The sequence below is a fragment of the Colossoma macropomum genome, unplaced genomic scaffold, assembly GCF_904425465.1.
Source record: "Colossoma macropomum unplaced genomic scaffold, Colossoma_macropomum, whole genome shotgun sequence".
Classification (NCBI taxonomy): Eukaryota; Metazoa; Chordata; class Actinopteri; order Characiformes; family Serrasalmidae; genus Colossoma; species Colossoma macropomum.
In genome coordinates, this window is record NW_023494788.1 from 39,459,854 (window position 1) to 39,748,211 (window position 288,358).

Sequence of the window (288,358 nt, forward strand, 5' to 3'; positions counted from 1 at the left end):
GTCATAAAATGTGACGTCAAATTCTTTGTGTGAATGAGATAATTAAGTTGTGGCCACGGCTTGGTAAGGCATGGAAACGAGAACATGCCTTGCTAAGTCGTGGCCACGCATTAGGATCTCGTTCCCACGACTTGCTAAGTTGTGGCCACGCATTATTTTTATTTATACAGCGGGGCTCTGTAGAAAGACATTATGAGCCTGTGTACTGTGTAATACATGGAGCACAAACATTTAAAAAGGCCTAAATCCATCCCACATTTCTACCAATGCTTGATCAATGTTGTGTCACTAACATGAGGACAACACCATCCTGTCTACCAACAACAGTGACAATATGCATAACTAATCAAAGGTCATTTGGCTTCATTTCAGGCCGTTTGGAGCAGAAAAGAACTACAAGTAGACAGTTTGTGGGCAAACTTGAAGCTGGCTTGACAAAGCTATTGCTCTGAAATCCCAGGTGGTTGCTAAGGTGCTCCCATGTTATCCGAGATGGTTGCTACAATTGCTAGGCCACTGCTATGGAGTGGCTACTAAGGTGTTGCTGGGTCACTGCTATATTAAGTGGTGGCTGTTGATATTCATTTCATTCATTTAAGCAACAGAACACGAGAGGGAGCGTGTTATCGCAAAATGGTCGGAGATAGACCACGCACAACTGTAGATCATCACAGCCGTGATGTTATCCGATAGTTCCTTAACGAGCAGCTTGTTGCTACGTCAGAGTAACGAACTCTGCCCACTCGCTGCTCAGTCTGCTGTAAGCCTCGCCTTTTGAAGTACGGACTGAACCATAAAACTGACGCAATATCAAGTTTAGCTCAGTTTTGTCAGTTTTTGTCGGATCAGTATTAATGTTGTTTTGTTCCAGCCAGTCTGTAAAGCATCTTACAGCCCATTTAGTTTGGCGAATGGTGTTGGGTTCATTTCTGGCTGATTCCAGGTTGTTTAGCTGTTCTTCTGTCACAGCTGCCGACTGAAAAGCTGCTCAGTGGTGACGACAGTTTGGGAATTTAGTGTAGCCTCCTCTTCAGAGTCTGACCAAATCGGCTGTCGGTCAAATGTGATCTTAAAAGTACTTATTTTCTGTTTGTGGCAAAGTAAGAAGTAAAAACGTTCAAAGGGTTTGAGCGTCTCCTACAGCTGTCAAAGTCGTTGCTTAGCAACAGTGTCTCAGTGGAGTGATACACTGTTTGTGAAAAGATCTTATGGCGAAATAACAGCACAGTTAGAACGCTTCTCAACCAATCAGCTTGCGTGGCCGGAACTAACCGTTGTATAAATTCATATAAAACTATGTGCGATCAGCCCCAAAGCGCACTGCTCTTGTATAGATGCTACGATCTTGCAGTCTTGTGGTTCTCGCTTGAAACCCATGAAAACAAGCGTAGAATAATAAACAAAGAACGTGTATCGCATTATATATGGAGAACAAGGCTCTAAAGAAGACGTGACCGCATTCTGCAAAAACAGGACCTTAATATCAATATCTGGAGCATTCTGAAAACAGATAAAGACAAAAACAAGGGGGATTCATAGGTGTGGACTGATGGTGCAACGATAAAGTAAAGCCAAAGCATGCAATCATATTCAATATCATGGACGACACAGAAACAACCTGGTGATCAGTCATGTCAGATATGCCAAACAACAACTGTGCGCATGTTTATGCCGTAATGTCAAAAAGACACATTGCATGCATGGATAAAAAATCTCCACCCTTGTATCTTTATGTTCAGGAAAGCTAAAATGCAGAGAAAACACTGGACAGTATGTGTGGACAGGGCCTAAGACACTGAGTTTGTTCCTGGACTAAATGGACTTCCTGTGGAGAATCTCAGTGAGTGGCTAATACTTGGACCGAACGTTCTGTGTGTCTGAAACCGGCCCACCGCCAGTCAGCCACAGAATGAGAACAATGCTCTTGTTAATTGCTAATAATATTTTAACGCAGCGCTTAAGAAGCTCATGTGTGCTAATGGACCATCCTAATAGACTTTAATGGCGAATCAGCCACCAATTTGTCAATAAAATATAAATTAAGCTCAGTGTTCTTTCGTTTTAAGAGACAATAAAGTCGTAGACAAAAGACGTCCTGCACTGACACGGGCATCAACAGTCCGCTTCTTGCAGAGGATCTCTGCTGTTTCCACCAGTTGGAAGAGATTTGATGAGGATGATCTGGAGTCTGGAGGTTTACAGCCTTGTGTCAGAGTGGCTGGAGCTGATCTGAGGGCAGCGTCTTGGCAGGCCTCGTGGCCGCGCATGAATTAAACATGCAGGGACGCTTCTCAGCAGGCTGGCTGGAGCCCTGGCTCTCCTTTCAGCTTCGCCCTCCATTGTGGGAGCAGCAGTTCAAGTGGTCTAGGGCGGTCAGGAGCCACTCCAACCCTGAATAATTAAACCACATTTTCAAAGCTCTCCCTCTCTCTCTCCCTCACACACGGTTTGGATCAAGCGCAAACACACGCGACACACAACCTGAACAGGTACAACTCATTAGGTGTGGTTGTGAATGTCACGTCAGCATCTACAACCTTTCAAGGTAACACTTAAAAATATAGTCCAAAATTAACGGTGCAAAGCAAAAACACTGTCACTGTTTTTTTGTGTGATTAAATGTTGAAATGCTCCACTTACAGAGTGAGAATTGTTCACAGTGGTGGTGATAGGAACCAGACGTCCGAAATATCTGATGCCTCTAGAAACCCCTCACACAATGTCATTACCTGCAGTAGTTATTAATATGCTGTCTGATGACTGACACATAGTTTTATGATAAGTTTTATGATGATTTTGGCCCAATTCGTGTTTTTTTCTTTTAGGATTTACCATTATTTCACCGTCAACATCACATAAAAACTCTGAAGACACAAGCAGGTTCCTGGATAGTAAATAAAATGCCTGTATTTGTGTTGCAGACATTGTGACTTGTGGTTCCAATCGCAACCACTGTAAAAAACTGTGTCAGTAAGTTCATCTACAATGAACCATTTTACATCAGTCCTCTCTGAAAATCGGTGGGATTCTTCTTTTAAGGCTACCCTATAACTAACTAGGCAAACGTTTAGCTAACGCTAAAGCTTCAACCATTCTACTTTCAAAGACTTCAAATGTAAAGGAGGATGTTTACATGGCAAATTCAATTAAGTTTTGGATTCCAATATTTAACTAAATTTAATTAAAATATTTGCTTAGTGTTTGTTTTTAGCCCTTCACAATGTGCAAACAAACAGTCACTGCATTAGCATCCAGCTGTAGCATTTCCAAAATCAACTTCAGCGGAAAGCCCATCCCATGTGTCTATTAATGTTTAAACAATGTTGTGTCACTAACATAAGAACAGCTTTGCTCTGTGCTCCTGTCAACCAACTACAGCGCCAATATGCATAATTAATCACGGGTATATTATTATGGCTTCATTGATTAAGAGAGCAGAGAAGAAATAGATGGTAAACTTTAAAATGGCTTGACAAAGCTATTGCTATGAAATCCCAGGTGGTTGCTAAGGTGTTTCTAGGCTGTTCCTATGGTACCTATGTGGTTGCTAAGGTGTTGCTAGCTTGTTCCTATGTTACCCAGGTGGTTGCTAAGGTGTTGCTAGGCTGTTCCTATGGTACCCAGGTGGTTGCTAAGGTGTTGCTAGCTTGTTCCTAGGTTACCCAGGTGGTTGCTAAGGTGTTGCTATGCTGTTCTTATGTAACCCAGGTGGTTACTAAGGTGTTGCTAGGCCGTTCCTATGGTACCCATGTGGTTGCTACGGTGTTGCTAGTTTGTTCCTATGTTACCCAGGTGGTTGCTAAGGTGTTGCTAGGCTGTTCCTATGTTACCCAGGTGGTTGCTAAGGTGTTGCTAGGCTGTTTCTATGTTACCCAGGTGGTTGCTAAGGTGTTGCTAGGCAGTTCCTATTGTATCCAGGTGGTTACTAAGGTGTTTCTAGGCTGTTCCTATGGTATACATGTGGTTGCTAAGGTGTTGCTAGTTTGTTCCCGTGTTACCCAGGTAGTTGCTAAGGTGTTGCTAGGCTGTTCCTATGGTACCCATGTGGTTGTTAGGGTGTTGCTGGGTCATTTGCTATGTTATCCCAGGTGGATGCTAAGGTGCTGCTATGCCATTGCTATGGTATCCCAGGTGGTTGCTAAGCTGCGTTAAAACTGCACGTGATCGGTCCCAAAAGCACAATCGCACTATTATAGGCTCTACAATCCTGCAGAGTTTTGACGTTCTAGCTTGAAAACTGCGACCCATGAAAACAGCAGAAAAAAAGCATAGAATAATAAAAGGAAGAACGCTATGTTGGCTTAGTCAAGCCTACTTAATTACACGGAAAAGGGAGAAATCATTTTTGCTTCTTGTTTTAAAATCAAACTCGCCTCAGTAGTTTCTGTTCATATTAAATAACCTAAATGAGGAAAGAACATGGGGCAATTTCCTTTTCTCATCAGCTGCTGTACAAAAACACCATGAACTTTAATTAAATTCAAGTTATTGTATCAGATATTGTACATGCAGTCCCAGTCAAATGTTTGGACACATCTGCTTACACTGTGGTTTCCCTATTTTTACTATTTTCCACATAGAATAATAGTAAAGACATCAGAACACTGTAATTAAACATTATAGGTACTGCATTATTCCATATATGTTAAACAAATCAAAACTATCTTCTATTAAAAATTCTTCAAAGTAGCTTAAAGCAGGTCTGGAGATAAATTTGTATTCAGAAACAGGTTTCAAGCCTCGCATAAGCTTCCAGATTAAAATGCCTTGATGAAAAACCTACATTCAAACAGGTGTGTCCAAATTTCTGGCTGGGATTGTGTTTCTCAGAATATTCTAACTAAATTTTTAAAAGACCAGACAAGCTAAGATGAGCACGGTGATTTCATCACTGCTGATAATGAGCTCTCGGCACTTTTCATGTCAAAAATGCTCTTTTCATCTACCTGTAACAGATGTGTTTGAAACTGCGATCACTTCTTTGACATACTTTTATTTGCTGAACAACCTGCTTCAAAGCTCCATCTAGTTATTCTTCGAGAAGCAATTAGAGTCTCTGTTTATCAAAGAAGATGTAAGACCATCCCATCGGACAGAGCTGTCATGCTGTGTCGATACATGCCTTTAGACTGTCCGTGTCGTTTTCTTAAAATATCTTCATTAGAATGAAACAGCTAAGCTTTGACGTTAATTTCAAAGTTGACTTTAATTTGTGAGTTTGTAGCTTTATTGCACGTTGCTCTACTATTGAAGAACAAAAAAAGTGAAGCCGTGTCTAGTTAAACGTCCTGTTTTTCAGGCCTGATGTCAACATTAATGACTAAAACTGTCATGAAATGGCTCGTCCGGCCCTTGGGGCTAGTGAGCGCCAGGTCAAAGGAAGCCGACAAATTTGAGCCCTCTTCCCACCCACTGTTCTTTTGTGCATGGCAGACAGAAAAATTGCCGCTCGGGGACGCGTGTCCAGGATGGTGACGAAGACAACATCACAGAGCAAATACCAAGTGAAAAAGTTCCAGCCCCCATCAAGGCCAAAGGCCCCAGCTATCCTCAAGGTTGCCATAAGGATGTGCATTCTTCTGACTAATTTTGATTTTTAAGTGCCCATAAGAGTTAACGAACGGAAGCGAGCGGCGTAACTGAAATAAACAGGCTTTTGTATCATTTAAGCAACAGAACATGAAAAAGAGTCTATTGTGTATAGCATTATGACTGCAGATCATCAGGGCTGTGATGTTATTCCTGATAACACACAGGCTGAAGTGTTCTATTGCTTTTATACATCAGTTCTAGTAGCAAAGTAGCCCTGAAAATTGTACCAAATGTAATTTTCCAAAAGGAAAAAAAAGCCTTTTTCATTACAGATACAGTCATAAAACTGCTGCAGCATTAGGTCCAGGTCAGCTTTTTCAATACTTGCAAGATTAACCAGAATGTTGTTTTGTTCCAGCCAGTCTGTAAAGCATTTCACAGCACATCCTCTTTGCTGAACTGTATTCTGTTCCATCTCTGGCTAATCAGTTTCTTTAGTTGTTCCACGATCACAGCTGTCGACCGAACAGCTTGCTTAATGGCAATGAAGGGTTTGGAATCAGAATCTGATCAAAAGGCCAGCAGGTCAAATACATACATACATACATACATACATACATCATCTAAACCACTTATCCTTCTGGGTCGCGGTGGGGTGCTGGAGCCTATCCCAGCTGTCATTGGGCGGAAGGCAGGATACACCCTGGACAGGTCGCCAGTCCATCGCAGGGCAGACAGACAGACATACACATTCACACCTAGGGGCAATTTTAGCATGTCCAATCAGCCTGGCTGCATGTTTTTGGACCGTGGGAGGAAACCGGAGTACCCGGAGGAAACCCACACAGACATGGTGAGAACAGGCAAACTCCACACAGCAATGACCCCGGTCGCCCGGCCAGGAATTGAACCCAGGCCATTCTTGCTGTGAGGCGACAGTGCTACCCACTGCGCCACTGTGCCGCAGCAGGTCAAATATTATCTTTAAAAATGTATCTAATATATCTAATCCAATGTATCAAATGTAATCCATTTTTTTGTAAATGCAAAAGTAGGACCTACTAAGTGGAATGAGGCATTATTGTGGAAAAGACATGCTGTTATATATCAGATAAAAGCACAGGTAAAACGCTTCTCACCCAATCAGACTGTATCGCCAGATATGTTTCATAATATAAACGTAGTTATGTTATAACTGAAGTCTGAGGGGAGGAGCATGGCTGAAACTCCTCCTTCTTTCAATCTAACACCCTATAAATTCACATCCTCACCTTCCGTTCCCGTGACGACATGTTCGCAATCCCCACCGCCACCCCATCTCCTCCCCATTCCTCAGTCCAGCATCAGGCCTACTACAGCTATGAGGGGGGGTCTGGCCTTCGAGCTGCAGGCAGAAGCTGCCCAGAACTCCAGCCCAAGTTCTCAGAGTTCTCCCCCTCCCTCAATCAATTCTTCTTCATACTACCACCACGATGTTGAAGGCATGGTCTGAACTCACAAACACATCATAATACACAAAAAAGGTCAACTGGTGAACTGGTGCCAACGGGCTACAAAAATACAGCAGCAGGATTGAAAATGTAGCCGTACATTTGGAAACACACCTTAATGTTGTGATCAAAAGTGATCAAAATCTTTCAGCCACTGCATTAAAGTAACAGAGGCTGCCTTGAAAAAAGCTAATGAGCTAACGCTAACACTAGTGCAGAACGGTGCAGCAGTAAACGGCAATGACTCATGAGTTTCATGAAGTTTCATGAAGTTTTTTCTGATTGGAAGATGGTGCGCCAATACGTTTGTTGAGGTAACAAAGAAAAAAGTAACAAAGGAATATCTTCTGATTGTTTTTGGGCCTAGCTAACCCTGTTGCAACAGTTAGCCTAGTAAGCAGTGGGTAAAGCTGGGTAAAAACTTGGAGTGCAGCTCCACACTGTAATTACTTACTACTTCACCCTGTATATGATGTATTTCCAATGAGGCCTACTGTTATCTTTGTACGCTTTCAGTTTCACTACTTTCTGATATCAGTGTAACAAAAACCCAGATAGCACGCATGTATCAGTCCGCTGGCTTGATAAGGTTGGCACCCTGCTGACTGTTTGCCACTGCTGGTCCACCATCTGACCACCCAGACCACTGCCGTGAATGCCTATTTTTAATGTTCTTAAAACAAATTTTTAATCCACACAGCTGTTCACTTTGAAAAATAAACTAAGATAATTATTGACTAGGCCTAATATGAAATGATTTTCTTGAAAATGTTGCCGATACTGTGCTAGATTGGTTACAGCTACATAACTTTATTTGTGATGTTACCGTTAAAATTATTTACTAAACTACTTTACGAAAGATGAAAAATGAAGGAAAAATCAGTAAATTAGAGTGTGAGTGCAAAATGAGCAATAAAAAGTGCATTTTGTTCAACACTCAATCACCAGCGGGCCACCTGGAAAACACTGAGCCAAAAGCCGCCGGGCTACAAGCTTTCAGATCAGTGGGCCAACAGAGGCCTGCTATTCTCTTGCTATCTGTGTACTGACACCTGGAATGAGTATCTGTGGATAGATCTCTACTGAGGAGGAACTTAAGTATGCTAAACGGAGACAAAGATTGTATACACTCCAAAGCGTAGACTTACTCCCTGTGATTTAGTGTTCATGGGATTTTCCTAGCAGAAAGATGTGCGCTTGGATGGTAGAGAGCTAGCGTGGAGAATTCTGTCTGAACCACTGTCATCACTCCAGGGCTGTTCCAGTTTCTCTGCGTTTTAGCCTCCTCTTGCTGTTCTGCTGTATCTCCTAGCCGAAGCACTAAAAAATACTCAAGTATGCAGTTCAATGTGCCCACCTCAAAAAAATGGGCCTGAAGACAAACAACAGAGGCTGGAATTGCAGTGATAAAACATACAAAGAGAGACATACATACACTCACATACAGACATACATACACATACTTTATCAGACTGACTTAGCACATTTGTGTTCTTTATCCTCCAGACCAGGGGTGTCCAATCTTATCCGAAAAGGGCCGGCGTGGCTGCAGGTTTTCACTTCAACAAAGCAGATCACATGATCAGCGGTCTGAAGACTGAAACCAACTGATTAAACAAGTAGAATCAGGTGAGCTCCAGCTTGTTTTGAGTGAAAACCTGCAGCCACGCCGGCCCTTTGCGGATAAGACTGGACACCCCTGGTCTAGATCAACAGTCACTTAATAATCAGATTTTGTCAGTAATACGATCAACACCTTTACATGCACTTGAGTAATCAGATAATGGGGAAACTCTGGGTCTACAAGAGTTTGACAGTAATCAGATTTCTGCTTTACAACCAGCCAATACACTCACAGAAGACGTGACGTAAACCTAACGTAAAATCAAACTTCACGCCACAGCTTTTTAAAAAACATTGCGCCAATTTACCTGAAAATATAAACATACATCATCTAGAAAATGAAGAATATTTAAATCCCTCATTTTGTGTTTGGTTAAGCTGCTTGCTTATATCCGGTACCTCTGTTTTCGTGCATGCACAGACTGAGAAATCCGAAAGAAATTCGAAAGAAATCTGAGTAAGAGTTTACGTACACTGAGAAATCTGATTACTGAGCTAAAATCCAAGAGATTTCTTAATCAGATTTCTAGATCAAAGTATGCAATTTACATGACCATATGAATAATCACATAATCGAAGAAATCCGATTATGATCGGACTACTGAGTGCATGTAAACGCACTCACTGATGGATATGTTTGGGTGGTGGACCATGGCATCAGCATAAAAGCGGCATCATGCCACCTCTAATGGTAAACGTCCCTGATAAAATGGCTAATTTGTGTACCAAAGGCAGGACGGCCTACTAAACGGGAAATTCACTGTATGCATACATGACCCTTGGCTAGAAAGTGGTCTTAGAGTTCCAATCAGGAACAGCCGAAGCTGGGCAGCCCCAGCTCCACCACTGCTGCTGTAACACAAAGACCATGATAAATATTTTCAGCTGCGATTGCTGCGTTGTTATCCAAAAAGGCTCCGTCCGTACTAAAAAGAGAGGCCTGAGAGTTGCAGGTACTCAAGACTACAGCTCTGACACTCATCACGGAGTACGTAAGCATGCAGAGTGAACTCTCCTGGTACACAGGGAGCAGACTGCGTCTGGGCTTTGATCTCCTTGGAGACACGGCTGGTTCAAACCAGGTGAGAGAGATCCAGGCTCTCATTAGCCAGGTGCATCACATATTTCTCAGTGTGAGAGTCTCCGTGTTGGACGGCTGGAAGCCGACACCACAGTCGACAAGCTCTCAACACATAACCGTCATCAAGGACATGAAACTTTCTTGAAGTCCTTCGACTTTCGCGCTCTAAACAAATAAAAGTGGACAAATACTCAAAGACCAGAGGTTACATGGTGGCTTAGGCTTATGACTGGAACAGCCTCGATTCAGAACGACAGTCAATGTGATTGATTCTAGAAAAATCAATTACTTTCTCATTATATTAGAGGTATGCATAAAGGAAAACGGATGTATGTGAATATTTTCACAGTGTAAGGTGTGTTTACATAGTATTCTCTATATATTTTATGCATGTTATTAACATATTTTAGTACAGATTTTCCTTTTCTATGCTTAAGTTTTTTTCGCACGGTATGGGTTGCAGTAAAAGTGCATAAAATGCAGACATTTCGCACAGCAGCCCAGCATCACCTACACATTCTGCTCTTCCAAAGTACAATAAACATGCCATTAAAGTATGAAATCAGTATGAAACAGTCAAATCTAAACTAATCACAATCATTTTAAGCAATTATCTGCAGATACTGATATGATCGCTATATCATTGTGCATCCATAAGTGAAACATTTATTGCTGTTATTTTTCCTACATTGCCTAGATCTACTTAAACCACTCTCTTCATCTAAAGCAGCCGTGTTCCTGGTAACTGAATAGCACCTCATTCACAATCTGACAGAGATTCCACTCTGAGACTGACCATCCTACACTGACACAATCTATCCCGGGAATATCTGTGTCAGCTCAAGCAAGCAGAGGAGGGTAACATGAAACCTGCTCTGTTCTTCTGCTCCAGGTGTGAGAGAAAAGCGAGTAAAAAAGAAAAGAGAGGCACTCTAGACCAGCCTTGATCGTCCTCTCTCTCTTTAAAAGCACAGATAACAAGAACCCCACCTACTCCTATACACACACAGAGGAAAGAGCATCCGAGCTGGCATGAGACACTCTGCACACTAATGGGACATATTGTCTACTGTTGCATTCAAAAGTTTGGCCACATCTGAACTAAATACGTGTCTTGAGTGAAAATAAGTTCACATCCTCTCCAGAAAACACACTTCAGCGTGTTTCAATGCACAATTACTGTAACATTTGCAGAACCTATTATTATTATTATCATTATTATTATTATTATTATTATTATAGGAAAAATAAGATGTGTGGTGTGAAAAGTTTAGGCACATTTAATATGTTACTCCAAAGTGAAATGTGTCCTGAGATGAGCTCGGGAACAAAAGGAACCTCCCGCAGAGCAGAAGGGCCAAAGCTCACTTGATCTTGACTTTTAGTATGAATACAGTCCGTGAAAGCAGGGCCTCACGATCCTTCTGGCTTTTGGGTTTTGAGCAGGAGGTGTCAGAAAAGTGACCACAGGAATAACTGGTTTGCAGAGGCCAAGCGTTCATAGCGACGCTGCTTTCTGAACTTTCAGTGTCAGCTTTTCCAACTCTTTAGGTAAAAATAAAATAATCCTCCTTTACAGTAAAATAAAGCTCTGCTGGTCGTTCAACACAGTTTAACAATAAATGGTGTTAAATGCTGGAGTTAATGTAGAACTGCTGATTCACCCTTTAACCCTGAAGATCAGCGCAGACTGCTGGTCACCATAGCAACACGGATAACAATCTCACCTAGCTAGTAGCCAACGAAAAGGCGAAGAGGAGGATTTAAGACAAATATCGATTATTTGGAGATGAATGGACTCATTTGCATCTATAATCTCTCCAGCTGGTTTCCTGATATGTTTAATCTGCAACGAGAAACTGACAAACATTAAAAAGTCACAAAGCTGAAATCAGCTTCTCATTCGCCAGCTTCTTGTTCAATTTTCCTGTTCCACCTTAAATTGTACAACAGTTAGCTACATAGTTAGCTACATTCTGGTGCCTCAGGCACCATTTAAGGTGGAACGGCAAATACGAACAAGAAGCTGGCGAATGAGAAGCGACTTCAGCCTCATAAGAAGTCAAACGTTGAGAGACATTTTACAAGAAAATATTCTACTTTTGTGGAAAAGTTTCCTGCTGGAGATGTGAGAAAAGTGGCTATAGCATAGCCAAAGCTTAAAGCAGAGCAAAGTAAGTCTGTGTTATTGCTTATATTATATGTTTAGCCTATACTAGCACTTTAGCACATACTGAGACATATTTACAACCAAGATGGTGAAATGTTGCTTCAATAAAATGGAGGTTAAATGTTTTGGTTCCCAAAATGGTTCGATTTTTGTTGAAACTTGACAAAATGGCTCGTTTTAACATCTGAGATGCGGAACCCTGGTTTAGACTGTCGTGAGACAGGCTATTTTTACCCTACCGACGATGTGTTGCTGCAATAGCAATCCCACTTAGTATGAGAGGAACCGCAGGGTCTGCTTTATTTATTTTTGTATATCAATAAATAGAAGTTCCTGCTTCTATTTTTGCTTATGGTGACACCTTTTCACTGTACACCTGAAACGCCTGCACTGTGGGAAATAAGCTAAGAAAACTGCTCAAGTGGGTTAATGTGTATCTCGCCATCAGCAGTGAGCCCCTGACGATATTTCCCCCCAAACACATCAACAGGAAGCAGACCGTCTGATATGCACCTCTGTACAGCCTTAACATGAACCTGAACAGACAGTGCTGCACTAAAACAGAATGCCATGTTTCGCCATTAAGCGCTTGCTATAAGCATGATAAATACTGTCCATGAGTCGTAAAAGCAAATAATCCTATGAATAATAGGGGTGGACAACAGGAATTGGCAGATTTTTGCACAAAACATCAATTTACTGTTTTTACTTTGGCAGATCTGCAGTTATAAATAACACGAGGTTAGTACACTTGTGCTGTATTTGAATGCTGCTCCTACACCTATACCAAAATGTCATAGCATAATTATGTATGACTCATTGAGCTGAATAGCCAGTTGCCTCTTACTTTCAATGCAGCACTTTATTTAATTTGTGTTATTTAAAAAGGCAACTTATTTAAAACATTTTAAATACCGGTTTGGTCCATTAAAGAGGAAATAATGTTGTTCATATTTCAAGTTTGGCTAAAAGTGCTGGAAATGTGATAGTGTGTTTTACATATTCACCTTCCTCACACAGCGCGAGCTTCGGATTAAAAAAAGGCTTTTAAAAATGGGCCAAAAAATTGTCCATCAGGCAGTCTGGCTGTAAAATAATCAGAATCGACCATAAGAATTCAAGACTGATGCATCCCTGAAAAAACAACAGCAATGAAAGTGGTGCTAGAGCCGCACTGACAAAGTAATGTAGATTATTTCCAAATAAAATACATCAACGCAGTTATTTCCAAACTTAAGTTGAAATGGCTGATGTAATTTTATATTCGTGACAGATGGCATGATGGCACAATACCACTTCTTCTTTTCCAATACCAGCGTGAAACCTTGAGTATCAGCTGATACAGAGACAATATTTTAAATAAATGGGCCATTTTTATCTGAAGCATACACTCTCATAATCCACAGGAAGAAATACACGACTAACAACATCTCGTCACGCAACACAGTGTGAGTTTGTGCCATTTCAGGCTAGATTTGTTACAGTATTGGATAAGATTAGTTCTTTTTTACTGCCTGATGTTTGTTAAAGCATTTTCTGCTCATTTCAGCCTGATACTCATACTCCTCAATACTGACATGACATCTTTAATTTAAAAAAAGTATAAATTCATTAACCTCCTTCCACCAGGCAGTAAAATACAGCACGATACGGTTACAAATCCGAACCCAGAAACATCCGTATCCCTGTGTCTGCTAATAATGTCCATCTTACAACAGAACCATGAAAGTAAGCAGGGTTCTCTTTAGCTTGTGTGGTCACATCGTTTCTCATACGACTCTAGTGTTAACAATTAAAACACAGAGGAGCTCCAAGCTCGAGTTTACCTTTTACTCTGTGTTTGGTTTTGTGTGATCAGCGTAATGTGAATCTGGGTTGGTTAGTGTTTTCGTTTCTTTTTTTTTTTTCTTTTTTTTTTAAGGTGGTCATTTGACTCCAGCAGGATTATTCTCACAAACACCCCAAACACTGGGACCCAACTTAAAATGAAAATTACTAAAATATAATTTTCTATTTTTCAGACATACAACCGATGATGTCTAGTTGAATAATTAAAAGTAAATTTGAGCAATTCAATTTATTTTATTTTTATTTTTTCTCATTTTCTGACCAAATTGTCATTACCGCAACATCATAAGATTTGAAGACAAATGTGTTTTTATTTTTATTTCATTTTTACATATTTGGAGTATTTTAAAGTTAATTAGTAAAATATATATATACACTTCACAAAATATACTTTTTTGCAATTATTTCTCATTACCGCAACTCACTGGCAGCTATTTTCTGAGTATTTCTGCCACATAAAATTTTGTTGTTTCGATTTTCTCACTTAAAACTTTTCAAGGAAAGTAATAAGTAAAAAGATTCAACAGTAAAAAGTAATTTAAACTTTGTTCCCTCATTAAAAAAGGACACTATCGGTAATGAGAAACACACGTTGCTCTAATGAGAATTAGAGCAAGAAATTAAAAAAAAAAGCTTTAAAATAATTTTTAAGACTTTTTAATGTACCACCCAGCACTTGTCAATCTACCATAATGATATTTATTAGACTCATCGGTCTAATAAATATGAACATAGATTATCTGCACAATAATAATGACACTCAAAAACCGCATGAATATGGTTTGTGGCCGTTTTGTGAGACCCACTGACACTGCATGACAGTTGTACACTGCAAAACAATAGGAGCCTCACACACAAACTAGTGTAATCTGGTCACTGATTTGTGACCAGCCCTGCAAACAAAGCAGTGCCCTTTCATTAAAGAGAGAGAGAGAGAGAGAGAGAGAGAGAGAGAGAGAGTGAGAGTTTTTTACATAGATTTCTTCAAAAACAATCCTAGAAACCAACACAGTCTTACAGCATCAACAGCAACAATAACAGAGATGTATTAAAAGACACAGTGTAAATAGCACAACAAGCATAAAAGTATTGATTTGTATATAATTGTATTTTTAAAATTAATGTCTTCTGCTTTTAAGTATCACTGCACTGTAAGCAGCCTCAGTGTTGAACTGAAAGGCTCAAAGCCAGCTGGGACCAAACACAAGAAATGGGAATAATTGACCGCTGCGTTTGCGAATGCCCTGCAGGAAAAGAAACATCTGCAGGAGACTTTCATGCTCACTTCTGACTATCACACAGCCTGCAGAAGGAAGCATGCTGACTTCTGACCATCTACAGACCACAAGGGAAATGCATGCTCGCTTTTGATCATCACACCATCTGACTATCATATGAATTGAAGAAGAAATGCATGCTCGTTTGTGATTCTCACATGGACTACTAGACAAATCTGACCATCACGTGGGTTACAGTAGAAATGCACACTCTGATATTCTGATCATCACATAGACTGCAGGAAAAATGCAACCTTATATCTGACCATGATAGAAAGTACTGGAGAAATGGACACTCATTTCTGACCATCATATGGACTACAGGAGAAATACACCCTCATTTCTGACCATCGTATGCGTTACAGTAGAAATGCACACTCACTTGTGTTCGTCTAACTGACTGTAGGAGAAATGCAACTTTATATCTGACCATAAAATGAACTGCTGGAGAAATGGACACTCACTTCTGACCATCATATGGACTACAGTAGTAATGCACACTTCTGACCATCTCGCAAACTTCATGAGAAATGGACACTCATTTCTGACCACAGTCTGGACTACAGCAGAAATGCATGCTCACTTCTGACCACCACACAGACAGCAGGAGAAATGCACGCTCATTCTGACCATCATATGGACTACAGTAGAAATGCACACTCACTTTGTTCATCAAACAGACTGCAGGAGAAATGGACACTCACTTCTGACCATCTCACAAACTACATGAGAAATGCACACTCACTCCTGACCACAGTCCGGACTACAGCAGAAATGCATGCTCACTTCTGACCATCATATGGACTACAGCACAAATGCACACTCACTTCTGACCATCATATGGACCACAGCACAAATGCACGCTCACTTCTGACCACCATACAGATTGCACGAGAAATGGACACTCACTTCTGACCATCATTTAGACTACAGTAGAAATGCACACTCACTTTTGATCATTATAGACTGCAGGAGAAATGCAACCTTGCATCTGACCATGAAATGAACTGCTAGAGAAATGGACACTCATTTCTGACCACAGTCTGGACTACAGCAGAAATGCATGCTCACTTCTGACCACCACACAGACAGCAGGAGAAATGCACGTTCATTCTTACCATCATATGGACTACAGTAGAAATGCACACTCACTTTGTTCATCAAACAGACTGCAGGAGAAATGGACACTCACTTCTGACCATCTCACAAACTACATGAGAAATGCACACTCACTCTTGACCACAGTCTGGACTACAGCAGTAATGCACGCTCACTCTTGACCACCACACAGACTACACATAAAATGCACACTCCTATTTGACCAGCATTGCCTGCTTGTAGGTTCCATTTGCATTTAGGCACCTTAGTTTTGATCTCAAACGGCGGAACCACCCAGGAACCAGACGCCCACCAACACCCCACATCACCTGTGTGTCAAACTGCACATGCTGGCTCAGCCCACCATCACTGACCTCCTCACGCGACCAAAAAAGAGCGGAATTCTCTTTATGAAGGAGCGACAACACACAGTGAAGGACAGGGCTGCGCGTGCAGAGCTGAGGAGCTGAGCTGATGTCTACTGAAGGCTGAACGCTGGAGGTCCAGCAGCAGCTTCACTGCGCCACTGGACACAGACAGACACCGGCGTGTGCTGTCAGGCTACGGCCGTGAATCGCACGCGCGCCCCACGCTCCGTTAACACATAAACACCCGTGCAGCTCACCTTTGGGGTTGCTGAACGCGGTGTACCAGGACAGCGAGAAGAGCCCGCACAGTCCGAACACTAAGACTGTCAGGAAGGTGCCATTTCGGAGCCTCATCTCCGGACGCGCGCCGGTGGCATGACCGAACCGGAGGCGCGCGCGGTGGAGGAGGAGGAGAGGAGAATCAGCTTCAGTCCGCGATGGAGGAGCTGCTTGTGTCCGCGGAGGCGCGAGAACCGTGCACGGCGCGAGCAGCGGGCGATTCGCGTCTGCGCGCTGGAGAGCGACGCAAGCGTTTGTTATGGCGCGAGGGGAGACGGGAAAAAAGGGGGAAGGCTCGTGGTGATGTTTTCTTTTTCTGTTGGCGTGCAGCCGTATAAGGAAACGAGCGAGAGAGAGCGAGAGAGAGAGAGAGAGAGAGAGAGAGAGAGAGAGCGCGCGCTATGGCAGCGCGGCTCGTTTTCATGTTCCGCTCGTTCTGCGGTGCAGCTGCTCCTCCATTCGGTCGGATATGAAGCGCATGAATCTGCTAGAGCGGAGTTCCGCATCCCAGCCTGCGCACTGCTCAGTGTAACCCGTCATACTAACGCTGAATGTTGAATTAACGCTGAACGTTAACCCCGTATACAAACACCTAACGTTAACCAATGATATTAACGCTTAACCATAACCAGTTATACTACCACTCAGCATCAACCCCTTAAACTAACGCTGAACGTTAACTCGTTATACTAACGCTTAACATTAACCACTTCAACTAACGCTGAACGTTAACCAAATATATCAACAATTAACGTTAACCCCTTATACTAATACCTAACGTTAACCAATTCTATTAACGCTTAACCATAACCAATTATACTACCATTCAGCATTAACCCCTTAAACTAATGCTGAACATAACCCGTTATACTAACACTGAATGTTAAATTAACGCTGAGCGTTAACCCCTTATACAAACACCTATCGTTAACCAATTATACTAACGCTTAACATTAACCTGTTAAACTAACGCTGAAAGTAAACCCGTTATACAAACACCTAAAATTAACCAATTATATTAATGCTTAACCATAACCAATTATACTACCACTCAACATTAACCCCTTAAACTAACGTTAACTCGTTTTACTAACGCTTAATGTTAACCCATGATACTAATGCTGAACATAACCCGTTATACTAACGCTGAACGTTAACCCGTTTTTACTAACGCTTGTTAACTAATGTTAACCTGTTAAACTAACGCTGAATGTAACTCATGCTACTGTCGCTGAATGTTAACAATTTAAATTAATGCTCAACGTTAACCCTTTAAACTAAAGCTGAACGTTCACCCTTTAAACTAACGTTGAACGTTAACCCATTAAACTAACACTTAATGTTATCCCATTATACTGATGTTAACATTAACCCGTCATACTAACACTGAGCATTAACCTGTTGTACTAACACTGAACGTTAATCAATTATACTAACGCTTAACGTTAACCCATCATAGTAACGCTGTACGTTAACCCATTAACTAACGCTGAACCATAACTCTTTAAACTAACACTGAACATTAACCCTTTAAACCAATGCTGAATGTTAACCTGCTATACTAACGCTGAACGTTTAATGTTAACCTGCTATACTAACGCTGAACGTTAACCAGTGATACTAATGCTTAACATTAACCCATTCAACTAACTCTGAACGTTAACCCATTAAATGAACTCTCAACATTACCCAATCATACTAATGTTTAGCATTAACCTGTTAAATTAACACTGAAAGTTAACCTATTAAAAGCAATGCTAAATGTTAAAATCACATTCCATCGATTTTCGAAATTTCTGCACAATTCAGTTGTTGAGTTGTAAACAGTCACAGGTGACAGGAGTGAGAGGTCACGATGTCTACAACATTTTATACCATTTACTATCCAAATTACCAGTAAACCTGCTCACGTTTTTATATATAATGTTGATAACAGTAAAACAGTAAATAAAATAAATCAGTAAATAAAATGATACGTTTTTGAGTACTATTTGGCATACATAGTCTAGGGTTTCAGCCAAAACTATGTATTTGTCACCAGGCAGTGTAACAGTTTTATCTAATAACGTTTACTTCCTATTGATTAAATTATAGAGACATTTAAAAAATCTTAGGAATTCCACCATGAGCCATTAAACTACTGCAGATAATGAAAAAATAAAGTAAAGCCAAAATTATCTTGTTAAACCGATGTTGAATGTTAATCAATCAAATTAATGCTGGAACCTATTAAACAAATGCTGAACCTGAACCTGTTAAACTAACACTGAATGCTAACTGGTTACTTAAATACTGAAGGTGAACTTGTTAACTGAGGGCCTGTTAAGCTAAAGGTCTAAAACTAATGCTAAACGCTGAATATCAACACATTAAACTACCATTGAATTATAATTAATACTGAATTTTGACCCATAACACTTATGCCCAGTGTACTGAGATCCATTTCAGTTAGAACATAACCAGTAATATAACCATATTCACAGCTGATCTGTGCGGAACTAAACTATATACAAAACCTCTGTGAGTGTAGCGCACACTGCTGACTGAAGAGTTAAAAACTCATTGTCATCAGTAGAATCATATCAATAATTCAAGGCAGCAGAATGCTTGAGGGACAAATTAATTGAAATTGAATTTAGGCAGTAGATCGATCAAAACATGGTCCAGATGAATGGAAATCAAAAGGAAAGTCTAACATTTGGCAGCCTTTGGCAACAAAATGGTAAAACCTTACGTAACCAGTCATACGCACGACGAAAGAAAGACACTAACCACTGTTTGTTGAAGTTAAAAAGGTGCCTGTGTCTGCGGACTGTTAGTCAGCTGATTTTGAGGTTTACGAGCCCAATAACAGGCGTTACCACAGAGCAGCTTCAGATCAGTACAGCATTAGAGCCAAATCTAAAAATAAATCAGGTTAACAGAGGAAGAATGATTATTTGAAAGAGTATGAAGTAAACTAGAACGCTATGAGACTCTAAAAAGACAATGTGACATAGAAAAATCTGGAAATCTAACTATAAATCTATATTTTAAAACAGCAAGGCTGACCAGAAAGCCAAGTCCAAAGCTTTGAATGTCAAAAAGTATGTAGACACCTGTTTATTCGATGTTTCATCTGGAATCAAGTGTATTAACAGGGTGTTCACTTTTAAGTCTCTGCTCTTCTAGGACATCTTTACACTAGCACTGCTGTAAGGATTTGATTGCATTCAGCCACAAGAGCATTAGTGAGGTCAGGTGCTGATGTTGGCTGATTAGTTCTATATCAAACGCCACTCCAGCTCACTGAATGGAGCTCCATCATTCCAGAAAACGCAGCTCCACTGCTCAATGCTGGGAAGCTTCATATCAGCAGGTCAGCATTTGGAGACCTAATGCTCATGTGTGGCTGTTTTAAAGTGTGGCATTCCATTGGCAGTTATTTTTAACGCAGAGGTGTGTGTGTGTGTGTGTGTGTGTGTGTGTGTGTGTGTGTGTGTGTGTGTGTCAATGGGTGCACCTTAAAGTAGCTGAATTCACTAGTTAGACTGGGTGTGAATGTGTGTGAATACAGGACTGAAAACAGTCTGTCATATTTAGAATTTATAACCCAACGGCTGTTCTGTCTTATACGAGAGCACAAGTTCCTCTTTTTTGTGTAGGAAACAAGGCTGACTAAGGTCCCAGGCATCAACACAGGCCTCATCCACCACTCTCCTGCACGCCTGTCGTCCAGTATTTATTGTAGAATGGCGCCACCCAGCGGCCAAGCGCATCAGTCAACAATGATCTATGGGACAGCGCCACAAAAAGGTGCCAGGTGTCCAGTTCAAGCGAATGGGCAGTTTTAAAAGCCTACTGTACACCGGGGACATTTAAAGAGGTTTAACATTTATCTGTAGCTAATGTAGTCTATTGTTTTATATAAAATATTTTGTTATTATTTATAATTATTTTTAATTGTGCAAGTATTCAGTGCCTATTTTTTGTAGTTTTGGAATAAACAGTGGTCAGCTGGGGTCATGGCAAAATGTTAAGTGAAAATAAAATAAAAATACAGCTGGGGAGGCATGAAGGGAAATTTATCAGTAAATCGGGTGAGCTTGTCTCGAAAAAGGAGAAAATATAAATGTTGCAATGCAGTTATGAAATTGTGTATCTCGCCAACTGATCTTTCTGTGTGAAACAGCCTTTATATCCGGGATTAACGAGGAACATATATATATATATATATATATATATATAAACATTAGAACATCATATTTAGGCCACTGACTCCACTGGCTATTCAGACAACCCTTAACATTAGTGACTTCAGCTACTTCAAGGTGCACACATTGCTGATTTATATGGAAAAATATATATGGACATATATTTTTATATATTTGAAATACATCTCAAGCACATTGCAGTCCAAGCCAAAATACATTCCAAACACTAAAATGTATTTTACAATACGGTGCCATAGTAACAAAATATATTTAAAATGTATGGGGAAATTTTACACATAGAAATCTACCATACAAAATAAATGTATGTAAATGTGTTTATAAAATACATTTGAGAAAGTAAGAAAATATTTGTCGAATGCACTTCACTGTCTGATACCTTTAGAAATGAATTTGTATTCCAGTGTCTTAATTTTAAATATTATCAACTGAACCTTTAACATGACAAAAGCGAGAGTTGTAGGTATTGATACTCAATATATTTAAAAATAATGTGTGACAACGACTTAGTAAGGCGTGGCAACAAGATCCTAACGCGTGACCATGACTTAGTAAGGCGTGGGAATGAGTTCACAGCTTACTACGTCGTGGCCACGCATTAGGATCTCGTTCCCACACTTTATTAAATCGTGGCCACGAATTCATCATCTCATTCCCATGCCTTACTAAGTCGTGGCCACACATTATTTTTATTTATACAAGATGTCACTGGCGGGGCTCTGTAGTAAGGTATAAAAACATGATAATTAACTCGTGCCCACAACTTAGTATTTATATGGGATGTCACCAGCAGGGCTCCATATTTTAGGACATTTTCATACAATGTAAACATAAATTTGATAAATATTTTTGGAATATATTTTTATTATTTATGGGGACCCAGGGGAGTCAGTTTAATCGCCATACAAAAGCAGTGTCTTTAGAATGGCTCTGGAGCAGCCGCACATGAGCCTAGGGGTCTTCCTGAGGAGTACAACGCCCCCCAGCATTGGGCTGTGGAGCAGTAGACCTGCCTTCTCTGCAGTGATGGAGCTCCATGCAGTATCTTTGGGACATTTGGTGTAAAGCCTTCCCAGAATTAGAGACTGATACTACATTAAACTCCTTATTAACCCCCTGATTTCAGAGGAAAGGTCTGAGCAACAAGTGTCCAAACACTTTTGGATATATAGTTAAGCTCGACCATATCAGAGCTACGTGTGTGGTCAGTCTTAGTTTGATCTCATAATCATAAGTAGCGCTGCCAGTTTATTAAAATACGCAATGACGTGGCAGAAAGTAGAGTTTAATACGTCGCTGTTCTGGACGGTTCGAGATCTCCCCTGTAGTTTCGCTGGATGGAAATAAGGCGCCTCCGCCTCCTGCCTAAACAAAGAGGAATCACATGACGCCAGTGAGTCACAGTCAGGTGACCGGTTCTCTTCGCCTCATCTATCCAGAATGACAACATGCTTTCCGTTTGACCGAGAAAACTAACACGGAGGTCAACGATGTCGTCACCATAGGTTTTGGAATAAAACTCTCTTTTAGTTCAGTAAAAAATTAAGTGATTACGTGATTAAGCAGATACGAAAAACGCGTAGGACTAAAAACAGCATCATTCATTAAAACCACCTCCTTGTTTCTACACTCACTGTCCACTTTATCACCTCCACTGACCATACAGTTTCACTCTGTAGTTCTACAGTTACAGACTGTAGTCCATCTGTTTCTCTGCATACTTTCTTACCCTGTTCTTGAATAGTCAGGACCCCTACAGGACCCCCACAGAGCAGGTACTATTTGGGTGGTGGATCATTCTCAGCACTGCAGTGACATTGATGTGCTGGTACAAGTGGATCAGAGTTTTTAAACACCTCAGTGTCGCTGCTGGACTGAGAATAGTCCACCCACCAAAAATATCCAGTCAACAGCATCCTGTGGGCAGCGTCCTGATGAAGGACTAGAGGATGACCAACACAAACTGTGCAGCAGCAGATGAGCTATCGTCTCTGACTTTACATCTACAAGGTGGATCGACAAGGTAGGGTGTCTAATAGAGTGGACAGTGAGTGGACACTGTTTAAAAACTCCAGCAGCACTGCTGTGTCTGATCCACTCGTACCAGCACAACACACACTAACACACCATGATCCACCGCCCAAATAGTACCTGCTCTGTGGGGGTCCATGGGGGTCCTGACCACTAAAGAACTGGTTAACAAAGTATGCAGAGAAACAGATGGACTACAGTCTGTAATTGTAGAACTACAGAGTGAAACTATGTGGTCAGTGGAGCTGATAAAATGGAATGAAAACAGGAGGTGGTTTTAATGAAGTGGCTGGTTGCTGTAGAGCTGAAATCACATGCATGTGATCATATGACGTGTTCATAAGTAAACAGGTGACATCATTTCAATAATATATGATCATGTGACACATTATGTCCTGAAATTACACGTTATCACATGTGGTTTTATGTTTATTTGTGAAATGTGTGTATGAGTGAATCGTAATGTGAGAAAATCACAAATGGAAAAGAAGTGAAAAATAACGTGATGTCTAAAAACAAGGGGTGGAACATATTTGCACATCAAGCAGCTCAGGAAGCTTATCTGCTCTGTTTGGGATCTTTTTGCTCTCAAATGAAACGCTAAGGCTGGACAGTCCGAACAGTGAAGCAGTCCAGCTTCTGTAACTAAAAACAGAATGATATTAAACCCAACAATGGAAACAGGAACTAAAGCAGAATGACTAAATGGAGTTAAAATTAGAAGCACTTGACTAAAGTAAAAGTATTATTATTATGTGAAAAGTACAATTCCATTACTTTTTATTCAGATATACACATTTGATTAATTGTAATTATAGAGTTATTTGCTGTGGTTACACTGAAATCATTATAAGAAACAGTGAAAACAGGGAGGTCAGTAAACGTGCACAGTCCACACTTTAATGAAATGTCAGTTGTAAGGGTGATACGAAGTGAAGTAATTACGACACTGAGGTTGGGACTTCACCGTCAACTTCTGGTATGTAGTTATGATTAATAGTAAGGTCACAAAGTGCGTCAATATCACAGCCTTCTCTAATCTCGCCCATCTGTTTAATCTGGGTTTTGGAAAATTTTGGATAATATCTTTATCACTGTGTTTCTATCACACTTGTCCCAGGCACTGCTTTCGGTGATCTGCCCTCCAATTCACCACAAATCTTCTCATGCAACTATAGTGGGTGTCTGTGGGGGAAACTTGAACAAAACCTCACATGAATGCCAGCTTGGAACTGAGTCCTTCTCCAAACAATTGCATAACCTAGATGAACAAGCAGGTTAACCCACTTTACAATATAAACATACAAAACAATCTGAAACTCTGGGGGTGACTTTTCCAGTTACTGGTGGGTCTAGAATAAAAGTATCTTCAGACAAGATTTAGTCCACAACCAAGTTGAGCTGAATTTAAGAAAGACTGGACCTTCAGACATTTGTTAGCAGTAAGTAGTGAAATCATATTGTAGGAAACTGTAAAATACATGAATGTGTGATGCAACCGCCAAAAAGACTATTCAAAACAACTGCTTAAGCACATGACACCTGCCATTTTCAACCAGGGGTTTATAAAATGTCATAGTTTAACCCTCTGGGGTCCACAAACTCACCCGTGCGTTAAATTCAGTGCCTCTGTATTTCGCTGTTGTCGGAAGAAAACCTTGTGTCTCCGAAATGGTAACTTAACAGGAGAAGGAAAAAACCTACTTTACTTTTAATGTAAGTCAATGGAACCAGAGTTTTTTGGGCCGTTTCTTTTGGTCCATTTTTCATTAAATTTACACAAAATATAAAGGGCAACAGGCATTTTCAAATTATGTTAAAAACTGAAAAACGACAAAAATGGAGATACGAGGTTTTCTTCTGACAGTAGCGACATGTTTCTGTATCTTTGTGATGATCCAGCTCAGAAATCCAGTTCAAACACTTCCTGAATCTGTAGAGTCGCCCTTTCCATTCCATCTTATCTCGAGATCATACGAGACTCACATCTGGAGTTATGAGCCTATGAAGAGGGGCTGAGATACACGTCATCTGCCTCTCACCGTGTGGAACTGGTGGATTCGTGTGTCCGTCTACATTCTGTGTGAAACTGACCAATGGACACTCGGGAAATCACTAAGCACTGACCATCACGCCAGAAACCCTTCATTCTTCGTTCAGTCCACATCGGAGACTCATGTGAAACGGCATGCAGAGAGTTTACAGCTGCTGAAGCTGCTGCAGCGGTTTTGGGAAGTAGTGATGAAGATAACAGAGCATTTAGATATGAAATTTATGAGGATCATGTTATATGAAGAGCCTTTAAAGGAGAGTTTGCCCTTAGACCCCGGAGGATTAACCACAAGAACGTGGGGAGAGTCAGTAGAGTCGGAGCTTTTCTGTGGTTACTGTGTTTCCTGTCACTGTATAAAAGATGCATTGGGCTCCTTTATTGTTGGATGCATTATGTTTTAATCTAGAGTGAACATGTCAGCTCGTTCAGAGCACAGTTTGGATTACTAAGAGCCTGTTATTATCAGTGCAACGATACAGTGGGACTGATTTGTGACTTACATTCCTATTCATGTGTTCAAAAAGGCAGTTTGTAGCACAAACTGAATAAAAATCTTAGATTTTTTGAGACATTCTTCTATCAAATACAAGCAACAGCAGCATTCATAAACAATGTTAGTGACAAAAAATAGATAAAACAACCAAAATAGCTTATTTGTGCATCAGCCTTAAAGAGTCATTCCACTGACATGACGAACAGAGATGACTGTTTCCCAGGCGCAGATTAAGACTAAGCCCTGACTTTAAAGAATGTTCAGTGGTGATTCACTATTGGCAAGACATTTTAGTTCAAGACTAGGTTTAATCCATGTCTGGGAAACCAGCCTTTGGAGTCCCAAATCCCATTTCCCTTCAAATTGTATATCTAAATTTAGTGGAAATTGTTTATACATTAACAGACGGCAGGTATTTCTGACACTTAACTGAAGGATTGAGAAACTGTCTCAGATATAGATCATGAATATGATTAAAATTATGATTTCTGAGAGATAAAATTATAGATATTACAGGAATTACAGGCTCAAATTAAGTGTAGAATCTTGAAATTTGAACATCAACTGGTTCAGAACTTTAATATTTAAAATGATTGTTATGACCTATTTGAAGCCAATGCATTAACTGAGACAGTAATAAGCTAAATATATACAGAACCTAATTTAAAGGGAACTCTCTATTACGAGGTGTCTGTCTCAAACCCTGACCCCTAAATATTAACTTGTGAAAACACTGATTTCTTTTAAAATGAAGTTGAAAGATTTGGATTTATCATGAGAATTTATAAATGTAAAAAAAAATATGAAAAAAAAAATGTCACATCTTTTCTCACTACCAAAACACAAGTGTTTTAGTCTGTAGGCGATGCCTTATTTTTGCCACACCCCTGTGTTTTAGGGCAGGAAGTGAGGCCGCATCCTTGTCCCTTATGGCCACATAGTTAGATCCCATTGTTTTGAACTAAATGTGTCCCAAAGTCTGAAAATCAGTGTGGAACATTAAGAATTGTCACTACCGAAACACAGATTTTCTGTAATTAAGTAAACTTTGTGTTTTAATGAAAAATATGATGATTTTATGTGTGTTCAACCTTTTAAAGCTGTGTTTCCTAGTCAAGTACTGGCTAGCGTTTCTCAGTTATGCTGAAATTGTCACAACCGAAACAGTCATTACTGAAACATTTTGTAAAGGTTTGGTAGTGTGAAATTTAGTGTGATTGAAAATCATTCATTTTAATAGCAAAACTTTAAGATAATGAGTCATTCAGAGCAAAATGATTTTAGTCTGAAGTCCAAGTCAGTTAAAAGACCCATTTTGTTTTGAACCAATTTGGTAGAATCATCCATGTAGGGCTTCAAGCTTCATGCTAATTTGCAGACCTGGTCCCTGGTTAGGATTTTGGGACAGAGATAAAACCACCAAGTCAGGCAGCAGGTATGATTAATAGATCAGGCCCAGACAAGAATTTCACACCTTCATTCTTTTCCTTTCCCCTATAAGCACAGCTGTATCTATGGTGACCTTTTACCCATCTTTACAGGGGAGGTGGAAGACATTTCGTCATTTGCTCAACCATGACTTAAAAGATCTGTTTTCACAATGAAATGAACTATTTGGTCTCAGACTATAATAGCCCAACAGGGCCTGATGGCTATTTTAATGTTAAGATCAATTTAATATTTAGTGGGATCATTGCAAAATGTGTTTACTCCACCATCTTACATTGGCCTTATCTTTAGGATGTTCACATGGGGTGACAATATAGAGAACAGACCCTGATGTCTAAAGAGTTGATCCTGTTTGGTCGATGTAGTGTAGGGGTTCGCTTTCCCACAAAGGCAAAACCACTACACTATACCAAATAGAGTCCTTGGGCAAGACTCCTAACGCTGCATTCGTCTACTTTTGTAACCTGATTAAATAGTAAGTCACTCTGGATACAAGCGTGTGCCCAATGCATCAGTGTAAATGTTAAATATCCTTTTACGTTTGCCTAGTCATCACTGTGGGATTCTCTTTTAGAATTGGGCAGTAGAAATTCTACATTCAGTATGAGTTTCGTAAGAACCGTTATACTGGTACGCCAAATAAGCACATATAACACAACGTACACACAGTGCACACCACTTTAATGTTAGCTTGTTTAGCTGAGTGGCTGAGTCAGGGATGTTTCAGGCATGTTAGCTGTAACATTTTCTAAATTACAGCAGTGTCTGACACTCAATGACTTCAGAAATTAGACGAAGCTCAAGTTGGCTTTTCATTCAAATTTCCTGTTTCAGGAAACAACATTTAGCATCATCTTTGTCAGGCCTGCGGGGCAGGTTTTAAAAAGCAATATTTACATAGATTTATCTACATATTGTTCAGTTTTGTTTTGCTACTTTGCATAAAAACAATATGTCAGATTTACTTGGTTGTTACGAATAGTTTTTAAAAAAAGGAAAATCCCAGAATAATAAACCACTGTTAACCTAAATCTAAAATGGTTTTATTTGAAAATATATACTATAGGAGTGGGTGATGTGGCAAAAATACCATGTATATGCATCATGATATTTCATTTTTCTGAAATTTAGCAAGTTGGAACAGACAAAGCACCTGTAGTGCTAAAAATACGACAATAATAACAAACCTATGACTACAATGATTTTTATTCAGTGTTTTACAAACTGCACTGCACTATATCCTAATTATCCTAAACATGTAGTTAGTCAGTTAGTACTGATGATATCCACAATCCTCTCAGAAAAGCATATTGTGACATAATTTGTCATGAAAATGATAAAATATTATCACACTGCCCACCCCAGTCTACGATGATATACACCAAAATGGTCAGAAATTTTAATTAAACCATGATCTACATTTTTGGACCTACCACCCACGGCTGCTTTGCTTTAATGAAATTGAATATTTGGTAGGGTGTCCAAATACTTTTGGAACTCACTTTATGATCCAATCGTGCATCATATAAAGCAAATAAACATGTATTGATAAAAGAGAAACCCTAGCAGGCAGGGTGTGTTACTCTAAAGGTGTAAAGCCCTAGTGCTAACTCAGCATGACACAGCACTTGAAAGGTATCATTTTGCTAGCATGTATGAGAGCTAACCAACAAAAACACCCACACACCACCACACAGCGTAAGTGGGTTAAGAGTGCAGAGGTTGGTTTTAGGATATGTTTAACTAATACGGAACAAATCACACAGTATTTCTCTTCAAACATGGTGCTTGCATCAGAATGGAGCTTAGTAAAGTGGATTAAACCGGAATAGTCTAGAAAAATCAAAGGGCACAGATCCCAGAGAACAAACTGTTCTAATGTCAAATGAGGACTGTGGTCAATACAGGAAACGTACATATTACAATAATTAAAGTCCATGTGCTGAGGGAAAAACATTACATCTCATCACACTATATTATTAGAGCATATATATACACCGATCAGGCATAACATTATGACCACCTCATTGTCCATTTTATCAGCTCCACTTACTATATAGGTGCACTTTGTAGTTCTACAGTTACAGACTGTAGTCCATCTGTTTCTCTGCATACTTTGTTAGCCCCCTTTTACCCTGTTCTTCAGTGGTCAGGACCCCCATGGACCCTCACAGAGCAGGTACTATTTGGGTGGTGGATCTTTCTCAGCACTGCAATAACACTGACGTGATGGTGGTGTGTTAGTGTGTGTTGCGCTGGTCTGAGTGGATCAGACACAGCAGTGCTGCTTTAGTTTTTAAACACTGTCCACAGGGCAGCGTCCTGTGACCACTGATGAAGGACTAGAGGATGACCAACACAAACTGTGCAGCAGCAGATGAGCTATCGTCTCTGACTTTACATCTACAAGGTGGACCGACAAGGTAGGAGTGTCTAATAGAGTGGACAGTGAGTGGACACAGTGTTTAAAAACTCCAGCAGCACTGCTGTGTCTGATCCACTCAGACCAGCACAACACACACTAACACACCACCACCACGTCTGTGTTACTGCAGTGCTGAGAATGATCCACCACCCAAATAGTACCTGCTCTGTGAGGGTCCATGGGGGTCCTGACCACTGAAGAACAGGGTAAAAGGGGGCTAACAAAGTATGCAGAGAAACAGATGGACTACAGTCTGTAACTGTAGAACTACAAAGTGCACCTATATAGTAAGTGGAGCTGATAAAATGGACAGTGAGCGTAGAAACAAGGCGGTGGTCATGATGTTATGCCTGATCGGTGTATATAACTAAGTCTTTGTGTTATGGCCTTGAATACAAGCAGCGGCCCTGCCATAATTTTCAGCTTTATGAAGCTCACAGTGCTTTTTGTTGAGACTGGGCTGCAGACGTGCTGATTCAATTACGTAGTAAAGTTTGAGGCCGTAGCTTTGTGGTGTTTAACACAATCCTGTTAGGTGTCCATCTGTCCTTGCCAATGAGCCTCAGCCTGCAACTGCTGTTCTTTTTGCTGATGTAGTTTGTTTGGCCTGTGTTGTCATGTTTTTCGAGACCATTTCCCATGAAACATGAAATTATGTTTTGACCGACGCACCTGTTATTCAGACAGGCTCTGACTATCTGACCTCCTTCAGTTTGTTGTCTCATGTTGCTTTGAAAAACCATATCAAAGACCTTTTTATAGCAGACCTACGGCAACCATTTCATGTGATGTGATGAATGGTTGTTACATAGTTTACTACACTTATTGCTGTATATACAGTGGAGTCCAAAAGTCTGAGACCACATTGAAAATCTGGGATTTTTTCCATTTAAACCTGGAAATAAACAACAAAAGGTTTAATACTCTTGGATAATTTACAACAACAAAAAATTATGACCATTAAAATGAAGAAGGAATGTTCAAAATTCTCCACTGTTTCTATGCAAATTTGTGAAATGACCATGTTAAGGTGTACGAAAAGGTCAGATTTTACTTTTTAGTCTTATTCCTGCCTTTGAAACATGTTGAGACAAGTCTCAGGATTTGATCTACTGATCAGAGGCTTTTGCACAAACTTATGGAGTCCATCTTGAGCTCACATTGTCATTGAAGCAAAAACAGGAAATACCAAGTACTAGAAAATCTGAAATTCATGTAAACATTTAAAGATTCTACTTTTAACTTGTTCTGCTGATAATATAATTTGTAATTTAAAAAAAAACTTTGCATTAAACTAAAAAGAAAAGCAAAATTTTCACCAGCTGTCTCAGACTTTGGGACTACTCAGTCTGTACTGCGCTGTACGGCAGTAGCTGATACATAATGAAACGTTCATAATTATCAATAGGATGTCATGCATTCATGACTTTTCCTGGATCATCCTGGATTTTGGTTGTCCAGGAAAAAAAGAAATTCAATTCTTGGACACAAAATATCCCGAAATCCAAGTATTTTCATACGTTAGCATCTCTTATGAGCTTAAAACAGCATCTTTTTAGCTTATCAATCCATCCGTATACAAAGAATGGGTTTAAATCATTCAGATTACCTTCACTGTAGGGAGTTATTTGGGAAAGGTGGACTGCTGGTGACACGTTTAGGCACTGGTCAGCGCTGCAACAGAGCACAGACATAGTTCCCCAAGTTAACACTATGCAATGTTGTATAAGACAGAGTGGTACAGATCATTAAACATAATGTGAGACAAAAGTGAGCCGGCACAGTGCAAAGTGGTGCAGGGGGTGCAGGTCAGGTAGTGGCAATAGTATATACTACGTCTCATTCCCAAACCATTGGGACCGATGCACAGATGCATCGTCATGCTGAAACAGTAAGGTAGTTAGTGTCGCAATAGAGAACAGATCATTTATATAAACTATGCTGTTACTCCCTGATGTTTCCAGTTTAGAATAACATAGCTTACCAGATAACCAGGGCAGCTCGACTAGGCATAAACTTGAACTGTCTTTTTGGTAAGATGGCACGTTGAAAGTTCAGCACAACCAGTTCTACGGCCAAAGTTTGTCTATGTAGAACGCATGGCTGCTTGATCTTGTGTACTTGTTAGTAATGGGTGTGGCTGAAATAGCCGAAGCTATTTCACTTTGGGCCATGCTGTGCATGTATATCAGCAGTGCTGATCAACTCACGTTCTTGTGTTCCTCCAGGATTTGTTTATTTTATCTTCTGCAGAAGATATAAACACCAACACAGTGTGCAGTGTAAAGTATTCTCCTTGTGTTTTCATTTCCTCATAGCTCCTCGCTCTGTGCACTAACAAAGTTCAAAGTCAACATGTAGACAATGAGAAATGTCCTATCATTATTGTGGTCTTTTTTTTTTTGTCATGATTGACTTTGTCTTTGAAAAACAAGACCAGTAAGGAGTATCAGACATGCTAATCAGTCTCTGAATACGACTGTGGGCCTAAAATTTATTATTCATGACTGAATTGTCTAGTATAACTAAGGAAAGGTGACGGAATGTGTTGTATATTTGACATTGTGCCACTCCAGCTGCTTTGACTTACCACTAAAAGACAATGTTTGCTACCTCCTTTTTATTTATTTATTTATTTGGTTGGCTGATGAATAAATGAAATAAAAAATGATATGAATAAGCACTTTGTCACTTCAAAATGTATAAAATAACCGCCAAGTCTAGTAACAGAACACATACAACAGCGTTACATAATCAGGATACAAAACAAAGGCAACTATATTTCATTAGTTATAGATAAAAACAATAATCAGATTAGAGGTACAATATAAAAAATAGGGTTATTACTAGCAGGATTACATTATCTCACGACCTAAACCTCCACTTTGTATGTAACCTTTGTATGCATGACTATCGCCATTATAATAATGCTATGCCAGGCGTGTTAGCCATGTGATTTAACATGCTACCAGTTAAGTTAGAAAATGATAACTCAAACTCTGTAAATAATTGCTCTACTTGGATTTAACCATTTCACTAAACATGAGATCACAGGCCATTTATCTAAGTCACAGTATTAGCTGCGTATGTCTCGAGCTTCTCACACATTTAGCATTTTAACAAAAAAAGGCCTTATCTTTTGTTAACTATGACACATAATCCAAAAATAATTAGAAGTAATTTAATTACATTACTTGGATTAGGATTGACCAGTAATCTGTACCGGAATACGTTTTAAAGTACCCCCTACCCCTTTATAGTAAAACTGCTTAACTGTTTCAGGTACAAAGTCAGTTACTTTTCAATTACAAAGCCGTTCAGTCATTGTGAGATGTCTTGTTTGACTTTTTTACATGAGGAATATTTACATAGATCCTTAAATAAATCTATATTAAGAAATACGGGGCCTGCGGTGACCTCATAAGGGAAATCCCCGTTCAGAAAACGCTGTGTCATTCCTCGGCCTTCAGCATCCCCCCTCTACGGCGCCCCACCCCTTGTGTTGTTGAAACGGCCTCAGATCACAATAACAGGCCGTGAGCTTTGTGCGCCGGCGAAGGAGCACTTGGCCCCGCCCCTTCAGACCCAGCCGCTTTTCCGATTGGCTGTTGCGTCGTATAAAACCCGCAGCTGAGCCAGCGGATAGGAACAGAGACGGACGGCGGATCAGGAGGCGGCTCAGTCAGCTGACTCGTGTTTTGAAGGGACGTGAATTTCTGCTGCGCAACAAACCTCGGAGCCCGACTTTCTGCGCTTCTTCGCGAGTTTTTGGTGCGTGTGGAAAAGACGCGAGGATGTCGATGACCGTGAAGGCTTACCTCCTCGGAAAGGAGGACTGTCACAGGGAGATTCGCCGCTTCGCCATCGACCAGGACGTGTCGACAAGTTTCGAGTACTTGAGCCGCAAGGTGGTGGATGTTTTCGCCAACCTCCGGAATGTCATCTTCCAGATGTACTACAAAGGTAAGACTGAGTGGTTTTAAGAAATATAAGCGCTCTTTACAGCCAGGAGGGTTTGTTTACATTGAGTTTTCATTGACGGTGGTTCTTCAGCCGGGTGTGTTACTTATTAACCCGCTAGGCCTGAATTCGGGTTCATTAGCCTGTAACTAACTCGTAGTTAGTCGAGCTATAACTGCCATAATAATCACTGTATTTCTACACAAAAGACGATTTAGCTCTTAAACCGGTCCTTTAAATAAGTTTTATTTTGTCATTATATAACAACATAAGTGGAATATCCTCATATGGTGGCCCAGCATAGCGCATCATAATTTAATGGCAGTATAACTAGTAAAGCGGTCCTGCTCGAATTTTTCCGTTCCACCTTAAATAGTGCAGCAACATCAGGATCTTGACTGTAACTGCTGCACCATTTAAGGTGGAACGGGCGAATTCCAACTGGAAGCTTGTAAATAGGAAGCCAGACTTCAGCCTCGTGTATAAATAAGACTTGAATTATGATTTTAACAGACTGATTTAGGTAAAATGCATGTAAACGTTCGTGTTAATCAGTGTAAACATCTGTTTAGCCGCTCAGACCCGTTCTCCTTCATAACTTCTGGCACTGTACATGCGTTTGACTCGACTCCACCTTCAGAAATGAAAAGGAAAAACATTTGAAAATGTTGTTTTTCTCAGGGTGTGTTTGAGAGCTCTGTTTGTGGACCTAATGCTAAGACTGTGGCCTTTCCGGTTTTACCCTAGTAGTGACTCAAATGAATATCGTAGGCCCTGATATTCTGAACTAAGGGCTAAATAATTTATCACACATTTTATATAAACATTGAGAGAAATCATTTAAAGGACTCGCATCATGGAAAATGAATTTCCTAGGTTTTTAAATATAGTGTGATGTAAGTAAACATTGTGAAAGTCTTATATACACACACATATAAGTTATAAGGCGCATTTCAGCCTGGACTGCTTTCTGAAATTGGCACAGTACAGGGCAGCTAATCAGAGCAGTGGTCATTCACATATCAGTCTTAAAGGAGGGTCAGTAACAAAAAAACAGGGCTGGTAAATGGTTGCGGTGTTGTTACATAAACCCTCAGGAACAATGTCGGGCAAAAAAAAGGTAAACGTAGGACAGGCCCTTTAATATTGAACAATAGAGTCACATGGAAAAGTAATTAAAATTTGGATTATCTAAAAATCAAATCCCTGCATAAAAAGGTTTAATCCCCCTCATTGATTTAGGACAAAATACTTCTTATGTAAAGTACTAAAAGTTCAAAGTTCTTTGTTTGCACATATCTATCTCTCAAAAGTAGGACCTTGTGACTGTATTTAACAAAAACAGAAGGCCTTGGATAAAGATGCAATACAAAATAACGAACTGTTGCCATCACAAGACCAACCACTCACTTCGTTCTGCTTTTCTTTCTCACTCTAGATGAGGATGGTGACATGATTGCCTTCTCTACTGATGAAGAGCTCATGATGGGACTCACTCTGGTGAAGGATGACACCTTCCGCCTCTTCATCAAGGGTAAGTTCCTCATATATGTGGATGTCCCTGATCTGAAGGGAGTAAATAATGACCTCTTTTTATGACGAATTAATCAGAGAATCGATGAGAATTTTCACTGCTTTTAGATCAAACCTAGAAATATTCCCTTTGTTTAGTACAAGAATGTTCAGACTTCTGTTAAATAACCTCGTAAAGTCACTGAAACTAAGTACTAACATTGTTCTGCCGTTTGTTCCCCATTCAGAAAAAAAGGAGCACAAGCGTGACTTCTCACCTCATGGGGTCCCAGGGTTCCCCTTTGCTCCTCCTCCAGGACCACACCACATGGGGCCCCATGGACACCATCATATGGGGCCTCATGGACCACCTCCTATGGGACCCCCACCACATATGGGCCCACCTCCTCAGCACCCTCCCATGGTTCACCCTGGTGTGACCTGCGATGGATGCGAGGGACAGGTGGCTGGAACTCGCTTCAAGTGCACCGTGTGCCCCGATTATGACCTCTGCTCCACCTGCCAGGCTAAGGGCCTCCACAAGGAGCATCCCCTCCTGCCCATTTTTCATCCCATGGCCAACATGTTTGAGGTAAGACCCCTCCACGCAGAACATACTCTTCCCAGTTGTGTCCTTTGGTATTTGGGTGGTTATTCTACCTCAGTTTTCTGCTTATCTGACAGCATGCCAGACGGTTGGCTTCAGTCTTTTTAAAGCTCTTCTTCTCTCTCAGTGGTTCCCTCGTGGGAAATTTTGGCGCAAGATGAGGCACTGCATGTGGGCTGGTGCCCAAGCTCAGGCTCAGGCTCAAAACCAGAACCAGGCTCAGCCGGGTCCATCTGGAGCCCAGCCCGACTCCCATGAGGCCAACTCGCAGGATGGCCAGGCCCAAAACGGTAAGGTTCTGTTACCAGATACAGACCACGCACACAAGGAACATTTTTCGACAAATGAGCTTAAGTGAGCTTGAATAAAATTATAAAAATGTACGTATACTTGGCCCAATCCCATTTCTTCTTTTTACCCTTACCCCTTGTTTTTGAGTGTCACCCTAAGCCGTTGGAACTGAGTTACAAGGGGTAGTGGTTGAAATCTTGCCCTACAAAATGGGACCCTCAAATTTAGAAAAAAAAAAAAATCAACAGGCTACCAGCGCTGCTCTGTAGGCGACCTGGTGCGTCTTCAGTGATAGCAGAGGAGGGTAAAGTTCAGCTCCTCACTGCTGGGCTTTAGTTACAGTTAGGGCATCATATGCCTTCAAAGAGGAGGGCAATTATTTTTTATCACCCACTGCTAATTCTTTAGTGATACGAAGCTGAAGTCAGATATTCACCAGATTCTTGTTCGAATTTCAACCGCCAGATCTGTTACGTCAGATCTGCGTTAGCATCGCGCTTCCGTTCCACCTGGAGCAGCAGTTACATTCTGGCGCTTCAGGCTTCAGAACTGCTGGACTATTTAAGGTGGAATGGGAAAGTTAGCTAGCTAGCTAGCTACCGATACATTAGCATACTATTAGCATTTTTTTAATGCTTATTACGAAGCAAACGACCATAAATACATTAAAACGACATTAAACTAAGATAAAACAATGGTTATTGTAATTTTTTAATGGAGAAAATTCTCTCATTTGTGGGTTTGTTAGGTCGCTCGCACAGCCATCTTGCCGGTTTTTCTTTTTTTTCCCCCCTCATAACACTCTGGAGTCTCTGAAAAACCTTGTTTTGGAGGGCCATGCAGCTCTAACACTTCGCCCCACCCCTCTATCTCAGCAAAAATCACCCTAACTCTAGACATGAACGTGCAAAACGGAGGGATAAGGGCTAATTGGTAGGGGCGAGGGGTGCAATAGAATCTGCTAGCTGATGGGTTTGAATTAGCATTGATGGTGCCATATCCATTTCTACTCACAGAAAGTAGCCTGTTAGGAGCAGCTGTATAATTTTCCAATTATTAGTCTTTCATTTAGCTTGTTACATTTGCAAATGTCCCTAAACCATTTCTGTTCGTCTTCAGGAGCCTCTAGCTCTGCCCAGGCCAACATGGAGTACCTGAAGAACATTGGAGAGGGTGTGGCTGCTATGCTGAGCCCTCTTGGTAGGTTCTGTGCCAATCAACATCTCACATAAACAAGAGTCACATGATAGGCCCTCTGTTCTGCATGAATCATTTATACATGCTAATGGAATGACTTTCACAACCCAGTGGTACACCTGCTTATTTGTTTAACAAATGAACTCGCCTCTCCACAGGCATAGATGTGGACATTGACGTGGAACATGAGGGGAAAAAGGCCAAAGTGACACAGACTCCTCCCGCCTCAAGTGGACCTCCAAGTGGCCGGAGTGACGGCAGCTCAGGAGGCCTTCTTTCTCGAGGAGCCAATGGAGACCCGATGAGTTCGTGCAGCGTAGGGAGTACCACCGAGGGGGCAAAAGTAAGCAAACAAAACATACAAATTGTTTATATAGTTAGGTGCTGTGATCATGAGCCTTTGAAAGAAGATATACTCTTAACATGTATTTTGTATGTTGCCTTCACAGGAGCAGAGTAATGATGAGGAGTGGACCCATTTGAGCTCTAAGGAAGTGGATCCATCCACAGGTGAACTGCAGTCTCTCAGAATGGAGGTGGATGGGCAGGAGATGGCGGAGGATCACCCCGCACCCCTCAGCACCAATTCAGCCTCTAACCAAGGGCCCACTGGTCTGCGTGAAGCCGCTCTCTACCCACACCTGCCTCAAGGTACAATGCAAAACACTACCCAGGCTACAAAAGGAAATGTATAGTTCTGTTTGTTTGTTCTCCGCATTGTCTGTCTTGCATTTGTTTGAGCTTTTGCATGACCTCATATCCTACAGATACTCCGATAACCAAACTCTTACTCACAACACTGCCCTCTTATCCTCCCTTCTCAGACGCAGACCCTCGGCTGGTGGAGTCTCTGTCCCAGATGCTGTCCATGGGCTTCACAGATGAAGGAGGCTGGCTTACCAGGCTGCTCCACACCAAGAATTACGACATCGGCTCTGCTTTGGATGCCATCCAGTACTCCAAACCACCTGGCCCACGGAAGTGAAATGGCAGAGCAAGGGCTTAGAAAAAAGGGGGTCACAATTACTGCAAATTATTTGAAAACCCCATGCTAACACTTTAGCAATCTCAACCAAGTCTGCCTTTCCTGAATATATAACTGATTCCTTTCATACTGTTGGCAATATAAATTACTCAGGCATTTTCCGTAACACTGATTTCTAACATTTATTATCAATGTATGTCTTTGACAAGATTAACTTGGCACTTAAAACATATGAATACAAATGTCAGTAAGAATCATGTTGGGTATGTCGTTTTATACAAATAGAATACAGATATGACTTGCTTCTTAAATTGGTAACTATTAAGAAATTCAAAAAGATGTCTGTGAAAAATGTTCCTGTGCATATCTAATGCAATCATTGTTTTAAGATGCCTTTTACCCTAGCAAGACATTTTGAAAAAAAAAATCTTGAGTATTTTTGTTAGTCACAATGAATAGGAACTATTACTATATTCTTTACTTTGACTGTTTCTTGCCCTGTCTCTGTCAAATAAAACAATCTATCTGCAAAACTGTCTGTTCGTTTTATTATACACCAATCAGGCAGAACATTAAGACCAGTGTTTAAAAACTCCAAGAGCACTGCTGTGTCTGATCCACTCGTACCAGCACAACACACACTAACACACCACCACCACGTCAGTGTTACTGCAGTGCTGAGAATGATCCACCACTCAAATAGTACCTGCTCTGTGGAGGTCCATGGGGGTCCTGACCACTGAAGAACAGGGCAAAAGGGGGCTAACAAAGTATCAGAGAAACAGATGGACTACAGTCTGTAACTGTAGAACTACAAAGTGCACCTATATAGTAAGTGGAGCTGATAAAATGGACAATGAGCGTAGAAACAAGGATGTGTCATAATGTTATGCCTGATCTGTATATAAAGGTTTATATTCAGTTTAAAACCTTCTGAAAACACAGTTAATTATTAATAGTATTTCATCAATGTTTATAGTTGGTATGTCCCAGGAACTTTAAAGGCCTCTGAGTAAATGGTACCAGATTAAAGTGCATCATCAAAGTCCTCATCTGTATGGAACAATGTGGTAAAAGAAAGGGCAGGACACGGTCTTTTGGCAGGCGGGAGCTGAAGACATACAGGGCTCTGAGAGCCTGCAGGTTTTGATGTAAAAGTTGAAGGACTACTAGAGGCAATCCCAGCCTTATAGTGGCTCAGTTTCTCGAAAACTCTTGTAGGGCTCCTGTTGCCTGGGCCAAGCACGTCGTTCAGTGGAGCTCTTGCACAAGCACTTTCTTCTCTGCTTGGATGACCCATGCTTCTGGGTCTGGGTACAGGAATCGGGGCTGATGGTGAGTGGGCTACTTCAGCAACAGTTACCCCAGAACTCATTTGAGCATAATCAACATCCTCTAGCTCGTCTTTGTCCTCTTCAGCAGACACAGAAGTAAGGAATCTAGTCCATTTGGAGCCTTCAGCTTCCAGCCTAGTTCCACTGGTCCTCTGATGAGAGGATGAGGGTGCAGAGGAAGTACTTGCAGGCACTGAAGGAAGATGCCTGGTGGTTAACTCAGCAGAAGGTTTCTTATTTGTTCCAATGCCAAATCCACCAGTAGCATTTAAGCCACTGTACACTCCAGTGTGTTTAAAGCTCGGTGATGTAGCAGGAGAATCACAAATATATGAAGTTGCTGTTTTGGAGTTTGTGCTAGTGAATGGAGACAGTCTGGAGGAACTTCCATCTACAGGTGATGATTTGAATGAGCCACCACGTTGATGTGCCTGAAATAATAAAAGCAAAGCGTTCATTTTAGAATAAGTACCAACCACTTGTACTCAAATTAGTCAATACTCCTATTATTAAAGACTAATCTGTCTAGTTCCAGTACTGTGTTGGTGGGAATACACAAGTACCTCAGATATTTTTAACTTCAAATCAATCAATTAACCTTTATTTAACCTCGGAGAACTTTGAGGGTGACCCTAATTTACAATGCTGCCGAGTTGATACAGGAAAAGGGACTGATAATGTATAAAAACATATCAAATAATAAAAGTAAATTTAATAAAAGAAATGACTCAAGTCAGGTAAGTATAAAAAAGAAACATTAATAGTAAAAATACATAAAAAATACAGTAAAAAATATAAAACAATAATTAAAACGTAGCTATGTAAAAGGTTAATAAAATCAAATCAAAATAAAAGGAGAATCAGATCAAAAAGTAAACTAAAAATGAACTAAAATGACTAAAAACTTTGTTGGTTACTAAAGCACTATTTGGACAGGATTTGTTTACACAGGAGGTTGGGTCATGTAAACTTTACCACCGGTTCTCAGTACTTTTAGTCCCGTGTGAATCCCCTACGTGAGTCATTTTTATAGACCACACACTCCCACATTAGTAAAGACTCCCTTTATCTGTGAGCCATATTGAGCCTGCGCAAATTGACATGTTGCTAAAACGCTATTATATTCTGTGATGAGGAGTTTTCACAGTTTTTCTTAACTATAGATGCACTCAAAGAAGTATTTACTTGTGTCCTCGGTGGCTCAAATCAAGCCAATACATATTGTCCTATGAGTGTGACTCCAAACATTAAAGGTCCTCTATCATGTAGAACTAAATTTCCTCTGTTTTTCTGGAATAAGAGTTTGATGTGGTGTGTGAACACTGTTAAAGTTTCAAAACATACCGCTCACTCCCCAGTGCGTACAGTCCACACATGAAAACAAAGCTGCGAAAATAGCCAGTTTTTAGATGCATTGTTTTTGTGATGTCATGAAAAACACATTTACATATATCCACAAATGCAATCTACAGCGGTTGGACTCCGCCAATTCATGCTGAAGTTATACTGATTGTTTCAATCTGGACTGCTTTTTCAATCAGGCACAATAAAGAGCAGCCAAGCCGAACAGAAGCCAATTACATATATCAGTCTTGAAGGCACAGTAACAAATGCAGCCTGTTTAATTCTAAGAGATAAGGAGAGGTTGGAAAATGGTCATGTAAAAAAATAAATGTGACTGTTTTTGACCCAAACTATATAAAATGAAAGAAAAATGTAGGATATGGGCCCTTTAAAACATGCAATCTGACAGAAAAGGTTTTTTTTATGCTGATAGTTGGCTGTAAATTCCTAGGTATAACTAGGTAGATGGTTAGGGTAAAACAGCTAAAATGTTTTGATGTTTTCTACCCTTTTTTTGGAATAAAGGCAGTGCATGAATCAAACGTAAACTCCCATTCCTGTAACTTATATTCAGCTCTCTTATCCGATGCAAATAAGCCATAAACATTACAGATGTCCTGTGGTAAAATTACATTAACCCTACTCTCCAAGGAAAACTAATCCCTGTCCAAACGGTACTCATTTTAAACCTTTCAGGTATGTTTAATGTCATTTTGGATAAAGACTAAACTAAACCCAGAAGATGAAGAATTAACATTGGATGTGGTTTATGCTCACAGGCATGCTCATAAGTTAGGAGGCAGGGGTCAGTCTTATCTGCAAAGGGCCAGTGTGCCTGCAAGTTTTCATTGCAAACAAGCAGAAGCACATCACATAATAATAAAAAACTTTATTAACCATCTTATTAACCTCATATTAATAAACAGTAATGCTTTTGAGATGTTTTTGCAGCAGTACATGATATAACTCAAAATATGTATGAACAATAGTCTGATGAGCAACAACACTGGTGTGCATATGTCACCAACTGTACACCTACAGACTACCCTCACCTGAAATGGTATTCCCTTGGCCCTCCAGTGAGCAGGGTCAGTACCAGGGTCATCATCCTCAGAAACTGTGTAATGCCCAGAAGCATCTTTTGAGGTGAAGCCTTTCTTCCTCTTTCTGCTGGGAAGTTTATGGGAACAGCAACAGTGAATATCAGATCACTTGTCTTTTCATCTAAAATATATTTGACTCCTGTTCAGATCAAACAGTAATCTGATTTACTTCATGCGTAATGCTGTTACTATCTCTTGTAGTTGCTGAGCAGAGACTGTTCTGTAATTATGACTTCTGACTACAAAGCCAATCGACTGACCTGATTTCATCACGACTCCTGAACCTCGCTCTCTCTGTGTAAACGTTTTCTTCCTCCTCCTCCTCTTCCTCTCCTGGCCCGCTGCCTGTCTGATCAACATATTTACTCCAGCGGCTTACAACTTGCACCTCATCCTAGAACGGTGGTGGTAAATATGAGCAAAAGAAATCTGCATCACTGCTCCATAACCCAACTAAATCGTTTAGATGCATTTATATTTACCCCTTGTGTGGTGTTGATGTGTTTGTTACTCAGTGGTCTGCTGGACCCACCACATTATTGTTTTTAAATCAATACAGCCATAACAATTTATGAAAAATACCAGACGTTTAAAATATCACAAGTGTCCAGCGTAGGGTTCTCCTTTAGCAGCTGTAGCCAGTCAGCAGCCTGTCCATGTTGTCCACCCTCACACACACATACACACACTAACAGCAGGCCATGTAGGAGGAGAACAGAGTGAAGGACACAGCACCTCCACATTTTTTCTCTCAGTGGGTTCAGCCAACACCACATGTGCAATATAAATGTGTGGGGGGTGAACAGAGTGAAGTCACTGAAAATGGGTTATTTTATATGTTCTTTACACAAAATGAGCAAAGGCCAAGAAATCTGGGGTTGAAATAATAATAAATCTCATCATTTTTTCTTTTTGTAAACACTGAAAATGGGTCCCACAGACCCCAACACCACACATGGGTTAAAAGAGCCTGAAGAAGAACCACAAAAAAGCTATACCTGTTGCTCACAGCTTTGAGCTTCCTCGCCAAAGCTGTCCTCATCTTCATGATCCTCTTTCTCCCTTTAAAAGTGGAAAACATGGTCAGAAGTTTGATAAAAGTTTCTTTAGGCTATACCGCAGCATTTAAAGAGAACCTGTGGTCACGTTAACAAAGATTACAAAAATCTTATTTATGAATTTACTCCACTGTGGGAGTCTAAATATTTTCACAGTGTTTTGGAGCTTCACTAATCCAAGAATATCCTTGATTTAAACAATCTGCTTACCACTGTGTCCAGGCTCTTTCATTTTCAACCTGTAGCAGCTCCCCACGCAGTGAATTCAACTTCTGTACATGGCGCCTACAATCGGCACCTGTTCCTCTGCCATATTCCTGTAAGAACCAAAATACAGAATTATAAATTAAATCAAATCAAGTTTGTCATATCACATTACACAGGTGTGAAGGTGTGTTGACTCAGAGTTGTAGTCACAGGCCTTCTGACCGATACACAAGAACTACTGGCTGTTCAGCAGCCTGATGACCCGGGGGAAGAAGGGGAACCGGCTGGTTCTGGACTTTATGCTTCTGTGCCTCCTCCCGCTCGGCAGCTGTGAGAACAGACAGTGGCTTGGGTGGGTGGAGTCCTTTAGAATCCTTTTGGTCTTCCTCAGGCAGCGGCTGGTGCATAAACCCAGGAGGTTTGGAAGCTGGACCCCGATGATGTGCTGGGCTGTCCGCACCACCCTCTGCAGAGCTTTCCGCTCGATGGCAGTGCAGTTCCCATACCAGGCCATGATGGAGCCTCTCCACAGTACACGGTGCGGGGATTCATGCCAAACCTCCTCAGCCACCCGAGACGAAAGAGGCGCTGTTGTGCCTTCTTTACCACCCGTGTAGAGTGTTCAGTCCATCTCAGTTCCTCTGAGATGTGAACACCGAGGAACTTAAAGCTGCTGACCCTCTCTACAGTGGCTCCGTTGATGGTGATGGGGGTGTGCACTTTCAATGGAGCCACTGTAAAGAAATACACATACACATGTATCTGTGCTTCCCCAGTGTAATGCAATAGGTTACTCTTACCTTTATGAGAGACTGCTTTTCCCCACACATCTTGCAACTCCATTTTTTGCTCTTTTTGACCTGTAAGGCAAACAATTCAGCATTTAATCCTGTTGTTGCTAAGCAGCTTGATGTCCCTAGCTGCTGTAATTGGGTAATTTCCTGGCCTACCACAGATGACCTGCAAAATTACAATTCTCAGACGGTAAGCACAGTGTACAGTCTGTCTCTGTCAATAAGATCTTTGTTTAACAACACAATGCTTCATATTCTTACGGCCACACAGACAGTTTGGCACCAGCGTCTTTTTATAAGCTTTGGAGAGGACCTTTGGAAAGCTGTGAAAGAGTTGTTGTCGTGGTTTAAGCCTGTCACCTGAAAAAGTCTGAAAAACTTTCCTGGGTCCAACCACTCTTACACAAATCGGCTGCTGGACATTCAAAAGGCCAAGCCAAGCAGTAATAAACCCTGATGGCCACCTACACCACATTCAGGGTCATATGATACCTGAGCTAATAAAACATGCTAAATAAGGCAATCCAAGCACAGCAGACAGGTTTGGCAGGGCTTGGAGAAGGAAAGACAACTTTGTCTCACAATACCCTGCATGCATATTTCCACCCTGAATGGATTAAAACATATTTTAAACCAAAAACCTTCTCAAAAGTACTATAAAACAATGCCTCAGGCATCACGCAGCATACTGGTGACCATCTCATGTAATAACTTCTGCTTTTAAAGGCATCAAACACTTCAGACGTCTAGTTCCTAACACCACTACTGAGAAATACTTTTCGACTTTGGCTTCTATAGAACAGAGCATTTCACCACAAACATGTCTGAATGCCTTAGTTTACATCTTACCAATTTAATTAAGAAGACTGATTGACAAATGGGTGGAACCCCACTACTTCACTGTTGTCGTTCTTAAATTCGTCTTCTGGTAAACAGTGAAAAACTTTCCTACATAAAGCGGCTGCTGTACTTCTTAAATTCCACCAATTCTTCAAAATTTCTTAATAAATCAGTCATTGAGATGTAAATAGAGTCATCTAGAGTTGTCTGATGTGAAATGGTTCACTGTAGGGAAACTTACAGAGAGATTTCTTTACAGTGGTTGTGATAGGAACCAGGGGTTGAGATGTCTACAACACAAATATGGCCATTTTATTTACAATCCAAACTCACCAGTGAACCCACACGTCTTTTATTTGTAACATGCTTCTATATGTAATGTTGATGATGGTGAAATATTCATAAATCTGGGAAAATATGTTTTCTTTGGGGACTATTTTGCCTTACAACACCCTGCATCTACTCCTCCACCATGAATGGATAATAATGAATGGATTAAAATACACCAAAGCCAAAACTTCATCACGAAACTATCATAAAAAAAATTTGTCAAACATCAACCAGTGTATTTATAACCATTTCATGTAATAACTTTCTGTGCGGGAGCTTTTAGAGGTGGACGTCTGGTTCCTATCACCACCACTGTGAACAATTCTGATTTGATCATTTTCTCTAGAATGGAACATTTCACTCCAAACCACCCTGAATGACTTTGTTTACATTTCAACCATTTAATCATGTGGAATTTTTTAAATGTTGGTGGAGTTCCCCTTTAAAGAGATAGGCCACGCCAAGCAGTAATAAACCATTATCACCACATCCAGGGTCACATGAGACATGAGCTTATGAAACATGTTAAATGAGGCAATCTAAACTCTTGGCAAACACATTTGGCAAACAAGCTGCCAAGAGAACATCATCCTCACCCACTGTAGTGAGTAGACAGCTAAAGGCTCCCTCGTTCCAGAGAAAGCAGACAGGTTTGCCCGACATGGGAGCAGGAAAATCTTAAACCTTAACCATTTAATTATTAAGAGTTTTGAATATGGGGAAAATGGGTGGAATTCACTTTTGATATTGTTGCTTTAAACAGATAAACACTGTGACTGAGTACTTCACTGTACATATAACGTTAACATTAAAGGCAGTTCATTAAAGATAATTCTTTACAGTGGACTTATTGCTTGTTGACCAGCTGGACAACGTCAAAGACACTATTTATAAAAATAAAAATGTAAATAAATGTGTAACTTAGTGCAGGGTTCGCTAACTTCAGTTAAACACGCACCGCGTCCCAAACCACACACTTTTGTACTTCACACACTACACTAATGAGTGCACTTACAACGCTATATGCGCCATTTGTACACACTATTTAGTGTGCTAGTACGCGATTTGGGACGCGGCTACATCAGTTCGTTATTAGACAAGCTAACCGCTAACAAAAACCCAGATAGTTCGCTCTTACCTGTTGTACTTGAAAGGTTTGACAAGAGAAACACCTCAACACATGAAACTCTTGCCCCATGCTGGTATTTGTCTTGTATCTATGTAACTAAATATCTAACAAAGAGGAGAATATTTACCGAAAACCGGTCAGTAAACTGACTTGGAAACTTACAAACCGCGCGCCACTACGTCATCACGTTACCCGCGCAGTGTCGTCACCAGAGAGTTCTATCAGAGCCGGTTTAGCTCTACAAGTTCTCTGGTTCTGTCTACGACGGCGTTTTAGAGCCACTGTTAGTAAAAATAAAATATTAGACTTCGCCTTTTACCAGAGCCGGATTATGAGGAGTCCGGCCACTTCATATCCCACCCCCCCTATATCAAAAACCGGACTGATAAACAGCAGAGGGCGCCCGCGAGCGAGTCCTCAATGAATGGGAGTGAATGGAGCTCAACGGCTAAAAACGAACAGTTAAAATAGTTTCTAATTACTGAACCAGAACTTTCCTTTAATTTTAGAAAGTAGAAGGATGAATTTCACTAAAAAAAAAAACAAAGAAATCTCTCCTGTATGTTTCCTTTTCTCTACAGCAAACGGGTTTTGGGCAGCAGAAGGCGGGCTTTACTACTAGAGCGTGATGATTGATTGGCGAGCGGAGCAGCTCATTGGCTGTACGCGCTCACTGACGTCGTGGACCTACATGAGGCGCCGGTTTAAACTCCTATAGCTCGAGTTTAAAAGCTCTTAAAAATATAACAGTAGTGTTTAAATGTTTTATGCTGCTTTTATGCTGTGTTCAGGAAATGATTGTATTCTTTTACATTAAAAATGTTTCAGCATTTATAAACTATGATTTTGATCAAATGCTCCGTATCAACCCATTCATTTTGGACTCGCTCGGGAGCGCCCTCTAGCGTCTGAGAAAACCGGAGTTCTGTGATTTTATCACAGATTTTATGCAGGGGGAAGTGCAGAGCTGCGCCACCTGCTGGTTGCATTCAAAACACTGTGAATCGCCTTTCATTCAAAATATTTTATATGAAATAACTAAATCTTTTTTTTTTATACCGATACAAGCAATAGCAGTAATGCCAACGCCTCAAAACCCGCTTGTTGTAAAAAAAAAGAGAGAAATATACAGGTAAGTTCTGCTTTTTTGTGTGAAATACTTCCTTCGTTTTTTCCAAAGTTAAAGGAAAATCCTGGACAAATGGTTAGAAACTTTTTTAGCATCCCCATTCATTGAGGACTTATATTAATACTATATATACATTAATACTAATTAATACTAATATTACAGCCGGATCTTTTGGTAAGCAAAACTGCAAAGGTTAAAATGCACTAGAACTACAAAACCCATGATTTGGCGCCGGCTCGCTTCGTGGATGCGCAGCGGTGACGCAATCTACGCGACATACTTTGTAGTCCGTTTTGAGAAAAACAAAAATAAACACGCATTAAAGCGTTATGTCTGGCTTCTGTTATGAGTTTAATCATTAGGATTAAACTGCCAGTGTTAAATGTATCTAAACAACGAACCAAGATAGTAAATTCTCTTTTAGGGGGAAAATATCTCCTTAATTTGGATTAGATGTATGAACACAGACAGTTTACACCATTAGCCACTCATTAAACCCCTGCGTGGTCCTTGTTTCATCCTGTGTTTAAAAGCAGGTGCATAGGTTGCCACATTCACTGTCTCCTTAAAGCAGTGAGCGATATTTCACACAGACAAATAACAGACAAGTCTTGAAAGTTGGCTTTTATTTCAGCCTCACATTCTTGATTCATTGACAAATCCAATTTCATTGGTAAAGCAAGTTGAGCTTAATTAAAATACATTTCATGCAAGACACTGAATCAGCTAATGTAAAAGATTTGCCATAGCTGACAAGAAATAAATCCCTTTATGAATCATACAAAGAATTTTCTATTCACTGATTACTGTTTTTAAGAGTAAAAAAAAAAAATCATCTAACTTGATCAAAAGCATTCCTTTTGGCCTGTTTTAAGTTCCCTGAAAACCTTACTGCTACACACAGACAAGTCAGGACAATCTTGCACATGGATAAAATATCCCTGAGTTACACTCAGCGCTCATTGTACTTGAATGAACTCTGTGGAATGCATAATGTGTATCGTGGTTCCAGAACAATATGATTTTGTTTATACGGAAAAACAATTCATAAAGAGCAGCATACGGTACCTTCCACCATCACAAAGACTTAAAAGATGTTACACCTTAGACTCCCATGATGACAAGCAGATTCCTGATGACTGCAACATTGCCATGTTTGAAATGTTCAGGTTAAAATACATTATTTGCGATTTACAGACTCTAATAACAGTTATTTGATATTGACCGTCAGTTAGCTGCAGAGATGCTGATTATAGACTTGAACGCAAATGGAGTGAGCTTGTAGCCGGTTCCACTGTAGAATTTGTTCTGAAATTCCACCCTGGGCAGATGGAGTGAGAGAGAGAAAGAGAGAGAGATTAGTGTCTGTTAAGACTTAAAAGGGGCAAAGAAGTAAATACATGCTTAAGGTTAGGGCTGGGCGATATGGCCAAGAATGTTATCACGATAAAAAAATTCATTTCAGTCTATATCGATACATATCGTGAAAAATGTAAAATTCATTATTTCTTTCAGGTTTGAAGGCTGATTTTTGGTCCTGAGTGGTTAATTGCTGTTTTAAACTATTCTTTATGGTCAGAACACGACAAACACTCGGCAAACAGTGGAACATTTCACAGATCTGTCACGGGACAGTGGGAGAAAGTTTCTGGTCGGCTGTCTTTGCCAGCTGGAAAAGCACGGCTGCAATTTTTGTAATATGCACAATTTAAGAATGAAAACATTATTTTTAGCTGTGACGAGAGCTAAACTGTTTAGTTAATCAACGTCAGCTTAATACAAACAGCAAACATTAGCTGGTTCGGTAGGTCAGTGATGGATCATACAGCCTTACTGCCGTCACTCCTACCACATCCATGTCAGAGCATATCACAGTATTCAGACACCAGCTAGCGACGTCTGGACTTCTCTATTCTGTTGCAGTAGTTTGAGGGTGAACCGCAGTACATCTGACGCTCACTGTGAGTGTGATTCTCTCACACCAGACAAACAGAGTCCTCCTTTTAGGTACGTTTTAACCAAAATCGGTCCTGTTTGATCTACAGTACTGAATATTCGCCGTGCTGTGTGAGTGACGGAGCGCTGCTTCAAGTTAGCCAGCTGCTTAAAAACAGCTAGCCTGGGAAGACAGCCTTCTCCCACTCCCTAACACCACATTTACAGCGTTCACTTTGTTGCTTGGGAATGCAACACTAAAGTATGGCTGACTGAGCGCTGTAACAGTGCTGTAGTTCTGAGGAGCAGACATGATTTAACACTGCTAAAGCTTGTTAGGATGTTAGGAAAGAGGTGAGTTTGAATATATATCTCCACGTTTCAGACATTGTTAAAGTATATTTGGCGAAGGAGCAGTGTCACCTTCCTTGCTGTAGAAAATGCCACCAGGGCTGTCGCTGAAGTGCGAAAATGGTCTATTATATCGAACATTTATTAAACATTTCTAATGTTTTTATTGAGGAAAGTTACATTGCGATAATTATTGTTATCATTTTATCGCCCAGCCCTACTCAAGGTTATTACCATTGTTACATTGGGTGCATGTCTGTTTGTCTTACCAGTGAAGTCGCAAAGCATGGAGAAAAGCAGAGAGCCCTTCCATGACGAGCAGGATAGAAACTGTCAGGACAGCAAAAAATGCAAATACAACAGCCATGATGACACTTCCCACGTAATCCGTATTTCTGAAGGAGAACCGCATCACCATCACCCACAGCACCTCCGACAGCTCTATAAAGAACACAGTAAACACCAACTCAGCTGCCAATCATTAACATGTTGGGCACTAATTTGTATACACTCAGCTGTTTTCCCTCAAATGACACATCTTTTTCCCCTTCAGTTTTTAAAAGTTGTTTTTTTTTTTTAATAAATCTGGTGCCTTTATTGTGAAATGCATGTGAAGAGCTTGGCAGCTAGTGTTAGTATAATTACTGGAACAAAACCTTGCTTCTCCAAAATAGTAGCTTTTCAGGAGAAGGAAATAACCTTCTTTTAATTAAATTACACTTTTTAAATGACATTTTTTAAAATGACAGCATATATGAGATACAAGGTTTTATATGATACATGGAAGCTGAACTGCTGTGGAAAACAGTGTAAAGGCAGTCTGCACTAGCTTGAACATTCAAGCCAGCGTTTACATTGATTACATGCATTCTTTTCTTCATCATAAGATGGGAATAGTAGCACAGCAGTATTAACTGCATCAGTTAATTAGCTGTATAAATAGATAGGAGGTCATTTTAATTTGTGCGTTTTGTCTTACTTTAGAATAATGTGCATCACAAAAACACTAAAATCATTCAAAAAATATCTTAACATTGGAAAAATCTGTTTTTCATAAAAATATGTATAATCCTTTAACACAGCCTTGTTACAATTCCCAAGCCTTTGAAAATTCAATAGTACAGACTAGGCGCTCATCCTAGATCAGATTCTGATTGCTAAATATGGGCACTCACGGGCATGAGCCAGACTGAGAGCCCACAGACGCAAGTATGAAGCAGTGTTGGAAATGCAGCCCAGGCAGTACTCTATGGTGTGGATAGCCTGGTGCATGAAAACATTGGCTCCATCAAACTCCTGCTGAACAACAAGGCAAGAGAGAAGAGATAGAGAGGTTCAGAAGAATGAATGAGGCAACACTGCAAAACATACAAAAAGCATCTTGACTGAAACTGCTGCTGATGGTGTTGAGTTTTGAGACACATGTATTCTATAGGATGGCATTTTATTTCCCAATTTAAAAGCAGCGTTACATAATGACTTCCAATTTTTGTTTCCTGAAAATAGTTTAGAGATGTTAGGAAAAGTGTTGGTTATTGAACCCTTTTGTTGCCAGATGAAGGCTAAAGCAGAGAGCTAATAGCAGGTTTTACAGTGATCTGGCTGTGTTGGTGCTGTATTTCTGGGTTGTGTGATGTTAGAGCTGGTTTCTCTCACTCTGGCAGGTTCTGCTGAGTGTTCTGGTGTGTATATCATGTCGCTTGTTTAACCCTTTGTTTATAATATGAAGGCTAAAAGCAGAGATGTAATATAACAGTAGCGAGTGGGTTGTGGATGATTTTGGAGCTGGATTGCTGGCTGATTGATGGTCACAGGTGGATTAAATCACTCTGGATGGTGAGGCAGAGTCTGGTGAGTGATCTGATGTGTGAATCATGTCGCCGTTTTAAACCTTTGTTGGAATATAAAGGCCAAAAAACAGCAATAATATCAAGATTTTCTGTGATTTTCAGAGCCGAATTACTCACTGATGCTGATGTCACAGCTCGATGACGTCATGCTAGCTAGTTAGGGCCAGGTTTGCTAAATGGTCTGATATGGACATCAGGTATGCATCTTAAACTGTTCTGAAGTTATGAAGGCTAGACGTTAACTACATGTTTGCCCGTTACAGGTCAAAACTGTATTGCCAATATGTCCCACTCTCATTTTCAGTTTTTTGAGTATCAGAACTAGACATCTGGGTACATACTATCAGAGTGAAGTGGGAAGAAAGGGGTTATTCTGTACACTGTAAAACATAATTACTTTACTCATGATGTCACACAGCATATAAGAGATACAAGGTTTTTATCTGACACATGAAGCTGAATTGCAGTAAAAAAAAACAAAGGTCAGTACTAGTTTAAACAGTCAAACCAGCTGTAATGGTTAAACTTGCCGACTAAAATCTAGTAACATGTACTATTTCTTGTGTAAAGCCTCAGCTACTTCGGTAAATCTAGTTAAGATCAATTAATTTGGAGTCCTACAGACTGAAAAGTGTTCGGCCCAAAAAGCTTCTCAGCATTTCCTAGCTGGTTTTATTGTTTTCTATTATTTTTTTCCTCATTTTTCATTAAGGTCTTTCGCATAATGTTATTTTTTGAGCCGTAGCATATTCTCATGCTAATTTAGATGCATTTTACATGCTTTTATTGTTGTCACCATTATAGTGTTTTGTGTTCAGGTTTACCAGTTTGCCCTATAGCCAAGACCGGTATCAGGTGAGTACCAAGCCCAAGCAGTTTCTGAACAGAATTGCAATAGCACTTCAAACAATTTGAGCTCTTAAAAATGGGCAAATCTTGAGGACTTACCCACCTTATCAATACTCTATGAAGAAGTGGATGAGACAACACAAAGCCACTGGATATGCAGCCATTTGTTCATTACTGCATGAAAAAATGCACTTAAAATGACAGAGCTGTTTCACAGCTGATACCAATGCACTGCACAAAGATGAATATTTACAGCAAAGTGCTATTAAATGAGAGATCAATCTAACTATGCTGATTCAAGTTAACCTAACAAAATATTAAACACAACTCAAAAGAGTAGAGTACTGCAAGCTTAACTGAAACCATTTAAAATTACTGGGCTGTTTGAGTTCATCTTACTTTCTGTAGAAGTGTAAATGTAACTATAATTTAAATATAAAGTGTTTTAGGCTTGATAAGCTGTTACTTTACCTAATGTTTGTGCCAGTAAGTTTGATTTTGTTAAGAGAGGGCAACTAATTTAAGTTTAGAGTAGTTGGCATCGTGCATCATGGCATATTAAGAACGCTTTTTTTTATCAATTTAATGCACCGCAGTGTTAGCTTGCATGTAGCAATATTCCTATTTCGACTCCTTAGCCATCTCCTAACTCAGAGGATCCAGTGACATTCATATATATCAGTTTTGAAACATTTTTGTTAACCCGGAGAAGCAAAAGCAGCAATTTCTGAAGAAGCCATTGAGTGTTGTGACCTGGAGGTTGAGACTCTTTTAGGGCTTATTTTGTTAAAGGTCTGGTGAGACAGACTACTGTAAAAGATCATTCTGAGAACTACTTGAGCCAAACAAACGTGTATTGTACAATTAAAGCTCTGAACAAAATTCTCATTGAAACTCTGCCCCAGAAATATCTGAAACCTGAAAACTGATCTTGTTAAATTACTAAACTGATAGGAAATGTGTTCTCCTATTCCATCCAATCCAATCCCCACCCTGTTCTGCCTTCTCCACTCACCTCCTCCTCTTCTCTCGTCTCCACTTCTCCCTGCTGAGTGTTTATGGAGCCATTTTCTGTCAGCAGAGGGCGCCTTTCACCCTGAGGAATAAGAGAGCGTAGTCAAAACACAGACACACACAAACAGAGAACTTGTAGAGAGGAGTATTACTACTCTGTAATGTCTTCCGGGTTTCTTAAACACTCCCGAGTGAGTTCAAAAATGAATGGGATAACATGGAGCATTTGAGCAAAATCATAGTTTATAAATGCTTAAACATGTTTAATGAAAAAGAATACAATCATTTTCTGAACACAGAACAGCATAAAACATTTTAACACTGCTGTTATATTTTTAAGAGCTTTTAAACTTGAGCTATAGGAGCCAATCAGCACTCAGTAGCAGTAATGCCAGCGTCCTGCTGTCTAAAACCCGTTTGCTGTAGAAGAAAAAGGACATACATATGTATGTTATCTTTGATTTTTAGTGAAATACATCCTTCTACTTTCTAAAATTAAAGGAAAGTTCTGGGCGAGTGATTAGAAACTATTTTAACTTTTCGTTTTTAGCGATTGAGCTCCATTCACTCCCATTCACTGAGGACTTGCTCGCCGGCGCCCTCTGCTGTTTTGCAGTCCTGTTTTGATATAACAGGGGAAATAGGAAGCAGCCAGGCTCCTCATAAACCGGCTCTGACACAAAGTCCAATCGTACATACACACATATGCAAAAACTCTTACAGTGGGTTGGTGTCTCTTTCGCCTGTATGTGATGTACTCATGGATGGGCTTCCCCAGCAGAAGCACAGGAACTGAGCACAAAGCTACAATCACCAGAATCATCTGTACAGTCAACTAAAGAGAGCATGAGAGAGAGAGAGAAGGTTAAGATCTTTATCTGGCTGGCAAACATTCACAAGAAAACAATTTTCACAGCAAACATCTGCACAACTTTACTAATACATCAATATAATTAAAAGGCTCAAACTGCTTGAACTCAACCACCCAACCAGTACTATGACTAAAACTACCGATACACCTCAAAAGCTAACTTAAAATGAGACTAAATACGATACTGAATAGAACAATGTGTATCATTAGCCTTTCTAATCGCAGCATTCTTACTTACATCTCAATAACGTAAAAGAAAAGTTAATTTACATTAATTTATCATTAAATTACTTTCCATAATTACTGGCACCCTTGATCAGGGGTCACAAGTTTTATCTGTAAAGGGAAGGTGTGGCTGCAGGTTTTCATTCCAACCAAGCAGGAGGACACCTCCTATAACCAATCAAACATTTAAAGAATGAGCCCAACTGCTTAACTGCGTAAATATGAGCAAAAGAAATCTGCATCACTGCTCCATAACCCAACTGAATCGTTTAGATGCATTTACATTTATCCCTTGTGTGGTGTTGATGTTGTTGTTATTCAGTGGTCTGCTGGACCCACCACATTATTGGGTTTTTAAATCAATACAGCCATAACAATTTATGTAAAAATACCAGATGTTTAAAATATCACAAGTGGCCAGTGTAGGGTTCTCCTTTAGCAGCTGAAGCCAGTCAGCAGCCTGTCCATGTTGCCCACCCTCTCTCTCACACACACACACACACACACATGTATACAAACACATATACACACACACACACACACACACTAACAGCAGGCCATGTAGTAGGAGAACAGAGTGAAGGACACAGCACCTCCACACTTTTACTCCCCGCAGGTTCACCCAACACATGTGTAATATAAATGTGTGGGGGGTGAACAGAGTGAAGACACTGAAAATGGGTTATTTTATTTGTTCTTCACAGAAAATGAGGAAAGACCAAGAATCTGAGGTTGAAATAATATAAAATCACATCATTTTTTCTTTTGGTAAACACTGAAAACGGATCCCAGAGACCTCAACACCACACAAGGGTTAAACAAGTGGAATCATTTGTGCTTCTGCTTGACGGGAATGAATACCTGCAGCCAAAGCAGCCCTTAATGGAGATGTTCAGCGACTCCTGCCTTTCATAATCAGATTGAGATGAAACTGAAAACATGGGCCTGTACTGACAAACCTTCTTGGAGTACGAGTGCTGATCTAGGATCTGCTCCTATCAGTAAAGTCAGAGCAAATAAGAGAGGAATCTGATCCTAGATCAGCTCTCCTACCCTGAGAGGCTTTGCGAATGCAGGTCCTGAAGATATATATCACAAACCTGGCCATTGTAGAGCGGTTTGTTTTCGTCGTTCTTTGTGAACAGGAACATGTCTATGAAGTGGATGAGAATACTGGGTGCAGTGTTTGAGTGCATAGGACCATAGACCACCCACTTGAAAATCACCATGAAGATGAGGTAACCAAACAAACACAGCATGAAACACAACTCAGGAATCAGCACCAGAAACACACTGCTTATCTCCCCAAAGTGCCTACAGAGAGTGAAACAGAAAGAGAGGTAGAGAAAGAGGGAGAGGGGGAGACACACATACGCACACAGTGAGTATATGACCTCATGTTACAACAAATTATTTTAGCCTATGTTCACACAGCAGGTAAAAGTGAAACAATTCTCACCAAATCAGATTTTTTTCGTTGGGCTGTTCTTGATATCTTTTAAATGTGATCTGTATGCGACATCAGTCTGAACAGATCAGCTCCTAAACTGACCCGCATGCACAAAAGAACAGAGCATCACATTGCTTCAGGTGGCTCAACCAGAGGTAAACAATCACGACTGCCAACGAACGCCAGTCGCTCCCGGAGGATCAGCTTCATCTTCACCAGCATCACAGGAGCCATCATGAAGCTTCACTGACTGACACCTGGGCTCATCACCCAGAATGTGTCCCAGCTCGCTGTAAAAAGGGCGCGGTCACTTCGTTTTGCGTCCTCTGACTCTTTAAACTTTGCTTTCAGCCTTTTAACTGTTCTTCGACGCTGCAGCCTCGTCTCCTGCGGCCGCGTTCAGACATTTCTTTCGAAATCTCTTCGAACACGGAGAGTTTTGGATGAGTCTCTTCTAATTTTTCTACAGAAATATCATCCCAAATGTTTTTGAGTCTCAGCAGCGGGAAATGATGACGAATGCAGAGTTGTATTGACGTAAAAGTCGCATGAATTCCGATCGGATTTCAGTATCACGCATCAAAGCGTCTCAAATTGGAATTGAAAATATCAGTGTGTGATTCAGTGTGTTTTTGCTGTTCACACAGACACACATCTGTGTCACATATGAAAATCAGATTTGGGCCACTTTTACCTGCTGTGTGAACAAAGCCTTATAGACAGACTTATAGACAGTTTTATTGAAAAGTCCCTGGTTAAAACAGCAGGTGTGTAAACACACAGGTGCACTCACACATAGTTGAACAATGACAGGCAGACACCAAAGGTCATGTGGATGACACCGACGATGACCGACATTTTCATCTTATAGGAGTTGAGGAATGTCAGGTGGTTATTAGCCATTCCCCATATCTGTGTGTAAAAATGAAGAGTTATCTTAGGGAAATCTAAAACCATTTACTGTCTTATTTTAGAGCCAAAGAAAATTCAAAAACATAATGAGAGAAAGAATGAAAGTAGCAGCAAACAAATCATAAACAAATATGACTGAGCTGTATAGAGAAAGAATGACTAATAATATCCAGAATCCAGTCCTACTTCATATACCCATTTGTTAGGTATACCTGTCTTGTACCTAAAGTACTGTGCAAAAGTCAGAGCCTACCTACTGGTTATTTCAACATTCTCCAGGGTAAAGAGGAGAGGGATCATCCGGCTTGTTATCAGTGCTCAGTTCAAAAGCCAGCATCCATGATGGTATGGGGGGGTACCTTAGTGCACATGGCATGAGTGACCTGCACATTTGTGAAGGCACCATTAACGCTAAACAATATATACACAGGTTTTGGAGCCACATATGCTGCCATCCAGACAACGTCTTTTTCAGTGAAGGCTTTGATTCTTTCAGCAAGACAATATAAAACTACATTCCGCATGTATTACAGCAGCAGGGCTCTGTAGTAAAAGAGTCCGGGTGCTAAACTGACCTGCCTGCAGTCCAGACCTGTCACCACTGAAAACATATGGCTCATTATGAAACTAATAATATGACATATGAGACCCTGAACTGTTGAGCAGCTGAAATTCTATATCAAGTAAGAATTACAGAGTGTTGTTGAAATAACAGGTGATGAAACACAGTGGTAAACATGCCCCCCTCCCAACTATTGTGAAACATGCTGCTGGCATCAAATTCAAAATGGGCATATATTTTTCAAAAAATATTAACATTTCTCAGTTTCAACATCTGATATGTTGTCTTTATACTATTTTCAATTAAATATAGGGTTTGAATGATTTGTATATCATTTGCATTCTGTTTTTATTTACATTTTACATAGCATCCCAACTTTTTTGAAAATGGGGTTCTATAATCTCCTTGTACTTAATTTAACAAATAAAGAGTAGTTTCTGAGTTTTGCACAAGACTGTATTCTCATTGGTCGTTTTATAAGAAACACCTACAACATAGGTACATTTTAAAGGTGTACAATTACTGACTGTAGTCCAACTGTTGCTGTACACCAGCCACCCTCTCATTGTTTTAGTTGACAGACTATTTTTACTCTAGCAGTGACACTAATTGCATATAGCAAAGTGCACCTATGTGGTAGGTGTAATTGATAATATGGCAGTAAGTGTCGGTACAAAGTAGGTTTACCTAACACTCACAGTCACACAGTAAGAACAAAAGAATGCTGTTAATATATTTTCATGAAGTTGATACATGAAACAGCATCAAATCTTTCAGCATAACGGATAACAAAATAACACATACGAACACCTGAAATAACCATCAATAAAGCTTAAAAAGTTTACAACATTCTGGTAAGATAAAGATTTACCGGATCAATGCCGAAAGGATATGGTCCAGTAAAAACTCCAGTAACGTTTGGATCCAGCGAGAGAAAGTTATTAACTCTAAAAGTCTCGTCCCTTCAAAAAAAAAAACAAGACAAAAAAAAAAAAAGATAATTTTATTCAAAAACTTAGTCATATGCAGACATTTGAACACCACCAGTCAAATGAAAAAAGCTAACAAGTTAGCACATCCTCTACTGGGAACAAACTAAAATATACCATTTGTCTGCAAATTTTAGTGCAAAATTCTATTTATTTGCAGAGTTCAACATACTGAAAAATGTACCATAAAATATTAAATATTAAAATGTGCCATAACTTTCACACAGGCCACATTGTTTTTTTCCCCTCAATATGTTAAATTCAGAAAATAAACAGTAACTGTGCAGTAAAATGTGCAGAAGTATGTATCTACATTCGTGCCAAACCTTTTCCACAGTGCCAAACTGTAGTACAAAACAATGTAATGAGAGAAGTGTGATACTGTGTTTGCGTGTGACGTACGTCCAGTTGTAAAACAATGCATTGGGCCGGACGTGCCAGCTAGATGAGAAGACGTTGAGGCCTCTGCTGAAGCACTCATTATAGATGGCCCCGGTGTAGATGGAAAAAAGCCCCATCAACAGAATCAGATAACGACCTCCAAACAGCATACGCCAGATCTGACACACAAAGAGAAAAACAAAAACACGGTTTAAGTACTTTTATATATTGTCTATTTTATCACTGTACAAAGTCTGGTTCCACTGATTTACATTAAAAGTAAAGTAGGTTTTTTCCATTTTGGAGATATATATATATATATATATATATCGCTGTTGCCTGTTGCCTTTTACATTGTATGTAAATTGTAAATTTCATGACGAATGGATTAAAAGAAATAACCCAAAATGACTTGCAAAAAAGTCTGGTTTCATTGATTTACATTAAAAGCAAAATATGTTTTTTTTCCTTTACTTATGAAGTTAGCATTTTGGAGATATGATGGGTTTTTTTTTCCCCAACAACAGTGATATATAATGCCCGTCTAGTCCTTTTCCTTTTGTTTTATTTTAGCATGCAGAATGTTAGTTGTATATTTACAATAAATAAATAAACAAACAAACAAACAAACAAATGTTGCCCAATATCTACAAGGGACATAAGATGGGGCAAAAAATGAAAAAGACACAACAAAAAAATACTGGGGTTAAAGTCGTAAGACGTACAAAAGTACGTAACAACTGAAAGTGGTAGAAGCAGACATTTTGAGAACTGAATGATGATGTACTGGTCTGAAACATGTTTGCACAACACTAATCAGGAAGGCGTAGGCCTAAATGTACTTTGGTCCTTTTTTCCACCATAGATCGACTAATTAACCCTAACTTGTCTGCTAGTGTGGCGGATGGTGCCTTATCTTCTAAAATCTGCAAAGAGTTTGCAGTTCATTTTCAAAATAAAACACACTTGATAAGACAGAGCGTAGCTCAGCCGACTGAAACAAGTTCCTATAGCCTTCCGCCTACACTGACGATTGACATCATTCTCTGTTATCAATCATAAGGAGCTTATAAATGTTATAAACAAAATTACGTTTGTCCACATGTGATCTTAACCCTGTTCCTTCTTCATTCCTTAAGATGGTTTTTGATTGTGTTCAAAATGATGTCTTAACTACTGTAAACTGTTCTGTCAGGTGCTTTTCCAGATGTTTTTAAAACACGCAATTATCCATTTCGATTCCTTCTGATGATCAAAACTCTGTAGACAGACTGACCAGCTGTGTGTCAGATATTTCTCAGTGGATGTCGCAACATTTCTTACAACTTAATAACAAAAAAAACCTGCAATACTGATACTTGGTAATACAACTCAGAGAAAAATGAGAAGTTTAATGAGAAGCCTGGTTCTTTTGCTTCATATACCAAACCTGAAGTACGAAACCTGTGTGTGTTTATATGCATATTTTACCTCATTAGTGTTGTTCCTCAGTTTAGGGTCTTTCTCTTCTAGAACCATCCAGAGAGCAGCTAATGCCATGATAATGCCATGCCCCACATCCCCGAACATCACAGCGAACAGGAATGGAAAAGTGATGATGGTGTACACAGCTATGGAGACGAAGAGAAAAAGGAAGAGAAGGTGAGAAAAGAAAACAAGGTAAAACCATGTAGCTCCTTAACCCCCACCTTGTGTTCTCGTGTTTGTGTAGTTACCTGGGTTGACCTCTCTGTAGCTGGCCACTCCATAAGCGTCTACTATGTTCTGGAATCCTGCAGTGAAGGCGTTGGTGGGAAACAGGGTAGGAGGAGAGGTGGTAGCAGGCAAGCGATTATAGAACGATTCAACACTGCTACCACTCTTCCGCTGGGGGGGGGAGAAAGAGAGGGAGAGAGAAATTTGTTTTTGTCGCAAGATGGATCCCATTCCACCTAATGAGAAATTACTGGACAACAAAAACTGCAGCCAATCTAAATGTACAAAAAAATGAATTAATAGCACACGCTAAAAGTAAGTATTTTCACAAAAATTGGTTGAATAGGAGTTCCCAACCTCTCAAAAGCAGCTACAAAAAAAGCCTCTGTGGGAGCAGAAATAGGCCAAATTAAATAATAATAACAAAATTTTATTTGATAAGCGCCTTTCAAGACACCCAAGGACGCTGTACAATAAAAATAACAAAGATATAAACAAATACACTAAGAATAATAATAATAAAAATAAAATAAATTTAAAAAGAAATAAAAATAGCATGTAGAAATATGTAAACGTAATACACATCATTTTAAAAAATAAATAAATAAATAAATAAAAATCACAGTACTGGTTCACCCAAAAGCCATCTGGAAAAGGTGGGTTTTAAGACACCCACCCAACAGTACGCAGCTTAGAGGGAGGAACTTTGAACAAATGTGAATCAGAGGAGCGAAGAGTGCGAGCTGGAGAGTATAACTGAAGCAGACTACCAAGGTAGGAGGGGACGTTTAAATATAAATATAACCTTATATCCTAAACTGGCTAACAATGAGTGCATTTCCATGCACTCAATAATCTGATCATAATCTGGTCACATAAACACCATACTCTGATCTAGAAATCCGATTAAGAAATCCAATAAAGAGAGCTGGATTTAAGCTCAGTAATCAGATCACACACACACACACACACACACACACACACACACACACACACACACAAACACACAAACACACAAACACACACACACACACACACACACACACACTTTCTAAGCCGCTTTTACTTCTGGGTTGGGGGGGGGTCAGATTACTCAGTGCAACTCTTACTCTGATTTCTTTCGAATATCTCAAGTCTGCGTATGTGCGAAAACAGACCGCGGTACTAGAAATATGCGAGCCATGAGACGCAGCAAAACACTTTTGGAGCGGCGCTGAAACAAAACACGAAATAAATGATTTAAATATTCTTTATCTTCTAGATGATGTATGTTTATATTTTCAGGTAAAGTGGCGCAAACTTTTTTTAAAAAAATTAATTACTGACAAAATCTGATTTTCTGGAGTTATCAGATTATTAAGTGCATGTAAACGCACTCACTGACTCAAAGAGGACCCCTTAGCATCATCGGATGTACATGATAATCTGGCTCTTGCTTGCTATTGGCAACATTTCATTACTGTTCATTACTGACCCCTCCCTCTCGCAGGGCGCTCTGCAGGGCAGGAAGCTGTCTGACTGGACACCAGGCCTCAGCGATGAGACATTTCTCTGTGACCGAGGGGCTACAGAGGTTCAGCACCATTTGAACGGCCTTGCACTTCTGCACTCGCACACGCCACTGTGGCAACACGGCCACGGCTCGCATTAACAGCTGCTGCAGGTACTGCTCCGTCTCATTCATCACCTATATGAGAGAGAGAGAGAGAGAGAGAGAGAGAGAGAGAGAGAGAGAGCTGTTTAATAAGCTGTTTATCTGACTCTCAAAACTTCACTCATAAGAATGATGGGAAGTTGAGAAACACTTACATTGGCACAATTTTACGAGCAAACAATTTCAGCATCATTAGGAAAGCGAGACTGCCTGACCCGACGCACCCTAACCATTACTGTCATTCCCAATCTGACCATAAGCCTGACTCTAAACTAACCTCGAAACATAAAAATGAACATGTGACTGAGACTAAGAGTAAATAAGGGGTCAGTCTGTGTAACAGCCAAGCGATTTCTGATTATAATCAGAAAAGGAAAAACAGTTCTATATTTTGTTTTGCCCTTTCAAAAGACTTCTAGTTAGCTAGCTAGTTAATTAGCATAGATATACATACCTAGATGCCGCGTTGGGTTGGTTAAAGCTTTGTAGCTGGGTAAGTTATAGCATTCCTTAATCCGTGTAGAAATTAATAATAGATTAATGTCAGCACCCTCTTACATGAACCTGAAGTCAGCTTCTTATTTGCCAGCTTCCCGTTCCACCTTAAATGGTGCATCAGCCAGCATCTTGTTTGAATTTTTCTGTTACACCTTAAATGGTGCTGCTTCAGGCACCAGAAAGTCACTGCTGCATCATTTAAGGTGGAATGGGAAACCCGAACAAGAAGGTGGTGAATAGGAAGCCAACTTTAGCTCCATCCTTCTGCATTTAAAGATTAGAGGTGATTCACACATTGATCTATTTGCTGATGTGTGTCTGATTGTGTTTCTCACGCTAAACTTGTTTTTTAATGTCAGGTGCAGACTTAATACTTTCTGCTGGTCCAGACGGCTAATTATCACGATCAGTTATTAAAGTAATAAAAGCTGCCGAGAGCAGATCAGTGCAGCCTGGATTAATCTGTGTCTGAGGATTATAACAAAGCAAATTAGGTGAAAATCGGTTGAGTAATAAGGAAGTTGTGGCTGATTTAATCCTGAGACTCATCGTCTCTCAATACAAGTGAATTTGTTTATAAGTGGATCTTGAGCTCTCCAACATGGCGGACGTGCAGACGTATCGCATCAGATAGAGAACAACAGACAACGCGGCATCTAGGAATGTATATCTATGAGTAGGACTGCGTAGGATTCTGAGGGTACAGAAAGAGGAAATTGATGAAAAACATAACTGTCAGTGAAAGTTGTGTGCGCGCATCAGATTATACCGTAAATAACTTAATAAGGTCCACTGGCTTTTATTATACGTGTTTTCAGTAAACAGATTTTCTTTTTCTTTCTTGCTAATTGCTGGAGTTCTGTGATATTTGCTGGCACACTTCATAAAAATGGAGTGAAACAAAAAAAGGACTGGCAGCACGTGGAGAGGAAGAGAAGTAAAGAAGCACTAAAGAAAAGAGAAACACTTTCAAAAATGAGGAAACAGAGAAAGGTTTGATTTCCTAATTCTTTCCTCATCACAAAGCATAAAGTATCAGTGTACTGTAGTGAGCTAACTGGTTTAGTGGAGACTGCGGTGGTGCCCTTCGGAGCAGGTGTTCTATACTGTCTGGGAGCTTTTTTACTTACTGATTTGATGTCCTCGATTCTGGTTTTCAGTCCAGTCAGAATCTCCTCTCTCTCTGCCTGGCTCTCTGCATACGGGAACATCTGCGTGTGGAAGCTAAAATGACAAATGTCATTAAAGTATATATATGAAAACTATTTTAAAAAGGAAATCACTACCATAGAAATCCATGCAGCTCTTTTTTAGCTGTTTTAATTACTTTGTTACCACAAACAGATGAAAAGATCCAGTAATTCTGCTCCGAAAAAGTGGATAAGCAAGTAAAGAGACGTAATAGAGATGGGCGAAAGTCGTACATTACAAGTAGAGATCATGGAAAAACAAGAATGTTGTCTTTTAGAAGGGCACGGTATGATAAATCGTGCATCATCATGAAATTTTTATTTGCATTTAGAAGAGCTTTCTGCAAATAAACAAAACACCTAAAAACTCACCAATCACAAATCTTCTTCACTTTCTGTCCAATCTGAGCCCCCCAGTAGGAGATGAGGAAGACCGTCCACTGCACCATCTCCCCCTGAGACACAATCAGCGCAGAAAAACGTTAAGATCTATTCCTCTCTCACCCACAGATTCCCTGCAGGGCTGTAAAACAGACAGTTCTTATGCTTCTTATACTTCATGTGTTCTTTTTTTCCAGGAATGTTGAAAAGTAACATCTTTTCACCAGCTTATCTCTGAAAAAATTTTTTTTGAGGTAATAATACACTGAATTTATGTGCTGCGACATTAACATTAACTAGGGGCAAGACTTAGGCCCGAAACATACTTCACACAAGGATGCAAACGCAAGTGACGTTGCACTGTAAACGCTCAGCCCTTCTGTACAAACTCATTGTGTGTTCTTACGTTACTGTGCTGGTTAAAACACTCACTGAAGGGGGCCTTAGAGAGCAAATCAGAGAGGGATCTACTGCTATTCCAGCAGCCTCAACAGCTAAACGTGGACAGTAAAGGAGAGTGAGCTGCTTTACCTCTTCTCTTGAAATGGAAATGCGATAATGTGTGATATTTTTTATGACTATTTAAGTCGTCTTTGCGTGGGACTCAACTGCTTATCTGCTAGGGCAGTTGTGAAAGCATGCCGGCGCTACGAGACCGCTTGTCAGGCTTGGCTGTGATTATGAAATGCGTCATGACACTTTTTTCAACACAACTACGCTCAAAAACCTAATCTGCGTAGCTTGAAGCGTCTGCGTTTGCGTCCGTGTGTGAAGGATGTTTCGGGCCTTATAATCAGTATCATTTTCTTTAGGTAATATTACCTATAATGGCATCAGTTGTAGTCTATGCAAGTAACTAGTTTAGCTATTATTTCTACCAGGCGACTGGTAACTCAGCTATGCCAGTGCTTTCCCAGCTAATGGTACAGTTGTTCAAACTGTATAAACTTTTTTTTTGTTTAATATAAATATATTTGTACATAGCAGAGAGGATTTTTTTTCTCCTTACATATGTCCCTCCTGTCTCTATATTTTGTGTATATTTAATATATTTCAGTTTAGTATTTTCTTGTATTTTTATTTTTACTTAGTTTTATTTTCTGTAGAGTGCTTAGCTGTGCCTCACCACAAGCATTTCAATGCATGAATGTCCTGATATGTTGTGCAAATGACAAATAAACCTGAAACTTGGAACTTGGAAACTTTTCATGGTTGATCCACCAATGATTAAGACACAATGGCAAGCAGCTGTTAACCCAGAACCCCGAAGGAAGCACAGAAACGAGGCCGAATGTCACTGGCGCTGCTCTTTAAGCCCATTGTTAAACGTTTTAGGTGCTAAAAGTCTGATTAATGACAAACTCCTCACACTATCAGGGTGTTCCAGCTTCTCTTGCATCTCTCGAAAGTCCACGATGATGTAACCGCGGCAGGCTCGCCATAGCAACCTCTCGAAGGCTGGCACTTTCCACGGGTGGACCACACCCGCAACAAAACTGAGCCTTACATCCTGCCTGTTCTCCACTAGGCCCACTGGATCAAACGAGGGGGGAGGGGCCTGTGACAAGGACACACACACGTAGGTAAACACACGTACACATACATACAGTATGGGCATAAAAATGGAAATTAGCCAAGGTACACACACATAGGAGTCATGGAAAACACGACTTATGAGAAACGTAGTCTGGACCTGTGAGGCTGTGAGCAAGTGCGTTTGAGTGAGCACTCCTCTGTACTGACACAGCTGGTTCAGCTGAGCTCGGATACTGTCTCTGTTCCTGGACACCTGCAACAGTAAACAGCAAACAAGCATTAGTGACAACAACAAATAAAGTTATATAACATGTAAACTGACATTGCTACTCAACTCGCACTATAAGACACCGTCTCTTGCTGCTCACACATACCTCCCTGAGTTCGCGGGCCAACCGTTCACTTTCCTCCTCTATGGTTAACAGCTCCCTGGGCTGAGGGGCTGGAGGGGTGGGCACAGGCTCCTGCAGAGATGAGCGGAGGGACGGAGGGAGGGAGCGTGTAATCTCCTGCTCCAGAAACGCTGAGTTTCAAGCAAAACAGATACAAAATTAAAGTCAGCTCAGTAACAACCAGCGTAAATTCTACTATGGGACGGAATGGACTCAGAAGTCAGAAGTCAGTGACGCTCACCAAAAGTTTTCTCCAGCTCTTCGCATCTCCTCACCTCATTGACAAACTTTCTTTGAAATGCGTTCACATTCGGATTAAGCTAGGATAAAAAATATACAGTTTATGGCAAGCAGAACAGTTTTAAATAAGGTAAGATGCACATTCTGATTTAACCAATCAGGGTAATCTAAACCAGTTTAACCCTTGTGTGGTGTTGATGTGTTTGTCACTCAGTGGTCTGGTGGATCCACTGCATTATTGGCTTTTACATCAATACAGCCATAACAATTTATGTAGAAATACCAGATGTTTAACATATCACAAGTGGCCAGTGTAGCCAGTCAGCAGCCTGTCCATGTTGTCCACCCTCTCTCACACACACACACACACACGCACACACACACACACACACACACACACACACACACACACACACACACACACACACACAGACACTAACAGCAGGCCATGCAGAAGGAGACACAGCACCTCCACACTTTTATTCCCTGTGGGTTCAGCCCAACACCACATGTGTAATATAAATGTGTGGGGGGTGAACAGAGTGAAGACACTGAAAATGGGTTATTTTATTTGTTCTTCGCAGAAAATGAGCAAAGGCCAAGCATCTGAGGTTGAAATAATAATAAATCAAATCATTTTTTCTTTTGGTAAACATTGAAAATGGGGCCCACAGACCTGAACACCACACAAGGGTTAACTACAGAACTCTCTGTTCTGATGCGTTTTTTTTCTAGCCATTTTAAACAGTGCTGCATGATGTATCTATAGTTCAGTGCTTTTTTCCATGCTACAGCCTGGTAAACAATTCATTACTGTAGTGCAATGCTTTACATTTTTTCTTTAACCATGTTACTGTGTGCAGTAAGATCTTACATCAGGGTGGGAAACTGAGGGCCAGAGTCCAGCACAGTTTGCTGATTTCTCTGTTCTGATGCAACAACTAAACCTAGCTATTAACTGCTGAGTTAAATCAGGTGTGTTAGAGCAGAATCATCATCAAATGGTACAGCCCTCCAGGACCAATGTTCCCCACCCCTGACTTTTATAGGCAGTGGGTGTTCAGACACTGGCTGTGTTTACATGCAAATATTTTTGCGAATTCAATCGAATACATTCCGATTACAGATTAAGACTGAGGTGTTTATGCTCACTCTACTCAACACTGATGGAAAATCTCAGTTTACATGCTCACTACAAGTAATCCGATCCACAATGGCGCGCATGCATAGAGAACCGCTTAGGGTAGACGTTACCATGACAACCAGCATCACGTGAGTCCAGTGAGTGAGACGAGCAGCAGTGAGCAGCGCTTGTGTTTTTAATTACTTCAAAATGATGTCAGACTCAGAAAACGTCCTTCACATGTCCTTATTAAAGAAGGCCGAGAGGAAGACGTCGTGTTCTGAGACACATAAGCTGGACGTCCGTCCCACTGCCGTCTTTTAAAGATCAGAGCATAAACTTCGTCTCCTCTGCAGACCAGTTTCTGCTCCGCCATGCTGAACGGTATAAACTTTCACTATAACGTGACGAACATGATCAGAACGGACTTAGACTTTCTGATTGGGAATGTAATCAGATACAGGTGTTTACACGGATATTATTCTTCTATTTAACTGATTATTTACAGGATTACCCACCTCATTCAATCAGACAGACGTTGTATTCCGAATGGCCCCAATTGGACATTCAGACTGAGGTGTTCACATGGACATATTCTATTCCGATTGAGCTATTAGTCGGATTATTAACGGATTATTAGGCTAGTATTGTTCTGGTTTCAAGAATTGTGATACTACACCTAATATCCATATCAAAGTCAAAATTCTTTTTTTGTGAATTTAGTTTCAAATGTAAGCGTTTTGGAAAATACAGTATGTACATTAAGCATAAATGATTAATGACTGTGAGCTAAACAGTTGTGTGTGCATGAGTGAAAAAGCCAAAAAGAGGATAGAGAGGCACAGAGGATAGAGAGGTAGCGCGAGAAAGAGAGCGAGAGAGAGAACATGCAAATTATCCAAACGCTCACATCTCTAAACTCGACGATTCCCAGCTCTCCCAGCTCACTGACGCAGTTGTATGCTGCACCAGACTGCAAGAAAAGCTGCACCAGGCAAACCTCCTCACTGCGGAACATGGAGCCCATGACCTGAGAGAGAGAGACAGACAGACAGACAGACAGACAGAGAGAGAGATTACTAACACAGACACAATTAGCCATCACATGACACTTCCTCATGTGCTCCTAGGTCTATTACTGAAGGTATGATATGGAAGTTCCTGTAGTAAACAGACAGGCTTCTTCTCTTTTCTGCTGCATATAGACCAGCATGTGAGTGTGAGTCCAGTGTGCATCTGTGCTACATAGACAGAGATCCCACATGTACTTTTATTCCACATGTATCATCTTTTCTTTTCCACTGTCTATCTAAAAATAGTGCTGGGCAGCAGTTTGTCTATATAGGTGTACTGTGTTGTTAATATATCATGATGTTGGTTTTCAAATTTAGAAATATTTTTGTGATATATTTGATAGATAATAATAGGGGTGCAACGATTAATCGACTTAGTCGACTAAAATCGACGACCAAATTAGTTGGCAACTAATTTAATGGTCAATAAGTTGGTCACGTCATCATGCACATTTCTCGCACTAACTAGGAATGTTTTGACATTACCGCTAGTTAGCAAATTCATTAAACAACCTCAAGCTAAATTTAAATGCTGATAGCTACATAGGAGCTATTTGGTAATTGAGCGATTGATAATCTGAATAATCGATTATTCGTTTTAATAATCGATAGATTATTCGACTTTGTTGCAGCCCTAGATAATAAGCATTATATCCATGGTATAATGGTTATAATACAGTGTTGTTCCAGTTTTCCTTTGTTGTAATTTTAGTTTTTTTTTTTTTCCTTGTGTAATTCTGTCTTTTATCATGGTATCCAGTATCTCACAGTTAACTATAACCTAGGTCTCTCATTGGGTCCATCGCTTTTGAAAGAACAGTTCTGTGACTGTTCTGTAAATTAAGTGGTACTATTTTCTTTCTGTCTGCTTAACCTTTACATTACCATGTAAAGCTCCCATGAGTGTTAAAGATCAATACGTAAATAATCTTAACAGGAATTCATATTCAGACAGTGTCACGCACCTCTGATATGAAATACCCTAACTGACACTGTCATTACAGTCAGTGTCACATGAGCTCAGTGCAGTCTCACTAGAGCAGGGTTTCTCAACCACTGAGCCGAGAACCACAAGTGAGCTGCGAAGCACCCCTTGGACCTATACTGAGTAGTCTGTAACGGGCCTGTGATGGCACGTTGTCATAAAAATCAGTGAGAAATTGACTTTACAATAAAAAGGAAACCTAAAATGTTTTCAGATAGGTGACAACATTAATACAAGCCCCGCAATAACAGTGCACAAAGGCAGCTGGGTCATTCTAGAGAAACGTCCACTCTTCTATCTATCCATAGGAGTCACTGGTGTTACCAATCCTCACTGGTGATACACACTAGAAAGGGAACACCAGAGACATTTTTAATGAAAAATACATTTTACAACATGGCTGCTACAGAGCATCAAACCACATGTTGTCAATCCTGGAATATCCACTAAAATACATAATTTAATCCATTTGTGTTCTATTTTTTCACAATTAGCTAAGAATAAAATTCGGTCACACCAGTGACTTCAGCTAAAAGCTTCATATGAAATCATGAGCTAAATGAGAAAATCTCTGATAACTGAAAGACACAGTGGACTCGCCATGTGCTTTTCCTCATAGATCCTCAGAAAACAGGTAAAAGGAAGTCAAGGTATGTCATCGGTGTGACTTTTATTTCAAAATAAGAGATTTTTTGTTGCGCAGTAACACCAGTGACACGACTCCTGGGGACAACAACTTTCATTATATATTTTATAATATTTATTTGGCTCATTTGGTCATTTAATTCATATATTTCATGGTCATGTATAGATTATTGCAGTTAAAATTGCAGAAAAACATGTTTTTTAACCTCAAAATATGGCCTCACCCTTTACACATGACCGTGAGGACGAGCTCTTCTGTGATACTCGGAATTCTTTATTGATTGATTAAAAAAACAATATTGCTAAATTGAGGCCCAAGAAGGTGTAATTGTTAAAATAACATTGTTTTACATTAAAATATACACAATTGTAACCCTAACATGTTTTTCAAGTGTAGTATATCTGTAAACTAATGACCCAGCTACATTTATTTTTTTGCCCTTTGCTTCTAGAAGCACCTGACCTTTTCCGTTGTCCACTCACACCAATATTCTGCTGATATTTCATGTTCACTGATACACATCACGTGTTGCAAGAGTACGCCCCCTCACATCACAGTTTGGAAAATTTTCCACAAAAATGACATTTTTAAGCAAAAACATTGAGGTTTGTTTCTTTGTGGGCCTTCATGCTTTCTAGTCATAAACAGGTGGGCCTTGAGGTGGAGAAGGTCAGAGATCTCGACAAACCATAGATATTTATTGGTGCGTTTGAGAGCTTGTTTTTTCAAGGGTTGTTTAGTAAAGGCATTGGTTCTATTTAAAATCACATTTTATATAGAACACAGAACTATTTTTATGCTTAAATGGTTTCAATGCCTAAATTGTTCTTCAGATTGATGGTGAATGTGTTGCATGTGGTCCTGTTTAGCACCAAACAGGGTTCTTCTACTGTTACAATGTCAAGCTTATAACAACAGAAGAACCCTTTTTGGTTCTATATAGAACCATTTTCAAGAAGGTTCTATAAAGACCATATACTTGATTAAGTTACCCTTATTAGTCCCACAATGGGGAAATTTCACATCTGCATTTTAACCCATCCATGCAGTGAAACACCACATACACACTAGTGAACACACACACTGGGGGGCAGTGAGCACACCTGCCCAGAGAGGTGGGCTGCCCTATCCGCAGCGCCCGGGGAGCTGGTGACCTTCTGGTCACAGGGCTGGTTCCCTAATCTCCAGCCCATGACTGCCCCCATGGAGAGACAACACACTCTCCATCAATCTGAAGAATGTTTCATCATGCAAAAAAAACCCAAAAACATAACAATAAAAATAAATAAATGAAGCACGAAATGGTTCCAAATGGAACCATTAGCTTTACTAAAGCAGCCCTCAAGAACTATCTTTTTTAAGGGTGTAACGTTACCAAAGACACAGTGTTAAAATAGTAGGAGATGAAGAGAAACCAACTTATTTCCTCTTACAGAGCACGAGGTGAGTTTTTAGTGGTGTGTTTGAGAGCTTGTTTTTGTTTTTTGTTCAGTAAAGGCATCGGTTCTGTTTAAATCTGTGTTTTACACCGATCAGGCATAACATTCTGACCACCTCCTTGTTTCTACGCTCATTGTCCATTTTATCAGCTCTACTTACTATATAGGTGCACTTTGTAGTTCTACAACCAGCACAACACACACTAACACACCACCACCACGTCAGTGTTACTGCAGTGCTGAGAATGATCCACCACCCAAATAGTACCTGCTCTGTAAGGGTCCATGGGGGTCCTGACCACTGAAGAACAGGGTAAAAGGGGGCTAACAAAGTATGCAGAGAAACAGATGGACTACAGTCTGTAACTGTAGAACTACAAAGTCCACCTATATAGTAAGTGGAGCTGATAAAATGGACAATGAGCGTAGAAACAAGGAGGTGGTCATAATGTTGCGCCTGATCGGTGTATATAGAACAGTGTCTATGCTTAAATGGTTCTTTTTTATAATAAAATTGTTCTTCAGATTGATGGAGAATATGTTGCATATGGTTCTATACAGCACCAAAAGAGTTCTTCTATTGTTATGATGTCAAGCTTATAACAACAGAAGAGCCCTTTTTGGTTCTACATATATATCCATTTTTAAGAAGGTTACCATAAAAACCATAAACACATTCTCCATCAATCTGAAGAACCTTTTCACCACGATTAATGAATGAATGAATTAATTAACCAACTAACTACTCATGAAATGGTTCTAAACAGCATTACCTTCACTAAAGAACCCCTGAAGAACCATCTTTTTAAGAGAGTACCTTTACCAAAGATAGTGTTGAAATAGTGGGAGATGAAGAGAAACTCACTTCCTCCTACAGAGCACGAGGTGAGTTTTCCATTTGCATTTCACGCACAAGCTGCTTCTCCAATGACACGAATGACTCGGACACCGAGCAGCACTGGTGTTTCTGACAGCTTTAGTCTTTTGGGGATGACATTAACTTAAATACAGTCCTCCATAACGAGCTCTAAGACCCTAAGACAGCCTAGCGAGTCCTAAAAAACACAGAAAGTTGGGAACTTTTCTTAAAACGGTTTAATCAATCAGGACTTTCCAACTTCCACTATTCAGGTTTCGTTTTTGGCGGTGGCGACAGACAGTCAGGCCTGCAGGAGCTGCAAAACGGTGGTTTTCTTACGTCAAATTGTTTCACACTTAATCGATATACATGACGTTTTCGACCAACTTTGGTCATTCAGTCCGTAAGAATGAGAAAAGTGCACAGACTGGAGCTCGACTAGCGCTAAACCGAGAGAACCCTTTAAAACAACCACCCTCTCCTCCACTACAGCTGTTCTGGAGCTCGGCTCTCTCACCGCGCTGGGAGAAGAGAGGAGCGCTCTGCTCTGTTGTTGTGGTCGGACCGGTGTAGTAACACTCACCCGCCGGTAGTCAACCAGCACCGAGGACCAACTTCTCTCCCACTGTCTTCAGCCCAATTCGGGGGGGAACGCGCCGGCTGCTCGTCGCTAACTGCAGGCTCCGTGTTCGTGGACGGTGTCCGTGCGAGTGAAGCCTTTCACCGGTTAGCTCTCAGCGTTCTCACCGCTCCGCCACCGACTTCCCGTTTCGACCGAGTTAGTCAGTGCACAGTCATTGGTCACATTCCACGAGACGCTCACGTGACCGCAGGGTTCCACACGGAGCCGTTCTATCAGCTCTACCGGCTCTCAGTTACAGTTTACCTTCAAATGATTTATGATAAAGTAAGATTTATTCCGTAAAGCCACAGATCTTCGCCTCACTGGAGCCTCCAAAGGTATCCACACTCCTCTTCTACCTAAAGGGGAATTCCACCCATTTTTCAAAATGTCCACACAACGCAGTGCTTAAATGTAAACAAACTCATTCAGACTGATTTGGTGTGAAGTGGTTTGTTTGTATAGAAAGTCGCGTTTTTGTTTAGAGTGGTGGTGAAAGGAATGTCTACAACACAAATATAGACATTTATTTACTATCCAAAATCACTAGTGAATCTAGCTAGAGATTACATGTATAGTCTATAATGTTGATGATGGTGAAATAATAGTGAATCTGAAAAAATAAGTTTTTCTTTGGGGACTGTTTTGCCTTAGAACACCCGTCTTGTATCCCTCCACCGTGAATGGATTAACCCTTGTGTGGTGTTGGGGTCTGTGGGACCCATTTTTAATGTGTACCAAAATAAAAAATGATATGATTTATTATTATTTCAACCCCAGATTCCTTTGCCTTTGCTCATTACCTGTAAAGAACATATAAAACAACACATTTTCAGTGTCTTCACACTGTTCACCCCTACATGACCTGCTGTTAGTGTGTGTGTGTGTGTGTGTGTGAGGGTGGACAACATGGACAGGCTGCTGACTGGCTACAGCTGCTAAAGTAGAACCCTATGCTGGACACTTGTAATATTTTAAACATCTGGTATTTTTACATAAATTGTTATGATTATGATTTAAAAAAAACAATAATGTGGTGGGTCCAGCAGACCACTGAGTAACACACACATCAACACCACACAAAGGTTAAAATAGTTTTAGACCAAAGGTTTAACACAAAACTACAGTAAAGCAGTGTCTCAGACATCAGGCTGAGTATTCATAAACATTTCCTGTAATAACTTTCTGTGAGGGAGCCTTAAAATTCCTCAGACGTCTGGTTCCTATCAACACCACTGTGAACAATTCTGACAATGAAGCATTTCACACCAAACCACTCTGAATGATTTTGTTGACTTGTTAACCATTTAATGATACAAAAACTGGTGGAGTTCCCCTTTGAGTTGGTTCAGCGAGTTTAACCCTCAGAAACCCCAGCATTGACTCTGTTGGTATTTTCTTGGTATTTTCCCATTTTAAACTGTCTTTAGGGAGGTACCAACCATAAAACGCTTCAATACACATAAACAAGGTAGGGAGATTAAAAAAGGAGCTTTTTAAAGCTCTGTTTTATAACACTACACCATACTTCATCAAAATACTGTGTGTAAATATCACACGTGACGCTACTCAGCCAATCAGATCTGTGCAACACGATGAGCACTGAGACTCGAATGACTGATGCACACACAGGGGAGGGACGAGGCGAGGAACAGCAGTCAGAGAAGAAAGTGAGTCAGAGGGAAGTTATTTTACATGTCGTGCTCTAAAAAGAGAAAACTGACAATATTGTTGAAATATGACTGAATTGTACTTTATTTGATTTGATATTCAGTTGTTGACTGTATAAGATGTTGATGTAACTACTAGGCCACTTCAGTTTACAGTATATGGCACTGAATCATTATGCAAGTTAGACATTCTGATGTTCTGGACCTTCGCTTGAGGAAATTTTCTCTAACTGGACCTTATTGAATATTAATTAAATACCCCTGTTATATAGTATTATATAGCTGGCCTCCCATGCCAACTTTGGAAGATATTATTATTATTATTAATGAAACTATGCGCTATAAATATATGCATGTGAAACCATCAGAAAACACCTGATCCAACACATGAAGGGCTTTTGGTGTTGGGGTGGGGAGTAGTTGAAAATGTGGCCTTTGTGTTAATAATGCAAAAAGTTGTGAAAACCATGGTTGTGTATTAGCAACACTCACATAACTGAGACGTACATCGTTTATACAATTGTTGTAGTGATATGATACAGTTGTAACGATACAGTTTAGACTGTGGACTGTTGGGATATGGAGGTACATTTAGTTGACAGAGGGTCTCTGAGGTCTAAGGTTAATTACACACTCAGAACTTGTATAATCTCCATAGAACAGCACTGCCAACAGAATAAGATGCTCTAAGGTCACCATGCTCAATGCCAAGTGTCTACTGGAGGGGTACAAAGCCCCTCAATAGTGTTCTCTGGAACGATGGAGCTCCATCGAGTGCTTTTGAGATGAGTATGAGTGGCATTTGTGATCCAGAACTAACCATCCCACTTCAGTACCTGACCTCACTAGTGCTGGTGCTGCAAATATTGAAACTGACAAATTTCATTTTTTTTTTTATGAATTAAATGCCCATTTTGAATAGGATGCCAGCTACACATTCCAAAATATTGGGACGGGCATGTTTAGCACTGTGACGCATCACCATGTCTTTTAACACATTGTAAGTGTTTGGGAACTGAGGAGGCCAGGAGAACAGTTCAGGGTTTCCTTTGTTGTATTTTTCATGTCCTAATTCCCCAAATGTTTTCAGTGATGACAAGTCTGGCCAGTTTAGAACCCTAACTAAATTGTAAAATGTGATTTTACATTGTCCTGCTAAAATAATCAAGGCCTTACCTGAAAAAAGACATCATCTGTATGACGGCATGTTGCCAAAACCTGTTCATATATAGATATATCATTCAGCATTAATGGATGTGCAAGTCACCCATGCCATGTGCACTAATTCACCCCTATACCATCATAAATGCCAGCTTTTGAACTGTGTTTTGCACGATAACAAGCTGGGTGGTCTTTAGCCCAGCAGACGCAGTGTACGTGATTTTAAAAAGAATTTCAATTTTTGATTCTTTGAACCACAGGACATTTCTCCACATTGGGCCCAGAGTAGGTGGCAGTGTTTCTGGATCCTGTTTATATAAGGTTTCTTCTTTGCAGTGAAGACTTTTTAACTTGCATTTGTGGATGCAGCGAAACTGTTTACTGACAGTGCTCTTCTGAAGTGTTTCTGAGCCCATGCAGTGATTTCCACTACAGAATCGTGTCTGTTTTTAATGCGGAGCAGTCTGAGGGCCCGAAGATCACGAGCATCCAGTATTGGTTTTTGGCCTTGTCCCTTGCATACAGAGATTTCTCTGGATTCACTGAATCTTTTAATGATATTATGTACCCTAAATGATAAAATCTCCAAGTTCTTTGCTATTTTACGTTGAGAAAAGTTATTCTTGAATTGTTGCACTATTTTCCCGTGCAGTCTTTCTCAGAGTGGTGAACCCTCCCCATCTTTACTTCTGAAAGACTCAGCCTCTCTGAGGTTTTTTTTTTTAAGCATTAAACAACTTTACCAATCATATGTTGCCCTGTCCCAACATATTCAAATGCTGCTGACTTCAAATTCAAACATGCACATATTTTTCAGAAACCAATTTTTTCAAAATTTGTTTCAAATGGTTTCAGTATTTCCCAGTTTCAACATTTGATGTGTTGTCTTTATACCATTTTAAATTAAATACCGGGTTTAAGTGATTTGCATTGCATTATGTTTTCATTTTTGGCACGGTTTGACCAACTGCTAACCACTTTATTGTGGCATATTCTAGTACATACTGCAGATAATTATTCACCAGAACGCAGTGCTCAGAATGTACACTGAACAAAAATATTAAGCAATACTTTTCTAATGAAGAGATTTTACAGAAACCCTGCAAAAAAACATTAGCATCATTTCTACATTAGTATCTGGTGTGACCACCATCAAACTACTACAAAATGGGAGCAAAAGAACAGAAAAAAACAGAAGTCTGCTTTTATATTTTTGCTCAGTATTGCATGATTAAGGCACGTCATATCAAGTAAACCTCTGGTCCAATATGACTCACATTAGATTAATGGTATTAGAATACTACGTCAATTCAAGTGCACATCACGAAGTAGTCAGTCACAGTGCAAGAGCAGATTAAAAACAGCATTAAGTCTTTATTGAAATTAATTCGCACTGTGGTTTCAGTTCAGGACAGGGTATAAAAATGAGAGACTACCAACAGCAAGATCACTAAGCTACAAAGAAAACAGAAAAGGCAGCCCTACAAGTAAAAAAGCTGGGGAAAATATGGCTGAAATCAAAAGAGCAACACAAGAGCAAAATAATGAATATCCACTAAAAATATTTAAGCAGAAATCCACAATAGAGTAAATGGCCATGTGATAGATGACCAAATGGAAGAGAAGGTCTGCGTTTATGAAGTTCAGCTGTCACCACGAAATAATGTATACGTAAATGAATCAATCTTGTCTGTAATCACATACAGGCTGAGAAAAATGAGGAAATATTAGGGTCCTAACTTCTTCACATGAATGGGTTCTACTGCTCTTGGTTTCTTTCTTACCCACTAGAATGGCCTGTGGACTAGATTATTATTTCTATTCCTCTCTGTTCACTTCTCCTTTTTTCTTGCCTTCCTCTGCCCTACAGGCTATAGAACTTGAGGCTTCTATCCATTCCAGTGGAGGACAAGAACTGCGCATGCTCGCCAAACGCCACCCCCGTCACCAGACCACCGTGATCTACAGAAAGAGAGGTAGAGAACAGAAAGAAAGAAAAGGGAACACAGAAAACCCACCATGTGTCAATCTCTGCTCTTTGCTCAGACACCCAAGAATAACGTTGCAACATTTATATTTCAAGTATTCACTGTGAGGTAGTAATGCTATGACTAGTCTTCACAGTATAACGACAAGTTACTGGCTGTGTTTACACGCGAAGACATTTACCTATCCGATTGAATACATTCCGATTACAAATTAAGACTGAGGTGTTTATCCTCACTCTACTGAACAATCTGATGGAAAATCTTCGTCTACATGCGCACGGCAAGTAATCCGATCCAGAATGACGCTCATACGTAGAGAACCGTAATGTAGACGTTACCATGACAGCGAGTCCAGTCTGAGTGAGACGAGCAGCAGTGAGCAGCGCTTGTGTTTTTAATCACTTTAAAATGATGTCAGACTCAGGAAAACGTCCTTCACATGTCCTTATTAAAGAAGGCCGAGAGGAAGACGTCGTGTTCTGGGACACATAAGCTGGACGTCCGTCCCACCGCCGTCTTTTAAAGATCAGAGCATAAACTTCGTCTCCTCTGCAGACCAGTTTCTGCTCCGCCATGTTGAACGGTATAAACTTTCACTATGACGCGACGAACATGATCAGAACGGACTTAAACTTTCCGATAGGGAATGTAATCAGATACAGGCGTTTACACGGATATTATTCTTCTATTTAATGGATTATTTACAGGATTACCCACCTCAATCAGTCGGATAGGAACTGTATTCCGAATGGCCTCAATCGGACTAGTCTATTCTGATTGAGGTGTTTACATGGACATATTCTATTCCGATTTAGTTATTAGTCGGATTATTAACGGATTAACGTGGCTACTGTCAGATCTCATGAACATACCAAAACAATTAAGAAGCAAACTCTATATTTGACAAACACATGCAGTAAACAAAAAGAAAATACGTAAAAGCCTTTATACTGATTACATTAGTAATCAAATAATTTACTGATTATTTGGATGATTAATAAAGAAATCAATGGTGGAAAAGGCTGAAACATAAAAACGGACGTCAGCCTAAAAGATTCCAAAATACTTAACTGGAAAAAAGAACAATTAGAAAGCCTTTTAAAAGACTTCTATATTCTATAAAATATAAAAGGTGTCCATTAGGTTGTTTCTTATTGCGAGAGAGACCAATATGAGAATTTAGTAATATCATGATAAAAATTGCCAACTATTTTTTGCTGCTTCACTGAGGTAAGTGTCTCTCTCTCTCTCTCTCTCTCTCTCTGTTTTTTTTAATCAAACATAAGTGAGTAATTTTAACAGCCCTTAAAAAGATACAGATTATGTATATCATGATGGAACTGTTACACTCACCAGTGAAGTTGAGGACCTCAGACCACTGTTTGCAGATATAAACTCTGATATCAGATCCTCCAACAGCCAGGTAAGTTCCACTCTGGTCGAACACCAGAGACTTCACCTGCAGAAGAAGAGAAAGAAGAGAAACAGATCAATATTAAGCCATACATACTGGAACTAGTCCGAAATCATATTTACAATATGTATGATTATTACAAATTACACGAGACTCAGTTAAGTGTGCAAAAACACAGTAAACACACAGAACATGTACTGAACATGAACAAAACAGCCAAAAATACAAGATGACACACCTCATAATTATTGTCCAAAGTGATCGTCTTAAAGTTCTTCAGCTTTCTCAAATCCCACAGCTTCAGAGAGCTATCCTGAGCACCTACAAGACAAAGGGTGTGATTCCAACACAAAAAATAAAAAAGAAACAGGAGAAAGAAAGAAAGAGAAAACCACACATTATTTACCAGTAGCCAGGTAGTATCCGTTCTCAGAGAAGGCGATGGCAGTGACCGGGCCGGAGTGGCCAGGGAAGTTGGCCACATTGGTTCTCTCCTTCAGATCCCAGATCTTAATCTGAGAGTCCGCTGTACCGGTGCCGAAAATCAGCCCGTCAGGATGGAACTGAGCACAGGTCAGTGCTGTAGCCAGAGCGAAGAAAAAAAAGTTAAAAGTTAGACATATTAGTCAACAAGCTGAAGTGAGGAAGTAGTAACGTTCTTGTGAGTATAAAAGACTTTTGGCCGAGACAGAACTACGTACCACATCCTGCTGTCTCATCAGTGACTTTAGTGAGAACGCGGCCGGTTTGGATATCAGAAAAGGCCCAGTACTAGAAGACAAACACAGATCAAAACGTGAACTTTTTTGCTTTTTGTTGTCTTAAAAAAAACATACATCTCCATTTTCCTGTAAATGTATTTGAGCTCATTAACTAAGCTGATTTCAAAAATGTAAATAAGTAAACAACTTCTGTACATTAACCTTTTCAACTCTGAGACCACCGGTGGTTCCAAAACCCACTTCGTCATATTCTTCATAACTTTTATATTTCATAAGCTACATTCTAAAGGTGGGGGTCGTATGAGAGCTGTAACTGTCTTCTTTCCAGCCAAATAGATGGGTGATGTAATTTTAAACCCTTATAATAAAAGAAGCAGAATTTTTTTTTGTCTGCTGAAAGTCGACCCATTTTTCCACAAATCTGAGCTATAAACTAAACAGATGGCGTCTCTTCAGTGATCTGCTCTGTAAAAATTATTTTTATAAAATAATACAAAGAACATCTAAGATTTTTGGCTTTTGGCAGTAAATTATTAGCATATAGCAATATGTGTGATCATAAAACACATTGTCAATTTGAGGGGAACTTTTACCAAAAATGAATAAATAAATAAAATAAAAATTTACATTTATTTCATGCAGTTACTGAATAACTTGCCTTATGATTTGGTCATGTAAATTCAGATGCAAAAACCAAAATATACCCTGGAGAATAAGATTAAATAATCTCTTAGGACCAGCTAAGTGGCCATTTTAACAAGACTGTTTGTGTGGTCTGTGTGTAGATGTTACCTGGTCCTCGGATGAACTGAGCAGATAATCTCCAGTAGCATGGAGGGACAGGCCAGTAACTCCCGCCTCATGAGCTCTAACCACCTGAACACAGTTGCCCGCTGAGATGGACCAAACACGGATAGTGCTGTCTGGGGATGCCGAAAACACCACAGACTGCAAGGAGGTGAGACAAACTGAGATTAGCAAAAGGCACACAAGATCTGTAGGCCTGCGTATTATGGGTTAGGCAAGCAAGCAAGCAAAGTTTATTTATACAGCGCTTGTTACAACAGGTGTCACAAAGCAGCTTTACAGAAAAATCAGCATTACAGAAAAAGAAAATCCAAGCCCCCATGAGCGTCGCCAGTGGACACAGTGGCAAGGAAAAACTCCCTAAGAGCAGGAGGAAGAAACCTTGAGAGGAACCAAGACTCAGAAGGGGAACCCATCCTCCTCTGGTCGACACCGGATAGCAAACATTGTTAGTAGAAAGGCTAAAAGCTAACTCAAGAGACTGGCTGTTCCTTTAATATACGTCTCTAAAGTCTGCCTTGAAATTAAGTCTGACTACCTCAGACTGCAACTGACAACACAAAAGTAGGTCATCGGCTGACTGAAGCATTTTTATTTTCACTTGAAACATTACGAACATCCACGTCTCTGCAATTCAACTAAAGGGGTTAACCTTAATATGTTTCAGACTGTCTGTATGTTGCGTTGTGTGCTTATTCGTTGCATACCAGTATAAAGGTTATGACAAAAAAAGCCTTAGAAAGAATTTCAATTGGTATTCTGCTTACCTGGGACGGGTGGTATATGACGGAGGTGACCTTCTTTGTGTGGCCTTTGAGTGTGGCCACAATCTGCTCCTCTCGACGATCAAACACCACCACATTCTTATCCGCTCCACCTAAATAGAAAGAGAGCCAGTAAGAGTTCATGTATTATTGCAGTCATACACACTTTACAATAAGTATTCTTTTAGAGGATGGTTGTTATTAATGTGTCGAAGTCACATCTTACTTTGAAATGATTAACTAAGACAGGGCCTGAAATTCATTTTTCATAATAGGTAGGTGGGGGGGATACCCCCCTTAAATGTTTCACATAGGGGGGATTTATACACTTTGGGAGGGATACTACTTGTGAGTTTAACTATAGGTCTTACCTTGTCCCGCTCTTTGTGAAGGCTCTCTTTCACGAATTTAACCAGATGACCAAATTTTGAGTTAGCCAATTCATTTTCTACTATAAAGAAGTTTCAAGCAGCCCCTTTGTTTCCTCCTAACACTGCAACTGCACAGCTTCAACAGCATTAGCCATCACATTCTTTGCTGAATCTGCCTCATGCTTTCTTTTCCAGGCTACGGTATGAAAAACACCATCTGAGTGGCGCCTTAAAGGTGACGTTTTGTAACATGGGCTGGTAAAAGGCGCAGCACTGTACAGTTTACAAATCGAGCAGCTCATTTCACCGTCGTTAAGTTTGAGCCACGGAAATATTCTGAGCCTGTTAATCTGAAACTTGTCTTTGTGCTGCTGCTTCACCTCGCTAACGTTACTGTTACCTGACTGAGGATCCTGAGGATTCATATTGTTAATGCTGACATCGCTAGCACTGCTGTTTGGGCCATTTCGGGTTCCGGTGTTTTTTTCTAAGCGGGTTCCACTTCAGATTATGTAGATTTACGTTTTAGTCAGCGCTCCATGTGTGCAGGCCTTTAAGTCCATATCAATGAAACCCGTCTGTACATGTTAGCGAGAGGTGCTGTAGCAGCAGAGGGCGCTAATAAGCTCGTATATAGAGGAAGAGAGCGCCAAGTGTGTCAAGTTGTATGTGTCAGATTTGCAGCATTCAATCAAATAACGCGCAATACCTGCAATCCTGCAATGAAATTCAGGCCCTGTAATTATTCATATAATGTTTGGGGCAGCCATAAGGAAACCAGCCCTGTGACCGGAAGGTCGCCGGTTCGATCCCTTGTGCCTACAGTACATGACTGAAGTGCCCTTGAGCAAGGCACCTAACCCCCAACTGCTCCCCAGGTGCTGTGGATGGGGCTGCCCACTGCCCTGGGCAAGTGTGCTCACTGCCCCCTAGTGGGTGTGTTCACTAGTGTGTATGTGGTGTTTCACTGCACAGATGGGTTAAATGCTGAGGTGAATTTCCCCGTAGGAGGATTAACCAAGGGTAACTTAATATTATTCATTATTTAATTTTCACGTGTGTTTATTTATACCTGTGAGCACTTTGTTGGTGTCTGTCGGGCAGAGATCCAGAGCAAGGATTCCAGGTATACTGGCACTGTGAAGACCCTGAACAGAAGAGAATCAGAATCAACATTAATTAATAACCCAGAGCTGCAATACAGTGCTATACATTTACATCTTGCATGATCTGTCTGTCACACCCACACACACAGAAAAATGCCAGACTGACTCACAGCATGAGAGGCCACTTGGCGGTACTTGCTGAGATCCTCGGCTCTAACCAGCTCCTCTGGCACCGTTTTTCCCCTCTGTGAAACGAAAAAGACCATTTTGAAGCAGGATGTTTAAATAACACAACCTGATGTACCAATTCAAACATCTTTACAAACTATTACTTTATTACCTTCTTTCTCTCTGTGGTCAGGACAGTGGCCTTGTCTTGCAGCTGGAAAAGAAGGGAAAAGGTCACTCATTTACATCTATGAACAACATAAAGCAATCAACTTCATATACGTCAGCTGATCATGCAGAATCCAGTGGAAATTGTGGTTAAGGGTGCCGATATGGCAAAAATATAACTTAATGATACTTCAAGACATTTTAACCATACAAAATATGGATCATGAAGCCCTACGAGTGCCATGTTTAAAAAAAAATACTATCAGAAACTATAAATAGTGATTTTTATTCAAAGCTTTACATACTGCGCTGCGCTAAATTAACTTAAAAAGAGTAATTATAGGGTCTTTTTAATGAAATACGCTGTGGGTCTGTTTAAATACTGACCATATTCACAATCTGCTGAAAAGGCCAAAGGCTAACTCAGACTGGCCGTTCCTTTTATATATCGCTCTAAAGTCTGCCTTGAAAACACAGGTGACTACCTCAGACTACAACTGACAACAAAATGGGAGGTAATCGGCTGACTAATGCATTTTTATTTTTTGTACTTGAAACATTACAAAAATCACTGACTCTGCCATTCAGCTAAAGGGATTAACCATAGCATGTTTTAGACTGTACATAGCGTTATCTGCAAAAAGGGGTAATTATAGGGTCTTTTTAATGAAATATGCTGTTGGTCAGTTTTTTTAAACACTAACCATATTCACAATCGACTGAAAAAAGCACAGTGATGTAATTTGGTCTGTCACAATTAGTACACAATTGCCTAATCAGTTATTTGAGATGACAGCAATCATTTTTCAGAGTCGTTAAGATTTCACAATGTTATTACGCCACAAGCAAGCAAAATATGAATTGGGTTTGTTGGCTTGAGGTAAACAAATAAAAGCAGTAAATGCATTCATTAAGAAACATCATCAGACTTACTCCACTTAACTCTACACATAAGTCTGTGTAACTGCTGACAAAGTCATAGTGTAACATCAACAGTACGTCAGTACAGTGTTGGCTACTAAGTAAACATTGATAGGAAGCAAGATGGCTAATCAGCAAATATGCCCCTTTTCAGATTTGTACTTTAATAGCTGCATACAATAAACAAAAATAGACATATTGTTCATCACAGTGGTCATCAGATAATATTCACGATCATGACAGCCCCAGATGTAAAGTGACCCCTAATTGTGGTGAAGTACGTACCTTCTGTATGATCTCCGGAGTCATTCCCACCTGTTCACTGACCTCCATTGGCTCACCACCCGCACCCTGAGGAACACAAAGATTTAATCAATTCTTCACATGAACATACACATCTATTATATATCAGAATGTAGAAACACAGTCCAGTGTGTTCATATCTGCCACAGAAACTCCAAAAATCACTAACCACAGCAGCAGGCTGGGAGGCGGGAGCAGCCTGAGGAGCAACCAGTCCAGCTTGAGGTTTGAGTGTGGCCAAGGCTGTAGAGACAAGGAAAAAGTGTTAAAAACAGCAATGCAGAGTTTATGTTTATATATATAAAGACCACTTCAGCACAGTCCTAGCATCAGTGTGCTACTGCTTGTAGTGTGAAAAATGCACTGATTGAAAGTTTGTGGATGTTTATTATTACAGTAAAAAGTAAAGTGTACTTAAGCACACTGAATTCAGAAAATTTCTACCAGATAACCCTTTTAAGTTCAAAGGTACACAGGTACTTACCCTCTCTGGCAGCGGTGACCTCTTTGGTGAGACGAGCAATCACCCTGCAGGCAGCATCATGCTGGTAGAGTGCATGAGACAATTCCTGACGCGTTGTCTGCAGCTGCTGGCGCAGCGTGAAACTGTGCAACATCACGGCATCCTAAGACAGAGAATGTGTTAGTTTTTGGTTAATAAAGAAAAGACACAGAAATACAAAATATTCTGACATTTTTATCATATACAATCTACACAAACACACAGGCGTGATGCAATTTATAATTAGTAATTGCACCGTGTTCATCATGCCACAATAAAAAAAACAAACAGGCGGAATATCTTCAAGTGCAAAAGGACATCCTTTGCTATTCACAACACAGGCTTGTAATGTGAACTTAGCCTTAGTCACTTATTCAGATGCTAACATCATCAGTGACAAAACTAATCCTTTGAGGTTGGAAAAAAGTTCTAGTTGCTGGAACACAGCCAATCAATCGTTCTGATTGTTGCCATGCTGAAGTTAACCTCTTACTCTCCAGGGTTTATTTTGGTTTGTCCATCTGAATTCACATGACCAAATCGTAAGGCAAATTATTCAGTAACTGCATAAAATAATATGTATAGTATATTTTTATTTTATTTATTTTTTGTAAAAGCTCCCCTCAAATTAACAGAACGTGTTTTATGATTGTAAACATATTGCAATATGCTTACAATTTACTGCTGAAAGCCAAAAATCTTGGACACTCTTTGTATTATTTCATAAAAATAATTTTAACAGAGCAGATCACTGAAGAGACGCCATCTGTTTATAGTTTATAGCCCAGATTTGTGGAAAAATGGGTCAACTTTCAGTAGAGAAAAAAAATTAAGAGTTCAGCTTCTTTTATTATCAGGGTTTAAAATTACATCACCCATCTATTTGACTGGAAAGAAGACAGTTACAGCTCTCATACGACCTCCCAGCTTTAGAATGTAGCTTATGAAATATGAAATTTATGAAGAATATGACTAAGTGCATTTTGGAACCACTAGTGGTCTCAAGGAGTTAAAGAGGCAGAGGGCAGAGAAGAAAAAACTGATGCATTTTCACGATTTGAAGAAACGTATTTTAAACACATCACAGAATTAATGTGTCGTATTCTGATTAATTGCACAAATCAATTGTGCTTGGGGTGTAAAGGCCTTTACTCAGAAACACTGGAGATAAAAAACTCACCCACTCATCTTGCAGTGACTTCAGAATTGCAGGGATGCTGGTGGCAGAAGGCGGCTTAGGCCGAATTGGATGAGAGACTATATATCGACAAAAAACAAAAGGCAAAACAATTCAAAGTCATGACTTTTCACTTGTGAGCAAAAGTACTGAAGTCTTATTCATTGTTTCTATTTACTGAGACTGTACTCTTACCTTTGATATCAATGAGCTGCTCCTCAGACAGAGGCTGCCCGTTGATGGGGTCAGCTCCATTCTCGGCAATGTATTTTTCAATGAGACGGCGTTCAAACACTTGATTGGAGACTGGAGAGACACATGGGTGCTCCGGTACCTCGTTTGAGACTGAGAATGAGAGAGAAAAGAAATCTCTTTAAAAAGAAAAAGATGCAGAAGACAGATCCTTTAAAGAACAATTTATAAAGCAAAGTCTGGAGACGTTTATGAGGTTCTGATAACAAATACCAACAAGGCAACTTTTCTGAGAGCCTATTCATTAATTTAGGTCCAAAAGTGCATAAAGACTATTCACAATGACATCTGGACAACCTGTATTACCAACAGCAACAGATAACCTCATTACTCGATCGCTACCAGGATCTAGACTAGATCTAGATCTAAACTGCTTTGTCCATATCACCTCTGTCCCAATAACTTCCTTTCCTATCAGTGTCCTACTTCTGCCTGATCTGTAGCCCATGGGCTCACTACACATCACAGCAGGGCAGACTAGCATGTAGATCCACAAGGCAAAAAGAAGAAAAGTTTCACTCTCTATATCAGTGTTTCTCAGCCCTGGTCCTGGAGGCCCACTGTCCTACACATTTTAGTGCTTTTCCTGCTTTGACCCAATAATGGGCTGGTAATGAGCTGCTTAGCTGGATCAGGAGTTTTGGGAACAGATCCAGGACAGTGTGCCTCCAGAACCAGAGTCGGGACACACTGCTCCCCATGTATTTAGGAATCAAACCTTAATACAACAATACAAAAAACTCGAGCTGCTCTTCCTGATGGGACCATGGGTGAATAGACCGGGGCTCCACTGTTACAACCCCCTTTTCGGTGAAAAACGAAACCGTAAAAACAAACTAGATTTTCTAAATTTTAAGATGTTATGATTTGTAGTGGTATGCAGTGGTGCTAACACCACATATCTCACACTGAGGGTCGCGTACGGCCAAATCGCAACGCTTAGCGACTAAACGACCACTGTGAATGAGCTCAGTCAGACGGTAGCGCCATGCTGTTAGCCAGAGAGCTAACCAACTACACAGCTACAAGCCAAACAACCCAAAGGGGTCTAAACTGAGATTCATCACGCAGAACCGCTTATCTGAGTGTGTGAAAGTCTGCGCTGATGCGGGTTTGTGAGGTTCGCTGTGGTAAACGGTTCCAGTCTCCGCAGAGAATCGCTGTGCGTAACGCTGCGCTGCGCTAACAGCGCTAACTCGGTTAGCCGCCTCGGACAAACAACACGACTTACTCGCACAAACCAAAGACATGTTCGCTCCGCAGACGCGCCGCTGCCGGACTAACTCATGCACGGAGTCCCGGGAACAGAAACGGCCAAATGATCTGAAAAGCAAGACGGTTTTTTATTTATCGTGCGATCATAACATGACCACTTTCGGCACACGTTGAAAGTCGCTGCCGCTCAAAAGGCAGCGCGTTGCATTGTGGGATAGCAGGTCCTCCAAACGCTGCACCCACCCCCCCCGAAAAGAGGTCTGAAGAGAAAAAGTGCTTTATTAGCGTGTAAAGTGCATTAATAATGAAACTGTACGGATATTTTATTTTACATAAAATTTCATAATATTCATAATATTACGAGAAAAAATGTCGTAATATTTGGAGGATAAAAGTACGACGGCGTTTTAGGGCCACTGTTAATAAAAATAAAAATAGTAGACCGAGAAAAAAGTATTACTTTATTCTCGAAATAGTACGACTTTTTTCTCGAAATATTACGACTTTTTTCTCGAAATATTACGACTTTCTTCTCGAAATATTACGACTTTTTTCTCGAAATATTACGACTTTCTTCTCGAAATAGTGCGACTTTTTTCTCGAAATATTACGACTTTCTTCTCGAAATATTACGACTTTTTTCTCGAAATATTACGACTTTCTTCTCGAAATATTACGACTTTTTTCTCGAAATATTACGACTTTTTTCTCGAAATAGTACGACTTTATTCTCGAAATAGTACGACTTTTTTTCTCGAAATATTACGACTTTTTTCTAGAAATAGTACGACTTTTTTCTCGAAATATTACTTTTTTCTCGAAATAATACGACTTTATTCTCGAAATATTACGACTTTTTTCTCGAAATAATACGACCTTTTCTCGAAATATTATTTTTTTTCTCGAAATATTACGACTTTTTTCTCGAAATAGTACGATTTTTTTCTCGCAATAGTACGACTTTCTTCTCGAAATATTACGACTTTTTTCTCGCAATAGTACGACTTTTTTCTCGAAATATTACGACTTTTTTCTCGGAATATTACGACTTTTTCTCGAAATAGTACGACTTTTTTTCTCGAAATATTACGACTTTTTTCTCGAAATAGTACGACTTTATTCTCGAAATATTACTTTTTTCTCGAAATATTACGACTTTTTTCTCGAAATAGTACGACTTTTTTCTAGAAATAGTACGACTTTCTTCTCGAAATATTACGACTTTTTTCTCGCAATAGTACGACTTTTTTCTCGAAATATTACGACTTTTTTCTCGGAATATTACGACTTTTTCTCGAAATAGTACGACTTTTATTTATGCATACATTTATGTAGGGACAGGAATACCATTGAGGAAATCTCCTTCCAACATTCCTTCAGGCCTAAAATAAGTGAGTGATAGTTTTCAAAGCCAAAGGGCAAAAAGGGCATAAAACAAAGGCTCCTTCGAACTCTCTGTAAAGCAGGGTCGGTCGATACCACTCGTTTTCTTTTTGATCCGATATTAGTACTGATACTTTAGGGAAAAAGAACATAAAAACAGGAAATCTTTGTATTTCTAACACTAGAACTAGAGATACACCTGTGCCCACCGGCAGGCCCAGGTTTTATTACACACTTATATAACCTAAGAACAGCTCAGCCAGTTTGTATTTAAGTCCCTGTAGTTACTGAATTTTAAGCCTAAGTATGTAGTAAGCCTGGGATTTTAAAGGGTTAAAAAATAAATAAATAAGGGTGGCCATACTTAGGTTTTGAGTACATGCACATTTATAAAGTGTAGAAATTGGCACTACATCCACCTCAGTTAGCACTAACATTAATGTTCTGTTTGTAACCAGATACATTTTAATGGTGGGATACTATTCATTTTAGGATAGAAGTCCAGCCTCACCTGAATGATCTGCTCTTCCAAAGTATAAACGCCATCAAATGTCAGTTTAAAATCTTGCTCAAATCAATCATCTCATCAATGCTGATATTTTAGGGTGACCATACATCCTCTTTTTTTAGGACTAAAAACACGTCTAAATGGAATAAAATGTCTGGGACTTGGCTTTGCGTTCATGTTGACATGCTGGAAAAAAATCATAGATGGCGATGTCTAATAGTCATTAATGACATTTTGTGTTACCCCGATGGGTTGATATCACAGTGTAAAAGATTCTAATGGTTTAACAGGTGTTCTGGGACTGATTCCAGAGATTTGATGGTTTCCTAATTGGATCTGAAAGCACCCTACAAGAAACTAGTGGTCTCCAATGGTAACCACTAGGCCACTCAACCATCAGGTTTAATCTTGTTGGTTCTAATAATCTTTTTTCAGCAGGGTTTGTTTAAAATAAACTGACAAACTGTTTAGTAAAGTGAAATAACTTCATGATCTGCTGTTACAAAGCATTCACATTCATATGGCTGTATATGCCAGTGTAAATGTGTAAGTAAAAGTAGAGGGGGGGCAAAATCATTTTTATGTAAGGATAATTTCTCATAAGGAAGCATCAGGATCTAAAGTATTGATAATTCAGTGTGGGACCCATTTTTAATTTTTACCAAAGGAAACAATGATGCGACTTATTATTTCAACAGCAGAATCCTTGGCCTTTGCTCATTTTCTGTGAAGTACATATAAAATAACCCATTTTCAGTGTCTTCACTCTGTTCACCCCCCACACATTTATATTACACATGTGGTGTTGGGTGAACTCGCGGGAAGTAAAAGTGTGGAGGTGTTGTGTCCTTCACTCTGTTCTCCTCCTACATGGCCTGCTGTTAGTGTGTGTGTGTGAGGGTGGACAACAGGGACAGGCTGCTGACTGGCTACAGCTGCTAAAGGAGAACCCTACGCTGGACACGTGATATTTTAAACATCTGATATTTTTACATAAATTGTTATGACTGTATTGATTTAAAAAAACAATAATGTGGTGGGTCCAGCAGACCACTGAGTAACACACACATCAACACCACACAGGGGTTAAAAGCTGTTTGCTACTGCCGCCATACAACTTTTTTCTGCAAATAATCTTTATTATTTATATAAAATAGCAAACATTGTGTGGGTCTGTATCTGGCGAAGCAGCACTTTGTGCCAATGAAAGGGACAGACTGAGACAGGTGTTCAGTGAGGGTGATTTGGTCATCTCTGTATGTCTAGCTTAAAACCACATATTCATTGTTATTCTTTTGTTATTCCCATTGGGTACCTTTACATACATTTACAATGTTTTCTACATTAGACAAAAAGAGTTTTTGCTAAATCTGTTTTTTCAAACTTTCTACATCCCTCTTTCCTCACTTTATGAGGAACATGCATTTCACATTATGAAAAGCAATACAAGCTTATCCAAAAGTATCCACTTTAAGGTGACATGGGTGTTTAACCCTTGTGTGGTGTTGATGTGTGTGTTACTCAGTGGTCTGCTGGACCCACCACATTATTAATTTTTAAATCAATACAGCCATAACAATTTATGAAAAAATACCTGATGTTTAAAATATCACAAGTGTCCAGCGTAGGGTTCTCCTTTAGCAGCTGTAGCCAGTCAGCAGCCTGTCCATGTTGTCCACCCTCACACACACACTAACAGCAGGCCACGTAGGCGGAGAACAGAGTGAAGGACACAGCACCTACACACTTTCACTCCCCGCGGGTTCAGCCCAACACCACATGTGTAATATAAATGTGTGGGGGGTGAACAGAGTGAAGACACTGAAAATGGGTTATTTCATATGTTCTTCACAGAAAATGAGCAAAGACCAAGAATCTGAGATTGAAATAATAATAAATCAGTTAATTACGTACACACAGCTTATGTAATCTTCACAGAAAAGCACTGCCAATAGAATGAGAAGCTCTGAAGCAGCTGCACAAGAGCCCAAGGTCATCACATCAGGTAGAAGGGTATAAAGCCCCCCTGGCATTGGGCTGTAGAGCAGTGGAACTGTGTTCTTAGGAGTGATGGAGTGCCTCCCATTACCTCTGAGGTGGAATAATGTGGCTAATGTGATCCAGAACATCCAACATGAGTACCTGATCTCACTAATGCTCCCTGTGGCTGAGTGTAATCAAATCCTCATGGCAATGCTCCAAGCTTTCACAGAAAAGCAGAGGCTGTTACTGTACAAGCACGGACAAATCAATACCCCTAATTTCATGATAAATGTTGGATGAACAGGTGTCTACAAACTTCTGGACGTTATTTTCATCAATACCCCACAGCATGATTGAGGTTTGTAAAATATTAAAACATCTGGCAAAATCTTTAAAACAAGGGCATATTAGTAGAATTTCTGAGATTTATTGTGACAAACGAGGTGAAGAGTGGGCTGTTCATGTGAAACCTCTACAAAATTCCTGAGCCACACAATCTGCTTATTTTAACCATAATAAATGGTGCACATAAACAAATAGGTGACACTTTATACACTGACAGTAGGGCAAGCCATACAATTTGGAAATACAGACAAATAAATACAGGCGTAGTAAGTTTGTTGTTTTGTATAATTTCTATGTTTTGTTTTCCCATCCAAGGCAGAGCAGTGTGCACCTAGAAGTCCCCCTCCTTCATGGTCACTGTAAAGGCTGCTTGAGTTCAAAGAGTCCAGTTCCTCCTTTCACAACTTTCCCCACGACCAAGCAAGCAGAGGGTGAGTTCAACTTATCATAGGAGCCTGTTTAACATAAGAGAAAAAGATTTTATACACCTTCATATTTCTGCCAACGTTCTGCATACTTATAATATAACTATAACTACTGGCTATTTTTTAAATAATTAGCACTATATTCAAAGCTTCCACTATTAAGAAACATACCAAACATGGTGGCTTGTTTCAAAAACTTGTAGCTGGTCTCAAAGGTCATCTGTTGCAGTGGGGAGCTGCTGGACTCAATGCCTATCCGGTTGAGAGGTTTGTAGACTCCTTCAGAACACATGTAGTCAGCCACTAGAGAGAGATGCCGTGGGTCTACGTCGATACCTGTATGTAAGGATAAAGCAGCAATGAACCAAGGGTCGCACTTAATTGCCCTGGCGAACTGAACAAAGGGCTCTGCACAGTCCGACTTACCGTAGACAGCAAACACATCTTTGATCTCCTTCTCAATGACCCTCAGTGCCACTTCAATGCCGTACGTGCTGGCCATGGCGTGGATGTCGTTTGAATACAAACGATTCAGGTCTAGAATCTTAAAATACAGTAAAAAATAATGTTTGAATGTGTCAACATTAGGGTTTACAAGCTAAACTGTATCATTACATCGTCTGTTCTAGCTGTTAAAGGGATGGTTTGGTTGAAAAATATTCAAACACACAATTTTTCTCTTACCAGAAGTAGTCAAGTTTGCTAGACATCTGCTTGTTTTGCACTGGAGCTATAAGGCTAATGTGGTTTAGGTCTATGTTACCCAAAAAGAACTAAAATAAGCAAACTTAAGACATCAAACATGTCTTGAGTGACTGACTAGATTTAGGCAAAGCGCACAATGTAAACAGGACTCCTTACCAAAAGAGAGTAAATTTATAAATAAGTTATAACTTATAATAATAATACTTAAGATTGGTCATACTGTTTACAAGTTACATCATGCTAAGCTAGCAAAGTATCAGCCATGACTTCTTGAACAGCTGGAATCACAGTAGAACTGTGAAGTAAGCCCTCATTACCATAATTAAATAATGTTCTGGATATCAATAAAAAGGTACTTTGTTAGCAGCTTGCTGCAAGGGGCCAGTGGCAGGTGCTACTTTTTGAGGTAGACATGCATTACAGAAAATAATTTGTTATATTTCCGTTAATCTCAGGCTCTGATGCTTTGCCCACAGAGGCATATGGACCATCTGATGTATACCACATGCAAATATCACCACACATTTCAGAATCTGTGCTGTCTGTGCTTCTGTGCACCACAATTATCAGCCTGATAGGACACAAATGACTGTTTAGCAAGCTTAATGCTAGTAACAAGCAATTGTCAACTCTGCACACCATGACATGATGTTTAAGAACTGGTTTTCTCTCACGTAGTATACACACACTAATAATGTACTTTGTGCTGTGTGTTTAGCAGAAAAACTGCCTTCTGGATCCTCCACCTCCCAGTCCTGTATTTCCTTACTAAATTCAGGACAGCTGCCCACAGCACTGACTTAGCTGACTAGTCAAAAAGTCTGTGCATCCCCTATTATGGAGTAAATGTGATTAGTAAAGCACACCAAGTGACTACCGATTCAACTCATAAGGAGAAAACGACCAGGTTTGTTTTTCAACAATAGTTCCCTTCAAAAGAGTAGAATAACTGCACATATAATGACGAAATTTTCACTTTAAATCGATGCTGGGTCTTGCACCGGGTAGGGTGTACTCACATGACCGTGCCTAAACATCTCCTGCATATTGATGCCCTCTGTGTTCAGGACCAGCTCCTTGGTGCCCGCTTTGGTGGTCACCTCATTCAGTAAGCAACGTGTGATGCCTTTGGTTTCCATGATCACTGCAGACTGGGCCTGGGCTACTACCAGCGAGGTGAAGTCAAAGTGCACTTTACTAACCGGCAGAGCAAGGGTGACCTGGAAGAAAGATAAAATTCAACATTACACCACATACTTTACCACAAAATCACTCAACTTTCTTTATGAAGTGGTGGATATTATTGAACATCTAACAAACACTATGCAATATCCAGTAAATACAAAGTGCACATGAAGTCTGTGTACCTCACACCACAGGCCGTTTTGGTGGTCATATCTGTAGCCCTCAATGCTGCTGCTGATCTGTAGTACTCTGTTAACTCTCATGGAGTCCTGCATATCCCCAGCCTTCTCCTGGCTGCTGGAAGACTCAGATGGCACGGACAGTGAAGTATTGCCGGGCCTATCTTCGGACTGTTCCTCAGAGCCCACCTGCTGCTCGGATCCCTCCATCACCTCCTCTCGCTCTTCATCCTCACTCCCTTCACCCTCCTCGCTCTCATAGTCAACCTGCAAGACATAATCCCTTTTTTGTAGATGAAAAAAATGCTTATTTTGGTCTTTTATGCTAATTTCTCTGTAACTGACAATCTCTAAATGCTGTGAAAAAGAAAACAGACAACAGAAAAAAATGGAAAAAAATGCTACAGAGAAATATAGCGAGTGCAGATGGTTCCAGACAGGTTTAATCCATGAGACAAATAAGCAAATACCATCCTAACATGGTCTGTGGAATGTATAATGCATAATGTAGGCCCAGCTGATCTCGATTTTGGAACAAGATGGAACAAGAAGATTCAACTGACTAGAGGATTCATTATTGTAGCATAGATGGCCCAAATGGTCTGATTATAAATAATATCATAAAAGTTTTTGCACAAATTAAAACAATTACATTACATTTTAATAATATTAAATAATAAAGATGGCCACAGACATGCTATACACACACACACACACACACACACACACACAATATGAGTAGAGTGGTAGAGAAGTATATGAGAGCTCTTTACCTCCTCCTCTTGCTTCTCTTTCCTCCTGGTGTCAGTGGCATCTGCATCTCCTTCATTTGCCTCATCATCCAACACTCTGGCTTCCTCTGCATCCTCATCTCCATCGTTCTGCAAACACCCAATGCATTCTTAGTAGGCCTGGGTGATGTCACAATGATAATTATCCAATTCAAACCAATTATTATGCATATAAATACATGTTCAAGGTACTTCTGCTAGACTGATGCTGTTCTGTTCCTCAAAATAACTACAATAAACAATGCAGCACACAAGACGGTGACATATACACTCTGCTCTCTACACTCTCAGAAATAAAGGTACTAAACTGTCACTGGGGCAGTGCCCCTCTTGTCAGTGGGGTGGGACCCTCAAGGGTACATCTCAGTAATTTAGTCAGGGAACATAACTGAACCATAATCCACTGAAATGATATGTTCTAAGCTGTACTGACTCCACACACCCCGTCTCGTCTCCAGGACTTTATTTTACTGTTCTGTTTAAAACATTCAGTTATGAAAAGGTACAAATACGAACTTTTCACCTGGAAAAACTTATTTAAGGTTCACAATCAGACCTAAAACCACTGTTGTACCTTTGAGGGAACATTTACATTGTTTGTACCTTGATGAACGAAAAATGTACCTGAACAGAACCTTTATTTCTAACAGTGTTGATGTGGACGGAGAACAAGTCTAGCCATTCACTCATAAAAGCACAGACAAGCAAGACATAGTCTGTCCACTCAGCAGTTATCTTGGCCTCTAGGCAGTTATTTCTAGTCATACAAGATTGGGCTCTTATCTACTTAAAATGGAGAGTCCTGAAAACCCAAAACCACAGACAGGACTATGTTTTAACACATTTAAGACCACCAGTAAAATCTGACAAAAGTCACATACATGATGGTAAGTCTTTGGCTCAAATAAAGATGCTGTTCCACTTACTGCATATGCAGATGCTGTCATCTTTACCAACCAGTCAACTGGCTCTTTTTGTAAAAGAGTGAGAATCTCTGTAACACAGCCGCTACGTTATGCGTTACGAGCTATCCCACTAATGTTTCCACCTCCTTATTATTTGCACTTATTTCTTTATATGCAAGATTATTTTTTTATATATTGACAGGTCTCCAACACGATTAAAAGTAAATTAAAAATGCATATAATAATTGTCAATATCAAACAATGTGGAAAAATATTTTGTGTTGTTAGTTCACTCAATGTAATGGTGTTACTTTCAGTTTTTTTACCTTGTCGATCAGCCAATATCAAGTCAGTATTCTCTCTCTCTCTCTCTCTCGTTTAGAAGTTTACACCATTTTCTGAGGTAAAAGAGCTAGTGACCAGCTAAGTGACCAGCTGAAGTGCTACCAATCGAAAAAAGTCATTGAATTTAGTGCACTAACTAGATAGCAATGAACAAGTCCTGCTTCTTAACTCTACATTAAATTCATTTATTCAGATAAACACACAGCAAATCATGTAAGCAAGCTGCATGATGGTTACTTTGGCAGTTAACATAGCTACTTACTTCTCATCTTGACTAGGAGCAGGTAACGCAGGTAAACAGGTAACATTCCTTGTTCTCACCCATCAAATACTTTAGTTTTTGTTTTGGAAAATAATTTGTTAGCCTATTTGTTATTTTTACCTTGCATTATTCATCATCCATTTGTGCCGGACAACCGAAACTTTGAGGCAGTGTTAATGTTGAGCCCTGTTCATTGTCTTGCATATTATGGCCGTCAAGTCGATGGGCAGAAATGCCCCCAGAAACCTACCAGCTTGGCCGCAGAGTCCCCTACATCCTGATCGCTGTCTTTTGTTGAGGCCTTGCGTGTGTCCACAGCGTTTATAGAGGCCAACTTGGCACTCAGTTTCTTGATAGCTTCAAGTAGTAAACGGAAGAACCTGGACAAAATCACATACATATTAAAATTGTTGTCAGGTATTTGAAATGTAGAAAAACTACTACGCTAGCATAAGCTCAGATTAGGGTTCCACACAGGCCTTTAGCAATGTTGACTTCACACCACAGGACTGCTAGTTTTGATGTCACAAAGACATAAAAATGATAGGCAAGCTCACTTGTCTTCCATGAAGCGCAGGATCCGTTGGGGTGACAGCAACTTGTCCTGCTGGTAGCGTTCTGGAGGCAGGAAGTTAAACGTGACGGTGAAGACTCGCTTCTGACTTATTCTGCTTTCCATACAAAGTGTCTCCACCACATCTACCTTGTGCAACACCTGCAGAGCAAATTGTACCTCCAATCTTAGAATTTTTTTTGTGTGTCGACACAAACACGTTAACATAAATAAATAAATAAATAAATATAAAGCCAATATATATACAAGAGATCATGCTAACTGGTCCTCACAGACTTGGCCACGCAGTTCTGGGTGAAATAAAAGTGGACATATGTACCTCTGCCAGACACACGCGTGTGAGCTGTTTCCGCAGCGTTTTCACTCGCTTCAGGGCCTTCTTGCTGCTCAAAACTGGAATGCTCATCATGGGAGTCTTGATGTTGGAGCTGGCAACCATGAGAATTTCACGCAACCTAGAATTAAAGAATAAAAATTATAGTAGACATGCTTCTACATAACTAAAATCACAACTTACCATAACTTAAATCACACGTTTTATTTCAACATTTTAAGCTGAATCCTAAGTCCACTACATAATTTGCACATTAGTTCAATAGTTACTAAATTCTTTATAGTAGTTACAGAATAATATGAATCGTAATAAGTGCTTTAATTCAGACATAAGCTCAGAAAACTGACCCAAGGAACCAAAAGCCCTTAGAAGTTGTACCAGAACCATCAGCCTAAGATATAATCATACTGCTTATTTCATCATTAACAGATCATTCATAACCAAGCAGTCAAAGAAGAGCTGAAAAGGACCACAGACCTGGGAATTCCCAGGGTGACGTTCATCTCTCCTCTGCCAGCAAAGTGGAAGGTGTTGAGGGTCATCTGTGTGGACGGCTCCCCAATGCTCTGGGCAGCCAGCAGCCCCACTGCCTCTCCCGGGTCACATAAAGCCCTCTGCCATTTAAGTTGCAAGAGATGCCTTAATCTGCACCACATACACAAAAGTTGAAGGAATGAGGGACGTAAGCCACCACAACTAACTGTCTGTTCAGTTTTGATTGTTGGGGAAAACGAGGCATGTGTGTGAAGGGGAACAAATGAAAAGTCAATAAAGCAAGGCTCTCTTAAAGAAGCTCTGTATAAGACAACAAATTGCATGCAAATTAATACATTATGTAATAACACGATAATGCATGTTGAACCACAGGGAAAATACATCGTGCAGCTACGCAACTCTCCATAGCAAGTACTGGAGTTGCCTGCTATAAGGTATAAGAATTCACCTGAAAGCTGCCACACCCCCTGTGTTTGAATGAATAAGGATTTTTAAAAATCATATTTGGAAATTAGATGAACGCCTGGGAGCACAAGGAATACAATCTAAGGCTCTTGGCACATCCAGTGATGAAAAGCTTATATCCTCACCTCTCACAGTCAAGTGTTTCAGATGAAGTGTTGAACTCCTGCTTGACACTGAATTGACTGAGGTAGGTTCCAACGATTGAGTCGAACGTCTCAGACACAGAACCGAAACAAATATCAGGTCGGAAAACAGCTAGACAGGGATCCGGGCAGCGGGATGTCTTCTTCAGATACTTCACCCGGTGGGCATCGTCCACAGATCTCCAGCTCTGTATTACCTGTGACAAATGCAAAAGACCCATTGTGCCCTCATCTAAATCCACAGAATCACAACACTTGCATTGTAAAGCATGTTTCTGATGCTGTTAACTGTGTCTTCCATTGGCATGTACACTGCAACTACTTTTGCACATATGTGATTTGACTGTATATTAAAAAAATGGAGAAAAAACTGTACCTGTAAAGTGGCAGCATCTCTTCCATTGTCTAGATCTCCGGACAGTCCTTCCGCCTCAGCCTTCAACTTCCCCAGTTTCTTCTGAGAGAAGTGTAGGAAGGCACCATTTCTGGGTGATGCATGCTCATGCTTGGCCTTCCACCTTTTGATGGCTTGAAAGTGACGTTCTGCAGCCTGCGGGTCCAGTTTAGCCAGCACCTCATCCAAACATGTAGACTTCCTGATAACCTTTAGAAGAAAAATACAAAACAACATACAACAACTCCAATTTTCGTATTTTCATTACCTTAATTACTCCACAAGATTACTAAATACTAGACTTCTTTTTAATCATTCCTGCCTATGTCAGTATTTCCGATATCACGAAAAGTTTTTGTAGCATTAAATCTAACTGAATATGACTCACAGCAGGTACTAATACTAATATGCATGATTACAACAAACAATCCAAAAAGCAAGAAGTGGTAACTGTGTAGTGACCACATAAAAGGCCTACTGCATTGTAAAATACACTGATCAGCCATAACATTATGACCACCTCCTTGTTTCTACGCTCATTGTCCATTTTATCAGCTCCACTTACTATATAGGTGCACTTTGTAGTTCTACAGTTACAGACTGTAGTCCATCTGTTTCTCTGCATACTTTGTTAGCCCCCTTTTACCCTGTTCTTCAGTGGTCAGGACCCCCATGGACCCTCACAGAGCAAGGACTATTTGGGTGGTTGATCATTCTCAGCACTGCTGTAACACTGACGTGGTGGTGTGTGTTAGTTGTGCTGGTCTGAGTGGATCAGACACAGCAGTGCTGCTGGAGTTTTTAAACACTGTGTCCACTCACTGTCCACTCTATTAGACACTACCACCTTGTTAGTCCACCGTGTAGATGTAAAGTCAGTGACAACAGCTCATTTTTGTTGTTGGTCATCCTCTAGCCTTTCATCAGTGGTCACAGGACGCTGCCCAGAGGATGCTGGATATTTTTGGTTGGTGGACTATTCTCAGTCCAGCAGTGACACTGAGGTGTTTAAAAACTCCAGCAGCACTGCTGTGTCTGATCCACTAAGACCAGCACAACACACACTAACACACCACCACCACATCAGTGTTACTGCAGTGCTGAGAATGATCCACAACCCAAATAGTACTTGCTCTGTGAGGGTTCATGGGGGTCCTGACCACTGAACAACAGGGTAAATGGGGGCCAACAAAGTATGCAGAGAAACAGATGGACTACAGTCTGTAACTGTAGAACTACAAAGTGCACCTATATAGTAAGTGGAGCTGATAAAATGGACAATGAGCGTAGAAACAAGGAGATGGTCATGATGTTATGACTGATCAGTGTAGGTTACATGTGTAAAATATGCGTGAACACCCTTTTAGCAGTGCTCCCTACCTCATAGTTGTCTTTGATGAAAGGGAACTGTCGTGGCTGCAGGAACTGAGTTTTAGGTATGTCCAGGCCATCCTCTCCATAGAGGAACTGCACCACACTGCCGTCACTGTCCCTCACAGACAGGTCGTACTGCACCACCAGCCCCTCAATGTGTTTTATTATACATCTACAATATCCAAAAACAGTATGACTGATGCTCTTGCATAATAAAAAAAGGGTTTAAACAAGCTAACTTGGAGTGCAAAATGGGAGAAGAGGCCATTCTAACTGTATGACCTAAAGTCGACTTACCTTTGCAGATAACCAGAACGACTTGTTTTGACAGCAGTGTCCACTAGACCTTCCCGCCCAGCCATACAATGGAAAAAAAACTCCTGAAAATTTCAACAGGAGTTTAAACATTGAGTATCATATTCTGTTCTACTATCATAATCTCTACATGAAATATTCACAACGTTAAAGTGCAGATTGTACTGCAAAAACAGTAACACAAAACATATATATTACTAGGGCTGGGCGATTAATCGAAAAGTAATAAAGTAATCGAAACCGACATTCAGAACCTTAATCCTTTCCCAACTCTGTGTGTTCATGTACTGTCCCCTTAAAACTTACTACCGCGTGTGTGGTCACATGACTCCGCCATGTCCAGTCTGTGACATGGAAGCTAAGGCTACGTTCACACAGCAGGTAAAAGTGGCCCAAATCTGATTCTCACCAAATCTGATTATGTTTGGCTGTTCACAATATCTTTTAAATGTGATCTGTATGCAACATCAGTCTGAACAGATCAGCTCCTAAACCGACCCACATGCTCAAAAGAACAGAGCGTCACGCTGCTTCACGGCTCATCCAGAGGTAAACAATCACGACTATAATCGAACGCCAGTCGGTCCCGGAGGATCAGCTTCATCTTCACCAGCATGACAGCTGGGCTCATCACCCAAAATGTGTCCGAGCCGTAAAAAGGGCGCGGTCACTTCTTTGGTTCGCGTCCTCGGATTCTTTAAACTTTGTTTTCAGACTTTTAACTGTTCTTTGACGCTGCAGCCTCGTCCTCCTATGGCCGCGTTCCGCCATTTCTATCTAAATGTCTTTGAGCATGGATGTGTTTTGGATACGTCTCTTCTAATTGTTCTACAGAAATATCACCCCAAATGTTTATTAGGTCTCAGTAGCGCTAAATGATGACGAATGTCAAGTTGGATTGACGTAAAAGCCGCGTGAATTCCGATCTGGCTGTTGAGACGATTTACATTCAGATATGCAGAACATATTTACAGTACAGACCTTGTCAGTGAACTATGAGGGCAAAAAAAAAAACAAAAAACAAAATAATTGTTCATTAATCGTAATCGAGGTAAAATATTCAATTAATCGTGATACTGATTTGTGGTCATATCGCCCAGCACTATATATTACATATAGCTTGTGCATGTAGTATATAGTAGTATATATTTTGAGCATAATACAGTTAGGAAACTAGTACTTTTCCATTCTAGTTTTAAAGTTTAAACTCACAGGAGGTTTGATCCCAGTCAGAAACCTGCCAGTTACAAAACCTCCAGAATGAGGTTCTGGGTCATATGGCTGGAAGCAGGGCAGGGATTTCCCAGAAGGCATCAGGGGAGGACGACGACCCTCCAACTCAATCTGACCCAACAGACAGGAGATCTGAAAGCACAGGCAGCGAGAATAGTCAGTCTCTACAGTCTTAGGGACCTAAGCACACTATTTAAGACCATTTTTCTTGGCTTTAACTGTTTTTGCTTACGAAATGAGTACATATATCATTACAATTAATACAATTACAGACAATTCTAGTAAATTATTACAAGAATTGCATGAATTTGTTAAATTCCATTACCAGCACAATTGATTTAACTTAATAAAGTACTGGTTTCCAAACTAAGTATCAGTCAATAACTACGTATTATCCACGGCTGCTTGGAGGAGAGTTTTGAGAATAGCTGACACTTTTTGCTACTTGTTGCATTAATATTTTGTGCAGTTATAGTAATATTAATCTTCTTTGAGCAAATAAATGCTAAACGCAGAGTTAAAAGGCTTTTAAAATCACAATACGGTACATCTGAGAGAAGAGTTTGATTCATTAACCTGCTTCATTCCTGGAGAAAAGAAAAGAAAACAAAGCTGATGAAAGTTTATTTAAAGAGGATTACCTGCATTGTATTGACAGTCGAACCTTTGGCTCCTGACTGCACCATGAGCTGAAGGTTGTTATCAGGAAATGAACGATGGAGACCGAGTGGCATGCACACCTTCAAAAACAAAGATGACAAGACTTTTCCTAAATCAAGGACATGACATAATCAAGCATCTCACCAAGAAAAGATACTGTAATGTTTTAAATCTGACCTTGACAGCCAAGCGGGAAACACAGAAAAAACACAACAGGGCAATACCTTGTTGATGTTGTTGTTGACTTGATTGACCTCTTCTTTGAATTTGAGGTCCACCATATTGAAGTCACGCTGATCTTTGTTCAGATGGGCGTCCTGCCAGAGGTCTCTGCTTTCACTCTCTTCAGCAGTAGCGGGTAGGTTGAAGGCAGCCCGGAGAGCCTGTGAAAGGCAACAAAAATAGATTAAACTATTTTTGAAATCTACACCTGTAATTTATCAAATCATTCCACACTTTAATGTCAACTTCTCACAAAACCAGTAGATCTTTCTGATCAGTCTCATGCTCATCAGAAGAGCACACTATTTTATAAGTCCTCTGTTAAATTTTACTATTAAAATGGATTTACCATGGAAAATTCTCCCTTCTGTATTGCAGCAGGATTTTTTGAGAATCATTAATTTGTATTAGTAATACTTTAAAAAATATTCCTCTTTTCTAACACCACTAATCTTAATAACTGACCTTGGCTCCACATACAACAGACTGCTTGATGATTTTCTTCCTTTGTTTGTTGGCCCTGTGTTTTACCAAAATGTCTTCCACACCTGTTCAAAAACAAAACAAAACAAAAAAAACATATATGACGACAGCTTGAGGTTACATTAGATTCTTCTGTCAGGAGTGCTTGGCTCTTACCCATAGTAAAGCCACGGTACAGCTGTAGATAGGCAGTAAAAAGGCGAGCCAGACAGCTGAGCAGCTTGCCACTGGTCTCTCCTCCATAGAGCTCGTAGCAGCAGTGCACCAGCCCATACGCTGAGCTACCATAGTGGGCTTTGTCCAGCACGCCCACCAGCAGTTCCCCATGACGAATGACCACCTAAACAGACATCATTGCACAATGTATCATGTATCGTTCAGTGTCACTTTTAATCCTAGGAAATGTCACTGTACTGACATTAAGCTGTACTAAAGCAGTAATATCATCAACATAAATCAGTTGTTTCAATCACCTGAGAGTCGCACATGGAGTCTGGCTGGTAGCCTGGCACGGGTCGAGGGTGCTCTTTCAACCAGGCCTTACTGGGGATCTTGGCCTTTCCTGTCAGGTTTAGTGGGATGTGGTTCTCCGGGATGACATTTAGCAAGAGGGTAGATACAATCTTTCAGAAAAAACAAATAAAACCATTAATAAAATCATAGTCGTATTAAACACTGTGCTATTAAATTCCTATTTTTTTTTTTTGTGAAATGTGAAGAGACGGTCCATTATTGATCAAGGAACTGACAAAGCTCAGATACCTGTTTGCCAGTCCAGAGCATCTGGGGCTTGATGAGAGCAGGAGGGAGCAGCTTGACTCTGCCGTTTTTATCAGTAAGGCCTCTGTAGACCAGCTCCATATACTGGTCTCGTGTGAAGAAGCAACCACGAAGCGTCATACTGGTACCCGACACTATGTGGTCCTGGATTAGACCAGCTAAGGGCGTTCCGTCCTGTAGAGGAGTTGGAGAGCAGGAGAACTCACTTGAAAATCAAACCCAAATGTGCATCTAACTTTGGCCAGTGCAGTAAAACAACAGCAACATTTATTCATTCTTTAAATACTGATAATTGACTTTTGACTAAATTGATTATGCTATTCTGTTCCTAACTGCTGCTTTGGAACACTAGGTGGTGATGTCCTTCTATAGTGGGTGAGACCTTGCTATTAAATATGTCTGTGTATTGCAACAGAATTTCAACGTTGTCTTCTTCAGTGTTCAAAACGTCATTCAGGCTTACAATTGAGCATCGTAACTGACTCTGAATAATACGGAAAAATACATTTTGCTAAGATTTTTGAGCATATTACTCAGCATTAACGTAAAACTTGAAATCTGACTTGCTAGGTCAAAACTAAAACTGAACATCTCAACACTTGGTTAGCAAATTAAAAAAATGGCCTTCAATTTCACTTGATGGCTAAAGATCAAGCCAAACACCAAACTACAAGTAAATTATTCACAGTGATGCCCAAGTCTCACCTTGGGCACCAAGTACTGCTGGTCCGTGCTGACGAGTGTATAGGCTTCAGCCCGGCCCAATTCGCTTTGAGGGAAGTGTGCGTTCATCTCATCGCCATCAAAGTCGGCGTTGTAGGCCTTGCAGTTGGCATAATGCAGCCTGAGGACCCTCTCTCCCGGTAGGATGCGTGCACAGTGCGCCTGAATTGATGGCCTGTGTAGTGTGGGCTGTCGGTTGAGTAGGAGCACATCTCCATTTTTTATGTGTCGATTCACCTGTGGGAGAATGAATATAACTATGAATTTTGCTGGCCCATATTAAAGGCACTGTTTTAAGATTCAGATATCAATCAACAATAAATGACAGACCAGAAATAAATATAGTACAGTAGGCACAGAAACACTGTTCTGTTTATCATACTAGGATTCAAATCTAATCCCACAGCCAGGCTGTTACTCATTGATTTCACATTTGATTTTGTTGATCGCAAGCTCAGGCTCACGTTGAAGGAATCTGGAGTGCGTCAAACCCTGAAACACCGAGCTCTCCATTCCTTGTGGATACTCACAATCTTCATAGGTATGCGGTGCTGACCCGTACTGGGTGTCAGGAGCTGCTTGGCGATGGCTTCTCTCTGGGTCTTGTTGGAGCTGCTTAAGATGGTGCGTGAGCCATCCTCATTGACCACCATGGATGCGCCTGGGTGCACGTTGGGCCCGTTCAGAACAGCTTGTCGCAGCTCTTTCACATTCCAGGGTGTGACCGGCTGGGGGTACGTCAGCTTGGTGGCAAACACCTAGAGATTGGGAGGGACATCAGTCAGCCATGCTCTCAAAACCTTCTGTAAATTTCCCTAAAGCCAGGCAGACACTGTGTGATAGAAATCTTGTTCTTTGGTGACTCACACTGTACGTTTGAATCGCCCATCGTGTTCGGCCAAAGCCTGCGATTTATGTGCTCAGGCTGTAGGACAACGCTTGGTCAGCTCTGTCTACAATAAAGCTGTTTCATTCAAAACTACATGCTGCGCCTCTGATGTCCTAATCAAAAAACTGGCTGAATCCCAGATTGCTCCCTAAATAGTGCACCACATATTAAAACAGCTGTTCCTGCACCCATAAAGTGCATCACATGTCTAATAAATAGCCTTCTGAGATTCAGCCATGTGTGTACAGGTCCATACTGGACAAACAGTGCACTATTTTCGTGTAGAAGCCAGATTCTGACGTTGACAAACCACTAAACCAGCTTTGCTAACTCGTGTCACACTGAAACTGAAGAGCAGGCAGTCTACAGACAGCTCTACAAAGACAAAAAAAAACAGTGTATTTATTTAAACCTCAGAATTCAACTCAGTCAAACGGAGCCAAGTCAGCATACATGGACGCTGGTGCCGTATGTGGACATTTTTTCCTCCGTGTAGGAGCGGTGGTTGTGATTGTGTGTGGTTTTGGGTGCGACTTTGAGAAATCGGTTTGTGAGGCTGCTCACACTGTGAGACAAGTGACCAAAATCTCTGACATGAAATCCATCCGACCATCTGACTGCTCAAGCGGAACTTGTGCGGGCAGTTAATCTGAAACTCTAAGCTGAAATTTGGCCCGATCATGAAATTCTGTCGGCTCCGACCAAATCGGGCTTAAAGACTGGTTAAAAAATAGCACAGTGTACACCTGGCTTAACCCTGCTTAATCATGGATGACTGGAAAATAATTGACTGGCAGTTAAAACTTTTTGTTTTTAATTTAATTTTAAATTGAACTACACTTTTATCATTTAAAAGTTTTTCTGACACTTAAGAAATATTTTTTTTTAAATTTTATATACTCGGGAAAATACATTTGTGTTTGAAAACATTGGGACTTATGACAAACACTTCATATCAGCTTTCTTGTTTGAAATCAGACAAGCACAAAATACAACACCTCACTGCCGAGACAGAATGCAAGTAGATTAGTACAACTGGCACAGTTACAATACAATAATACAGCACATTTTATTACCATGGGTATTCCAATCTCATTGGTTCCGATGTACATGTCTGGACAGATGACAGAGCGAGCAGCAAAATCCACTCGCTTCCCCATCATATGCTTCCTGAACAGACCGCTCTTCTTCTCCAGGAGCTGTAGGAAACACAAGGAGTGTCACAAGCATAAACTTACTGTTAAAGGCCACAGCTTAATTAAAACTAACAAAATAACAGATGTCAAAATGAGTTTGCGAGTGATCATGTTAGGAGAACCTTGAAACAACACAGAAGGAAAGAAAAAGTAAGGGCAGAACACAACAAACCTGGCGGATACCAGGGAACTTCTCAGTCATTAGCTTGTCCATGTCACTGTCAAACACGATGTTGACATGACTCTGTAGGCGGATCCAGACATTGTACAGTTTTTCTGAGAGGGTGACCCCAGACAGGCCACTTAAGAACGTCTGGTCCGTTTGGTTGACGTCCGCCGTCTCATCGGACTAGAGAGATTGAGAAGAACATCGAATTACAAAAATAAGTTCTGAATAAAAATCAAGGTAACAGCTCCTTTTACAATACCCTTTTACAAAGGTGGGGGCAGTGTGCCTACTCTATAACTTTACCTCCTCCAGCTCTGTCTGAGTACCCTCTATCTGCCTGGCTTTCTCAGCTGCAATGAGAGCAAGCAGTTTCTGAATGATGATGTTGTCTTTGATCACCGCCTGCATATTCACTGTCTGACCATTGGTAAACATCTGGTCACCCAATCGATTAATAGGCCGATACCTGAACGTGCAAGAAATCGGCATTAAGGCAAACAATGAACACATATCCATGTGCTGGGAAGTGAAAGGCAGTAAACAAAAGCCTTTCAGTATCGAGGCTCACCTGCACGGAGGAACCATCAGCAATTCTAAGAAGAACATATCTGGGCTGAAACCGTTGGGACTGTTCACAGCCAGGCCTGAGAACAAGTGCTTCAAGAAAAAACCTAAAGCAGATTATCAAAAAGACATTAAATGCACAAAGCATAGAACATTTCTTTGTCATGCAAAGCAAAGGTTCTACTGTTTCCCTGGCTTCAGTAAAACTAACTGTATGTAATATGGGCAGAGCTTTTACTCTAATCTGAAATCTGATTTGCTGTGTAGTTTATAATGGTTAATGTCAGGATTTGCATTGGGAAAGCTGATGCTCGATCAGCGTTAACTGGAGAGCAGCTTACCGTCTTTTTCCCACAATTTGACAACATGTTCTCGGGCCAAGCTTGGAGTTAGGTATCCACGTTTGCCCACGTTTATGTTATCTGAGACATAAAATAGACAGAGAATGTTGACAGACCCTTAACAAGCATGAAAGCCACATAAACATGAACAAATCAAAGAATATAGACATTTGTCGATAAAAGAACACAGAACAAACCTGCATCCTCTCCTGTGTCATCTTTGCCACCTGAACGTGTGACAATCAGTTTGCTGTTATGCTCTCGTCGAATTTCCGATTTGCCAGCCCTGTGTAAAATAAAAAAGAAACATTGAAAAATTTCAATACTCTCACTGGACCAATGCATCTAACTATTACATCTACGACAAATTAAAATTCCTTGCTTACTTGCAATTGAGGCACTTTCTTGAACGCATATGGATCCTCCAAAATTCACTGATTAGACTGTTTTTCACCTCACAAACATGCTTGACCTGATGTCACAAGTCAAAAAAACAGTGTACGGGTTACCTTATTATGAAATCACCATATTAAAAAAATACTACAAATCAACAAGTGTTACTCACAGGTTCAAAGCCATGGTTGCCTTGGTTGGCTTTGAGAATGGGGGCACTAAATTCCTCCAAAGCTTCTTGGATTTCCATCCCTGTTGCCTGTGGACTGCCTTCTAAAAACTTTGACATGAACAGAACACAACCGATCCATTAGGTTGTAAAACAACAAATCAGACCAGTATGCAAGACGTCTGAATGCCATTACACAAACATTTTTGTAGACATCCTGATGTTAGAAACCTTCACTGATGTTTCAGCATTCCGCACCACATCTCTGGTGCAACGGCACACTCACCTGATTCAGAGCAACCTCAAGCTCATAGACTTCCTTGACCACTCCTACATCTAATAACTTGAGCTGGTAGAGAAGCAGGTGAATAGCAGCCCTCGGACATGTCAACATGTGGCATGACAGACAGGAGCCTCGTACAATCATGTACAATTTCTGATGAGGAAAAACAAAAATCACACAGTTTGAACACTGAGCTGGATCTAAAGACATCACACAACAAAGAAGCACTGTGGACCGCACTTACATCAAACAACAAAGGGTTGTAGACGGGCAAATGCAGGTCAACGTGGCCAAAGTGACCTGGGCAGTTGTTGAAGTCCTGCATGCATGTGGAGCAGATTTCTTTATTGTCAGCTGGACCCAGTGACAGGTCGTAAAGTCCATTAGGGGCAGCGTTACCTACGCTGTCCAGCAGCATGGAATTGGTGATGCTTTTGACGCTCAGTTTCCTGTGAGAGAAAAAACGAATTATTCACACACATCAACACAAAGTTTATGTCACTACCAAACAGCGGCCATGCCCCTGTGGGAAGGAATTTGTGCCGAGGCACACAACATTACTTTGTCTATAGTGACATGCAGAATACATAGCAAAATGAACACCAAACCCTCTGTTACACTGGTTTCACATCGCTTGACCTCTTCACTGAAAAAACGATGCATGAGGATGCATTTTAAAAACAAAATGCTGAATTCATGTCAGAGTTAAATACAATGCGCCTTGATAAGTAACAAAGGCACAAACATATTGCTTTCCACTGTGCTACACTTAAAAACAAAGTTAAGTCAAAGTAAAGGATCTTTTACTTTTCATTTTGGCATGTTTTCCACATGTTCCACACTCATGTGCATTGCATTTGACTGTTGTGATTGCATTTCAATGAGGCAAATATATCTGAAGTACAAACAAAGATGTAAATACACATGAATACAATGTAATACAGGTTTTGCTTTTAATTTTGGCACGTATTTCACGTCACCCGTGGAAAAGTAATGTCATATGTGCACTTTACTACACTGTTAAGACTGCATTTCAATGAGGAAAATCAGTTTAAAGCACAGCAGAGTAGAAGACAATACAACTGTAACACAACAGCTCAAAGTGAACTGTGTTCAATTCTGACACTAAAGCTACGTTCACATTACAAGCCTCGTTTCTCAAATCCGATTTTTTGCTCAAATCCGATCTCTCCGACAGGATGGTTTACACTCCTTTAGGTAAGTGACTCAAATCTGTCATTAACGTGAACAAACTGGCGTCCAGAAATGACCCGCATGCGCACATCCTACTCAGTAACGTCACGTGAATGAATCACGTTCATCATCAGCACAAACTAACGAGCAGAACGAGCTTCGCTAAGAAGATAATTAACTCTGATCAGCTCTCAGCTTCATTATTAGAGCGAGACGAAGGAGAAAAAGGTGAGATGAGCTGCTTTTCCACCGTTTACAGGCTTTAACTTCTGTTCGGCGCTGTTACCATGGTAACGCTGAACGATGGCGCAGTGGAAAAAAAAAAACATGAATTCAGATCTGAGCGTTCAGATTAAGCTCGCATGGCCACGAATTCGGATTATATCCGATCTAGGACCACATATGAGAGCGGCTCAGGTTCGGATTTGAACAGATCAGATTTGCGTGTCCACACGGCCCTGAAAAGATCAGATCTGAGTCACATCGGGGCAAAAAAAAAAAATCGGATTCGTGCCACTTCAACTTGGTAATGTGAACGCAGCCGAATTCAGCATTTCGTTTGTAAAAATGCGGATTCGTATGTCTTGTTTTTCATTACAGACGTGAAAACAATGCAATAAAAGATCTGTTTTTTTTCATTTTGGCCCCTGACACTGAGGAAAAGTGAGGTAGTGTGCACTGCATTATAAGTTTTCCAGTGTAGTGACTGCTTTTCCATTTGGGATATGCCCCCCGCATCCCCCAACTCGAGTGTTCAGCCAGTTAGTTAGGTCGTTATATTATTAAACAGACAAGCAGCCGCAACTTTTCAAAGTCTCGAGAAATGTTTAGCCAAAGTTGACGCAGCTGAGGCTTGACGGTTAGCAAGTAAGCTAGCAAGCCGTTTGTTTTGGTTCATACCATCAGCTCTGCAGCTTTACCTTATTTCCTCGGAGGAGAACATGCTGAACGACAAGCCCTCCAGCCGCCTCCATGGCGATTCTTTCGAAAAAAGCATTTTTTCCTCGCTGTTCAAACCCGAATTTACACGATCGCTCTCTCCGTTACCCGCACGGTCCGCCTCGCGTGCGGATTCAGCACGTGGGTCCGAGTGCAGCGGGGACAGATGGGCCAAACCAAAAGTGATAAAGAAAGGGAAAGTAACGGTTCCAAACTTTCCACTCTTATAAACATTGGAAAAGCGACTAAATTCAATTCTGTTTGAATTTATTCAAACAATTCCTTCATGTTCGATTTATTATACTAGTAATGACGCCCATTTTAACAGGAAAGATCTCCTCCCCTACTCGAGTGTTTAGATGGTACACTCTCACTTCGTCGTTGGGGCAAAATGGCGTCCTCCTGTGCGCACGTAGGGCGTCAAATACACAAGACAACAAAACTATTTCACCGTAATGTAAAGGACACCTTACAGCGGAGGTAAGACTGCGGACAGTCAGAGGTGTTTTTGCTCGTTCTGTGATTTAATTAAGGTCAGGGTGGCGAGGCATTGCCGTGTCTGTGCTGTCTGAGCTCGAAGAGGAGCTGCAGACTAACGGCACCGGTTACCGACAGGATAACGTTAAACACGGGGTACCGAGACGGTAACCTTACCTACTGAAGTCTTATTGCCATCAAAATAGCACTAAACACTGTAGGGACCTCTATATGGTCCTTCAGGACACTCTTACTATTGTCAACCGGGTGGCGGCGCTATACTCTTTGCTTAACTGGTTTTCTACATGGTGAAATGGTTTTTGAAAGTAGTTTCCAAAAGGGTTCTTTTTACAAGCTTGACACTGTAGCCAACAATGGAAAAACACTTTGTGGTGCCATATAGAACTATTTTCCAAAAGGTTCTACATGGAACCAATGCATTCTCCATCAATCTGGAGAACGCTTTCACCACATGAACCATTTTGGACAAGAAATAGTTCTAAATAGAACTCATGGTTCTAAAGAGAACGATTCTCTTTACCAAAGAACCCCTAAAGAACCATCTTTTTAGTAGCGTGTCTGACTTTTTTTTAACTTCAGGGTCTCAGGATTGGGCAATACAACTCACTTCCTTTTCAAACCGGTACCAAGTAAAATCTTAAAAGTTAATGTCCCAATACTTTTAGGAGTTTTCTCAGACAAGTAATATGAGGCATTTGTTATGATTTCTACAGATATTAAACACATTGCTGTTGTCGGAAGAAAACCTTATATCTCCAGAAGGGTAACTTTACAGGAGAAGGAAAAAACATACTTTACTTTTAATGTAAGTGAATGGAACCAGAATTTTTTCCATGTCATTTTGGGTCATTTCTTTTAGTCCTTTCATCATGAAATTTACAGACAATGTAAAGGGCAACAGGTATATGTCAAAAACTGCAAAACATCAAAAATGGAGATACAAGGTTTTCTTCCGACTACAGTGATATGTATGTGTCGGTACACTTGATTCTATTACGTTGCTGCAGTAATAGTCTTTACTTTTGTGAGAAGGCTGTATACTAGCTGTTGGATCATTGCTGTGTGGATTTGATTGCATTCAGCCACAAGTGCAGTAGTGAGGTCAGGTACTGATGTCTGATGACTAGTTGTGGATCACAAAGATCACTCCAGCTCATCCCAAAGGTATTGGATGGAGCTCCATCACTCCAGAGGCCCTGCTTTAGAGAAAAATGGATATATTACATTCAAAATTGAATTCTTTTGAAACTAAACATGTAAAGCCTGTTATTCAGCAGAGGTTTCACCACATACCTCACTTTGAGGTTCACGGGTGCAACATTTGTGAAGTATTTAAACTAAATTCTCCACTTTACCTTTCAACTATTTACCTCTCCATTGCAACTGTACACAAATCTGTTGTGTCTCGTGTAACTTAGTTTTTTTTTTTTTATTCCTGAAACAGATCTTTTGGACTTGGTTCTGCCACGTTTCGGCAACCTGCAGCTGCAGTATCAGGTTAGAGAGTTTCAGTTCGTTCTCAATTCTTTCCCTGCTCGTCAGCTGTGTGTTTCTGCCCATTATGTTCTGTAGACCACATGCTGTGCAAAGTACTCAACACTGATAAGTTCTCTAGACTTGAGCTTGCAGGGACAGTGCCTGTTACTTGTAAACACTGGTCAGTATTCTAATTCAGAGGTTATCTCTGCAATTCTTTTGTCAGGCTCAGCGGAGGAAATTGTCATTCCAAGAAAGAAAACATGGTAAGGCATTGTTTGAGCTTTATAATTTGACTTGAGTATAATGTGTAGCTGTTGCACTGTTTGTCTCATTGCTGTCATGTACATTTTTGTCTGTAACAGGAATAAAGAGGCTGTGTTAGAGGCTTTGGCATCCACCGTTAACAGGGTATGTTAACCCGTGTCTGGCTTTTCAGCTGTGCTTTAGATGTAGAATTTGTCTATAAGCTTCATTCTTTCATGGTCAAATAAAATTTAAAGTGAACGTCCTTTTCAGGATCCTACGGCATCACATTACATATTTCAAGATGACTCTTACCTCACACCAAGAACATCCGCAGAGTTTGTGAGTATATTTGAGCAAAAATTCTACCAAGTATAACGCAGTAGTTAACTGGTTTTTCTGGTTGAAAGGCACAGACGTCCTGAAATAAAAGGCCAGTTTACAGTATCGCTGTTGTCGGAAGAAAACCTTGTGTCTCCACTTTTGACGTTTTTCAGTTTTTCGATATAATTTGAAAATACAGGGTGATTCAAAAAGATTAATCCGATTTCAAAGCGCCATATTTTTATGACCGTGAGGCACCTAGGAACCAATCACAATCCAATTCAAAGAGGAGGTCACAGAGTTTCTGACTGTCACCGGAAGATGGCTCCCTTCAGTCTGAGAGGAGATGAGACCCCTGAGCAGAAAGCGTTCTGCGTTCTCCTCTTCAATAAGAGTGAATCCGTCATAACTGTGCAGTGTGATTTTCGTGGGCAGTGAAGCTCCAACAGCTCAGAGCGTTCGTCGTTGGTTCCACAACACTGGATGATCTCCGAAATCGCACTGAAAGAGCCGTGAGTGCAGCGACACCCAAAATGCTCAATCCAGTATGGGATGAGTTTGACTATGGCATTGATCTTGTCTGTACAACTGGAGGAGGTTCATACTGAGACCTTGTACAATTACATAATAAACTTTATGCTCATTTAAACCATTTACAGTTTACTGTATTGATCTGTAAAGATTTACAAGTGAAGTAAATCATTTTGAAATCGGATGAATCTTTTTGAATCACTCTGTACCTGTAACCCTTCACATTGTATGTCAATTTCATGATGAATGGACTAAAAGAAATGACCCAAAATGACTTGGAAAGAATGTCTGGTTCCATTGACTTACATTAAAAGTAAAGCAGATTTTTTTCTTTCTCCTGTAAAGTTACCATTTTGGAGATACAAGGTTTTCTTCCAACAACAGCGATGGTGTTATGGATTTACAGTATATCCACAACTATGGTATATCTTCTTGTTTCGTCCACAGAAACTCTATTCCTTGTCCCAAGAATCAGGCAGAAGTGCTGCTAAGTACTTCATCAATACCTACCCCAAGTATTTCCAGAAAGACTTCGCAAATCCTCATATTCCAGTGAGTAGGATCTGCAGGTATCTCTATAATTTGATCATTGGACATGAAGGACATTCAGTATGGATGCTGACTTTCCTTTTGCCTCTGACAGTGTTTAATGCCAGAGACTCTGGAGCTGCAAATAGATGAGGTGTCTGAAGCAGCTCTTATTGAACGCATACAGCTCAGGAAGGTGAAAGCGGCTGTAGATATGTATGATCAGCTGCTGCAGGCAGGTAAGAGGATCTCCCACAATGCCCAGACTCAGTTCCAGGCACGTTTGTTATAATTCCAAGATATCCCAAAACACAGTATATTCAAAGTTTACCAAACACTTGGTATTATTTGGTTCATTATATTATATTCTACAATGTTCTGTTGTCTATCAACAGTTTATATTTAATAAAAAGTAGTTTCAGTATAGAATTAACATCAGGCATCTTATTAAGCTCAGAACATCAGAACCCCAGTGACTGAGTTCAGCTGACATGACTGCTAAATGACCATTAAACTTTACACAGGTGCTCCTGTGTCACTGGATCTGACCAATGACCTGTTGGACCTGATCTCTCTCTATGGGGACTGTGATCCAGCAAGAGACGATGCACCAGAGCAAAGAACTGAGGAGGTGGTAAGTCTTATAGTGACCAGTACATCAAAAGCCGTTCAGTACGAGTCTTAGGTCATGATACTTGGATCTAAAGCTGGTTTTACACATGCATTTATTTAGCAGTGTAGATTTTGGAAAAAAAAAAAAATTATATTCTTTTTATGTAGGGATGTTTCCAGCATAAACATCCAAAACAGAAGTATTGTGTGTGTGTGTGTGTGTGTGTTTTTTTATTATTATTATTATTGTCTATATTGTGCAAAAGTTTGGGCACCTTTGGTCAAATTACGTTTTGTTAGTTTTCTAAGTGAAAATAAAAACACATTCTCTACAGAGAACACGCTTCTGCACATCTAATCACCGTGTTCACTGTTTATTCAGGTTGATTTAAACCAGTCATATGATTATGTGAGTAGAAAATAGTGATGGCAAACCAAAGCACTGGAGCTTTCCTCCTAACTGTACAGTAAAAAAGGTTCATTACTTAATTAAGCTTCATGACAGAGTACACATTAGTGACATCTGGTGGCCAAAACCACAAAATGATTTGTGTGTCTGGTGGACAAGGGATTTTTTTTTTTAACAGATTTTAAAAATGTGTTGCAGTGCATTCAATAGAAACAACTGATAAAACTAAATTGTTTGTTTGTTGTGCATGTCTTCAAAATCTTATTGCTGTGTTGGGTGCAAATATCCAGCGTTGAGCAGAATGCTTAGAAAAAGTAGTGATGGCTGAATAATGGAACGTATTCTATTACAATGCATTAAACAGTAATGTATTCAGAATAAATTTAGAGTACACCCAGAACACATCTTCATAAGGCACTTTGGAAAAACTGTTCTGTTGTAATTCTTATTACATTCACTCTGGTGCTGGGTGGCACTTATTGTTCTGTAATTATTCTGTTATAATAATTTTTCCCAGGAACGATGCCGCCAGACCCCACTGCAGGGCTTTGTTTCTGAGCTTGTCACCTTTTCCACTGTTCATAAGTTTTCATGTCTGAATGTAACTTAGTTGTTTTGTGTGATGCAGGGGGAGGAGCAAGAGGATGTGAAGAGGAGAAAGGGAATGCCACAAAAAGCCTCTAATTTACTAAGGCTTGTGTGGAGGTGGGTTCTCCAGGGTTAGTGGACAGCAAGTAACTTAGAGATGCCCAATTGATGCATGCAAAATTTGAATCTCTTATATCCAACAGGGAGAACAATAATGCGGAGAGAATCTTTAACATGATGCCGGAACGTAACAGACGGTCGTATGGCGCTCTGATTCGGGGGATGGTGAAGGTACGGGTCAGACCTTGAGTCACAGCGTTGGTTTTATTTATGTGTCTTTACGAAGCTGAATATGCAGAGTTTGATCATGTGTTTTGATCCTACAGCACGGTGCTTACTCCAAGGCATTTGACACTTACACGGACTTGCTGAACAATCGACTGACCGGTAGGGAGACTTCCCCTAAAGGAATACTTCATTGTTTTTCAGTCTGATCTCTGGCTGTTGTATCTGTAGCAGACACTCAATAACATATGGCAGTTTTACCAATACATTTCTCTGTACTTTTCAAAAGGATGGAAAAAAACATTGTCTCAAAACGCCATTATAATAGAAGCTAATAGGTGCTTTAGGTTATAAGTGTGTTTTGATTTGTGTTTTTGTTTTGTTTTGTTTTGTTTTGTTTTTTTTTTAGTTGGTAGTAAACTGTCACTGGGGTGGTTTGCTCAAGGGTCCATCTCAGTAGCTTTAGTCAGGGAACATAACTGAACCATAATCCACTGTTCTGTTTTAAAACATTCGGTTATGAAAAGATAAAAATATGAACTTTTCCACTGGGAAAAACTTATTTATGGTTCACAATCAGACCTTAAAACCACTGTTGTACCTTTGAGGGAACATTACATTGTTTGTACCTTGATGACAAAAACAATGTACCTGCACAGAACCTTTATTTCTAACAGTGTGCTGGACTGAACGCTATAGGTGCACTTTTACATGCAAACCATAGGATTAAAAACTAAGTTGAAAGTTTAAAAGCTTAAATTAGGAATCATTTCATGCTTTTATCCATTAGGTGACGTGTACATCTTCAACGCCCTCATCAGTGCCGCCCCAGAAGTGAGGGAGAAATACGCTGAAAAGTGGGATCTGATTGTTGTGAGTTCATTTTGTTCTCAGAATCAGCCTTGATGTGTTCCTTCTGGCTGGGGTTCTCACTGTGTATGTGTTTGTAGGACTTGCTGAAGCAGATGGCTGAGCAGAAGGTGAAGCCCAACCTGCTGACGTTTAACGCTGTGCTGAAGGCTCTGCGGCGCTGCGGCTCACTGGCCAGAACGCAGGCCTTCCCAGTCATCAATGAGATGAAGGCCCTTGGAATCGGTTTGTCCCCATCACCTGCACAGACATCATTTCAGAATATGCAGGTTACACTAAACACTAAAGATGCTATAGAAATCAAAATACTGGGCTGATAATAATTTACACTTCTGCCTCTTACCACTTTTCCTCTCATGTAGACATTCAGTCATTTATTTAAGTACCTTGTTGTGGCTGATGCTGATACCAACACCAACAGCTAAATGAGACGTAACAATCAGTCAATTATGGGTTTAATTAAAAAAAAAAAATCTGTTGGTTCTTTTAACGTTTCTGTTCTTGCATTCCGACCCCAACATAACTTCTCAAATGTTTATTCCAAGCAAAGTTTTCATTCCTCAACTTGCTTGGGTCCTTCTACATATTTAGAAGAATCTCTTATATAGAGTGGCTTATTAAGAAATGTGTATGTAATGTCAGGAGTCTTCACCAAGAAATTCTATTGATATATACACCGATCAGGCATAACGTTATGACCGCCTCCTTGTTTCTACGCTTACTTACTGCAGTGCTGAGAATGATCCACCACCCAAATAGTACCTGCTCTGTGAGGGTCCATGGGGGTCCTGACCACTGAAGAACAGGGCAAAAGGGGGCTAACAAAGTATCAGAGAAACAGATGGACTACAGTCTGTAACTGTAGAACTACAAAGTGCACCTATATAGTAAGTGGAGCTGATAAAATGGACAATGAGCGTAGAAACAAGGAGGTGGTCAGAATGTTATGCCTGATCGGTGTATTTATATATACAACAGTTAGTTCCCGGGCACGCGAGCTGATTGGTTGAGAAGTGTTGTAACCGTGCTGTTGTTTTGCCATACCATCACGTTTTTTTCACAAACACTGTATCACTCCGCTGAGACGCTGTTGCTAAGCAACGACTTTGACAACTGTAGGAGACGCTCAAGTCGTTTGAATGTTTTTACTTCTTACTTTGCCACAAACAGAAAATGGACACTTTTAAGATCACATTTGACCGACAGCCGATTTGGTCAGACTCTGAAGATGAGACGACACTAAATTCCCAAACTGTTGTCACCACTGAGCAGCTTTTCAGTCGGCAGCTGTGACAGAAGAACAGCTGAACAACCTGGAATCAGCCAGAAATTAACCCAACACCATTCGCCAAACTAAATGGGCTGTAAGATGCTTTACAGACTGGCTGGAACAAAACAACATTAATACTGATCCGGCAAAAAAATGACAAACTGAGCTGAACTTGATATTGCGGCAGTTTTATGGCTCAGTCTGTACTTCAAAAGGCGAGGCTTACAGCAGACTGTGCAGCGAGTGGGCGGAGCTCGTTACTCTGACGTAGCAACAAGCTGCTTGTTAAGGAACTATAATTTGGTGAAGGAACATTAAAACATATTAAACGCTGCGTTCATGACCCATTTTATTAATTTCTTACTTTATTTATTTAACTGTTGCATAAGAGCAATAGAACACTCAAGGTCATGCGTTATTGATAACACAATCCCTCGTGTGTTCTGTTGTTTAAATATTGTTCATAACACTATCCATTTCAGTGATTTTTAAGAAGTGTAATGGTTACCTAAGATAATTACATTTTCCTGTTTATTGGAGAATGATAAATCGGCTAGTATTGATATTTTGCCGTTTACAGTGGTTTTACTGCTCTGCTGTTTTGCAGTGTCTTGCTTCTTGAAGTGAAAATGAGTGTGTAAGTTTATGTCTCTCCCAATTTAGCCCCCAGTTTGGCCACCTATAATCACGTCCTTGGCATCTTCTATAAAGCAGGTAAACACATTTTTGATTCCTTTCCTTGTAATATTGCTTGTATATTGCAGAGTTCTGCATGAGGTCCTCTCCGGTCCGGAGATTGCAAGTTTGATCCCCTGCGATGTCGCAGCTATCTGTGGTGGGGAGTCCAAGAAAATACAATTGTCCTCACTACCTCACTACTCTCTGACTGTCCCTCCTTCTCCGCCATCACTCAGTGCGTCTACCCAACACAGCCGTCTGTTAGCTAATGTAACAGAATTGGCTGTTAGTGTTCTCCTCTAAGAGCGTTGAGCTGTCCAGTGGCTGTTTGAAAAGATGTGGTGGCTGGAGTCACATGCTAGCCTTCACCCTCCCAGCAAAATTAATGAAGAAAAAAAAATAAATAAACACGAGTTTTATTTTATTTTTAGAGTTACAGTGAATACAGTCTATGAAAAAGGCTGTATATAGAAATATCAGTCTTCTGATTGAGCTGTTTAAACCCCTTTCTACCACAGGACACAGCTGATTAGCACAAATGCAATGATGAGCGCAGGTTTTCTACTAATTAGCTTTTTAATGAAGTGATTAGGGTGATGTAAATTTCACTAAAGTTCTAAATGACTTCTTGAAAGGTTATATTAAAAAAATGTTTAACATTTAAAAATTTTGATTCTGGAAATGACTTCATGATTAGGCATCACTAATGCATTCATATTTGTCTTAGAAACAATCCCAAGTCTTTAAGCACAAGTCTTTAGATACAAAATCGAATGTAAATGAAAAAAAGGATCTTTTATGAAAAGATTATGAAAAATATGTTCAATCAGGTTTGTCCAGATTGTGCCTGGTCCTGTATATGGCTGTGGATTTATGTTTTACTTTAGTTCTGGTTATCTGAGTCTGGTCATTTTTCTGCTTTGCAGCCACCTCAGCTCAAGGGCACACAGAGATTCTTCAGGATGTGTTGAGTGAGATATCCGGAAAGAGTTTTACTGCCCAGGACCCTGATGATGGTATAAGCAAAACTCAGATACACACCTTCTTATTCTTTACTGACTCACTGTGTGCTTTGTGGTAAGATACATTGCTTAAATGCATGTTTAGTATGTAATGTGAATGTGCCTGCAGCCTTATTTGTGAGGTTATTATAAAGTGTCTTAGTAATGCTACAGTAAAATTTCCAAAAAAGGTGGGACGCAGTGCAAAATGTAAACATGTAAACTAGAATGCAGTGATATGCAAATCATATAAACCCTATTTTTAATTGAAAATTATACAAAGACAACAGATTAAATGTTAAAACTGATACATTTTATAGCTTTTTAAAAAATATATGCCCATTTTGAATTTGAACCAGCAAACCTGTGTACCGTAGATGATGAAATCCCCAAGTTCTTTACCATTTTATGTTGAGGAAATTTTACATTATTCTTGAATTGTTGCACTATTTGATCGTGCAGTCTTTCACAGAGTGGTGAACCCTCCTCATCTTTACCTCTGAAAGACTCAGCCTCTCTGAGATGCTCTTTTTATGCCCAATCATGTTGCCAGTTAACCTTATTAGTTGTAAGATGTTCCACCAGGTGTTTTTTTTTTTAGCATTACACAACTTTACCAGTCTTTTGTTGCCCTGTCCCAACTTTTTGAAAATATGTTGTGGGCATCAAATTCAAAATGGGCATATATTTTTCAAAAACAGTTTTTCAGTTTCAACATTTTGCTATTTTTGTCTTTGTACTATTTTCAATTAAATGTAGGATTTAAATGATCATTGGAATCTGTTTGTACTGACATTTTGCCCAGTGTCCCCACTTTTCTGTAAACGGGTTGTACATTGCAAAATCTCTGTAATTGTAGATGTAATTTAATCTTATGTTGTTTTGCAGTTGAGTTCTTCAAGGATGCCATGAGAATTGTAAGTACACTTTTAAACATTGGTTGTATTGCTGTTTGACCACCAAACTTTCTAACACTCTCTTGTTTGTGCAGAGATTAAATCATGTTGGTCTCTTCTGTCCCCGCAGTGTCTGGCCACTAAGGACATAGAACAGGCCTACCGAGTGCACAGCCTGCTTGGGGTGGGGGAGAACTGGAAACTGCTGGGAGATTCTTACTACCAGAGCATTTACTAGTGAGTACAACCTCCTGGGAAACATGTTGCAACACAGGGGTGTTGTAAATCCCCAAACAACCCTGCATAGACCAAATATTCTGCTCTAATAGTAGTAACAACAACAACAATAATAATACAAAATTATATATTTAAATATTAGGTATTGGTCTAATATACATTTTATATATACACCCTTATTAATAATGTCCAATTATCTAAATATTTACACAGTATTTTCCCCAAAATTAATCCTGCTCAGTCTTTTAAGTACATTGTTGTAAACTGGCAAAGAAAACATGCACATTATAGTATTTAAAAACAGTTTAAAAAGCTAAATGTCCTCAAACTTTTGACAGGCAGTGTAAACTTCAGCCCATAGCTCAGACTCCACTAACAGCCAGTGGTGCAGAATAAACCAAACTTTGGCCAAAAAAAAACAATAAATGTTGCTTCCTAGTTTCTGTTCTCCTTAGACTGAAGACCGGCTACATTAATGCATCAAAACAGTGATGTTTAAAAAAAGCATGAACTACATATCAGTTGTTGATTGTGTTCAATGGAGCGAGACATTAAAGCAGTCTCACTGTTGCAGCGGGCGATTCTTCAACCTGCTCTGCATGATGGAGCACATCGACGTGGTGCTGAAATGGTACAAAGAGCTCATTCCCTCAGTAAGTACAGAGAGATAATAGCAGACATTCAACGACTCAGTTCAAAGCTCTGCTCCTACACCAAAGTCGATTTCACTGTTGTTCTCGGTTGCAGCTCTACTATCCCAATTCTCAAGGAATGAGAGATTTGCTTCAGGCACTCGACACCGACAACAGACTGGACCTGATTCCTCAAATATGGAAAGGTGGGCAGAACGTCCGAGTGTGATACATTAGCAAAAGAAATCTAGTCCTTTCCTTTGCCCCAGACGCAGTTCATCCACCTTTTTTTTTATTTATTTTTTTTTAGTTACATGATGTGCATTTGTCTATTTTTGTACATAATTAAGGAACATCTGTTGAAATATCATGTGAATTTTTGAACCCAGTGTCATGAATTGGATCAAATCATGGGCTAAGTGTATTGTTACACCCTTATAGATAACAGTATTGAAAAAGAGCCAGCATGGCATCTGTTTGCAGAGAAAGTTCAATAAAAAGAGCAATTCAGCTTGCTGGTTATGAAGTGAGCAGGAAAAGATCTCCCTCAGTTGTGGAGTTCTGCACAAGCACCGTAGCCAGAACAACCCAAAAAAACAATAGCATAGATAACAATAGATAATAGTACTGCTTACAGTGCCAGAAACTACATACAAGCAAGTCTAATTGAGATTACTTAACAACTATATTATATATATATATATATATATATATATATATATATATATATATATATATATATATATATATATTTGCATTTACAAGCCTAAAGTGGCTGATTAGCTTTATTGCTTCCCAGCTGTTGATACTTAATTGCTCCAGGTTGATGATTGGAGCTCAGATAGACATTACTCCCCGCTGCCACCTAAAGGAGTTGCAGCGCTGCTTAGAGTTTTCTGCTTTTTTGTTTTTACCCTCAATCCAACAGAAGAAAACGCACTCAATTCTTATTCTCTTTGTTGTGATGTAAACCTATGACATTCGTAAAGCTAGCAAATGTGAAAAATAACTACAGACAGCTTAAATAGTTGTGATCAGATAATGATGTAATAATTGTGACAGGCGTCAACACTCGTCACAGTTTGAGGCGAACGTGATTTAAAGCATCCATTTTCCATTGAGCTTTTTATAAGCTTCTGTTAGTTGTTAGCTACATTAGCTTCATCGCTCCAGTGCAACACTATATAAGCACACTTGGGTCACCAAATGTGTATTGAGATTTGGGGTAAAAAAGAAAATTATGCAAATTATATTTTTATCTTTTCTCAGTGTATCATTTATAAGCTTTGCATTTATGTGGCTGGTTAGACTCTGTCATGAGGGCTGCTTGATCAGTGTTAATTGATAAATTGACTCACCTTTCGGATGTGTGGCACACTTACGTTGGCCACTCGCAGCAGAAGGGGAGGAGGTGACGGCGAAAAGCGGATTATTCAGTGTATCTGCAAAAATATGTGGGCTGAGATTATAAAGGAAGAGACTGGTCACTGGTTGAACTATAAATAGGAAAGCTTGTAACCCTCAACATGGCAGCTGTTTGCAGAGAAAGTCCTGCCCTTCAATAAAAAGAGGAGGAAAAGCTCTCACTCAGTCGTGGAGATCTGTGCAAGCGCAGTAGCCAGAATCCGAAAAAACAACAGCATTGCAAAGATGACCGCAGAGTGAACAGACTTTTCTATAAGGACTGTGATGTCCTGTGTAATGTGTTACGGTTGTGTGTTGCACCTTGAGACCTAAAGAACGACATTTCGTTCCAGTGTGTATAGTGCCTTTCTTTTTGTTGTCCATAGCTGAGTTTAAAACCAGTATTAAAACAGATGAAAGGTGGTGGACAGAGAAGACCATGTTTCCTCCCTACAACCATGTGGATTGTTGTGTTTTCCAGATATTAAGCGGATGGGCCATGACAACAAAACAGAGCTGGTGGAGGAGATGCTGTCCCTCATGGCCCGTGAGAAACAAAGTCCAGAGGTACAACTTGCACAGGAACACCACCAGACCAAGCCAGTTTCCCACATATGAAATATAATTTATCATTCATTGGTCCAGTTTTCAACCTTGCATTGACATTTTTAGGCCCAATCCCATTTCACCCCTCACCCCTACCACTTAGCCCTTATCTTTGCCTGTTCATGTCTAGGGGTAGGGTGTCCCAATTTTTGTTGAGATAGAGGGGTAGGGTGAAGTGTTGGGGCTACATGACCCTCCAAACTGAGGTTTTTCAGACACTCCAAACAGAGTGATATGAGAAAAAAAGAAAAACTGGTAAGATGGAGAACAAGAGACCAAAGAAACACACGTGATAATTTTCTGTTAAAAAAATTACAATATCCACTGTATTATCTTAGTTTAATGTCATTTTATTGTGTTATGGTCCTTTTCTTCATAACAAGCTTAAATAGTATGCTGATGTCTCAGTAGCTAGCTAGCTAACTTTCCCGTTCCACCTTAAATAGTCCAGGAGTTCTGACGCCTGAGGTGCCAGAATGTAACTGCTGCTCCTTTTAAGGTGGGACGGGAAAATTCGAACAAGAAGCTGGTGAATATCTGACTTCAGCTTCATATCACTGAAGAATTAGGGGTGGGTGATAATAAATAATTGCCCCCCTCTTTGAAGGCATACGATGCCCTAAATGTAACTAAAGCCCAGCAGTGAGGAGCTGAACTTTACCCTCCTCTGCTGTCACTGCAGACTGGCAGGGTCGCCTACAGAGCAGCGCTGGTAGCTGTTAATGAAGTAATGCTCTTTTTATTTGAGGGTCCCATTTCAGAGGGAAGATTTCAACCACTACCCTTGTAACTCAGTTCCAAGGGGCAAGGTGACACTCAAAAACAAGGGGTAGGGGTAAAAATAAGAAATGGGATTAGGCCTTAGACTTGCATGTCACTAAATCCCCAGTGCAATTTAGTGACATGTAAATGTGTATGTAAATCGGTTTGAGCCGAAACGAAACGAAAATCCTTTTTATTTTAAGACAACGATTAAAGACTTAACCTTTACTGTACTGGGCAGGTGCAGCAGTCGTTTGCGGACTGTGCACTAGACGTGAAGGCTCTGTACACACAGACTGACCGCAGGGTGCCGCTGACTTGGTCAGCCAGCTCCCTCAGCAGCATCACCTCAATTCTGCTGGCAGCTGAAAGGACACAGCAGGCCTGGTGAGAGTTACACAGAGCAACATGCAAATGACCTGTAGAAAGCATGACAGGAAGATTTGCCTAATTTATGTATTTATTTTGGTTTAGGGAGATGATGAAGCTCTTCAAACTCACCAACAGAGTTCCATCGTAAGTATGGCTCCAGTCTGAGCTGATGACCTTGTGCTGTTCATTGTGCAGTATCTTGCCATGTGCTTTGTGATAGTTTAACCTCTTTAACTCCTTGAGACCACCGGTGGTTCCAAAACGCACTTCGTCATATTCTTTACTTCATAACTTTAATATTTCATAAGCTACATTCTAAAGGTGGGGGTCGTATGAGAGCTGTAACTGTCTTCTTTCCAGTCAAATAGATGGGTGATGTCATTTTAAACGCTTATAATAAAAGAAGCTGAACTCTCTATTTTTTTTTTCTACTGAAAGTCGACCCATTTTTCTACAACTCTGGGCTATAAACTATAAACAGATGGTGTCTCTTCAGTGATCTGCTCTGTTAAAATTATTTTTATAAAATAATACAAAGAGTGTCTAAGATTTTTGGCTTTCAGCAGTAAATTGTAAGAATATAGCAATGTGTGATCATAAAACACATTTTCTGTTCATTTGAGGTGAACTATTACAAAAAAAACCCCAAAAATCTAGTTATTTCATGCAGTTACTGAATAATCTGCCTTACGATTTGCGCATGTAAATTCAGATGGAAAAACCGAAATATACCTACATGCATAAGAGGTTAAAAGGCCCATATTCTACATTTCTCTTGCATTTTGTCCCCTTGTAGTGCATTTATAACTGTTTTTGGTACATAAAACCACATAGATGTGATGATTCATTTTTACTTGACCATTTTCCAACCTCTCTTTATTCCTTTAAATTAAACAGGCTGTTTTTTGTTAATGTGCCTATAAGACTGATGAATCTCTGTTCTGATTGGCTGCCCTGTATAATACCTCATTCAAAAAGCAGTCTGAGTCCTTATAACCTCATTGTGAATAGGTGGATATATGTAAATGTTTTGGTTTTCATAACATTGCAGAAAGTGAATTTTTAAACAAGCTGATTCTGAAGCTTAGTTTCCATATTTGTACTGTATAGACTGGGAAGTGAATGGTGTGCTTTGAAACTTAGTGTTTTAACCAAACCGTTTCATAAAAATAGGTAAAATTAAGTTTTCTATAATGCAGCCCATCTAAGTTTAAACATTAAAATACCTTGTTGATGTTACTTTGGCCACATGACTCTTTTTCATGTTGACAAAACTGCTTTCCTGTCCACAGTGAGAGCCTTATGAACCAGTTCTTGGTGTCTATACAAACAAACAACAATGCCCAACAGGCTGTGGAGCTGGTTCAGATTTCAGCTAGCTTCTGCCTGTCAATCACCCCAAATCTAATGGAGAGAGTACAGCAGGAGTTTGATTTAACTGAGGAGCAGAGGTGAGTTTTGTTTTCTGTTTTTAAAGATGTAATCATTCAAGAGAATAATCATTTCTTGTAACACACACACACGTATCTTTCTTGTCCTCAGGAGTACCTTATCAGATCTGGAATCTTCCACAGATATGAGTGATTAAAAGGATTGTGTGTCATTTAACAAATGTGTCATTAAAATGAATAAAATTCAACTAAAACTGGGCTCATTTTTCTTTTTTTTAATCTGTGGATTAAAACAAGATTTTCTATGTATGAACTTAATGGCTGGCATCAGTTAAAACTGCCCTCTGCTTTATTATTCACAACTTTGAACTATTAAGCTGGTCTTTAGCTTAGGTTATGATTGGAAATCCTTGTTAAACTGCAAGAGCTATGCCAGATGATGGATCTTTAAAGTGATTCACAAGACTCACTTTAATAAGCAAGAGTGAAATGAAAACATGCCGAACTGGAATCTGACTCAACATCCATGATTTATTGATACCCAATATTGATGTGGAGAATCAAAGCATGACAAAAATGGATTTGATTATTCCCAATACCAGGTTAATAAACAACCAGGGTACAGAACCTGAAGCGTTACATGTGTGGACCTTGAAACGGTGAACGGACTAGTTTTAGACAGGCTACCAACAGCAGTACTGAGCCAAAGTCACTCAAAACTAAAGAGTGGAGGGCTTCTGTAGGTGCACTGAGGGCACACTGGAGTGCCACTGCTGACAGTCACCTTAGATTTGCAGAAGAGGTACATGTAGACATTCAGCACAATGTTGCGGTTGGTAGGCCACTTGAGAATTATTTTTCAGGGCAAAGCCTTCTTGCAAAAGTGCTTTGAACAAATAAAAAATAAACAAAACAAAACCACTTTGGCTAGCGTGCCACATTATGTATAAATTAATCTGAGGTGCGGCAGGTTGCTGTTAGTAGCAGACAGGCAGCAGTCCTCATATTTTTACAACTCTGTCAAAGTGGGGCGATTAAGGAGCCTGGGTGGTACCTAAACCCACTGCATTGGCGTACGCTGACAGGAGGCTGATCACCTGTTTGGTTTCCAGGGTGAGCCGGGCTTCTTTAAGCCAGTCCTGAGCCACACGGCGCGCCTCGCCGCGTAGCTGGTTGACAAACTTGGCGGCCAGCTCCAGGTCGCCACGCTCAATGCTGTAGGTGGCGTAGGCAAGCAGCTTGAAAGTGTCGAGGTCTTGGGGCGCCAGCTTGACGGGTGGCGCCTCCTGCTCCTTCTCAAAGAGGAGGACGGACTGTAGGTAGGACAGGAAGTATTGGTACAAGCTGTTACGCGTTTCATCGATCAGCGCTACGCGCCGTGCCATCCGCCGAACACCATAGAAGCGTGCCCTCAGGGATGCCTCGCTGTAGACCCCACGGCTCAGAGATTCTTCAGGCAGAGCTGTGGCTAGAGCCTGGGCAAACTCATTTTCCGCACAGCTTTCCTTGATTGCACGAACGGCGTCTTCCAGAGGCTCAGTGGGCGAATCGGCAGCTGCTGTCTTCAGGGTGTAGTTCAGCGCCTCGACGGATAACCACAGCTGGTGGGCTTTGCGGGCCTCTTCCTCAGCTATGACATGGCCTGAGAGGAGACAGTACATTCTTTTTTTAATCTGCACATTTGGGAATCATGACGTTCATAAATTACTATCTTAATCAGAGACAATCATGATGTTCAAAAATAAGCCTGTTATAGTTGAAATATGTTGCCTTCCATCAAAAACCAGCATGAGATGAAACTAAAACAGTGCTATGAGGGCGCAAACTCACTGTCTATGGCCTCCTCTATGCCCTTGAGCCTTGCGTAGGCAGAGTTCATGTCCAGCGTGAAGGCGTCCAGCTGCTCCTGGGTCAGACGGCGATAGTTTGTCTCCTGTTCCATCAGCTTACTGTTCAGATTCTGCACAAGAGGGCAGTTTGAGACCAACATTAGTGCATTCTGGATTCACCTTCCTCACTCAAACATACATTTTTACCATGCCTGACTATTCTTGACTGAAAGAAGTTCTTTATTTTCACTCAAGAGGTCTTCAGCTTTTCCAAACACTGTACTGATCAGTGATTTCAAAAAATAATTTTAATTTTTTTCTAATTAAATTCAATTTTTTAGATTAATCTCCTTTAATTTCCAAATTGGATTTCTCTGAATTCTCAAAATCAAAATTTCTTCTCATCTGGTAGAAATACATATCAGTGTATATCAATGTGTGAATCTGATTCTGTCTTAAGCCCTATTCATATTGGATAACTCAGCAATAGTCTGTTAAAAAAAAGTATTTATATGTATTTTATATGTCGCCTCATTGAAAGTCTCACATCCAAATAGCAATAAAATCATCGCAGGACAAGCGAGTTTCTGGGGGGACTGCATCTTCCACAAGCATAGATTTTTCCTCCATACATGATTCTATGATCATAGAAAAATAAAAGTTGATATGAATAAAAAAAAAGTAATGCTAAACTAATAGCTGCTTTAATCAGCCTGCAGACTCTTACCTTCCTGACTGACTTCTTATTAAACATAAACCATTTTCATGCCATAGCAATGAAATCATATAAGCCGCTGAATGTTTAATGTGCCATTTCACAACCAGTGAAGTGCATATTACTGAATGTAGCAGTGAGAACTGCTCACCTCGTGCGCCTCCTCCCGCAGCTCCTGCTCCTGCACCTTAAGCACGTCTCGCAGGTGGTCAGTGTGTGCGGCTGCTTGCCGGCGCAACTGAGTCCTCATCTCTGCCTCCATAACCTCCCGCACCTCCTGCACCTGAGACAATATGCCAAGAAAGGCTGTAATCATTTAATTACAACAATACAAAATCTACATTACAAAAACAACGACCACTAACTTCCCACTGTTTGTATAATTAGCAAATTAGCAAATCATACTATACATTATTATAGCACTAATATTATTAAATTATTTCAGAAATTCTGAAAAGCAAACCTTTCAGTTTCAAGATCACCTTATCAGAGGTTTACAATTTTATATTACGACTAAAAAAGCTGATTTATGGCACAAACTCCATTAAATCGCAGCCCTACTTTCTTCTCCTGATCAAGTCTCAACTCCTCGCGGTTGTGTTGCAGTGCAGTGGACACGGCCTGCTCCACTGCTCTCTTGTGCTCCTGCTTCTGCTGTTCCAGCGCCGCCTCAATGCGGATCTGCTCGCGCACTCGCTGCTCAGCCAGCTCGCGGTTCAACTGGTCAATGCGGCGGTGGGCATGAGCGATTAAAGAGTTCAGGTCATCTGCACTCAGCTTCCCTGCTGGAGAAAGAGGTGCAGAGAATTACTGCAAACTGACTAGTTCACAGTAGATTGTACTGTAGGTTTGAAAGGTGGGAAACAAAAATAAATCATTTAGGATTTATTAAGAGGAAGGAGGAGCAGGTGATGTCTCAGTTCCTCTGACGGACTCAAGAGACAATCTGGTCAGATTTTCAAGTGTTATTGTTTACAGTCATTCAAGGTCAACTGATATGCAAACGTAAAAGGACACTCCACCCTTAAAACTAACACTCAGCCCAAGTCAAAATCTGAGCACGTTATCAAACCCTGTACAAATCCTGCAAACCTTGTGCAGACAAGCTGTCTTATTTGGCTACATTTAGAAGGTAAGAGAATCTAAAATACAAATAATGAAAAAAAAATCTACAATCTGTCTCAAACTTTAATCATTTTTCCACTTCATAATAAGATGAAAAAAAATGTAAATCAAACATGCCTTCTGAAGTCATTTTCATTTTCACTGTTCCTCCCCATCATGTAAAGGTTTTGAGACCATAAAACAGCTATTTGCTCATTTTTGGTATGAAGAGAAGGTTTTGCCTGAATAACAACAGTTTTCATTTACAAACTACTGTTGAAAGCACCAAAATATTTCGACCTAAAAATGGTTTAAACACCTGAAAGGTTTGAGTGCTGACATCAAAACAAGGGGATAAAATGCAGGAGGTATGGCATTATCCCCAATGTAGCACTTCTGCTGGTTTTTCCTGAGTTTTTGGGGGAAAACCATGGTAGAAAGAAAGATGCTCAGTTTTATGAAAAACATTTTGCAAAGTGAAACGAGCTGCTGGATTTGTAAACTGCACAGTGCTGCGCCTTTTACCAGCCAATGTTACAAAGCGTCAACTTTAAGGCGCCACTCAGATGGTGCTTCTCATACCGCAGCCTTGAAAAGAAAGCGTGAGGCAGATTCAGCAAAGAATGTGATGCTAATGCTGTTGAAGTTGCGCAGCTGCAGTGTGAGAAGGAAACAAAGGGGCTTCTCAAAACCTCCTACTTTATAGCAGAAAACAAATTGGCTAATTCATGAAAGAGGGAGTGTCCTTCTTTCAAAAAGAACGGGACAAGATAAGACCTATAGTTAAGCTCACAAGTAGTACCCCCCCCACCAAAGTGTATAAACCCCCCCATATGAAACATTAAGTGGGGAATCCCTCCCCTCGTTTTGAAAAATGAACTTCAGGCCCTGTTATTACAGTAGAGCAGGTAAAGCATGTGTGGGGGAGCTTACTGAGACCCTTCCAGTTTGCTTGGACTTCAGGAGTGATGCTGCTCAACTCTCTCTGGAACTGAGCCTTGGCCTCATTCACCAGTTCGCTGTACTGAGACACGATCTTCGCCTCAGACTGGGCCGCCTGCACCTGAAACACAGAAGGAGACGGTGACGCCACGTTCAGGTGTGGCTTACAGGTTACAGCACCACTCAAGAAGCAGTGGTTTAGGTTAAAAGGACACTTCACCAGTCCGCTAACATGGCTGAATATACAAACGACATCTAGTGGGGAGAAGGCTGTTTGATCTCATATGCCTTATACTAATTTATTCTAAATATTAGCACCAGCATTTTGTGAAGTGCTCCTAACACATTAATAACAGTTACTATATGTTAGCGTTTTGATACCTGGAGACAATATGGGGTTATTTGTATATGTGCGTGTCTGTGCTAGAGCTAAAATAGATTAGAGACTCGGTTTCTACTGATCTGCCTGTGAGTTAATAGGATTTGTCAGCTTCTAAGCATATTACTGAGCCTGATTACAGTACTTACTTTGGTTACGACTTTGTCCAAGTCCACGATCATACTGTGCAGGTTCTCCTCTGCAGCCAGGATCTGGGGTCTTGCTGCTTCAATCTTGGAGCCCTTGGCACTGTTGATCACGACTCTAAGCTTCTCAAGCTGTTCTCTATTTAAGCACATGGAAAACACAAGGAAATGAGGCTACAAAAGTTATCCAGTAAATAACTTTCCACTAAAGCCTTCTAGACTATGGTGACATCAGGAATGGTGCTGTTTTGTTTAAGGGTTAGTGGGACACAATGGAAAAAAGGTTCTCTTCTAAAATATGTTTTAAAGTCCCTTTCAGGAAAAATAACCACAATTAAGATTAGATTAGATTAAGCGACCCTTATTAGTCCCACAATGGGAGAAATTTCACCTCCGCAATCTAACCCATCCATGCAGTGAGACACCACATACACACTAATGAACACACACTTGGGGGCAGTGAGCACACTTGCCCGGAGCGGTGGGCAGCCCTATCCACAGCGCTCGGGGAGCTATTGGGGGTTAGGTGTCTTGCTCAAGGACACCTCAGTCATGTACCGTTGGCTCAGGGGATCAAACTGGCGACGTTCTGGTTGCAAAGCTGGTTCCCTAACCTCCAGCCCATGACTGCCCCATCAATAAGAGTGCACAGTAAGTACTGCCAAGGTTGGAGCATTATTGCTATTTGACAGTCTCTTGTGTTGCTGTATCTAACATCCTGCTAATGCTAATGTGGCCATAAACCTTGCAGGTCTACATGAACTCATTAGCGTAATGCTAACTGACCACTATTAGCTTTTCATTTGCTATCAGCAATGCCAGCAATTTGACTGTCAAGTCAGTATCCCCCAATTCTTGGTCTTACTTGGCCTGGAGGAGAGCCTGTCCAGCTTGGTCCACAGTACGGGTTCGATCACTCAGTGCATCCTCCAGCTCCTTCCACTGAGCCGACTTCTTATCTGGAGGGTCCTGAACAGACACACACAGAACTGCTGCTATTGGAGAGTGGCATATGGCAAATATTACAATAAAGGCTGTACTACACTAAACTAAACAACTACTGTATGGTCAGATCAGCAGATCGAATACTACTGTATTCTAGGAAAGAACTGTGTTAAAAAAATCAACTAAAGATGGTATTGGGGTATTTTTAAAATAAATAAATAAATAAAACTGAATAACTAAAATAAATACATAACACTAAGTATAGAATATTATCTAAAAGTGTGGCACCACATATATTAATTATTTGTCTTAAGCTTCTTTTTATTTAATCAAGATTTAATCACCACACCTTTTTAAATATACAGCATAAATTATTTGTCATGTTAAATTATGTTGCGCAGCTTTCTTAGTCATTTCAGAATCATGTACAGCTCTCCATCATCATGGACACATCTGAAATGTCTTAATTTTTTATAGCTTTATACTAATTACTAGGAAGCTAAGAATTTTCACTATTCTAGCAAACTGACCTCATTTTATACATATATCTGAAACCAAACAGGCATCACAAAAATGTTGAAGTATGAAAATTAGGCCTGGCCGATTCATCGAAAAAGTAATTGAAACCGACATTCAGAACCTCTAACCGATGTAAATCTTGCTTACGTCGGTTATTTAGATTTTTTTTTAATTCTGTTATTCCTTTTCCCTTTCCAGTGTTCATGCACTGTCCCCTTAAAAACTTACCTACCTTACTACCTGTTTTCATGTGACTCCACCACGTCCAGTCTGCGACATGGAAGCTAAGGCTACGTTCACACAGCAGGTAAAAGTGTCCCAAATCTGATTTTCTCACCAAATCTGATTTTTCTGTTTGGCTGTTCACAATATCTTTTAAATGTGATCTGTATGTGACATTAGTCTGAACAGATCAGCTCCTAAACTGACCCGCATGCGCAAAAGAGCAATGAGTCACGCTGCTTCACGGCTCATCCAGAGGTAAACAATCACGACTATAACCAAACGCCAGTCGCTCCCGGAGGATCAGCTTCATCTTCACCAGCATCACAGGAGCCATCATGAAGCTTCGCTGACTGACAGCTGGGCTCATCACCCAGAATGTGTCCGAATTTGCCATAAAAAGAGCTCCGTATTCAGTCACTTCTTTGGTTTGTTTCCTCGGATTCTTTAAACTTTGCTTTCAGACCTTTAACTGTTCTTTGACGCTGCAGCCTCGTTCTCCTCCAGTCACGTTCAGCCATTTCTTTCAAAATCTCTTCGAACACGGAGGCATTCTGGACGAGTCTCTTCTAATTTTTGTACAGAAATATCACCCCTAATGTTTATGAGTCTCAGCAGCGCGAAATTACGACGAATGTAAAGTTGGATTGACGTAAAAGCCGCGTGAATTCCGATCTGGCTGTTGAGACGATTTACATTAAGATATGCAGAACATATTTACAGTACAACTATAGTTCAGTGAACTATGAGGGCAAAAAAACAAACAAAAAAACAAAAACAAAATAATCGTTCATTAATCGTAATCGAGGTAAAATATTCAGTTAATCATGATAATGATTTGAGGCCATTTTGCCCAGCACTAACCATATTTTGCTATATTGCCACCTCCAGTTACTGAGTATTTAGTTGTAACAATAATAATAATAATAATAATAATACCACCAAAATACAACAATAGTACCAAAACAATCTAAACAAATAATGGTGATTTCATGATGCACTGAATAATTTCCTAAAGAACCATCAAATAGTTGTGAGGTCAGAGATCAACACTCCATGTCACCATTTATACAATTTTAACTGTAAATGTTCTTTTCTACAACAAAGTGAAGAGAACAGAAAGAAGAGAGCAGGAAAGAGCAGGTCAGCCAGGGCCGAACGATACTGACATAAAATAAGATGTTCGATAAAGCTGTCAGATATCACAAGGATATAAGAAGCGATAGACTGTTATTAAAATAGTGTGCCTCTGACTGGATGTGATGCAAGTACAGACTTTTTTTTTGCATTTGTAAACAAAAACCTAACTAGCCTCTCCTTTAAGCAAACAGCAAAATACAAAATTACAAAAGTGTCATTCACTGTTGTGCAAAACAAAAAGAAAAAAGCTACTTGCATCAGAACTGCAAGCACATTTTTTGTGCACTGAAAGGCTGAGAAACAGCACTACCTCAACAGCTTTTTCTATAAAGGCTACAAAAACAAAAAAGTATGTATATTTTTTTTTATAGGCACACAGGAATTACTGAGTATGAGAACAAACCTCATGTTTGATGCATTTTTACAGGTTTGTAGTTCAGGACAGAGTAGTTTTTGAGCTGTGCACACTCCGTGATTGGCTGTTTAGCCTAATGGTTAAGTTACTTGACCCCCACTAGCTGACAGAGTAGGGTTAAAATCCAGCACAGAAAAGCAATCTAACTGTTTGCGCCAGCAATGTAATGATGTTTATCTCAACTCACAAACTCACATTGCAATAATGATAAAAATATGATTTATCGTGCGGCCCTAAAGTCAGCCAGGTGGCGAGAGAGAGAGAAAGGGGCTCACCTCCGAGTCCATGGCCTCTCTGAGTTTCTGTGTGTGTCTGCCGATGGCAGTGAGGGCTACCTCCTGTGCTCCAATGGCCTGCAGGGTGAACTTGGCTGAGATCCCCAGAGCATCCTCAAGGTCACCTGACAAAACTGGACACACACACACCATTTTACCCACAACTCTCTTCACAAAGAGATTACACTATGGCCCAATCCCATTTCTTATTTTTACCCCTACCCCTTGTTTTCGAGTGTCACCTTGCCCCTTAGAACTGAGTTACAGGGGTAGTGTTTGAAATCTTTCCTACGAAATGGGACCCTCAAATAAAAAGAGTATTACTTCATTAACAGCTACTAGTGGTGCTCTGCAGGCGACCCTGCCCATCTGCAGTGATAGCGGAGGAGGGTAAAATTCAGCAATTATTAATGTGCACAAATCACAAATCAACTTATTACGCTCAAATTTACACAAACTACTACCAGACATGAGTTTGATGGTGCAGATATGCTGAAGATGAAACTGATGAATAACAAATTCGTGCACTAATTCTACAATCAGATTTGATGAACATAGCTTTGAAGAATAAGGGCCACTGGGTGTAGATACAAGCTAGGTGTACCTGAAAAAGTGATCAGTGAGTATTTCAGTTATGCAATTTTCAGGCATTAAGTAAGAGAGAGCACTTGACTGAATAAAGGGAGACCAAACATGGGGTCACTTCGTATTGTAGGCTGTGATATGAGCGTATGTGTCAGAAGATCTCTGGAACACCTACCGGACAGAGCATCCTGTTCTGCCTGGTCCTGCTGAGCTAAGCGGGCAGACACTTCCTCCACAGGTCGCTCTTTGAGGGCATGTTCGTCGGGAGCACACTCAGAGCAGCATTCTTCAGCTACAATCACAAGATGAGCACACATATAAACGGCACAGGTACAAACACATACTAACTGACTTGTGGCCCAAATCCCCCCTCCTTATACCACGAGGCATGCAAAAAAAAAAAATGCAGCGTCTACAAAAAGGCCATAAACTGGGTGCAAAATGAGTTTGTGATGTTGGTGAGTTAGGGCTTAGATATTAAAAAAGTGTAATGGTCATGCAAAGGGACGAAGGAATGAGTGGGTTAGTAATGAGTTAGACAAAAACACATCTCTCCTGAAGCTGGAGAGACAGAAAACGCAGAAAGAAGGGCAACGTTGGGATGAAGAGTCTCAAACACACGTGGCAAGGCAGGCAGCAGTGCTGTGTGCCTGATCAACTGATCCAGGAGCAGCTCCTGTCTGAGTATGAAAAGTATTTGAGCTTGCTCACTGGTCCTGGATCGGTTGCTGAAGGCCGGGAGCATTGCTCCATGCGGTGCGGCTCTAACCTGCCGCAGGCTGGCCGGGCGAAAGGGTCTGGGCTTCGGGCTCGGAGGTCGGTGGTTCGTGGCTAGTGCCCGGGGCGGGCACAGACTGCACCTCACTCATGGCTGAAATGATATGGGCCGCCTCAGCTGAGGCCTCTGCAACAACAGTGGAACCTATGTCAGGACAGGCGGGGGTGACGCCGAAGTCATAAGGAGCACGTGCTGTTCACACCAGCTGTTGGCAAGTTTGTTCCCTAACTTTAAACAAATGATTGGTGAAAAATTCAATTTCCAAAATTTTCCCCTTGTCCCAAGGTTAGTCAGGCAGGACATGTTTAAGGTTTCAGGTTTGATTCTTGTGCTAATGAAGCTAAAAATTCATGGAAACTTAAATACCTGAAGTTAGCACTGTGCAAGTTGTATATATATATCACCACACACTTTCCTCAAACACAATTAAGTAATCTCAAACAGACTTGCTAATGTGGTTTCTGACACTACAGCTGTGTCCCAATTCAGGGGCTGCATCCTTCGGAGGCTGCACTTGAAGGCCGACTGCATCACAGCGGTGCGACTAGGCTGTTCCATTTCGAAGGCTCCTTCATATGTGGCCGAGAAATGTGTCCTTCTTTTTCATGGCAACGAAGGATCAAACCAGCAAATCTCGAGGTTCATTGCATGCCGGTAAGGATTCGAGAACATGGCGTCATCAGCAGAGGAGCGAATGCTGGCTGAAAAGTTCACCTTTAAATATAAGTATAGGGTTTAAATTGAGGCGCATAGGTAATGACACAAATATATATTAAAAAAAAATCCAATCTCATCAGTAGGCAGCAGTAAAGCATCTCCAGCTCCAATAAATGAAAAAAAAAAATCAAAAATCAAAGTTTTTGGCTCCATCTTTAAATAACTAACTAAAAGAACTTGACAGGAGCAGCGTTTCGTGATGTAACGGTAAGGTCGGGAACAGCGGTGCTGTGACCCAAAAAGGAAATCCACTGTAGAGCAGACCGTCTCATTTCAGTTCAGCCTGCACGGGTCTAAGCAGCCTTCGAAGGATGCAGCCCCTAAATTGGCTTAGACACACTCTGTACTCTGTATCACAGTTTTATTTATTAGAATAAACATTGCATAGCCAAAAACAGTAGTGTGTGCATATATATATATATATATATATATATATATATATATATATATATATATATATATTTATATATATACACACACACACACACACACACAATACACTACTGTTTTTGACTACGCAATGTTTATATATATGTATCTCAATTTCAGCGTAGACCTCCCTCATACCCCATCCTTTAGCTTACAAGTAGTTTAAGCATGAACTTAAATTCTGTATTAAAGTAATACGTAATGCAACATCTTTCTGTAGTAAAGTGGTTTCTCATTTTAAAAATTATAACTGCAAATGCACATATTAATATTATTAAGCTCCTTCTGGTGTGGGTTCATAAATGTTTCTTCTCTTTAGATTACCCACACAAAAAGCCTCCTTGCGCCCCCTTGTGGAGAAACTTCAGACTGCTAAACAGGCCCCAGTGCATGCATGTGTAAATAATTCCTCTTTAAAGCAACATCTGGTTATGTTTTGGTACAGAAATGTAAATTCAATGTGTATATAATAAACATGTTTTTATAATTCAGCTTACAAAGCTAATTCTGGTCACAGGCAAGAGTAAACAATGCCTTCTGCTCTGTGCCCCTGGGCTCACTTCAAATTTTGGCCACAAAAATGGAGACTCTGTGAGCCAAATGCCCACTTGCCTTTGAGATTTTTGGGATTTTTTTTTTCTCAAATCTGTATGGTCACATTCATAACCAACTGCATAAAACCATATTATGTTGTTGGAATTTGTTAACTGTAACCACTGCGATAGTTAATGATGTTGTGGTGACCATGGTGCCAAGCTAGTCTGTCTGACGCCATAGTTGCAGTTCAATTGGCTGAGGTTTGCTAATATTACTCTACAAAACAAAGTCTTAAATAAAATAAGGTGTTAAATAAGCTGCCATTACACTAAGAGACTATTCCTGCAATTGATAAACAGTACCTGACGATACAACTTAAATCGGATGACTTCAGGACAGACCAGTTTGGCAGGGAGGACAACCACAGTCACCATAATGGAAATATTCCTGATATTTTTAATTAATCTAATTAAGTTTGTTAATAAAACAATCCTTTTTTCAAAGTAACAGCTTTGACTCGTTATGTAGCACATTTCTGTACTATAAATACAATGTATATGATAAACGTATTTCTATTATTGTAGCCATGAACTCTTAATTTCAGTAGATTTATTGGCTTGGCAGCCCAGTATAGATTCATATATCTGTGTACGCCTGGCACCAGCCATCGTAAGAACTTAAGAAAGAAGGTTTTTTTCTGTATTTTTGCCCATTTTTATAGATAACTATGTTATAAGGTGTGAGAAACTACTTGTGCAAGTCTATTTGAGATCATTTAACATCTTGACAGCGTTTTAAGCAAGGGTGTGAAAATATATTATGATGTTTACACAGTGCCAACTGCTAAGGTATAAGCTTTCATTACTTGTTAGCCTTGTAGCTCCACTGCAGAAGTAAAGAAGTAAATGCTTTTGCCAAAAAATTGCTGTAAAAGTAGAATTCGCTCTGCTGAGGCAGGTAAATGAATGGTCATGCTAAATTACTGCAACCAGTGATGGATTAATCATTTCTTCTGTGAATTTCAGTGACTGCAAATCACAAAGTACATAATGATTCAAACAGCAATCAGAGTCAATGTACATCAAATTATGGAAGAGAAAAGATAACACATCCTAAAATCACTGATTTGTTACTGATTAAATCTGGTTAGGAAATCAATTTTAAAAAACGGTGAGTGGTATAAGAGCACTTAAGAGGTATATGGAGTTCACAGACCTGTTGCATGTATAGAAAGAGAAAGCAGATAATAGCCCCTAATACCCCAATTTAAAGGAAAATTTGCTATACCGCAAAAAAGCATGAGATGAGATCTAATGAGATCTAATAAAGCAGAGTAGAACTAAATCAAATACTACATCCACAAAATTGATATACATCAATGCAATATCCACAAATAAAGATCCACAAAACAGTCTTCGCTGATGCACTCATCACACATATGACCCCATCTATACACCGTACTTTCATACCTGTCAGTGGAGGAATTATGTTGTTCCCACATGCAGAGATGTCTTAAATAGTACGTACAACTTAAAGCCCAGATACCAGCAGGATAGCGCATCTGGCCTGTTACAGACTCAAACTGATAAACATCCAGGACTATATGAAATCAGATTTAAGGAAGATAAGAATGCTTGTTGATGTTGTGTGATTCTCTACAGTAACACAGTAATTTCTAGTTTCCAAAAAAAGCATCTGATCTCAGCATCTGAAGAACAAAGTTTGGGTCCAGGCGTCTCCGGGACACCCCCAGTCACCACAGGTATTTATTAAACTTCATCACCAGCACACTTGATTAACTAGATACTGGAATATGATTACAATGAGTGCGTATACATGTACTCAATAATCCAATCGTAATCGGATTTCTGCAGCTATACGATTATTCAAATGATCATGTAAACACCAAGCTGGATTTTAGCTCAGTAATCAGATTTCTCAGTGCATGTACTCTTACTCTGATTTCTTTCGGATTTCTCTGATGGTGGATGTCGCGAGATACAGCAAAACAATTGTGGAGCGGCGCTGACACCAAACACGAAATAAAGGATTTAAATACTGTTCGTCTTCTAGATGATGTATGTTCATATTTTCTGGTAATGCGGCGCAATGTTTAAAAAAAACGCGGCATGAAATTTGAGTTTTACGTTACGTTTGTGTCCCGTCTTCTTCTGTGAGTCTACTGGCTGGTTGCAAAGCAGAAATCCGATTACTGCCTGACTCATGTAGACCTGGAGTTTCCCCATTATCTGATTACTCAAGTACATGTAAACGTGCTGATTGTATTACTGAAAAAATCAGATTTTCTGCAGTTATTGGATTATTAAGTGCATATAAACACACTCAGTTACTAGTGGGCTGTCACAAGGAGAGGTTTGGTAACAGCTACACAAACATACAGACATAAAATCACAAATTTCTGTATGAACGTTAATTGTATTTATCATACTAGTGTTTTCCTGAGCACATAAATGCTTACCAACCCAGATAAATATTTTCCCAAATATAATATTCCCAGGTGCCTAAACATCTGCACATTACTGAATATGTACAGTCCTTGTTGTTGTAGCTTTAACCCTTTGGGAATAATAACACTTCTATCTGCATATCTGTATATCTACTGTGTGCCGGTACACATCCTCACATACACTCACCCTCAATGGTCTGTTGTGACTGAGCTGGGGTTTCGTCTACAGCAGGCTTGGGTTCTACAGGTGCTGGCTCCGGCTGCTTATCTTTAGTTTTGCCTTTTGCTTTGGGCTGCTTTGAGTCCTTAGAGGCTTCAGACACCGAAGATATCTGCAGTGGTTCAACCTTGACCTGACACACATCCATACATAAAAGCCTATTTAGAAACAGTCCCATAAGCTAGCTCAGAAAGGGTAAAAGCTATGGGAAATACATACAATTTACTGTGGATAATACAGAATTCTGTGTTTTATCTACAGTTGAATAGATTTTGCCTCCTACCGGTTTCTTTTGCAAAGGGACAAATGGTGGTGGAGGGGGACCAAGCGTCATCTCGAAGAGCTGGTCGGAATAGGGAACGCTCTTCTCAATGTTTGCCCTGAATTTGGGGTCCCATTTGGCATACAGGATTGTACCACCCAACCCACCACCAACTGTCAGAAGACTGGCAGCTACAATCTTACCAGCAGCAGACCTGCAATACACAAAAACTGAATTTATAAAAAGTAAACTGCATTTTAAACACATTTATATTTATAGAAGACGACAGAATCACGTATTCGCAGAAACAACCACAGGGTCATGACTTAGGCCTTGTTCACACAGCAGGTAAAAGTGACTCAGATGTGTTTCTGTGTGTCAGTGTGAACAGATAAACACATTGAATCTGACATTTTCAATTCCAATTTGAGACGCTTCCATATGTGGTACTGAAATCCGATACGTATCCGATCTGCAGCAATGCGAGTCTGAACAGCCAGATCGTAATTCATGCAGCTTTTACGTCAATCCAACTCAACATTCGTCATAATTTCACGCTGCTGAGACTCAAACATTTAGGCTGATATTTTTGTACAAAAATTAGAAGAGACTCATCCAAAACCCTCCGTGTTCGAAGAGATTTTGAAAGAAATGTCCGAACGCGGCCGTAGGAGGACGAGGCTGCAGCGTCAGAACAGTTAAAGGTCTGAAAGCAAAGTTTAAAGAATCCGAGGACGCGAACCAAAGAAGTGACCGCGCCCTTTTTACGGCGAACTTGAACACATTCTGGGTGATGAGCCCAGCTGTCAGTCAGCGAAGCTTCATGATGGCTCCTGTGATGCTGGTGAAGATGAAGCTGATCCTCCGGGAGTGACTGGTGTTCGTTGGCAGTCGTGATTGTTTACCTCTGGATGAGCCGTGAAGCAGCGTGACGCTCTGTTCTTTTGTGCGTGTGGGTCAGTTTAGGAGCTGATCTGTTCAGACTGATGTCGCATACAGATCACATTTAAAAGATTTTGTGAACAGCCAAAGAAAAAAAATCAAATTTGGTAAGAAAATCAGATTTGGGCCACTTTTACCTGCTGTGTGAACACAGCCTTAAACTCAACTGAAAACTGGTGGGGTGATTTCACAAGCAGAGATCAAAAACTCTGAAGAATCTGGAGATGTTCTGAATGGAGGAACAGCCTTAGCCTGTCTAACCTCCCCAAGCATTGTAAGAAAAGACACTGTGTTATTATTCTGAGAAAGTAATGCTGCACGAGTACCAGATGCAAGTGTGTAAACAATTGCGGCAAGTGTAATTTTTGGAGTTTTATTCTTTCCTTTTTTTTTTTTTTTTTACCTGATTTTTCTCCCCAATTTAGTCGTCTCCAATTCCACCCGCTAGTTAGGACTCCCCCAATCACACGATGCTATCAACGCTAGGAGGGTGAAGGCTAACACAGGCTTCCTCCGAGACCTGTGAAGCCAACCACCGCTTCTTTTCGAGCTGCCGCTCACGCAACGTCACTGGACAGCCGAACGCGCTCGGAGGAAAGCGCCAACCGCCAGATCTGTTACGTCAGCTAACAGACGCCTGCGCCGACTAGCATCGCGCTGAGTGATGGGGGGAGAAGGAGGGGCCATCCTACCCACCCAGAGAGAACGAGGCCAATTGTGCTCTCTTGGACTCCCGGCTACGGACGGCTGTAGCATCACCAGGGATCGAACTCGCGATCTCCTGATGATAGGGCCAACGCTTAGACGGTTGCGCCACTCGGGAGCCCATTCTTTCCTTTTTTAATGATAGCCTTTTCTGACTCATCCTTACCAGCAGTGCCAATAAGTCTGGCGCTGTACATGACCCGCCATTTTCTGAACAATAAGCCAATAAGACCCCAACAAAGCAGATATAATGAGGTTGCGCCTGTTCTGAAATTAAATGTGCCTTTTTTGGACGCCATTCATCCATTCCTACCCTGAGTTTCCAGCTGAAGTGTAGCGACGGCAGTGCTGCAGGGGGTGGACTGCGACCTTCCCGCAAGTGCATTTCTGAAAGGACAGAAGTGAGAACAATCATCCATGAAATAGCACAGGCTACAGAGAAGAGAAAAACAAGAACAGATTCAGGTCTTTCCATAACTCTACTCAGGATTACCGAATAAATCCTCACATTCCCCCTACTGCCATACTCCACTAGGGGGATATGAAGAAACTGTAGACTTAGCAGGACAATTTATGACATAAGACAGGAGAAAAATAATGTAACAGACAGCTGAATTTCTAGTTTGTGTTGCTGAAATCTTTTATTGTATTGCTTAATTTTCATGTTTACCTTTTTTACTCACTTTTTATTAATAATTCTCTGACAATTTTACCCGTTTCTACATTAACTGAGCACTTTATTCACATTATTACCTCCTTATTTCTACACTCACTGTCTATTTAATCAGTTTCACTTACTATATAGGTGCACTGTGTAGTTCTACAGTTACAGACTGTACAGACCCCACGGGACCATTACAGAGCAGATGCTATTTGGATGGTGGATCATTCTCAGCACTGCAGTAACACTGACGTGGTGGAGGTGCGTTAGTGTGTGTGTTGTGCTGGTACGAGTGGATCAGACACAGCAGTGCTGCTGGAGCTTTTAAACACTGTCCACTCACTGTCCACTCTATTAGAAACAAGTACCTTGCTGGTCCACCTTGTAGACCTAAAGTCAGAGACGATAGCTCATCTGCTGCTGCACAGTTTGTGTTGGTCATCCTCTAGTCCTTCATTAGTGGTCACAGGATGCTGCCCACAGGACGCTGTTGGCTGGATATTTCTGGTTGGTGGACTATTCTCAGAATGATCCACCACCCAAACAATACCATGAGAAAAACTGATGGACTACAGTCTGTAATTGTAGAACTACACAGTGTATCTATATAATAAGTAGAGCTAATGTGAATTTGACTGTATTCAAAAATGATGATAAATCAGTGATGCTATGATTACAACCCTGGAGGTAGTATGTGGAGGTAGTATGTAAAGGTAGCGTCCATCACTCCACTGAGGATCAGTGATGAGGACAGAGGACCTGGAGTAACTCAACAGGTCTAAACTGAGAGTCAGACTCGACCTTGATTTGGTTTCACTTTTATACCTCCGGCAATTATTCGACAATGTGAATATTTTGCATGTCAGTGAAATTAACACTTTCACTTCATCTTGCGCGGAAAACTTAAGCCAACTTTTATCTTGGCAAGGTCACGTCCTCATCACGCACAAAACAGTCCGCCGCTGCGTAAAGCATTATCAGCTAAGCCGCCTTCGTTCTTCGCCTACTTAACTTTAGACATATTAAATCTGACCAGGCGAACGAAATTCAGTTTGAGCAGCAAAGTTTAAACTCTGCACCGACGCCTTTTCTTCAGCTACTTGTTCATGAATGGATGACGGAAAACATGAATCATGCTTTGCCCGCCCAAAGCAACGTCGCTGCAGCCTGAGAGCTTCCTATTGGTGGACGTCCATGCCTCTCACTTCACTCGGCGGTTTCATTTGCTAAGTCAGCCGTCAATCAACCCAGAACGCCCGCCCCTCCACGCTTCGACTTACGCCGTTTACGTAGAACTCAGAGTGTCCCAGCTAGCAGCTACACCTTTAGCCGTTTCAAATGACACACACCGCAGCGACGCAAAGTCAACGTATTTACGCTGTCAGACCTTAAACAACATAAAACCTGACGCACAAGGTGAACATGTAACCCGTGTAAGTTAGAAACTTGTAATTAGAGACAAAAACGCAGCAGGCCTGCCGTGTGGGTCACTGAATGACCGCTCTGGTGAGTTTAGCTCCGCGCTAGCCAGCGACTCTGACAACTGTCCCTGAGCGAAGCTTACCCGCGCCGCTGCATTCGCTCCTTTCAAGCACACACGCAGCATCGTGGCCGTTCCTCCTGTTCGTATCGGTTTTGAGCGACAGATTTACAGGACAGCTCAGCAAAACATCATAAAAGTGATGAACCCTCAGTTACACTGCGCACTCACTCCCAGCGCCGTTTCACCGAGTGACGGAGAGGCCGCGCATGCGCTCTAGGCGCGTCCCGCTGTGGAAAAAAATGTCATGGGTTCGCGATAATTTCATATTAAACTGCTCTGATTAAACATATATATATATATATATGTCATGTATATATCATATATATTCATCAGTAAACGTTTTACAGTGGTGGACAGTAACTCAGTAAATGTAATTCGTTTCTGTACTTTAGTATTTTTTCGTGTATCTGTACTTTACTGAGGTTTTTCCATTTTGGGCGACTTCTTAGCTTGTTTTGACCTGTTGGTCATACCGACCCAGTGCAGCACACGGTTCAACATCAGTGCAGCAGCGTAAAATTTTGGGAGAGTCTATTCAACATAAATGATGAACTAACCTAACTTTGTGTAAATAGACCACAATATAGAAATATGTACACATATGCAGTTGTGACTGACGTGTCTTTATTCTGAATTTATACAAACACTATTTCATTTAATAGTAAATTAGTTTTGGCTAGTTTATGTTTATGAACAGAGACCTACAGATGCAGTTTAGTAAAGGAAACTCATTTGTGAATCTGAGTTTAAAGTTTTTATTAAACTTAAACTTGTAACTAAGTTCAAATAAATCTTAAACCGAAACTTTGCTTGTTTGTAAAAAGTTATTTCAGAGCCACTCAGTTCTACCTGATGGAAACTGTTTGCCTTCAGTGTTTTGTGCTTATGATCTTTTTAATAGACATCAGCGTCACTAATTAATGACATTCTATTAAAAGACTGGTTTACCAAGAGAGACACTGGAGTATTTTCACCTAAAATGAGTTAATGAAGCGAGTCTTGTTACAAAAAATGATAATAGGACATTAAAGTCATAATTAATCTTAGTACTTTCACTTTTGATACTTAAGTACTTTTGTACTTTTACTCAAGTGGAGGTCTAAAGGGAGGAACTTCTACTTTTACTGGAGTAATATTTTACCTTGGTGTATCTCTACTTTAACTCAAGTACATGGTTTGTGTACTTCGTCCACCACTGGTGTTTTATCTACACACTTAAAGTAAACATAGTAATTCTACTTAGAATGATGCATTCTACATAAAACTATTTCATGCTTAAATGGTCCTTTGCCTGGTGAAATGGATCTACATTAGCACCAGAAATGGTTCTTCTACTGTTGCAAGCTTGATATTGTAACAGTAGAAGAACCCTTTTTTTTGGTGTTATATAGACCCATATGCAACACATTCCCATAAGCCTGAGGAACCATTTGACCCTGCAAAGAAACATCTTTTTTAAGACTAAAGATTAACATAAGGATTAAGAGAAAGACTTATTTTTAAAGAAAAGAATAGAAAAAATAAAAGAGAGATGTTGTTCCATCATTCTCACTCACTACCTCTTATTCTCCAGGGCATATTTTGGTTTGTCCATCTGAATTTACATGACCAAATCATAAGGCAAAGTATTCATTAACTGCATGAAATAAATGTACATTTTTATTTTATTTATTTATTTTTGTAAAAGCTCCCCTCAAATTAACAGAATGTGTTTTATGATCACACATATTGCTATATGCTTACAATTTACTGCTGAAAGCCAAAAATCTTAGACGCTCTTTGTATTATTTATAAAAATAATTTTTACAGAGCAGATCACTGAAGAGACGCCGTCTGTTTATAGTTTATAGCTCAGATTTGTGGAAAAATGGGTCGACTTTCAGCAGAAAAAAAATTGTGAGTTCAGCTTCTTTTATTATAAGGGTTTAAAATTACATCACCCATCTATTTGACTGGAAAGAAGACAGTTACAGCTCTCATATGACCCCCACCTTTAGAATGCAGCCTATGAAATATGATTATGAAGAATATGACGAAGTGGGTTTGGGAACCACTGGTGGTCTCAAGGAGTTGAAGAGGTTAATAAGTACACGGGTAACTTTAAAACTAGATCCATAACAGGTTAAAAATCAGTATACACTACCATGCAAGTCTTAGGAAGTTACAAAATTTGGTGTCTAATCTTTGCCACAAAGGGCTGGTTTGGTGGCAGGTTTTCACTGCAACAAAGCAGGACAGAACACGTGATTAATTGTTTGGCTAAGAACAATTGAATAAACAAGTGCAGTCAGGTGTGCTCATGCTCGACTGGAGTGAAAACCTGCACCAGGCCTTTTGTGGATAAGATTGCACACTTGGCAGCAAGTGTGTATTTGCTGGTTAAAAGACTATATAACATAAAAATAAATACAAATAAACAAACACAGTACAATGCAAAAAGTTGTTTTTTTAAAACAGTTATTAACATCTTGGTTACAAGAAAACATTTAGAAGAACACAGGATTGTTTTCTTGACTTCTTGGGTGGTGGATTAAATCAGCACAACTGATTTGATTTAATGAAAGATTGATTAGCCAAACTAGGTCATGGGTGGTGACTGTAAATACTAAACGTCTTCAAGGAGAGGTCGGGAAACGGTGAAGACAACACACTTACACACAAACACCGATCAGGCATTACATCATGACCACCTCTTTGTTTCTATGCTCATTGTCCATTTTATCAGCTCCACTTACTATATAGGTGCACTTTGTAGTTCTACAGTTACAGACTGTAGTCCATCTGTTTCTCTGCATACTTTGTTAGCCCCCATTTACCCTGTTCTTCAGTGGTCAGGACCGCCATGGACCCTCACAGAGAAGGTACTATTTGGGTGGTGGATCATTCTCAGCACTGCAGTAACACTGACGTGGTGGTGGTGTGTTAGTGTGTGTTGCGCTGGTCTGAGTGGATCAGACACAGCAGCGCTGCTGGAGTTTTTAAACACCTCAGTGTCACTGCTGGACTGAGAATAGTCCACCAACCAAAATATCCAGCCAACAGCGCCCTGTGGGCAGCGTCCTGTGACCACTGATGAAGGACTAGAGGATGACCAACACAAACTGTGCAGCAGCAGATGAGCTATCGTCTCTGACTTTACATCTACAAGGTGGACTGACAAGGTAGGAGTGTCTAATAGAGTGGACAGTGAGTGGACACAGTGTTTAAAACTCCAGCAGCACTGCTGTGTGTGATCCACTCTGACCAGCACAACACACACTAACACACCACCACCACGTCAGTGTTACTGCAGTGCTGAGAATGATCCACCACCCAAATAGTACCTTCTCTGTGAGGGTCCATGGCGGTCCTGACCACTGAAGAACAGGGTAAAAGGGGGCTAACAAAGTATGCAGAGAAACAGATGGACTACAGTCTGTAACTGTAGAACTACAAAGTGCACCTATATAGTAAGTGGAGCTGATAAAATGGACAATGAGCATAGAAACAAGGAGGTGGTCATAATGTTATGGCTGATCGGTGTAAAATCACAATGTATTGTATATGTGTATTTATACTAACGTTGGTGTTTTTTGTACTATCTAGAGATTATACTTTAATGTCAGTGCGAGTATCACACTGAACACTCTCTCTACCAATGAAGAAGATCTAAACACCAAGATGCTTTTGGGAAAGTAGGCCCAGATAAACAGCCATTGTACTTTGTTGTCAGATGCATAAGATTTCTGTGGAGTACAGTAAATTACACACAACTAAATCAAGCCACAAGACGCATGTGAAAATTAAACTTTAATGAATTGAACAACACGACAGACTGAAGCTTCGATTTATGTTTCAAATTCACACAAACAGCTGGAGTAAATTGGTGGGATAAGGTCGTTAATAGTGTTATTATAATGCAGTAATTCCGGTCAGGGACAAAGAGAGTGTCATGCTTGAATGAATAAGCAATTTAATCAGAAACTCTAGCAGGTCAATGTCAGTCAGTCATTGTTGCCTGGGGTGCAAGACAGTTTTTCAGGTTTGAGTAATTTTTATTGTTACTTGTGTTATATAGCATAAATATCAGATCCACATGCCCAGATGTTTGCATGATTTAAATCAATTTAAAGACTTGTCCTCTAATAATGCCCTGTCAAGCTTCACACTTAGGCTGGGGATACACTACATAACCCACATTTTTATATTAGGGAACGTCTCAAATGATCACATTTCCTTGCCCAAACACTGGTTGAGTTGGTGTAGTCTGCTTGCAGGTCAAGCTAAAGTTAAGCTGCTTAAATTGTCTGGTGCTGTTTTGTAGCTATACAGACCAAAAATGTAGTCATTTATGAATTTTAAAGTGAAGCTGAAACAAACAATGCATCTTTCCTCTACCCTCTCCTTCTAGGAAATGTTTATTGATGTAATGGTGCCACAGTTCCATATCTCTGCTGTCGGAAGAAAACCTCGTATCTCCAAAATGACAACTTTACAGGAAAAGGAAAAAAACCTACGTAACTTTTAATGTAAGTGAATGGAACCAGATTTTTTTCAAAGTCATTTTGGGTCATTTCTTTTTATCCATTCTTCATAAAATTTAAACACAATGTAAAGAGCAACAGGCATTTCACAATTATGCCAAAAACTGAAAAACAAAAATGGAAATACGAGGTTTTCTTCCAACAGCAGCGATATGTATTTCTACCATTTCCACAAGCACCTTTGAATATCACCTGAGGTCAGTGTGTACAGTGGGATGAGAACAATGATCAGTCGTACGACTTCTGTCATTTAATTTACTCTAACCTGTGATTTCAAACCCTGATTTTGAAAGCACTTCCATTTCAGTTGTGTTTAAACAGAGTTATGAAATAGCTTTAGTTTGAAAGAAGGACCACCCCGAAACTCCTCCCCTACAATCCATGCCTTATAAGTTGTCCCATTTCTCTTTAGTTTCCCATGACGAAAACTTCGCAGCCCACCTCCTCCCACTCTTCCAAGACTGGGAAGGGGACCTCATTCTCAGCAAGCCACCCCAGAACTTCTGCCCAAGCTTCTCCAAGTTCTCTGTCGCCAGCTCAGTTTCGGGTGTGGTCCAAACTCACAAACCACTACTCAGCTCCAGTGTGATAAAATACGTAGTGTACGCCTGGCCTAAGTTGAGAACTTCAATTTTACACTGTAACTGATCACATTTATAAATTAAAGACACACTGAACATGTATATGGAACTCTGATACAGAACACGTATGCAGATTTTTGCCTTCATCTGACCAACAGGCTTTATAAGAGCTACAAAGAAACTTGCCTTTTAATTTATGGCATTGGTTTGCCTGTATGACAGCAGGCAGTGCCTTACACTTCTTTTTACTTACAAGTTCACTTTTCAGATTTATTCTCTAAGTGCAAGGCATTTGATTCCAATTCTTTTTCCAGACAAGCACAGAATTAAATCATATTAGGAAAAAAGTAGGTTCCTATTAGGCCGGTTTTCTGGATACAAATTTAGCCTTCGTCATGGACTAAATAGGCTAGTCCAACGTTTTCAGTTAGCAGTAACATTTAGTCCAAACCTAGACTTAATATGTCCACAAAGGCCTATATTCTGTAAAGTGTATGCAGATTCAAACCACCGGAAAATAAAAACAGGAGCCAACAACATGGATCTACAGGTCTACAGACTAACAATGGACACATCAAGTATTTTATAAGTTAAGTGCAGGAAGCAGATCTGCAGCCGATGGCATATGCTATTCTGGTTCGGATGGATAATCTGCATAAGGTTGTCTGGCTGGTCTCTTCTTATAGGATGGCCACCGACACACTGGACAGCAGTGTCGTCCACCTGCTAGCCAGACCACGATGCACTGCTGGTGAAAAACATGGCCGCACGGCAGGCCCATGACAAGGCATTCGGTTTCAAAGTTCTCCAAACACACCACGCATTCCGTGCAGTGGAGCATGCCGCAGGGCCACTGGGACCAATCGGTGTCCTGTTCCTCTCCTGAAGACCAGGACTCTTCTGACTTCATCTCAGCCAAACACCCATCTTTAGTGTGAGTATTCTCTGAGCTGTAATGATGTTTTTGCTGGTCACTACCTGGTTCGTCTCTTGATGGGTGCACCATCTTGTTTGGTGGATTATCTTGGTCCCCTAAGACAGCACCCTCTGGCTGAGTGCACTTGAACCTCCAGGTGGGCAGGTTTTTGATGTAGTCGATGGGAACAAGTGGGCGAAGCCAGAGGTCCGGGAAAGCCAACCTATCTAAAAGGAAGTTTGGATCATCGTCCCAGTCTGACTCGTTTGGAAAGTTCTGAAAGGAGGCAATAGGGTGTACCAAGTAACTGGTGTACCAATCCCACAGACTGGACAGCCACTCCAGATTATTTGCATTTTGGTCTTCGTTGCCACACCTCCTCTTCTTCTCAAAGTAGTCTATGAGCAGGCCATGGGCTAGGTACGTGCTCAAGAACAGAGCCGGGTGTGAAGAGTAGAAGGTCCAATCTGCTCTGACCCAAGAGGCAATGGTGGTGGTATCAGCATAGCGCAGCAATTTAAGACTGTACTCATAAAAGTTGTCCAAGTATGGCAGCTGAAGGAATCCAAGGATGGGAAGCCAGGAGATAATCAGTAAGGAATTATAGGTCCCCAGTGTGCTGATTAGAACCACAAAGCGCTTAATAGTGGCTCCTTGTGTTATGAAAAGGTCCATCCAGGCCATGAGGTTAACCATGACCAAGCTCAAAACAAAAAGGTCATTGACCTCTGGCTGGACAGACCGTAAGAACGTGTCCATGGCATGCAGGGAAATGTATTCCCCAGTGCTGTTGCCATATCTGTAGATACCTTCTGGTGTTTTGAGAATATAAGAGGGCATCTGCTGCACTCCGATCTCCTCCAAACAGGTGGCATTGTCCCAGTTGCGCACGTCAACGAAAATGAACTCTATGCGCCCTGTGAATTTGATGCTGAGGGCTGAGAAGAAGGCAGGGGGCTGGATCAGTTTGGCAAATAAAAACATCTTGACGGGCTGTTTTTCTCTCTGATACCAATCGTCCATCAACTGCTGTGAGAAACGGATGGTTTTGATGCGAGAAGCAACATGTGCGGTCATCCATTTGAAGATGTGTTCCGTCTCAATGCGTCTACCGTTATACTCTTTTAGCATGACCTTTCCTTTAGAGGCATAAGTCTGGGGCACTGACATGATGAGGGTGGACTTCATCCAACCACGTTTACGGCAATATCTGATAAAGTGGTGAAAAAAAAACAATTCACAAAATCACTACTTAAAATTACACAATAAATGTGTATGTCCACATAACTCCAACGGTTATCTGATCTACTTCTGTACAACAGCATACAAAACTCTTCCAATACATGCGGCAGCAATGCAATTCCTCACCTTGAGTCGCTGGAGCAATTGAAAGTGCCAGTGCGAATACCAAACTGAGAAACTTTCTGTACCATCTTGCCCCAGTTGGCTGTGCTCAGCAGTGGATTTCTGTCCTGGGCTATTACCTGCACAAACAGAAAATAATCTTCTATTTAAAACAGCATGCAAATAACTTGCCAAATAGCCAAGTCTATGATCATTATGTGTCAAGAATGCACTTCCACTTTCTGCAAATCATTAGAGCTACAGTAGACGGTAGATAGTAGTGTTAATGTCCTAGGTAACATTTAATTGATTTTTCCATAAAATTATATGGTACCGTGGTGTAGCAGAATGCATTACGCTAGATCCATCTCTGGCAATTTTGTATGATATATATACACATAGATATATATATATACATATATATATACACATAGATATATATATATACACATATATATATATATATATATATATATATATATATATATATATATATATATATATATATATATGCATGTATGTAATACACACACACACACACATATATATATATCTCGCTGTTGTCGGAAGAAAACTCCTAATCGTAGGTATGACTGTGTGTGTGTATGTGTGAGTGATGGTAGGAATGCATATTTTATTTTATTTTATTTGCTACATGTAAATGTTTGTCTGATACTGTGCACTGTGAGCCCCAGTGACCAAAACCAAATTCCTTGTATAGGTAAGCATACCCGGCCAATAAAGCTTGATTCTGATCTCCAAAATGGTAACTTTACAGGAGAAGGAAAAAACCTACTTCACTTTTAATGTAAGTCAATGGAACCAGACTTTTTTCTGAGTCATTTCGGGCTGTTTCTTTCAGCCCATTCAACATGAAATTCACACACAATGTAATGGGCAACAGGCATTTTCAAATTATGTCAAAAACTGAAAAACGACAAAAAATGTTTTGTTCCAACAGCAGAGTTATATATTTATATATTTATATATATATATATATATATATATATATATATATATAAGCAGCACTGCAAACATCCAGGGACAAGCTGGGCACTAAAGTGTCTGAGGACGTGACAAAATAACTGAAAAGTTCTGACCTTTCCAATGTCATGCAGACTTTGGGAAGAATAATATATACGTACCTGGACCAACCAGATACCATCCTTAGTGTCTTCCACTAACTCATAAAAGTGCATCTCCCCGCTGAAAGTGGTGCTGGAATCAGATCCTGCTTGCTCTTTCTCATTTTTTAAAGCGGAATAGAGCTCCCCTTGCATCAGCTCTCCTGGATTGGAATGAAAACAGCAGGGATTAATGTCAATAACTCCAGACTGCCATTTAACATATTAGCGCATTTTCATTTCATCTTGATGTTCAACACAAAGGCTTAAAAACAAACAAAAACAAAAAAAAAATCTTACCCGAGTTTTCGACCAACTCTCTGACATCTCGTTTCTCGGCCAGACCAGAGTAGCCTAAACCGCGACACTCGAGAATCGTCTTCAACTTCTTAAAACTCAGCGTTACCGGATCCACGAGCTGCGTGGCAAAGATGCCGGTTTCGTACCAGACGACGGCCTCGAAAAACCGCGCCAGGACGAACAGAACAAAAAAGTAAAGAAGCAGAAAGAACAGTTTTAACCACATGGTTTTCTCCGACGGTGCTCCTGCAGACGCACTGGGTCACTCTGTGTATGTTTTGGCGAGGACTCCGCTGTGTGACATTGGAGGCCAACGTTAATATGCAGCTCCGTCAGCTGTGAGTGGATCTCTGTCTCTTGTAAACTCCGCCGGCCAACTGTGCGCAGTTTGCGGTTTGGAGACCCCACTAGTTGGTTTGTGGCGCAGTGTTGGCTCTTATGGTTTCGAGCATTTCCTCTAGCCCGGTTTAATGCGCGGTAAGGTTTGTTGTCAGGAGAGCTAGGGCGCTAACTTCACTCATGAAGCTGCGCAGCGCGGCAGGCCAGTTTGTTGTGGCCCTGCCTGCGCAGCACAAGCGGCTCAAACACGACGAAAACGGCCGAGCTCTTCATCTGGACGCCATTCCGCAGCGTGACGGCTTCGTTCAAGATGAAACAGAACAGAAACGAAGCAGGAAGGCACCGTCTGTTTTTCTCTTTTCTTCTTTATTTCCTCCGCGTCGAAGCTCCGCCGCTCGCTGCCCGTCAGCCATCAGCTGGTATACATAACAACATCACGTCATCCAGCTGCTTCCGCTCTCACTCCAGCAACCCAAAACAAAAGCCGAGAGATAAAAAAAAAAGTTAGTTTATTATTAGACTTTTAGATTAAGTCACCACATTCATAAACACATGTGCCATAAACATGCTTACAAATCTATTCATTTAGATAAAAGAAAGAGCATTCGTCTGCCTACGTAGTTTTTGTTTTTCAAAATAAAAGTGTTATGACCAGTTAGGTGTGACCATAGATATGCATACTGCTATTTAGGGCGGTCAGTATCGCTGCTGGACTGCATACAGTACCATTACAGAGCGGCAGTTTAAGAAAGATACTGTCAAAATTACACTATTTCAAGAATATTGCTCTCAGAAAGTGGGATAGGATTATATAACGGAGGGAACGCAGTGATCCACACTCATGTCTGTGTGATGCGTATTGTTTGTGTGGTGTTTATGTAGATATGGCCGTGTGGTTAATGAGGCACAGAGAACCTGTTGATGTGATTGTTTTTCCTCTGGTTTTATATTAAGCTTATTTCATTTAATAGTCTATTCAGGGGGCCTTAACTTTATGTAGTAGTTATTTATTTACAGTGATGGTTAAGGCTTTGTAGGTAAGTTATATCATTCCTTAATCCGTGTAGATATTCATAATAGATTAACATTAGCACCTTCTTACACGAAGCTGAAGTCAACTTCTTATTTGCCAGCTTCTAGTTCGAATTTTCCCGTTCCACCTTAAATGGTTCAGCTTCAGGCACCAGAAAGTGACTGAATGGAAAAACTCCAACAAGAAGCTGGCGAATAGGAAGCCAACTTCAGCTTCGTCCCTCTTACTGTGTTTTGGAGGGGTGTGGGGGGGTTATTTTATTGTTATGTGTTAAGATTAAAAGTGATTCACACATTGATGGATTTCCTGATGATATTATCTTTCAACTCGCGCTAAACTCGGTTTTTAGCGTCAGGTGCAGGTCCTGAGACTCATCGTCTCTCAATACAAGTGAATTTGTTCACAAGCGGATTTTGACCGCTCCAACATGGCGGACGCGCAGACGTATCGCCTCAGATAGAGAACAACAGACAACGCGGTATCTCGGAGTGTATATCTGTGGGTGTGACGCTTCCTGCGATAAGTTTCCAACTTGTGTTGTTTTACAATAACGTTTTACGTTATCTCACAGCCCAACACCATAAAGCACAGTAAACACATACACACATTAAAAATTACAGCAACAACAACAACAACAACAAATGTCTCTCTCCTCAGAGCCCCTTTGCACGGCCGCTTTACATGGCCACGCCTCCTGTGCCCTGCGGCCAGTGGCGGGGTGCCACAATATATTGAGGCCACAAATTATTATATTGAGGTTACAATGTACTATACTGAGGTTACAAATTGCCATATTGAGGCCACAATATAGTATATTAAGGCTACAAATTGCAATATTGAAACTACAAATTACTGTACTCACAAAATACTATATTGAGGCCACAAATTACTGTATTGAGTATACAAATTACTATATCAAGGCCACAATTTTCTATATTGTGGTTATAAATTACTATATCGAGACTACAAATTACTGTACTGAGGCCACAAATTACTATATTGAGGCTACAAATTACTATACTGAGGCTACAAATGACTATATTGAGGCCACAATATACTATATTGAGGCAACAAATTACTATATTGAGTATACAAATTACTATATTGAGACTACAAATTACTGTACTGAGACCACAATATAGTATATTGAGGCTACAAATTACTATATTGAGGCTACAAATTACTATATTGAGGCCACAATATGCTATATTGAGGCTACAAATTACTGTACTGAGGCCACAATATACTATATTGAGGCTACAAATTACTGTACTGAGGCCACAATATACTATATTGAGGCTACAAATTACTATATTGAGGCTACAAATTACTATATTGAGGCCACAATATGCTATATTAAGGCCACAATATGCTATATTGAGGCTACAAATTACAATATTGAGGCCACAAATTACTATATTGAAGCTACAAATTACTATACTGAGGCTACAAATTTCTATGTTCAGTCCACAAATTATCTATATTGAGGCCGCAAAAAATTATATTGAGTATGCAAACTATTATACTGAGTACACGAATTACTATATGGAGGCCACAATTTACTACACTGAGGCCACAGTTTACTATATTTAGGCTACGAATTACTATACTGAGGCCACAATTTTATATATTGAAGCCACGAGTTATGACTCAATATATTAATTTGTGGCCTCACTATTAATTTTTGGCGCCCCTCATTAAAGAATAATCACCATGTCACGTTAGGGGCTCCGTGCTCTCTCACTTTTTATTCTGTGGCCATCTTTAGTCAACAGAAACGATCCTGAAACTCAACGTCAGCAAGTTCAAAGTTCCCTTTTTCGCGGGAGACCGGGAGACTCTCTCGTCGAAAATATAATTTTTATCACATTTTAATAGAAAGCGCAAGTTTAAAAAATCAGTGCATGGACTTGTAGAGAATAGAGCAAAACATGGGAGCGGCCCGGCCGGTGGGGGGGCGTGATGAAACTGACGCGTATTACGTGGCAGCTGGAGCTGCCAAATCGCCCAGTTCAATCGCACAAACACACACACACACTCACACACACACACAGCTTTGCGGGTGTTGGCTCGTTTCGGCCCTAGCTAGCTAACTTCATTTTCGCTATGGAGGTAAACACCTGCAACATTCAAGTTCTCCTGCAAGCTGCAGAGTACCTGGAGAGAAAAGAGAGAGGTATGGCTGAAGTTCCGCACTGTTGTTTCTTTCGATGTGCCACAGAAGGAGAGGCAGCCCCGCTGCAGACAGTCAAGTTTCGAATCAAATGTGTGCAGCTTTTGGGGGAAAAAGTGCTCGTATGTTTCTCAGCAGGCACACAGTTCGTCTTTAAGCGCTCACATCTGGTTCGAAAGTTGGGGAAAGTGGCCTCGATCGTGGTTATATTGTGTTTGACTCAGTGACCTACATTCGAGCCCCCCATTGTACACAAAGGCGCGAAGTGGCGGCACATTTGAAAATGTAGTTGCAGCGTAACGTTACACTAAGAGCTGCACTTCAGCCGCAGACACGTTCGGCCTGTTTATGATATACTCCGTGTTTTCGTAATCATGACTTGTGCACAATATTAGGAACTTTTATAGAAGACTGAAACCGGTGGCGCCAAAAAAAAACAACAAAAACAAACCGGGCTGAATCTGGTTTCCTTTTCGCCGGCTTCTCGTTTGAATTTTCCCGTTCCACCTTAAAGTGGCGCCGCGGTTATGTAACTGTGCCGTTCGCCAGCTTTACGTTCGAATTCTCACAGCGCCCTGCTGCACTATTTAAGGTGGAACGGGGTAATTCGAACATGAAGCTGGCGAAAAAGAAGCCAACCTCAGCTTCGTCTAAGATTTTGCTCGTTTTTGTCTGACAGACTGAATTTCTGAACAACGTCGATATAATAATACAACTGTAAGGTGACCATAATGCACACATGTATTAACGTAGCCAGTGTTAATAGGTTTAGATAGCAAACTTGTTTTTTTCGCAGTGCTGATTTTTGTGTGGGCGTCCTTCGGGAAGTGCTGGCTCGGTGATTCTTGCTCATAACTTCGTTTTTTCTCTCTCAGAAGCCGAACATGGCTACGCCTCAGCACTTCCATTTTACAGCAAAGCGACAGAAAAGCGGAGCAGACAGAAAACTAAGAGAGCTTCGCCGGGAAACAGCAGGTGAGTTTATCGTGCACTTTCAGACGACGTAGTGCTGTACGGTATATCGTCCGTACCGGTATTGTTAGCAGTGTTGGTGATACACGACGATACTGACTTATAGTTTTGTGTATATTTATCTATGACAGAATATTTCTGTCTCTCTTACTTCATACTGCAATTCAAAATACACACACACTACATAAACTGAAGAAGACAACCCTGATGGAATTTAAAGACAAGAACACAGAGGAAAACTACGGAGCCCTGCTGGTGACATCCTGCATAAATAAAAATAATGCGTGGCCACAACTTAGTAAGGCTTGGGAACGAGATTACGGCTTACTAGGTCGTGGCCACGCATTGGGATCTCGTTTCCACGCTTTACTAAGTCGTGGCCACAACTTAATCATCTCATGCCCTCGTCTTACTAAGTCGTGGCCACGCATTATTTTTATTTATGCAGGATGTCACCAGCGGGACTCCGTAGAAAACAGTCCAAACTGTGTCAGCTTTGTAAAATACTGAGTGCGTTTACGTACATTTAATAATCCGATAACTGCAGAAAATCAGATTTTGTCAGTAATCCGATCAACACATTTACATGCACTTGGGTAATGAGATAATGGGGAAACTCTGGGTCTACATGAGTCAGACAGTAATCAGATTTCTGCTTTGCAACCAGCCAATAGACTCACAGAAGAAGACGTGACGTAAATGTAACGTAAAACTCAAACTTCATGCCGTGGCTTTCTTTAGAACATTGCACCACGCTACCTAAAAAATATGAATAGAAGATTATTTTTAGTATTAAGTATTTTAAGTATTAATTTTATTATATTAAGTTCTTCATTTCGTAAAGCATGTGGTTTCAGCATTACTCCAAAAGTGTTTTGTTGCCATTTTGTGGGGCTCTGTTCAATTCCGCTTGCTTATTTCCGGTACTGTGGACTGTTTTTGCACATGCGCAGACTGAGATATCAGAAAGAAATCTGAGTAAGGGTACACATGTGCTGAGAAATCCAATTACTGAGCCAAAATCCAGCTCTCTTTATTGGATTTCTTGACCTTTCTCTGATCTAAGAAATCGGAGTGTGCTTACATGACCATTTGAGTAATCAGATGACTGCAGAAATATGGTTATGATCAGACTATTAATTGTAAACACACTGACTGGATTTTGGCAGTTTTCTGATCATTTAAGTTTCTTAGATTAGATTAAGGCCTAGAAATCTGATTAAGATCTGGTTAAAAGAGCTGGATTTTAACTCAGTAATCAGATTTTTCTGTTACATTTATGTCACGTCTTCTTCTGTGAGTCTATTGGCTGGTTGCAAAGCAGAAATCCGATTACTGCCTGACTCATGTAGACCTGAAGTTTCCCCATTGTCTGAACACCGAGTACATGTGAATGCGCTGAACGGATTACTGACAAAATCTAATCTTCTGCAGTTATCGGATTATTAAGTGCACGTAAACACACTCATTTTTTAATGATATTTTTATATAAAGTTTTGGCCTAAAACATATTTTTAATAAACATTCATAGCAGGATGATGCATGCAGGGCGTTAAATAGAACCCAATGAAAACATTTGTTCAGATTTACTACTATTTAACCAGAACGTTTCTCTACGTCTAACCATTTCATTTCAAACCACTCTGAATCACTTTGTTTACACCTGAACTTTTGATGGAATTCCCCAATAACTTTATTAAGGTAACTTAAATATTATTTGATACCAAGATACTGAAATGTATTTATCATATATTGTTATATTAAATTTTGTCAGTGTCACGCAGCACTAAGCTTTTTGTTTTTGTTTTATTATTGCTCATTTTTATAAAGCTAGCAATAAGCTGCCAATCTCATTTGTAGTTAATTACACATTTTATAATGTATACCAAACCAAATATTGTCTCATGTTTGGTATATAAGTGAAGTATGTATGATTTTGCTTGATTTCTTTGGTCTAAGCTAACTGATTTATTCTCTGCTGGAGCTGCAGATGAATTGCTTATGACGAAAATCCATTGATTGTCATTCATTTCTAATTATATTGTTTTTAACTGAAGCTGTAATAACAGTATAATTATATGTATTAGACTGAAGTAGCTTGCATTAAGAGAATCTCAGTTTATTAACTAACATTTTTCTTTACAATTTCAGGTCAGTGCACAATGAATTGGAAAAGCACAGGTATGACTTACTTCCTTAGTCTAATTTCAGCTCTAGTGGGTGTTCTGTAGCACACTGCACCGAGGTATGGTCCTGTTTTTTGAAGAGGAAATTCATATTTCCGTTTGCAGGCGAGCTCAGCTGCGACACTACTTGGAGCAGTTAAAGCAGCAGGTCCCGTTGTCCTCGGACTCGACGAGGAACACCACTCTGAACCTGCTTAGAAGTGCACAGCTGCATATAAAGGTGAGGTCACTGGACCTTAAAGTACTCTTCAGGGTCTGTGAAGATGAGTTAAAAAACATTAATTATTGTTGTCTAACGTCTGTGAACGTTCTGGAGGGATTTTTTCTTATAGGTTTATAAGATAGTTTTATAGTTATATCACAGTTATATATTTGGCATCCTTTGTGCCTCTGTGGAAAACGAATGAGGAGCGGAAGAGACGGAACAGACTGTTTAGAAAACAGATAGACTGTTATGGAAAAACATGCGTCTTATTCTCAATATGAGTTGTGCCTAACTTTTCACCTGGATGTCTACTCATTCAGCAAATTGAAAACCTTTAAGACGTCTGGGGCCCTTCTGTGTCAAAACGCTGGACATATAGGAACTCTCCAGCATTTTTCAACCTAATTCCTGTCTGCTGAACAATGTAGCATATGGTCAAGTTCTTTACCATGAACAGTTTACATACAAGTAGCCTACTGCTTCAGCACCTGCACATAGGCATGAGTGTGTTACGAGTTAACAAGATTGCTGTTCTTTTCTAAGTACAGGGAACCCTGTCAGGCTTTACTTAACCATTCATATCGCTGTTGTCGGAAGAAAACCTTGTATCTCCAAAATGGTAACTTTACAGAAGAAGGAAAAAACATACTTTACTATTAATGTAAGTCAATGGAACCAGACGTTTTTCCAAGTCATTTTGGGTCATTTCTTTTGGTCCATTCATCATGAAATTTACACACAATGTAAAGGACAACAGGCATTTTCAAATCATGTCAAAAACTGAAAAAATACTTGAGTATTAAATATACACCAATCAGGCATAACATTATGACCTTGTTTCTACGCTTATTGCCAATTTTATCAGCTCCACTTACTATATAGGTGCACTTTATAGTTCTACAGTTACAGACTGTAGTCCATCTGTTTCTCTGCATACTTTGTTAGCCCCCTTTTACCCTGTTCTTCAGTGGTCAGGACCCTCATGGACCCTCACAGAGCAGGTACTGTTTGGATGGTGGATCATTCTCAGCACTGCAGTAACACTGACATGGTGGTGGTGTGTGTTGCGCTGTATGAGTGGATCAGACACAGCAGTGCTGCTGGAGTTTTTAAACACTGTGTCCACTCACTGTCCACTCTATTAGACACTCCTACCTTGTCAGTCCACCATGTAGATAGCTCATCTAGTCCTTCATCAGTGGTCACAGGACGCTGCCCACAGGACGCTGTTGGCTGGATATTTTTGGTTGGTGGACTATTCTCAGTCCAGCAGCGACACTGAGGTGTTTAAAAACTCCAGCAGCACTGCTGTGTCTGATCCACTCAGACCAGCGCAACACACACTAACACACCACCACCACGTCAGTGTCACTGCAGTGCTGAGAATGATCCACCACCCACATAGTACCTGCTCTGTGAGGATCAGTTATATTGAGACCCGTTATATTGAGACTTATAGGTGGACTGATGAATTGGATGTAGTATTTATAGACTGATTGCCTTAATTAGAAACGTGCATTCAGAATTCTGGGGATGCAGAAGGCAGTGGAGCTGTAACAGGTGTGGCTGAAACCAGTGGTGCGGTAGGTGTGGTTGTGCTAACGCCTACTCAGGATGAGCCACGTCATGCTGGCATAGAGGGCTAAGGTGGTCCAACAGGTGTAACTGCATATCTAAGAATTTACATCTTATAGCCAGGCTTATGTCTGTTGGAGCACCTGCTGTAGGTTTTAATGGAAAATTTACCTTAGTACTGGTTTTAGCCTTAGTTTCCACTCGACACGACTGAAGAAGCACTGTAGTGAACAGCTAGTGGGGGCTAGATTAAGGCTAGTACCACATCAAGCAGCAGGGCTAGCAGGCTACAAACAGGGCAAAAAAAGACCCCTACCTTGAATGTAAAGCTATAATGAACTTAATAGCTTGTATATAAGTGGTCAAGCTGGACAGGTAGTCAGTAGTTACACCACTATGAATCTTTGAATGACCGAAAAAAAGTTATTTCGTCAGTCATTGTGTTTTACAAAGTAAGGCACCAGCAACTGATATTGAATATTGCATATATGAAAGGGAGCAATCTGGTTTACTCCTCACACTAAAGAGGAAGATTTACCCCGAACCCTCTAACAGAATTTCACTTGACAGATATTTTCCCTATAAATAACAATTAACAGTTTCGTTGTCTTTTGTGTTTATTGCTTTATTAAAAATACAAATCTGAAGTGGCAAAATGGGCTGATTAGCTATTTTCCTCAAGCTCAAATAAACAATCATTACTCAGACTTGTTACAGCACCTGTCAAAAGCTAGAACACAATAAATGTGTTTTCTGCTTTGTCTGCTTTTATTTGCGTGTTCTTGCCTCACGTGAACTGAAAAATAACACAAATAATTCACATTTTGTTTGTTGTGGCTAAACATGTGATTTATAAAGCCAACAACCGTGAAAAATAATGGCATTCAGTTCAAATAACTGACAGGTCAAAATAGGATTATTTAAACTTAAGTGTGTTGCATAATGAATTACAGTAACAGACTGACAAATATAAAACTTTATTAGTATATTAATGTTTATTTGTATTTATTTGACTATTAGTGTTTTTCAGAGCAAGTAAACACAAATATAATATGATAAAAGAACTTTTGAACAGTCCTATATATGAAATGTAGATTGCAGCGTTACAGTAGAATGGAGCTCATCCGGCTGGCTGTGTTTGCAGAAGCTGCAGGAGCAGGACGAGCGCGCCGAGCTGATGAAGGACCGACTGCGCTGGGAGCAGCAGGAGCTGCGTGTTCGGCTGCAGCAGCTGCAGGGCGGCACGGAGAGGATGCGCAACGACAGCCTGGGCTCAGCCATGAGCTCCGAGAGATCCGACTCAGACAGAGGTAAACGCTCGATCAGCGAGTCTGTTTTAATGAGCTGTAGATATGAAACGGCCAAGGCTGATAAGCTCTTCTCTCCGAATTTCTATCATTAATGGGTGCCTGAATGTTGAGCCAGATTAAGTTAGAGGCTTTTATTGATAGATGAAACAGAAATACATTTACATATAATTAAAGCATCTACTGTATTTACTTCAGACGGTCTGAGTTAGGGCTGAGCGATTAATCGGAAAGTAATCGAAACTGACATTCAGAACCTCTAACCGACGTAATCTTGCCCATGTCAGTTATTTCGATTTTTTAAAAAATTCTGTTAATCCTTTCCCCACTCTGTGTGTTCATGCACTGTCCCCTTAAAAACTTACTACCGCGCATGTAGTCACGTGACTCCACCACGTCCAGTCTGCGACATGGAAGCTAAGGCTACGTTCACACAGCAGGTAAAAGTTTGGCTGTTCACAATATCTTTTAAATGTGATCTGTATGCGACATCAGTCTGAACAGATCAGCTCCTAAACTGACCCACATACACAAAAGAACAGAGCGTCGCGCTGCTTCACGGCTCATCCAGAGGTAAACAATCACGACTATAATCGAACGCCAGTCGCTCCCAGAGGATCAGCTTCATCTTCACCAGCATCACAGGAGCCACCATGAAGCTTCACTGACTGACAGCTGGGCTCATCACCCAGAATGTGTTCGAGCTGTAAAAAGGGCGCGGTCACTTCTTTGGTTCGCGTCCTCGGATTCTTTAAACTTTGCTTTCAGACTTTTAACAGTTCTTTGACGCTGCAGCCTCGTTCTCCTACGGCCGCGTTCGGACATTTCTTCCTAAATCTCTTCAAACACGGAGGGTTTTAGATGAGTCTCTTCTATGTTTTGTACAGAAATATCACCCCAAATGTTTATGAGTCTCAGCGGCGTGAAATAATGATAAATGTCGAGTTGGATTGACATAAAAGTCGCGTGAATTCCGATCTGGCTGTTGAGAGGATTTACATTCAGATATGCAGAACATATTTACAGTACAGACCTTGTCAGTGAACTATGAGGGCAAAAAAACCAAAAAAAAACAAAATAATGGTTCATTAATCATAATCGAGGTAAAACATTCAAATAATCGTGATATTGATTGTAGGTCATATCGCCCAGCACTACTCAGAGTTGTTATTTATATGTAATTAGATAATTATTTAGTTAGTAACACATTAATAAAATATCAAGTTCAAATCATAATTATCAGCTCCTCTTCTACTTAGGAACACAAGTGAGGTTTTGATTGATAAACCAGTGTCCAGTCTTACCTGCAAAGGGTCGGTGTGGCTGCGTGTTTTCACTCCAAACAAGCTAAAGCTTACCTGATTGTACTTCTTTAATCAGTTGGTCTTAGTCTTCAAACATCTCAGGTGACCTCCTGCTTTGTTGGAGTGAAAACCTGCAGCCACACCGGCCCTCCAGATAAGATCGGACACCCCTGGTTTAGAAATTACCCTTCTCACAGAATTTCTCTACTTTTTTCAAGGAACTGTGAGTGAGAGATAATAAAAACAAAACTATGTGTCTCTATTATTGCCACTGATAACTTAGACTCTTGGTTAATAGACATAAAAGCAGTATTAACAAGTTATGTCTTCTTTTTTTATTACAGAGGACGTTGAAATTGACGTGGAGAGCATGGTGTGGACCTTGGAGTCGGACGGTCTGGGCACGACGCAAACCGAAGTCGACCATAGTTACTCCACTCCTGATCATGCCTGGTTATGACGACTATAAAGCTGCTAGTGTGAATTCAGAAACATTCCAAAAAAAACGGTATCATGAGGTCCAGGAAGAGCAAAACAGGCCTCAAACCAAAAACACCTGGTGTCTTGCCACAGAAACACCCTGCTGCCATTTTTTAACCATCACACTCAGGCTTTTTGCAAGCATGACTGGAATTTGTGATTTTATTTTTAAGAAATAATGATGTGGTGCTCTAGACAGACACACTGTTGATCTAACGGAGGCGTGACAGCATGGACATGGTCTTCCTAATTTAGCCTCCAATTCAATTGCACTTATCAGTCGCCTCCCTTCAAGCTAATTGGCTTCATTTTTAGGGCCAGCCTGCAGTATAGGCTTGCTTGCACTTACATCTTTGACTTATTTAACTATTTTATCCTTTTCCTTTGTCTCGATACATTGCACAGAGCAGCTGCCTCAGCACTTCGTTTTGTTCCAGTTCAGGGCATTCCTTCTCGGACTGCAAGTTGTGTGATTAAATCGCAGATCATGTCCATGCGTTTTTATCAGTGTTTTAATGCTTCTCTCTCCTGGAAGATGTACATTACTCATGAAGACGTAGGCTACGTTCACATTACCAGGCTGAAGTGGCAGAAATCCGATTTTTTTTGCTCCAATGTGACTCAGATCTGATGTTTTCAGGGCTGTGTGGACACGCAAATCTGATCTTTTCAAATCCGACCTGAGCCACTTTCATATGTGGTCCTAGATTGGATATGTGTCCGATTCGTGGCCACGCGACCTTAATGTGATGCTCAGATCGGAATTCATCAGCTTTTTCTCCACTGTGCCATCATTCAGCGTTACCATGGCAACAGCGCCAAACAGAAGTTAAAGCCTGTAAACGGTGGAAAAGCAGCTCATCTCACCTTTTTCTCCTTCGTCTCGCTCTAATAATGAAGCTGAGAGCTGATCGGAGTTAATTATCTTCTCAGCGAAGCTCGTTCTGCTCGTTAGTTTGAGCTGATGATGCACGTGATTCATTCACGTGACGTTACTGAGTGGGATGTGCGGATGCGGGTCATTTCAGGACGCTGGTTCGTTCACATTAGTGTGAGTGACCCTAATTAGTCCCATGTTGGGGATTTCACCTTTGCATTTAACCCATCTGTGCAGTGAAACACCACACACACACTAGGGGGCAGTGAGCACATTTGCCCAGAGTGGTGGGCAGATCTATCCACGGCGCCCAGGGGGCAGTTGGGGGTTAGGTGCCTTGCTCAAGGGCACTTCAGTCACGTACTGTCGGCTCAGGGGATCGAACTGGCAGCCTTCTGGTCACAAAGCTGGTTCCCTCACCTCCAGCCCCTAAAGACAGATTTGAATCACTTACCTAAACGAGTGTGAACCATCGTGTCGGAGAGATCGGATTTGAGCAATGAGGCTTGTAATGTGAACGTAGCCTTTTTCACAGTTTACGCTGCAAGACTTTTGAGTTGCATCTGCTAAAAAGTGAAAGAAAAGTCCTGCTTTGCCCAGATCGATTTGGATTTTGACCTTAAATACTTAATATTACTTAGCAAGTTAGATAAGTTTGCAAATAGCTCAAGGTTGAAGTTCGACAACCGTAGTAGTGTCCACTAATTGTTGTTAAGCTAAGTGCCATTCAGATCAAATCTCTGAAGAATCGAGGCCACTTTGGGCCAGAAACTGAAACATTAATTGTATTTTAGATGAAAACGTAGAGTGATTAGTAATATTTCCCCATTTTAAATATAGTAGCTAGTGTTCACCCTGAAGGAGCGTTTCTATAATTAAGCCTCTTTTACCACAGCTGTGTGTGCAACTCCTCATGTTTGAAGTAGCGAAATACGTTGGACATAACGGCAAACCTTCTGCTGAAACGCAAGTCATTTATGCAACTAATGCTAATAATGTACTTTAACAGTCATGCTTGTATTTTTTACATTTGTACAGTTATTCAGTGTAAATGTACACAGCTAAATAGTACACTGTATATGTGATTGTGAACACCAAATGCCTTATGAACTTTTTGTACGTCATTGGAACACCACCTTTGTATTTATCTCTCCTCTGTGTACTCATATGTAGCATTTTTTATCAATGTAAACCTTTTGTACAAATAAATATTTTATGTATTTAACTCGACTTATCAGTTTGTGTCCATGGCAACAGTACGTGTGTATGCTGCACTTTGTCCTGTTTAAAACAATAGCCTGACTGGAGTGGCTGGAATGAAATTCCATTCAAACTACAGGAACCCAATGCACATTATAATCTAAACAAGAGCAGCACTGTGTCTAAGAGGACCCACAGTTACCCAACACGTCATAAATTGAGAACCACATGCTTTAAATCTTAACACACCTGATTTGGTGATAAGGCCACTAATAAATACACTGATCAGGCATAACATCATGACCACCTCCTTGTTTCTACGCTCATTGTCCATTTTATCAGCTCCACTTACTATATAGGTGCACTTTGTAGTTCTACAGTGGTGGAGGATCATTCTCAGCACTGCAGTAACACTGACGTGGTGTGTTAGTGTGTGTTGGCACGAGTGGATCAACACTGTGTCCACTCACTGTCCACTCTATTAGACACTCCTACCTTGTCAGTCCACCTTGTAGATGTAAAGTCAGAGACGATAGCTCATCTGCTGCTGCACAGTTTGTGTCGGTCATCCTCTAGTCCTTCATCAGTGGTCACCGGACGCTGTTGGCTGGATATTTTTGGTTGGTGGACTATTCTCAGTCCAGCAGTGACACTAAGGTGTTAAAAAATCCAGTAGCTCTGCTGTGTTACTGCAGTACTGAGCATGATCCACCACCCAAACAGCACCTGCTCTGTGAGGGTCCATGGGGGTCCTGACCACTGAAGAACAGGGTAAAAGGGGGCTAACAAAGTATGCAGAGAAACAGATGGACTACAGTCTGTAACTGTAGAACTACAAAGTGCACCTATATAGTAAGTGGAGCTGATAAAATGGACAATGAGTGTAGAAACAAGGAGGTGGTCATAATGTTATGCCTGATCAGTGTATATAGTCACGGTCATAACAAAACCTTGTTACTCTACTTATTCCACTTGTTTATGCACTTGAAAATTGAATTATCCGAACATTTCATGATGTATCATCCAATAGAAATGGTACAAATTTGCTTGTAATAAACATTCTCATGTGATGGTGTTTTATCATTTCAAGTCCCATTTCCTGATAATAAAGCTTCAATGTGAATCATATGTTCACTCAAACACACATAATAACTGAACAAGACTACAGCGCTGGATAGAAAATGTTTATTGAACAGTAAGCAAATGCTACTGAATTAAGAGCTTTGTAGATTTTCATTGTAGCTAGATTTTTAATAATTATATATTGCGTACCAGTAAATAATGATTTCAAGCATATTTACAGACATTGCCGTCCACTGCGATCCTTTCTTCCATACTTTCAATTGCTGGAACACTGATGCAGTATTTAGACATCTAGGCAATGACTGCTAAAAACATGGACCCATCAACGCTCAATGTCACTTCAATTTGAAGCAATGAAGGAACTGTATACAGCAGAACTGAAGGAGAAGGCGTGGCTTTTTGATCCTAAGGGTACAGGATTACAAGATTATATCCTTAACTGTGAACAAATCACAGAAAAAAGAAAAAAAAAATCAACAAAGAGCTCACAGAAATGTTTTAAAATATGCCAAAGTTGGAAAAAGTAAGGATTTGTAGCAGTAACACGTCTCACATGCTAACACTACGCAAAGCATGGCGATGTATCTGCGACCAAGTCAAATTTACTTTAGGCCTAAAAAGGTGGAAGAGCACACCGATTAAGGGTGGGAATGGGTGTAGTAGGTTTGGTGGCCGTACAGAACGGGGGCGGTGACCTCGAGAACCGAACCCGCCCGACCCTTTTCACAAAGTCTCGGTGAAATTAGGCACAGGCTTCGGAAAACACTGGCAAGCGCCAGTCTCCACATCATACGTATTGCTTCTTCTGTGCTTGAGAGGCCAAATCTTTTGCCTTCTCTTTAGCAGCAAGCGCGGTCTCTCGAGCCTTCTCGGTCGCCGTCTCCGCCAGCGTACGCGCGGGCGTTTCACCTGCATGACAATTAAAAGCAGCTTAGCAAGAGATGGAATTACAGCCTACTTAATGAATTAATCACACTCCCTATTCCACATGACATCAAGTCTGAAGAGCTGCCCGATTCTTACCTTGCATTCTGGCCAAGACGTACTCAAATCCTTTCATAGTCTTCGTGACACCGCTCTTAAATCTGGCCAGGCCAAATTCCTAAAGAGTTGACGAAAACAGAGGCCATTTAGAGAAACGAAAATGCGAACTGTTGCCAAGTAATGTTGGAGGTTAACTGCAGTAATTTAAGCACAGACTAAACAGCTGTTCAGCTGTCAACGCACTACAAGATCTACACCCTCACCACCAGTCAGTATTGGTGGTGCTATGTTTAGCCCCTGCTGGTAACTTCATAGGTTACCCCAGCATTTTAATGTAACGTAGTGCAAAATGTGAGATGCTGTCGGTGCCGTTATTCAAAACCTACATGACTTTCCCCCTGTTGCCATAGTGATGGATCCCCTTTGGCCCACTGACCTGAACAGCTCTGGAGAGGCCATACAAGCTGGATGAGATCCAAGCCTCTCTCTTGATCTCCGTCCAGTTGCTGTTGTCGGGGTTCACTCTGTACACACAGCGCTCCTCCACAGACTAAAGAGAGAAAACAAGTCAGACCTGCAGACACAGCTGGTACAAAACTCGAAAAGAGCATATCAGCAGAGGAATTCCTGAAAATAATCCTTGCGCAAATTTCTGCTAAGCGGGTCAGTGTTCGCATTGTTTTCCAGGTCATAAGTTCATATCTTTGGCTTTCTTTCCAGGAAGCTGGCAGTAGTTGGTGATAGTTTTTCAGGAGGAAAACAGAAAAGCTTCATCTTCCTTAGTTATTACATTTTCCATCATACAGGGTGATTCAAAAAGATTCATCCGATTTCAAAATGATTTATTTTGCTTCTAAATAATTACAGATCAATGCAGTAAACTGTAAATGGTTTAAATGAGCATGAAGTTTATTATGTAATTGTACAAGGTCTCAGTATGAACCTCCTCCAGCTGTACAGACAACATCAACGCCATAGTCAAATTCATCCGATACTCGATTGAGCGTGTCGGGTGTCGCTGCACTCACGGCTCTTTCAGTGCGATTTCGGAGATCATCCAGTGTTGTGGAACCAACGACGAACGCTCTGAGCTGTTGGAGCTTCACTGCCCACGGAAATCACACTGCACAGTTATGACGGATTCACTCTTATTGAAGTGGAGAACGCTTTCTGCTCAGGGGTCTCATCTCCTCTCAGACTGAAGGAAGCCAGTCAGAAACTCTATGACCCCCTCTTTCAATTGGATTGTGATTGGTTCCTAGGCGCCTCACAGTTGTAAAAATATGGCGCTTTGAAATCGGATGAATCTTTTTGAATCACCCTGTACTATGATTACTATTTACGTGCAGGATATTTAGGCCATAGTTATGTAATGACCAGATATTTCAAGGTGAAAGTCCTAGTTAAACTGCAGCGAGTCAGTGGTGACCCAGTTTTGAGTACTGCAAAAGCAGGAGCTTTTGAGTAACAATGCCTCACACTCAAATCTAATAAACATGTTTGCTACTCTCTGTATTATTACAGTCAGAGCTAATGCTGGAGTGGATTAGTGCTGATTCAGCAAACCATGATTAGAGCTCTAAATCCACTGACAACTACAGTAAACTAGCAAATATCAATTTTATCACCATTTACAGTAAATATTTACAGCAAACCTAATTCTTTTGCACTTTTATCGTCACTGCACTGGCACATCAACTACAGAAAACAAGCACAGCCCAAAGACAACAACAGAAAAACAACAACTTCTCTAAATCCAGAGTTTAACTAAGATGGGGGGAGGATTACGATGAGATTAGGCGCAGCTCACCATGAGGCGCGTGTGGGTGATGTTCCATGAGAGAGTGACCATGGTTTTGTCCTTGGGATCCACTACAGAGTCCTCGATGATGTAGGCCTTACGCGTCTTGTGGCCGGGAAAGAACTTCTCCGCCCAGCGAGGCGCTCGGCTGGTTTTGGTCAAGAGCCGCCTAGAAATGAGGCGGTTATCGGGAGTCACCTCCCGGAAGATTATGTCTTCGGTCAAAACATGATTACTGTAAAGAAGACAAAGAGAGGATTACATGGGGCTGGAAGACAAACAGCTCCTACCAATTACCTACATTATGATCCACTTCTAAAAAAAAATAGGATTATTAAACGGGCGTCAATTAAAAAAATAATAAAAGTTTGTCTTTACCTGTAAGGATTTGGGTATCTTTGCCAGAATGCTACAGACACTTGGTCCCACGTGCCTTTAAGTAACCCCGCACAGCTGAAATACTTCACCATTGTTCCCACTAAAGCGTATTTTGCAAAGAGCTGTAGGGAGAAAAACAAAAGGTTTTACTGCCAGTCAGTTAAGAACCACAATCCTCCAAGCAAAACTCTAAAATTTCACCCAAATAAACACCAAGAAAAAGCAAATCCTTCAAATTTGCATGATAACCAAGGTGCTACGTTAAGATACTAATGAGAGTTTGTTTACTGGAATATAATTATACAGGGGGTCCCAAAAAACCTGACATCATTTGAGATGTGAATATCTGAGTAACTGCATGTCCTGGCAAACGAAATTAAACAGGCTTCATGTTGAACAACACAAGATTTATTTATCAAAATTCGAACAAGAAATTCAGAGGGATGTAGATTTTATAACCGATTTCACAGCTTCACACATGTAATATCTTCTGATACTGGTGGTCGTCCAGACCCCTTTGTCCTGCACAGACAGCCTTCCTCTTTGAGTTTTTTGTGCCATGTCCAAATCTGCTTTCCAGCTGGTGCATTTTTATTGAGTTTTATCGAAAATGTGCGCTGCACTCTTGTTTGACTGTGTTCGAGCATATTCTAACACACAAAATGATCATTTCTAGTGAACGCCGTTCTTCAACCTGAAAAAAAAAAAACGTTAAAAACTAAACTTGGTTGGTTTTTACACATTTTGTTAAAATTTGAGATCATTTGAGGGAGAATCGGCTGTTATTAGACTATGAAATTACAGCAATTTTTTTGGGACACCCTGTATTTAACACAATTTCTAGGCAGGGTACGTTTTAAAATAGGACACCATAATTCATAGACAGAGAAACATAAGTTAACAAAAATAACATACAACCAGCTTTATTTTGCGTATGTATATGAATGACTATCACTATTATTACTACATTAAAAAAAATTATAAAAAACTCACATTTGGCCAAAAACTGACATTAATCTGATAATTTTCAAATGCAAATAAAAGTAAGAGTTTAGCAGATTTAACATGACAATGTTAACCAAAGGATTACAGACACAAACACAATGATATTGGAGAAAAAGCAACAAAATAAAAGGAAGAAATTAGAAAACAATTAAATAAGAACAAATTGACAAATTAAACAAGGCAAAATAAATGGTTAAATGGTTCTTTGCATGGTGAAATGGTTCTTCAGATTTATGGAGAATGTGTTGTATAAGGTTCTATATAGAAGCTTTTTGAAAATGGTTCTATATAGCACCAAAAGGGTTCTTCTATTGTTATAATAGAAGAACCTTCTTTTGGTGCTATACTGATCCATATACAGCACTGTCAATCTGAAGGACTTTCACAATGAATCTCACCATGCAAAGAACCATTTAAGCAGGCAAATGGTTCTAAACAGAACGACTCCCTTCACTAAAGAACCCTTGAAGAAGATCTTTGCAGCTTTAAAAACATAGTTCTTCAAGGGTTCTTTAGTAAAGGTAATGGTTCTGTTTAGAACTATGTTCTCTATAGAACCATTTCAGGTTTAAATGGTTCTCTGCATGGTGAAATGGTTCTTCAGATTTATGGAGAATGGAGAGTGTGTTGTATATGGTTCTATATAGAAGCTTTTTGAGAATGGTTCTATATAGCACCAAAAAGGGTTCTTCTATTGTTACAAGCTTGACACGATACTAATAGAAGAACCTTTTTTTGGTGCTACTTTCACAATGAATCTCACCATGCAAAGAACCATTTAAGCAGGCAAATGGTTCTAAACAGAACGACTCCCTTCACTAAAGAACCCTTGAGGTATGAACCCTTCAGTAAAGGCAATGGTTCTGTTTAGAACTATAAGTTCTCTATAGAACCATTTCATGTTCAAATGGTTCTATGCATGGTGAAATCGTTCTTCAGATTGATGGAGAATGTGTTTTATGTGGTTCCATATGGGAGCTTTTAGAGAACGGTTCTATATAGCACCATAAGAACCTTTTTTTGGTGCTATACTGATCCACACACAGCACTATCAACCTGAAGGACTTTCACAATGGACTTTCTCCATACAGAGAACCATTTCAGCAGGCAAATGGTTCTAAACAGAACGATTCCCGTCACTAAAGAACCCTCGAAGAACTTTCTTTTTAAAGTGTGAAGCTGTAACATCTCAGCCCAAACAGCGCTCTCGGAACCAGAGCTGCTGGAGCTGCTGGAGCTGCTGTCCCACCTCTGCTGACCCGTTAGCATTAGCGTTAGCATGCTGGCTGCAGGTAAAGCGCACAGGGATGCTAAGCTAACGGCTAACGGACCCGCGACTGAATGAAAACGTTTATTTACGTTTCCGAATTTCGGTTTAAACCGCGGCTGTGTAGTGCAGGTCGAGGCGGGGACGCGACGAGATGCTTACCGAGGTCCGAAAAGCCGTTCAGACACGACTCTTTGCCATTTCTTGTCCGTCCGCCCTCCCGCTGCCCGCTCGGACGGTCCTCCAGCTCCGAGCACGAGATACGTGAGGGTCGACACTTCCGCTACAGAGCTGATGGGGGAAACGTGCAGACAGCAGAAGCGCTGATGCAGGACTGAGCCCCGCCCACATCGGGTCGCGTCCCATTCCGAAGCGATCTGGCTCCCTACTCCCTATCCACTACCCCATTCGCAGCTCAGCAGCAGCCTCGCCCTGCACGTTTTGCTTGCTTTAATTTCATAAACACGCAGCTCGTTATCAGGCCCTTCCTGAGGGGAAGTGAGTGTATCAGAGCAGTGAATGACCAAAACATTGTCCTGCTCCTTTCGCCCTTTTCCTTACTCCCTACTCCCTATTAAGGCTTTGTCCTCCACAGGGGTCACTGAGTGGACCTCTGTCACGGACTGAAAAAGTAAACAGATATACAATCAGAAAAACGTCTGGTTGGCAGCAGTGTAATTTATTGGCTATAGTTAATGTAGTCTTAATGTAGGCTACTCTAGCGCAAGTGTAAATGATGCATAAACACTGTTTTCTCTTCATGTCTGAGTGATTCATACGGGTACATAAGGCTGTTGCCAGTATTATTTTGTTTTGTATCATTAGCATTGAATCCAGAGGTGTCCATCAGTTAGTCCCCTCAGTTTAGCAGCCCTTAGAAATATGTTTTTCAATACTTTTCAACAGCACTGCCAAATCTGGGCGTGATCCATTTGAAGTGTCCTACAGAGGTTTTATGCAATGTGGAGCGCACATAGGCCAAGAATGGTCACAGGCCGACCCAGTCAAATGGGAAAAAACACTTTTCAAATTGCAATAAAAGCAAATATATATATGTATGTGTGTGTGTGTGTGTGTGTGTGTGTGTATACACACATCATCTAAACCGCTTATCCTTCTGGGTATCAAACATCTCCTTGTGTGCTTTAGCACTGGACACTTGAGGGTTTAGTGTAGTTGTGCACATCTTAGCTGCCCATAGAAGTGAGTGGATGATGACAGCAATAGGCAATAACCTGACGTCATGACATAGCGGAACACAAAGCGTTTGGTAAATGTAAAAAAGCTACTTCGGTGGCAAAAAGTCTGACAAAAACACTTTTCTTTAGAAACGCTGGTTTCAAATGAGCAATAAAAGACTTTAAGACATAAGATACCAACCAAAATCACCGCCACTTAAACCACAGTGTCTGGTTTATTTTAGAGTCAAAATTCTCGCTGTTGCCAGTAGGGGGCAGACTTGACACGCAATTGACACTGAAAACAACAGTGCACCCACTCCGGCTGCTTTGTGGTGGTTTGGTATTAGCCGTCATGTAAATTAAGTTGAACGTAATGAATGGCTTTTAATTAAGGTACAGCTAGAACTGAACCCAGTGAACATGTTGTGCTGCTGCAGCTCACGCTGTAGGCACAGGAACTGTAGCAACCTGTTTTCTTTTAAATAACGCATTGCGACCAGTTTCAATTATAGGTAAATTAAAAGCAACTGGACAAGAGGTACTTCCCTGCTAGAAAAAACAGTGCAGACCAGCATCGCTGGTCAGCAGCAGAAACAACATATATTGTGTTTTGGATGCTGGTCAGCAGCATTGGAAGTTAATAAGCTGGTCACAAGCAAAACCAGCATATGTTGTGTTTTGAATGCTGGTATGATGACCATACCAATAACCACACTGGGTGACCAGCTAGGCCAGGGGTGCTCGATCCTGGTCTTGGAGATCTACCACCTAGGAGAGTTCAGATCCAACACACCTGGCTTGTATAGTCAGGTGCCAGGTACCAGGACATTTGTATTGTCCATACTATGACTTGCAGGGATGTTTCTCTGTCACTGAAAAGTGAGAAGATGTCACACTTCCTCTCTGCCTGCACTGCAACATCAACTACTATTATGCATACTAATTCAGTGAAGCGGTAGCAATGAATAATACACTGATTTTGGATTGTTGTTGTTGTTGTAGATGCAAAGAAAGGTCAAATGAAACACTTTTTGGCATCCCTGTCATCATTCAGACGCCATTCAGACGCCCACGAATGGCCTAGTGCTCCAGCGGGACTTGGTTGATTAAGCCATTGATCAGGTGTCATCTCTTAACAGAGCGATTTTAATCAATTATCTTTCTCATGTAAATTTAAATTTACTGTCATAGAAATCATAACACGAGTTATTTAACAACATAATGAAACTTTTGCATTATGTCATTCCATCTCAGCACTTCCATTTCATCATAAATATGCGAAAAACAGATAAAACTGACAAACACTGATTACAAACTGCCGTCAGCAAAATGAAGGACCTTACGCAAAGCAAAACACATGCAAAGTCTCTACACCGTTGAATACATCTGAATACAAAAAGCAAATGTAATCAAGGTCGTGATGTTCACAGCAAGTCTGGGCTTTTTGTGAGTCCTTCTGGGCTCGTGAGTCATCAGACAGCGGTTGCTGGTTGCCCGTCGTTGTGGCCGTTCACGATCAAACCTCGCAGCGATCGAGTTCGGAAGGAGCCCTCGGGGTGGATGGTGTCGGGTTTGTGCTCGCAGCGGAAGAACATCAGGAAGCCGTTCCTGTAGTTCTTGTTCATCCAGCCGTAGAGCAGAGGGTTGGTGAAGGTCGAACACATGGCCACGATGTGAAACAACGTGTACAGAAGCTTGTACTCTTTAAACTTGAGGATCAGGTCAAGGTCACTGGCCAGCTGGAATATGTGGAAGGGAAGCCAACACACGGCGAAGACCACGACCACCAGGGCCAGCATCTTGGTGGTCTTCTTGCGACGGTTGATGTTGTCGTTGCGGTTGGACGGGCTCACGTGGTTCTTCAGCTTGACCCAGATGCACACATAGGCATAGCTTATTATGCCCAGTGGAAAGACATACTGTAGAAGAAGCATAGAGAGGCTGTAGATGATGGCATCCCGGTTCGTGCCATGGGGCCATTTTTCAGAGCACACAGCAATCCGCAGGTTAATGTAGGGGATCTCCTCGTAGCGGTACTCCCGGAAAATAGCCAAAGGTCCAGCCAGGATGGCCGCGAAGGCCCACGTCAGGCCGATGATGAGGAAGCTAGCACATCTGGTTAGGCGTTGGCCCAGGTGGAACACGATGCACCTGTAGCGCTCCAGAGCGATGACCGTGAGGGTCAGGACAGACACGTGGACGCTTAGAGCTTGGGCGTAAGGCACCATGTGGCACATCACCGCCCCGAACTTCCACTCATCCAGCAAGGTGTATACCAACGTGAAGGGCAAGCACATGGTGTCCACCATCAGGTCGGCCAAGGCAAGGTTGGCGATGAAGTAGTTGGTAACGGTGCGCATGTTTCTGTATAGAAAGACCATGTAAATCACTAATGCGTTACCAACCAAGCCCAGTAGGATTATAAGGGAATAAGCTGTTATGAGGGTGATCTGGACGCTCAGGTGCTTGGTGATGTCATCCACAAAGACAGGCTTATGAGGATCCATGCTGTTGTTGCCCGGGCTATCTTCGCCACCTCCATGGGTGATATCACTGGTGCTGTTAGCTGGATCTGAAGGGCCCATGATGTCCTGGGTATCTTCTCAGATCAGTCCAGCAACGTTCAGCATGTACCTGCTGCAAAGATTAAAGTATTTATCTCAGGTCAGTCAAGAAAACAACAGTAACCTCTTGAGATCTTAATATAGAGACATGACTTCATGAACCAGTTTTCTAGACATGAATTAAACCTAGTTTCGAAATTCTGTCAGTGATAGTTTACAGTTGAAAAGAGTTTTTAGTCTGGGTTTATGCTTAGTCTGCGTCCCAGATCTAATGTTTTCAGGGTTTTGATTGTTCACATAAAGTTAATTTCCAGTGGTTCTTTTAGATCGCACCTTTCAAACATGGCTTGAAAATGAAATGAAATGATGAAATATGGTTATTTATGCATTGGTTTGGTTTCTGTGAAAGGAGTTAAGCCTAGTCCTGGACTGTTCAGCATTCTGAATGGAAATTCTCAGTTGAAAAGACAATACAATCCAGGAATAAGCTTAATCCTTGTCTGAGAAACTGTCCCTATATGGCACAGAGTTGGTTGCCCAGTTAGGATTAAGCCTAGTCTTGGACTATATATTTCTGTCAATGTAGAATCTCTGGTAAAAGGAATATATACCAGGACTAGGCGAAATCCCTGTCCAGGAAACCAACTCTATGTTATTTAGTGCAGGTTTCCCACACAGGGGTTAATCCTAGTCCTGGAATAAACAGCATTCTGAATGGCACTTGTCTACTGAAAGCCATATATAGTCCAAGACTAGCGTTAATCCCTGTCTGGGAAACCAACCCTATGTTATCTAAGACCGGTTTCCCAGACAGGGACTATACCTAGTCTTGGGCTACACAGAATTCTGAATGGAGATTCTCTGAAGAAGGGAAAAAACAGTCCAGGACTAGTCTTACTCCCTGACTGGGAACCCGACCCTTTCTGCAACCATTATTGTGAGAATATTATACTTTGTTTAAGAGGGTAACTTGGCTGCCACTCCCAGTTTTACCATTTTGCATACCAAGTCAAAAAAACGGTAGATGCACTCAACGTTTTCAATAAAATTTGAGTACAATTTGATTATGTATTTACAAAACTTTCCTTTCTGGAGCACTCTGGTTTTTGCTCCATCTTTCACACATTCTTTAATGATGAATGAATGTTGAGGATCTTGGATGAACTTTGGATGATGTTTATTTTCCACAGCTAGGTTTGTGTTCCCAGCATAGAGGAAGCAATGAAGTGCCACAGCTCCGGATGTAGCATGCACGACTACTGAAATATGTAGCTTGTTGACATACTGGAAAAAAGGTCATTTCAATGTAATAAACAGTGTTTATAACAATAAAAATGAGGTTTAAAGATGGGTTAAAGCAGGGGTGTCCAGTCTTATCCACAGAGGGCCGACGTGGCTGCAGGTTTTCACTCCAACAAAGCAGGAGGTCACCTGCTAAAATGTTTGAAGACTAAGGCCAACTGGTTAAACAAGTAGCATCAGGTGAGCTTCAGCTTGTTTGGAGTGAAAACCTGCAGCCACACCAGCCCTTTGTGGATAAGATTGGTCACCCCTGGGTTAAAGCAAAAAAAGCCAGTATTGGGCATGTTAGTGTTAAAATTCTGGATAATTCAAACATTGAGATGTAAATAAAAAGTCATTTGGAGTGATTTGATATAACATGGTTCATTGTAGAGCACTGTACTGACTCAGACAATGGAGGTAAAAGGAACCAGGGGTTGCAATGTCTACAAGTATAGTCATTTTATTTATTATCCAAAATGACCAGTGAACCAGCATGTTATCTGAGCGTTTATACAGGGTGATTCAAAAAGGTTTCCAATTGCAAAGTGCCATATTTTTACAACTGTGAGGCGCCTAGGAACCAATCACATACCAATTGAAAGAGGAGGTCCCAGAGTTTCTGACTGTCACCAGAAGATGGCTCCCTTCAGTCTGAGAGGAGATGAGATCCCTGAGCAGAAAGCGTTCTGCGTTCTCCACTTCAATAAGAGTGAATCTGTCATAACTGTGCAGCGTGATTTTCGTGGGCAGTGAAGTTCCAACAGCTCAGAGTGTTCACTGTTGGTTCCACAACACTGGATGATCTCCGAAATCACACTGAAAGAGCCGTGAGTGCAGCAACACCCGACATGCCCAATGAATTTGACTGTGGTGTTGATGTTGTCCGTACAGCTGGAGGAGGTTCATACTGAGACCTTGTAAGATTACATAATAAACTTCATGCTCATTTAAACCATTTACAGTTTACTGCATTGATCTGTAATGATTTACAAGTGAAATAAATCATTTTGAAATCGGATGAATCTTTTTGACTCACCATGTATATTTAATGATGATGGTAATATAGTGGTAAATATAAATGGATTGTAAAAATGGTGTTTTAGGCCAAAACCTAACCTCAAAACTATCGTTTTAATGCAATAATGCATCAGGCAGCATCTTTGTGACCATTTTGTGTGCAAACTCCTTATAATGTAGCTTTTAGAGCTTTTAAACTCGTCCGATGACTCTTAGACAATTCTTACTTTGTAAGTTTCTCTAGAATGGAGCATTTCACATTAAATCACTCCGAATGACTTTCTGTACATCTTAATAATTTAATTATGCAGATTCTTTTTTCCTTTGGCATAATTCCCATTTATTGTCCCTTTTTGTAAGAGTGTAAGAGTGAGATGTCATTACATTAAACACTTTTATTAGGTTGAGCAACAGAATATGCCAGTATATGTTTCGTTACCCTGTCCCACACATGCTGGACACTCTTCAGCTTGTAAAATGGATCATTTTAACCTTGGCTGGAAGTTCAGAATGTCCTACATTGTAACACTGAAAGGCATTACATTTCAAAAAAGGTTAATGAGCTCCTTTGCCTCCATTAAGTACAGAGAGAAATCCATTAAAATCCAATCCGCCAAGATACGTATAGTAACATTATGATAACACCATATTTCTCTGAAAGGTTCAGGCTCATGACCTGAACAACCGACTATATTGCCATTTAAGCTGATTACCAGACTTGAAATATAATAATGCCCTGCTGCAGGGTCCACTGCCAGGGGGGGAGCAGAATATTGGCAATAAGCAGCTTGATATTTGGTCTTTGGTCATTAGGGACTACAACACAAATCTTTGGGACTTGGGCAGCCTTTTATAAACTAACAGATGAGACAGCTTTCAGAAGGCTTTCGCTTTGTCGGGTTCTTAAGCAATTAAAAGCACGCGTCAGATTATTAGGCTGTCAAAATTATGCAACAGAGCCTTTGTGAAATGCCTGAGGGCCACTGAGTCATAGACATATATACATGTACGTATTTATGAAAAGCACTTCCATTTGTTTGTAACGCAGCAGGTAATTTCGAAGCAATTATGTAGTCTCATTTGAAACCCGCAGAAGAGCACTTAGTTCTAAAGAAGGTCCTGTAACACACTCACAAACACTTTGCATCTTGCGGAGACCAGGTGCTCGCCTTTCTTTTCTGCAGTGGATGGAAGATTACTGAAGATTGCTTCTTATTGCAGAGCTCTTTCAGCAGCAAGACAGTAATAGATGATTTAACAAAACGTCGCCCCAAAAAATTTGTGTTCCTTTATTTATCTTTTGACGACACATGGCTGCTTCTATGTCAACTGAAGGCAATATCAATACAATAAACGACTTATTCAAGCGTCTCTATGAACTTTACAGCTCTGTGGTCCGTGGCCCTTTTGAAGAGGTCCTTCTGAGACGCAGCATGCCAAAGGAAGACACCGTATAACGAAAGGTCATCTCCTTAGTGACAGACGGTCTTTGCATTGCAAAAAGAAGTGCCCATTCTTTTTGCCCGGTCAGTGAAAATACCTACAGATAGGAAGAGGCAAAAGCAGGGAACCGAATAACTTGCATCTTCAAGAATGTGACAGAACCAAAAGGTGAATTTACTATTCACTCATTACTCGAAGATTGCGTTCTGGTAATGGTTTCATTTAGGAAACACTTCAGCATCACGATAACGGCGACATCATTTCTAAGTCCTACAGAGATAAGCATCGCCTTGGAAAATTGCATTGCATCCTGAGGGCGGAAGTCGCTGCAAAAATAAATCTTTGACCGCGTGTATGTGTTTATGCGTGCATGTGTGTGAACAGTGAAGCAATAAACAGTCAGCATGAAAATGAGAGCAATGAGATACAATGAGAGAGTGTCTAATGTGACTGGCTCCCTCATCTGAATGTGGTTCAGCAACACTGGGTGCCAAAAGAGTAATAATTTGTGCCTTTATAAAGAACAAAAGACTAATAATTCTCATCTAAATGGAATGTGAGACATTTTAGATCATCGTAGCTTCCTCTCCCAACTTTGTCTTAGTCAGTGATGCCATGAGGTGTATTACAGCCCGTATGCCTCTTCCATGTAAACAGGAATTCCACTTATTTGTCAATATTTCTACATAATTCAATGAATTAAAAGATGTAAGCAAAGTGGTTTGAGGAAGACCCAGTTAGGATTGATCACAGCAGCAGTGAGAGGAAACTGAAGTGTTTAGTGTTTAAAACCTGCCTCACAGAAAGCTATGAGATGAAAATGGTTATTAGAACACAGTCTGACGCCTGAGACATAGTTTTTGGCCAAATATGTACTTTCAAAAATCCATTCTTGCTGGGAAAGTACATGTAGAGGGTCGGAAGGCAAAATAGTAGCCAAAGAAATATCAGATTTACCACTAATTATTACTATTAACATTTAACATCAACACTCATAACCTGGTTCCTATCACTTTCACTGTAAAGAAATCTGATGGGTAAGTGTCTCTACAATGAACCATCCCTCATCCAACCACTATGACTTTGTTTACATCTGAATGATTGGTTTATGCAAAAATTAAAAAAAAAGGGTGGAATTCCCCTTTAAGTCCTTGACTCTATAGATCGTTACAGGCATAAAGCTCTGTTCCATTTCCATCCCATATCACTTATTACTGCTATTGTGATTCCAAAAAGGCTTTTAATGGTTAATCGTTTCATCAACTACAGCAAGCGTTAACCCTTTAGCTTTTCAGTGTACAGGTTATCAAAAAAAAGAGGAAGAAGAAGAAGAAAAAAAGAGAGAAATAGTCTCTCATTCTTCAGGCAATTACGCATCAGCACAAAGCATCATCTGAATGATTGGTTTATGCAAAATTTAAAAAAATGGGTGGAATTCCCCTTTAAGTCTTTGACTCCATAGATGGTTACAGACATAACGCTCTGTGCCATTTCCATCCCATATCACTTATTACTAATATTGTGATTTCAAAAAGGCTTTTAATGGTTAATAATTGCATCAACTACAGCACGCGTTAACCCTTTAGCTTTTCAGTGTACAGGCTATCAAAAAAAGAGGAAGATGAAGAAAAAAAAGAAAGAAATAGTCTCTCCTTCTTCTGTCAATTACTCATCAGCACAAAGCATAATCTGAATGATTCGATTATGCAAAATTTAAAAAAATGGGTGGAATTCCCCTTTAAATCTTTGACTTCATAGATGGCTACAGACATAAAGCTCTGTGCCATTTCCATCCCATATCACTTATTACTGATATTGTGATTCCAAAAAGGCTTTTAATGGTTAATAGCTGCATCAATTACATCAAGCGTTAACCCTTTAGCTTTTCAGTGTACAGGTTATCAAAAAAAGGGCAAGAAGAAGAAAAAAAAGAGAGAAATAGTCTCTCATTCTTCAGGCAATTACTCATCAGCACAAAGCATATTAGAAATGAGTGATTTTAAGCCTGCTAAGCTATCATAAACTCTTTTACAGTGCCATAATCTTCGGAATAGTTAATTAAACCAGGTAAAACTGCAATAAAACATCATTTGAACATATTTTGGGGGGCATACAGTCTTAAAGAATGAGAAAAGGGGTAATTAGGCTAAGCTACCATGAGAGACCTGTTTAATGAGCAGCAGTGCTAACACTTCCACAGCGCTCATATGTAAAACAGAGATGCTTTGAAAGTTTCAACAAGGTGAAGCCAGCCTAATGTTAAGGCTACGCGAGGCTCATCACTATCACATCACTATCTTTTCAGAGCGGCTTTGAACCCTAAGTCAACAGATGAGGATGGACTCACCTTTCCTGCCGCCGCGCTGGTGAGAGCCGGTGGTGCTGAGCGCAGATCCGGCCGCTGCTGTCTCTCTCTCCGCCTCCTGCATCCCCGCTGTTGGGCAGCCCGAGCTGCTGTGCGCTAAGTACTCGTCTAACGCAACAGCGGGAGCTGCTCTGCTGGAGGAGAGCGAGTCCCGCTCACTGCGCCGCCAAGGAGCGTCAGTCAGAAACGGCGCTGCGTGTTCCGTCCGCACTGAGCCTGTCTGCGTTTACGGATGATGCTTGAGCTCCTGCCAGAGAGTTTGTCTCCTGCGGTGTGATCAGGGGAGGAAGCTTCTTCAGAGAAGGATGGTTCAGCTCCACGATCTGCTCTAATAGTACCAAGCAGTGACAGTGATTTAATTAATTAAGCTCTACTGATATGGCCCAGCTCGGCGGCGCGCGCACAGTCTCTCAGTGGGAGCTGTTGATTCATGTTAACTGACTGGGTGTCTGCCAGTGCACCGGGCAGAGTGATGAGCCCTTATTAGAGATTATTTACAGATGATCATGATTATGATTACTGTTGTTGTTGTTGATGATGTTGCTGTTAGAGATGGCACCAATCCAGTACCAGGTATTGATATCAACCCTCTACTGCACGACGTTGCCTCTAGGCAACAAACCCCTTTTTCCTCACTTTACACTAACTATATACATTCACCAGGGTATATTTTGGTTTGTCCATCTGAATTCACATGACCAAATCGTAAGGCAAATTATTCAGTAACTGCATGAAATAAATGTAAATTTTTTATTTTATTTATTTATTTATTTTTCTCTAAAAGCTCCCCTCAAATTAGCCGAACATGTGTTTTATGATCATAGACATATTAATATATGCTTACAATTTACTGCTAAAAGCCAAAAATCTTAGACAGTCTTTGTATTTATTTATAAAAATAATTTTTACAGAGTAGATCACTGAAGAGATGCCATCTGTTTATAGTTTATAGCCTAGATTTGTGGAAAAATATGTGAAAATGGGTAGCTTGGTCATACTGTCCCTAAGTGGACACTTTTAAACCTCTTTTTTAACATTCAGTATCATTTTTTTTGTTACGAGAATTTGCAGAAGTATGTTTGTTGCCTATGCCCTGCGATGGACTGGCGACCTGTCCAGAGTGTATCCTGCCTTCCGCCCAATGACAGCTGGGATAGGTTCCAGCACCCCACCGCAACCCAGAAGGATAAGCGGTTTAGATGTTTGTTGCCTAGAAGCAACAGTGGAATGGATTTAGCCAGTCACAAAGCCAGATCTCACCACTTCAGGGAACACAGGTCTATATCATGTCTTCCCATTGTCGCACAATGTTGCCTCAGGGCAACATACCCCAAAAGGACCCCTGCACACGTTATTATTTTAAAAAATGATTTAATAGTCAGGTCTATTTTATACAAGAAAAGTGAATCCAATTTGTTTTTTTAATTGCTCTCATAATGCATGCAGTAGAGGGATAAGACAATAAAACAAACAAAAAAAGAGAATGAATCTGATTCAGTCCTATAACAAATAGGCTAATGTACTAACAACCGTATTGTTTTCTATGATTTTCTACCTGTGGGGCTAGCAGAGTGTTTGAGTAATAGCCACTGGTGTAACTGGGATCTTAAGGGCACCAGTGCAAGAACATGAATGACCCCCTACCCACCCCCCACCCCCGCACACACACACACCCCTTAACAAAAATGACTTCCAGTAAATAAAAGGAGTGCCACTTCACCAAGTAACATCTAATGTTAACATAAATATTAATGTTAGATTTAAGATTGGAATAAGAAATAATGAATATGCCATGTTGGGAAGGATCTGTCTAAAAAACAGTTATTATGGATGAGATAATGATGAATAAGTGGGAGATACATACAATTTTCATACTGATGAGACTGTTAGAAATAAAGGTTCTGTTCAGGTACGTTCTTCGTTCTTCAAGGTACAAACAATGTAAATGTTCCCTCAAAGCTACAACAGTGGTTTTAAGGTCTGATTGTGAACCTTAAATAAGTTTCTCCAGGTGAAAAGTTTGTATTTGTACCTTTTCATAACCGAATGTTTTAAACAGAACAGTAAAATAAAGTCCTGGAGACGAGACGGGGTGTGTGGAGTCAGTACAGCTTAGAACATATCATTTCAGTGGATTATGGTTCAGTTATGTTCCCTGACTAAAGGTACTGAGATGGACCCTTGAGGGGACTGCCCTAGTGACCATTTGTCACCTTTATTTCTGAGAGTGTACTGTGCAAAAGTCAGAGACCACCCTTTAATTTCCAGTCCAAATGGCCAGTATTAAAAATGAATACATTTTTGGGAGACATGCTTTCAGTTTTTCAAAGAAATCTGCAGGAGGTTTTTTCCACGCTTCCAAAGTTCAGTCGGAGAAGTTGGTAGATCATTTTCTGAAGTAATCAAACACATTCAGTGATGTTGAGGTCTGGACTCTGGGGTGGTCAGTGCATTTATTTGATGTTTATCTGATGGGGGCAGTTTTGGTGGCTTACCAGATCTTGCATGACTGTTATGAGTCCCATTTTAAAAATTATTTTTGAACTCAAGTTGTGGAAACTCCTGTTTTTTTGTCTTTCATCTTCCCAATTCCTTTCCTTTTAATGACTTATTACTGACTTTTTGGCTTAAAGTACTGGATTTGAGTTCTGTTCTGCATTTCATTCTGCATTTGTTTTCTCTGTGAGAAAAACATTCATCATTTTCTTCTAAAGTTCCATCATTTGGGTTTGCAGTGCCAGTAAAAGGATGTTACAATTGAAGGCCCGCAGTGCTTTCTACCAACATCAGGGGATTTTCTTAAAAGCTTTTATTAAAGCCTTGATAATCGGAAGGCTGTTGCTCCGTTATAATTGAGGCACTTAGACAAATGTGTCCACACAGCCATTCTGTGCTTATCACCGTGAGGTGAAGGGTAGAAAATGAATTTTGCCCGAAACACAAGGAACAGAAGGAGGTAAAACAAGTGCAGTGGACTGTGTTGAGTTTGACAGCTGACAAAATGGACATCCTTCAAACAGACATTGAAAAAGCTGCATTTGCATTAAATGAGTGTGCGATGTGAGTCACTAATGTGAGTCACAAACCACTGATCAGAGTGTTCTCGCCACCGTCTCTTCCTCCAGCCCCTTCCCGGATCCAGGATTTGTGGCTAATTGAGGCTGAGGCTTGTTATTGTGCTCCGGAGACTCCAAGGCGGTCACAGGGATCACGCTCTTGCCCACCTGAGACGCTGGATGCTGCAGACAGGCACGGCGGTGGTCCTGCAGACGCAACTGGCCACGCTTATCTGAGCTGACACTGCCTACAGAGTGTATGTGGTTCAGGTGTCACTCCACTGCTGTAATCTCTACCCAAACATCCTCTGCATTTTAATGTGACTCAGAATCCACTGGATACCTGTGTGCTGTGTCCAAGATCAAAACCATGTCGTTCATTGCTTATTTCTTTTTTACTCCAACACCAGAAAACACCAGCTGCCCCTAAAAATTGTGTGAACATTTCATAAAGAACAGAACAGTAAAAATGGTCCAAAATGATTTGGCTTTAATTGTCTTTACATTAAAACATCTGCATAAATGCATTATTGAAATGTTGTTCAGAGTGGTTTGATTTGAAATACATCATTGTCAATGCAGGACCCTCAAGACCTCCTTGGCCTTCAAAGAAGGCCTAATGATTAAAATATTAAAATGTTTCTTTTTAATATAATCATCATGTGTGTTGTATTTGCTTGGCAAGTACTGTAGTAGGCCTATTATGCTATTGTTAAAATTTGATTGGAAACAAAATGGTTAAATTCTTGAAACAACCAAGGGAAAATGATCCAGTCAGGTTATGAGGTAGATACAGGTATGTGAGCTCTCCCACTGGTTAGACTCACGAGTCAGATTTACCACCAACATAATAACATACTGACAGTGGAATCAACCAGTCATGTTCTGATTTCCAATAAGTGGGATCAATTTTATGAGAGAAAACATCACTCTAGGCCTTCTGGAAGTGCAGTGGCGGCAGCTCTATGGCAGGGCTCTGAAGGAATCACTGTCAAACTGCTACAAGGTAAAATATATGTTAGCATGTCTGTTACAAGCTTCAGAATGAAACGTGTGCATGTATAATAAAGCAATAAGCCACTTGAGGGAAGGGTGTTCTTAGGCTTGACCCGAAGCAGAGTGCTTAAATCACCCTTCCCCATGATAAAATCGCAGTAACGCACAACCTTATTGCTTTTATAAAGCAGCAGCCAAAATTAAATATGATACAATACACAATTTTTCATAAAATAATTTATTATTGATAATAATCGACATAAACAAGTATGTAGTTCCTTTAGAGTATGGTATTGTTGCCAAGCAACCATGTACTGCTGAATGAGGAGAAGGTTTGGTCGGCCAGCGCTGTATCCTGCGTTCATTTCATGAACTTTTTTACTTTTTAACATATGATAACACAGCACTGTTTAATGCAAAAACCTTTAATTTAAAAGCACTTTTTGGTCACCAAGTTACCACCATGAGTCTTATTTAGCATCAGTCCAGCGGAGCTTGTCTTCTCACGCTGGGGATGAATCTCAAATGGATCCCTGATCCCTACATAATGCACTACGTAGGAGTTTAAATACTGGATCCTGCAGCCCAACAGTGCAAAATACAGCCAAGAAATAGTCATTTGGGACTCATCCACATTCAATAAATGATGCACTATTTGGCTGTAGAGGCTAGAGTTTTTAACTTTCATAGCTAGCACACTATTTAGGGAGTACGGAGCCGTTTGGGATGCAGCCTGGGCTTGATGCAACTTCTGTCTGAAACATCTGAAGCGTGTGAAACATTCAAGTGACATTTTTTAGACTTTCATACTGTATAGAGAAATATAGAGAAATGTACTCGGATGTCTTTACAGTGCGGACTACAGTGCGTCCATTTGTCATTCATTTTTTTAAACAGTGTTTACGGCAGGTATTTTTTCAAATTAGGTAAAAAATGGAGATACTAAGTTTTGTTCCGACAGTGACAATACATGACAATATACAAATTTATGGATTCATACATTGAATAAATGAATGCAAATGATGATTTATTTATTACCAGTTATTAATATTCAATATATTTAATACTTATTTTGGAAATGGGGTTGTATATTAAAATCCATGAATTAATTTTTAAAAAATATATTTTAGGCTAAGCGCCTAAAATATCTCAGAATAATGTCTCAGGCATCAGGCAGCATATTTATAACCATTTCATGCAATAGGCTTCTGTGATGGAGCTCTTAGATGCATTAAGCTCTTCAGACGTCCTCTTCAGACCACCTCCACCGTATACAATTCTGCAGATTTCTCTAGAATGGAGCATTTCACATCAAACTACTCTGAATGGTTTTGTTTACATCTTAACTATTGAATCATGCATGTATGTTGATAAATTGGTGGAATTCTCCGTTAATCTATGCTAAAGTTAATGTTTCCTTCTCCTAAAGGTACCATTTTGGTGATACAAGGCTTCGTTATAACAGTGAAAAACAAGAAACAGGCCTCATGATCAAGTGACGGAATAAAATAAAGGCTTGCACATATTACAGCTCTGCATCTGCAGTCATTTGCAAGCAAGAGCCATAGCATGGTAACAAATAACAAGCATTACGTTTATGCCTTCCCTATAATGGCATTTTAACTTAGATTAGAGTCTCATTATGCACAAATGTATTACCATTCTCACAGTTCACGCTGTAAACTATGATAATTCAAGGACAGAAAAGGACCGTTCAGGGGCTTGTGCTGGACGTTAGGTGGGAAATAGAGGAAAACCACTGCTACAAAGAGCCATCCCAGAGGGCCACAGCACTGCACAGGTCAGCACTTTTCTCTGCTTCTTCTGAATCGATTCATGAAAGGCTAATGAGAGATGCCACAGAAAGGGAAATGCTAAACAATGTAGTACAGTGTCCTGTCACTACTGCAGTCAGTTAGCACTACGTATGTTAAAATATAATGTTTAAATGTGACAATCAGAGATTAAAATCACAACCATAATGATGTATTTTTTTAAAAATAGGTCTGCCTACATACCCTAGACACTGACACACATTGTTCTTCTTAAAATTGTGTCAAAAGGACAGGAAATTATATTATTTCAGCTTTAAAGGGCTCATAAGCTAAATTTGACTTGTTTTTATGTAGCCAGGTGGTGAACTATGTACAAATACAGAATGTGGGGCTTGGAGCAGGAGCAGAGAAGCGAGGCTCAAGCTGGAGATAATGGGGGTGCTCCATTGGAAGTAAATTTTCATGTATCCAGAACCATCCTTATGAAATATGAGGTAAAAATGCAAAAGCACTGACCAATATAGTTTTATCTGTCATGTTAGCTATGGTGGATGACTATTTTTGCCTTTTAAAAAAAACGTAACTTAGAAGAACTACAGCAGGATGGGGGCAAATTGCCTTGTTTCAGTGAGGTGGTGTGCTCCCCATGTTCAAGCCCTGTATTTTTGGTTTATAGAAGCTGTTTTGTCCAATTTCACATGATGACATGCTAGGATTTTGTTGAGTAAGTATCTGTAAATCGAGGTGAGCTTATGAGAAAAGATAAAAATAGTTCTGAGAATGGTAACGATGGTGAAAGGTTATTCATGTTATTTCTTCATTCTCTGTTAATAGTGCCACCACCATTCACTGTGCTGTGTTCTGACAGGTTTTACATTGTGTACCTTCTTTATTTTTATGCCTATTTTGAGTAGAATTGCATCCAGTGCTGTTTAGAGTCTACCAAAAGTTACACTGCAGTGGCAGTAAGCCTAAACTCAGTAGTGTACTGTTGTGTGCTGGGACTTGTGTATTGTGGTCAGCAGTACCACAGATATTTGATGAGCACAGGACATATAGACTGTGTAGCTGAAATGTATAAGTGCTGATATTGTTTTATTTATTTACTTTTGAGGCTAATTGTAAGAGGCCAGTGATTTATTGCTGCTCATTTGTTTTCATTTGATTTATAATAAATATACATTTTCTATACAATATTACATGAAATCCCTAGAGTGGGATCTATCAGAATAAAATACCCGAAAAAGTATTTTGTCATTTGGTGTGCGTCTTTATCCCGGTGACATTTATTTTTTCCCCTGAAGTCCACTTATGAGATTTGTGTGGTTTCATGCATGAAAACAACCATAATTCATTTTACTAGACCTCTGTTTATCTCATAAACAGGCTGTTTTTGTTGCTGTGCCTTCAAGACTGATATGTAAGTGAGCTCAGATCTGATTGGCTGCTCTGCATCGTGCTTCAGTCAAAGAACAGTCCAGGCTGAAACACTTCTTTTAACAAATGGGCTGTTTTGCAGTTTATTTTCCATATATGGACTGTATGGACGGCAGAGATAATGATATATTTTTACAACAGTGTTAAAGCAATTAACCCCTTAAACTTAAAGGGCCTATATATTTTGGTAAATTAACCCTCTATCGCATGGTGTTGCCACAAGGCAACAATTACTTTATCTCAATTTTACTAAAAAGCAGTAATCTAAAATCTGTGTTTTCCTATTTAATTGCAGAAAAAGGGTCTTTTACTTTGAAAGGACAAATACTTTATGACATCACATGACCAGGAATTCTTGTTACGATATTGTTATTACCATACATTCAAAATACCAGTTGAAATTGTATTAATTTCCAATATTTGTAAATATTGGGTCAGGCATTTCACTAAGTACAAGTTGAATTTGTTGAGTCTTGTTTTCAATAAAAGGATGTTTTCAGAGAAAAAATGTATTTCATGGTCCTTTTTGTTTTAAATTTTATGGTGCTATGGCACGATTGCGCGTTGTTGCCATATGGCAACAATTTACCAAATACACCACTTTAAAAAGAATAAATATATTTTTTTCAAATATTTCTATTATTTAAGCAATGTTAAATAATACAAACACATTAAAACATTTTTATTATGTTTAAGTAATAATTCATACAATAGAGGGTTAAATAAAAGAGGCTGATGTCGTATTTAAACATTGTTTTAACACTGTTACAAAATATCATTGCTGTCCAAAGAAAAACATACATCTCCAAAATAATAACTATAAAGGAGAAGGCAAAAACGTTCCAAGCATTTAATGTAAGTTAATGTAAAGAGGTTTCATTCCAAGTGAAATCGTGAAATTTTCACACAACGTAAAAGAATTTGACGATTTTTTTTATTTTTTTGGCCTCTATTGTGCTCTATAGCCCAGTATAAGGCTCCCAGGCACTTGGCTGTGGAGCAATAGAACTGCATTCTCTGGAGTGATTGAGCTCTATTGACCCTATTGGATGAGCTGGAGTCACGTTCATGATCCAGAACTAATCATCCGACATCAGTACTTGACCTCACTAATGCTCTTCTGGCTGAATGCAATCAAATCCCCAAATTCTTGAGAAACGTTCCAACATCTAATGCACAGCCTTCCCAGAAGAGTAGAGGCTTTTACTGCTCTTGATTCAGTAAGAAACGTTGGATGAGCTCTTCATGTGAGCATTGTTCATCTTCATAAGAATATGATGACTCTGAAGCAGAGTCTACAGTCCTGGTGAGCCACTGATACAGAGACATTAGCAAACTGGCAGGAAAATAGATCACTTTGGTCATTTTGTAGCTAATGTGGGAGAGGCTTTCATCCTAGACTGAAGACAGATCAAGAATGCTCCGCACTAACATTATATCTGTAATCTATACGCTGTTAGAAATAAAGGTTCTGTGCAGGCACATTTTTCATTCATCAAGGTACAAACAATGTAAATGTTCCCTCAAAGGTACAACAGTGGTTTTAAGGTCTGATTGTGAACCTTAAATAAGTTTTTCCAGGTGAAAAGTTTGTATTTGTACCTTTTCATAACCGAATGTTTTAAAACAGAACATTAAAATAAAAGCCTGGAGACGAGACGGGGTGTGTGGAGTCAGTACAGCTTAGAACATATCATAGCTAGCTAGTTAAATGCTGGACCATGCTCCTGAGTCTGAGGACACACAAGCTCCGGTTATGGTGGAGGTCATGTAAATATGGCACGGTCATGTTTACACACACTTTAGAGAATTTCCTGTGTGGCTGAAGTTCAATTACAGCGAAATACCGTGAGGCTTGGTATTAGGGGGGTAGCTAATGTAAAACTGAGCTAACATATCATTTTATTCATAAAGTGGACCTCTATCATACACCGATCAGGCATGACATTATGACCACCTCCTTGTTTCTATGCTCATTGTCCATTTTATCAGCTCCACTTACTATATAGGTGCACTTTGTAGTTCTACAGTTACAGACTGTAGTCCATCTGTTTCTCTGCATACTTTGTTAGCCCCCTTTTACCCTGTTCTTCTGTGGTCAGGACCCCCATGGACCCTCACAGAGCAGGTACTATTTGGGTGTTGGATCATTCTCAGCACTGCAGTAACACTGACATGGTGGTGGTGTGTTAGTGTGTGTTGTGCTGGTCTGAGTGGATCAGACACAGCAGTGCTGCTGGAGTTTGTTGGTCCTCAGTGTCACTGCTGGACTAAGTATAGTCCACCAACCAAAAATATCCAGCCAACAGTGTCCTGTGGGCAGTGTCCTGTGACCACTGGTGAAGGACTAGAGGATGACCAACACAAACTGTGCAGCAGCAGATGAGCTATCGTCTCTGACTTTACATCTACAAGGTGGACTGACAAGGTAGGAGTGTCTAATAGAGCGGACAGTGAGTGGACACTGTGTTTAAAAACTCCAGCAGCACTGCTGTGTCTTATCCACTCAGACCAGCACGACACACATTAACACACCACCACCACGTCAGTGTTACTGCAGTGCTGAGAATGATCCACCACCCAAATACTACCTGCTCTGTGAGGGTCCATGGGGGTCCTGACCACTGAAGAACAGGGTAAAAGGGGGCTAACAAAGTATGCAGAGAAACAGATGGACTACAGTCTGTAACTGTAGAACTACAAAGTGCACCTATATAGTAAGTGGAGCTGATAAAATGGACAATGAGCGTAGAAACAAGGAGGTGGTCAGAATGTTATGCCTGATCGGTGTAAATGTAGGATCCTGCAACAGGTGGGTAATACGAGGAGGAAGTAGCATCTAGCTACGCTGCAAACAGTGGTGTAACAAACATTAATAACAAGCACCGTTAACAAATTCAGAAAAGCATGAAAAATCTACTTGCTCTGAGTTTTGGTTGGCAGCGAGAAAGCGGTCACATTATGTGAGGGAGAGGAACGTGAGTAGCCGATGTGAACATATTGCCAACTATGATCAGTACTTTGGCAGATCTGTTGTCACCTACGCTCAATTTAGTCCTGCCCATCTCAAAGTGAAGAAATAAGATAAGGGAAATTCACAATTACTTAACAAGGTTCACAGTTTGTTACTTGTGACTATATAGACAACATAGATAATACTAAAGGTAAAAAATGAAGATAAAAAAATATAAAGTCTATCATTCACAGTTCCACATGGAGTATTGATTATATTGCACACAGGAAATGGTGATGAATTCACAGTGTATGCTCTGTAGGTGTGTGAGGTCTAATGGGGGGTTGAGGGGGGGGTGCTGCTGGGAGCAGTGCTGGTTGTACAGTCTAACAGCAGCAGGAAGGAAGGACCTGCGATAGCCTCCTTCACACACTTGGGGTTACACACCGACCACCTGCACTGGGTCTAGGGGGCTCTCCAGGACAGAGCTGGCCCTTTTAATGAGTCTGTCAAGTCTCTTCCTGTCTGCAGTTGAGATGCTGCTCAGCAGCAGACCACTCATTAAAAGACGGCTGATGCCACAACGGTGTCGAGAAAGGTCCTCAGGAGCGCCCCCTGCACTCCAAGCGACCTCAGTCACCTAAGCAGGTAGAGTCTGCTCTGGCCTCTGAAAACAACAGCAGAAAATTTCAAAAATCTCTCAAAGGAAAAGGCCGACATCAATCTTTCTCTGCAAGTTTATAGTAAAAACATCACAAAAAGTATAGATAACAGCTAGAAGTAAATCATGAAAATGAGTAAACAAGAAGCCGGGGATCTGTATCAGACTCCACGCTCTGAATCTTGAAGAGAGAGAAGTTTCTCAGACCAACAGCTCGCTCTTTTTGCCATATTTTCATCATTTGTCAACTTTTATCGTTCCCATTAACTCTGTGCTTCTGCATTATCATTCATTTTACTCATCCTAAAACCTGTTTTTGTTAAAGGAGTTAAATCTATCAAATGCATGGAGTGTTTTGGATGTTTTCACTCATGTATTTTTGGCCCAAGCTGATTTCTAACAATACGTAAATGGCCTCCATTTTGGCTGGTTGCCTTATATCAGGGGTGTCAAACTCAACCAGTAACAGGGCCACATTTAAAAATCTCCTCAAATCTGTGAGCCAGAGAAAGTAATGTTTTTATTTCATTTTTAATTAACGTTGTGCTGTAACCTGAACTGGACTTTGTTTATTCAAAATATGCAAAAACTTCAACAGTAAAATACAGACATTTGTAGTAGACCTTGAAATATTGCATGGATACTTGAATAATTCAAAGTTTAAATGTCCCCAGGTGTTCAGTCTTTTAAACCTACGTGCCATCCTTTCTTTGCTGCAAGTTCATTAAGACTTGGGCTCAGTTTCTGAGCTGCTGAGCTGACATTAAGTGTTTATGTTGGTTGAACTGAAGGTGAAATGCATTTTGGTGATATGACTGGTGTGGAACTGTGTAGAATTGTGTAGAACTGAGATGTTACTGCTGTCCCATAGACTGTTGTTGGGGTAGGAGAGTCAGAGCACATTACCTAGCAGTGCATGCTGGGGACTGTAGTGCAGCACATTGTGAAACAGGCTAATATTAATAGAAAATTAAAATACTTTTGCGGGCCGGACAGGATTGTGTGGGTGGCCTGATCTCTTTTGTTTGACACATGGGCTTTACATTGTGCCTCATTCATAAAGCAGCTCAAATATATGGAACAAGTTGTTAAGCTTAGACTGAAATCCTATCCTAAACTAATCTTCATCCACTCCGTTTGGATGTCTGGACCCTCTGGAAAGCTGTGCAATGACACACTAAACAGCACATTTACTCTTTCCCCCACATCCTTTGCAGTCACTTCTCCAGTCACTCTGCTACAGACTGTCTACATTAATAACACTCAATGTGAATGGGCAGGCTAGACTGCTCTGGGCTGAATGACAGTTATATGTAAATGTGCTCATGGTTGTGACATCACAGATATGGTGAATTGAAAATGTATAAGTGGGTGATTCAGTGGTTCGGGTGCCATTTAGGGTTGAAAGTAGAAGGGTTTTTAGCACAGAATCATCAAATACAGAAAGTGTGGTGAACTAGTTTTAATGCTAATTCCATGGGGACAATATGGACATGGTAAAGATTTACTTAAAATGTGTTTTTTAAATTAATAATGTATTTTCAAGAAACAGGGTTGAACTTTTGCAGCTATCTTGTCAGTCAATGTAACAATATGATATAAAATTAAAAAAAAGACATATAAAATGTACTTTTTCTTTTAATGGTCTTTAAGAAGTTCAGATCATGCAAATTCCTGTTGAAAATATGAGTTGTGGAATATCCTAGATATTTAAATAGAGGTGAATATCTTCAGGTTACAGGGCTGAATGAATGTTGAGGGACTTTAAAAATGTACCTATAAGATCACTCATGATAAAGAGATGTTTCAAGAAAGACGTTAAATAGATTCACACATTAATGCAAAAATAGTAAGATTTTTGTAAAATATTTTAATGGTTATACCCCACCACGATCCAGAAGGATAAGCGGTTTAGATGATGTATGTATGTATTTTAATGGTTATATTCCAAGGGGCAGTATAGTTACAGTAAGTTGAGACAGCCATAAATGTTGTAGATTAGATTTTATTAATGTTTAAGTCATTTATCTGAAACATTTACATAGGTTTTTGTGGAGGATATTTTACCTGTGTGTGTCTTTTAGCTTTACTTTACAATCATATTTATAAATATGACATCAGTGGGACACAAATGGCACCCAGTCAAGGAAACAACCATGCACTGTATGGAGGACAACATCTTATTTATTTATTTATTTAAAAAATGTGAGAAACATTTGGTTTTCTATTACCCTTTATTTTGCACTACATGGTCTAAAGGTGATGTCAGATCTGAACTCATCTAGATGAAATGAGCTGAACTGAGGGCCAGCAGAACTATGAGGTATCTGTCTTGCATTTTAGTTTTATGTCGGGCTACAAAGTCATTCAGTTTTTTTGTCCCCAATTTATGGGTCATTCTAGAGAAATGTCCACTTTTTTTAATCTATCCATGGGAGTCACTGGTGTTACTGATCGTCACTGGTGTTACACATAAGAAAGGTAACACCAGAGACATTTTTAATGAAAAATGCATTTTACAAAACAGAGCATCAAACCACATATTGTCCATCATGGAATATCCACTAAAATATGTAATTTAATCCATTTGCATTCTATTTTTTCACAGTGACCTCAGAATAAAGTCGGTCACACCAGTGACGTCAACTAAAAGCTTCTGAGAAAATCTCTGATAACTGAAAGACACTGTGGACTCACCATGTGCTTTTCTTCATAGATCCTCAGAAAACAGGTAAAAGGAAGTGATTTTTTAAAAGGGTGTGATTTTTATTTCAAAATAAGAGATTTTCTGTTACGCGGTAACACCAGTGACACGACTCCTGGGGACCACAGCTTTCATTATATATTTTAGAATATTTATTTGGCATTTGTTTGCTTTATGTCATTTAATTTATATATTCCATAGTCATGTATAGATTATTGTAGTTAGAATTGCAGAAATACACATTTTTGCCTCAAAATATGGCCTCAGCCTTTACACATGACTGTGGGGACAAGCAGTTCTGTGGTGCCTGGAATTCTATATGATTTATCTAAAAAACAATATTGCTAAATTGAGGCTCAAGAAGGTGTAATTGTTAAAATAATGTATTGTTTTATTTGAAAATGTAAAAAAATTATAAACCTGACATGTTTTTCAAGTGTTATATATCTGTAAACACTGGGGACACAAAAATGGACGTTTCTGTAGAATGACCCATATAACACTGGCAGCACTCAGGGTTCAGACTCAGAGGCCTGGGCTCAGTCAAACATGAAAATAGACAGAAAGGAAAAAAAGACAACAGAAAAAAGACATTTGCCTTAGACAGAGCTTTGAGTTGCTGTAGACTGTGACCATATCTATATAGATTGTATCAAAAGGGCAGAGCATAACGTTACATTAGCATTAAAATAAACAGCAAAAGAACACACTACGCTACACAGCACAGACCACCCATGACGCCACATCTGTACTCCTCTGTATAGCATCCTGAACAGAGCGAGCTGTTTCTCATATTAGAAGAGTAATCAGGTCTAATTGTGACCAAATCACAAAATACATGGTGGTGGAAAGGAAACACCTTCTTTAAATAAGAATTTCACCATTTTTTCAAAGTTTTGTTTTAGAGAAAATTACTGAGTAAGACTTCTTCACAGTGGTGGTGATAGGAACCAGACGTCTGAAGAGTTTCACCCTTATAAACCTGCCTTGCTATTGTTTCACAGTAGTATTGAGATTGTTTTTTGGTCTGCAATGTTCTTTTTAAATCCATTCGAGGGCTTTTTAAGGCATTTTTCTGTACACTATTTATTTCCACTATTTTACCAGTAGCAATATTACATATCAAACTCAGAATCAGGTGTAGATTCACTGATCATTTTGGATAGTAATAAAGTAGCTATATTAGCATTGTATATGTCGTGACCCCTGGGTCCTGTCACCACCACTGTAAAGAAATCTGAGTCAGTAAGTTTTTTATTGCAATGAACCATTTTTTACACCAAAACACTTTGTTTATCTCAATGATTGAATTATACAAGAATTTCTAGAGAAACGTCCACTTTTCTATCTCTCCATAGGAGTCACTGGTGTTACTGATCCTCATTGGTGTTCCACATAATAAAGGTAACACCAGAGACATTTTTAATGAAAAATGCATTTTACAAAACGGCTGCTGCGGAGCATCAACCCACATGTTGCCAATCATGGAATATCCACTAAAATATGTCATTTAATCCATTTGTGTTCTATTTTTTCACAATTACCTCAGAATAAAGTCGGTCACACCAGTGACGTCAACTAAAAGCTTCATATGAAATCATGAGCTAAATGAGAAAATCTCTGATAACTGAAAGACACAGTGGACTCGCCATGTGCTTTTCTTCATAGATCCTCAGAAAACAGGTAAAAAGAAGTCAAGGTATGTCATCGGTGTGACTTTTACTTCAAAATAAGAGATTTTTTGTTGTGCAGTAACACCAGTGACACGACTTTCATTGTATATTTTTCAATATTTATTTGGCATTTGTTTTCTTTATGTCATTTAATGTATATATTCCATAGTCATGTATAGATTATTGTAGTTAGAATTGCAGAAAAACGTTTTTCTTCTTCAAATATGGCCTCAGCCTTTACACATGACCGTGAGGACGAGCTCTTCTGTGGTGTTTGGAATTCTATATGATTGATTTAAAAACCAATATTGCTAAATTGAGGCCCAAGAAGGTGTAATTGTTAAAATAACTTATTGTTTTATTTTAAAATATACATGAATTGTAACCCAAACATGTTTTTAAGTGTAACATACCTTATTTTAATTTAGAAAATCAACAAAAACATGCCATCTGACTGGGGCGCCCAAACTTTTGAATACAACTGGATTTGCATACATATATATGTATGTATATGAGCTATATAGCTCATCTTAATCACATACTTTCCCCCCAGATTTCTCCTGTTGTTTCGGTTTCTCTTGTGGCCTGACGGGCTGAGAGTCTCTCTCCCGAGCAGCGCTGTGAGCGGTTAACGTTACATAACAGCCGAGCCGAAAGCGCTCAGTCAGTCGGTCTTCCGGGTTTTCCAGCAGAGCGACGAGGCGTTCAGCCGTCATGGCATTTTGAACTCAGGTGTTTCGGACCAGAGGCCACAGACAGGACCCGGCGACGGTGGGTAGTTTGTTCATAATAACACTCTCTTTTCAAAATCTCCCTTTTTCACCTTTATAGCTTTACTCTAGCCTAGCTTAGCCGCTTAGCGCTGTAACGTTTACTATCGAAGGGGCTGCTGACTGTCTGGCTGTGAGCTGCTAAGGTTAGCGTCCTCATTGTCAAGTTTACCAAGCTTTTAAATATTTTATTCACCGTTTGTTCCTTCTCGAAACCTGTAAAGGATTCGTTTATTTGGATATAGTTAATAATATAGTCTAAATATTCGAAAGCCAGCTAGATAATGTGTTTACTTGCACAAACAGCGCAGCTAAAGCTTGTTTACTTTTCGGCCAAAGTCCTTTGGCTTTCAGTGGAGCTGCGTGGTGCCACAGTTTAGCTGCTTTCAGTTATTCCAGTTCAGTTCAGTTGTTATAGGGGAAGATTTAAATAGCTTGCTAAGAAATGACATTTCCAAAAATGCTGACACTGTGATGTTCGCCTTATACCGCCTGACTAAGGAGTGACAAAAAGTGGAAGTGAAAGTCAAGAGTTCCAGTCTTTCCCAATGGCGTCCAGCAGCAGCAGCACGGTGGGTAAGACCACCCTTCGGGAGGACCTCACCTGCGCCATCTGCTATGACCTGTTCACTGAGCCAGTGATGCTGGGCTGCATGCACCACTTCTGTAAGCGCTGCATCACTGCCTACTGGAAGAGCCTCAGGGGCCCAGCGCTGTGTCCTCAGTGCCGGCAGGAGTTCCCCAGCAAAAACTTCCAGACCAACTATCTTGTGGCCGGCCTGGTCGAAAAAGTCAAAGCAAGTTCTTCGGCCGGTTATCTGAAAAGTTTAGAGGTGAGGAGTTGTGTTTTTTTTACTGGATCCTGGATTACTCCTGCCTTGCTTCTCAGGAAGGGCTTGTTAATTAGTTGACTTGTTGGGTCAGGTGCACTACATTCTCAGAAATAAAGGTCTGCATCTCAGTACCTTTAGTCAGGGAACATAACTGAACCATAATCCACTGAAATGATATGTTCTAAGCTGTACTGACTCCACACACCCCGTCTCGTCTCCAGGCTTTTATTTTACTGTTCTGTTTCAAAACATTTGGTTATGAAAAGGTACAAATACGAACTTTTCACCTGGAAAAACTTATTTAAGGTTCACAATCAGACCTTAAAACCACTGTTGTACCTTTGAGGAACATTTACATTGTTTGTACCTTGTACCTGCACAGAACCTTTATTTCTAACAGTGTACAGCAGGGAAACACCAAAATATACAGGCAGTAGTAATCCAGAACCATGGTTTGGGATCACTGGTTTACAGGCAAGTGTTTTTCAGTGTCTGTATCCTTACATGGTCTTAGAATTAAAACAGAGGTTTGTATTTTCAGTGGTGTTTTATTGTATTATTTATGAATTGAGTTATTGATTCATTGATCTAAGAAATAATATATAATATAGTAGTAGTAATAATAATAATAATAATAGAAAATGTACATTTATCATAGTACTTTGAGGCAAAAAGTCAGGTCATTATAGTACATCTTGATTATGGAACTTCAAAAATGACTTATAGTTTCCTAATTACATTTTTCTTTGTTGTGTTTTGAATATTGTATACAGCTGTGTGCTCGGCAGTTTTATGTGACAATCTGATTGCCCTAAAAATTCAGGAACTTTCCTTCTCTGCATTTTGTTACTATCACAAGACCAATTCAAGGCACATGACATGCCCATGACGTTTTAGGAGAATGCTTACTTGTTATCTGTTTATTGATTCTGGCTTGTATTATTAACTTTTTTGTTGTTGCCAGTTCTCTCATCAGTGTAACTTTATAAGAGACAAAATAAATCAAAGTTAGACTGTCTGCTTTGTTTCATGTAATACTACCAGTAATATTGCCAGTGTTGAATGTAGAAAGTATTATATGGATAGAGATAAATAGATATAGATATAACAGATAAATGTACAATGATCAGGCATAACATTATGACCACCTCCTTGTTTCTACGCTCATTGTCCACTTTATCAGCTCCACTTACTATATAGGTGCACTTTGTAGTTCTACAGTTACAGACTGTAGTCCATCTGTTCCTCTGCATACTTTGTTAGCCCCCTTTTACCCTGTTCTTCAGTGGTCAGGACCGCCATGGACCCTCACAGAGCAGGTACTGTTTGGGTGGTGGATCATTCTCAACACTGCAGTAACACTGACATGGTGGTGGTGTGTTAGTGTGAGTTTTTTAAACACCTCAGTGTCACTGCTGGACTGAGAATAGTCCACCAACCAAAAATATCCAGCCAACAGTGTCCTGTGGGCAGCGTCCTGTGACCACTGATGAAGGACTAGAGGATGACCAACACAAACTGTGCAGCAGAAGATGAGCTATCGTCTCTGACTTTACATCTACAAGGTGGACTGACAAGGTAGGAGTGTCTAATAGAGTGGACAGTGAGTGGACACAGTATTTAAAAACTCCAGCAGCACTGCTTTGTCTGATACACTCGTACCAGCACAACACACACTAACACACCACCACCACATCAATGTTACTGCAGTGCTGAGAATGATCCACCACCCAAGTAGTACCTGCTCTGTGAGGGTCCATGGGGGTCCTGACCACTGAAGAACAGGGTAAAAGGGGGCTAACAAAGTATGCAGAGAAACAGATGGACTACAGTCTGTAACTGTAGAACTACAAAGTGCACCTATATAGTAAGTGGAGCTGATAAAATGGACAATGAGCGTAGAAACAAGGAGGTGGTCATAATGTTACGCCTGATCGGTGTATGTTAAGTGTAACTATTGGCAGCAAATATCAAGCAACTCTGTTAGTCAACCTGAAATTATTCTGTTGTTGTAATATAATGCCATGTAATATACACTGTAGTAATATATTAGTGTAGTAATCAAAGGAATATTTACATGGTTATTAATGTCGTTTTTTTCCAGAAGAGGCTCAAAGACCGCTTGGACTCCCAGAAGCAGCGGAAAGAAGAAATAATCACCATGATCCGGGAGGAAGAGAAGCAGATGGACACAATAAAAGTAGGTGAAGTCTAGAAGGAGAAACTTCCGCATGCAGTGTATCTCCTACTGAAGTCAATCCCACTCTGTCTTTTACAGAAAGTAGGAGCTGAGCTCCAGGACCGCGTGCGTAGCGACTTCCAGGCCCTGCACCACTTCCTGCAGGTAGAGGAGGCGGCTGTGCTGGAGCAACTCCGGAGGGATCAGGAGGTGCTGGAGCAGGGCCTGGAGCGCCACCTGGAGTCCCTGCATGCAGCTGTCCGGGAGCTGGAGCAGAACGTGAACTCGATCCAGCAGGCTGCCAGCTCTGTGAGCTGCAGTGCACTGTTGGAGGTGACAAGCCATTTCCATTATTGATGCTGGGGTGTGCTGACTGGGTATCTGCCGCTCTTGCAGACCTGGCTTTGTCCCCCCCTTTTTAACACAGTTGTAATTTTTCTTCCACCTCCATTTTCTGTGGAGGCAACATTTTGAAAATTCATGTTTATGCTTACAGAAAATACTGTTGGGGTAAAGGTAGGAATGAAATATTAGTAATGTGCGGCGGCTGCCATCATCTAATTTGCATTTCACACAGTAGCAGACCTATTGATTTGAGTACTACACAGATCAGAGCATCTGCTTCAGTGCTGGCTAACAGATGGAGTAGTGCCTCGGCAACGGTCCCCCTAGTCCAGAATTCCTCTTTTATGGAGTCTCTGAAATATATCCTTCATCTTGATAATGTTTTCTTTCTCTCTCTCCTTTCAGCTGCCAGAATTCAATTCCAGGTCAGTGGTAATTGAAGTCTATTACACCTCTCATAGTGATGTGGTCTGTCTCGTTCCTAAAGCTACTTTCAGATTAGATCCCCTTGAAGTGCTTGCACATTCTGTTTCCTTCTTAAACAAGGCTGTTCCAAATGTTGGGCTTGGTGCTAAGCCTTTTATTCCTTTTAGTATACTTTTTCTTATACATTAACCCTCTATTACATGACGTTGCCTCTAGGCAACAAACCCCTTTTTCCTCACTTTACACTAACTTTATACATATTGTTGCTGTCCAGTGAAAACCACGTATCTCCTTGTTTTGTGATTTTTACTTCTCTGCATCATTTGAGCTCAGCAGCTGTCCTTTACATTGTGCGAAAATTTCAAGCTGATTGGACCAATAAAAATGCTCCAGAAGTGCTTAGAACAAAATCTCTTTTCATTAACTCATATTGAAAGTAAAGAAAGTTTTTGCCATCTCCTGTAAAATTTTGGAGATACTTGTTTTTCTTTGGACAGCAACGATACTTAACAACAATGACAGAGTTAACAATAAAGTTGAATAAGTCAATAAAAAGCATGTACTTGGTCATACTGTCTCTAAGTGGACACTTTTAAACTTCTTTTTTAACATTCAGTATCATTTTTTTTGTTACAAGAATTTGCAGAAGTATGTTTGTTGCCTAGAAGCAGCAGTGGAATGGATTTAGACAGTTACATAGCCAGATCTCACCACTTCAGGGAACACGGGTCTATATCATGCCTTCCCATTGTCGCACAATGTTGCCTCAGGGCAACATACCACAAAAGGACCCCTGCACACGTTATTATTTTTAAAAATGTTTTTGAATTCATTAATCAGGTCGATTTTATGCAAGAAAGGTGAATCTAATTTTTAATTGCTCTCATAATGCATGCAGTAGAAGGTTAACATGACTGTTTATACATGAACTGTGATTTTTCTGATTTGTTTCTGTTTCAGACCACAGTTACAAGTCACCAAAAGACTGGATATTGATGGATTTCGCAGTAAATATATAGTTCCTCTTCAGTACACCGTGTGGAGAAAGATGTTTAAGAGTTTAAGACCAGGTAATTACTGTGGTAAATCTTTACTGAAGCTACGTATTTCAATCTTTATGATCATAATAATGTTTTATTATTGGTTTATCATTTTCAGTTCTGGTTTTCATCCACAGGCCCACTACCTTTGACCTTCGATGAGGACACAGTCCATCCAAGTCTTCAGCTCTCTCGAGACCGAACCCAAGTGGTTGAGAATGAAGCCATGCTCACTTACAGATGCAACCCAAAGCGTTTTGTCCAGTGTGTTAACGTACTTGCGACCCAAGGCTTCCAAACAGGCAGGCATTACTGGGAGGTGGGTGTTGGCACCAAGCCCAAATGGGACTTGGGTGTCGCCCTAGAAACGGTTGATCGGCAGGCCCGTGTCAAGCTGTGCCCTGAGAACGGTTACTGGACCCTCCGCCTGCGTAACGGCTGCAATTACTCAGCAGGGACCCAGCCCTGGACCCCGCTGCCCATAACCTCCCAGCCACAGAGAATCGGGATTTTTATAGACTTTGAGGTGCATATGGTTTCCTTCTACAATGCAAATGACATGCGCCTGCTCTGCTCTTTCTCCAACGGGCCGAAAGAAAAGGCTTTCCCATTCTTCAGTACTTGCCTTAGCGAGCCTGGCCAGCAACCCCAGCCTATACGCCTCCTCCATTTTCCCAACTATTCTCTCTAAAAAGGCCTGCAAGCTGATGAGCTGCAGTATTTCAGGAAGGCTACGTTCACACTATAAGCCTTATTTGCTCAGATCTGAAAAATAAATCATCAATCATCGTCAGCTTAATTATGCTGCACATTTCCACTCAATCATATAGTGCCAAGTAGGGCTGGGCGATAAAACGATAACGATAATTATCGCGATATAACTTTTCTCAATAGAACAATAGATAGAAGAAATGTTTGATCAATTTTCAGTATAGTGCACCATTCTCACACTTCCATGTTCTAGCGAAAGCCCTGGTGGTGTTTTCTACTTCAAGGAAAGCGACACTACCCTGCTGTCGCTGCGAGAGGGCGCACTTTCAATTTTTTCGACATGATTAAAGAGAGAGGGGGCAATGAGCAAAATGAGTCGCCAAATATACTTTAGCAACATCTGAAACGTGGAGTTATATATTCCCTGTTTGAGTGGAGCGATTGGCGATCTGTTCTCCTGTGACCGAGTGTGAGTGACGAGGTCAGTGGCATAACTATACTGTCCTACAGCGAACTCACTTCTTTCAGCGCTCAGTCATATTTTAGTATTAGTGCGTTCCCAAGCAAGGAAAGTGAAAGAAAGAAGTGGGTTCATGTGAGTTTCAGCCCTGATTCAAACGAAAGTAAACTGAGGAAGCTGTGAGGCATTGGAGAGTGTGAGAGCGCTATCTTCCCAGGCTATCTGTTTTTATCAGCTGGCTAACTTTAAGCAGCGCTCCGTCACTCCGTGTGGTAGGAGTGATGGCAGTAAGGCGGTGTTATCCGTCATTGACGTACCAAGCCAGCTAATGTTTGTTCTTCGTACTAAGCTGACGTTGTTGAGAAACTAAACAGTTTAGCACTGTTGTTGGACACTTGTTCAGCATTTGTAACGGGATAGCCGAGCGTTCGTTACCAGACAGCTAAAAATAATCTCACCAGACACTTTGACCGTAAAGGATAGTTTAAAACAGCAGTTAACCACTCAGGAGCAAAAACCAGCCTTCAAACTTAAAAGAAATAATGATTTGACATTTATCGCGATATGTATCGATATCGCACGATATGAATTTTGTTTATCGTGATAACATTTTTAGCCATATCGACCAGCTCTAGTGTCAAGCATATCTCTGTTTTTGTCGTTTTTCAGTTTTTGACATAATTTGAAAATGCCTGTTGCTCTTTACATTGTGTGTAAATTTCATGACGAATGGACCAAAAGAAATCACCCTAAATTACTTTAGTAAAGTTACCATTTTGGAGATACAAGTTTTTCTTCCAACAACAGCGATAAACAGGCCTCAACATAAAGCACGGTTGCAATTAATGCCTGCATATTTTTAGTTTTGTAAGTCAAACAGCCTTCTTGGTTAATATTATTTAATGTGCCTTGGCCGTTCACATTTGTGTGTGAAAGTGAACCATAGCTGTCATATCTGTAAACATATGGTCCTGAAACCATCAGGTTAGCCTCTGCCGACTTGCTGGAAACAATAGACCTCAGTAGTGTGCAGGGTCAAAGATAGAAATGGCTTATATTTGTTTTGAAACGCTCAAAAAAATAGATCTGTGTTGCATTTAGGCAAAAAATCAGATTTGTGCCACTTCAACCATGTAATGTGAACATAGCCCAAGTCTGTGCCTTCAGTCTAAGTATGCGAATTTGATTTATATCACATTACACAGTTATTGCACTCCCTGTGCCTTGTAAGGACCTGTAGGCAGACATAGAGAAGACATCACACTCGGCTTTCTTCATTTTAAAAAGCTTGTCATAATTTAGTAACAGTCCAAATGGCTGTCGTTCGCATGTTATTACTGCTTAGTCAACATTTTATGTACACGGTCTACTCTGAAAACACACATATGAAAAAAGATCAGTTATTTACTCTCATCCTGTTTTCCTACCAGATGAGAGCAGATGCCCAAAGACAAGATTTTGCTCAGATAATTGACATTGATGAAGTGAAGTGTTATTGCGAAGCGTTCCACATTGCACAGCCAACATGACCCTGAGCTAAAATTTTGTCTCGGTGAAAACAACAACAAAAGTTTTTTTATATATATGAGATTTTATTCGCACCTGCTCTCGAGCATGTTTCTCTTGGAATCAAGCAATGCTGAAAAGAATCAGAAATGCTGTAGGAGCTGTAAATAAATTGTACATACATGTTGATTTCTAAAAGGCACTCCGCAAGACTATAACTGATCTGAAACATCTATGCTGGATGACATTCTGTATTACCATAGCATTCCATGTAAGTAGCAAAAATCAATAATAAATATGAATGTCAAAATGCTCCATCTTGCTGTTACAGTTCCTTTTTTGTGTTTGTGTCAGATATGAAACTAGAATATATATATATATATATATATATATATATATATATATATATATATAATTCCCGTAAAAATTTCTCATTAGTCAAGATGGCACGTCCCTAGCATTCACGCCTGTCACGCTCACTGTTCAGCTGATGGGCGTTTTCTCCGGAATGTAGTCATTTGAATGCAGATCACGCCGTCCTGTCTGTCGCTGTGTCCGAGCTCTGTGAGATGACAGGAAGATGGTCAGTGGTGATTTACTCCCTGCTCTCCTTCCTCCCTAACTGACAAAAAAACAACAGGCACTCTCCCCACCCACACTGGTGCAATAAGAGAGACAATGAGTCACTTCAATGTTTTAAAGATGGCTCAATACCTTTTATCTTTCCAGAACCTGATACTGAAACATTGAGGGTACCGATCCAATGTTTTCTTTGAAACATACTAAGCTATTTAAAATTGAAATGCATCACTTAAGAGACCCATCTAAAAGTGCCACGTTCAAATTTCTGAAATGTTACTACATTATATGAAGAAGCAATCGACATGACTTATTTAAAACTTTTTTTTTTAAATCAGAAATATCATTAACAGTGCAAATGTGTGCAAAAACTAATTGTAACTGTAGTCTAATACTGCTTGCCTGTGAATGCGGAAGATGAGCACAAAGCCAAATTGTGCAACAACAGTATAAATCAGCACTTATCAAAAACATCTTACTCTGTTTTCCCTCAGTTTTACAGACGAGACATGATTTGGAGGGTGTCCACCTGGGGGGTGGCATCCCGGATGCCCAAAATGGCAAGGATAAAGCGGTGTTATCTGTGTGAGCAGGCAAGTGCCTCAACATCCTCTTTCCTCTTGCTCCCTGCGAGGGGTCACACAAACAGAATGGTGGGCCTTGTGCCCCCAAACTGCTTTACTGTCCTCCTGGGGGGGTGCGTCGGACAGGATGTGGCACAGCCCCTGCCTTTTTGGCGGGTGTCGCAAGCTCGGGCGACTGTGCTGCTTCCCCAGGGGTCAGGCTGCCTGCCTTTAAACACGGAGAGGAGTGAGGATTTAAACAGCCCATTAACATTCCACTACTCTGCCTTTTGTCAGATTCATTTGACACAGAGCTTATGCGCCCAGTGACTTAATTGCTGAAGTTGGACTTGTTCAGTAGTGTTTTTCTTTCAGCTTGGCTGGAGATTAGGTGTGCGAGTACATGGAGTGCAAATGATTGTTCGCTTCTTTGCGTAAACGACGAATTGAAAGCAGCGAGGTCTGAAAATGGGGTAGTCTGTCACCGAGAGCAGCATTTTGTGTCAAACTCAGGGCTCAGAATCATTCGAAATTCCATCGGCTGGTGGACAAACTCGGCCTCTGAAGGGACAGAGGCGTTCGTTACTGCTATTTAAGTTTCTTTGTCATCCGTCTAATACTTTTGAGTCTGAGACCTGCCAAATCACATCTCAGGCAAATCAATATTTTCATTTGCTACCTGTTAGATCGAAACTAGACTAAAAGCAATTTTGGCACAACATAAGGCCCAAAGTTCACTATTGGTTTCCAATTTTCAATTTGGATGTCAGCTCATTGTTAGGAGACTGCTTTCATTACACGGGCCACCTGACTTGATGAGGCAGACAAAAATCAAGTGAACGTCCTGGAAACAGCAGGGGACAGACGATCAGTCAGGTATATCTGGTTCTTGGCAGTGCTTGGCGGCGAGTGACATGGTTCTGTTTCCTTCCGGTGAGCGGGATGCTCTGTCGTGTGTTTTCTGACCTCAGGATGTGGCAGATGGAGCCGTGGCACTTCAAGGCCTAGTCCTTGAGCTGCACCCCTGAGAGCACTGCTGGACAGGAAACACTGTCTTTTCATGTCAAAGAAAACATTAATAATAATAACAATAAAAACAACAACAATAATTAGAATCGTTTCAAAAAGTGAAACCCAGAGGCTGAAGTGCAGCAAATTTGTATGAAGAAACAGACAGTTTCATGAAGGAAGAGGCAAGAGCTAAGAGGACATTTGAGCCAACACTTTTAATAGATAACTTTATTGATCCCGAAGGAAATTTAGCAGGCAGTAGCAGTTACACAACCCAGGGCAGTTATAATAATAAGGGTGATACAATATAAAAAGAGGAATATATACAAAAAAAACTATCTACAGGCATAAATACAAATAGGGATATACAAAATTATGCAGTAAGATCTATTCTGAGATATAAAAAGGCAGTGCAATAATGGATGTACAAGGAGGCCCAGGTAACAGCATATAATGACAATACTGAATAAATATATGCATTTATTAGTACTGAAATGAAGTGACTAGGTGACTAGATGTGCGATAAGGTGTGCAGAAGTGCAATATGTACAGTAAGGTGTCCAGATGTGCAGACAGATAAAATAAACCTGTAATTTAGCATAAGAGATTCAGTCCTCATCTCTCCTCTTCCCTCTTCTCTCTTCACTTCTGGCCCCACTGGGAAGAGTTGAAGAGCCTGATGGCTCTGGGCACAAAAGATCTCCTGAGTCTGTCGCTTGAGCAGCTCTGTGACAGCAAAAAAAAGGAGAAAATCATGCTTACTATATGTTTTTATCGAAAAATTGTCAAATGAAAGCAAATAACTGCATTTATGAAAGTGGTAGAATCATTCAATGCTAAAAGATATCCAAAAGTGACAGACACTTCTAGTTTTAGGGCTCCATTTGAGGGGGATGCAGGGGTGTTATCAACTGTGTTAGTTCTGTCATTTTAAATGACTGCTTTTTCACACATAGCTCAGATGAGGGATGACAAATTCATGCAAGCAATGTCTGAGTTCTTTGAGCGATGCGATAGAACACGTGTCAGGCTCCAGTCCTCGTGGGCCAAAACACAGCAGACTTCAGCACACAGCCTCATGAAACACACCTGATTCAGCTCATCGGCTAATTAGCAAGACCTTCATGAACTGAATTCAGAGCATTAGATGAGGGTAAACGCTGATCTCTGCAGCACTTTGGCCTGGAAGTTTCCTGCCATAAAAAAACATTTTAACCAACAATTAAAGAATAATGTTTCAAAAGGGGATGTGTGAGCTTGACGAACCTTTTAATAGTTTAAAGAACCTTCACTTAACATAAAGGTTCTGTAATTTAATGGTTCTTCCCAGAACATTCACACTACGTGTTATACTTTAAAAATGTTCTTCACACTCACACATCTCATTTGCAAAATTGGTTCTCTGAAGAGCCATTCACTGAGAGGTTCTTTGGGGAACCAAAAGTGGTTCAGTGGCATCATGTGAAAAGAACCCTTTATGGCATCTTTGTTTTTAAGGATGTATGACATTTGTGAAAGGTTATTGCAGTTTTTTAATATGATTCCTATTAGAAACTTTTATAAAAGTTATTAAAAACACACATTCTCTAAGCTGCTTATCCTTCCGGTTTTATTGAAAAACAGTTTTTAAAATTGTTAAATTCTGTTGGAAGCTTTGTCTCAAGATGGAAAACTCTCTAACGTCAAGTCAAGTCAAGAGGCTTTTATATTCAATCCATCTATGTATGAGTACACAGTGGAGCGAAATTACATTCCTCCAGGACCAACGTGGTGCCACATGGAACAAAATAATACAGACAAAGTGCAAACGTGCAGGTGTAAGCGTGCAAACATTAAACTAGAAACAATACAATAAATACAATAAGTAAAACAGACATTAGACACAGTAAATAGACAGGACAGTGCAGCGCCGAGACAGCACATTATCATCATTATCATATCTGGATAAAAGATGTTTTAGAAAGTCGTCAGTTTGTCCCAAAGCGTTGCTGTGATCCAATCTCCAAATTTATATGTGGCCTTTTTCTAATATTAAATGGAAATTCTAAATCAAAGCATTGATGTCCTTAAGTTCTAGTAATTTTATCATGTTTTTATCATTCACAGCTAATAACCAGACATCATGGAGTGTTTCAGATTAAACCTGCTGGATATTTCAGGCAAAGTTTACAGAAAGCGGGAGGTGAATGGTGTTTTTGAGCCAGTAAGCCGTGCTGCTTGTGGACAGGCTTTTAAAAATATGTACTCCATTACAGCCGCTCAAAAGGACCATTTCTCCAAGGTCACAGGGTGAACGCCTGGAGGTGTAGAGAAACAAGCAGAGCCTACAATAATATTGAGGCTCTCACTTAAGTCACTGTTATTCTTCGCAGTTGTGGGGTCTTGGGCAGCTTTCCTAATCTCCATTTTATCCAGTATTTTTCACTGAAATGGTGAGAATAAACACACAAAGAAGACATATGTCCACGGTGGACTATGTGTAACTCTTACTATGATGAAAATGTAAAGTGACTAATATTGTGCTGAGGTCATTATTTTAGAGAATTAATATGTTCTGTGTTTAGGGAATAATGGGAGTTACCTGCTTTAGAGCAGCTCAAAGTACAAGTGCAAAGGTATTGATAGATGACATGGAGAAACAAAAGCACCTGCCAGGTTTTCTGCAGTGTACCAGTCAGGTCTAGCTGATTTGTGTACAGGAAAAACATCACAGCATTGATAATTTGGATCTTTGGACATGTTTCAGTGTAGAGTAAGGTGTCCAAAAGTTTGGACACCTTACTATCAGTAGTTATTATGACCCCTTTGCCAAATATCACAGCTTGCAAATGCTTTTTTGTAGCCAGCTAGTCTTTCTATTCTTGTTTTAGGAATTTTTTTTACCCACTCTTCCTTCTTGGGCTATCTTGCATGCATGGCATTTTGAGGTCTACCCACAGATTTCAATGATATTCGAGTCAGGGGACGGAGAGGGCTATTCCAAAAGCTTCAGTTTGGTTTCCTTAAAATATTTCGTGATGGATTTTAAGGTATGTTTTGGATCATTGTACGGTAGTAAAAGCCAGCCTCCTTTCCGTTCCAGTTCTTTGGCTGACTGTGTCACATTTGCTTCCAGAATTTGCTGATATTTAGTGGAATCCTTTCTTCCGTCTAGGCGTGTAGTGTGTCTTGTGCCTCTGGTGACCACACAAACCAAAGCATAATAGATCCCTCCCCACGCTTAACAGCTGGTGAGGTATTCTTTTCATCAAATGCTGCTCCTTTTTTCTCTGAACTTTCCTTGGTAATAGTGGCCAAAGAGTTAATTTTTTATCTAATCAGTCCACAGCACATGTTTCCAAAATGCCTCTGGCTTATCTAGATGTTGTCTTGCATAATTTAGTCATTGACTGTTGTGAAGAGCTCACAGGTAAGATTTCCTTCTGATAAGTCTTCCAATCACGTTTGTTTGTGCAAGCAATGCTGCCCAATAGAATGGTACATCACCCCTCCTGTGTTATCTAAACCTTTCAGCACGACTTTGCTGTCATATGGGGGTTTTGCTTTGCCTTTCTGGCCAGCATACGAGCAGCTAATCCTGAGAGTTTTCTTGGACTTCAAGATCTTGCTTTCCACATTTCCCCTTAACTGCCATTTCTCAATGACATTTAGGTCAGTGTAAAATTACAAACTGGAAGCACTTTGATGTCTTTTTATGCTTTGTAGTGATGAATGAGCTTCATTTTTAGATCCTCAGCCAGCTGCTTAGAGCAACACGTGGTTGTTGAATGTTAGTACAAGGTGTGATTTTATTGAGATTTTATTTTATTATTTACAAGATTTTATTACGCTCTGGAATTATCATCAGCTAAAAATCCTAATTACAGTTCTGGAGTTGCGTAACCAGCCCTAAAGAGTCGATCAAGAGTCAAAAAGCCTAACGAGTTACTTAAGTTCTGAGACTTAACTGGAAGAGTGTCACATGCCACAATTACCATTTTATTTTTTGTACTTTTAAATTAATCAAATTACAGAGCATTAACATTTGTATAAAATGTAATTTGTTAGGATAGTTAGCTACAGAGCTTGTGTTCACTTCTTTTCACTTCAGAAATGAATAAAATACGCATTTTGCATACAACTCTATGTTAGTTTAAGGCTGTATTGATGAGGCAAGGAGGCATCGTGAAGGCCAGAAGCTGCACATGAAATTCTTTTAACCTTGCAAAACCAAAACAGACCTTGTGATTACAGGTTAAATTTCCAGAGTAATGTATGTATACATTATTTTGGAGGCCTATTACATTGTACAAAACTCAATAGAGACATTAGCCCGAGGCCTGCGTCTAACCAGTGCTGCTAATGAGGAACGTTGTACAGTGAGGGCCATTACATTTGACGAGCTGAGGAAGGCCTAAATTAGTTAATTAGCCCCTTCCACTGTGTTCATGTACATGCCTGAAAAACGCTGGGTAGTTGAGAATCCCCTGCCCACCATAACGGCTTCACTAATGAGTGGTGCTAGAGCCAAATCAAACACAGCGCGGCCTGAGAAAACACACATACGTGTGCGCACACGCGCTTGTCTTTCTCTCCAAAGGAATTATTGGACCTGATGTGGATCTGGTTGTCAGGCCTCTTTAGCTGTGCTTAGCACATGCCTGCTGTTTCAGTGTGTTTTTGTTTCATGTGGGGTTTTCGGTTTCAAAACGTCCTGTTATTTCCGAAAACAGAAATTAGAAATGATTGCAACTCACCCAGGACGCACGTAATGGGATTCTGTCTGAGGTGCATGGTCTGCGTCTACAGCTTTTTTTTGAAGCCTGTGAAGAGAGGGAGCATGAACGGCAGGGTGAGGTGTGTGTACTTTTAATAAGAATGTTATATAAAAGGGTGCGGTGTGTATCATTAATAAGATTTTGGGATGTCTCTTCTTTTTTATGCATAAAGTGTGTTTCCCCCCCAAGAAATATATATTAGAGATGATATGTAGGATGCTTATGTAATCATCCACATATAACACAATGACCTGGTTTCTGTGTTGAGGAGAAACATAACACATAATTCATTTGGGGCCATTGTAATCTATATTACTTTACTTGCATATGGCTTTTATGCATTCTTAGTCATTCAGTTGGTAAATGAATCTAAAATATGTATCTGTTATGATTAATTTTAGTCATTGAGTAATTTAATGGAAGAAGAAATATGCTCTGCATCTCCTAAAGGCATCTCTTAAACTGATGCTTCAAAATTCCTGCATAATTCAATCTTTGAGTGTAACTGAGAGTGGGTTGATGTGACTATTTTTATTGTAGAGAAATTTAACAACTCTGAATTTCTTTACAATTATGGTGATAGGAACCATTGGTTGTGTATGGCCAGTATATTTCCTATCCAAAATGACTAGTGAACATGTATGTTCTTATAGTTTATTAAAATAACATTAATAATGGTAAAATTGTGGTTTTCTTTGGAACTACTTTGCCTTACAATGCCATGCATATACCTCTCCACTATGAATGGATTAAGAAAATTAGATTTATCTTGTCTTAAAACTATCATAAAACAGTGTTCTAAAGGCAGTTAAAGGGAAATTCCACCAACTTTTCAAAGTTTCTGTGTAATTCAGTCATTTCTTTACACTGGTTTTGATAGGAATCAGGAGTCATGATGTACAAAACACAAAAATTGCTATTTTATTTACTATTCAGAACCACCAGTGAACCTGCATGTGTGTTCTGATATTTTTATATATGTTGTTGATAATGGTAACAGATAAGTAATGGATAAGTAAGTTTTCCTTTGGGACTTTTGCCTCAACACCCTGCATATGCCCCTCTGCCATAGGCCAAATCCTTATCTCAAATCGTTCATAAACAATGTCTCAGACATCAGGCAACAACTTCGTAACCATATAATGTAATAACTTTCTGCGAGGCAGCTTTTAGAAACTTTAAATGATTCGGACGTCTGGTTCCTATCACCACCACTGTGAACAATTCTGAATCTGTAAGTCTCTGGAGAATGGCGCGTTGCATATCAAACCACTCTGAATTGCTCTGTTTACATCTTGATGACTTATCTAAGCAGAAATTTCAAGAAAAAAATAAAATGATGAAATAAGATAGGGACGCCACACAGAATATACCAGCAACTGAATAATCGGTTGTTTTTCCAACGCTGTTCTGTTGAGAAAGTGCTAATGATCAGCAGGCAAGGCCAAGGACTGTACCTCTAATTGGGCACGGCAGAGTGTGGGAGTGTTTTAACAAATCGCCTACACCTGCAGCCATCTAACCCACATGCTGGATTCCTCCACGGGCCTGAGAAGAAGTCTTTTATTTCCCCTTTCAGATCACACTTCGCCCTGTGGTTCAGATATGCTGTATATGGGAAGCAAATTTAGAGCTGAAGTTTGCGCCTTGCTATATGTCTTCTTTATGTCAAGGTCAAGAGATCTAACATCAGAAACGCACAGCACACACTCAAGCACATACTCATCTCTCTTCCTTTCCCTTCGCTCTCTCTTTCCTTCTCTTCTGTCTCCATCTGTCTACACCTACAGAGCTTAATTGGAAAGGTCTGAGAGGTTCTCCATTTGCTGTATTTGTAGAGGACAAAGCAGTTTATAGAGATTACAACAGTTGCTGATTTCTGAATGTTTGAAAAAGACTGTTATAATTGCCAATTAGCGAAGTTGCTAGGCTAGAATGGTCTGCTTAAATTACAGATGGTGAAGTGTCAAAAAATAAATGGGGCAAGTTAAGTTGCTAGATGCAATTTAAGATGTACTCAGCCACAGTGTTGGGCTAAACACTTTGAAAAAGTAGTGATGGCTGAATTCTGAATACACTGTCCTAAATGTAGTCTTCATGTAATGTAACTCATTTTTTCTAATTGTAATTATTCTGTTAATATGTCAAAATTCAATTATTATTCAAATGGATACAAAATAATAAGAAAATTCTCAACATTATTTTGTCTTTCATGGCCTGCTTCAGTCCACTGCTGCTCCCATAATCCCACTGCCCTTTCATGCCCTAACCCAACAAGCTCCCATATTCCAATAATACATTTTTGCTAATTTGCCTATGAGATGCTGGGTCACTGCTGTCAGAACAAAACCTTACATCTCCCAAATGATAATTTTACAGGAGACACAAAAACATGCTTTACTTGTCAATGTAAGTCAATGTAATCAGACTTTTTTCCAAGTAATTTTAGGCCATTTCTCTTGTTCCATTCATTATGAAATTTACACGCAATGTAAAGGCTAACAGGCATTTTCAAACTGTGTAAAAAACTGAAAAACAACAAAAATGGAAATACGAGGTTTTGTTCCGACAGCAGAGATATGGAACTTGCCATGAAACACATGCAAGTCCATTACAATACCAAAGCTCAGCTTATCACTCGTGAACATGTCTATAAGTGAGGAGACTATTCAGTTCAGTCACCCCTTAAAAGTGTTTACTGACACTCAGATTAACAATTGACTCATCATAGTGATTTATCAGTCTACTCAGGCTTTAGCAGGAACTTCAGCATTTGTAAAGAAGCTGTTTTTTGAGTCCTTCTTCAGAGGCTGTTTTTATACACTGTGCTAATTTTAAGCCTTGTGTGGTGTTGATGTGTTTGTTACTCAGTGGTCTGCTGGACCCACCACATTATTGATTTTTTAAACCATAACAATTTATGTAAAAATACCAGATGTTTAAATATCACAAGTGGCCATAGGGTTTCCTTTAGCAGCTGTAGCCAGTCAGCAGCCTGTCATTGTTGTCCACCCTCACACACACACACACACACACACACACACACACACACACACACACATATACAAACACACACACTGACACACACACACACACACTCACAGCAGGCCATGTAGGAGGAGAACAGAGTGAAGGACACAGCACCTCCACACTTTTACTCCCCGTGGGTTCAGCCCAACACCACATGTATATAAATGTGTGGGGGGTGAACAGAGTGAAGGCTCTGAAAATGGGTTATTTTATTATGTTCTTCACAGAAAATGAGCAAAGACCAAGAATCTGAGGTTGAATTAATAATAAATGACATCATTTTTTCCTTTTGTAAACATTGAAAATGGGTCCCACAGACCCCAACACCACACAAGGGTTAAAATAGTTAATAAACAAGCGTTGATGGTGTTTCTTTTAAAGATGGTATATATATTTTAAACATTTAGCAGGTAGGTATTCTAAATGTATTCTCCCAAAGATGTAAAAGGTAACTGTTTTCTAAATACTACCTTTACAAAATGTAACTTGGACTGGATACAGATACTTCATTTCTGTATTCTGAATACAGAACTTGTGAAATATACTGGCAGGGTCAGGACAATGTTTAAAGAGTTGGGGCCAACAACAGAATTCATCGTTTTCTTGCTCTTAGACAGATGTAAGCAGAGCAGTATATCAAACTGAATTAAACCGTGGGCCTTTTCAGTGCAGCTGCTATACATGGTCTTGGAGTTTAGTCTCCAGCTTGCTTTCCCAGGAGCATTTGGCTTTTGACAGCAGTATCGGATTAATTTTTTGAAGTATTCTGAAAGTGTGTCTTTAAGGAACGTAATGGTTTCCAAGATTCTGTGAGAACATAGGAGCTGGGAAATGGAGCATGTGCGGGAAGCTCCTAATCTGACGGTACCTTAAGAAATGCCCTTCTGGCAATGCTTTGTTTGTCTGTCAGAAACCCGAAATGTATTGGATTAAGCAATGAGGAGAGCAGCAGTATTGCATTATGACTAGAATGGCAAGTCTTGTGGTTTTTATATTTATAGGATTACACTAGAAATAGGTATATATCGGTCGGTCATGCCGCTGCAGGGCAACATTAATCAGGCTAGTGCAACAACCATTTGTATCTTGTCTGTGCAAATATTTTGTTTACATATTTGTTTTTCGTAGTGGTGCAACTGCAGCTCCTGTCAGAACATCTTGTCCTGAATAAACCAAGAAAATGTCACAGATTTGGGTATAACAGTTATTGGTTTGGCTATTGTGTAACGTTTATGAAGGTTGAAAATGAATGTGTCCCTTATTTGGACTTTTTAGTTGCAAGCCTTAGCATAGATGTTGCATTGTTCTAAGCCCATCTGTAACTCAACACTCTGAGGCTGACCACTGTATTGCAGGCTGACCAGAGAGAACTGTGTAACTGCTAACAAAGCAAGACCTTAATTGCATTTTGTACTTGATTTGTACTGTAAAGTTTGAATTTCTAGGTAGCTCTATATGGGTAAAGTCACCTCAGAACATTCTGGAGCTGATCTGGCCAGGTTATGTATTTGTGTAGGTCAGGGGTGTTCAAACTTATCTGCAAAGGGCCGGTGAGCCTGCAGGTTTTCATTCCAAAAAAGCAGGAGCGCATTTGATTAATGCTTGAAGACCGAGATCAATTGAATAAACCAGTAAATGTGCTCCTGCATTACTGGAACGAAATCTGAACCCTTTGCAGTCGTTTAGGTCACTCAGAAAGGGCTAAGAGGCACCTTTAGATGGTCAGTGCAGTCCAAAAAGTACAGAAAGCTTCATTCCAATCGGCACTGCAATTATCTTTCATTTATTCACTTGGTATTTCCTGACAGGAACAATAAACGGGCCTTCCATTGTCGCCTACAAACTCAGTCATGACTTATTTTCCCCCAAGCATGAGTTATTTTATCTCAGTTGTGAGTTACCGATACAGAAATCTGACCCATGACAATATATGGATATCAAATATATGACATATATTAGCATATATGGATTTCTCTTATATCCAACTTATATTTGACACATAAGGCCAGCTGTAGGAAGAAAACCTCATATCTCCAAAATGGTAACTTTACAGGAGAAGGAAAAAACCTACTTTACTTTTAATGTAAGTCAATGGAGCCAGACTTTTTTCCAAGTCATTTTGGGTCATTTCTTTTAGTCCATTCATCATGAAATTCACACAAAATGTAAAGAGCAACAGGCATTTTCAAATTATGTCAAAAACTGAAAAACAACAAAAAATGGAGACACAAGGTTTTCTTCCAACATATAAGTAACATACACACAAACTTATTTGAAATTGGCAAATATAGGACACAAATATGAGCTTATTGAAATACATATATTTAAAATACATGTTGGAAAACATTGTTCATAAATGGGTGGCATGTACTGCTCATATTTATGAGCTTTGAGTGCAGCCTTCTAGTGCATTTCATGTTGATCTTTTGCTTTTAAAAGATCTTCCAGTGTTTCTATCATATATATATATATATATATATATATATATATATATATATGTATGTATATATATGTATGATCCATGTATCAGACATACATCAGACATATAGTATCTATGATTCATATGTGTTCACCCACAGATCAGACATGTATGTATGCTCCATATATGGTGCCTATATTCCTATATTTCCAATATTTGATACTTAGATATATGTACACTACAAATATGTAAGTATATTTTGAAGTACATGTCTGACACTTTATGATGGGCTACATGTGCACATACACCAATTAGGCATAACATCATGACCACCTCCTTGTTTCTATACTCATTGTCCATTTTATCAGCTCCACTTACAACATAGAAGCACTTTGTAGTTCTACAGTTACAGACTGTAGTCCATCTGTTTCTCTGCATACTTTGTTAGCCCCCTTTTACCCTGTTCTTTAGACGTCAGGACCCCCATGGACCCTCACAGAGCAGGTACTATTTGGGTGGTGGATCATTCTCAGCACTGCAGTAACACTGACGTGGTGGTGGTGTGTTTGTGTGTGTTGCGCTGGTATAAGTGGATCAGACACAGCAGTGCTGCAGGAGTTTTTAAACACCTCAGTGTCACTGCTGGACTGAGAATAGTCCACCAACCAAAAATATCCAGCCAACAGCGTCCTGTGACCACTGATGAAGGACTAGAGGATGACCAACACAAACTGTGCAGCAGCAGATGAGCTATCGTCTCTGACTTTACATCTACAAGGTGGACTGACAAGGTAGGAGTGTCTATTTGAGTGGACAGTGAGTGGACACTGTGTTTAAAAACTCCTGCAGCACTGCTGTGTCTGATCCACTCAGACCAGCAGAACACACACTAACACACCACCACCACGTCAGTGTTACTGCAGTGCTGAGAATGATCCACCACCCAAACAGTACCTGCTCTGTGAGGGTCCATGGGGGTCCTGACCACTGAAGAACAGGGCAAAAGGGGGCTAACAAAGTATCAGAGAAACAGATGGACTACAGTCTGTAACTGTAGAACTACAAAGTGCACCTATATAGTAAGTGGAGCTGATAAAATGGACAATGAGCGTAGAAACAAGAAGGTGGTCAGAACGTTATGCCTGATCGGTGCATATCAGATTTCCCTATGGTGATTTAAGCATTATCCTCTTTTTATAGACACTTAATTTCAGCTAGTTAAGGGGAACTGGTCTCCTCACAGGAGTTTAGCCTGTGGGAAGTTAAGGAGGAGACTCCTAACCCAAAGGTCCGAATCTGAGCCACTGCCCCCAAGCATTTTATGAACGAAAGGGGTGGGCGAGCGAGTCAGTCACGGGAGGAAAGGGAAATGATTGTAAATCCATTCAGATCCAGAATTTAGTCTCTCCTTTTTTTTAACAGGGGGGGAAAAAAAGATCTCCACATTTTCTCCTGCTCGTCGTCCTGAAGCTCTCCCGGTTTCCCGCGCTGATGAGAGAGAGGGGCGCGCGAGCCACCTGAAGGACTCTGAGGACTTAAGTTGCAGCTGCGGCTCAGCGAGTAAATGACACCAGAAAACCAACGAGTCTGGCATCAAATCTGAAACCTTCGAGGACTGTAACGCTGGAGATGAAGAGAGAGTGCACACTTTTCTGTGGGATTTGGATCGGGATAGCCTCTTTCTCAGGTGAGGGTGCCGTGTTTTGGGGTGAGTTGCCGCTCGGAAAGTTGGTAGCTAAAGTTCACTCGGATGTCCAACGGCTCTGTGCGGACTGTGTGGGTGGGTGTGAGGGTCCATGAGTGCTTTTAAGTCAGATTTTCGACCCTAATATGGTTCCTTCCAAGAGCTGCTTTTAAAATGTTTACCTGTAATTTAGACAGGCCTATTTTAGCCCCTCGTTTTCTTTCTTTTTTTGTTTTTAGCTTTCCTCGGTCAGCCCAGCTAGAAAAACCAGCATAGACTAGCATAGCATAGCTAACCTAGGTTAGCTGTTCACCAAAACCTCGTATCTCCATTTTTGACGTTTTTCAGTTTTTGACATGATTTGAAAACGCCTGTTACCCTTTATATTGTTTGTAAATTTCATGATGAACGGAGTAAAATAAATGACATAAAATGGCTTAGAAAAACGTCTGGTTCCATTGACTTACATTAAAAGTAAAGTAGGTTTTTTCCTTCTCCTGTAAAGTTACCATTTTGGAGATACGAGGTTTTCTTCCCACAACAGCGATATGTTATTTTGGCAGACTAGCTATCATAGAATTTATGCTGGTCATTTATGCTGGTCTGTGCTGGTTATTTCAGCAGAGAGTTGAAAGAATAAACGGTATTAAAGTTTTTACCTCACAAAAAAAAGAGCAACATGGACCAGCTGGCCTACATTCTCAAGTACTACAGCCTCACAGTAGCACAGACAGTTGGTTGTGATTGTGCCCTGGTCACAGTTTATGAGATGTCACTGGGAGTATTTAAAGTCATTTGGGATTGAAGAAAGCTGCTATGAAGAGTGCATCGCTTCATAGACCGCAATCTTTTCCTGTATCATTGTTGACATTCATATTGTCAAAAGGAGCCTAGCCAAATAATGTGATGGTCTAGAGAAGCAGATCAGTGAATATATTAGGCCAGAACATCTTCTCACTGTCTCAGTGTCAGTAGAGGGACCTGGGCTTTAATTTAGCTGATCGGTGATGATAATAGGCAACAAATGTATTAGGATGATGGATGATGTTGGAATAGATTTCATCAGGATACGCAGATTTAAAGATATGGGTCCTTCTACAGAAACGTCCGTTTTTGTGTCCCTAGCATTTACAGATATGTTACACTTGAAAAACGTGTTAGGGTTACAATTTATTTATATTTTAAAATAAGTTATTTTAACATTTACACCTTCTTGAGCCGTCGATTTAGCAATATTGGTTTTAAAATCAATCATATAGAATTCCAAGCACCACAGAAGAGCTCGTCCTCACGGTCAGGTGTAAAAGGTGAGGCCATATTTTGAGGTAAAAAACATGTTTTTTTGCTATTTTAACTGCAGTAATCCCTACAAGACTATGAAATATATGATTTAAATGAAATAAAGAAAACAAATGCCAAATAAATATTATAAAATATATAATGAAAGTTGTTGTCCCCAGGAGTCGTGTCACTGGTGTTACTACATAACAAAAAATCTCTTATTTTGAAATAAAAGTCACACTGATGACATCACTTGACTCCCTTTTACCTGTTTTCTGAGGATCTATGAAGAAAAGCACATGGTGAGTCCACTGAGTCTTTCAGTTATCAGAGATTTTCTCATTTAGCTCGTGATTTCATATGAAGCTTTTAGCTGAAGTCACTGGTGTGACCGGCTTTATTCTGAGGTAACTGTGAAAAAATAGAATACAAATGGATTAAATGACATATTTTAGTGGATATTCCATGATGGACAACATGTGGTTTGTTGCTCCGTAGCAGCCGTTTTGTAAAATGCATTTTTCATTAAAAATGTCTCTGGTGTTACCGTCTCTGATGTAACACCAATGAGGTTTGACACCTATGGATAGATGGAAAAGTGGACGTTTCTCTAGAATGACTCATATACAATAGGTTGATGAAAGCATGGCACGTAAAGCACTACCTGAAAGTCCATACGATGATCAGTTTTGGCATCGCTGCTTGCGCTTTAACCTAAGTTCGCTCTTCCAGCTGAACAGCACTTAATTGGTTTGATGGTCTGGTAAAGCCATCAGGTTCCAACAACAGGAAAATGTTTGGCGGCTGCTTTATTCACTTTTTGCCCCTTTATTGTTCTCTCATGAAATGATAATTAAGTTTAGGTATATGAAAGGTCACCCTGTTTAAGCCGACTTCCTGTTAGATGCCTCTTTTGTGGATTATGATAATCATGCTTGAGAGATTTGGCACTGTGGTATTTCCTCTGTACACAACTCTGCTCCAGTAACCCATCTCTGAAATCAAACTCTCAGTGAGGGATGTGCTGTTCGCCAGTCATAATATCTAGAGGACCGTTTGAGACAACAAAAGCCCCAGTTCTCTGCTTGGATCTGAGGAATCAGAGCATGTTCTTAGGGGAACGTTCCCCTGGCGTTCACTGGCCAAGACTGTGGAGCATTCAGAGCGGCGTTTGGTATGAAAGCTTCCCCTCATTGAATTCCAAATAAAGAGCGTATCGAGAGATCGTCTGTCATCGCAGGTGTCAGTTAGTGAGACCCAGGAGGGGAACTTGCCGCCTGCCGGGTTATGCATACCGTTCCCCGCACCTTGGGTGGAGGCTTCTGCGGAAAGATGGCCTCCCTCAACATTAGGAATCCACAGCCATAAGAAACCCAGATATATGTGTCTCTGTTAAATATCTTCACAAATGAAAACCACATGGAGGCTTGGTGGCCGAGGGAATTCGGCTGTTTTGTTGTAGCCAAGACTGGGTCCAATTATTAGAAGTGGTCCCCCAATTACTTATCTGAACACTAACCTTAACCGAAGCAAAAATGGGAAAATTGGAGACTTTGAGGCACAAAAGAGATGATTGTTATTTCATCGGAGGCAAAGCTCGTTCAAAAGACAAGCGCCAGGGGCAGCAGAAGAAGCCGTGCACTTTTATTGATTTCAAGTAAGCTTCTGTGGGCTGTTAAGGTAATTCCCCTGAATGGGAGACGATTAGCCCTTGAGCTGGCTGATTTAACACGGCTACCATTTCAGTTTTGAAAAACTCTCGAATGTTCCTTGAAGTCCAAATGACAGGGCACAAATGCTACGAGCACGTTACTCCAAAAGGATGTTTAAATACACTCCCGGCCTCCACTTGTCCCTTTTCTCGGACAGCTCACTCACTGCAGCATGTTTCATGTTACCGCCGTGGTGATTAAAAACAGCTTGAGACTTACTCAGTGATGTTTCACTCGACCTACAGGGCCGTGTTTGAAGTGAGAATGTCATTATTGGGCCGGGAAGCTACGGAATCTTCTAGTTTTAGGTATAATCTACTGTAGTGTGCTCCAGGAGAGGCAATTAAGGCAGAGATGGGCAGCACATACACACAGACATGCAGCCTCCAGCAGCTATCGGCCCCCACAGAGCCTTTTCCCTTCTGTAAACTTTGCTCAAATTTGAAATGCTTTGTGTTTAGATTCTTTGCATCTAATGTTGCAGCTGTAGGTGGGCATGAAAAAAACACTCCTTGGTGTCCAGACATAATAGGAAAGAAGTCATGTGGGTGGAACTGTTTTCTTTTGTTCGAGAGATGCTCTCCGTTCCGGTCCGGGAAGGACTCTGTCTTATTGCAATTACATTTCATTAGTTAATGACTGATTACTGTCTTGATTAGTTAATGACTGAGGACCATGTTTAATTCATTTATTTAATCTCAACAGAAATCCAAGCATTACAGTCTGATTCAGTGAGCAGGGGGCTAATGTTTATTTCGAGATAGCCTGGTTTGTATGCATGAAGCTTTGCAAAGCATGAGTGCTGATAAGGTTTGTTTTGGTATTTCCTATTCTAATAAATTAACTGAAGGCTACAAGAGAGCATGTTTTTTCTGAAAGTCTCACATTTGGGCCCAATAAAAAACTACCGCCTTTTCATTTCTTCTGACTGACATCTACTCTAAAGATCCTTAGGAATAGCTGTTTGTTTTACATGGAGCTCTATTTAAGAGAACATCAGTACTTATGTAGAATTTCTATTTGTTTATTAGTTTGTGTTTATAACAGGCCTGTCACAGTGTTTTCTATTGAAAATAAGACGCCTTTGAAAAAATTCTAAATTGAAGTCTTTTAATTTGAATCTAACGGCCTGTGGCAAAAAGTCATGTTGCCATATGAGGCATCATCACAAGGTTTGTCTGGTTACCGATATGACATGCCCTGTCATTGAGGTCAGTGAGGGTTCATGGGAAAGAGAGTATTTAGTAGGCTCTGAGGAAACTGCCAGCTTCCTCCTGGCCTCCCACACCCATTCTATTATCTAACCCCCTTACCTCCTTCCGACCTTTCTGTTTGTATTCTATGGCCGCATCAGCACCGCCATGCTTCATCAGATTTATTTGCTCTGTGGGGAATCCCTCGTTATCTGAAATGTGAGGCAATGACTTGGAACTTTGCCATTTTAAATGTCTGCTCAATTAATGGGAGTGTCGGTACAATATATTTCTCCAGAGTAAGGATGACGGGACATCCCCACTGATTCGAACAAAGGAATTAACACTACTCTAGGTCAGCGGGAGACCTACGTGCAATTTGGGCTCATGCGCGTGTATCTGGTTTCGACCCAAGGCCCCGAAGTGCATGAGAATCTGTTGTTCTGCTGCAGTCGTCAGTGGAAAATGCTCTTCCTTCTAACCTTGCAGAGGGAAGTAATTTTGGGCCGAACGTGATGACAATTGAAACAGCGCAGTGGAAAGCCGAGTGCGTCCTGTGTGGCCGTCGGCACAGGTACAGGAAATTGTAGTCAGGGGACAAGAGCGGCATGTAGGAAACACACGCTGATGCCTCCCACCCCCTGTCCCCCCCACCACCCCCAAAACATCCTCACTTCAAGTCCAGTCAGGAAATAGGAAGGGCACTAGCAGGCAGATAAATGTGCACAAAAAACCTACAGTTTCTCTTTGGCTCTCATCCTTCATAGACAACAAAGGAATCAAAGTCAGTGCTGGCCTTGTGTGGAGAGGAAAGAGGAATTAGGCCCAAAAAGCTTTACTCTTTCTGTCTTTCTGTGAAGTGTGTTGCACATCCCCGCCCCAGTGTTGACTAAGCTCCTCCACAGGGAGCAGGGGGATGCTGACTCTTCAATCCGGGGAGGAGGTCTGTTCCATGGCCTGGCTGCCCCTCTTGCCGGCCGGACACAGTGCTATTTCAGTGCATGGCAGTGCTGGCTCTGGGCCCCTCTGTCCGACTGGAAAGGTAGGCTTTGGCCTTGTCAGAGCGCGTCCTTACTTTATAAAAAGCACGGCGTTCAACTTCACGTATAAACTCCTTCCTGACACCTACTTCTCTAGAGCTTTTGTGTGAAAGGGACCTCATTCATAGCCTGATTTTGGCCATATACATTGTTGCTGCTATTACTGCTGCTGTACTATTATTATCAGTACTATTGATTTGTAGGTGTAGGTTGTACAAAATCAAACTGGATTTAGTTCAGCATCAGTATTTGCACTGAAGAAGGTCTTGTGCACGGTTTTTCTGCATTATTTTTCTCACTTAAACTTTTTTTAAGAGTACATTTACAAAATGGCCATTTCATTTCTGTCTTTTCCATTTTCTTCCATCATTCCTTCCAAGACCTCAGAGTGTACCATGTGAGTGGGTGGCATTCTTGAGACATTTGTGCTGACCTTCAAAGTTTGAACCTAACTGAAATATATTGGGCTCAGTAATGAACTCGTCGAGTAAAGGGGTAAAGCTGGGCGTGTGAAATTCTGAAAAATTGGTGAACTTTCCATTGACAGTGGGGAAGAAAATTGCCGAGAGCAGAGGAAAAGCTAATAGAAAAAATGTCACTGTTTCTCTCAAAAGGAAATTGTGAAGCGAGAACCGAGGCAGGAAAACAGGAAATTTACTGGAAATGACAGAAAAAATCAGTGCCTATCAAAACTGCCATGTTTCCGTTTATGTAGTACAAAAAAGAAAACTCTTTCACGTTGTGTACTTGTAAAGGCCTAAGACCCTACTGCTGTATATTTTTAGGAGATAAGCAGTGCCGCTGTGTCTTCAAAGGGTAAAAATTGACTATAAACTAACCATTGCTTAGTGGATCTGGTTTATCTACTTTCCACGGGACTGCTGGTTGTCAAAATAGACGGCAGCTTGACGTCGGCTTTTCTTGACTGTGACAAATTGATGCCGCGGGCCGTTTGTTTTAGTCAGCAGAAAGAATGATGGGCAAACCACACATCTGTTGCATGACCAGTTTTGTTGGGGCCAAGGTTGGTAAAGCCTCTAGACATGTGGTCCGTTTAAAGACACAAAGCTCTTTCTCCATCACAAATTCAGCTCCTTATAACTAATAGATACCTGTTATATAGATTTCAACATGTTGATGGAAATCCAGCTGTATTGCCTCAGCGGTTTTGCTGCTTTCTTGAGTATTTGGTTCAAATTAGGGCAACATGTGCACCACAACTTGGAAAAGTAGCTCACTGAATCATTTGCTTCGTCCTAATGAAATATATCCTCGTAACATGATCTGTGTCGAGCTCTTAATGAGCATTAAATTAACACTCATCTCCTGAGAAAAATGCTTAGTATCTGTGCAACCCACATGTCTGGCTAAACAGCCATTAAGATTAGCTGAGGGAGTATTGCGCACTCATGTTCAAATAGGACAAGCTTTGGGCCTCGCAGCAGCAGGGCTATCATGTTCAACATGCTCTCAGATCTCGTCATGTAATGATCATGATGAGGAATTCTCTGTTTTGCACAAAGAGAACTTTTGCCTGGGAAAACTGTACATCTACCCACAGATCATGAATATGTACACATTCAAAACTATGCATCCAAATGTCTGCAAAAAGACAAGGAACCCCAAAAAAAGGCTGTATGTGTTAGTGTTAAAGCTATTAGCTTTTAGCTTGTGCCTTGTGTAATGCTCTGTGTGTCATGCATTGAATCCGTTTGGATTTGCCCAGGGCTTAGCTCAAGTGAACCTTGAACACTGCTCATGAACAGTCTCTAGGCCAGAACAAATTAAAGGCTTCACAGCCTTTAAATATTTATGCTAAAATTGTAGAAATGTCATTACTGTGAGGAGGCTTCAGGCCTACGCTTGTATTATGTAATATAGAAAATGACTGGGTTTAATATATTGCCTCATGTGCTGACTACAACAGATTAAGTATTTAACATGGAGCACTGTTAGTGAATAGAAAGAGAAATATATATATATATATATATACCAATCAGGCATAACATTATGACCACCTTCTTGTTTCTGCGCTCATTGTCCATTTTATCAGACTGTAGTCCATGTGTTTCTTTGCATACTTTGTTAGCCCCCTGTTACCCTGTTCTTCAGTGGTCAGGACTCCCATGGACCCTCTCAGAGCAGGTACTATTTGGGTGGTGGATCATTCTCAGCACTACAGTAACACTGACATGGTGGTGGTGTATTAGTGTGGGTTGTGCTGGTACGAATGGATCAACACAGTGTCCACTCACTGTCCACTCTATTAGACACTCCTACCTTGTCAGTCCACCTTGTGGATGTAAAGTCAGAGACGATAGCTCATCTGCTGCTGCACAGTTTGTGTTGGTCATCCTCTATTCCTTCATCAGTGGTCACAGGAGGCTGCCCACAGGACGCTGTTGGCTGGATATTTTTGGTTGGTGGACTATTCTCAGTCCAGCAGTGACACTGAGGTGTTTAAAAACTCCAGCAGCACTGCTGTGTCTGATCCACTCAGACCAGCGCAACACACACTAACACACCACCACCACGTCAGTGTTACTGCAGTGCTGAGAATGATCCACCACCCAAATAGTATCTGCTCTGTGAGGGTCCATGGGGGTCCTGACCACTGAAGAACAGGGTAAAAGGGAGTTAGCAAAGTATGCAGAGAAACAGATGGACTATATATATAAAGGCAGGCGTGGTTCCCTTTGCCTTAGGCTTTGAATTACACTAAAACAATACAATATGTGCCTTTAGCTGCCACTACCTGTCAGTCAACTCCACTAATTGCTTATATATTAGTTATTTATCATATTCAAAGCTGTTGTAAATCTACTCCAGGCTGAAGACACATATAGCATGTTTGGGGAGGTGACATGGGTACATATTCTTATGGAAAAGATTGACATCTGGCACACAAGGCTTCCATAACTGTCCCACATCGAGACTAAAATCTGATTCCTAACGGAGGATTCTAAGTATGCTAAGCCCCATCTGAATCTGGGCTGGGATATCCCACATTTCCCAAATGCCTGCGATTTGCTGCGTGCCTCTGTAGAATCCAAGCGTATCTATACTCCTTGTTTTGGCACTAGACAAACTTCATGAGTCTGACATTCTCTCAGAGTCAGCAGTGAGTTCACCCTCAACATGCATATCTGGAGCCAGGACACCAGCCCGGTTCTGCAAGTTAGCCTTTTTTCAGTGCAACCTACACATCTGGGAGGAATACCGTGAGGGATATATGCAGGGAAGAAGATGTGACAGTTCACACTGGGAGCTTCTTATTGTTCGCCATAAATCATCTCCAGCCACCATACAGGGCCCAGCATATTCTCCTTCTTTCACAGCATGGGCTCCATGTGGATATAGATCATCCTAAATCACATGGAACCAACGCAGTGCAATGCAAGATGGCGAAATGCCCACTCTTTTCCTTATCCTGGGCTGCAGCATAACATACCAAATGAGGCACGAGGTTGTGTGAACGTATAGTTCCACTGTACCTCATGCCTGGCTGCGTGTGTGAAATAGACACATTGTAGGATGCATAATGGCCTACGGCTCATGTGAAAGGTAAGGCATGCACACATGCGTATTATTTATAATGCATACACAGCGTTTCCATCACGTTAACACCACCACCTCATGGCTATGCTGGATTTCTCATCCTACTCTCTGACCAGAAACTTGGCACTGAACCATCTCTGGTCAGAGAATCAGCGAAGAGAAAGACTGGTATGTCAGTGAAGCAGTTGAGCTATTCGAGAAATCCATCAGCAGTCTTTGGCTCCTGCCTGCTCTACAGTATCAGCAATCAGTCAGCTCTGCCCCTGGGGTGGACCTCTATCCCCCCACCCAGGAGAGCAAAATCTTATTCCTTCATTTTCCCACTCCTCCTAATCCTCACTCTTTCGTAGCTTGCATTATCGTTTGTTTCTGTGCTTGCAACATGTGCAGACAGTGTCTGAGTAATGTGGGCTGCGGTCGTATGGTAGTGTGAGCCTGCTGGGAACGTAAATAGCCTTTGATGAAATTTCATAAATAGAGAGTGCATAGTTGCAAACATCTGTAGCGCTCCTCGGCATGCTGAAATGAACTATACCTAAGCCTCTGGCTTGTGTTCACCACATGGAGTGTTTTAGCTCCAAATGAACCGTATGAATCAGTTTGTGAATTAATAATGAATAACTGCAGTTATTACAGGCTAAATAGTCAGCTTTATTTGCTGCGTACTCTGTGGAGCCAAGGAAAGAGGATATTCATGGATATTATTGTTTGTTATCATGAGACGGTGTACCCTCCACGCCCTTGGTGCAAAAAAGCTATGAGTTTAATATTTCATAACAGTTCTGCACACACTGAAAATCCTCGTTGTGCAGGCACACTCTTAACACTCCAAACTCGGCCCTGATCCAACAAACGCACCCTTGGAGAACTGCTTCCTGCCCATGCTTCATAAAAATCAATTAGAGAGCTCTGGGCTGCAGAAAGGTCCTGGCTTCCACTGCGAATGCTTTGGTGTTTGGACAATTGAAAGGAAGATGTGAACCCTGAGGGGTCAAGGTGGTGCCTGCAGGCTGCGGGCCTGTACTTTTCTCCGCAGGAATGTTGTCCTCTTTCTGTTTTTCTGTTAGAGTTTGGAAATTGTCTGTTCCCGAAATAGTGGAGGCAAGAGACGCTGTGCAGGGGGTTTCCTCTGACTTGTTGGCCTCTGCATTGTGCTGTTTATTTGAACAACCACAAATGAGTGAAAAGTCCGTGAGACAGAAGGCCCTTGGGTCCTATATTGTAGCCCCAGGACAGCTACAGCTTGGCCGTCTGCAGCGAGGCACATCACTAGGCCTTTGAAAAGGCAAGATGGCAGTGTGTACCTGCTGGGAGCGAGACTAGGACACAGCAGGTCTTCGTCGCAGTTACAGCTTGCGTTGTGTCAATAAGCAGATTGCAAATGGTGCAGCTAGTCATTTTCAAACATAGCCTCCCCATGTTGGCCAAAACGTCTGTTGAAAAGGAAAATCTCCTTTTCTGAGCTATGATTTGACCTTAACCCTGGTGTGGTGTTGGGGTCTGTGGGACCCATTTTCAATGTTTACCAAAAGAAAAAAATATGTGATTTATTATCATTTCAACCCTTGATTCCTCAGCCTTTGCTCATTTTCTGTGAAGAACATATAAAACAAGGGTATTTGATTAATATTCAGTAAGGTCCAGTTAGAGAAAATTTCCTCAAGCGAAGGTCCGGAACATCATAATGTCTAACTTGCATAATGATTCAGTGCCATATACTGTTTACTGAAGTAGCCTAGTAGTTATATCAACATCTTATACAGTCAACAACTGAATATCAAATCAAATAAAGTACAATTCAGTCATATTTCAACAATATTTATTGTCAGTTTTTTCTTTTTAGAGCACGACATGTGAAATAATTTCCCTCTGACTCATTTTCTTCTCTGACTGCTGTTTCTCGCCTCGTCCCTCCCATGTGTGTGCATCACTCACTCGAGTCTCAGTGCTCATCGTAATGCACAGATCTGATTGGCTGGGTAGCGTCACGTGTGATATTGACAACACGTGATTAAATAGGACCACCCCGTCGAAATTAGATAATTCTCCATAATTTATCGGTTATAGGTCCAGGTCTGCATAGGACAGCGTCTGGGTCCGGACTCGGACCGCGGTCCGCCTATTAGTGACCTCACGGGGAATAAAAGTGTGGAGGTGCTGTGCCCTTCACTCTGTTCTTCTCCTCCATGGCCTGCTGTTAGTGTGTATGTGTGTGTTTGTGTGTGTGAGGGTGGACAACATGGACGGGCGGCTGACTGGCTACAGCTGCTAAGGGACCACTAATGGCCACTTGTGATATTTTAAACATCTGGTATTTTCACATGAATTGTTAGGCTGTATTGATTTAAACAAACTATAATACAGTGGGTCCACCAGACCACCGAGTAACACAAGGGTTAACAGGGTAAATAGTAGAGTCTTCAAAAAGCCTTGAATGAAATCTCAAACGAACCTTGCCCACTTCTCTCTAGTGTAAGGGTACATACAATTTAAAGGCCTCTATTTCACAAAACTGTTCTGTGGGTTCACCGTACCGTGTTACTCTTAGGCCGCACTGACGTGTTCAGTGATTCAGTGCATTCCAAACAGCACACTAACCACCATAATGTATTAAACCATGCAGACCACAGCATTAGATAGGGTGGTAGTGATGAGATAGGAAGAGAGAAAGAACCTTCTGTCTTCGCCTACCAGTGAGTCCCTTCTGAGCCAAGAAAGAGTTTACACTGTAATCTTCATCATCATTAGTGTCATCATCATCATCCAGCAAGCATATGATTATGCTAGCATGTCATTAGCATACAATTTGAAAACAGCACGCCGACTGATGAAAAAAAAAGCTTAAGTAAACCTTTCTGTTGGTATTGTTTTCACTCAGTTGATGTTCAAGAATAAAACTGCAGAGCTTGAAATATCAGCAAGAAAATCTGCCAGCTGCCAAGAGGCTCAACTCAAACTATAAACAGGTCATGGACCTACTGTTGAATATTTACAAAATCCTATTGTGGTCTGCGGAGGCAGGATGCATCTGAAGCACTTGGATTGTGTACATGAAACGCGGCGCTCCAGAAATGTGACTTCTGATTGGCATGTGTGCTGCTGGCCTATCAGGAAGAGGGCCATGCTAGACGCTTCGCTTTGCTCAGCACAGAGAGAAGCTGATGTCTTTGTTTTTCTCACATCTCTTGTTTCTGATTGTGGCCACTCATGAATTTTAATTAAGCAGCCCTCAAAGCATAAAATGTACATACAGTTTCCAGAAAAATGTTAACTGTTGTAATGTATAGATGTACGTAAGAGCACAGGTGCACTGCAGAATGATGGTAGCGCAATATGTGCCCAAAATGCACCTGAATTTAACATTCAGTGTACTAAGACTGCAGCTTATCACACAAAACTACTCGTCCATTAACTGCTCGTGCGAGAGGACCGGGGTTTGAAAGAGACAGCGAAATAATGGTGTTAATAAATTAATTTATTCACCACCTAAGCAAGTTTTAGTGCACAGTTTCTGTTCATTTGCAGAGTTTGACATAATGGGAAAAAATTAAATATAAAATTAAATGTAAAATATAAAATGTGCTATAACTTTTGCACATTCAAATATGTTCAGTTCAGCAAATAAACATCAATTGTGCAGTAAAAACCACAGAAGTGTTTTCTCTGGGGAGGATGTGTCCCTTTTTTCATGTAGAAAATCAACAAAAGCTTGTCGTTTGATCAGGGTTGCCCAAATTTCCTTGTAAATATGCATGTATTTTGCATTTTACAATGCACAAAGCTGATAAACTGTATGTTCAGGCTTGTGCACTAGTTTCATGCCTAACTGAAACCTGAAAGTGGCGTGAAGGCTTAGAACATCAAAAGCGTTAGTACATCCGGTCCTGGTGTTTCAGGAAGGAATTCGGTGAACAAACATCCCTTGAAGTTCTGCTTTGTGAATTAATTCCACTAATTAAGTGGGATTTAAAAAAAATCCTGAGAGAATTCCTCATTCTGGTTGAGTTTAGATGAAGAGGCGGTGGAGGTTAGTAATGAGTGATATCTAAAAATAACTAGCATGATATTTTTGTATTTAAAAATCGTGTTTATTGATAATATCAGAAGAACAGAATCAGAACTTTCTCTCCAGGATATAGCTAGCTGCTCTAAGGTAATATCTCGTCACTTTAGCTCGTTTTTTTCGTTTACAGCAGCAAGTCGAGCTGAAGTTTCAAAGCATGACGGCATTTGTTATCAATCCCATTCGCTCAAGCTAAACTTAACGTGGAGTAAAATAAGTTGATGGAGAAGCTGTGCAGAAAAGCTAGTGTTACAGCATCTCTTTCTCTCTGTCTCTCAAATAAATAAAAATAGACTGTCGATGTGCCCATGCACTTCTTAAATGTTTGCCAATATATTTAGAAGCAGTTTAAGAGTAAATTAGTCCTCTCTATTTATCTCTCAGTTCTACTCCCAAAATGACGATTGTCGCCTTTTACACATTGTCATCGGGTTACTTGTCCATCATCACATCGCTTTATCAGCCAGACCTATGATAGTTATTAGTGAGAGGGACCACTCTTTGATCTAGAGTTCTACAGTATCTCACTGTGAAATTAAATTAAACCACCCCCGTCGAAATTAGATAATTCTCCATAATTTATCGGTTATAGGTCCAGGTCTGCATAGGACAGCGCCTTGGTCCGGACTCGGACCGCGGTCCGCCTATTAGTGACCTCACGGGGAATAAAAGTGTGGAGGTGCTGTGCCCTTCACTCTGTTCTTCTCCTACATGGACTGCTGTTAGTGTGTGTGTTTGTGTGTGTGAGGGTGGACAACATGGACAGGCTGCTGACTGGCTACAGCTGCTAAGGGACCACTAATGGCCACTTGTGATATTTTAAACATCTGGTATTTTCACATGAATTGTTAGGCTGTATTGATTTAAATAAACTATAATACAGTGGGTCCACCAGACCACCGAGTAACACAAGGGTTAACAGGGTAAATAGTAGAGTCTTCAATGAAGAATGTAATGCTTTATGGTGCCAAATGCGTTGTGTATCTTTTGTTTTATGTTCTTATTTGACAAAAAAATGCCGTCTTTGCATGCAGTGTTTTGAGTTACTATTTTTACTTTTATAAAACTGCAGTATAAAGTAAGATCACAGATTCATTTAAAGGTGATACATGTTCATGTAGGGTGGGTGATTAATCAAAAAGTAATCGAAACTGGCATTCAGAACCTCCAACCGACGTAATCTTGCCCACGTCGGTTACTTAGATTTTGTAAAAATTCTGTTAATTCTTTTCCCCACTCTGTGTGTTCATGCACTGTCCCCTTAAAAACGTACTACCGCACGTGTAGTCAAGTGTCCGCCATGTCCAGTCTGCAACATGGAGGCTAAGGCTACATTCACACAGCAGGTAAAAGTGGCCCAAATCTGATTTTCTTACCAAATCTGATTTTTTTGTTTGGCTGTTTACAGTATCTTTTAAATGTGATCTGTATGCGACATCAGTCTGAACAGATCAGCTCCCAAACTGACCCACAGGCTCAAAAGAACAGAGCGTCACGCTGCTTCACGGCTCATCCAGAGGTAAACAATCCTGACTATAATCGAACGCCAGTCGCTCCTGGAGGATCAGCTTCATCTTCACCAGCATCACAGGAGCCATCATGAAGCTTCACTGACTGACAGCTGGGCTCATCACCCAGAATGTGTTCGAGCCGTAAAAAGGGCGCGGTCACTTCTTTGGTTTGTGTCCTCAGATTCTTTAAACTTTGCTTTCAGCCTTTTAACTGTTCTTTGACGCTGCAGCCTCGTCCTCCTCCAGCCGCGTTCAGCCATTTCTTTCAAAATCTCTTCAAACACGGAGGGTTTTGGATGAGTCTCTTTTATGTTTTGTACAGAAATATCACCATAAATGTTTTTTGGGTCTCAGCAGTGCGAAATTATGACAAATGTCGAGTTGGATTGACATAAAAGCCCCGTGATATCTGATCTGGCTGTTGAGACGATTTACATTAAGATATGCAGACTTCATTTACAGTACAAACCTTTTCAGTGAACAATGAGGGCAAAAAAAAACCCAAAAAAACAAAACAAAAACAAAATAATCGTTCATTAATTGTAATCAAGGTAAAACATCCAATTAATCGTGATATTGATTTGAGGTCGTATCGCCCAGCATTACGTTCATGCTTTCATCTCTAACCATTTCCAGGTGTGCCACATGTCTCCCGTGACATTTTCATCGGCTTTATGCCTTTAGACTGCAACTGTGAACGTGCTAATGATGGTCAAAGATCATTTGACATGTGTGCGGTGACCTTTTGCCATGTCCTTCTAACCCATCTGAGAAATGGCTTCCAGTAGAAAAGCGCCTTAATGGGCTCTTGGAACATCAAGCACTACCAGCAGGAAATAAATCAAAATCACCCTGACTTGATTTAAAGCCAGTGCTACATCTGTTCATGTTTGCTCAGGTGATCCCACAGATTACTGAGGATTACCTAACGGATTGATAGCAAATCTCCAGTAATGAATAACGGCATCTAAACCTTCATCATGACCGTTGACGGGTGCCAGTAACCTGCAGCCGTTTTGATTGCTCCCTAAGAAGCCGCTATCAGAAGCTCTAAGTCGAAAAAGGTAAATCCCTCTCTTTTAAAAACTCTCCTTTTTTCCTCAGGTCTGGTGGCTGGGTTTTCTATGACACCACCTGCTCTCGACAGCTCCAAAGACCAACTCGTGATTGACGCCAATGACACACTGACTATTACTTGCAGGTAGGATCAAAGTTACCACACGATGCAGAGGCCATTTCTAAGTGTGTTTGTGTTAGTATGAGGAAATACTTCTAACGTAAACATTAAGGGGTCATGTTGATTAATTGTATCATATAGTCTGAAGGTTCTTTACACATACAGAGAATGTTATGTTTGGATAGGAATAGCGGAGGAAATTTACGTACCTCCGCTATTTTCAGAAAAGGCATCGCCTGTATGTCTTTGAACATATGGGAAGAAAAAGGCAGTCCAGCTCCATTTATCCGTGATCCTTCTTCAGCTGGCCTGGCAAAGAATCCAGTGGATAAATTGTTTTTCAGCAGTAGCAAACATGCGCCTTGGGAAGGAAAATATCTATTTTGGCCACATCCCAATGTGATTAATGAGTGACATTATGCATTTTATATAGCCGTGGCTCAAGTTCAGAACATCATTGTTCTTCATAATCTTGTTAGGGAGGAGATCAATGTTATTTCTTTGGCTTTTACTATATGTAGTCCAACAATCAGTGTCTGCGCCAGGGGAGTCTGAGATAATGGAATGAGACTGCATTGTACATTATTATGAGTCATTTGAGAAGTATTACTCTAGGGTGCTGATATTTACGGAGTATTTATGCTCCATGGAGCTATAGTTCAGGTAATGTATGCATACATTGTCTTTGGAAAGACAGAACTGCGCTCAAGGGACTGCCATTAAATGTATTACACCGCAGAATTATGGAGTAAGTGTGAACATTGAACAGAATTTCAATGAGTGCTTCACAAGTGGAGGCGCAGGAGTGCCAATAGGTCAGTAGGTCATTATCGTGCATGCTTTAAAGTCTGAAGCAGATCTGTCTCATGTGGCTTCCTCTGACTAAACTTTCTGGATGTGAGTGACCTGTGCTTGACCCTTGCTGATCTCTTGACCCAGGGGACAGCGCATTCTGGACTGGGCCTGGCCTGAGCAGTCTCTCAGCAAAGTCGAGCTTAGCAAGCGAGAGGGGCAGCAGCCAACCACCCGTGCTGACGACCAGAGAACGTTGTCGGTGAGAGAGTGTCAGGGAGAGCCTGGAAAACCTTACTGCAAAACCCTTGTGCTGACCAAAAGCCACAGCGATGACACTGGCTACTACCGCTGCTTCTACCAGGACATTAAAGCCGTCATCGATGGAATCACCGCCGTCAGCATATATGTCTTTGTACGAGGTAAACTATGCTAGGTTTTCATCCATACCGACAATGTGTAGAGTCATTTTCTCATCACACTTATGTGTTCAGTTGGATTGGTTTAGGCAATGTCCACAAATATTTTTGTCCTTTCAGACCAATCACATTAGAACACATTTTGGCCCAATCCCTTTTCACCCCTTGACCCTACCACCTCTGTTTTGTGCGTTCATGTCTAGGGTTAGGGTGTCCCAATTTCTGTTGAGATACAAAGAAGATACAAAGAAACAGAGAAATGTGAGAATTTCCTCTGTTAAAAAAAATGTTAGCCATTGTATTATTTTAGTTTAATGTCGTTTCAGTGTATTTTGGTCGTTTTCTTCATAACAAGCATAAAAAATCGCTAATAGCATGCTAATGTCTCGGTAGCTAGCTAGCGAATTTTCCCGTTCCACCTTAAATAGTCCAGCAGTTCTGACGCCTGAAGCGCCAGAATGTAACTGCTGCTCCATTTAAGGTGGAACAGAAAAATTCGAACAAGAAGCTGGTGAATATCTGACTTCAGCTTTGTATCACCAAAGAATCAGAGGTGGGTGATAATAATTGTCTTAAAGCCCCTCTTTGAAGGCATATGATGCCCTAAATGTAACTAAAGCCCAGCAGTGAGGAGCTGAACTTTACCTTCCTCTGCTATCACTGCAGACTGGCAGCGTCGCCTACAGAGCAGTGCTGGTAGCTGTTAATGAAGTGATGCTCTTTTTTATTTGAGGGTCCCATTTCAGAGGGCAAGATTTCAACCACTACCCCTTATAACTCAGTTTCAAGGGGTTAGGGTGACACTCGAAAACAAGGGGTAGAGGTAAAAAGAAGAAATGGAATTGGGCCTTAATGGTTCGGAGGCCAGTTGTCTGAGCCCATTTCCGATCGAAAACACTTTTGCCAAGTGAAGTCATTTACATTCATTTCAGATGTAACCGAATGCCCATTTCTGGTCCCTTGAGAAATTTATGGCTTCGTCCTAGAACAAACAACGTCGTCAGGACATGTGGATCATAAACTCTGTTTTTATTTGTCTTACCCCCGACAAGTCAATTTGTCTGTGCTTGAATACCATCTCATCCTACGGTTTTTCTTTTCTTTGGGAGTCAGACAAGGACGCAAAAGACTTTCATTCTAAAGTCCTGCCCTTATTCGAACGATCAAAGAAGACTGCGTGATATTACAGCTTGAATTTTGTTTGCTTTGCTTTAGAGGTTGCTCCAAAAGAGACCTAATATTGAATAAACCAAAAGATAAGAATGTAATAAAGTAAAGCAAGTCGCGGCCAAATCTCCTGAAATGGCCGTAACACAGACAGTGCCATTCTTTGTTTTTGGCCTTGTGTCTTGTGAAGGAATTAAGAGCTGTTTTCTTTATTTCTAAGTTTTCCCTCATTGCACAGTGGTGATACAAGCGTGCTTTTCCTCGATTAGCTTTGGTTTTAAAGAAAATTCCCATCTACATTGTTTTGGAAGGCTTCAAAAAGTAAACATTTGAGGATAGTGTTAATATTTTATGACTGAGATTGAGTTTTTTTTTTGAGACATCCAATTGCCCCACATTTTCTGACTAAACTGGAACCGAAACTCTCCAGTATACTGTAGGCTATAGATATATATATTTAGGGCTGTGCGGTTAATTGTAAAGTAACCGAAACTGACATTCAGAATCTCTAACCAACGTATTCTTGCCCACGTCGGTTATTTTGATTTTGTAAAAATTCTGTTAATCCTTTCCTGACTCTGTGTTCTGTACTGTCCCCTTAAAAACGTACTACTGGTGTGTGGTCATGTGACTCCGCCACGTCCAGTCTGCAACATGGAAGCTAAGGCTACGTTCACACCGCAGGTAAAAGTGGCCCAAATCTGATTTTCTCACCCAATCGAATGTTTTTGTTCGGCTGTTCACAATATCTTTTAAACGTGATCTGTATGCGACATCAGTCTGAACAGATCCACATGCACAAAAGAAGAACGCGTCACGTTGCTTCACGTGTCTTTCAACAAAAGACAGTAAAAAAATAGTGGACAATGCGTAGCTTTGAAGGTCCACTGCAAATGCCTATGGTGCTAGTTTGACTCATGGTGAACCAATTCAGGCCAATATTTGTAACCAATTGATTTGTAACCAACTGATCTGAGTGTTGCCCCGAGTTCAGACGACACCATCAGAGGCCTGTCTGGTTCTGCGCTCTTGCCTGCGGTCAGTGCTTTAAGAGCGTGGGTGAAAAGGAGCTGGGGAGAGTCGTATAAAGACGTCCTGCTGGCTTGTCCACTTGTGTGAAATGCTCAGTGATTTCTCCTGACAAGGTGCCGAAACACTTTCCATAGATCTTACCAGGGGGCTGATTAGAAGCAGCTGAAATCGCAGCTATAAATTAGGAAGGAGCATGAAGCGGGTCCGGGGCGAGCCGCATGTGGCTTTGGTTAACTCCCCGTACCTCCCTGCATGATCTTTCATACCTCGCACACACACTGTCTCCATCGTTTATGCCATCGGAGCACATATTAGTGCCCATGCTTGGTCAGAAGAGCCCTCGAGAAGGCACTTCCCCTGCTAAGCCCTAATTTATTGTGAAGCACCATAGCTCGGCAGATTTGTGTATTTTTTTTCTATCACGCCTGCGTATGGGGGCCACCAGCGGGCAGAAACATAAACCTCCAGAAAGGACCTTTTGCTTGGACCCCGACAGATTGGACTGATTGCTTCGAACAGTGTGAGGAAAAAATAGTGAGCTCTAGGAATAATGGAGCCTTTTAGAGAAGCGTACACCAGGTGATATCCAAATAACAGTCCGCCAACACCGGGGCGAACCCCCCTGTGGAAAACAAAGGTTGGGGCGGTTTGTTTTAGCAGCCGGCCGCGCCTCTGACTAACACAAAGCCATACTATGAAGAGATTTTGAAAACGGTGATGTAAAATGTTGACAGAGCTGTAATAAGCCCTTCTCTTTGATATTTAATGAAAAGATGAGTCACAGGTTAATCTTCACCGGGAGTTAACAGCACTGTACAGGCACTCTGTATGTACAGCTGGGGAAAGATGAGATGGGGGCTGATGATTACTTTCTATAATTATTAAAGTCTTCTGGTTGCAGAAATAGTGACAGTGGCACATTAAGCTGTTTCAAGGGGAGACGTATTGTAGGTCTCGTCAGTCTGTAAAACTCTATATTGCTGTTTTACTAAACACTATATCCAAAAGTACTCAGATGCACCTTCTAATTAGTGCATTAATGAACTTGCACCCATTGCTGACAGTTCAGTTGCACACATGTAGTGTGCATGATCTCTTTAGAAAAGCATTACCAATAGAGAGGGATGCTCTGGTGCAGCTGCACATGAGCCTAAAGACACCATATCCAATGCAAAGTGTCATCTATAGGGTATAAAATACATTTGGGATGAGTTGAAGTGAACTAATCATCAGCACCTGAACTCACAAAAGCTCTTGTGGCTGAATGCAGCCAAACCCTCACAGCAATGTTTCAACATCTAATGTAAAGCCTTTCTAGAAATGTAGAGGCTGTTACTGCAGCAAAGAGGACGAACTAACTATTAATACCCTTGTTTTCAGAAGAAATGTTGTGTGAGTAGGGGTCTAAAAACTTTTGGCTGTGATTTTTCTTGCTGAGAGAAATATTGGTGTAGTTATCAAACACTACCAGTGTTGTTATCATGGAATTACTGCCTTATATGCATAAAGTGAGTTATTATGACTTATCGTGATTCTGTCAAGTAACATAACAGCGTTGTATTACCACTACCAATAATTGTCAACATATGTCATAATGTTTAGTGTCATGATGGCTAACTAGAACAGAAATTAGCATGTGATATAAACAAACATTATGGCATCAATCATGGCAAATACCGGTGATGGTAACATGACTCTTTTATATTACTGGACATAAACATGATAAGTCATGATAACTCTGCCATGATGTATTTATGGCCAGTGTTATATAACAGTATTCAACTGCTACTTTACTGTAACTAAACTGTTATTTTATGCATTGCAGTGATTTTATTTATATACGTTTTAATTTTTTAAAGGATGTAGAGATACAAACTCATTTGCCTGAATGTGGTACAAAGCATGGAAAATGTTATTGATATTTGTGAGCATGACCTTTTAGAACTATTTTTTTTCTGATAGACCCTAGTAACCCATTTGTCAAGAGAAACGAGATGCAGACCATCTTCATAAGATCTTCAGACACACACATTGAGGTGCCATGTCTGGTTTCTGATCCTGAGCTGAATGTCACCCTCTTCTCAGTAAGTATGGCAGCATGTTACACACCAAGCAGAGATTAGGAGTGCTGTGTTTTGTTTTGTACTTTATTGATCCTACAAGAGCGAAGAGCAGTGCCGTGTGTGGCAATGGGGGTGGTTAAAAGTCTTGCCCAGGGCTCCCGCAACCGTCTAAGCGTTGGCCCTATCATCTGGAGATTGCAAGTTCGATCCCTGGTGATGCTACAGCCATCCGTGGACGGGAGTCCAAGAGAGCACAATTAGCCTCGCTCTCTCTGGGTGGGTAGGATGGCAGCCCTACTTCTCCCCCCATCACTCAACGCGATGTTAGTCAGTGCCGGCATCTGTTAGCTGACGTAACAGATCTGGCGGTTGGCGCTTTTCTTCCGAGTGCGTTCAGCTGTCCAGTGACGTTGTGTGAGCGGCAGTTTGAAAAGAAGCGGTGGCTGGTTTCACAGGTCTTGGAGGAAGCCTGTGCTGCCTTCACCTTCCTAGCGTTGGTACTATCATGTGATTGGGGGAGTAATAACTAGTGGGTAGAATTGGAAACGACTAAATTGGGGAGAAAAATTAGGTAAAAGAGTCAATGCTAGGATTTGAACCCACAACCTTCCGGTTGCTGTTTCACTTCTCCTCCTACTAGGCTAAAGGCCACCCTGGTACGTAGGAGTTGTTGAGTTAGGATCAGATCTCTGCCTGTCTACCTGAGTCCTGTCCTGTCTTTTCAGTTACACATGAAAAGAAAAATTATATATAAAAACTTATTCAAAAGGTAACGCTTCATTTATGAGTAGATCTGTCACAGTCATGACATTTTAGCTGATGATCAATTGTTTTATAAGTAATTACAATTAACAGTTAAACTGTCTGTTTTGTTCAGTTTATGAAACTATTAAAGTCCAAGTCTAAAGCAGCTAGATTGGCTTATTAGCTGTCTTGCTTAGCTAGCTCTTTACTTTGCAGCTTGCAAGAGATGAGTGTTTACAGTTGCACAGTCAACCACACGTACAGGACTATTCATAAGGTTAACTTTAAAAAGACCTATATGGAATCAAAATTGACAAAAGCAGCCGTTATGACAACTGACACTTGTTAGAATAAGCATTCAAAAATGTTTATGTAGGTTTTGTTTTGAACGGCTTATGTAGGTGTTATGTAGCCTTAGGAATATCACTGCTCACAAACTTAAGGATAATAGGCAATATTCAGTTGTTTATAAGAGTTATTCCACACAAATCAAATCAGTCTTGCTGTTTATAATAAGGTTCTAACCAGATACTGTATACCGTATTGTTACTTCCAAGGGCTGAATGAGTGGCCAATTCAAATTTAATTAGCTATAATATACAGATCATTATGCATCCGTGTATCCATGATGCTTTTTAGGGTTAAGGTTCTCCTGCTGAAGGACACACCATATATTACTCTTTATTTCAGTGTCCTCCATCAAACCAGACAGTTAGGAAGTTTGCAGCTGCATGCTATTCTCACCCTTTGCCTCCTGAGGCCATGCAGTCAGATATGAAAAATGTAATAAAATCTATGTCATCAAAAATCTTTGTCCTGAGGCAAAGTCTGTCCCCCCATCATTCCACGGCCATCTGCCTTTTTTAGCTGAAACTTTTTTGAATCCCCACATTTACAACAATACCTGCCAATTTCTTTCAATTTGGATTTTTTATTTCTCTGGTTGTCAAGTACATTCTAAAATAGGCAGTTGCAACAGGCCTAAGCTTCATTTTAACAAGATTTCCTTTCACTAGATCATGTATGTTTACCTTTTTGTCTTTGGTTCTGTAGATACAGCAGAGCCCTTTGGTAGGTAAAGACATCACCTGGAGCAACAGGAGAGGTTGGTCTGTCCCCAGATACGTCATGGACCACATGTCCTTGTTCGTTGGCTTCTTCTGTTCCCTGACCTTGTATGGCAGAAAATACACGTCCAGCACCTTTTTGGTCATGGAAACTGGTGAGAGTCCATTTGCTCTAGAACAGGCTTCCCTTGAAGAAGATACAAAGACTGCTTCTCCATGTTCATCCAGTTAATTAGGAAGAATTATTTGTATAGCATGTCGTTATTTCACACCACTCTTTGTTTTAAAGAACATGTATTAGAATGTGAACTTTTTTGCTCTGCCTTTGGGAGCTGGCAAAGGAGTTTTCCCTTTCCTGTTTTGTGGACCCCTCAAAAACATTAATGTCATTATGTTGTTGAATGAAGTCAGCTCTAATTCTCGTTTGATCTAAACAGTAACGGATACATACTGTATGCCAAGATCAATAGCCTTATCTGTTGGAGGGGAAAAATGAAATGCCCCTCTGCTGACATGATGGCGCAAGGCTAATGGAGCATAACACTAAAAACTGGCTCACTCCAAGCACAAACATTGAATCAAACGCGTCAGATAATGACGTTTTAAAGTCTAGCTCAAGTTACGCAGTATGGGTTTGGGCTCGAACAAGCAAATTACCAGGGACCAAAATATTGTCTTAACGGTTTTTTATTCAGTTCAGTGTGATTACCAAATTGGCTTGACTTGTAGAGCGTCGCTGGCAGACAGACCATGTAATTAAAGTCATCAGTCACTGTCGGCTTTCAGAAATTAGCCATAATTAGAATATCCTTGCAAATGTAGTTATTTGGATCCATGCCTTAGGATGATCTAATGACACATAGCCCAGCGAAAAGCTAAAAGCCCACACTGAACACCTCTGTGACTCCATGGGCTAGACAAAAAATGCTGACTGTTCATGTGACGGTTGCAATGCCCCACAGGAGCAAAGATTTATGATCTCAAGCTATTTCCTGACGACTCACCCCTCGAGCTGATGCAAGGCGACGTCCTGGTCCTCAACTGCACAGCACTGGTGGAGTTTGATACAGGCGTGGAATTCAAATGGGCCTATCCAGGCCAAAAGGTAAATGAGCGACTGTTGCGAAATTCATATTATTGTGAAATCTCTTTTATAAGTATTGCAAGAAATGGAGTCATATTGACTAAAGCGTGATAAATTAGCTTCATGTGAGACAGAACCGAGAAAGTTGTTTGATTAATACGAGAAGTATTAGAGTGCATATTGATCTTTTAATAATGCACAACCAGAGGCCATATTACAATTGCATTAAGGAGTCATCATCAGTCAGTAGTGTGATGATATTTATATCCCTGTTTCTGTACTGGCCCTGTGGTTGTCAAAATGATGGCTTTAATATATCTTAAAAATATTGTTTGATTTATTTTTCTTCTGCATATGTGATTCCTCATTCTTCCTCCACCTCTTTGAAATGAAGCAGTAAAAAAGAAAAAGGGATACTGAAAATCATTTTCATCCAGGAATAAGTGTTTCATGCTTCTTAGAGAAGCACAGCATTTCTTGACCACACTGGCTAAAGAACACAGAGGACTGTCTAAATCTAACTGGCAGCTGAGGCTCTGATCACACTTGGTATTAACATCCGTCTCGAGTGATCTGATTTCCAAGTGTCTCAAATGCGTCTCCAGTGACTACTCAGATTTCATGACTGGAGGAAGGGTACTCACATACTACACACAGACACACCGATCAGGCATAACATTATGACCACCTTCTTGTTTCTACGCTCACTGTCCATTTTATCAGCTCCACTTACTATATAGGTGCACTTTGTAGTTCTACAGTTACAGACTGTAGTCCATCTGTTTCTCTGCACACTTTGTTAGCCCCCTTTTACCCTGTTCTTCAGTGGTCAGGACCCCCATGGACCCTCACAGAGCAGGTAGTATTTGGGTGGTGGATCATTCTCAGTACTGCAGTAACACTGACGTGGTGGTGGTGTGTTAGTGTGTGTTGCACTGGTCTGAGTGGATCAGACACAGCAGTTCTGCTGGAGTTTTTAAACACTGTGTCCACTCACTGACACTCCTTTCTTGTCAGTCCACCTTGTAGATGTAACAAACTTAAATATGGCTTTTTCTGGCAAATTTAGTGCGCAATTTCTGTTTTGTTTTTTTTTTTAGTTCAGCATATTGGAAAAATATTATGACATATAAAATGTGCCATAACTTTTGTGCAGGCCACATTTTATATTTTATGTGTATTCAGTGAACACACCGTAATGGTGTGTTAAAATATGCAGAAGTGTATGTTCTGTAAAGGGTGTGTACATCTTGTAATTTGACCATGGCTGCCAAAATTTTGCATACGGTTGTATATTGAAAGAGCGTCATACCTCCTACATCCTTGGTGCTCGATCGTTATATTAGGCCAACAAAATGCTCATTTATAACAGCATAGACTTATAGTGGAGGTGCATATAAGCACATTTTACTGTCAAAGTGAACGTGACAAACATGCTTTACGTTTTATTATTCCCCAAAAAATGTTATTTGAGATCATTGTTTATAAACAGATCAACTCTTGACGAAACGTGAAGTACTTAACAATTTACAAAAGCCACATGAACTGTACGGTTACCGCTGTGTTTACAGGAGAACAGGATAGTGAGCATGCAGTCTGTGCGCCATTCCATGTACCAATCCACAGAGGCCACAAGCATCCTAACCATCCGCAATGTCAATGTCAACGACACTGGTTTATACACCTGCTCTGCTAACAGCGTGGAAACGAGTTTGGAACGCATCATGTTGGTAATAGTGCATGGTAAGTCTAGAGGGTCCAAAAATTAGGGATGGACCAATGTGGAAATACAGGGCAAATAGTGATAACTGATAATTAACACCTTGCTGTGATACCGATACCAATAACTGCTAATTATTTTTCAGTAGCCAGTTATAACAACAGTAAGCAAGTAACTAAGTGAAATTATCAATATTTATCAGCTATAATTCCAGTTTCACACCTATATTAACCCTCTACTGCATATGTTATCGGAGCAATTTAAAAAAAAAATGTTAATTTCACTTTTGTTGCATAAAAATTAAATCTAAAAATATCAATAAAAATAAAAATATCAATACATTTTTTAAAATAATGTGTGCAGGGGTCAATTTGTGGTGTGTTGCCTTGAGGCAACATTGTGCGACAATGGGAAGAAATGATTTAGAGCTGTGTTCCCTGAAGTGGTGAGACCTGGCTTGTACAAATCCATTCCACTGTTGCACAGTGTTACTTCTAGGCAACAAACATATTTCTGCAAATTCTCATAACAAAAGAAGTGATACTGAATGTAAAAAAAGAGGTTTAAAAGTGCCTACTAAGAGATAAGAGCATGGCAATGAACATGCTTTTTACTGACGTACTCAAACTGTTCCCTTTATTGTTAACCCTGTCGTTGTCTTTAAATATGGATAATGTTATTGTAAAGTGAGGGAAATGGATTTGCTGCCCTGAGGCAACATTGTGCAGTAGAGGGTTAATTAAATTATCCCATTCATAAGTGAATAATACAGGCTACTGGTCAATATACTGTACACTCCTTACCATAACAGTGTAATTACATTCGACCAAGAATGACAGAATTCAGCATTATCTTGATTGTTTATTTGTATTGTTGCACTCAGTCCTTAATCATTCACATTTCAGAGAAGCCATTCATTAGTTTGGACTACAGGAATGGTTCCATGGTGGAAGCTACTGTTGGACAAAAGTCAGTCAAGTTGTCTGTTAGAGTGTCCGCATACCCCACTCCAGTCACCCACTGGTAAGCTCATGCTGTGTTTTAAAAGAAGTCATAGTATATTCGTATTGTATATAGGTAATGTCTGCTGATCTGCGTAGGGGCAAATTATTTTGTAATGTTATGACAGAAATTATTTCAGGTCGCACAGGTCCAGATATTGTAAATATGCAAAAAGAATCATGACTGTCATTAGAGTCACTACAGCTTGTGTTTCTAAAGCAACATCTCAGTGGTCCCTTCTCTGCCCTTCTCTTATGAAACGCAATGTGAGTTAATGTTGCAGCATGTGTGCAGGTATAAAAACATGACGCTGATAACGAGGCGGCCGGAGTTCAGTCGATTTAAGTCTCAAGATCACCACCTAGAGATCAGGGATGTGCGTAAAGAGGATGCAGGAGGCTACACGGTGGTTTTGAAGAACAGTGCTGCTGGCATAGAGAAGAAACTCCACTTCATTCTCATCATCAATGGTAACTCTTTCCTTTTATTGTATAGCACAGACACTATATGTGCAAAGTATCCTGACGCTCCTTCTAAATGGTTAATTCAGCCATTTGAAGATTTTTGGACATATAGTGTCTAAGCAAACTTATTATTAGTGATGTACTGTGTCTGTGTGTGCTTTTATAAGGCATTTACCGTATTTTAACTTTTTTTGCGAAGTTCCACCTCAGATCCATGAAAAGGAGGCAGCAGCACCTACCAACCCCTACAGGAGGGGTAGTCGTCAGACTCTTACCTGTACCGCCACTGGTTACCCTCCGCCGACGACCGTCTCCTGGCAGTGGAGACCGTGGAGTCCCTGCGGCCTGAATTCCACCCACAGGACAAAGTAAGTAGTAAGAATCTGTAGGATCTCAGTATCAAAAGTGCCTTTTGTTTGATACTGAGATCCTACAGATTTGGATTGGCGAATTTCCCACCAATAGAGTACCAAAAATAAGGGCCTAGCATATTAGAATTATTAGGTTTCTGGTGCACCAGCCTGTCTGTATCACAGCAATGCAGAAAACATGTAAAATGCAAACCAAACCTTCAGCATTTGGACAAAATACTTTTTAATAGAGTGAACTAATAAAAAATTAGCTGATAGATACCAAAACTACAAAGAATACTGGGTTGCTCTACTTCCTGCACTGCAATATTTATTTTTATTAACACTGTAAGTTTCTGCTTTTGCTGAATGTGACAGACAAGAACTGACAATCATATCAGTCAGTCAAATCATTATTTAGTACAACTGCTGGAGTACAAAATGTCAGTCGGACCCCAGTAAGTAGCAGACTGTAGAAGTACAGCAAGTGCCATTTACAGCAGGAGATTATTTTTACAACACTAAAGAGAGGATCTATCAGTGATTCAATTAATTCTCTCACACATTTTATAGTTATTCTAATCTCAAATCTTCTATCCCAGTTTTAAAGGCCTGTACAAACGAATATCCCTGTTTCAACCATGTTGCTTTGATACTAAGTGAAGCTTTACTTTGGAACCCTCCGTCAAAGGCTGTGTTGTCAGAGAACTGAACGCAGGTACAGCCTTGAGCATTTTGCAGATGTCTTATCTGCTGAACTTCATGATGCTTCAGTTCTGCTCCTTTTTGCAGAACACATCTGCCTGTCAAGACTGAAAGACCTGGAGGTTAAGATGTACTCAAAACAAGTCTAAGTCTCAGGATATTGCTGCACTGAAGGGATTTTCGCCCTCCACCTCAGGCCTGTGTCCATGGGAGTATTAAGTTCGTTCACAAAGCTGTCGAAATCATTCGAACATTAAATGCAAGACCTTGGCGGTTCACTTTGAGTTCAGGGCAGATAGTCTTTGTCCCTTTTGGAGCTTCGCCAGCCATCACCCACCCAGAGGGGACACTCTCCCTCCCGCATTTTTTGGAGCGCAACGTTTATTTTCTCTGTAGTGAGAGACGAGAGGCCTACACCACGTCTCCCGCATTCGCCAGAGATGCGGTAGCTGCAGACGGCTGCAGAGAATCCTGGTGGGGTGAGTTATGCATGGTACTCCACCCACCCCACTCAAAATCATGGAGCCACAAAGCCAGTGAGCCATGCACTGCAGGACTCGGCCCGTGGCCTGACCTATTTTTTTATGTAGGCCAAAGAACTTAGACTTAGAAATTAGCCTATGACTGAATGAAATTCAGATCTATGGATATCTTCTGTACATATCCTTCACAGATCTTTTTTGGTAGGAATTAATTTGTTGCACTACAAAGACTTAGGCCCAGTCCCATTTCTTCTTTTTACCCCTACCTCTGGTTTTCGAGTGAAATCGGTTGAAATCTTGCACTACGAAATGGGACCCTCAAATAAAAACGAAAAAACATTACTTCATTAACAGCTACTAGCGCTGCTCTGTAGGCGGCCCAATCCATCTTCAGTGATAGCAGAGAAGGTAAAGTTCAGCTCCTCACTGCTGGGCTTTAGTTACATTTAGGGCATCATATGCCTTCAAAGAGGGGGGGGCAATTATTTATTATCATCCACCACTAATTCTTTGGTGATACGAAGCTGATATCAGCTATTCACCAGCTTCTTGTTTGAAATTTCCCATTCCACCTTAAATGTTGCAGCAGTTACATTCTGGCGCTTCAGGCGTCAGAACTGCTGGACTATTTAAGGTGGAACAGGAAAATTAGCTAACTAGCTGTCGAGACATTAGCGAACTATTCACATTTTTTTATGTTAGTTACAAAGAAAACGACCATAATACACTGAAACAACATTGAACTGAGATAATGCAGTGGTTATTGTAATTTCTTAACAGAGGAAATTCTCACATTTGTGGGTTTCTTTGGTCGCTTGTTCAGCCATCTTGCTGGTTTTTCTTTTTTCTCATAACGCTCTGTTTGGAGCCTCTGAAAAACCTCCGTTTGGAGGGTCATGTAGCCCCAACACTTCACCCTACCCCTCTATCTCAATAAAAATCGGGACACCCTATCCCTAGATACGCAAAACAGAGGGCTAAGGGCTAAGTGGTAGGGGCGAGGGGTGAAATGGGATTGGGCCTTAGCCTCTTATGTACATTTTGTTTGAACAAATGGCCACTTAAAGTCTAGGAATCTGTCAGCAGGTCCAGACTTCCATTCCACACTCAGTAACATACCTTACATAGAAATGTCAGAGCAGTAACTAAGTAAATCACAGTAGTTACTGGATAATAAGCCTTGGGGTTATAGTAACAGAACAATTAAACTATAGTTTAAGGGGTAGTGTAATGTATTAGCCAGCTGGATCTACAGTCAGTGCAATAAAAATAACCTTTACTCGATCTTGACTTCCTTATGACTTCAGTTATAGGACTTAAGAATGGAAGCCTGGATCCGTCAGCAGGGTCATGGCCATTTAAGGGGTTAAACACTTTGCCTTGATAGTGGCACAGGCTACAATGAGTGCTGTAAAACAAAAGAATCATGCACCATTAAAAAACGTAGAAGAGGTGACTGTGGCAGCCGGCGATGAGAGACGTGTCAAGTCTGACACCGAAGCCATTGACCGTACCAGGTCTAGCGGGCCACACCTGTCAAAAACACATTCCCCAGTCCATGCAAGCAGCAACGGTTCATCCGAACAACAAGAATCATGGTGAATGGGGAAATGGTAGCATCCTTTGTGTCCCAAGTTTCACGTGGGAAAACTTTGCTTTGGCAGTTTGACAAGATGCAAATTCAAGGATATTTGTCCAATAATCTTAGGGAAGCAGGCTACTTCCTGGCAAGCATAACTGTATAAATCTATCTGACATCTGAGGTGACAGATTCTTGTCCGTTTTAGATAGCTAACATGTTGGCTAGGCAGCTAGCTAGGTATTAACTGACAAGTGAGCACACCAGTTGGGATTCAACAACACTGTTAGAGTAACAGGTTCTAGAGTATAAAGGTTCTGTTCAGGTACATTTTTCATTCATCAAGGTACAAACAATGTAAACGTACCGCTCCAACAGTGGTTTTAAGGTCTGATTGTGAGCCTTAAATAAGTTTTTCCAGTTGAAAAATTCGTATTTGTACCTTTTCATAACCGAATGTTTTAAACAGAACAGTAAAATAAAAGCCTGGAGATGAGACGGGGTGTGTGGAGTCAGTACAGCTTAGAACATATCATTTCAGTGGATTATGGTTCAGTTATGTTCCCTGACTAAAGGTACTGAGATGTACCCTTCAGGGAAAAACCCCAGTGACAGTTTACTACCTTTATTTCTGAGAGTGTATGTGACAACTACTACACAATATAAAAAATTCTTGCACATTGAAATATTCTGAACATTTTATGCTTAGTTATTAAGCCAGCTACTCAATTTGTCACACGAGTGCTGATACGACTTCATGACCTTACTATTCTAGCTGGGTAGTGAGCAAGCAAGGTAGTTCGCTAACAAAAGAAAGACAGTACGCCACGATTTTAAACCAAAGTTTGTATCCAGACAAAGCTGTTATTCACAAATTTTATGTTCATTTTGTTCAAATTTCTCAAAAAAAAAAACATATTGTACTAACAAAGTTTGCCTAGTTAGCTTATTGTTGTTATCGTAGCTAAGAGGCGAGAGCGCTCTGATTGAAAAATCCACTCCTCACCATCCCATCCTTCCTTTCTGCCGCAAACGGCCACTTGCGTAACATAGGTGTGACGCATTTCCGAATGAAGAGATTCGAAGTTGGCGTGGGCATGTTAAAAAAAGCATCGCAACGGGTCACAAATCTCTTTTTCTCAGTCAAGAATAAGATGGATGAATGCCACTGTTTTCTTTAGTATTGGCAGAAAGCAAGCCCACAAAGTAAGTCAGCATTCTTTAAATGGAGTAAGGTCCAATTCCTCTTATAAATCTTCAAGAGAAGCAGTGGAACCAGTATAGAAACAAAGTGAATGATGAATGAGACCTAAATAAGCAATATGGAATCTATATCGGTGGCACTGAAGTGCTACACACAGCACAGGCTGTAGGAACTGAAAAGGAACTAAAGTCATTAGAAGTCTGCTGTAATCATGAGCGTGACAGATTAACATCTGTCTTTGTAAATGATGGATGTGACCTAAAGAATGTTTATTAAACAAACTTTACTGTGCCTGAAAGAAGAAAGGCAAGGGAGCAAGATAGATTTAACTATTTCCTCTGCTGGGCTTTCTCCATGGCTGTGTGGTCACGCTGTGCTGCTGCAGTCACTCCCAGAGCCTGTCTTGGCTGGAGTGGAGTCTGGACACAGCTGAGCCGTGTGGGTTGGTGCGGGGTGAGCCGCAGGCGAGCTCCAGCCTCCTTCATGCATCCGCATCACGCCCACGCGCTCACAGCTGAGACCCAGGGTACCTGCTCTCTCTATGCGTCCACCTACACACACACTGAAACATTTGCACACACACGCGCGTATGCTCATGCTCGCATACACTTGCGTGCAAGCCTGGCGGGCTTTTCCACACCTATCCTGACCAACATGTCTCACCAGCTCACGAGTGTGTGCATTACCTATTTATCAGAAGTTGCCGCATTTTCGTTCCACACTCCCCGTTCTCGTTACCTTTCCTCCTTCAGGCTGTCATCTAAGGAGGATATTACTGGTATGTGCCAGCCCTGCCTTGTAAATGATTCAGACACTAAGTCTGTGTGCGGCCTTCATGCGAGTCCTTCGTTAGCCCCCATCATCCACAGGAAGGCAGAAGCGTCTGAAAACGCTTCCTCCATCCATCTGCACATCCTCCCTATCTCTCACACACACAAACACACACACTCACAATGGTCATGGCGGATGTAGGGATCATCACCAGACACCCACTTTTCCTCTCCTTGCCCTAGAAATCCACAAATCTTCTTGCTAGTGACTGCTAGGACATAAAAGCTTTATTCTTAGATTTTTAAAATAGTATAAGCATTTAATAGCATTGGAGTATTCACCCTATCCTGATTTAGTGTCATCTCAGTTACAAAGATTTTATTATCTAATATTAATGCATATATATATATATATATATATATATATATCTGTTGTTGGAAGAAAACCTTGTTTTCCACAATGATAACTTTCCAGGAGAAGTAAAAAACCTACTTTACTTTTAATGTAAGTCATTGGAACCAGACTTTTTGCCAAGTCATTTTGATCCATTTCTTCTGGTCCATTCTCACTTTCAGTTTCAAAGAAAGACAGTAGAAAATCAGGCTTCACTCTTTCTTCAGATCTTAAAAAAGTCCACCAGTGTTTTATCCATGCTTCCACTGTAAGATGACAACTCAGTCCTATGAGTCTGAAAGGATTTGTGGCTGTCAAGAAGCTGTTACTGAGAAAAGGAAATTTTGCAAATCAAACAAAGAAGCTGCTGGTGTTCTCACAATAGACTGGCCATCCAAGGGCCTAGACTTCAGCATTACTGAATATGTCTTTAATTACTTGGAGCATGAGAAGCAGAAAATGCAGCCAAAGACTAAGACTGAACTTTGACTGAAATATGTGTAAATTGCAGATTTCTTTGAAAAACTGAAAGTCTCCCAAAAAAGAATGGAAGCTGTAATAAAGGCAAAGTGCAGAAACACTACATAGAGAAAATTTAGTATTGTATTTTAGTTGTTGAGGCTTCTGTGTAATGTTTTCTGCTTTTTTCCTGACACTTAAAAATGAAACACTTGTACTTAATGGCCATTTTGACTGCAAATTAAATAAATGTAGTCTCTATTTTTGCTCAGTACTGTTTATAGTTTTTCTTTTGCCCTAATAAATTCAAGTGCATTTAGAATTATGGTTGTATGTACTCCTTATACTGATATGAGTTCTCCCCTTCACCGACTGTTTGTTTATAAGTTGAGGAGTTTTTAGGTAAAACTCCACAGCCATCATTTGATCTTTGACTGGGCATCCAATTAGCTGGTCATTCTATACATAAAATGACGTTGTCTATTATCTCTTTTTATTGTTTCTGTTCATTAAATATTAAGAGGCACTTTAGATGAGTCTGCTTCAGAAATTATTTCCAGCTAGACCAAAAAAGCTCTGATTTCATAAGGTGCTTTCAGATGTAGTTGGAAGCAGGCCAAATATGGAGGCTGTCCACACAGTATTCCAGGGACTAACTGAGTCTCAAATCTTTCAAATGTTTCCAGAGCTCGTAGAGGACAGCGAGACAAGGTTCCTCTGTGTCAGGATTGGATCGATCTGGACCTTGAACACACTGTGAACACAATCGACAGCATGGACACTTGGCTCGAGCCAGTGGATGGCAAACAAAAGGTTTGTGTTCATGATTTCATCCACTGTCTTAATATTACACAACGGTAATTGACAGAGACGGAGCGCACAAACATCTGAGTCTGAGCATTTATGTAAGTGCCCCCCTGCAAACCTGAACCCTCAGCCTTTATTTTTATATAAGTGACCCAAACATCTGAACCCTGACAAAGTTTTTCAGTCACGAGGAGTGAACGAGGGGGCAAAATGTTGCTGTTTCCACATTCGAAATATTTAAACCCTTCTTCCTCTCCACACTTCCTGGAGGGAGTGGGAATAAACATGCGTGTTCAGAGCACTCACTTCCTGTTTTCTGTCACACGTGTGAGGTCATCTCCTGTGTGTTGGGGTGAGAAAAAGAGTGATGGAAGGACGCAGAAGAGTCACGGATCATGGAGCTCATGACCATGTTTGATCCCAGCATCTGGGAAAGGGAAGAGTAAATCCTGAGTTAACATGGTTTCTGTCTTTTCCCTGCAGACGGTGGGCCGCGTGGTCATTCGAAACGCCAACGTCTCGGCTATGTACAAATGCTCAGCGGAGAACAAAGTGGGGAAAGATGAACGTCTCATTTACTTCTACGTAACCAGTGAGTCTCGCCTACGCTGTGGGAAAGCACTTGTACCTACATCAAATGTGCATCTTTACTCTCTCGATTGCAGTCATTAAAAATAAGGTCATTGATCTTGGTTCTGGAGTACCCCCTTCACTGCACACCTGATTCCACTTATCAGTTAATTATTAAGCCCTTCATTAGATGAGTACAGGAAAAAGTCTAAATTGTGCAGTGCTGAGCCCTCCAGTGCCAGGATTAGGACATGCTGATGTATAACATTATATAAGGTTATTAGAGAAAAAGCACTTTCCTTTGTATTTAGTTTACCCTTTGTAATTCCCTTAACCTAACCTGTCATAAACCAGTATAACAAGAAGAGATTAAGGTGAGTTGCAGATTTTTAGAGCACTCTAATTCAAAGCTAAATTCACTCAAATAGCTCAAAATTGCACTGACCTCTTGAACTTGTGTCTTTATACCAAAGCCAAACCTTCTTTTCTATCTGGGTCTTATCTTTCAACCCTTTTTTCCATCTAGCCATTCCAGAAGGCTTTGGGATTGAGATGGAGCCCACAGAGGAGCCTCTGGAGCAGGAGTCAGTAAGCCTGAAATGCAGTGCTGACAATTACACCTATGAAAACCTGCGCTGGTACCGACTGGACCCCCAGGCTGTGCCCCCGGAGGACTGCAAGAGCCTGCACCAGTATGCTGAGGCCCTGGGTGGAGAGCTCTACTTTCAGGCTTCCAGCAACAACTGGGTCTTGGAGCTCACCTTCGCCAGCCTGCAGCTCCAGGATGAGGGCAACTACGTGTGCGAGGTGCAGAACCGGCGCAGCGGGGAGAAGCATTGCCATCGCAAATATGTCCCCGTGAAGGGTGAGGGGCCTTTCGTGAATCTAGAGCAGTTGTTGCCATCTATGATTCTTTAGTACACGTGACGCACAAATAACATTTACATACATATATATATAATCGTAATTTGTTATAATATAATAGCATTATAATTATAATAATTATCAATATAATATCACTACAATAAATCATTTGTTAATTGTCATCATATTATTGGCCTGTGCAATACTGATATCAGGGGCCTGTGATATGTGAATCAGCCCTCCGACCATCCAGAACTCAGGTACTGATGTTGAATGATCAGTTCTGGATCACAAATGCCAAATGTATTAGATTGAGCTCCATTACTTGAGGTGCAGTTCCACTGCCGCACAGCCCAATGCTGGAAGACCTGAACCCCTTAAAATCAAGGCTTAGTAAATACTAAGGCTTATTATTCAGTAACTACAGGGACTTAAGTGCAAACATGCAAAGTTATTCTTAGGTTATAGAAGTGTGTAATAAAACTTTGGGCCCGATGGCAGGCCCTGGCCATTAAAGGGGTTAATACCTCTCTAGCCAACGCTCCACATTGGGCATGGTGACCTTAGGCTCATGTGCGGCTGCTCCAGAGCATCCTGTTCAACTGGTAATGCTTTTCCATGGAAATTATACAAGCCGTGAATGCTTGTGTCAGAACTGGGTGCACCTTAGAGTAGCTGACTTTACTAATTAGAAGGGATGTCTTGATACTTTCGGACATTTGTTTTCACTTTTGTTAATTACTTGATTAGTTGGATCAGGTGTGCAGAGTACCCCTGGTCCAGGGCTGGAAATCACTGAAGGAACACTGTGTGTATGAGCTGGACTTGAGATAATAAAGTCTAGATCTACAGTTATTACCGTTGTGAACTCATGAGCTCATGAACTAGTTGAACTTCAGCCTCAAGGCACATTTTCCTGATGAGCTCATGTCTAATACTCATAATCAGGATACTGAACCTAAATGTGTTTATCTCTCCATCTCTCATGTCTCCATCTCTATTAAAATTCATGTTCAGTCCCTGCTCTCAGTATATTATTCATGCACATAGCCAGCTCACTCTTCATATATGTCAGTATGTCAGTGATTTTGACAGCTTCCTGCTTTGCCAAGATACTTTCGATGTAAGTGGAACTTTTAATGGCCTTTTAATCCCTTGAGGCAACACATGAAGAAGAACAGCGCTAAGACATTAACTGTGCTGTGAATGCACAATCGATTTGCTGTAAACGCTGACCACAGTGCGGTGACCCTTTCTCACTGCCTATCTCCCTCCATCTCTCTGTCTGTCTGTTTGTCACTCACTCTCTCTTGCTCTCTGTCCCAATCCCTCTCTTCTCTCACCAGCCCTGGAGGCCCCAAGGTACCGGCACAACCCCACCAACCAGACAGTGAATGTCAGTGCGTCTCTGCAGATGGAGTGTGATGTGGAGGGCACGCCTTCTCCGAAGCTTTCCTGGTTTAAAGACAACCAGCCCCTCCACCAAGTATCAGGTCGGCCTCCCCTTATTTTTATGCAAAAATGAGTCTCACTGCCGGTCTATATTCATATATTGAGAATGACAACGTTTCTGCCTCAGATGGTGCTTATAGCTGCTGGTGACAGTAATTCCACTTAATACATGTTTTCTCTCTTTTCCCATTTCCTTTTTTTCCACTCTCCTTCCCTTATACTATTCAGCAGTGTTCAAATTATCACAAACTTTACCATTTTCCAGTCTAAAAATTGACTCCATTAAAGCTTTCTACACTTGAATTCTATCAGCGCTAGCAAACACGCTCGCACACTCACTCAGCAACCAAAAGACTCATATGCCATTCGCTCTAATGAAGCTCTACTTCGTATTCAAGTGGATTCTAGAGTTCCATTTGGCAGCTTGATTGGCAGATGCTGGGCAGGCCATTGGAGCAAGGCATTGGAGGCTGCGGCTTCGGAATCAAGCAGGAATGAAAGAGTGCTTTGGATGAGTGATGGCTGACAGCTCTCAGAATGAATGCGGGTCCTGGTAGATTATAAGATGAGCAGCGTTATGCAATTTTTAATACTGTGTGTTTGCGTGTTCTAACAGGAGTAAATGAAGTTCGATAAGGGAGGGAGGAGGCTGTGCTGCCGGGGGGGGCGGCTGTAATGTGTACAAAACCAGACTGTTAATTTATTATACTCCATAGTGGGATCATAGGGATTTTTAAAGACTTTCGATCCAGTGAAACTGCCCTGACCTTATGTTTCTCATTAACCTAATTGGACACATAAACACATAAACGTTCTGGCATGGTAGTCATTAAAATTGTCTAGTATTTGTAGGTGAAGGGTTAAGCTACTCCAGAGGTCCGGGAGCCCCTGCCCTGCACATTTTTGTGTTTTCCCTAGTCTAACGCACCTGATCAACTAGGTCAATAAGAAGATAATAAGATAATTAACAAGCCTTTCCTGAGCTGAAGTGGGTGTGTTAGAGCAGGAAAAACACTAAAACGTACAGGACAGTGGTACTTGAAGACCAGGTTTGAAACCACTGTGGTGCTCCGATGCTCTCCTGCTATTACACATAGTAATAGTTGGAATAGCAATGTAATTGTCAATTGTTCATATAATGTAATACAGTACTGTGCAAAAGTTACAGACACTACTTCATTTATTTATTTTCCTGGCAGAATGGCTATTAAGTACTATTATACATTTTTCAGGAAAAAAGAAGAAAACATGTATTTAACCGAAAATGACAAAGAATCCTCTATAACCAAATATATGTTTTTCAGTGTTTTCCCCCCAGTATTCAGTGTGCCTTTGCTTATATTGTAGCTTTCTTTCTTTTTGGGAGAATTGCTTTCAGTTTTTCAAAATCTTGTTAAGAAAAGGGTGCAACTATCACTCCATACCATAGCAGAAGGATGACTTTATTAAGTTAAAATCATGACTTTTTGGCCCATATTCAAGGCCTTCATTGGTCTTGGGTTCCGTTTTTTAATGAATATTTTTGTCTAAACTGTCTAAATTCAGTCTTAATGGCATTTCCTGCTTCTCATGATCCAAGTAATCCCAAACACATTCACTGATGCTGAGATCTGGGCTCTGGGGTGGTCAGTCCTTTGTTCTTAAAACACCAGCAGCTTCTTTGTTTGATTTGAAAATGTCCTTCTTTCCTTTTCTCAGTAAGGGCTACTTGACAGCTACACGTTCTTATAGACTCATAGTGCTGAGTTGTCACAATGGAAGGATGGATCTAAAGCAAGAGTGGAGCTTGATTTTCTCCTGTCTCTTAATAATAAAAGCTTTTTGTACTTTTTATCTGATGCAGTTTTGTTGGTCTACCAGGTGTGGCACTATTTTCGCTGCATCTCTAAATAATTTTTTGAGCCTCAGTTTTGGAAACTACTGCAAGCGAGTTATCATACATGTCAAACCTCAAAAATATCTCCTGAAAAGTCAATAAGTTTTACTGAATGGCCATTTTGACTAAAGGATAAATAAAGAAGGGTGGTCTCTGGCTTTTGCATGGTGCTGTCTGTCATTTTACTAGGAACCGGCAGCTTGATATCCTCAGCAGTCCAATAATGGAAGCCATCATATCTTCAGAAGTTGTTGCTGTTTCATTACGATGCTTATGTGGAGATGCTAAAAAATATGAGGTGATAACCAAATTGTCTGGACTGATGATGTACTGGACACTGAAGCATTTTGCAAATCTAGTCGTCATAGACAGCTCTGCTGGCAAGATGACTGATGCATGCAAGCGGTTGCTTGTAATCAAGTTTTTGCTTTTTGTGTTATGGCCCTTGTAAATGAGTGATGCAAAAAATCCAAGGGAGGTCATCCAGAGCTGACTGGCACTTCTCTAAATAAGCACAAAGACAAACCCCTGGGGTTAGGAATTAAAGATAGCATTGCTATCCTGCATGCAGTCATGGTGTGAACTGAAGAAGAGATAAATTAACACAGGGGTGTCCAATCTTGTCCACAAAGGGCTGGTGTGTCCGCAGGTTTTCATTCCAGCAAAGCAGGATCACACATGATCAATAGTTCAAGACCAATTGAATAAACAAGTAGAGTCTGGGGAGCTCCTGCTTGATTAGAATGAAAGCCTGCAGACACGCCGGCCCTTTTCAGATAAGACTAGACACCTCCAACAGTGGTTTCTGAGGACATCTGTTTTTTTTAAGAGCGTAAAGAATGAACTGATGCCCCCTGGTGGCAAGCCTGTGTCTTGCGCTAGTCAGACTGGCATTCCAGACCGAGGCCATAAGCCTGTTTACCATTTTTTAACAGTTAGCTGATTTATCAGTTTAAAAAGACCCTGATACTTAAATACACTGATCAGGCATAACATCATGACCACCTCCTTGTTTCTACGCTCATTGTCCATTTTATCAGCTCCACTTACTATATAGGTGCACTTTGTAGTTCTACAGTTACAGACTGTAGTCCATCTGTTTCTCTGCATACTTTGTTAGCCCCCTTTTACCCTGTTCTTCAGTGGTCTGGACCCCCATGGACCCTCACAGAGCAGGTACTATTTGGGTGGTGGACTATTCTCAGCACTGCTGTAACACTGACGTGGTGGTGGTGTGTTAGTGTGTGTGGCGCTGGTCTTAGTGGATCAGACACAGCAGTGCTGCAGGAGTTTTTAAACACTCACTGTCCACTCTATTAGACACTCCTACCTTGTCAGTCCATCTTGTAGATGTAAAGTCAGAGACGATAGCTCATCTGCTGCTGCACAGTTTGTGTTGGTCATCCTCTAGCCCTTCATCAGTGGTCACAGGACGCTGCCCACAGGACGCTGTTGGCTGGATATTTTTGGTTGGTGGACTATTCTCAGTCCAGCAGTGACACTGAGGTGTTTAAAATCTCCAGCAGCACTGCTGTGTCTGATCCACTCAGACCAGCGCAACACACACTAACACACCACCACCACATCAGTGTTACTGCAGTGCTGAGAATGACCCACCACCCAAATAGTACCTGCTCTGTGAGGGTCCATGGGGGTCCTGACCACTGAAGAACAGGGTAAAAGGGGGCTAACAAAGTATGCAGAGAAACAGATGGACTACAGTCTGTAACTGTAGAACTACAAAGTGCACCTATATAGTAAGTGGAGCTGATAAATTGGACAATGAGTGTAGAAACAAGGAGGTGGTCAGAATGTTATGCCTGATCGGTTTATGTGCCATGGCTAAAGTTATGTTTGTAATGACGTCCTGTTATATTCTGTGACTACTCAGTGAACTGGACCGAGAACCAGCTCATTAGTAGACAAGCCACTAGTCAAAGTGCCACAGCTGGCTGACTGTGGGGTTGTCTAGTGTGCAAATATGACTGACAGCTTTGTGGATGTGCGCAGGGATCCTGCTGCAGGACTCCAACCGGACGCTTAGCATCCAGCGTGTCCGTGAGGAAGACGCCGGTATTTACACATGTACCGCCTGCAACCAGAGAGGCTGCATCCACTCCTCAGCAACCGTGTCTGTTATTGGTGAGAGACTTTTGCACAGGGAGTAACGTTACACATGGTGTCCTGCTTCTGCTGGCTGTTTTCTTCTCCATTCTTTGCTGGGTTAGATTGTTGATCCAAGCAGCACAAGGTCACCTAAGGCCTCGGAATGATATATAAGCCTTTGTAAGGTTGACGTGACACTCATACCTGCTAACCACACACCCACATGCTGCCTCTTGCTTTCATGCTCTATGTTTCCTTTCAAATATTGTAATTTAAATGATAACCTATTAAGTATCCGAGATCACACTGTCACAGCTTTACACACTGTAACAGACGGCTGCCATGTTCATACGCAAAATACAAATCAACAGAAATGGATTTTTTTTTTTTGGACATTGACATTATTTACCAGCTCTTCATACTTTTTTCCTGATATTCAGTTTGCATGATCTGTACAGTCCTATGCGAAAGTTTGGGCACACCTGTTCAATTACTTGTTTTGTTGATTGTCTGAGTGATAACATGTTAACACATCCTCTACAGAGAACACACTTCTGCACATTTTTATGTACAATTACTCTTTATTCGCTGAATTTTATGTATTGGGGAAAAAAAAACAGAAAATGCGGGCTGTGCAAAGGTTATGGCACATTTTATATTTTATTTTTTTCCAGTATGTTAAACTCAGCAAATACAACCCCAATTCCAAAAAAGTTGTGACGCTGTGTAAAATGTAAATAAATGTAAATAAAAACAGAATACAATGATTTGCAAATCTCACAGACCCATATTTTATTCACAATAGAACATAGAACACATATCAGATGTTGAAATCCCTGTACGTAAGCGACAAGGCTGACGGTCAATATTGGATGCTCATGATCTTCGGGCCCTCAGTTGGCACTGCATTGAAAACAGGCTTGATTCTGTACTGGAAAAAAACTGCATGGGCTCAGGATCACTTCCTGAAATTATTGTCTGTGCAATCAACAAATGCAAGTTAAAGCTGTATCATGCAAAGAAGCCATGTCAACACGATCCAGAAACACTGCCGTCTTCTCTGGGCCAAAGCTCATTTAAAATGGACTGAGGCAAAATGGAAAACTGTTCTGTGGTCAGATGAATCAAAATTTGAAATTCTTTTTGGAAACCGCGGACGCCGTGTTCTGCGGACTCAAGAGGAGAGGAACCATCGAGCTTGTTATCAGCGCACAGTTCAAAAGCCTGCATCTCTAATGGTTTGGGGCTGCATTAGTGCCTATGGCGTGGGCAGCTTACATATCTGGAAAGGCTCTATCAATGCATCGCCCATCCAGACAGCGTCTCTTTCAGGGAAGGCCTTGCATATTTCAGCAAGACAATGCTAAACCACATACTGCATCCATCAGAACAGCATGGCTTCACAGTAGAAGAGTCCGGTGCTGAACTGGCCTCCCTGCAGTCCAGACCTTTCAGAAAACATTTGCCGCATTATGAAACGAAAAAGTGCTATGTTCTATTGTGAATAAAATATGGGTCTATGAGATTTGCAAATCATTGCATTTGGTTTTTATTTACATTTATTTACATTTTACACAGTGTGCCAACTTTTTTGGAATTGGGTTTGTAAATAGAATAAATAATAATTAATATGTAAATAAATTGTTAAATATACATTGCAAAAATGGTAAAAAAGTGCCATATTTAAGTTTGTTCCCACGTTCCCAGTTGTTTGTTTTCACTTCAACATGTAATTTGACAGACTGTATAATACATAAAACCGTGAGAGCAGGATTCAGATGTCAGAAATCATGAACTAAACTTTTGTTTCATTTTAAATATTGCAATGCATGTTATCAAGAACAGTGATGCTGGTAAATCTTCTGTAATGGTCAGTGAAGGACACTGACCTTTCAGACACTTGTAGGCCAGATGTTTGGACCCACGCTCTTGCATGTTTGGTGGAGTCTGGAACAGGGAAGGACAGTGTTTTGGAGGTTAAGAGGATGTTCTGCACTATATGTGGACACGGGTCACAGGAAACGACTTCAAAAACAATTTTACATTTTTTTTTCCTGCTCCAGGTTCTGACGACAGCACGAATGTAGAGGTAGTGATCCTCATTGGAACTGGAGTCATCGCCGTCTTCTTCTGGGTCCTCCTCATCCTCATCTTCTGCAATGTCAAGCGGGTCAGTGCGGAGTTGCATTCTAATCTATGACAAATGTTGGATTTGCTTCCCCATCACGGGTCATTTCATTACACTCCATTGCTTGTCCTTTGTTGCTGTGGACCGAACTGTGACTGCTCACAAACGCCCAAAGCCCTAACTGTAGATCAGTCCATTCTGCCTCCAGCTCCAAGCTGTTCATAACTTACAGAAATAAACTATCGATAGTCAGACCCAGGTGGTGGTACCATGCCTCAAGCGGAACAAATCAGCAGCCCAGTTCATGTTTGCCTGGACAGATTTCAGGTGAACACTGCTGTTTGAATATAGGGTCACTGTCAGCAGTTTTGCAAAAAGCTGCTGCTGTGGAACTCATCCTGCTCTTGGCTGGCTGTTTCTGTGCTACAGAGGCTGGCATCAGCCTGCGATAATGGCGTTTTGATGCTGTCCTGCAGGTGAACCCAGCTGATATCAAGACAAGCTACCTGTCCATCATCATGGACCCAGGGGAGGTGCCTCTGGAGGAGCAGTGCGAATACCTGCCCTACGACTCCAACCAGTGGGAAATCCCGCGGGACCGGCTGCGCCTTGGTACGGACAGAAAAAAGAAATGATCAATACTTCAGTACTGCTCAATACAGGCAGCTAAAATGGTATAAATGAGGGAGGTGTACAATACTGACATGGCCTGAAAACTGATTCAGATGGAAGATGGAGAGATAGACAGAAAATAGAAGATAGAACTTTTGTCTTGGGCTACCCATGGCAAAAATCATACATATAACAAAGCATAAAACAAATATAAAAGCATATACACTGTAAAAAATGGTATCTTGGCAAATGAAAACATCTTACATCTCATCCATGTATCTAATATTTCTCATTATGAGGTTGCTGTAAGAATATTATAAGATTATTCATTTCTAGGTTAGTTTTATCAAGTGAAAATGCCTTGGCAGATACAGTTGTATGCAAAGGTTTGGCTGCCCCTGGTCAAATTACATACTTCGTTAATTATCTGAGTGAAAATACATAAACATCCTCTACAGAGAACATATTTCTGCACATTATAATGCATGGTTACTGTTTATTTTCTGAGTTTAACATATTGGGCACAAATTAAAACAAGAAGTTTATGTTTTGTTTTTTTTTTCAGTATGTTAAACTTAGCCAATGCATAGAAATTGTGCATTAACATTTACAGAAAATACCAAATTGTTCCCTGGTATTTTCATTTTAATAAAACAACAAAACTGGGGGTGTTTAAACTTTTGATTATGACCGTATATTATCACTTGAAAGAAGATAAATTCTCTGCATTATTTCTTGAATCATGTAAAATAATCTGCCAATAGTATAAGATACCTTCACTTGATAAGATTAATAAAAACAAATAGAAGCTGTCTATAAAAAAGTGGAATATTTTTACAACAAAGAAATATAAATAAATAAATAAAAAAATTGTTTTATTGACTGGATTCAAGGTGTATTTGGATGCCAATCCAGAAGTCTGTTCTTAGCTGTGTACATTTTTAAGCAGTAATGCAGTTAGCATCTAACCAGAAGTGCAAAATACAGTATTATTTACATATAAAGTGCAGAAGGATGGTTTATAGTGGTAAAAAAATATAGATATGCAAGTATAAATATAATATACATATATACAGAGAGAGTGGAGAGCGTACAATAAGGTAGTATGTCCTGTGAGAGCAGCATATGTAAAAGATAAGTATGCAGAGTAAACTTGTACAGTAATTGTTGGTGCAAATATGAATAGTGCAGTAATACTAGGACATTCTGTGTACTGGACATTCATTTTAAACATAAATGCATGTGTACTATCACCATGATGTATCACTTGTGTTCTTCTTTTAAACATTTGCAGGGAAGGTGCTTGGTCATGGTGCTTTTGGGAAGGTTGTAGAGGCCTCCATTTATGGGAATGACAGGAAGAGCAGTTTAGGCACTGTGGCTGTCAAGATGCTCAAAGGTCAGATCTTAATCACATGTTTATCCCTTACAGGCGGTGATTGTAAAGATGTTGGCCTTTACTGAAAGTGTTTTTGTATTGTGTGTGTGTGTGTGTGTGCATTACAGAGGGAGCCACAGCCAGTGAACACAAAGCCCTAATGTCAGAGTTGAAAATCCTAGTTCACATTGGAAACCACCTCAATGTGGTCAACCTGCTGGGAGCTTGCACTAAACCCAATGGTTAGTACAGCTGCTGCATTAAAACTATCACATCTGTCTCACCAGCAACACATTCAGAGGCTTTGGCTTAGTCTCATTTAACTCATTAAAATATGTTCCTGGATTAGCATGTATTCCCTCTGTTGTAGCATGTGGAACTGGAGCTTTTTTGAGTAATACTGTGTTTTGGATCACTGTCTAAAAGAAGCACCAGTGCGCTGAGATAGATACACAAAGATTGAAGTTCAGATCATTTAGGACATATTGTTGATTTAGATGGCAGACGGTAGAAGATACATTAGAGTAACAAAGGCAGCTAAAGTATGAAACATATCCCTATTTGCATGTTTGCTTGTTCGAAATTTATAATAATACAGGGTGATTCAAAAAGATTCATCTGATTTTAAAATGATTTATTTCACTTGTAAATTATTACAGATCAAAGCAGTAAACTGTAAATGGTTTATGAGCATAAAGTTCATTATGTCATTTTACAAGCGCTCAATATGAACCTCCTCCAGCTGTACAGACAACATCAATGCATCATAGTCAAATTCATCCCATACTGGATTGAGCATGTCGGGTGTCGCTGCATTCACGGCTCTTTCAGTGTGATTTCAGAGATCATCCAGTGTTGTGGAACCAATGACAAACGCTCTGAGCTGTTGGAGGTTCACTGTAGACAAAAATCACATTGCACAGTGATGTCAGATTCACTCTTATTGAAGTGGAGAACTCAAAAATCTTCCGGTGACAGTCAGAAACTCTATGACCACCTCTTTTAATTGGTATGTGATTGGTTCCTAGGCGCCTCACGGCTGTAAAAATATGGTGCTTTAAAATCGGATGAATCTTTTTGAATCACCCTGTAGTTTCTGATACAAATAAAATACAAATCCACAAATGCTCAGCTTTGTTAGATCATGTTATTTACATATCAAAGTAAATGTGACAGCAGCACTGAGGAATCAGCACTGAACACTGAGGAATAACAATATTAACAGAGAAGAGTACATTAAGAGTACGGTTTTGGCTCGAGATTAAACGGACAACAAGGATCCATAATTATAGTAGTTTACTGTGTCCTACAAGAGTGTTGCTTTTGTATGTTTCTTTTTCTGCTCTCCTTATTCAACCACCTCTTATATTTTCAGGTCCACTCATGGTGGTGGTGGAGTACTGCAAATATGGAAATCTGTCCAACTACCTACGGGCTAAGAGGGAATTCTTTTTGCCATACAGGGTAAGCTGGATGTGTTGAACTGTCTCCCCTTAGCCAAGACAGTCATGACAGTGATGCATAAATGTGACATTTACAGTGTCGTCATTGCCAAACCCCAGTGGAGTCAGCCTCTCGTCATCACCTCTCCCCTATCATTTACTGTAGAAACATATGACGAATATTTTACTGTGCCATTTAGACAGAAAGGTTCCTGTGTCCTGGAGAACGTGGAATTTTTTAGACCATGCTTGGAAAACTCATTAAAAAAGGGAGCTTATATCAGCTTGGAAAAGTGTTAAAGTGCCCTGTAGGGGCTCATGGAAAGTGTTGCACTCACACCGTCCTATATTTTCCATCATTTATCTTTAAAGTGAATTAGGGATGAATGTAAAGTAGTTGCTGAGCACACAGCACTAACAGAGGGTGTTTGGACTCCTGCTAGCTGATGAAGGATTGTTATCACTTCAAGCAAGGTCAGATTTGGGCTTGGTAAATGTACTGGCACTAAACAAGGCGATTACATAATCATCCTCGAGATATAAAAAAATAAATCCGTTCATCACCCTTATAATGTCACCCAGATATGTAGCATTTAGAAGCGTGTTATTCTGTACCCGCTATCTAACAGACAGCTAATCTAATAAAACTTTCTGCAATGTTCAGTGTCAGCCAGAGAGCTAGCTAAAGAATAAAAAAATAAACTTGTTTTTACTGCAGTTTCTGGCCTAATTAGTGTGACACGCATCTCACTCGCCGTGTTATGACTGTGTGGGCAGTGCCCAATCTGTTAAGTACCATTAAGTTATTCACCTTCCAGAAGATATTTCTGAGGAGATTAGATAAAAGATATTTCACATGTATATTGAAGGGGAAATTAATATAAGTGAAAAAACAGGAGTTTCCAAAACTCAAGAAGTTTAAAAATATATTAAAAGATACAGAAAAGTGTGTGACTCAACTGTGCAAGACATGGTAGACGACCAAAACTGTCACCATCAGATAAACAGCACTTAAAGCATTCACTTTGAGACAGAGGTCCACAAGTGTTTCTGTCCATCCTTCCACTGTGAGAAGACGACTCAGCGCTGTGGGTCTGAAAGGATGTGCAGCTGTCAAGAGAATTACTGAGAAAGAGAAATAGACAGAAATGTTTTATGGATTGAGGAGTCTAAATTTTTATTTGGGATAACTTGGAATGTGAGAAGCAGCCTTGCAGATGTCTTTGTAGCAAGAAAAGAATGGAAGCTGTAATAAAGGCAGAGTGGAAACACGTAAAACTCACAAATAAGAAATTACATTTAGTTGTTGAGGCTTTTAAGTAATGTTCTGTTAATTATACATTTTTGCTTCTTTTCTTTGACTCTAAAAAACAAATAAAGTTGAAAATGTGTTTGAAATGTCTAGTTCACTTAGAATACTGTGTAACAGTTATGCTCTTAATCATAAGACATGTTTAGTAAAATGCTCCGATTGAGTTGGACCGGATGCCTGGAGGAAGCCAGTATGTGATGCCTCAGTGTTGAATCTTTCTTCTTATTCTGCAGGATCGTTCCCCTAAAACACAGAGTCAGGTGAGGAGGATGATGGAGGCTGGGCAGGTAGAGCAGAGAGGCTGCCACCCTTCGAGCCAGTCTCATCCTGCCAACATCAGCTCTCCAACCCAGCTTCGGGGCAAAACCACCAGTCCAGATAGCACCCCCTCAGTGGAGAAAAGTACGGTCATACTATTTTCTATCTGTGGTTTAGAGGTACCTAGTGATTATACACAAAATGCCTGACTGATTTACATGAACTGCTCTGATTATGCTTAGCTGCAGTCTTCCAACACAAAGGCCCAATCCCATTTCCTATTTCTACCCCTACCCCTTGTTTTCGAGAGTCACCTTGCCTCTTGGAACTGAGTTACAAAGGGTAGTGATTGAAATCTTCCCCATTACTTCATTAACAGGCTACAAGCGGTGCTCTGTAGGCCACCCTGCCAGTCTGCAGTGATAACAGAGGAGGGTAAAGTTCAGCAACCTCACATATGGGCTTTAGTTAAATGTAGGGAATCATATTTTTTCAAAGAGGGGGGCAATTGTTTATTATCACCCACCCCTAATTCTTCTTCGAGGCTGAAGTCAGCTATTCGCCAGCTTCTTGTTTAAATTTTCCTGTTCCACCTTAAATGGTTGGAACAGGAACTTTAGCTAGCTACTGAGACATCAGCAAACTACTAGTGATTTTTAAGCTTGTTATGAAGAAATGGACCATAATACATTGAAACAACATTAAACTAGGATCTTAATACTTGATATTTAAGTATTATCGTGATATTTTAATGGAGAAAATTCTCACATTTGTGGGTTTCTTTGGTCGCTTGTTCAGCCGTCTTGCTGGTTTTTCTTGTTTTCTCATATCACTCTGTTTGGAGTCTCTGAAAAATCTCCATTTGGAGGGTCATGTAGCCCTAACACTTCGCCCTACCCCTCTATCTCAACAAGAATCGGGACACCCTACCCCTAGACATGAATGCTTAAAATGGAGGGGTAAGGGCTAAGGGGTGAAATGGGATTGGGCCAAAGTCACAACACCTGGCTGTATTGGTTAACTATACTTATCCTATTCCTATTAAAGTTGTCACCACAATATTAATGAGTAATGCATTTTACTGTATATGACATTTTACTGTATATGACATTTTACTGTATATGACTTTTTACTGAAATTCCTTCTCTTCCTGTTTCTTCCTGTTAAGTGGATGACCTCTGGAAGACCCCTCTTACAATAGAAGATCTCATATGTTACAGCTTCCAGGTGGCACGAGGGATGGAGTTCCTGGCATCTCGTAAGGTGAGCCCTAGGCTGCTTTTAGAGAAAGCTGCCTTTGCTTTGGCCTTAATTCAAGAAGCTCCTAGATCTCCCAGTGACTCTGTAGCCCCTTAATTAGAGTAATAAGTTACTGACAAGTGACAGAAACTCTGCCTTGACCATTTTGGCCTGTGAAGATTAAAGCTGGGAGCTGGGAAACAATACTAGGCTCAGCCTTGAGGCTGTAAGATTGCTGATCTAAGACAGAGATGGAGTAATAAAGGAAATTTATAGCTTTATATTGCAAACACATAACTCATACAGCAAAAACTTCTGCTGTTGTTCTTTCTTGCCAGTGCATTCATCGAGACTTGGCAGCCCGGAACATTCTGCTGTCGGAGAACAACGTGGTGAAGATCTGTGATTTTGGTCTGGCTCGTGATATCTACAAGGACCCAGACTATGTCCGGAAAGGAAATGTAAGAGAAAAAAAAAACAAGACCATTTGATTCTAATAGGCCTCTTCATTGGCTTTTACCACACCAGTTTAAAAACTCCAAGCGGGGGTGCAGAACAAATCTTTAGGGCAAAAATCCCTAACAAATCAAAATGGTGCTTCAAATGGGGCAAATGGTACAGGAGAAGAGTGAAGATCATCAGCCTTTGACATGAAGTGGCATGCTGTTCCTTGTCAGATGAAAAAGGCTGTCGGCTTCAGGCTTTGAAACACTGTGTGATTGATCTCTGTGTAATGTGTGCTTGCTTTTGCAGGCCAGACTGCCACTCAAGTGGATGGCTCCTGAGAGCATTTTCGACAAAGTGTACACCAGCCAGAGTGATGTCTGGTCCTTTGGCGTGCTGCTGTGGGAGATCTTCTCACTAGGTAAACCGGGTGTTGTTTAGACTTAATGGCCTCAACCCATCAAAGTTGTGTAGAACCAAGTACAGATTTGTGTAGGAGCTACTTATTTATAAAACTGTAATGACATTGGAGCGAGCTGAGATGTGAGCAATGAATCAGCTCCAACTGCATGGTTATTTATACATCATTTGCCAATAACACCCCAATTTAAAGGTCGGCTCAGGCTTGATTATTAATGCCGGCACCCTCCTGCTTCAATCATGTATGCTTGTGCCCAGAAAATTTAGCATTGTTCCTGTCTGCAACTTCCCACAAAACCCAGTGCTGTTCTTCCCTGCATCAGTATGGTCCTTGTCTGCATTTATTCCTTTTGCACCCACACATTTAACCTTTATAATCCACTGGCATGCCCACGCCACCCCAGCAACCCAGTGGAACCAGGACTATTGTACTTCCACACACCCAGCTGCAATTTTAAGTAAATTGAAATATTGGAAAAGATTAATCATTTTTGTGCATTTTTAGGCTAAGAAAAACTACCACATGGCTTCACTCATGGACTTTTTATCTGTATTAACATTACATTATTAACTTTGCATCCAAACGTGCTCTTTATTTATTATTCTGTGCTTTTCTTTGTGCTCTTTGTACGGCCACAAACAATGCCACAAAGGACATCTCTCACACTGAGCCAGGCCGACATTACATACAGACTGACATACATGTTAACACACGTATATACATACATATTAGCAACCACCTGGGATACCATAGCACCGGCTTACAACGATCAGGCATAACATTATGACCACCTCCTTGTTTCTACACTCATTGTCCATTTTATCAGCTCCACTTACTATATAGGTGCACTTTGTAGTTCTGCAGTTACAGACTGTAGTCCATCTGTTTCTCTGATACTTTGTTAGCCCCCTTTTACCCTGTTCTTCAGTGGTCAGGACCCCCATGGACCCTCACAGAGCAGGTACTATTTGGGTGGTGGATCATTCTGAGCACTGCAGTAACAATGACGTGGTGGTGGTGTGTTAGAGTGTGTTGTGCTGGTACGAGTGGATCAGACACAGCAGTGCTGCTGGAGTTTTTACACACTTTGTCTACTCACTGTCCACTCTATTGGACACTCCTACCTTGTCAGTCCACCTTGTAGATGTAAAGTCAGAGACGATAGCTCATCTGCTGCTGCACAGTTTGTGTCGGTCATCCTCTAGTCCTTCATCAGTGGTCACAGGACGCTGCCCACAGGACGCTGTTGGCTGGATAATTTTGGTTGGTGGACTATTCTCAGTCCAGCAGTGACACTGAGGTGTTTAAAATCTCCAGCAGCACTGCTGTGTCTGATCCACTCAGACCAGCGCAACACACACCAACACACCACCAACATGTAAGTGTTACTGCAGTGCTGAGAATGATCCACCACCCAAATAGTACCTGCTCTGTGAGGGTCCATGGGGGTCCTGACCACTGAAGAACAGGGTAAAAGGGGGCTAACAAAGTATGCAGAGAAACAGATTGACTACAGTCTGTAACTGTAGAGCAAAACCTTAGCAGATAATAAAGATCAGATAATAAAGATCAGATAATAAAGATCAGATAATAAAGATCTAAGTCTAATTCTAGTTATTATTATTCAACCTGAGTTACTATTAATAAATGCAGCTTTGATAAAAAAGAACCCTTGTCCTTTTTGACCCCTCTTGAAGTGGCTAAATAATCACAAAAAACATTTTATATGTTTCCACCCCACAGGTGCCTCCCCTTACCCCGGCATTCAGATTGATGAGGACTTCTGTCAACGGCTGAAGGACGGCACCAGGATGAGAGCTCCTGACACTGCCTCCCCTGAAGTGTGAGCATGTTTGAATACATCACTCTCTCTCAACATCAGATATTTTTAGAACTTAACAGACATAACAATTTAAAACTGCACCCATTTGAAACATTATAATAAGTGTGGGTCTTTCTCCCCCTGCTGGTAGATATGGGATCATGCTGGCCTGCTGGCAGGGCGAGCCCAGGGAGAGGCCCACATTTCCTGCACTGGTAGAGATACTGGGAGACCTTCTGCAGGACAACAGTTTACCGGTGAGAAATTTGGCTTCCTTAATCTCTCGTAAAAGAGAGAATACTTCAAAAAGGGTGTATTTGTACTTATTCCTATGGCAAAGTTCCTGCCAAAACAGAGTACTGAAATTAAGTTTTCTATTTCAGTCACCATTGTACACTAGCTGTGTATGGGATTTAAATTGCTGAGTGATATTATACTGAAGTTTTGTTATTCACTGTTCTTTTGCAGGACATTCCCTTCAATGTGTCTCAGAGCTCTTCAGATGATGGCTTCTCACAGGCTTCCTCCAGACCTCCGTCAGAGGAGGAGCTGAGAATGGCCTGCAACACGATGCCGGCCAGGTAATGCACTTAGGACAGCACCGCTTCTGAGCTAAATGAGATGGGGAAACAAAATACTTATGTCTAAAAGTAGACGTCCAAATGGCTAGATATATAACCACAAAAGTGGAGTGTATGTCGAAAAGGTACACCCAGGACAACAGAATGGGAAATCTGGAGCAGCTGCACATGAGGTCACCATGCCCAAAGCCATGTCTCAGCTAGAGGGGTATTAAGCCCCCCAGCATTTACATTTATGGCATTTGGCAGACGCTTTTATCCAGAGCGACTTACAATTTGATCATTTTACACAGGTAGGCGAAGGTAGTGTTAGGAGTCTTGCCCAAGGACTCTTATTGGTATAGTGTAGAGGTGTTACCCACTACACTATACCAACCACCAGCACTGTGCAGTGGAGCAGTGTAATGGAGCTCCATTTAGTGCCTTTGGGATGAGTTCCAGAACCTTAAATCAGCACCTGACCTCACTAATGCTCTTGTGGCTGAATGCAATCATACCCTCACAGCAGTGTTCTAATATCTAGTCTACAGTCTTCTCAGAAGAGTCGAAGCTGTTACTGCAGCAGATGGGGACAAACTGCCTATTAATACCCTTGATTTCAGAAGAAATGCTGGATGAGCAGGTGTCCACAAATGTTTAGACATCATGTTCGGCCTTAAGTAGCAAAAAGAAATACTTATAATATTTAATAATAATAATTAAATTGATATATAGTTACTTTCAGAACAAAACGTTGTATCTCCAAAATAGTCACTTTTAAAGGACAAGGAAAAAATATACTTAGCTTCTAATGGACGTTAATGTAAAAATATATATTTTTGGAGTGTTTATTTTGGTCCATTCATCATGTAATATTTACACAATTTAAAGAGCAGCTGGTGCTTTCAAATTATGTAAAATAAGTTTAATAACACACGATGTAAAGCTGATTGTTTCGTTTGATAAGACGTTGGGTGGCGGGAGAGGTAGGTGAAACATGATATTATTGGCTAATATTATTTTTCCCCGCCTGCTGCTTTACAGTGATGTAATAAAATGTGAGAAAAAGTGACTCCGGTCAAAAATTACACACTGTAAAAAAAATATTTTTAACTTGGTTGATTTAAAATTTTGAGCTAATTTAACGTCTAATATTAACAGAAAAATACATTGTGTTTTAAATTTATTAAATTATTTGAAGTTAAATTAACTAAATAAAGGTGCAGAAAAACAAGGAAAAAATGTCAATTTTGATTTCAGGTTGACTTTAAAATTTTGACTTAACTGAACCACTAATGATAAGTAACAGACCAATAATTTGTCTTTTATATTTGAGGTTCATTAAAATGAGAATTTTAAGGCAGGCTACTTAGTTTCTATGTGCAGATCCTTTAAAGCAGGAATATTTAATTAAAATTCAGTAAGGTCCAGTTAGAGAAAATTTCCTCAGGCAAAATTCCGGAACATCAGAATGTCTAACTTGCATCGTGATTCAGTGCCGTATACTGTAAACTGAAGTGGCCTAGTAGGTATATCAACATCTTATACAGTCAACAACTGAATGTCAAATCAAATAAAGTACAATTCAGTCATATTTCAACAACATTTATTGTCAGTTTTCTCTTTTTAGAGAACGCCATGTGAAATAACTTCCCTCTGACTCACTTTCTTCTCTGACTGCTGTTTCTCGCCTCATCCCCCTGTGTGTGAATCACTCACTCGAGTCTCAGTGCTCATCATAATGCACAGTTCTGATTGGCTGAGCAGCGTCACGTGTGATATTTACAATACATGTGATTGGTCTGTGAGTTTCCCGGGCCACTAAAGCGGCACTGTAAAAGCTAGAAAAGCTACGCCGATTAAAACAGGACCACCCCGTCCAAATTAAATAATTCTCCTTAGTTTATTGCTTATAGGTTCAGGTCCGCATAGGAAAGCGCCTGGGTCCGGACTCGGACCGTGGTCCACCTCTTAGTGACCTCTGATTTAAAATGTAGTCTGATTCCCTAACACCACTGTATTTTCCTCAGATACTACAACTGTGTGCCTTTCTCTGGGTGTGTGATGGTGAGCCCATCAAAGTCATGTCACTCTCGAGTGAAGACGTTCGAGGAGCTTCCGATGGAGATGACCTCCCACAAGTCACATCATGTGAGACCCTTTCTTAAACCACATAAAGAAACACTTAAAGCTCGTAATGTTGCTGATGTTGCATGTCAGTACTTAGTGGGCGAGCTGAATTATGCTAATTGGCCTCCACTTGCTTTCATGTGTTATTAGCAACATCAGCATATTTAAGCGAATTATTGTTTTAGGAGAAGTTCAAAGATTTTCATGCCACAAACACATGCACACGTACACTTTGTATGTTTTAAGGGGATTCCACCAAATTTTCACAATTTTTGCACAAGTCCGCAATAATATTCAGAGCTGCTTGATGAAATGGTTGGTAGAGAAACTTACCAACTTTAATTTCTTTATGGTGGTGGTTACAGGAACCAGCCCTTTTATTTACTAGCTAAATGATCATTAAACATATGTAGTTTTTAAATGTGATGTTAATGAGGGTAAATATAGTGGTAAATCTGAAAGAATATGTTTTCTTTGGGGACTATCTTGTCTTACAACGCCGTTTATGTACCTCTCCACCATGAATGACTTTTAAAAAATACGTTTTAATCTCAGGCATCACACTGAATATATAACCATTTGATATAAGAGCTATGTGAGGGAACTTTTAGGGTGTTAAAAATCTTCAGATGTCTGGTTCCTGTCACCAACAATGTAAACAATTCTGCCTTGGTAAGTTTTTAGAATAGAGCATCACACAAATGACTGTTTAAATCATAATGATTTAAAAAATCTGTCAATTTTGCCCCTAAATGTGAGAGAGCAGTCTATAGCAGAGTCGTCTTAGTTTCCAAACACAGCTAAAGCATATTGGGCCCTTATTAGGCCTTATTACGCCTCCCCTTAGACTGCTTAGTCTTATACCCCACACTCCACACACAGTGCCTTCTTGGGCGAAGGGACCACATGGGTTTATTTATTTGACAGTGATTTAATTTGATTATCTTATCTGATTATGTTTGGCACTGACAAAAGGCAGATGCATCATGAGCTTTAGTTTTGCAACTTTACTGTAAATGTTTTTGTGCATTTATAAGCACATAAACAAAATACCCAGCTCGCACCTGACCTCTTGTCAGAAACAGATCATTTATGAAGGAGGCCAATGGAAACACAGCCCAGTTCGTGCACAGTGAAAGACATTCATACCTCATAAAGTGGCCACTGAATGTATACTGTTTACAGTGGGCCTAATGCACTCCTCTGTCCTTACAGGACAGCCAGACGGACAGTGGGATGGTATTGGCCTCTGAGGAGCTGGAGAGGCTTGAGCACAAGCACAGAGGAGCCATGCTAAAGAGGTGAGCTGTGGAGAAGATGGTTAAATTTACTGACTTCTTAAGGCAGGGGTCACCGATCAAATCTGCGAAGTGCCAGTGTGGCTACAGGTTTTTATTCCAATCAAGCAGAAGCACAACTCATATACATAATCAGTTGTTTGAAGTCCAACTGATTAAACAGGTGAAATCAGATGTGCCTCTGCTCGATTGCACTGGCCATTTGTGACCTCTGCCCTGAGGTCTGACCTTGGCTGATGAATAAGTAGCAAAATAATATTCTTAACTAAGTAGTTTACAGATAAATGACCACTAATCATGTCAAAGACTCCTTAATCCAGTTGTTATACAGGTGGCACTAGTCCTTTTACCTTAGAAGTCTCTGCTCTCACAGCAATTTGAATACGATTCTTGAGGAAATGATTCGATGCATCAGGAAATCTTACATTGTGCTGTGATACTTTGATACAAGGAACTACTGACACAGTACTGGAACACACATCGGGGGTCACGGCGTTGTAAATTTCAGCTTTACAAAATCGAACACAACTGAGTTTAACAACTGCTTCAGTCCACTGCTGTCTCATGAACCAAGCAGTTTGCCATATCAATAACAAAATCTTCGATAGCCATGTGATTTTCACTTAATGAAGTATTGAACTTACCATAAAATAGATGTACAAGTCCAGCACAACACCGACGCTGAGCTTATTATCGCTTGTGAACATGTTCAGTATTGAGGAGACTGTTCAGTTCCGTCAATCCTCAAAAGAATTTATTAATGCTGAGAACAATAACAGCCTCGTCACGTTGATTTATCAGTCAGCTCAGGCTTTAACAGGATCTGCAGTGTTTGTGAAGAAGCTGTTTTTCTTCTTTAGAGTACGTCTTTACGCATAGTGTGCTGACTTCAAAACAGTAGTAGTGGCGCAGTGGGTAGCGCTGTCGCCTCACAGCAAGAATGGCCTGGGTTCGATTCCCGGCCGGGCGACCAGGGTCCTTTCTGTGTGGAGTTTGCCTGTTCTCCCCGTTTCTGCGTCGGTTTCCTCCCACAGTCCAAAAACATGCAGTCAGGCTGATTGGACATGCTGAATTGACTCTAGGTGTGAGTGTGTATGTATGTCTGTCTGCCCTGCGATGGACTGGCGACCTGTCCAGGGTGTATCCTGCCTTCTGCCCAATGACAGCTGGGATAGGCTCCAGCACCCCACCGCGACCCAGAAGGATAAGCGGTTTAGATGATGTATGTTTGTATTCTGAATACTGCCTTTTACAAAGATAACTGGGACTAAATAGTTTTCTATATCCTGAAAACGTGTTCCAAATAATTGTATTCCGTTACATCCCAGCCCTATAAGAAAATGTGTAGAAAGCGTTTCCAATGGCAAAAAGCAACACTGTCACCTCTGCCACTGTTTTAGTGCTTATTGGAGAAATACCTGCTTTATATTATTATCATCTATGTAGTATGATTTGTCTCTTTGAATGAAAAGAGAACTTTTTTACGATTGAACACAGAAAAAAGTGGTGCAGAAATGACTGGACGGGACTGTTAGAAGGCTGTCCCTGATTGGTCCAATAGATGATCCCAAATCCCAAACTTTACCTGCCCTGGACCAGGTTAGATAGAACTAAGCCTAAAGGTAGCTGGCAGTCATGGGCCGGAAGGTCGCCAGTTTGATCCCCTGAGCTGACAGTACGTGACTTAACTTCCAACTGTTCGCCGGGCGTTGCGGATAGGGCTGCTCACCGCTCTGTGCAAGTGAGCACCACTGCCCCCTAGTGTGTATGTGGTGTTTCACTGCATGGATGGGTTAAATGCAGAGGTGAAATTTCCCCGTTGTGGGATTAATAAGGGCCACTTAATCTTAGTAACAGTGTGTTGTATTTTTGTAACCCTACTTTATTTTTTTCACCCAGTACCAAATTTATCTCTCTCTCTGTAGTTCAGCGGCCGGCACCAGCACAGAGCGCCTGATCGGTAGCCCAAGCCAAACCAGCAGCATCTGCAGCAGCAGGCACCGGCCGGCCTTCTTCAGTCAGCTCTCCGGCCAGACCTTCTACAACAACGAGTACGGCCAGCTCTCTGAGGAAGGCGTGTGTGACTTCTTCTCCACCCCGGACCTGGCCGTGACCGAGGGATCGTGCCCAGCAACCTCCAACCTGTAACAGCACCCTATCAGGCCCGATCAGATCCATCATGGTCATCAGCCCCCCTAAACCCCCAAGCCCCTAACCCTGCCTCACAAACTGAACTGATTTTCCCTCTTTTTTTACCATGTTCCATGTTCTCTCTGCTGCCACTGGGTGGCACCATTACGTCAGTTGCAAATCAAAAAAGTATTTTAACGCATTTGTTACATTTATCTTGATATGAAGTGTAAGCTTCTGTTTATTTGTACAAAAATTAACCCCGAATGGGGAAAAATAAAGCAATATATCTTCTTGTACGCTGCCTCACTCACTGAGACTGAAAAGCTAATTTCAATTAAAGTCCAATGTCACAAACTATTCAGACTTTTTTGACAAAGGTTTAAGCAACAATAACCAATCCGTTTTTATTTTTATCCGTTTTACATGTTCGACCTGAATCAAAAAGGAATGAAAAGAAGAAGAAGAAGAAGAAGTGGTTGAGAAACACCAATGACCTGACAAAATTGAGGTCAAGTTGACCAAAATACAATCTGACACAACAGAATCAGCCTGTTTTTTTTCACACAGGGTGTTTTATCTGACCAAAGTAAACAAGCAGTGGCAGACACTGGGGCAAAAGTCCACATGGCAACATACCAGGCCACCATAAATCAGTCATGGCGGAAATACATCTGTATGATTGTTTTATTGGGATATTTATTTGCTTTTTGATTCCTATTTTTAAATGTATGGCATTTGTGTTTCTGCCTGCACCTTTATGTGATCCAGTTTGGCTGTGTTAAAGGGAGGCTACTGGTTAAAACCAAAACACTGGTTGTGGTTTTCTGTGTTAAGATGCATCCATGTTGCCATGTGTACCTGCGGTAAACACTGCAACATATCGTTTGGAACGTGTAGCTCCACACGCGGAAACTTCTCCTGGTGTAACACGTTCCGCTGGAATCTTTAACGTCAGTATGAGTGATTGGAAATGATTTGTCCGGGTTACAGGTTGAGGGTTCAACCTTGACTGGCAGTAAACAAACAACACACTTTCGTACTTGTCAAACATTTTAAACAGCATGGAACGAGCAAATAAAACGGCGACCAAATCCAACCAGCGCAAGAATGCCTTTACAAAGTAAAATACATTAAAAAAAAAACCTTCATTCAAAAATGCTTTGGTAAGCAAAAACAATAATATTTTCCCTTAAACCAATGTCAAATATATGCACTTTACCAGCTTAAGACAAGTACCACCATCGACATCAAAATCTGCCAAACTTTACCCTCTTTATGGGTGATTTTACCTCCACTGACTTAATCCTGTCATCTGAAAACACTTTTAAGGCACATTAGGCCAATTTTTAAACTAAGCAGACAGTAAACTAATCAGGGTCATAATCATCTTCAGTAATGAATACAGTATGACACTTTCTTTGTGCAATTAATCAGATAATGAACCCCCTATTAACCGCTTTGTGTAATCTGGGATGCTAATCTAAGTACAGTAGTCTTTAATTGTAGGATGTGTTGCTTGTTAGACAAACTAAATCTTCAGGACACCTTCATATACTGACAAGTCGTGGCAAATGTTATCAGCGGACAAAGCCGAAATACTTATTGAGCAAGAAGGAATTACCAAGAAGTGGTGCTTTGGATGGCCTTTTGTAACATTCATACTGAAAGGAGGGAACTGCGAACTCATATACTGGGAAATTGACAAAAATGCAACTAAACAGAACAATTTTAGAAACTATGCAAAAGTTTGGCAACACAATCTCTTGATCTGAGTAACATTTTAGTTCTGACTTGTGCAAAAGACTGAGAATCTGCAGCTGGCCTATCAGATGGAATGACTAAATAAAACAATTCTTAAAGGGAAAAATTGGGCTCATAGTGTGGAACAGTGGAAAACGTGGACAGTCATCGTGGTATAAATAAGACGGGTGCTGGCAAATGTGTCGGCACTCAGGACATCTTGCCTATCTGGATTTTCTTCCAGGCCTCAGAGGCCGTGAATATACAGGAGTCAATAATGCCAGCCACTGTAAACGTCCCGCCAATAATGGCACAGATCTATGAACAAAGAGAAGAAGACAAAGATGAAAGAAAGAAATGATAAATAAATAAAGCACACTGGAGATCAATAGAAGTACAGTTGCATTAATTAAAACTCATCTCAATCTTATCAAATACGTCGAATTTCTTGCATTAAAATTCTTATTAAAGTCAAATAAAGTTCTCAAGCAAAAAGAAACTCTAGAGCTTAGAAATGTACTATTTAGAAGAGCCTAAATCACAGAAAGCCAAGTTCACTTAATGAGAGTAAACACTGAGTGCGTTTACATGCACTCAATAATGCGATCATAATCAGATTTCTGCAGTTATCTGATTATTCAAATGGTTATGTAAACACCATACTCCGATCTAGAAATCTGATTAAGAAATCCAAAAAATAGGCTGAATTTGAACTCAGTAGTCAGATTTTTTCAGCGCATGTAAACCGATTTCTTTAGGATTTCTTAGTCTGCGCATGTGCGAGATCAGACGGTGGATGTCGCGAGACGCATCCAAACACTGTTGGAGCGGCGCTGAAACCAAACACGAAATAAAAGATTTACATACATGAGCATACATCATCTTCTAGTTCATATTTTCAGGAAAAGCGGTGCGATGTTTCAAAAAAATGCGGCAGGAAATTTGAGTTTTACTTTATGTTTACATCACGTCTTCTTCTGTGAGTTTATTGGCTGGTTGCAAAGCAGAAATCTGATTACTGTCTGACTCATGTAGACCTGGAGTTTGCCATTATCTGATTACCCAAGTGCATGTGAACGCGTTGATCGGATTACTGACAAAATCTGATTTTCTGCAGTTACTGGATTATTAAGTGCATGTAAAACACACTCAGTGTCAAAGTTTTTAAATGTACTATTCAAGACCACCCAGTCTATATTATGGAAACTAAGCAGCCAAATCTGTATTGATTTGTTTTGTGATGTCACAAAATAAAAGGTAAATGCCTAAATATATCCACCTATTAGGACACACCCATTCAAGCTAAGATTATAAGGAGACTTTCTGTCCAGGCTGCTTTTAGAATGAGGTGCAATACAGATCAATCAGAACAAATGTTATTTACACATATGAGAATTAAAAGCTAAAGTATCAAAAGCAAATATTATTCACAGAACTCAGAGGTAAAAATAGAAAGCGAGAAGAATGTAGTATATTTTGTCTGACCGGTGTAGACCAGAGGTCCTCAAATCTGGACCTTGAATCTAGTTTCTGGACCTGGATTATGCAATCACTGTTACGTGTGACACCAGGCGGCCAATCAATTACATCAAAAGTTCCGTTAACTTCCAGTGATCACAGAATCCAGGCCAGAAACTGGATTAATGGTCCTGATTTTGTAGATCTCTGGTTTAGAGCTTACACTGATCAGACATAACATTCTGACCACCTCCTTGTTTCTACACTCATTGTCCATTTTATCAGCTCCACTTACTATATAGGTGCACTTTGTAGTTCTACAGTTACAGACTGTAGTCCATCTGTTTCTCTGATACTTTGTTAGCCCCCTTTTATCCTGTTCTTTAGCGGTCAGGACCCCCATGGACCCTCACAGAGCAGGTACTATTTGGGTGGTGGATCATTCTCAGCACTGCAGTAACACTGACGTGGTGGTGGTGGTGTGTTAGTGTGTGTTGTGCTGGTACGAGTGGATCAGACACAGCAGTGCTGCTGGAGTTGTTAAACACTGTGTCCACTCACTGTCCACTCTATTAGACACTCCTACCTTGTCAGTCCACCTTGTAGATGTAAAGTCAGAGACAATAGCTCATCTGCTGCTGCACAGTTTGTGCTGGTCATCCTCTAGTCCTTCATCAGTGGTCACAGGACGCTGCCTACAGGACACTGTTGGTGGACTATTCAGTCCAGCAGTGACACTGAGGTGTTTAAAAACTCCAGCAGCACTGCTGTGTCTGATCCACTCAGACCAGCGCAACACACACTAACACACCACCACCACGTCAGTGTTACTGCAGTGCTGAGAATGATCCACCACCCAAATAGTACCTGCTCTGTGAGGGTCCATGGGGGTCCTGACCGCTAAAGAACAGGATAAAAGGGGGCTAACAAAGTATCAGAGAAACAGATGGACTACAGTCTGTAACTGTAGAACTACAAAGTGCACCTATATAGTAAGTGGAGCTGATAAAATGGACAATGAGCGTAGAAACAAAGAGGTGGTCATAATGTTATGCCTGATTGGTGTATAAATGAATGAAGGAATGAATGAATGAATAGTTTATAGCACACTCAACAGCTCCACTATTAAACAGTGTGTGTGTGTGTGTGTTTGTGTGACTCACTGTAGTAATGAAACGGTAGATAGGCTGTCTCCTCTCTGTGTATTTCACTGTGATTGGACTCAGATCATAGCGAAACCAAATGGCTGGGATGATGCGTCCTGTGTGACTGTAGGCCACGTATTCCTGCCATGGAAAACAAGCGAAGCATGAAAGTTTCTCGTTTAAGCTACCGATCTGGATTCAGTCTGAGGCTTAACACATTACTGATACTGGCGGAATCAAGCTGTGATTCAGCCTTCAGGCCCCGTCAGCTTATCCGGCCGTTTCATTCCGACAACAAGCCGCTTTTGTGGCAGACAGACGCTTTTCCAGTCACGTATTCGTCGCAGAGCCACCAGCTGTCACTGGAGTGCGTGTCCTCTAGGATTCCCAGAGGCCCGTGACAAACGTTTGTCACCTCTTCATAAACTCAGCGCCGTAATTCCAAACCACTCTCAGTGAACAGGCTGTCTCTATAGTAACCACGGGCCATTTTAGGAGCCCATAACTCAACACACTTGCTGAAAATACACGCATGTTTATAGACCCACGTTTTACAGCCGTGTTATATAAGGCTTTTCAATAACATGGAGCCGAACGCCTCGACTTACCTTGTTCGCAACGGTGTACTGATAGGAAAACCTCTGCTTTCCTGACAAGTCCTCATACACTGTAGGGACAATCTTGAGGATGTAATCATGTGAGGCCAGAGCTGAGTAAAAGAGAGAGTGAGAGACAGAGAGAGAAACAGCGTAGAGTTACAATTAGGGTCGGGCAATATGTTATGTTACAACTATTGTGATAAATTACATCAAAATATGCTTCAGTAAATACAGAACAGAAAACCTCGTATCTCCAAACTGGTAACTTTACAGGAGAAGGAAAAAACCTACAGAATTTTTTCCAGGTCATTTTGGTTCATTCATCATGAAATTTACACACAATGTAAAGAGCAACAGGCATTTTTAAATAATTTTAAAAACTGAAAAACAGGTTTTTATATATCGCTGCTCTCTGAAGAAATTATATGCACACACATACACACACAAAACATCTTACATATTATATATGGCTGCCTGTTCAAAAAGTCTATTTGACGTTTAGTCAGTGTTGCTTTCAAACATTTGGTCTGGAGTCATTAGCTGTGTTACCACAATGTAAAGAGCCACAGGCATTTTCAAATCATGTCAAAGAGTGAAAAACCACAAAAATGGAGATACAAGGTTTTAATCTGACGTCAGCAATTTGGAGGACAATACTGTAATCATAGTTTTTACAGCTTTTTGTCAATTCCATCTTGTTCAAAAAATAAAATAAAATAAAATAATAAATATATATATATATATATATATATTGTGCACTGTGAAAATGTCTTCAAGGATTATGATATCTTGCCATATCACCTACCCTTAGTTACAATCCTTAACCTTTTATATGGTTTATATGGTGAACTGCTGCCATCACTGGAGAATCCAAGCTTATTCAGGCTTTTACAACTACGAGGACAAAATGTTCCCAGCTCCTCACGCAGTACTGCCACACTGGGCGTGTGGTGGGTCAATGTCAGAATGCTGACAGGACACTGTAATAAGGCCTTACTAAGGGGTCACAAAGCTATAATGAACTATAATCTTTGCTTAAAACTCCGTAAATAAAGGTAACTGCTCCTCAAGACTGACACACCTACACCTGCGCATTAACCCAACTCTGGAATATGAGGAAAATGAGCCTGGTCATAATGACTGTAAGTACTACTGAAATATATATGACAAATACATAAAAATATACGAAAGGAGAATGGGTGTTCCTGTTTGGCATTGAGTGACCACTAGATGGCTCTCAACTACACAGTTTGTACTGTAGTGTCGCGCTGCATTACTGAACTGGCAGGTGTTTCCTCCCTGCACTAAACTACACAAACTGAGTTTGAGACTGTTTATCACTGCGGCCTCGTTAGCGTTTCATAAAGGAAGACGGCGCTTTTGGAAAAGGCTCAGTCTGTCCTTGTTAGTCACTCTAGATGTAGCAATGTTTCTGACTGCTGACATTTAAAACTTCTCCTTTACTGTCACTGAGGTTTGTGGAACATAATGTGGTGAGAACTGTTGGCAAACCGTTACATCACCGAACCTCAGCCTCTTCAAGAAAACAAATATTTAAATATGTTTTTGAAGCTGTTAGATTTTATAATTCAGAAATATATTCAATTATAATATTCTAAAAGGAGATATGATCCTGTATGGATATTATGAGGATGTATGGATTGTTTGCCTATAAAGTCTGATTACAAAACAGGAAAAGCACATCACTTTCCCCACTCGCTGGATACGGTATGAGTGTCCAGGAAAATACACCACGTACCAAAGCCATCATTCTTTGTCATCATTTACGGTCAGCTGATGGAGACGTTCAGTTCAGGTCAAAAATTTGGACAGGCTTGACTGAATGAATGATTTCCAGACACTAAAAGGCATTTTTATATTGAGGCTTACGCTTAAATTCTTGAAATATATCACATCTTCATTTTTTTGATTTTCTTCGTCATCATTTAAGACCAGCAGATGCCATTTATAATAGAATTTCATGATGAATGGACCAATATAAATACTCCAAAATCATGTATAATAAAATCACTTTACATTAAATTACATTAAAAGTTTAGGAACATTTTTCCTTCTCCTGTAAAGTTACTATTTTGAGCTTTTTCACACAGCGAAGATATAACAAATATTATTTATAACATGAAACATTATTTAAATAGTATAAAAGTTTTATATGGATTCTTTTATATGGATTTCCAAAAAAAAAACATTACATTTTTCAAAAATTTATTTTAAAATGCCCTTTTCAACAAGTACTTTTCATTTATCACAATTTATTATTTTCATTAATTTTTAAAATATCATTCATAATTTACGCAAAATCTCAAAATTTGAAAAGTTTCATAAGTACCACAATGATTAGATCATCCCAATTATTATGTGTGCCTGTTAACAGTTAATTAGTATAATAAAAGTTAATTAGTATAATAAAAGTTAATTAGTATAATGCATATAATGTGCTTGAGCCAATCAGCTGTGCTGTGAGGTCAGGTGGAGCTAAGACTTGTCAGAAGGCCAATGTTTCTGACTGCAGTGATTCCATTTGTATTTTAATCGTTTATGTTTTTTTTCGATTATTCTGAAAAGTGGAAAAAGGTAAAAATAAGAAAAAACATCCTTCTGGCTTTTGGTTACTGTACATAATCCTCTCCCAGACGCCAGAACATCATACACTGGGGTAACGTACCATTGGACTCAAGTCTGTTGGCTCCGGCGAGGGCGTTGAAGGCTCCTTGGACGTGTTTGACCTGCAATACGAAGAGCACATTGGCTTCTGAATGAGGTGAACGTCTCTGACTCCACCTGTGGCCTCATAAAGGATTATGTAAGGGATGAAAGAACAACCTGAAGCTTCTCCCCGAAGGCGAGCTTATGGATGATGTGGGTCATGTCGGGGTTCTGTGGCTGCGCTGTGGCGCTGTGTGTGGACACATGGAAGTTTCCAGGGACCTGCCAAAAAAAACAAAAACAAATACACAAGCCACCCTCAGATAACCTGATACTTATTTAACAAACCCTTCCTTTCATGTTCTGAATAGGTCAGCACTCTTTGTAAATGTTTAACTTGATTTTAAAAGTTCAACGTGCAGTTTGAGGCGTTCTTTCTTTTCTTTTTTAAGATGGTGTGACGTCCAGGAAAATTGACAAAACAATGACTCTTTGAGGGGCTGATTAAGATGCTCCATTTTCGCAATGAACCACTGTCAGTGAGACGGTCTATTCAGAATAATGAAATTTGGGACGGGCTGTGACTGGCAAAAGGGCTTTCTTCCCCCCAATTAGAGCTGAATCCAATCTTTAGTTATTTGCCGAATGCAGAATTTGAGAGATTGTTTCCAATTTGAAGGGTCATTACTACGCTGCCCCACGATGACGCCATTTCCTTCTATTTCATCAAAACCATTACTTCTTCATGCGTCATGTCCAATACTGTGGTCTCCGTGAACTCAGCTTAACACAGAGGGGGTGGACAGTGTTCTGTGACTGTACAAGGTCACTTTCTTACTTTATTAATAGTGAATTCGCCCTCGAAGCGGCAGCCGTAACCGTTGTTGAGCGGCACCTTCATAGAGTTGTCTATGTGGCCCACTTCATGTCGGCCCATCTCGTCTTGGATGTCCAAACCCACCACTAGGAGAGGGAGGGGTAAAGGGAGAGGGAGGGGGAGAAGAGACAGACGGACAGACAGAAAGACAGACAGACAGAGAGACAGAGAGAGAGAGAGAGAGACAGAGAGAGAGAGACAGGAAAGATACAGACAGAGAGACAGAGAGAGAGAGAGAGAGGCAGACAGAGAGAGAGACAGACAGAAAGAGAGCGAGACAGACAGAGAGAGAGAAAGACAGACAGAGAGAGAGAAAGACAGAAAGAGAGAGACAGACAGACAGAGAGAGACAGACAGACAGAGAGAGAGAAAGACAGACAGAGAGAGAGAGAGACAGACAGACAGAGAGAGAGACAGACAGACAGAGAGAGAGACAGACAGACAGAGAGAGAGAAAGACAGACAGAGAGAGAGAAAGACAGACAGAGAG

General features: G+C 40.5%; 15 protein-coding genes across 22 annotated transcripts in view; 5 read left to right on the top strand and 10 right to left on the bottom strand.

Annotated features, from left to right (window-relative positions):
* The window catches only part of mgat4b (alpha-1,3-mannosyl-glycoprotein 4-beta-N-acetylglucosaminyltransferase B), a 232,561-nt gene extending 215,553 nt beyond the window's left edge, over positions 1-17,008 (bottom strand). The window contains exon 1 of the mRNA XM_036569309.1: positions 16,745-17,008. Within this exon, the coding sequence (XP_036425202.1) occupies positions 16,745-16,841 (97 nt within the window). The 5' untranslated portion in view covers positions 16,842-17,008. The remainder of the gene's footprint in view (positions 1-16,744) is intronic.
* Positions 17,009-33,061: 16,053 nt separating this feature from the next.
* sqstm1 (sequestosome 1) lies at positions 33,062-38,513 on the top strand. Of its 2 annotated transcripts, none has more exons than XM_036569312.1 (8): positions 33,062-33,391; positions 34,827-34,922; positions 35,149-35,492; positions 35,635-35,797; positions 36,918-36,998; positions 37,154-37,338; positions 37,445-37,646; positions 37,820-38,513. In XM_036569312.1, exons 1-8 carry the CDS (start codon positions 33,223-33,225, stop codon positions 37,978-37,980), a joined length of 1,401 nt encoding a protein of 466 aa, XP_036425205.1. In that variant the 5' UTR covers positions 33,062-33,222; the 3' UTR covers positions 37,981-38,513. The 2 variants fall into 2 exon arrangements, with proteins under 2 accessions (XP_036425205.1, XP_036425204.1); XM_036569311.1 differs by having other exon boundaries at positions 33,066-33,391; positions 34,827-34,926.
* Positions 38,514-38,840: 327 nt separating this feature from the next.
* On the bottom strand, positions 38,841-46,295 carry LOC118806347 (MRN complex interacting protein). The gene is made up of 7 exons (XM_036567753.1): positions 46,129-46,295; positions 43,827-43,886; positions 43,030-43,136; positions 42,760-42,823; positions 42,022-42,155; positions 41,711-41,828; positions 38,841-39,745 (listed from the first exon to the last, which is right to left on the bottom strand). The coding sequence occupies exons 1-7, from the start codon at positions 46,186-46,188 to the stop codon at positions 39,008-39,010; spliced, it is 1,281 nt and encodes a 426-aa protein (XP_036423646.1). The 5' UTR covers positions 46,189-46,295; the 3' UTR covers positions 38,841-39,007.
* Positions 46,296-47,987: 1,692 nt separating this feature from the next.
* tcirg1b (T cell immune regulator 1, ATPase H+ transporting V0 subunit a3b) lies at positions 47,988-73,146 on the bottom strand. Of its 2 annotated transcripts, none has more exons than XM_036569314.1 (20): positions 72,932-73,146; positions 68,257-68,376; positions 66,225-66,303; positions 65,966-66,114; positions 65,749-65,844; positions 65,425-65,613; positions 64,047-64,129; positions 63,615-63,708; positions 61,807-62,019; positions 60,353-60,503; positions 60,108-60,247; positions 58,659-58,816; positions 58,139-58,229; positions 56,587-56,705; positions 55,444-55,657; positions 53,969-54,082; positions 53,249-53,329; positions 50,710-50,830; positions 49,804-49,975; positions 47,988-48,569 (listed from the first exon to the last, which is right to left on the bottom strand). In XM_036569314.1, the coding sequence occupies exons 2-20, from the start codon at positions 68,371-68,373 to the stop codon at positions 48,476-48,478; spliced, it is 2,475 nt and encodes an 824-aa protein (XP_036425207.1). In that variant the 5' UTR covers positions 68,374-68,376; positions 72,932-73,146; the 3' UTR covers positions 47,988-48,475. The 2 variants fall into 2 exon arrangements, with proteins under 2 accessions (XP_036425207.1, XP_036425206.1); XM_036569313.1 differs by having other exon boundaries at positions 50,710-50,833.
* Positions 73,147-77,151: 4,005 nt separating this feature from the next.
* Positions 77,152-87,894, bottom strand: prpf19 (pre-mRNA processing factor 19). Its single transcript, XM_036569315.1, has 16 exons — positions 87,696-87,894; positions 86,408-86,557; positions 86,216-86,292; positions 85,018-85,159; positions 84,703-84,776; positions 84,516-84,581; positions 83,314-83,355; positions 83,144-83,218; positions 82,940-83,015; positions 81,500-81,609; positions 80,718-80,873; positions 79,905-79,974; positions 79,610-79,783; positions 79,442-79,524; positions 79,143-79,248; positions 77,152-77,763 (listed from the first exon to the last, which is right to left on the bottom strand). The coding sequence occupies exons 1-16, from the start codon at positions 87,712-87,714 to the stop codon at positions 77,666-77,668; spliced, it is 1,518 nt and encodes a 505-aa protein (XP_036425208.1). The 5' UTR covers positions 87,715-87,894; the 3' UTR covers positions 77,152-77,665.
* A 4,070-nt stretch (positions 87,895-91,964) lies between these two features.
* On the bottom strand, positions 91,965-111,191 carry polr1a (RNA polymerase I subunit A). 2 transcript variants are annotated; one of them, XM_036569316.1, is made up of 34 exons: positions 111,009-111,191; positions 109,139-109,343; positions 108,898-109,047; positions 108,615-108,722; positions 108,436-108,521; positions 108,247-108,335; positions 108,050-108,130; positions 107,713-107,815; positions 107,448-107,610; positions 107,148-107,324; positions 106,856-106,978; positions 105,421-105,648; positions 104,873-105,127; positions 104,150-104,341; positions 103,861-104,010; positions 103,544-103,727; positions 103,370-103,452; positions 102,907-103,065; positions 102,664-102,762; positions 102,002-102,154; positions 100,772-100,854; positions 100,481-100,646; positions 99,083-99,310; positions 98,689-98,903; positions 98,081-98,248; positions 97,589-97,724; positions 97,253-97,410; positions 96,946-97,075; positions 95,166-95,273; positions 94,396-94,659; positions 94,048-94,248; positions 92,750-92,867; positions 92,495-92,659; positions 91,965-92,353 (listed from the first exon to the last, which is right to left on the bottom strand). In XM_036569316.1, the coding sequence occupies exons 1-34, from the start codon at positions 111,083-111,085 to the stop codon at positions 92,253-92,255; spliced, it is 5,106 nt and encodes a 1,701-aa protein (XP_036425209.1). In that variant the 5' UTR covers positions 111,086-111,191; the 3' UTR covers positions 91,965-92,252. The 2 variants fall into 2 exon arrangements, with proteins under 2 accessions (XP_036425209.1, XP_036425211.1); XM_036569318.1 differs by lacking the exons at positions 108,615-108,722; positions 108,898-109,047; positions 109,139-109,343; positions 111,009-111,191 and having other exon boundaries at positions 107,713-107,814; positions 108,048-108,130; positions 108,436-108,485.
* A 227-nt stretch (positions 111,192-111,418) lies between these two features.
* ptcd3 (pentatricopeptide repeat domain 3) lies at positions 111,419-126,901 on the top strand. The gene is made up of 24 exons (XM_036569322.1): positions 111,419-111,507; positions 112,970-113,022; positions 113,228-113,267; positions 113,367-113,412; positions 113,521-113,589; positions 114,550-114,654; positions 114,746-114,869; positions 115,155-115,264; positions 116,280-116,356; positions 116,443-116,530; positions 116,626-116,686; positions 117,315-117,397; positions 117,475-117,619; positions 119,328-119,378; positions 120,269-120,358; positions 121,232-121,260; positions 121,370-121,476; positions 122,051-122,129; positions 122,224-122,314; positions 123,994-124,079; positions 125,122-125,267; positions 125,355-125,396; positions 126,545-126,703; positions 126,795-126,901. Exons 1-24 carry the CDS (start codon positions 111,419-111,421, stop codon positions 126,838-126,840), a joined length of 2,016 nt encoding a protein of 671 aa, XP_036425215.1. The 3' UTR covers positions 126,841-126,901.
* Positions 126,902-127,154: 253 nt separating this feature from the next.
* On the bottom strand, positions 127,155-145,313 carry immt (inner membrane protein, mitochondrial (mitofilin)). Of its 3 annotated transcripts, none has more exons than XM_036569320.1 (14): positions 145,142-145,313; positions 143,230-143,303; positions 141,291-141,483; positions 140,975-141,140; positions 136,629-136,763; positions 136,035-136,151; positions 135,275-135,408; positions 132,624-132,727; positions 131,762-131,897; positions 131,225-131,354; positions 129,749-129,969; positions 129,339-129,470; positions 128,474-128,603; positions 127,155-128,285 (listed from the first exon to the last, which is right to left on the bottom strand). In XM_036569320.1, the coding sequence occupies exons 1-14, from the start codon at positions 145,181-145,183 to the stop codon at positions 127,678-127,680; spliced, it is 2,322 nt and encodes a 773-aa protein (XP_036425213.1). In that variant the 5' UTR covers positions 145,184-145,313; the 3' UTR covers positions 127,155-127,677. The 3 variants fall into 3 exon arrangements, with proteins under 3 accessions (XP_036425213.1, XP_036425212.1, XP_036425214.1); XM_036569319.1 differs by having other exon boundaries at positions 129,749-129,972; XM_036569321.1 differs by lacking the exon at positions 136,629-136,763 and having other exon boundaries at positions 129,749-129,972.
* A 3,578-nt stretch (positions 145,314-148,891) lies between these two features.
* Positions 148,892-154,674, bottom strand: rnf103 (ring finger protein 103). Its single transcript, XM_036569323.1, has 4 exons — positions 153,909-154,674; positions 153,630-153,772; positions 152,509-152,624; positions 148,892-152,350 (listed from the first exon to the last, which is right to left on the bottom strand). The coding sequence occupies exons 1-4, from the start codon at positions 154,132-154,134 to the stop codon at positions 150,853-150,855; spliced, it is 1,983 nt and encodes a 660-aa protein (XP_036425216.1). The 5' UTR covers positions 154,135-154,674; the 3' UTR covers positions 148,892-150,852.
* A 2,606-nt stretch (positions 154,675-157,280) lies between these two features.
* mxd3 (MAX dimerization protein 3) lies at positions 157,281-166,137 on the top strand. The gene is made up of 6 exons (XM_036569324.1): positions 157,281-157,456; positions 158,329-158,428; positions 160,577-160,606; positions 160,717-160,831; positions 163,536-163,701; positions 165,347-166,137. Exons 1-6 carry the CDS (start codon positions 157,387-157,389, stop codon positions 165,460-165,462), a joined length of 597 nt encoding a protein of 198 aa, XP_036425217.1. The 5' UTR covers positions 157,281-157,386; the 3' UTR covers positions 165,463-166,137.
* Positions 166,138-168,729: 2,592 nt separating this feature from the next.
* prelid1a (PRELI domain containing 1a) lies at positions 168,730-174,394 on the bottom strand. Its single transcript, XM_036569326.1, has 6 exons — positions 174,240-174,394; positions 171,806-171,927; positions 171,437-171,662; positions 170,063-170,176; positions 169,666-169,744; positions 168,730-169,551 (listed from the first exon to the last, which is right to left on the bottom strand). Exons 2-6 carry the CDS (start codon positions 171,895-171,897, stop codon positions 169,430-169,432), a joined length of 633 nt encoding a protein of 210 aa, XP_036425219.1. The 5' UTR covers positions 171,898-171,927; positions 174,240-174,394; the 3' UTR covers positions 168,730-169,429.
* Positions 174,395-176,730: 2,336 nt separating this feature from the next.
* npy7r (neuropeptide Y receptor Y7) lies at positions 176,731-177,843 on the bottom strand. Its single transcript, XM_036567914.1, has one exon. It carries the CDS (start codon positions 177,841-177,843, stop codon positions 176,731-176,733), a length of 1,113 nt encoding a protein of 370 aa, XP_036423807.1.
* A 21,993-nt stretch (positions 177,844-199,836) lies between these two features.
* On the top strand, positions 199,837-207,773 carry trim105 (tripartite motif containing 105). Its single transcript, XM_036569327.1, has 7 exons — positions 199,837-199,957; positions 200,458-200,789; positions 202,894-202,989; positions 203,068-203,301; positions 203,719-203,738; positions 204,700-204,809; positions 204,917-207,773. Exons 2-7 carry the CDS (start codon positions 200,505-200,507, stop codon positions 205,468-205,470), a joined length of 1,299 nt encoding a protein of 432 aa, XP_036425220.1. The 5' UTR covers positions 199,837-199,957; positions 200,458-200,504; the 3' UTR covers positions 205,471-207,773.
* A 13,332-nt stretch (positions 207,774-221,105) lies between these two features.
* Positions 221,106-279,679, top strand: flt4 (fms related receptor tyrosine kinase 4). Of its 3 annotated transcripts, XM_036569328.1 has the most exons (30): positions 221,107-221,502; positions 236,962-237,058; positions 237,974-238,248; positions 242,407-242,528; positions 244,305-244,473; positions 245,281-245,423; positions 246,974-247,145; positions 248,028-248,145; positions 248,419-248,594; positions 248,788-248,956; positions 255,218-255,344; positions 255,822-255,930; positions 256,435-256,773; positions 258,119-258,265; positions 262,111-262,242; positions 264,270-264,376; positions 264,811-264,946; positions 266,241-266,345; positions 266,453-266,566; positions 267,700-267,788; positions 269,312-269,480; positions 270,505-270,599; positions 270,914-271,036; positions 271,329-271,440; positions 273,184-273,283; positions 273,414-273,519; positions 273,731-273,843; positions 275,853-275,973; positions 277,168-277,253; positions 279,176-279,679. In XM_036569328.1, the coding sequence occupies exons 1-30, from the start codon at positions 221,445-221,447 to the stop codon at positions 279,396-279,398; spliced, it is 4,152 nt and encodes a 1,383-aa protein (XP_036425221.1). In that variant the 5' UTR covers positions 221,107-221,444; the 3' UTR covers positions 279,399-279,679. The 3 variants fall into 3 exon arrangements, with proteins under 3 accessions (XP_036425222.1, XP_036425221.1, XP_036425223.1); XM_036569329.1 differs by lacking the exon at positions 262,111-262,242 and having other exon boundaries at positions 221,106-221,502; positions 279,176-279,398; XM_036569330.1 differs by lacking the exons at positions 221,107-221,502; positions 236,962-237,058; positions 237,974-238,248 and adding an exon at positions 240,033-240,096 and having other exon boundaries at positions 279,176-279,398.
* A 935-nt stretch (positions 279,680-280,614) lies between these two features.
* ergic1 (endoplasmic reticulum-golgi intermediate compartment 1) overlaps positions 280,615-288,358 on the bottom strand; it is a 32,620-nt gene continuing 24,876 nt past the window's right edge. Inside the window, exons 5-10 of the mRNA XM_036569331.1 lie at positions 287,831-287,955; positions 287,170-287,274; positions 287,012-287,072; positions 284,335-284,435; positions 283,745-283,867; positions 280,615-281,441 (exon numbers count right to left, since the gene is read on the bottom strand). Of these exons, the coding sequence (XP_036425224.1) occupies positions 281,334-281,441; positions 283,745-283,867; positions 284,335-284,435; positions 287,012-287,072; positions 287,170-287,274; positions 287,831-287,955 (623 nt within the window). The 3' untranslated portion in view covers positions 280,615-281,333. The remainder of the gene's footprint in view (positions 281,442-283,744; positions 283,868-284,334; positions 284,436-287,011; positions 287,073-287,169; positions 287,275-287,830; positions 287,956-288,358) is intronic.

Coding starts and splice junctions, on each gene's coding strand:
- tcirg1b (XM_036569313.1), bottom strand. CDS start 68,373: ATGGGCTCCATGTTCCGCAGTGAGGAGGTTTGCCTGGTGCAGCTTTTC. Junction 49,976..50,709: donor TCTCAGTCTGGCTCATGCCC/GTGAGTGCCCAT, acceptor TGTTCTTTATAG/AGCTGTCGGAGGTGCTGTGG. Junction 48,570..49,803: donor CATGCTTTGCGACTTCACTG/GTAAGACAAACA, acceptor CCATCTGCCCAG/GGTGGAATTTCAGAACAAAT.
- npy7r (XM_036567914.1), bottom strand. CDS start 177,843: ATGGGCCCTTCAGATCCAGCTAACAGCACCAGTGATATCACCCATGGA.
- prelid1a (XM_036569326.1), bottom strand. CDS start 171,897: ATGGTGAAGTATTTCAGCTGTGCGGGGTTACTTAAAGGCACGTGGGAC. Junction 171,663..171,805: donor AGATACCCAAATCCTTACAG/GTAAAGACAAAC, acceptor TCTTCTTTACAG/TAATCATGTTTTGACCGAAG. Junction 169,745..170,062: donor GCCTCTCCAGAGCTGTTCAG/GTCAGTGGGCCA, acceptor TCAACTCTTTAG/GAATTTGGCCTGGCCAGATT.
- ptcd3 (XM_036569322.1), top strand. CDS start 111,419: ATGGCGTCCTCCTGTGCGCACGTAGGGCGTCAAATACACAAGACAACA. Junction 114,655..114,745: donor TCGCAAATCCTCATATTCCA/GTGAGTAGGATC, acceptor TGCCTCTGACAG/TGTTTAATGCCAGAGACTCT. Junction 117,398..117,474: donor AAAAGTGGGATCTGATTGTT/GTGAGTTCATTT, acceptor ATGTGTTTGTAG/GACTTGCTGAAGCAGATGGC.
- rnf103 (XM_036569323.1), bottom strand. CDS start 154,134: ATGTGGTTAAAACTGTTCTTTCTGCTTCTTTACTTTTTTGTTCTGTTC. Junction 152,625..153,629: donor ATGGTATCTGGTTGGTCCAG/GTACGTATATAT, acceptor CTGTTTGTGCAG/GTAATAGCCCAGGACAGAAA. Junction 152,351..152,508: donor AATTGCTCCAGCGACTCAAG/GTGAGGAATTGC, acceptor CCACTTTATCAG/ATATTGCCGTAAACGTGGTT.
- polr1a (XM_036569316.1), bottom strand. CDS start 111,085: ATGCTTTTTTCGAAAGAATCGCCATGGAGGCGGCTGGAGGGCTTGTCG. Junction 109,048..109,138: donor ACAACCCTTTGTTGTTTGAT/GTAAGTGCGGTC, acceptor TTTCCTCATCAG/AAATTGTACATGATTGTACG. Junction 108,522..108,614: donor GCAACCATGGCTTTGAACCT/GTGAGTAACACT, acceptor TTGTGACATCAG/GTCAAGCATGTTTGTGAGGT.
- immt (XM_036569319.1), bottom strand. CDS start 145,183: ATGCTGCGTGTGTGCTTGAAAGGAGCGAATGCAGCGGCGCGG. Junction 143,304..145,141: donor GAGCGAATGCAGCGGCGCGG/GTAAGCTTCGCT, acceptor CTGTCCTTTCAG/AAATGCACTTGCGGGAAGGT. Junction 128,286..128,473: donor CATAGAGGAGGCCATAGACA/GTGAGTTTGCGC, acceptor GTCTCCTCTCAG/GCCATGTCATAGCTGAGGAA.
- sqstm1 (XM_036569312.1), top strand. CDS start 33,223: ATGTCGATGACCGTGAAGGCTTACCTCCTCGGAAAGGAGGACTGTCAC. Junction 35,798..36,917: donor GGATGGCCAGGCCCAAAACG/GTAAGGTTCTGT, acceptor GTTCGTCTTCAG/GAGCCTCTAGCTCTGCCCAG. Junction 37,647..37,819: donor CTACCCACACCTGCCTCAAG/GTACAATGCAAA, acceptor CTCCCTTCTCAG/ACGCAGACCCTCGGCTGGTG.
- prpf19 (XM_036569315.1), bottom strand. Junction 81,610..82,939: donor CACCAACAAAGTGCTCACAG/GTATAAATAAAC, acceptor CTTTCTATTTAG/GTGGAGCGGATAAGAATGTG. Junction 79,975..80,717: donor TCAGTTCATCCGAGGACCAG/GTAACATCTACA, acceptor TTTGTCTTCTAG/TACTGGGCCTTTTCTGATAT.
- flt4 (XM_036569328.1), top strand. CDS start 221,445: ATGAAGAGAGAGTGCACACTTTTCTGTGGGATTTGGATCGGGATAGCC. Junction 264,377..264,810: donor TCTTCTGCAATGTCAAGCGG/GTCAGTGCGGAG, acceptor GCTGTCCTGCAG/GTGAACCCAGCTGATATCAA. Junction 271,037..271,328: donor ACTATGTCCGGAAAGGAAAT/GTAAGAGAAAAA, acceptor TTGCTTTTGCAG/GCCAGACTGCCACTCAAGTG.
- LOC118806347 (XM_036567753.1), bottom strand. CDS start 46,188: ATGGGGCAAGAGTTTCATGTGTTGAGGTGTTTCTCTTGTCAAACCTTT. Junction 42,824..43,029: donor GAAAGAGCCTGGACACAGTG/GTAAGCAGATTG, acceptor CCACTTTTAAAG/GGAGAAAGAGGATCATGAAG. Junction 39,746..41,710: donor CCAAGGGAATACCATTTCAG/GTGAGGGTAGTC, acceptor TTATTATTTCAG/GCACATCAACGTGGTGGCTC.
- trim105 (XM_036569327.1), top strand. CDS start 200,505: ATGGCGTCCAGCAGCAGCAGCACGGTGGGTAAGACCACCCTTCGGGAG. Junction 200,790..202,893: donor GTTATCTGAAAAGTTTAGAG/GTGAGGAGTTGT, acceptor GTTTTTTTCCAG/AAGAGGCTCAAAGACCGCTT. Junction 203,302..203,718: donor GCTGCAGTGCACTGTTGGAG/GTGACAAGCCAT, acceptor CTCTCCTTTCAG/CTGCCAGAATTCAATTCCAG.
- mxd3 (XM_036569324.1), top strand. CDS start 157,387: ATGGAGGTAAACACCTGCAACATTCAAGTTCTCCTGCAAGCTGCAGAG. Junction 157,457..158,328: donor CCTGGAGAGAAAAGAGAGAG/GTATGGCTGAAG, acceptor TTTCTCTCTCAG/AAGCCGAACATGGCTACGCC. Junction 160,607..160,716: donor AATGAATTGGAAAAGCACAG/GTATGACTTACT, acceptor TTCCGTTTGCAG/GCGAGCTCAGCTGCGACACT.